The following is a 245,808-nucleotide window of genomic DNA, read 5'->3' on the forward strand; positions in this document are numbered from 1 at the left end:
AAGTAAATATGGTTACAAGAAAGTATACGAGAATGTGCCCTAGTGGGCTAAACCGGCATGGCGGCTTGTTAGACAAAAGGGAAGTGGGGGTCGACTAAGAAGTCACTACAGGGTTAACAATTGAAATGCTAATCCTTTACACATGAACGCTCACTCATTCGGGAACAATTGCAATCAATATATATATATATATATTTACGCTCAGTGTGTCGTCTTGATCGCTGTTGAAAAGTTTGTTTCTTTTGTAGAATTGTCCGTCTCTCTCTCTCTGCCGTGGTTATAATGATTAGTTCAGAGTGACATTCATTCATGTTGTTGTAGAATGGATGTTTCGGCGGTTGTCGTTCTTCGTGTTCAATGATACCGAATTCCTAGCTGCAGACTAGTAATTAATATCAAAGACTTGTTCTTATTCTGTCGGTATCGATAGTCCAAGAGTTTATCCACGTGGTATGGTTAAAAGATTCAGCAATGGTCTGCAACCTTTGTACTCCCGTGATTGAGAGAAACACGGTCTAGTGAGAATTTCTCAAAATTGGGGTTTTATTCAGAATTGCAGAAAAGGGGCTGCTCCAGGATGCCTGGCGCTAACTGGGCTCATGGGCGGTCCTCTGATTTAGTTCAACTCAAAAGGGAATTTCCTTCATTAAACAGTCCAACATCAAATGACACAATTTTACAAACAGTATCATACTCATTCATTCATCTTATACAACAATTAGATGTAAACCTCATATCTGAGGCTATTATATAAACAGCGTTATGGTAATGTGGCCACACCGTCTCCCATGAGCTTCCCCAAGTTGTAACAAACGGACCAGTTCGTAGCTGGAATCTTCACCAATCTTTTATACCTTCTCCAGAAGGTAAACGTTGTTCGGACCTCAGGTTCTGTGAGGTGGAAGAAATTCCTTTGTTCTCTATGAAACTTCACTCTCTCTCTATACTGTCCTCTCCTCAGGAATTTACGACCTCTCTCTGACCACAGCAGCCTAGTTGAAGGAGTCAAGGGGGAGGCAGGGAGAGGGGGATGGGCTTGCTGTACCCAAAGAGGGCAACGTCATGACATTATTCAGTTACGAATTGCGGCCAACTTGATGTCTGCTGGGACTGATTATAGGCAAAATGGGTCTCCTTGTTCTGTGTGAAATTATAATATATACACAGGGCTCCTCTAAGGACCTGATAAATATGTATATCACTGTGGTATTACAGTAGTACAGCAGTATTGTTTAAATGCTTTTCTTGTGATTTAACTTAAACTTTTCCACTGTGGTCTACAAACCATTTACCAAATCCTAGGTGTCTCTTTGGTGGACCAAAATGCGATCACTGTATGCACTGTGCTCTATGGTCAAATTATTTGACCTCTTCATATTTAGTCAATAAACAATTAATTCAAGTATAATTGATTCAAGGTTTGATATAAAAGCAGGTGTTCTTCAGGACAAACTGTGACTGTGGCAGTCACAGAGGACAATAGGAGGAGCCAGGTCACTCAGCCAGTCTCTCTCATCTCCTTTGGGACTGAGCCGTTCTGACTGGGTGCCACAACAGAGACAGGTGTGTGTGTGTGTGTGTGTGTGTGTGTGTGTGTGTGTGTGTGTGTGTGTGTGTGTGTGTGTGTGTGTGTGTGAGAGAATGCCTGCCTATTCTCCACAGACTGATGCAGATCAATGTCTGCTCTTTTTCTCTCACTCTCTCTCTCTCTCTCTCTTCAACTTGAAGAGAAACACTCTAGCCCTGTCTCTCACCCCTCCCCCCTCTCTCACTCTCCCTAGCAACAAGGTCCAACTGTGAGGCAAATATACACTCTAAAAATGTACCCACGGACTTCGTACATATTGCAAAAGAAAATCAATGATTTTTACTTAAAATAATAGGTTTCTGGTTTTACTTACTGCAAACATTACAGTAGAACTGAACACATGGTGCCCCTGCAATTGAATGTTTGCCTGCAAGGCAAGCTACCCAGGCAGAGATGGGTAGGAACAATACGTAGCTAGCTAGCTAACTACACCTAGTTATCTAGCAACACCTGTCCTTGCAGAAACCTTCTTGCTGTGCACTTGTTCGCAACACGTTCAAAGGCAGCACTGCAAACATTGACCTTGTGCAGTCAATATCTATCTAATCTATATAATAATCTAGTCAATAACAGCCAAACTAGCTGAATGAAATAACTGGGCTGGCTAGTAAGATATATAACAAGCAGCTCTTCCAAGTCAGCTTGGATTGCGATGTTTCTGTTTTTTTTAGCTAGCTAGCTATCTAAAGCTGAAGTCATTTGATTTTAAATTTTCCTGACATTGTTATAAATTTTAATACAACTCTTCTTTATGTATAGGTATTCAGACGTTCCTGAGTACCGGACAGACCATATTTTCCAGAATACATTGGAAAGGTACGTCAGTATATTCAAATGTCTGTGTGTTTTCATTGTAACTCACATAAGTGCTTGTAGGGCCCCATGATTTCTGCAATGCAAAGACGGAATCCAGAAATTTAAACAGAATACACGGTACCCCTCGGACAGGATACACAGGATATTTTTATTACAGTACCCCAACATTAGTGTGAATAATAGGTATTAGATGTATCCTTTATTTTTAAATCAACCAAATGGAATGAACATGTTAGGCAACAAAAAGTTAACACGGAATTCTGGAAAATAAAACAGCATTTGGGACAAATAGAACAAGGATTTCATAGGGTCCTATTAGTGTTTTACTCAATGTGTTGTCGCCCAGGCAGGTATAGACAATGTGTGTCTTCCTTATTTTAGAATGAGATAGCGTATGGGGGCAGCAGGTAACCTAGTGGTTAGAGTGCTGTGCCGGTAACCGAAAGGTTGCTGGATCGAATCCCCGAGCTGACAAGGTCTAAATCTGTCGTTCTGCCCCTGAACAAGGAAGTTAACCCATTGTTCCTCTGTAGGCTGTCACTGTAAATAACAATTTGTTCTTAACTGACTTGCCTAGTTAAATAAAGGTTACACAAGTAATAATATATGTTTGTGCTGATGTATACACACACATCTTGATTCCGTAGGGATCAGGCGGCACATGCAATGTAAGAGCTGCTGCTTTCAAGTACAAATACGTGACAACCACAACATTGTGAGTGTCAAAATGGCAAAGACCTTCTAATATCGAAGACAAGATGTTTTCAGGCCCTTCCTGTGAGGACTTCAAAGAAAGATGGTCAGCCCTTTTTAAACCCAACCAGGTACAAAATACAGCTGAATGAAAATAGTAAATGTAGGTCCATTTAAAAAAATATTCATTTAAATATTTTGTGTTATCTTACCTAATATTCTAATCTACAATTGTATATGCATCAAAGATTAGTCTGAACATTCTCACTCTGCACATGCCTTGGGAGGAGTTTCCCAACAGCATTCTGTCTCTCAGATCACCTGTTGTCCTTATCTGTTCAGAAGATGTTTCCTCTCTCTCTCTCTCTCTCTGATTAAGGAAGGGTTCAGAAGAATTGCAACTGTTGCTCTGGAACACCTTCACAATAGTATATAGGTTATACTGTATGTATTTAGTTCCCGGTATTAAATGCAAATATTTGTATAACATCATATTACAGTGCGACACCATCCAGGAAAGAAGAGACAGTGTGATCCATGCCCTGATCATATTCCTTGGCGAGAGGGTTGAAGACCTTATTACAGAACACAAGGTAAAGGTTTTTATTTTTGTATCCTTATTTATCTCTAAATTAGGTATCTTCCTTTGTTTCCCTCTCAAGTGGCACAGTTAACGTAATAGCCTAGCCTGTTATTTCTTAATTGTTTCACTCAGGATGCTAACGACACCGTGATCCGAGAGGACCTCGTTCAGCATGTGATGAAGGTGTTCACTGTGAAGGATCTGCACCAGAATATAGAGCATGGGATCTGCATCGAAGGAGCAGAGGTCCTGTCTGGTATTTGTGGTGTTACACAGTCACGTACCTTGTATATGGGCCTCATCTATGACTTGAATCTAAGGTACCCCAAAGAACTGAAATATACCTTTGAGGTGTTCCAAAAGGTATTCTTCACCAAGTGGTGATCTCAGGACCTTCCCACGGGTCCAGGCTCTAAAGATGAAGTTACTTGTTTTCAGAGATGTCTAAAGATATCTATGAGAACTCTCAAAGGGCCACTCACCAACTGTGGTCTAAACCCTACTCAGTAAGCTGAAAGGCTAGTTGCTAGGTGGTATAGGTGCTACAGTTTACATGATGCTCTTTGTCAGGTGAAGTCATAAGAGACATAGTAAATTCCTGTTTAAAAAACAGCTTTGTTTTCAAATTTACTCCATATGCACTTGTGGATTTCTGAGATGATTTGTAGTCAGGTGCAAGATATCTGGATGTAACTTTACCTAAGGAGGCAAGGTGGATTTATACGCAGAATGATTAAAGATGACAAAGTAATGAGCTCTCCACAAATGCTTAAGGAGTAAGAGGCAATTGATGTTTGAAGAAAACCTTTATTGAAAATAAAGGTGTTGAAGCTTGAAGTTGAACACTGTTGTTTCTTTTTGCATATTCCCTTGTATAGAAATACCATTTTTAGTCCATTTTCCCAAGTCTATTGAGGTAACTATTTGCATCAGCTTTTTAAGTATATTTGCGAGTATATATTTGAGTAGTAAGATTGAATACATTTTACGAACCTGAGTACCATAAGTAACTGAGAAAAATCATTTGTAGATAAAACATAGAATATCAATTACGATACGGAGTAAATTCAGCAAATTAACCTTACAATGTTAGTTCTGTAACTGATTACATTAAGTATATCAAACTTATAACATTAGTTCTGGGACTTGAAGGACTTAAGCAGGTCAAACTAAAAAAAAATGTTCTGAATGTGATAAAATTAAGTTGAATGAAAGGAATTATTGAGATCCTGTTAGTTGTTTGCACTTAATATATTTGAGTTTGTGATGCACTAAAAGCGAAGTATATTATACCTAAATGATCCTCCTTTTTGGATTTACTTAAAAGGCTGATGCAAATAGTTACCAAAAAATGTTTAAGTAAAAGGGGCACAATATTTTTTACAGTGTACTGATTGCAACTGTGCTGCTCATGCAAAGAGGGAGAAGGTGTGTGTGTGTATGTGTGTGTGTGTGTGTGTGTGAGAGAATGCCTGTTTCCAAGCAAGCTCCAAGGCGACAACGTCAGTCTCATTTTATGAAAGAAATTTTTTATTTAGTGATTTATAAACAAAACACATTACCACTGTATCCATTTAGGTCAAATAAAAAAAAACAGAAAGAAATTAAATGTCACTACTTCACCGTCACAGTAGATGAGCAGGTGTACAAAAAAGGTTTCACAACAGATCTGTACTGATCAGTAGGCCAGGACAGCGCCACCATTGGTCACCATCATACACTGATAAAAGAATGACCGCGTGAACGCTCACTAAACACAAGCATACACTACATATACAATTTTTACATAGGAATTGTCTTCTTTTTTCGTGTTTATTTTTTTATTTTTTTCTGTTGAAAGGGAAGAGATAGCTCATCACAGGATCATACATATTTCAGTTACAATATTACAGTGTTAGTTAGATCATCATGTCAAAGCCGGACACAAAACGTTTTTTTTTGTTGTTGTTGTTGCTTGTTCTCAAAAACGAAAATCTTATTTCCATTAAACAAAATGAACAGAGTTGAGATCAAGGGCATCACACAACAGCATTTACAAATATCGAAAAGGTTTAGTTAACGTCATACAACACCACTGTCTTGTGGAGTGCGGAGGGTGTAATATGTAGAAGATGCATGACAGAGACGGTACATACACATATCTCCTGTGGGAGTCATAAAGTAAAATTATAATACGAAACAATAAAATCATAGCCATCTATTTCTATATATATATATATTGTATCTCTATATTGTTTGAGTTTCCTTTGAGACGAACATGCAGCAGCCGCTTTAGTGGAGTGACGTCATATTGAGCCGCAAAACCTGGAGGGGGGGGGGGGGGGGTGTTGCAACAACATACAGGCAGGGGAACGGGGAACCAATCGAAGCAGGGCTGATTACAAAACCTCCTGAGAGGGGATTGATGGGATAGAGCTGTGGGGTGGGAATCCTTAGATGCCCTTATTTATTCATTAATAATGTAATAGTTAGCAGTATACACTGCATTTATTAATGCACAGGCCACATATATAAAAAGCAAGTCTAACTCTACATTTATCGTGTACATAAAAGCCAATGGATGACCTACTGTTTTGATTCACCAATCATAATCAATCAATTTCGAGATATACGTGTACCCAGGAACATGAAGGATAAGCCTAGCTCTCAGAACCATGTCCCAGACATCCACCCCATCCCTGTCCCCATCCCACCTCGTCCCCTCTCGCCAGTGACCACAAACAGGAATGAACAGTGTAGTATTCACAAGTTAAAAGCACTCAACCGTTTTGCACTTGGAGACAGCTGGCGTTATAGAACTCAGAATAATGGACCCCCGGTCCCGACTGGGTTCTTCAGGCCTCTTCCACATTACTCCATGCTGTTCCCAGCACACCACAATGTTCAGCCTTCCCAGTTCACCCTGAAAGAACATGGGGCTAGAGGGGGAGTCCACGGCCAGAGAAAAGAGAAAGGCTGAGGGCAAGGTGGGTGGGACAAGCAGAAGCGCTGCAGATCAGTTAAAGCTAACTAAACAGAGTAGGAAATCGAGGGTCTTCTCCAAGAACAAATAGAAAGTGAAAAAGTTTCACAAATTCATCATCATCATCATCATGTGAAGAAGCAGTCTGTGGTTGGTGTAAGGGTGGGGATGAGAATCTGTGTGGGCAGGGGCAAGGAGTGGAAAGGGTGGGGTGGGAATGTGGAGGATGGGGGATCAGGTTGGATATCAGGTAAGTGATGGTTGCTACCAAACATTCAGAGCAGAAAGCCTCAGGCTTTTGCTGAGTGGCAGGGGGAGAGTAGAAGAGATCATCTTTAGCTAGAGACGCTCCTGCTATTCTACAAGGTTCCAACGGAGCTCAGATCAACAAGCTGGATCACAGGCCAACTCAACTGGACTCTTCTCTCTTTCGTTCTCAGGAGACTGAAGTGTTCCTCCTGTCTCTCCATTCCTCGTTCTATCTGTTTGCATTGGGTGAGAGAAAAGGATCTCGTTGTCCCAAAAGAGAGTAGTGAGCGAACCCATCAGGAGTAACTGCAGGGGATGCTGCTGTGCCAACCCTGAGAGAGTAGATCTACTGTACACATGTGTACTGCTTAGGAAAAAGCTTGCGTTCTGTACAGCTTGCGTTCCGTATTAAACACAATGTCGTTTTCTTGGCTGCTCCTGTATTTTTTTTTTTTTTTTTTTTTTTGACCTCTCTCCAGTTCTCAGGTGTTCTCAGTGTCCGGGTTGTTACAGCGAGTGTGTGTCAGCGTGTATGTGTTTTGTCCTTGACAGCCATGTTTTCCTTGCCGTCACAGGGAACACTGACAGCTAGAGAGCGCGATAGGAAGCCGCAGCAGCAGCAGTGCCGTGTTAGCCTTTAGCCTTTAGCCTTTAGCCTCAGCAACTCTCTCCCGTGCTATTTACAAGTGTGAGTGTCCAGCTCTTAAATCAGCAACATTTAACTCGTCTTCAGTTGACTTTCTTCTCGTCATTTCCTTCTTTTTTTTTGCTCTCTTTCCGAGGCACAGAGCTGTTTTCTTCTGGCTGTTGGATTTTCTTTTCCTCTCAAAGAGAGAGAATTATACAACATGGTGGGAAGGGGTAAGACAGAGGTGCCAACGTATCCGTGGGTGGGAGGGTGAAAAGCAGAGGGTGAGGGGAGACAGTGGCTTTCGTCCCCTCGCTGAGAAGAGTAGGGAGGGAATCGTTTGGCTCAAGGTGTATAGGCACCTGGGGGCATGGTGGAACATTTATTCATCTGTTGTTTTTTTCTCATCAAGGCATGATTAATCAATTACCCCAGTAAGAGATTTTTGAGGCGACAGTAATCTACAATAATCTTGGTAAAGCCCGATTTTTACCAGAGAGATTTGGGCTATTATCTTTGTTGCAGGGGTGGGTATAGAGCAGACTGCAGCAGACTTTGTCTGCCTGTCTGTGTTACTGAGCCAGAGATTATGAAGTAGAATTGGGAATCTCTTTTCACCTGTGGTCTAAAATAATTGTATTTTTGTTTCCCGGTGGACTTTGGTTGGTACCTCTGTTTCAACAGCTCCCCTTCCTTCTCTTCCTCCTCCTCCTCCTCCTCCTCCTCCTCTACTCATCATCATCCTTCCCCTTATCCTTCTTATCCTTCTTCTCCTTCTTCTTCTTCTTCTTCTTCTTGGCCTCCTCCTTCTTTCCGAAGCTGATGAAGTCGCTCTTGTCGTCCTCTCCTCCCTGCTGGCGGATAGAGATGATGGCGGGCGATCCAGGGATGATGAAGGCTTCGGGGGGGACCTCGCCGGGCTTCAGGTGCTGGGGGGGTCCTCCAGGACCGCCGGCGCCGTAACGGAAGTGCCAGCTGTTACTGTCCACTCCGGCTCCCATGGGTGGGGACACCTCTCCACCCTCAGCATCTAGAGACAGAGACAGAGAACAACGAAGGGTTATTAATGTTGTACTGGAATCATCTCTCTCACAATCATTGTCATCAATATTGTCTATATAGACGGGTTGTAAGATGGTTGTAAACAACAATGTCATTGGTACAACTGTCAATGTTGTCATTGGTGTCACAGTCTTGGACACTTTCTTGAAAAGACTTGGAAACCTCTGCCGTGTCAGACTCTTCCCACATAGCATCCATTGGTGATGCCCCCATAGCACACAGTCAACACCATGCTGAAGCGTCACCCACAGGAGTTCTCTGATCACCCTGACTCCCATTGTGATGTCACTAATCGGTCACTAATCCACAGAAACAGCCATAACACCAGTCAAAAGAAAGGGGTGGCGAATGCAAGCTTTCAAACGGTCCACTGATAAGCAGCACAGAATCAAAGTGTCCATTCTGTCGCCCCTCGCCACGGCTAGGGCCCCTGGTCGGCGCTGTGGGACAAGACATGAAGCGCTCCATCACACAGGGAGAGGCGGGGAAAGGTCAGGGAATAAAGACATGGCATTTAAACGGAAAGTCAACAAGCCGTTTACACGCTGAGCTTTAGTTCTGGGAGATGACTGCGCTTTCAACTTCCATCACAGATCGCCACTGAAGCGCTAAGAAGAAAAAAGGTAAATGGAGATAGTGTCTGTTCAATAGAAGTGTTTACCTTATGTGTGTGTGTGTGTGTGTGTGTGTGTCTGAGTAAGTAGCCCAAACAACGGCGACCTAAACCATCTCAAACGCTCAGCATTTTAAGTGGTCTCCAGTTAGTTAAAGAGTCTGTACTCAGTACTTTGAGAAAGGCAGGTGTGAAACAACCTCAGCTCTCCCTCAGTCTCTCGACACACATCAGGACTCACTGCAGCAGAGCAGAGTAGAGCGACACCTGGCTCAGCTCTCCCCTCCCAACCCGACCCCATCAATCTGCCCAAGGAGAGAGAACGCATAAACAACACCCTTAAAGGGGTAGGGGCGCTCACATAAATAACTCCTCATTAAAGGGGATGGGGAAGGTGATGGCAGAGGTGCCCGGTCAGTCAAACAGCCTGCTCACCGTGACTCTGCGTTCCAAAGGCGTGTGTGGGTTGATGAGCCGGAGTGCATGTAACAGAGCTCACACCCCACCCTGACAACCCAGGGATCCCGAGGGGACTGTTCTAACTACTCAGTGCCATTACACACAAAAACCGACGCACATACACACTCCACCAGCAAAACACACCCCACACCACATTGCCTCATTCCTCACAGCTGTGACCTAGTTGCGATACTCCCTTCACATATTACACTTTTTATTTGTCTCTCTTGTTTTTGACTTCCCTCCAAAAGGGAGAGTTCATCCAAGCAGAAGGAACAGTGTCTGGAAGAGGGAGGACTGGCCTCATATAACACCCAGGGTATGGAAGGCCATCTCCCCAGTCCCTGTCCTCACCAACCTTGCCTCTATTGGAGAGTTAGGAGGACAAGCTCTGGTAGTACTTTCAGCTCAAATTCCCATTAACATAGTCTATCTGTCAAGAAAAAGCTAAAGGCATCCTGAATACGCGAACATATACAGGGGGGGGGAAACGAAAGGAAAAAAACAACAACGTTTTTGAGTATGAAGCACCCCATGGGAAAGAGACCCATCATTTGGTACAGGGCAAGAGTTCAGTAAGTCGGTTGTGATCAGCCAGTACATGTCTCATTCAGCAGGTAGTGATTGAAGTGGCCAGGGGGAGGCATTGTTACACGGCTTCAAGGAACAAGAATAGCGGCAAAAATGTAGTCTGCCTCAATAACAACCAAGCAGAGCTCAGAACGACAAGACGGAGCTAGATCACTGATCTATTCTAGCGCCACACTACTCCTCTCTTCTCCCGCTTCCTCTCTCAATTCAAAAGGAACCAAAATAGTTTTTTTGTTTGTTGCCAAAAACATTTCTAAGTACTATAAAAAGAAGTAGAGGGAATAAACAAAAACATTTCCTCTGGCAATTAGTGACCATTAAAAAAATTATAAAAACTATGAATTATGCAGATTTTTATGAAGCTCCTTATCCCCCTGCTTTCTCTCCCGTTCCCCTATCACCTCTTCTCCTCTCCTTCCTTCCCTTCCTTCCTCCGCCTCCGTTCCCTAACTGACTCCTCTCTCTTTTCCTCCCTCTCTATTTTTCTCCCCCCCCACCCTTTTTCCTTACCCGACTTTGCTCTCTCCTCTCCATCTCTCTCCCTCCCCTCTCTTTGCAGCCCTATTTCCCTCCCAGCCTCTCTCCTCCTACTCCCCCTCTGTACTGGCCCGGGCTCTCTGCTGGAGCTGCTCAGAGTGATGGATTCTGGGAGTAAATCCAGGCTGGGCGTCAGGAGAGTGTGATGTCCCCTGCACTGCACACACTCCTAATCTCTCTTATGGAGTCAAACACTGCAGCAAGCCTTTCTGGATGATGGGACGCCGTCCTATTCCCCCTCTCATAGATACAGATGCTATGTCCCAATCCTTTACCCTTCTGCCCTAAAGTGTGCACTTATTCACTTCCCTTCGTGGACTTAAAAGGAAGTGAGTGGTGTAAGAATATGGCCACATCTGTCTCTAGCCAATGCTAGAAGGTAGAGAATTGGGACGCAGTGGAAAGATTATAGGGAATATCCTCATTACCAGCGGCCATTTTGCCTACTCTGTAAGAGGGCACAGATTGGCCGATTGAAACAGACACAGAGTTCCAGCAGTCACATAGTCTTCCTTTTTACTTCCTATTCAAGCCAGGAGTGCTATCTGACCTCCGCTGATTGTGACATCAGCGCAGCGAGATAGAGTCGGACACACGTACATTGACTTTTTAAAAACATTTTAGCCATTTATCAGACGCTCTTATCCACAGCACTTGCAGTTAGTGCATCCATCTTAAGATAGCTAGCTGAGACAACCACCTATCACAGGCCTAGTAAGTACACTTTCCCTCAATAAAGTAGCTATCAGCAAAGGGGGTCAAATGGAAGTGTTGGTTCAGGATTTTTTATTTTCAGACAGAGGATGAGGATAAGAGGGAGAGAGGAGTAGGAGACAGATACAATCTTTCTCTCTCTCTCTCTCTCTCTCTCTCTCTCTGACATGGAGACAGTGGGAGAGTCTGTATCAATCTTGGGGGGTTACTGCCCTTATCTGACTCCCAGCCAACATTGTGATCCGATTCTGCTCTTTAAAAGGGTTACATGATAAAAGAGAGAAGGAATGAGAGGGGAAAGGGAAAGACAGCAATCATAGAAAGTGGTAGGGTATTTACTCTACAATGCATTTGTTCAGCTATGCTGTCCCTGGGTAATTTCCTGTCTAAAACAATGCAGGCAGATAAAGAGATACCCGTGCCCCTGATGCAAACATAAAGTCATAAACAAATAGGACCCCAGAGAGTGATGAGTCACTGCAGGGCCGGCTCCAGCCCTTTGGGGGCCCTAAGCTAAGAGTTGGTTTTAAAGTTAATTTCCTGAAATTCTACACATTTTGCCATGGAGCGTAGAGAAAAGGTTGCAGGTTTATAACTCATTTTATGCAAGTTGTTTTTTAGTTGCCATTGGGCGGAGAGAAAAATTAGCAATTTTACAGCACGTTCCACACATTTTGCAATGACTTATGCCATGTTAAAATTATATCTGAGTGACAATAGCTAAAAATGGGGACCCCCTGGAGGTCATGACCCCTGGGAAAGTGCCCTTCATGTCCGGTTGGTAATTCGGCCATGATTACTCAAGGTTTTGGTAGTTGGCAAGACTAATTTACCAATCTAAAAATGTTTAGTGAGTGACAGTTGAGTGACTGTCATTGAATGACAAAAGAAGAACTGCTGATGCACAACCAAATTTCAAAACTACACCTTGTGTATGCCATTAACAGTAAATGAAGACCTTGACTGAGTTCCACAAAGTGGGATTACAATTAATGTAATTGTCATTCTTTTTGTGAACAATCGACACAAAATACTCTGTAAATGTCAAAGTGAAAAAATAATAATATATATATAGATGAATAAAAAAGAATACAAGTAATAACTCAAATGTAGTCGTTACATAAATATTCATCTGCTTTAAGAGCGATTACAGCTGTACGTCTTTCATTGAGGTCTCTAAAAGTTTGGTTTGCACAACTGGATTGCACAATATTTTCCCATTATTCTTTTCAAAAATCTTCAAGCTCTGTCATGATTTTGGGGATCGTGGCTAGATTTCCGTAAAAACTGTAACTTGGAACATTCACTGTCTTTTTGGTAAGCAAATCCAGTATAGATTTGGCCTTGTGTTGTTGGTTGTGGTCATCTCCCAGTGTTTGGTGTAAATCAGACTGAAGCAGGTTCTCCTCTCGGATTTTGCCTGTACTTAGCTCCTTCCCGTTTGTTTTGTATCCTAAAAAAACTCCACAGTATTTGCCGATGACAAGCATACCCATAACATGATGCATTCACAACTATGCTTGAAAATATGAAGACAGTTACCTAGTAATGTGTTGTGTTGGATTTGCCCCAAACATAACGCTTTGCATTTAAGACAAAAAGTGTTTTCCTTTGCCATGTTTTGTTGCAGTATTACTTTAGTGCCTTGCTACATACAAGATGCATGTTTCGGTATATTTGTATTCTGTATATTTGTATTCTTCTTTTCATGCTGTCATTTAGAACATGATTGTGATCTACCACAATGTTGTTGATCTATCCTCAGTTTTCTCCCATCACAGCCATTGAACTCTGTAGCTGTTTTAAAATCGCAAATGGCATCATGGTAACATCTCTGAGCAGTTTCGTTCCTGTCCTGCAGTCCAGTTTAATGTGTCTGGGTGGTTTAATACAATAATTATTAACTTGACCATGATTAATGAGATATTCATGGTCTGATTTGTTATTGTTACCCATCTACCAAACACTGCCCTGCTCTATGAGACGTTGGAAAAGCTCTCTGTAGTAGTCGTTGTAGTTGAATGTGCGCTTGAAATGCAATACTTGACTGAGGGGTCTTACAGATGTTGTATGGATGGGGGACAGAGGAAGGGTTAGTCATTCAAAAATCACGTCAACCACTAATATTTCACACAGAGTGAGTCCATGTAACTTATTATATGATTTGTTAAGTCAAATTTGATCACAGAACTAATTTAGGCTTGCCTAAACATATGGGGCTTATGGAGTACTTATGGAGTACTTATGGAGTACTTATGGAACGACTCTATTTTAGTTATTTAATTTGTATTCATCTGTTTCCTTCCACTTTGACATGACAGAGTATTTTGTATAGATTGTAAAAAATAAAATACAAATAAAACCACTTTTTAACACACAAAAATGTGAATAAATCCAAGAGGGCTGAATAGTTTTGCAAGGCACTGTATACTGTATATTCTTATGCCCGCAGCCGGCCCTGAGTCACTGTGATGGAAATCAGACAGATGCAGCAGGACCTGATAGGGCCGGGCAGAGGAGAGAAGCAGCATCACACCGGGTCAAAGACATTACAGCTGGGTAGAAGAGCCTGTTGATCGTCTCTGACATATCATGACTGAGTCAAAAGCCCCCATGACTGGGTCCAGAGCCGGGCGGCCCTATACACTCACTACGCAAGTTGTGTAGGGCCCCGTAAATGACACAAGGGCCCCCGCCTTCCCCTTGTGTCAAAGCGGGTGTCAATGTTTACAACTTGGATGAGAGGATGAAGCGGAACTGTCCTTCTGGTCACGAAAAAGAGAGGAAAAACAGTGAATTGCGGGAACAGCAATCAGGTAAACTTGTGTTCTCTCCCCTCCGAGTTGATGTCAGCAAATAACAGTAACGTTAAGTTAATTTGATGTGCAAGCTTGCAGTGTATCTCTCTCTAGTCTGACTGTCTTGCTAACCTAGCTGGGCAGTGCATCTGTTGGTCTGTCTGTGTCTTGCTTGCTTGCCAGCCACTTCCAGGGCTGTGTTCTGTGTCTTGCTTGCCAGCCACTTCCAGGGCTGTGTTCTGTGTCTTGCTTGCCAGCCACTTCCAGGGCTGTGTTCTGTGTCTTGCTTGCCAGCCACTTCCAGGGTTGTGTTCTGTGTCTTGCTTGCCAGCCACTTCCAGGGCTGTGTTCTGTGTCTTGCTTGCCAGCCACTTCCAGGGCTGTGTTCTGTGTCTTGCTTGCCAGCCACTTCCAGGGCTGTGTTCTGTGTCTTGCTTGCCAGCCACTTCCAGGGCTGTGTTCTGTGACTTTGTGCAAAATACTTTTGTTTCTGACAAAAGTGAGAGTGAAATACAACTATTCATTACGTTTGATAAACGCCAACGAGCAACGGGGTTTATAAACTGCAGCTCGGAAAAGATAACAGCGTGGCGCGTGCACAAAATGAAACTCGCGCTTTCCAGCAGCAACCTCTGTGGGGACCAGCCCAGACAATATATGGGAGGTGATGACACACCTCAGAGACACACAATTTTAAAACAAGACAATGATTATCTAGTCTCTCAGTCAAGGTTTAGTTACAACTCTGGACTAATGCAAGATGGAAAGCAATGGATTGACTGTCACGTTCGGACCTTAGTTATTTTATTATGTCTTTGTTTTAGTATGGTCAGGGCGTGAGTTGGGTGGGTTGTCTATGTTCTTTTTTCTATTGATTTGGGATTGCTGTGTTCGGCCTGGTATGGTTCTCAATCAGAGGCAGCTGTCAATCGTTGTCCCTGATTGAGAATCATACTTAGGGAGCCTGGTTTCACTTTTGAGTTGCGGGTGTTTGTTTTCCGTGTCAGTGTTTGGTCCACACGGCACTGTTTCGGTTGAGTTATTTCACGTTGTCGTTTATTGTTTTTGTTTCAGTGTTCACGTTTCTTATTAAAAACCAAGATGAACACTTACAGCTCTGCGCATTGGTCCTCCGATCCTTCCTACTACTCTGACGAAGAGGAGGAAGACGACCGTTACATTGACATTGACTATTGATTTATATATTACATTTAAAATGTTGATTAGCTGGGCATACTGGGCAATATGGATGTACATCTCTCAGTAAATAATAACCATCAAGTATTCAGCCAAGCCATAGTATAAATAATTTTTACATGTGAAAATGTATAATTTGGAGATCTGGGGGAGCCAGTTTGAATGGGCCTGATGCAGCTGATAAAATTAATAATAGTATTGTGATCTATAATTTACAAGTGTTATGCTTAAGTTTGTCAGTAGAGGAGATGCTGGATCATCAGCCAGTACAAGCACAGACTCAGTTGATCCACATCCAGCTTCAGCAAGTAATAACACAGACCCAGTACAGCCGGGCTTCAGCAAATACTAACACAGACCAGTACTGGCAGCTTCAGCAAGTACTAACACAGACCCAGTACAGCCGGGCTTCAGCAAATACTAAGACAGACCAGTACTGGCAGCTTCAGCAAGTACTAACACAGACCCAGTACAGCCGGGCTTCAGCAAATACTAACACAGACCAGTACTGGCAGCTTCAGCAAGTACTAACACAGACCCAGTACAGCTGAAGTACAGGCAGCCTCAGCCAGCATTAGCACAACTAGTGGTGTACAGCCAGTATCAGATACAAGTAGATCAGACCCTAATAGAACAGTTTCTGCTCCACCAAATGACCCAGCTGATTGGCCCCCAGTCTTTAACAGACTGTATGAGGACTGAGTTGGTGCACAGAGGTCCATTCAAACCAGGATTGTTCTGAGCTGGCTTTCACACTCAATCAAAAACAAGGCTGCGTATTGTTTTTGCTGTGAGCTCTTTTCTACAAAATACTACAAAACAATAAAGGAAGGCGTGAATGAGTGGTCAAATATCAACGCCATTCTGAAATCCTACGAGGGTCGTCCTGAACACACCAACAATATGTTTAAGTGGAGAGAACATGATCTGCGCCGAAGTCGGGGACAGACTCTTGATCAGATAAAAAATGACAATTTATGGAGGCCGAAAGAAAGAGATGGCGGGATGTCCTTACACGTTTCATAAGTATCACCCAGTCCCTGGCTGAAAGAAACCTAGCATGCTTTCTGTTCATCAGACAAAATCTTCCAACCAGATAATAGAAACTTCCTAAAAGAGGTTGTATCACTGGAAGAATTTGACCCCCTTCTCAGAAAAACTAAAGATGGAGAGACATGCTCATTACCTTGGGAAGCGCACACAGAATGAGCTGATACAGATTGTGAGCGACAAGACTCTGGAAGCAATAGTGACTCAAGTAAGAGACTCAAAGTACTTCTCCATTATCTTGGACTGTACACCTGACATTAGTCACCAGGAGCCAATGTCCATTATTATAAAAAGCGTGGTTTTAAAGGGAAAGCCAGAGCTCAAGGAGCACTTCCTCGGCTTTGTGAATGTTGAGGTTACAACAGATTTGAATCTGTCCACCACTGTTATCTTAGATAAGCTGAACGAGCTGAAGATTTCATATGAAGATTGCAGAGGGCAAGATTATGATAATGGGGCCAACATGAAGGGCAAGCACCAAGGAGTACAAGCCAGACTGCTCCAAAAAAATCCCAGAGCCTGCTCGTCCCATGCGGAGCACACACTCTAAACCTTGTCATTGCAGATGCTGCCAAATCTTTAAAAGCTGCAGTCGAGTTGTTTGGGCGTGTGCAAAAGCTCTTCACCTTCTTTTCAGCTGGCACACAAAGATGAGAGTGTTTTGAAGAAACACATGAACATAACTGTGAAGTCATGGAGTGACAAGATGGAAGAGTAGGCTCCAAAGTGTTCATGCAATCAGGTATCAGGCTTCTGAGGTTCGGGAGGCATTACTGGAAGCCAGACATGATCAGATATAATGATCAACGATCCTGTGGCCAAAGTGGAGGCACGAGCACTTGCAGAGGAAGTTGGGTTCCACTGCTTCTTGGTTTGCTGTGTCGATTGGTGTGAGATACTGACAATGATAAACAAGGTGAACAAGCTCCTCCAATCCACCTCAATGCAGTTGGATATCGCAGTGAATTTAACCTCAAATGCAAAGGCCTCTCTCACTACATACAGGGAAACTGGATTCTCTGAGGCCCAGACAACAGCCAAAAAAGCATTTGTGAAGAAATGAATGTGGAGGCTGTTCTGAAAGAGAGGAGACTGAGAATCAGCAAGGAGCATTTCAGCTATAAGACTCCCGATGAACCAGTGACTGATGCACTGAAAAACCTTGAAGTCGACTACTTCAACATTGTGGTCGACTCTGCTGTGACGTCCATGGACGAGAGATTTGAAACACTCAACCGGTTCGAAAACCAAATATGGAGTGCTGCTGAACTTCAGCACTGCCTCTCAGATGTCCAGTGAATCTTTAAAGGCTCACTGTATGGAAGTTGAACCACAGTTAAACACACAGCTGTATAGGTTTTATTGGACTATTTTAAGACATATAGCTGCAGCCATAGCCTATAGGCTTATGTTTACATTGTACAGACAAAGCTAATTGTATAATATTGTGAGAACTGGACTGATTACCAGGCAGCAGAGGCAAAGCTCAGTGTTATATTTGATTATTTCTACATTTTATATTTTCTACAATTTCTTATTTATGTTCATGTTAATATTCACTTATGCTAAGATTCAATAAATATTGTTTGTTTACACCTCATTCTGTTCTGTATAGGTCTACTTATTCTTAGAGGGACGGATGGAGCAAACTGTTTTAAAGGAGGGAGGAGCACTGGGTGTCAGGTGTGACTATGTGCCAATGGCAAATGGTTTACATGGCTCACAAGTCAGGTAGGAGGGCCCCTTAGCAGAATTTTGCATAGGGCCCCAGGGAGGTCAGGACTGGCTCTGACTGGGTCTGACTGCATGTCAAAATCCTGGTCAGAATGAATCCCTCCCATCTCTTCTTCTTAAACTTTCTAAATCCATGAATGCTTCCTTGTCTATATATTTCGATGCATACTGCATTCTGCCCTCAAGACTCAACAAGTGGAAACCCCCACTTTTCCTCCTCTTTGTTTTGATTGAGCCATGACAATCAAACAGGAACAGAAAATCTGTCTGTGCTCCAATCATCTTTTTCCCCTCCCTCCCAGCATCTCTCCATCCCTCTCTGACCTTGTTTCTCTACTCCCCCTTCGTTCCCTCTACCCATTCCACTCTCCCTTCTCCCCCCCTCTTCACTCCCTCTCTTCCTCTCTCTCACCTATCAGGTTGGCAACAAAGGCACCTGCCTCGACCAGCACAGATCCACACACAACCACAACCTCTAAATCAAATCCCCCCTAAAGTGTATTGGTCACACACACAGATTTGCAGATGTTATCGCAGGTGCAGCGAAACGCTTGTGTTTCTAGCTCCAACAGTGCAGTAATACCTGGCAATACAATGTTTTAAATATATAGACATATACATGGTGAAAGACAGTATGGACAGTATATGAAAAGAAAGAAAAGGTATGTACATCAGTAGTTATATAGGATGAGCCTTGACTTAGAATGCAGTATAGACATATGAAGTGGGTAAAACAGTATGTACACATTATTAAAGGTGACCAGTGTTCAATGACTATGTACATAGGGCAGCAGTCGCTAAGTTGCAGGGTAGAGCCTTGTGGTAGCCGGCTAGAGCACTAACCAAGGTTCAGGGCAGGGAACTGGGCAGAGGCAGGCTAGTGGTGACTGTTTAACAGTTTGATGGCCTGGAGATAGACGTTTCTCAGTCTCTTGGTCCCTTGGATGCACCTCTACTGTCTCCTCCTTCTAGATCAGGGGTGGGCGACTCCAGTCCTCGAGGGCTTGATTGGTGCACACTTTTTCTCCATTCCTAGCAAGCACAGCTGATTAATCAAATTACATTCTAAACTGATGATCATGATTAGGTGATTATTGGAGTCAGGCGTGTTAGCTGGGGCAAAAATGTGACACCAATCAGGCCCCCGAGGACTGGAATTGCCCCCCCCCCCTTGTTCTAGATGGTAGCGGGTGAATAGTCCCGTGGTTCGAGTGGCTGAGGTCCTTAATGATCTTCTTGGCCTTCCTGTGAAACCGAGTGCTGTAGATGTCCAGGAGGGCAGGCAGTGTGCCCCCAGTGATGCGTTGGCCTGACCGCACCACCCTCTAGAGAGCCCTGCCGTTGCGGACGGTGCAATTGCCGTACCAGGCGGTGCTATTACTCGACAGGATGCTCTCAATGGTGCATCTGCAGAAGTTTGTGAGGGTCTTAGTGGCCAAGCATTTGCACTTTCTTCACAATGCTGTCTGTGTGGGTGGACCATTTTAGGTTGTCAGTGATGTGCACGCAGAGGAACTTGAAGCTTTTGACCCTCTCCACGGCCCTGTCAATGTGGATCGGGGCGTGGTCCCTCTGCTGTCTCCTGAGGTCCACAATTAGCCGATCGTTATGTTGATGTCAAGAGAGAGGTTATTTTCCTGGCACCACTCCACCAGGTCTCTCACCTCCCCCCTGTAGGCTATATCGTTGTTGTTGGCAATCAGGCCTACCACTGTTGTGTTGTCAGCAAACTTGATGATTGAGTTGGAGACTCAGGCAGTCATTGGTGAACAGGGAGTACAGGAGGGGCCTGAGCACTGTCTGATTTGTCAATGGCTGTTGCATTGGAAAAATCTCTCTCTCTCTTACTTGCCTCCCTTACTCACCCTTACTCCCGCTCGAAGTCTCTCATTTCTTCTGACCTTTCGTCTAATCTAGCGTAAAACCTGGTCCAGCAAACACCCGTCCCCTTCCAGTGATTGATAGAGCGTTAATTATGCCCATCACTGTTATGGCAACGTTATTGTGATTGGAAATTAAACAGCTTGTCAATCACTGATCATTAAGAGGCACATTAGTGATGTGAAGGATTCATTTTACACTGGGATGACCACAGCATAACACCCTCTCTGTATCAGTGTATCTCTCTCTGCTGTGTTTCTACATTTCTGAGTCTCTTCCTCTTCCTCTCTGTCTTTATCAAAGATCAGAATCATAGCCCGACACACTCCAAGTATTTCAGAACTCTTACGTAATCGTGCATTATTTTTCTCTCAGAAACAAATATCCAAAGCAATACACTCCTCTAATGTAGCCTAACTCTCTCTCTCTCCGTCTGTCTGTCTGTCTCTCTCCGTCTGTCTGTCTCTCTCTCTCTCCGTCTGTCTCTCTCTCTCTCTCCGTCTGTCTGTCTCTCTCTCTCCGTCTCTCTCTCCATCTGTCTGTCTCTCTGTCTGGCTGTCTCTCTCTCTCTCTCTCTCAGTCAGTCTGTCTGTCTCTCTGACTGTCTCTCTCCGTCTGTCTCTCTCTCTCCGTCTCTCTCTCTCCGTCTGTCTGTCTCTCTGTCTGTCTCTCTCTGACTGTCTCTCTCTCAGTCTGTCTGTCTCTCTCTGACTGTCTCTCTCCGTCTCTCTCTCTCTCTGTCTGTCCGTCTGTCTCTCCGTCTGTCTGTCTCTCTCTCCGTCTCTCTCTCCGTCTCTCTCTTTGTCTCTCTCTTTGTCTCTCTCTTTGTCTCTCTCTTTGTCTCTCTCTTTGTCTCTCTCTTTGTCTCTCTGCTGACCAAGGTTTTCACAGTGACTTAAATCATCCAGGAGCTCCACGATCCATCGGCCGCTTGAGCAGAAGCGCAGTGGAGTGCAGTGCAGGCTGACATAATGAAGGAAGAAGGAGGAGGAGAGAGGACGAGGAGGAAGAGAGAGAAGAAGAGGAGAGAGAGGAAGTACAGGGATGCGGGTATGAAATGCGATCCACCCAGAAAGGTAGAAAAACAGCTACTAAAAATCCTGAAGGTGCAGATTTATTTTAGAGAGGGAGAGGCACTGCAGTGCTAGAAGATAATGGGTTGTTGTGATAGCAAATCAAATTATTTGTATTGCTCACATACACATATGTAGCAGATTGTTATTGCGGGTGTAGTGAAACGCTACAGCTCTCGTGGCTGGGACCACACCCTTCTCTATCAAAACACCTGCGCTCCTTGTGTGTGTGTGTGTGTGTGTGCGCATACGTGTACATGCGTGAGTGTGTGTGCGAGTGTGTATTATGAGGACTGAAACCCTAAGCGATACTGCTGTCTCTTCAAAACCTAATTGTTATTCATGCATCTGTATTTTTCTGCCTGTGCCTGGGTAGTGACAGGAGTATATGTGTGTCTGCATGAATCACCATATTCCCCTGACTGATAACGGCAACATGAAGGAGCAAGTGTACTTGTGTGTGTAAAAATAAACTATGGCGACTGGTTGTGTGTGTTGTTTTTTTTAAATGAGAAATTACAGTATGTGTTGGTGACAGTGATTGTGTGTTTTTCTTCACCGTGTGTGTGTGTGTGTGCACCTTGAAGTGTGATGCCCAGACGGATCATGTGACAGATGGTGGAGACAAGCTCTCCCAAGAGGCCGTCCTCAACAGCCTCACAAAGAGGTGCCACTGCCAACTCTCTCTGTCTGTGTGTGTGTGTGTGTGTGTGTGTGTCTCATCTAAATGAGAGCAGTGCTTCTAATGAGGATGGTATAGTCATTAATAGTGACATGACTGTTAGCAGACTATTAGAAACGGATTTATTCTAAGTGAAGCAGAGAGAAAGGGTGAGAAAGAGAGTGGGAGTGAGATAGATAGAGAGAAAAAGTGTAAGGGAGAGAGAGGGGGGGGGGAGGGCAGGAGAGAGGGGGGGGGGGCAGGAGAGAGGCAGGGTGAGAAAATGAGGGTGAGAGAGGACAAAAGAAACAGAGGCAGAAAATGAAATGGTGAGGGGCAGAAGTTAAACCAAAAAAAGAGGACAGACAGAGATAGACAGAAGTCAGCTAAGATTGGAAGGAAGGAGGTGGAGGAGAGGAGGAATAAAAGGAAGAGGGGAGGCATTTTTGGATGAGCAGAGAGGAACAACTTGGTCTAGGCTTCCCCTCCTGAGTTGGCTCTCCGCCCCAGGCAGGTTCCAGAGAGTTCTATCCAGCAGACCTACTCACATAACAATACTACCACCACAGATTCTCTGCTTGAGCAGCTGAACGCAGAAACCTCAACTCTCCATCTCTGCATTCATCAAATGAGAATTCTACGCCTCCACCCTCCCCTAGTCTAACCCAACAACATGTTGTGGTCATATGGTTGGACTCCAGAAGGTTGAATAAGGGAGAGGGACACAGGATGGACCACCTGCCATGGAGCTTATTTCCGGAGGAGGGCAGGGCACACCCTTTTCTCTCCTTCTTTCACCCTTCCTCGCCCTCTCTTGCCCTTTCTACCTCTTCTCCCTCATCCGCTGTCCTCCGTTTTGCCTCGTCAGGTGCAAGCTGCTGTTGACTCCTGTCCCCCCTCATCAAATCAGGCTTGTGTGTGTGTGTGTGTGTGTCCCTGTCATCAAATAGAGCAGTGATGCATAAAGACCTGCAATAAACCTGCCTCCACCTCTGCAGTACAGCACGGCCCTGTGTATGTAGGTCAGTCTCCCTCTCTAACTATCTCCTTCCCTCTCTCCTTGTTTCCCCTCGCCATGTCCTCCTCAGACCAACACAACCTCTTCCTCCTTTCTATCCAACGCTTGTTTTTATTTGACCAGCAGCCACCACCCTATTTCTCTCTATTCACCTGCGTTGCTTCAACCTCACATCTCTCTCTCTCTCTCTCTCTCTCTCTCTCTCTCTCTCTCTCTCTCTCTCTCTCTCTCTCTCTCTCTCTCTCTCTCTCTCTCTCTCTCTCTCTCCTCTCTCTCTCTCTCTCTCTCTCTCTCTCTCTCTCTCTCTCTCTCTCTCTCTCTCTCTCTCTCTCTCTCTCTCTCTCTCTCTCTCTCTCTCACACACACACTCTCACACACTCTCTCACACACTCTCTCACACACTCTCTCACACACTCTCTCACAGTTCAGGGCTATGAATGGTTGCCGTGGAGACTGCATCCTCCAGTGAAGCGGTAGGACTTGGGCGTCACAGCGACAGTGCTGATGGAGAATAATTCTGTGAGCTTTCTCTCTCTCCCTCATTTTCTCTCGCTCTCCGAGTCAACCACTCTCTCCTAGCAACACACTCTCCCCTAGCAACAGCAGCCCTCCATCTCTCCCTCCCCCTCTCCCTCTCTCCCCTTTTCACTCTCTGCCTGTCTCTTTTTTCCAACTCATTGTCACACTCTCCCCCCTCTCTCCCAGTCCCCCCCATCCCTCTCTTCCCTCCTTTCCTCTCTCCCTCTCTTCCCTCTCACTGCTCTCCATTTCTCCTCTCCTTCCTTTCGCTCTCTGGCTCTGCATTTCTTCCTCTCCTTCTCTTTTCTTCCCTCTACCAATTTCTCCCCAGGGGATTGTTCAGATCCAGCACAGCCCTCTGTGAATCCCTGTGCGTGCCCCTGCTTTAGAAACATAGCCGTGAAATGGCGGGGTGGATGGAAGCAGAGAGGAGAGGAGAGAGTGATAGAGTTAGGCAGCATGCAGAATCCTGATTTCATTAATGTGAGTCTGTTAATCTGGGCGTAGGCTGGACTCCATCTGTCATACCAGGAGCTGCACACAAAGCAGGGAGCGAACACACACACACACACACACAGTCTCTCTTTCTCAAACATAAAAATACATACACAAACTCCTAAACAAACACAAATATCTGCAGCAAACCACCCTGATGGAAACACGGGGGAAGGAACAGGGGCGTAGTCTCCAGCTGTGGCTCTTTGTCTCACATCGAACAGAAAGCAAATAGAATCTGTCAGACGACACACACAAACCCACCCTGCAGTTGTAACAATCGACACAACACCTCTCCTCTCTCACGCTGCAGCAATGCATTAAAGTGACTTCAGGTCCTAAACCTGCAGAAAGCCCGACAGGCAACGACTGACTGTGTCCCTGTCTACATCTTCACCGTTACAACTTCCTGAAATTTTTTCAAATCTGCTCAATTGAATCATTCTACATCCTAAAATTTGCCATTAGACTTTTTTTGGACTCCATCCCCATTATTCCAAACCCCCAACGTTCCTGCCCAGACGGCACTGCTTCATTTAGCATCCATCTCTTTATTTTAACTCCCCCCCCCCCCCCCCCCCCCATTAAAAATCCATCCAACCCCTTACTCTGTCGATCCCAGTATACACCCTCCCCATCCTGTCACCCCTTTCCACAACCCCTTACTCTGTCGATCCCAGTATACACCCTCCCCATCCTGTCACCCCTTTCCACAACCCCTTACTCTGTCGATCCCAGTATACACCCTCCCCATCCTGTCACCCCTTTCCACAACCCCTTACTCTGTCGATCCCAGTATACACCCTCCCCATCCTGTCACCCCTTTCCACAACCCCTTACTCTGTCGATCCCAGTATACACCCTCCCCATCCTGTCACCCCTTTCCACAACCCCTTACTCTGTCGATCCCAGTATACACCCTCCCCATCCTGTCACCCCTTTCCACAACCCCTTACTCTGTCGATCCCAGTATACACCCTTCCCATCCTGTCACCCCTTTCCACAACCCCTTAGTCAACTCCAGCCAACCCGACCCATGAAGACTGGCATCTCCAACCATTCGGTTTCCCTCCACTCACCACCCCCCTGCTCAAGGCTGCAACTCCTCAGTCTGGGCAAGAAATCGATTGCTAAGCGGGGAAGGCAGAGTGTGTGTGTGAGAGAGAGCGAGAGAGAGAGCGAGAGAGAGAGAGAAGACTGTGTGTGTGGGCAGTTAGTCAGGCTGTCTATAATGGACAGAGAGCCGGGTCATTCTCAGCATACCTTAATTACAACAAATCACCTTTCTATCTACTCAGTAAATTGCACTGTCATCCTTCTCTTCCTGTGTCAATCCATCTCTCTCCCACTCCTTTCTATCTCTCTGTATCCTCCACAATGTCTTCACGTTCCACTCCTCTCTCGTTACTCGCCCCTCATTCAATCTCTACTTCCCCCTCCCTCCCTCCCTCCCTGGACCCTGCTACATAACACATTCCAGCTGAGTTCCTCTCCACCCAAACACGTCTGTTCCGGAAGGTACTGACCTTGAGTCAGATGTTAATGCTTCTTGTGCGGTTATAATGAGTATGCTAATGAGGTAGAGAGCATCCGAGAGCAGCCAAGAGCAGGAAGCTACGGCCCATTTCATCATTCGAGAAGTACAGAGGTGACAAGAACAGTCACCAGGGTTACGAGACGTGGGGGACGAATGTGATTTTTGTAAAAGGTAGTCTGAGTTAGTCTGCGTTGGCCTAAACTGGTCTGGATTGTCCTTGGGTAGGTCTGGCTTAGCTAGTCTGGGTTGGTTTTTGATAGTCTTGAGTTGTTCTGCATTGGCCTGGGTTGCTCAGGGTCTTAGTCTGATTGTATTCTGCTTTGGTCTGGTCTGGTCAGGGTCAGAGCGGTTCAGTGTGTGGTGTAGTGGCCTGGCTCTTACCTCCGGCGGCGCTAGACACGGTCGGCCAGTTCTGGACCAGAACCCCCTGCGCTCCCTGCATCACCGACGACTCCTCCATGTGCACTGAGCTGGAACACAACACACACACTCTGAGGTTACACACTGGAGAAACAACCCAACACACACATTTTCAGAGGTTACAGAGTCTAGAGAAATATAACACACACACACACACAGTCTGATGGTACAGTATATATTGAGAGAGTTTTCTCTCATAAATATACACACAAATACACCCTTTCACTCTCAAACACATCACACACACGTTGTTTTCTGGGTGAACTCCATTATATTCTCTATCACAGGGCCATAAGGCAGCAGCAGCTATAAGCTTCTGTGGACCCAGTAGTCTCTCGCTCCACAAGTTTCCTATAATACAGAGCATTACTAAATTAAGCCATGGTAGGAAACCACAGTGTGTGTGTGTGTGTGTGTGTGTACACAGTCAGTAGCAGGGGTCTCAGGAGGGGGGTCAGACCAATTCCATCTCAGGAACTCAAATGGGCCCTTGGATTAGGATTAAACAGTAGTCACCCTGCATATTCACACCGCTCCATGGATTAGGGATTACAGATGGGTGCTCTAACATTTTCACACCCACCCCAGGGATTTCAGCAACCCTCCTAACTAAAATGTATTGAGCTCTGCGGTGTTAAAACAGCGACAGGCTCCTGCCATAATACAGCAAATAAACAGAACCCATACACACACACACACACACACACACACACACACACACACACACACACACACACACACACACACGCCATAAATGTAAGGTATGAGATTCCACTAAATCTTAATGTCCTCTATTCAAACTATGGTTAAATGTTTTAATCATGAAAAGGGTTCAGGTCCGTTTCATGTCGCTTTTGAAATAATCTGCATGTTCCACTATCATTTATCCAATAAGGGCAGCACCTTTTACCATAGTGAGATGCAGAGCAGGGTTTTCATTGAGGATTAGAAAAACACTCTCTATCTAGACTTTCTCTTTATTGTGTTAGCAGATATTACATAAAATCAAATGTATTCTTAATGTATTTTTTTTACACCGGCAGAAACCCAGCCTAAAACCCAGGAAAGTGAGCAATGCAGATGTAGAAGCACAGTGGCTTGGAAAAACTCCCTAGAAAGGCAGAAACCTAGGAAGAAACCTTAAGAGGAACCAGGGGCGACTGAAACCAGCAGGCAGAGCTAACAATGCGCAGAGCGCAAAGTGTCTGAATACTTATGTAAATAAGGTATTTCTGTTTTTTAATAAAAAAATGTTAAATGTTAAAGTTGACCCCCTTTTCGTGGTATCCAATTGTTAGCAGTTACTATCTTGTCTCACCGCTACAACTCCCGTACGGGCCTGGGAGAGACGAAGGTCGAAAGCCATGCGTCCTCCGAAACACAACCCAACCAAGCCGCACTGCTTCTTAACACAGTGCGCATCCAACCCGGAAGCCAGCCGCACCAATGTGTCGGAGGAAACACCGTGCATCTGGCGACCTGGTTAGCGCGCACTGCGCCCGGCCCTCCACAGGAGTCGCCAGTGTGTGCGCGTGTACATGCTAAATGCAAACAGTCTCTCGATATCAACCCGTCAATATGGTTTTAAGGAGGTGCTCTCCCTCTTTCAATCCTCCTGCATTGCTACTATTCCATGTTTAATCCCTCTCTTCTCTCCTTCCCTTTGACCCTGCCTGGAAAACTGGGTCTCGCAAAGTTTAGTCTCACAGAGGTCAGATGAGAAGAGAACCATTCCCCCACTTCAGCTGGAGTCCCTTTCTCTGTGTCTCTCTCTCGCTGTATTTCTCTCTCTGGCCCACACACACATACTTGAAAGTGCCCAATATGCGATTGAATACTCGATCCTATACCACAATATACTGCAAAATGTCAAAGGTGGAACACAAGGACATTTTCTCCATAGGGTAAAAGTGAAGCTATTGAAATAAATAATAGTTGAACATTTAAGAGAGACAGGAGGAAGGGAAAGCGTGTGGGAGGAGGCAGCAGTATTGCCACCATTTTAGTTGCACTTCTTCTCCAGGCTCTTCACACACTGTCCGGCCGTCCGCGTGCACACGTGTGCATGTGAGTGTATGTGTGCGGGTGTTATGTGTGAGCGTGTTCACCCCCAAGGTCAGGCAATCACAGCTCAGTCTCTATCCTCTCCTCGCTCTTCTGCCATCTGATTCACCCTCTGTCCCCCTCACCCATTCTCTCTTTATTCATTTCTCCCTTCCCCCTCTCCCTCCCTTTCTTTCTTTGCAATTTTTCACGCCTCCGTCATCTCTATTCCATCAGCTGTATTGAAATGTGTGTGTGTTGTGTGTGTGTGTAAAGGTCCTCCTGTCTTTTTGTAGTGGTATAAGGAGATGAATAGAGATTTGGCAGGGTGGCCATTTTAAGTGCTGTGTAGAGCTGGAGTCATCCAGATTCACTGATCAATTATTAATGGGGAACACTGGATCTAAAGCATGTTCCTAAAGCTAATGCCTGTATCTGTTTCTCTCTCGTTGTCAGTGACGTGTGTTCATGGATGCCAAGGGAAGCCAGGCTTCCCCCCCAAAAAAAGAACCAAGAAAAAAAGAAACAAAATAATGTTTCTTTTTTTCTCTTTGTGTTTCATAATTTTCCTTCAATTCACAAGAGGTTGAATGTATCTCACCGGAGAAAGGATCCGAGCGAGCGAAACAGCACCACTCGGTCTCTGTATGTGTAGGCCATCTCTGTGATGCTGTCTGTTCATAAAGAGTACCACATTGTTGCCGCCTGTAGCACTGAATGCAGGGAAGCCAGCGAGCATTTGGCCTCCCTTGATAATTTAAACAAATGAAATAATAGCCAATCATCGCTGAGCTAAACTGAGCTAGTGTCAAGGGAAGACCGTTTTGATTTGGCTTCTTTATCCGTAATTGACAGAAACAACTTGAATTGTTACATCTTGTTGTGTTGCTGTCCTCCGGTGGCTAGCTAGCTAGCTAAAATGGTCCTTTTCTGAATTTAGCAATGGATGGATAAGGATTTGGACATGTGGTTTTACTTCATTTCCCCTGCTAGCCAATGATTATAACGGTGATTTTGATCCAACCATATATTCATATTGTGCCCCTGGACTGAGAGGATGGAAGTTCAATAAGTAGCTAGATGTAGAAGGCTAATGTTAACTAGCTAACGTTGCCCATGAAAGGAAGTTAGGCTAGCGAGCAAACATTTTAACCAGGTAGCCTAGGACAAACAAAAAAAAGCTTGTACTGTATGATAAAGTGATAGACCGTTTAGTCAACATGAAAGAGGAGGGTGTAGGGTGAGCCAACATGTTTTTTTCTACTTGCACACACACACACACACACACAAATCAGATCCAAGGACAGCCACATCATATTTATCTTACGTTGATTGGACTACATTGTTTTTGGTATCTTTCATTTGTCACTGTATTAGACCAAGCATAGGTGATTTGATGATGTTGAAATGTTGAAGATGAAATGGTGCTGGAATAGTGGAGGCATCTCCTGTTTTCTTTGCGACTTGCGGTAACTCTCTGTGGTTCTAAAATCAATAGTAGTTTAGTGGTCTGAACATGTCGGAAACATTACCTTGCTTGACCATGCTGTATCTCATGTAACTGATAGTTACATGCAATATGTTTTCTGGACTTCACAGGACAGAGGTTGTACTCTGGCTTTGTAACGAAATAAAGGTGTGGTTAAATTGATTCTGCCAATGGGGCTTCTTATTGTCTCAGCCTTTAGGCCTATATACATCATGATGTCAAGGCTTATGAACTAACAGGTTATAGAGCAAACAATGCAATTATCACAACACATAGGTTGTAATATGGCTTTTCCCCCCTGGTTTGGCTTCCCCGGTGATTTTACACACGCACCGCTTTTGCTCATTGTCCCACTTTCTCCTTGTGTCCATGTTAATGTCTCTTTGTCTGTCTGAAAGACAATCAGCCTGCTTGTCTGTCTGTCTGGCTGATGGTTAGTTCATCCCATCACTTCTCACTCCCCCCCTGCTGCTCCCCCATGGACTTTCCCAAACGGACTCTTACCCTGTCCCCACAGGTGTAAATGTGCATAGAATGATTATCTTTATTATGTCTCATTCACTTTTAAAAAATGTATCTTCATTTTTTATTTAACCTGCTCTGTTGGAGCCAAGAGCATACGATTATCACTGTACCTTGCAAATACCATGTAATTATCTATCTATCTATAGTTTCTCCCGTTCTTCTCTGCAGATCCTCTCAAACTCTGTCAGGTTGGATGGGGAGCGTCGCTGCACAGCTATTTTACGCTCTCCAGAGATGTTCTTCTCTGCAGATCCTACTTTCAGGTCTCTTCAGAGATGTTCGATCGGGTTCAAGTCCGGGCTCTGGCTGGGCCACTCAAGGACATTCTGAGACTTGTCCTGAAGCCACTCCTGCGTTGGCTTGGCTGTGTGCTTAGGGTCATTGTCCTGTTGTAAGGTGAACCTTCACCCCAGTCTGAAGTGCTGAGCACTCTGGAGCAGGTTTTCATCAATAATCTCTCTGTACTTTGCTCGGTTAATCTTTCTCTCGATCCTGAATAGTCTCCCAGTCCATGACACTGAAAAACATCCCACAGCGTGATGCTGCCACCACCATGCTTCACTGTAGGGATGGTGCCAGGTTTCCTCCAGACACTTGGCATTCTGGCCAAAGATTTTCAATCTTGGTTTCATCAGACCAGAGAATCTTGTTTCTCATGGTCTGAGAGTTCTTTAGGTGCCTTTTGGAAAACTCCAAGCAGGTTTCTCATGTGCCTTTTACTGACGAGTGGCTTCTATCTGGCCACACTACCACAAGGGCCTGATTGGTGGAGTGCTGTAGAGTTGGTTATCCTTCTGGAATGTTCTCCAATCTCCACAGAGGAACTCTGGAGCTCTGTCAGAGTGACCATTGGGTTCTTGGTCACTTCCCTGACCAAGGTCCTTCTCTTCCGATTGCTCAATTTGGCCGACCGGCCAGCTCTAGGAAGAGTCCTGGTGGTTACAAACTTCTTCAATTTAAGAATGATGTGTTGTTGCAGAAATGTTTTGGTACCCTTTCCCAAATTCCAAATCTATGCCTCGACATAATAATGTCTCAGAGCTCTGCAGACAATTCCTTCGACCTCATGGCTTGGTTTTAGCTCTGAAATGCACTGTCAACTGTGGGACCATATACAGACAGCCGCCCCTCACAAACACTCACTTTCCAAATCATGTCCAATCAACTGAATTTACCACTGGTTCTCCAAGTTGTAGAAAGATCTCAAGGATGATCAATGGAAACAGGATGCACCTGACCTCAATTTCAAGTCTCATAGCAAAGTGTCTGAATACTTATGTAAATAAGGTATTTCTGTTTTTTTATAAAAAAAATTTAAATGTTAAAGTTGACCCCCTTTTCGTGGTATCCAATTGTTAGTAGTTACTATCTTGTCTCACCGCTACAACTCCCGTACGGGCCTGGGAGAGACGAAGGTCGAAAGCCATGCGTCCTCCGAAACACAACCCAACCAAGCCGCACTGCTTCTTAACACAGTGCGCATCCAACCCGGAAGCCAGCCGCACCAATGTGTCGGAGGAAACACCGTGCATCTGGCGACCTGGTTAGCGCGCACTGCGCCCGGCCCTCCACAGGAGTCGCCAGTGCGCGACGAGACAAGGATATCCCTACTAGCCAAACCCTCCCTAACCCAGACGACGCTGGGCCAATTGTGAGTTGCCCCACGGACCTCCTGGTCGCGGCCAGGTGCAACAGAGCCTGGGCTCGAACCCAGAGTATCTGGTAGCACAGCTGGCACTGCGATGCAGTGCCCTAGACCACTGCGCCACCTGGGAGGCCCATGTTTTTTTTTTTTTTAATAAAAATGGCAAACATTTCTCTCTCTCTCTTTGCCTGTCATTATTACAACCAGTGCAGTAAAAATGAACCCATAGACACGCTAGCCTCTAGCTTAGCGGGGTTCATAATTACAGAGAAATATATTTAGGGCTGTAAAACTAACTAGGTCAAAATCATTACTCAAGTGCATTGCTGTTTGGGGTATACCCTCAAAATGTCTCAAAATGTTTCAAACAAACTGTAATCTCAGTAGAGTATAAATAGATCAGTAAACAGCTCAGATTTAGGGAGGGAGGGGAAGAGAGAGGAGGAGGGATGGATAAAGGGCTCCATGCTAAAGTGACAAGAGCGATTTAATGTATTAGAATGATTTGCTCAAGCACATTAACTCTCATTAAACCCTGCTGTAATTATGAGGGAATCTGTGTAACACCAATGACACTCAGATGTTAAACTTGTATTAAACTTGTATTACAGTTTTTTCCAACTGCTTACACACAAAATCTTTTCATGTCACACGATTTTTGAAACCTCTCACTTAAAGTGCATAACTACACATCAAATATCCAAAACCATAAGCTATTTCTCAGCCTTTGACTCAGTTGTCAATTGCATAAAACATTTTTTTCAAAACACTACACACAATTCTCTACCTAAAACACAAAAATCTAACAGGAAGGGACTTGCTTTCCTTTTCCAAACACAACCAATCAAAATGCTACACTTATTCACCACACACACTCCTCACATGTGCAAACATGTGCAAACACTAATAGCTTAACTGATCACTAACCAATCACTGCTTTACTGTAGTATAGGCCTATAAATAGGTCATAGGTCAGATGACCTGTTTTGAACAATGGATGCCAACAATGGACAGAGAGCAAGAGGAGTAGGAGGGAGAGGAAGATGAAGAAGAGGATGAGGGCAAAGAAGAGAAGGAAGGAGAGCCATCTCTGATGAGATTAGGGCAACACTTGTTGATCATGTGATCAACCACGGTTTGACCATGAGAGAGGCTAGACTGAGAGTCCAGCCCAACTTGAGTCGATTTACAGTGGCGTCCATAATTCGAACCTTCAGAAATGAGAACTATATAATGACTATTTTAGCATTACAGTATTGTACTGTAAAATACATATGACTGCATAGTATTGCATAAACATTTGTAACTCTAAGCCATCCATTTACTGCACTGCATTGAATGAATGAGGTTGGTTATCATGCTGTACTACATTTTTTTGTACATTGTTTACAGTCCCTATGCTGAACACATACTGTGTTGGAATTCTGTACAGAGTGGAAAGGCTAAGACATCATGGAGGACGAGGACACTTGTTTACAGATGTACAAGAGACTGCAATTATAAATATGGTCTATGTGGGGACATAGAGGTTGCCTCTGTCCAAGGTTGGATACGCCATGCTAGGAGATACTTCCCTCGATGTTTGGCAAGAGAAAACGTATCCTGTGATGTGGATGAAGTATCGTGGCCAGACTCAGGCCGGAGAAGAGATGAAGCGTAGCTTAGCGCTGGTGATTCCCCCCCCCCCTACCAATTCCTGGACTGACCCCCCGGGACCCCACACACACAATTGTGTTCTTTACTGTATTCTAAAGAATATACTTTTGGTTTACATATGTTTATGGTTTTGTTGTATGCTACTCTATACAACAGTAATGTTTGGCCTAATAAATATTTTCTGTTTCTACATTGCATTGGTATTTACAGTGTACTTGTTACCCCGCTCAGCAGATTACTTTCACCGTAGAACATTGTATTGATATGTAGATATAAGCCTATGAAAGACCAAAGAGTTTTAGATTTAGAACAACAGTGTTTACATGGTATATCCAAAAATGTACTATTATGAAAGCAGTGTTTGCCATTTGATGCAAATGCTTCATTCTGACATGTGTTTATGGCATTTTGAATGCAGTGTTACATTTTGAAGGAGATGTGAGGCATTTTGCATTTTGTGTGTGCAGTTTTGGGAATTGTGTGTAGAGTTTTGAAAAAAAGGAGACAGTTTTGAAAACATGTGTAAGCAGTTGGAAAAAACTGTAATCTGACACACACACACACACACACACACACACACACACACACACACACACACACACACACACACACACACACACACACACACACACACACACACACACACACACACACACAGACACAATAAACAATAAATGATAAGCCATAAAACAATGACAAATACACACACTGACCCTGATGAACCATGTCTCTGGACAGACAGACAGACAGACGTTGTTTACAGGGAGCTGTGAAAGCGTTGTCCATTCTGTCATCTCTCATGTCCCTCATCACTGCCGCAGTGCTGTCTGTCATGGCCGGAGGGATAGACCTCTATGTGTGTGTGTGTGTGTATATGTGTGTGTGTGTGTGAGTGTTTGTGAAGGGCGGTGGCAGATGACCTACTTCTGTTTTTCCCCGATGGAGGGACTGGTCCGCCAGTCATCCTCAGTTCATGAGATCGGAACTGCAGCAGAGCAGTGTGTGTGTGTGTGTGTGTGTGTGTGTGTGTGTGTGTGTGTGTGTGTGTGTGTGTGTGTGTGGGTGTGTGTGTGTTTGTGTGTACTATGAGATTACCTGGTGCAGTGCATTTGGTGATGTGGTTCGCCTGGCTACCCCTGGCTCATTAATGCTGGCTCTGCTCGTTAACTTAGCCCCTCCCTCTCTTTAGCATGCTCCTCGTTTGGGTCAAGCCCAGGCAATCCCAGAGCAGCTAGTGGCCCAATGGCTCATGGGTAATGTGATCCCAATGTGTTGTGTTGCGCATTCCCAATGCCATATTTCCGCCTAACTGCCCTCCCCTCCATCTCTCTCTCTCCATCCCTCCGTCTGTCTCTCTCTCCATCCCCCTCTCTGTCCCTCTCTCTCTCCATCCCTCCGTCTGTCCCCTCAGTCTATCACTGACCCCCTGATTACCCCTTGCTCTCTAACTACTACTGTCTAACAACCAAGCTAAAAGAATACTGTAGAACAGATGCTATATAAATAGGATAATATCTGGTTTAATAGTCATGTATTTTGGTATTTGTTGCAAAAGCAGCAGCTACTCTTCCTGGGGTCCACACAAAACATGAAATAATACAGAACATCAAAGACAGAACTAGATATATATATATTTTTTAAAGACACACGTAGCCTACATATCAATGATTAAAAACAAACTATCTGGTCAAATAGGGGAGAGGCTTTGTGCTGCGAGGCGTTGTTTTATCTTTGTTTTGAAACCAGGTTTGCTGTTTATTTTAGCAATATGAGATGGAAGGAAGTTCCATGCAATAAGGGCTCTATATAATACTGTATGTTTTCTTGAATTTGTTCTGGTTTTGGGGACTGTGAAAAGACCCCTGGTGGCATGTCTGGTGGGATAAGTGTGTGTCTGATCTGTGTGTAAATTGACTATGCAAACAATTTGGGATTTTCAACACATTATTGTTTCTTATAAAAAGAAGAAGTGACAGTCAGTCTCTCCTCGACTCCTAGCTATTTATATCAGCCCTCTGATTACAATTAAGAGCCAAACGTGTCGCTCTGTTCTGGGCCGGCTGCAGCTTAACTAGGTCTTTCCTTGTAGCACTGGACCACACGACTGGACAACAATCAAGATTAGACAAAACTAGAGCCTGCGGAACTTGTTTTTTTTTTGGAGTGTGGCTGACTCCGAAGGAAATTCTTCTGTTGCGCTATAGGGTTTGGCATCCATTTGAATTAAACAAGCAGCAATGTGAGTAGTACGTATAGTGGAGGGCAATGGGTAAAGTAACATAGGATTTATGAGGGTTTAAAAGGAATGGAATGCTGGTGAATTATGAATCTTGGAGTAACATTCTAATGGACAGTGGACACCTTTTGAGGTATGGTAAAAGGTTATTTGTGCTTACCTCTGCATCCCAGCCCTAAGTGAAGCAGAGTAACGCCAGTCAGAATTGGGCACCTTGGGCTGCAAAAGAGACAGAGAGAGAAATGGATTGGAGTCTTAGGTACTGAAAGAGATCACACAGGCAAAACCCAATATCTTCTCATGAATAAGTCATGGCGTGAACTAGAAGTAGATGCACAAACACTCATCATGAAGGCAACAGCTTGCCTCTGCCTGTGGAAAGAAATGAGTGACGAGTTACGCTGGACCTCCCCTGCTCCCCTCCCTCTTCCCCTCTTCCCCTCTTCCCTGTCCTCTGTGAGAGTGACGACTTTGAGAGATATGCCTGTTCAGTGCCCAGACCAGACCAGACCGGACCCCTGACCCTGCCTCTCTGCCACAGTCCCTCAGGCCACCCCCTTCCTGGGTCAAACAACTCAGCTTCAGGGGATACGCTCCATTACAATGGCGACCCAATGGAATTCTCACATCACTGTTTTTGTCTAAGGGCTCCATCAGAGCTGTCCACCTCTCCACCCTTCCTCTTTCTCCCTCGCTTTCTATCACTCTTTTGCTCGGAATGTCCTTCTTACTATTTTAATATTTGATGTATTTGTATTTGATGTATTAGGCATGGTTTAAGGATCGCCCTCATTCATCTCAGTGCTCTCCTATCTCTATATCCTCCATTTTATATCCAGCTGTCGCTCCGTCTCTTTCATTTTATTCTCTTTTCCCCCTCTGATCAAAACCTTGTGTGTCACTGTCACAGTATCAGCCTGAGCTGGTCCGACAGGCCTCACCATGGTAACCACATGGATCCCCCCACCCCATCTCTCCTCGTCTCCTTCTGTTTCAGGTCACAGGTGGAGGAGGAGAGGTGAGGTGAGGGGGAGGCGATATCAGCTTTACCCCCTCAGGCCTGCACCTGGACAGAGAATAAATGTGACATCCCCATCACAACAGAGCCGTGAGAGAGGCGTGTGAAACGGCCATAACCTCTGTCTGGAGGCTCTGTCTCTAGTGACATCATCAGGTGAACTCTGAATACCAGCCAACACTTGGGGATGTATCCAAGGTGATAACATGCTTTAAAAAAACACAAGTCTTACTGTAAAAGGTTAATGGAAATGTATTTGAAACCATATGATATGTAATGTTGTAATGTTCTGAAATAGAGACGATCACAGTATGGGCCTGGGATCAGATTACCCATTCCTAACCTTAACCATTACGGGGCAACAACAACAAAAAACACATCTGATCTAGTAGGAACAAGCTCTACCTTCTTCCCAGTGGTGACCCATTTCCTGTGCTGTCCACAGGACAGATGTTAACTTCCTGGAGATGGGGGGGGGGGGGGGGGGGGGGGGAATCGACCGTAGTCTCTCCACACAGCACATTCATCACCCTGAAATCCAATATGTGGCCCAAATGAGGAAAAACCTGGTGTTCCTCCAGGAGTCAGACATCCCATCATCTACATCCACAGGGAAACAGACGGCTCAACGCGCCACAGCAACACACGGACACACTCATCAGCACTGCAGCAGGGACACAGTATAGAAATTTGTGTTGAAGTTGCGTCAAATCCATAAAGAAGTACACCTTACGGAGCAGTGACAAACTCTAAAGCTAAAATAGACTTTGTTGGCGTAACCAAGGATGGAAATAGGCTTCACACCTGAACAGCCTACACATTTTAACACTCCAAAGCCTTAAACACTCCACACTCCAACTCTCATAAACAAGAGACTTAACACTCCACACTCCAACTCTCATAAACAAGAGAGACTTAACACTCCACACTGTAACTCTCATAAACAAGAGAGACTTAACACTCCACACTGTAACTCTCATAAACAAGAGAGACAGACTTCATCCCAAAAAATAGGGTAGTTTCCATAGAAATAAAAACGGCATCACTAAGCAGTTGCCCTGCAGTAACTGTTTGGGGGAGTGGTCTGGCCGTCCTTACGGTGTGTGTGTGTGTACATTAGAACAGACTCCCACTAACACCGTAGGTTAGAGAGGAGCATCTGGACCCTAAAACACGTCTGCAGTCTGATGCAGCCCTACACACAGACAGGCTCTGAGTCTATCAGCAATACACACAGGACGTAGCGCGATGGCGGAGAGTTGATATTGTGAATTTGGTTTCTGTATCTGAGAGAGAGAGAGAGAAATCAAGACAGAATGTTTTTATCCCTATGGGTTTCCTGGGCACTCCCTTCCTCCCTGCCTCGCTGCGTGAACACAAATCAGGGACTTAATAAGGCCCTGTTTTTTTTCTTTCTTTCTCTCTCTGCCTCTGAGTGGACACCCCTCGCATGGATACAGCGCTCGCACCTCCACCATGGAACGCCTTGGTCCAATCACCTTGCTTTCCCCGTCCTCATGGAACCCGATCAATCCCACCGTGGTGTCGGGAAACACGTCGCCGACAGTTAATTACAAAGCTGGAGCAAACATGACTGGCATTTAATGAGGGAAACCACCAGGGAGAGAGGAGCAATTACCTGAACATTGTTTTATTTCACCCTTTTCATCCCCTTTTACTCCCCCTACCTCATTTCTTCTTCATTCATTTTTATTGTGTATAATTTCAGCCAGTAGTTTTGAAAATAGAGCTCATGAGCAAAAAAAAACGATCCCCGAAAATGTTTCGCAATTGTGCAAAACGTATTCCATTTTGTATATGCTACGTCCTGAATTTGTTTTGCGAAATAACAATGCTTAAATTCTTGCGATTCGTATGATACGTCACAAATTCCAATTCGTAAATTAAGCCACACATGTGTATTAAAGTGCTTAAGATCCCAATCCATCTCTTTGAAGGCTTAAATGTTATCTTAATTTTAAATGAGCCCTGTCGACAATGTACATATTTCTTTTGTCATAATTGTCATTTTCTCAACTGTGTTGTTCTACGACAACCATGCAGTCAGAACAGTTTCCTATGGCAACAGTCACCAGATTCCACTTCACACGTGGAATGAACCACTCCATTAATGATGTAAAGCCACCGGACACATAGCTACGAATAGTTTGATTCTGTTTTTCCCTGCTTCTCAAACAATACCAAATGAATGAGAAAACTCAGTGACCTAAAGATGGGAACATTAATCCAGAGCAGAGTCTGTCTACCTCCCTCAAATGCCATTGCTAACCCACTAAACCAAACTCATTTGCCCTGAGCGTGACTGACCCGTGGGGATTGTAATGGAGTAAGACCCATGACTATTTACATTGGAGAGAGCAACACTAATGCCCAGACTATCTCTCTGTTCAGAGAGACCACACCAGACTAGTCTTTGCCCATTGAACCAGAACCAGAGGACCAATCAGATTGACCTAGTGCAACCTCACCCAGTCAATCACAATGACCCTTTACACACTAAACCTAGCATTACAATCAAGTTTACAAAAGTCTATTCAACTGTACAGGCATGTTCTAGAATAAAGCGATCAAAGCAATCCCACTGTCTGTTTCGAAAACCATCGAACCCATATCATTTCCAAAACAGTATCATCGCAAATAGCCATGATATGTTGCAGGTGTCTCTTGAGTGTCGTACTACTGCCACAGGTTGTAGCAGTACAGCACACAACAGAGAGAAGAAGGTGGAGTGAGATGTTTTCCCTGAATACTAGTATTTCTGTAACAGCTCCCTAAACGACCACGGATGAGCGAGGCGCATAAACATCTGATAGCTGCCGTTTGTTTCTGATGATTCAGGCTCTCTAAAGAGGCTCCGAGCACCACACACACACACACACACACACACAACACGGAGACAAGAGTGTATCCACCCGCCAACACAAACATGCACACAAGCACACAGCTCCCACAAAGAACCTCTGAGCTTGCCTGCACCCCGCACAGCTAAATTCTAAACACGTTCACAAAACGCTCGAGAAATTAGAGAACATATTTTCCGACACTGCATGCATGTACGTAATGTACAGACAGAGCTCACAACGGAGCATTACACAGCAAAAACACCTTTACTACTGCAACACAATGCAATCAGTTCAGGTAACCCAGGTAACCTTTTGACAAAAATAAACAAAGGATAAAAAAAAGAAATGGGAGGGGCACTGCTATTTTCAGGTGTTCGATTCTCAAGGCCTGTGACACAATAGCGTATAAATGATTTAGGTGATTTCAAACTTGACCATATCTGCAAAAAATATATATTAAAAAAGAGCATATTAAGAGTTTACTTTTGCATAAACACAACAACAAAAAAGATGACAACTCCTCTACACCCCTCCCTGCATGAAAATTGTAAATGCCAAACACTGTTCCACAAAACACTGCCGAGGGGAAAACCCAAATAATACATCTCCCCAAAAAAACAACGCATGAGACGGCTTTCCAGACAGTTGGGATGTAATTGTTGGGATCAGATGACGGGACACACACACACACCTGTATCGCAGTTGCGTCTGGCATGCTGAGCCTGCGCACAAACATCTGGCTCTGTCCACTCTGGCTGGTGACGTATCCCCCGGAGCCCCAGGTGCCGCTGTGGGGCCGGCCCGTGTTATAGAACATGAAGGTGTCGCTCCCCGACGTGGCCGTCATACATGTCTTATAGCAGTACGTTTTGGTCATGGAGCCGTTCCCCCGCACCTCGATGTAGTGAGGCTCCACTTTCAGGTCTCTCCGCAGAGCAACGTTATTGTTGGGTTGACCCTGACCCCCTCCTCCACCTCCCCCACCCCCTCGACCCAATGACCCTCCACCCCCGCCGGCCGAGGTGCCCCCCTCGGGGACTCTCTTCTGGGACACACAGCATGGGGAGCAGGAACCGGGCTGGGTGCAGTAGGCGTGGCAGCGGACGATGGCCAGCACCACAATGGTGACCAGGAACACAAAGGTGGTGGCGCTCAGGGCCACGATCAGGTAGAGGGTCACGTTGGAGAACAGTAGTGGGCTGTGAGGCCTGATGATACGTTTGGGGTCGGGGGTCAGCTTGGGCGGCAGCTCCATGACGTGCACGTTGATGGTGGCGGTGGAGGAGAGCGGCGGGAGGCCATGGTCACGGACCAGCACGGTGAGCAGGAAGGAGGTGGAGTTGTCCTCGCTGACGCGCCGCGTGGTGCGGATCTCCCCCGTGTGCTCGTGGACTTTAAACAGGTCCAGCTCGGAGGTGGTCTGCTCCAGGGCGTACACCAGCCAGGCGTTCTGACCAGCGTCCCCGTCCCACGCCACCACCTTGGTCACCAGAGCCCCCGCTTCCGCATTCTTCATCAGCGTCTCAGTGGTCCGCGTCCCATTGGCTGGAGGATGGACTATCCTGGGGGAGTGGTCGTTCTGGTCCATGATGTAAACATAGACGGTTGCCACGCGGCTGAGGGGTGGCACGCCACCATCCTGGGCTTTCACCTGGAAGTGGAACTCTCTGAGCTTCTCAAAGTCGAAAGCTCGCAGGGCATAGGCCTCGCCCGTGTCGGGTTTGATGCTGACGTAGCTCGCCACGGGGATGCCGTGGTTGTTGTCATTGAGGACGGTGTAGGTGATGCGAGCGTTTTCCCCGGTGTCAGCGTCCAGAGCCTTCACCACGCACATTGAGGCCCCGGGCGCGTTGTTCTCTGTCATGTACACCGTGTAGGACGTCTGTTCGAAGCGAGGAGGGTTGTCATTGACATCCGCCACGTCAACTTTAATGGTCATGTGTGAGGAGAGGGCCGGGGTCCCTCCGTCAATGGCGGTTACCGTGACATTGTAGGTGGAGATGGTTTCCCGGTCTAGGAAGGCGGAGGTGACCAAGGTGTAGTGGTTCCGGAAGGACTTGATCTTAAAGGGGAGGCCAGGTTGGATCTCCAGGGTCACCTGTTTGTTCTGTGCGGAGTCCCGGTCATTAACGCTGATCAAGGCCACCACCGTGTCTGCCCGAGCGTCCTCACGGACTGGGCTGGACAGAGAGGACAGCACGATCTCTGGGATATTGTCATTCACATCCAAAACCTCTACAACCACTTTACAGTGGACGGCCACTGCAGAAGGGCCCCTGTCCATAGCTTGTATGTACATCTCATAGGAGTTAGTCTCCTCATAGTCTATGTTGTTCTTCACTCGGATCTCTCCTGTATCTGTATCCATGGAGAACATTTGTCTCACCCTCTCTGGGGTGTAACTGCTGAAAGAGTAAAACACCTCCCCGTTTGTGCCTTCATCCGGGTCTGTGGCGTTTAACTTTATCACCAGAGCGCCCTTGGGCGAGTTCTCTAACAGTTTCACTTTGTACACGGAGTTGTCGAACGCGGGCACATTGTCGTTGGAATCTAGGACATGAACGTTGATTTTGGCTGTGCCCGTGCGCGCAGGGGTGCCTCCGTCGACAGCAGTCAGTATGAACTGATGAGACGGTGTATGCTCGCGGTCAAATGGCTTTTTGAGCACGAGCTCGATTTGCTTGCTGTTTGCCACGGGCTTGTTGGAGTCCAGCGCGAGGTGCTCGTTGTTGCTGAGCCGATAGAGCCGAACCGAATTTGAGCCATCATCTGCATCCTGCGCGCCTTCGATGGGGAACCGGGACCCCGTTATAGCGGACTCCGAGATCTCCAGCTGGTACTCGTCCCGGGGGAACTGTGGCGAGTTGTCATTCGCATCCAGAATCTCCACCTCCACGTTGTGCACCTCGAGCGGGTTCTCAACCACCACCTCTAGGTTGAGGGAACATGTGCCGCTGAATTCACACAGCGTCTCTCGGTCGATGCGGTCACTCACCGACAGCTTGCCGTTTTTATGATTTATGTTGAAATATCTCCTTGCGCTGTCCGAGGTGATTCGGATGCGTCGGGAAGAGAGCTTTCGCAGGTCCAGACCCAAATCTCGAACAATGTCGCCGACCACAGCCCCATTCTCCAGCTCCTCCGGAATGGTGTATCGTATTTGTGCATTTGTAAGGCCACTGAGTAGAAAAATTACCAAATAAAAAGTAAAAGGCACATTCTGCGTTATGCTGCAACAGCATCGCGCCGCCACAGCCATCGCAAGCAGGCAGGATCCGCAGACGGATTAGAGAAAGCTTTCCGCCTTTTTAGCTTGCCGTGCGTCCCCACCCGCCACATTAAAAACTGGGGAAGAGTCCGTGCGTTACCCCCTACTATGTGCAGGACGACCAAAGCATCCTCTCCTGTACATATGCTTGTTTAAAAGGACGTTTTTCCGTTACATCCATGTTTTCCTTTGTCTGTTTGGTTACTGCTTTTTTTCTCTCTTTCTCTCTCCTCGGCGCGGCTGACTCTTGTTTCCCTCTCACGGGTGCTGCCTATCGCTTTCTCCCTCTCTCTATCTCTCCTCTCTCTCCTTCCCCCTCCCTCTCTCTGTGCGATGGTGTCTGTGGGCAGCGGGGGAGGGGGGAGCCTTGCTCTCAAACGGTGCTGGCTGCATTTCACCTCCGATTGAAAACAGCGTCAAATAAAAATAAAAAATGCCATTCACACCTCGGGAATACGAATATGAATTTATATCAGTATTTTCAACAGTCGATCGTTTTTGACATTTCTTAAGAGAATGTATTTGAGCAGACTAGTAGTTTTTTTATCCGAGTGAGAGCGAGCGAGTGCCACCGCCCTTTTCATTGTGTGCTGGGATACATTGACGATCTGTTTTCTCAGTACGCCCAAGCGATTACCTCTCTCTCTTCATTGATCCAAACGAGCAATTACGCCAAAGCTCGAAGAAAAATCGAAGAAATAGAAATAAAACGAGTAACGGATATTTAATCGAATAAAATAAGCTACGGAAATAGGGTTAATAAACCCCTTAATTAAATATATAAATAGATAACTTTTTCATTGTATTTGTTCAGCAATTATCATCATCCAATGTATCGTTTAACTTTAAGTATAAGCACAGCAGCTTTGGAAACATTTACGCTACATCCTCCCAGTAAAGAGGGGATCTGTCCTTGAAATGCGTCGATGGATTCAACAGGGCAGTGCAAATCGAGTTAGGGCTGAGCATTAAAAGATGAAGTTATCAACACACACTCTCAGGAAAAAAAAAACTTGTTATTTTTGGTTCTACATAGGCTACCTATACCGTTTCGGTTCCCTGGATGAGATTAAAGAACATTTCAGATTCCTAAAAAAAGGTGCAACATACAATGCATTTATAAAAGTATGTGGACAACCCTTCAAATTAGTGGATTCGGCAATTTTAGCCACACACGTTGCTGACAGGTGTAAAAAAAAAATGCAATCTCCATAGACAAACATTGGCAGTAGAATGGCCTTACTGAAGAGCTCAGTGACTTTCAACATGGCACAGTCTTAGGATGCCACCGTTACAACAAGTCAGTTTGTCAAATTTCTGCCCTGCTAGAGCTGCCCTGGTCAACTGTAGGTGCTGTTATTGTGAAGTGGAAACATCCAGGAGCAACAACAGCTCAGCCGCAAAGTGGTAGGTCACACAAGCTCACAGAACGGGACCGTTGAGTGCTGAAACGCATGGCGCGTAAACATCATCTGTCCTCAGTTGCATCACTTACCACCGAATTTCAAACTGCCTCTGGAAGCAACATTAGCACAAGAACTGTTTGTCGGGAGATCCATGAAATGGATTTCCATGGCTGAGCAACGCACACAAGCCTAAGATCACCATGCCAAGCGATGTGTGGAGTGGTGTGAAGCTCGCCACCATTGGACTCTGGAGCAGTGGAAACGCGTTGGAGTGATGAATCACACATCACCATCTGGCAGTCTGACGGACGAATCTGGGTTTGGCGGATGCCAGGAGAACGCTACCTGCCCCAATGCATAGTGCCAACTGTAAAGTTTGGTGGAGGAGGAATAATGGTCTGGGGCTGTTTTTCATGATTTGGGCCAGGCCTCTTAGTTCCAGTGAAGGGAAATCTTAAAACTACAGCATACAATGACATTCGAGACGATGTTGTGCTTCCAAGTTTGTGGCAGCAGTTTGGGGAAAGCCTTTCCTGTTTTAGCATGACAATGGCCCAGCGCACAAAGCGAGGTCCATATAGAAATGGTTTGTCGAGATTGGTGCCAAAGAATTTGCCTGGCCTGCACGGAGCCCTGACCTCAACCCCATTAAACACCTTTGGGATGAATTGGAACGTCTAATCGCCCAACATCATTTCCCGACCTCACTAATGCTCTTGTGGCTGAATGGAAGAAAGTCCCCGCAGCAATGTTCTAACATCTGGTGAAAAGCTTTCCCAGAAGAGTGGAGGATGTTATAGCAGCAAAGGGGGGAGCAACGCCCTATTAATGCCCCTGATTTTGCATTGAGATGTTTGATGAGCAGGTGTCCACATACATTTGATCATCTATTGCATTCAGTGCATTCGGAAAGTATTCAGGCCCCTTGGATTTTTACTCAATTTGTTACGTTATATCCTTATTCTAAAATGGATTTAATAAACAATTTTGACAAAACGCAAAACAGGTTTTTAGAGTTTCATAGCAAATGTATTCAAAAGAGAAAAACAGATACCTGATTTACACAAGTATTCAAACCCTTTGCTATGAGAATCCATATTGAGGTCAGGTGCATCCTGTTTCCATGGATCATCCTTGAGATGTTTCTACAACTTGATTGTAGTTCACCTGTGGTCAATTCAATTGATTGGACAGGATTTGTAAAGGCACACACCTGTTTATATAAGGTTCCACAGTTGACAGTTCATGTCAGAGCAAAAACCAAGCCATGAGGTCGAAGGAATTGTACGTAGAGCTCCGACACAGGATTGTGTCGAGGCACAGATCTAAAAATTCTGCAGCATTGAACATCCCCAAGAACACAGTGGCCTCCATCATTCTTAAATGGAAGAAGTTTGTAACCACCAAGAATCTTCCTAAGAGAGCAATTGAGGGACAAGGGCCTTGGTCAGGGAGGTGACCAAGAACCCGATGGTAACTCTGACAAAGTTCCAGAGATGGGAGAATCTTCCAGAAGGACAACCATCTCTGCAGCACTCCCCAATCAGGCATTTATGGTAGAGTGGCCAGATGGAAGCCATTCCTCAGTAAAAGGCACATGGCAGTACGCTTGGAATTTGCCAAAAGGCAACTAAAGACCATCAGACAATGAGAAACAAGAATCTCTGGTCTGATGACACCAAGATTGAACTCTTGGTGTCACATCTGGAGGAAACCTGGCACCATCCCTACTGTGAAGCATGGTGGAGGCAGCATCATGCTGTGGGGGTGTTTTTCAGCGGCAGGGACTGGGAGACTAGTCAGGATCAAGGCAAAGATGAACGGAGCAAAGTACAGAGAGATCCTTGATGAAAACCTGCTCCAGAGCACCCAGGACCTCAGACTGGAGTGAAGGCACACCATACAACCCTACAGAGCTTGAGAGGATCTGCAGAGAAGAATAGGAGAAACTCCCCAAATATAGGTGTGCCAAGCTTGTAGTGTCATACCCAAGAAGACTCGAGGCTGTAATTGTTGCCAAAGGTGTTTCAACAAAGTACTGAGTAAAGGCTCTGAATACGTATGTAAATGTGATAATTCTTGTTTTTGTGTTGTCATTATGGGGTATTGTGTGTAGATTGATGAGGGAAAATAACAATATAATCAATTTTAGAATAAGACTGTAACTTAACTAAATGTAGAAAAAAATCAAGGGGTCTGAATACTTTATGAATGCACTGTATACCCAGTGAAGGCAATGAACCTTGAGGGTTATATCCGTACCCCAAAGTATAATGGGGATTTTAGAAAACAACAGCTAACACAAGATAACCCAGTCACATCAATCTCTGAACTGACAGGTTTTCCCTTTTCATTTGTTTCAGCTGTTTTGCATTGACTTTTATATCCATATTAATGATGCTGCTGCATGATTTCGCCTGGTCAGAAAAATGTCTAGTTGACGTCCGACATCCTTACCTCTCTATGGCAGCGGAAAGATCAAATTCCTGTTTCGCAAGATTGTTGCTGAGGTCTGAGTGGCAAACATACCTGTGCTGTTGCAAACTAAATGTTAGCTAGAAACAACAGGAAATAATGTGCTTAATAAAAGCATGCACTCGTAGGTAAAAAAAAAAATACGTTTTTTAAATATAGAACCTTCTGGTCAATTCAACATTTGACATTCCTGCATGATGACGCTTGAGGACGGTGTTTGAACCTAACGTTACCAATTTTCAATGAATTAAGGTAAGAAAAGTTGATGATTTAATTCAAATATATGAAGCCAGAGTCGTATAATAAACTATAGGCAAGATAAATAAAGTTTAAACATGTTTTATTTTTTTTACCATGCAAGTCAGTTAAGAACAAATTCTCATTTTCAATGACGGCCTAGGAACAGTGGGTTAACTGCCTGTTCAAGGTCAGAAAGACAGATTTGTACCTTGTCAGCTCGGGGATTTGAACTTGCAACCTTTCGGTTACTAGTCCAATGATCTAACCACTAGGCTACACTGCCGCCCCTTTTTTCAAAAGGGTTCTATATATAACTTTTAGGGGTTCCATATATTGAACCCTTTTTGGTTCTATGAGGAACCTTTTATTCTAAGAGTGCAGAGACAATAGAACGAGCAAAACAACACAGAACTAAATAAATAAAAAATGTATCCTAACTAAGAATGCGTTATAGGATTTTACTCAATGCCTTTTCGCTATCGTTCTCGAGCCCACGAGCCCTAGAGCTGAAAGACAATTCAGACGTCATTGGCTGCTCGCGATCTCCTCTCACTTATTGCCCGGAGAGTGACAGCTGGGCTGATCATACAGTATATTAAAATTACAGGGGTACTTGGCTGCCGCTCCAGTTACACATCATATTGCTCGCAGTACACAGGATCCCCCCAGCCCCCACTATGTCGTCATATGAAGCATGTTCACTTCGGGTGAGCGGGCGAAACGAACCAGGTCATCATCAAGATGCTCGAGACTTGCCTCTCCGCCAATCTGTCAAAACAAGCTAACATGTCCTCTCCTGTCAGACCCAAATTGCTGAAATAGTATAGAGCGCGTGCAAATTGCAGATGTGGAAAGCTTGTGGATGAAGAATTTAGACGATTTTCCATCACTTGACTAGTTACTCTGCATTTCCTTTCGACAGTCTCACTTTCCCCAAACACCTAGCTAAGATATATTCTATTACAAATAAACTCATTTAATCTTCCACCTGACGTAAAAGACCTAAATAATTTAGCTGTTTTTCACAAAACCCTATTCTATCCATGCTGGGAACGATTTCACACACAAATAGACTAACCCCTGTCAGTTTTAGAGATAGCTTTGGGGGCAGTTTACAACAAGCAATAGTCATGTAATAGCCTGGCAGGCATGAATATACACACACTGCCGTGGTTCCTGGCGACACTTTCTTTAAAAGTGGACCTCAAGTTTATAGACGATCGTGACATTGGTAGGCCGACATCTACGGTTGCGTTAGGGTTAAGCTGGTTCCTCATTTAAATTCGACTCAATATCTCAAACACCTCAAACATCTGGCCATGGGCCCGAGGTGGCTCACTGCGCAAGTCTGACCGCAGGTGGTTTGGTAGTGGAGTAAAATGCCCACATCTTCCCGCTCAGACTTTCCTCCTAATTAGTACAGTCTGAACCCATGTACCCCTATTAGAATCCAATTTAAAATCAGATTCAATTCAATTAAGAGGGGCCTCTTACTCCTAACGCAATCAGTACGACAAAGTGAGGGGGAGGATCTCTCGACATTGCCTAATTTATTTTATATACCAAAGGCACACAGCGGTTCATAATGAATTGAATCCCGGCTCTCGTCTCATCTTCGATCCTTTCACCTCTTGAAGAGCTCTCAAAAGTTGGATAACACTCAGACAGGCACCAGTTTGCTAGACAATCGGCTTTTATAACAGTCAAATTGACTGAGCCATACAGTGAGTGCAGTGCCATTCAAAGCACCAGTGGGACATACACCCCATTGCGACCTAAACGAAGGGGAGGCTCCACTGGGTGGCAAATCCTCAACCTGGTCTCAGAGCATTTCATCTTATTCTGTATGTAAATCCGAGACACTCCATTTAGTACAATATGCTACGTTTTGTATGGCATGTATTCATATGTGGCTGTCCATCACCTATTTCATATGATATGTTACGATGAGAAACAAAGAAGAAACCGCACACTGCTCTGCTATAATCACTGCCCTTTATTAAGCTTTACATATCGGCCTCAAGGCCTATGATATGTTACAACCTACAATTCATATTATATGTTTTGAATTTGCAAAACGTACAATATGATACGGATTTGCAAAAACTTCAGTATGTTGCAAATTTGGAAAACATATGACTAGCTAGGTGGCTAATGTTAGCTAGGCTAGGGGTTAGGGATACGTTTAGGAGTTAGGTTAAAGGTAATGGTTAGGGTTAGGGTTAAGGGAATGGTTAGCTAACATTCTAAGTAGTTGCAAAGTAGCTAAAAATTACTAAGTGGTTGAAAAGTTGCTAATTAGTGAAAATGTTATAGTTTCCGTGATCAGATTCGAACTCCCAACCTTTGGCTTGCGAGACATAACCGTCTGTCTTATGTAACCATACCAAACACAACATATCATACTAATTTGATTCAGAGGGGTTGGGTTAAATGCGGAAAACACATTTCAGTTGAAGGCATTCAGTTGTACAACTGACTAGGTATCCGCTTTTCCCCTTTCCCCCTTTAATTTGATGTCCGCGGATTTACATTTACTATGTTACGTCTAGTCTATGACACCAGGCTGATATGACAGGTGTGCTCTTGTGATCTGAGGAAGGGGGAGAAAGGGGGGGGGGGTGTAATAATCTAATATTAAGCAGTTCAAATCCAAAATGCATTCTGATTGGGAACCTAGTCATGCAATGTCATAAGGTAACACCTTCATTACCTTGTTTAGGAAGCTCATTGGATCCCACCCAGGGCGGGGTCAAATTATGCAGACATCTACACCTAATAATAAGCTAGCTAGTATCCAGTAGCTTCAGTATCACAACAAGCACCTGCACATCCGTTACCCCAGCCACTAGCAACTGACGAGCTGTTGCATCGAACCAAACATGAACCAGTGGAAGCAGAGTGTATTTTTGTTCGCACATTCTTACAAAGTGAAATCACAACCACAGGCAGTAACAACAAATGGAGCTCACTCAGTGTTCTTCAAAGATACGGCGGGCCATTGTCAGCCACGTCGACTGTGCTGTTGGCACGGAAACATGGATTTTAAAATGCTCCTACAGGCACGTCACCCTGGAGCCAGCCTGATTAACATTTGGGACATCTACAGCAATGTGCGAAAATCCCTGCTCCACCCTAAAGAACGTATTCAGTAAACACAGACATAGCATGTTACATCAGATCAACAAAAAGCCTTTGCTCGTCCAGCTGGCATTTGAGAAGGACCTGACAAGTACGTTACGCCAGGAAGGAAAATGGAATCAGAAATGTCACAAGGTTCAAAACAGCATGGAGGAGGCTGCAAGACTTCCCTGGCCGTCGTGCCAGAATTATTCATTCAATGGTTTTCCGTCATTTAATTAAGACCACTGGTTATTTGGCATATATTTTTATGTAATGTATAGTTTAGGCCTTTGCTTTTTACTTCAAAGTATATTTTAGATTTATCTGTGATTCTTAATGTCATTGCTTGCTTTTACGGGTCAATTGATATATACTGTATATACAGCGCCTTCGGAAAGTATTCAGACCCCTTGACTTATTCCACATTGTGTTACGTTACAGCCTTATTCTGAAATGGATTAAATAGTTTTTATCCCCTCATAAATGTTGTGCTCTTGAGTGAGGACCCAAAAGCGATTTAACAAAAACAGAGTCCTTTAATGTAAAAACACAGGGAAGACATAGATCCTCTTCAGATGTAGAAAATGGCAAAATAGACAACCCTCAGAGAGGGCGACAAATGAAACAGAAAGTCCTTCTGATATTTACTAAAGAGTCCCCTTCTTAGCAGCAGAGGAGAATAGCTGGGTTGCGGCGACAGACTGCTGGTCTCTCTGGGTAGGCGCGGGTCGTAGCGGACAGAGGTACCTGATCACACGTAGCATCAGAAGAACAGGCAGATTCCAACAGGATGGGACAAGGGTGAAGCAAACAAGACGATAGTTTGGTTCTGGCATGAGAAACTCAAACGAGAATCTGACAAGGAAAGAAGCAGGAACAGAGAGAGAAATAGAGACCTAATCAGAGGGAAAAAGGGAACAGGTGGGAAAAGGGTGAACGAGGTAGTTAGAGGAGATGAGGAACAGCTGGAGGAGGAGAGAAAGAGAAGGTAGCCTAATACGACCAGCAGAGGGAGACAGAGTGAAGAGAAAGAACAGGAACAAGACATAATATGACAAGACATGACAGTACCCCCCCACTCACCGAGCGCCTCCTGGCGCACTCGAGGAGGAAACCTGGCGGCAACGGAGGAAATCATCGATCAGCGAACGGTCCAGCACGTCCCGAGAGGGAACCCAACTCCTTTCCTCAGGACCGTACCCCTCCCAATCTACTAGGTACTGATGACCACGGCCCCGAGGACGCATGTCCAAAATCTTACGGACCCTGTAGATAGGTGCGCCCTCGACAAGGATGGGGGGGGGGGGGAGACGAGCGGGGGCGCGAAGAACGGGCTTAACACAGGAGACATGGAAGACCGGGTGGACGCGATGAAGATATCGCGGGAGAAGAAGTCGCACTGCGACAGGATTAATGATCTGAGAAATACGGAACGGACCAATGAACCGCGGGGTCAACTTGCGAGAAGCTGTCTTAAGGGGAAGGTTTTGAGTGGAGAGCCATACTCTCTGACCGCGACAATATCTAGGACTCTTAGTTCTACGCTTATTAGCGGCTCTCACAGTCTGCGCCCTATAACGGCAAAGTGCAGACCTGACCCTCTTCCAAGTGCGCTCACAACGTTGGACAAAAGCCTGAGCGGAGGGGACGCAGGACTCGGCGAGCTGAGACGAGAACAGCGGAGGCTGGTACCCGAGGCTACTCTGAAAAGGAGATAGACCGGTCGCAGACGAAGGAAGCGAGTTGTGGGCGTATTCTGCCCAGGGGAGCTGTTCTGACCAAGACGCAGGGTTACGAAAAGAAAGACTGCGTAAGATGCGACCAATAGTCTGATTGGCCCGTTCTGCTTGACCGTTAGACTGAGGGTGAAAGCCGGAAGAGAGACTGACGGAAGCTCCAATCAATCGGCAAAACTCCCTCCAAAATTGAGACGTGAATTGCGGACCCCTGTCCGAAACGACGTCTGACGGAAGGCCATGAATTCTGAAAACATTCTCGACGATGATTTGTGCCGTTTCTTTAGCAGAAGGGAGCTTAGCGAGGGGAATAAAATGAGCCGCCTTAGAGAATCTATCGACAACCGTAAGAATAACAGTCTTCCCCGCTGACGAAGGCAGTCCGGTGATAAAATCTAAGGCGATGTGAGACCACGGTCGAGAGGGAATGGGAAGCGGTCTGAGACGGCCGGCAGGAGGGGAGTTACCGGACTTAGTCTGCGCGCAGACCGAACAAGCAGCCACGAAACGACGCGTGTCACGCTCCCGAGTGGGCCACCAAAAACGCTGGCGAATGGAAGCAAGCGTACCCCGAACGCCGGGGTGGCCGGCTAACTTGGTAGAGTGAGCCCACTGAAGAACGGCCAGACGAGTAGGAACAGGAACGAAAAGAAGGTTCCTAGGACAAGCGCGCGGCGACGGAGTGTGAGTGAGTGCTTGCTTTACCTGCCTCTCAATTCCCCAGACAGTCAACCCGACAACACGCCCCTCAGGGAGAATCCCCTCGGGGTCGGTGGAGACTACTGAAGAACTGAAGAGACGAGATAAAGCATCAGGCTTGGTGTTCTTAGAGCCCGGACGATAAGAAATTACGAACTCGAAACGAGCGAAAAACAGCGCCCAACGAGCCTGACGCGCATTAAGTCGTTTGGCAGAACGGATGTACTCAAGGTTCCTATGGTCAGTCCAAACGACAAAAGGAACGGTCGCCCCCTCCAACCACTGTCGCCATTCGCCTAGGGCTAAGCGGATGGCGAGCAGTTCGCGGTTTCCCACATCATAGTTACGTTCCGACGGCGACAGGCGATGAGAAAAATACGCGCAAGGGTGGACCTTGTCGTCAGAGAGGGAGCGCTGAGAAAGAATGGCTCCCACGCCCACCTCTGACGCGTCAACCTCGACAACGAACTGTCTAGAGACGTCAGGTGTAACAAGGATAGGTGCGGATGTAAAGCGATTCTTGAGAAGATCAAAAGCTCCCTGGGCGGAATCGGACCACTTAAAGCACGTCTTGACAGAAGTAAGGGCTGTGAGGGGAGCTGCCACCTGACCGAAATTACGGATGAAACGACGATAGAAATTTGCGAAGCCGAGAAAGCGCTGCAGCTCGACGCGTGACTTAGGAACGGGCCAATCAATGACAGCTTGGACCTTAGCGGGATCCATCTTAATGCCTTCAGCGGAAATAACAGAACCGAGAAATGTGACGGAGGAGGCATGAAAAGTGCACTTCTCAGCCTTCACATAAAGACAATTCTCTAAAAGGCGCTGGAGGACACGTCGAACGTGCTGAACATGAATCTGGAGTGACGGTGAAAAAATCAGGATATCGTCAAGGTAGACGAAAACAAAGATGTTCAGCATGTCTCTCAGGACGTCATTTACTAATGCCTGAAAGACAGCTGGAGCGTTTGCGAGGCCGAAAGGAAGAACCCGGTATTCAAAGTGCCCTAACGGAGTGTTAAACGCCGTTTTCCACTCGTCCCCCTCCCTGACGCGCACGAGATGGTAAGCGTTACGAAGGTCCAACTTAGTGAAAAACCTGGCTCCCTGCAGGATCTCGAAGGCTGAAGACATAAGAGGAAGCGGATAACGATTCTTAACTGTTATGTCATTCAGCCCTCGATAATCTATGCAGGGGCGCAGGGACCCGTCCTTCTTCTTAACAAAAAAAAACCCCGCTCCGGCGGGAGAGGAGGAGGGGACTATGGTACCGGCGTCGAGAGCTACAGACAAATAATCTTCGAGAGCCTTACGTTCGGGAGCCGACAGAGAGTATAGTCTACCCCGGGGGGGGGTGGTTCCTGGAAGGAGATCAATACTACAATCATACGACCGGTGCGGAGGAAGAGAGGTGGCCCTGGACAGACTGAACACCGTGCGCAGATCGTGATATTCCTCCGGCACCCTCGTCAAATCACCAGGCTCCTCCTGTGAAGAAGAGACAGAGGAAACAGGAGGGATAGCAGACATTAAACATTTCACATGACAAGTGACGTTCCAGGAGAGGATAGAATTACTAGACCAATTAATAGAAGGATTATGACAAACTAGCCAGGGATGACCCAAAACAACAGGTGTAAAAGGTGAACGAAAAATTAAAAAAGAAATGGTTTCGCTATGATTACCAGAGACAGTGAGGGTTAAAGGTAGCGTTTCACGCTGAATCCCGGGGAGAGGACTCCCATCCAGAGCGAACAAGGCCGTGGGCTCCTTTAACTGTCTGAGAGGAATGTCATGTTCCCGAGCCCAGGTCTCGTCCATAAAGCAGCCCTCCGCCCCAGAGTCTATCAAGGCGCTGCAGGAAGCTGACGAACCGGTCCAGCGTAGATGGGCCGACAAGGTAGTGCAGGATCTTGAAGGAGAGACCAGAGTAGTAGCGCTCACCAGTAGCCCTCCTCTTACTGATGAGCTCTGGCTTTTACTGGACATGAAGTGACAAAATGACCAGCGGAACCGCAATAGAGACAGAGGCGGTTGGTGATTCTCCGTTCTCTCTCCTTAGTCGAGATGCGGATACCCCCCAGCTGCATAGGCTCAGCACCCGAGCCGGCGGAGGAAGATGGTAGTGATGCGGAGAGGGGGGCAACGGAGAACGCGAGCTCCTTTCCCCGAGCTCGGTGACGAAGATCAACCCGTCGCTCTATGCGAATAGCGAGTTCAATCAAGGAATCCACGCTGGAGGGAACCTCCCGGGAGAGAATCTCATCCTTTACCTCAGCGCGGAGACCCTCCAGAAAACGAGCGAGCAAAGCTGGCTCGTTCCAGTCACTGGAGGCAGCAAGAGTGCGAAACTCAATAGAGTAATCTGTTATGGATCGATTACCTTGACATAGGGAAGCCAGGACCCTGGAAGCTTCCTCCCCAAAAACAGAACGATCAAAAACCCGTATCATCTCCTCCTTAAAGTCCTGATACTGGTTAGTACACTCAGCCCTCACCTCCCAGATAGCCGTGCCCCACTCACGAGCCCGTCCAGTAAGGAGAGATATGACGTAGGCGATACGAGCTGTGCTCCTGGAGTAAGTGTTGGGCTGGAGAGAAAACACAATATCACACTGGGTGAGGAACGAGCGGCATTCAGTGGCCTCCCCAGAGTAACACGGCGGGTTATTGATTCTGGGCTCCGGAGATTCGGAAGCCCTGGAAGTGGCCGGTGGATCGAGGCGGAGATGGTGAACCTGTCTTGTGAGGTCGGAGACTTGGGCGGTCAGGGTCTCAACGGCATGTCGAGCAACAGACAATTCCTGCTCGTGTCTGCCTAGCATCGCTCCCTGGATCTCGACGGCTGAGTGGAAAGGATCCGAAATCGCTGGGTCCATTCTTGGTCAGATTCTTCTGTTGTGCTCTTGAGTGAGGACCCAAAAGCGATTTAACAAAAACAGAGTCCTTTAATGTAAAAACACAGGGAAGACATAGATCCTCTTCAGATGTAGAAAATGGCAAAATAGACAACCCTCAGAGAGGGCGACAAATGAAACAGAAAGTCCTTCTGATATTTACTAAAGAGTCCCCTTCTTAGCAGCAGAGGAGAATAGCTGGGTTGCGGCGACAGACTGCTGGTCTCTCTGGGTAGGCGCGGGTCGTAGCGGACAGAGGTACCTGATCACACGTAGCATCAGAAGAACAGGCAGATTCCAACAGGATGGGACAAGGGTGAAGCAAACAAGACGATAGTTTGGTTCTGGCATGAGAAACTCAAACGAGAATCTGACAAGGAAAGAAGCAGGAACAGAGAGAGAAATAGAGACCTAATCAGAGGGAAAAAGGGAACAGGTGGGAAAAGGGTGAACGAGGTAGTTAGAGGAGATGAGGAACAGCTGGAGGAGGAGAGAAAGAGAAGGTAGCCTAATACGACCAGCAGAGGGAGACAGAGTGAAGAGAAAGAACAGGAACAAGACATAATATGACAAGACATGACAATAAATCTACACCGAATACCGCATAATAGGTTTTTAGATTGTTTGCTAATTTATTCAAAATAACAAACAGAACTATTACATTTACATAAGTATTCAGACCCTATACTCAGTACTTCGTTGAAGCCCCTTTGGCAGCGATTACAGCAGCCTCGAGTCTTCTTCTCTGCAGATCCTACTTTCAGGTCTCTTCAGAGATGTTCGATCGGGTTCAAGTCCGGGCTCTGGCTGGGCCACTCAAGGACATTCAGAGACTTGTCCCGAAGCAACTCCTGCATTGTCTTGGCTGTGTACTTAGGGTCGTTGTCCTGTTGGAAGGTGAACCTTCGCCCCCTGTCTGAGGTCCTGAGTGCTCTGGAGCAGGTTTTCATTAAGGATCTCTCTGTACTTTGCTCTGTTAAACTTTGCCTTGATCCTGACTAGTCTCCCGCGGGAAAAACATCCCCAAAGCATGATGCTGCCACCACCATGCTTCACCGTAGGGAGAGTGCCAAGATTCCTCCAAGCGTAACACTTGGCATTCAGGCCAAATAGTTCAATCTTTGTTTCATCAGACCAGAGAATCTTGTTTCTCATGGTCTGAGAGCCTTTAGGTGCCTTTTGGCAAACTCCAAGCAGGGGCTGTCATGTGCCGAGGAGTGGCTTCCATCTGGCCACTCCACCATAAAGGCCTGATTGGAGATGGTTGTCCTTCTGGAAGGTTCTCCCATCTCCACAGAGGAACTGTAGAGGTCTGTCAGAGTGACCATTGGGTTCTTGTTCACCTCTCTGACCAAGGCCCTTCTCCCCCAATTGCTCAGTTTGGCCAGGCTTGGTGGTTACAAACTTCTTTCATTTAAGAATGATGGAGGCCACTGTGTTCTTTGGGACCTTCAATGCTGCAGAAATGTTTTGGTACCCTTCCAAATCTGTGCCTCGACACAATCCTGTCTCGGTGCTCTAAGGACAATTCCTTCGACCTCATGGCCTGGTTTTTGCTCTGACATAATGCTCTGCCAACTGTGGGACCTTATATAGACAGGTGTGTTTCTTTCCAAATCATGTCCAATCAATTACATGTACCACAGGTGGACTCCAAGTTGTAGAAACATCTCAAGGACGATCAATGGAAACTAGATGAACCTGAGCTCAATTTTGAGTCTCATAGCAAAGGGTCTAAATAATTATGTACATTTGTTTTTCATTTTTAATACATTTTCCAAAAAAATCTAAAAACCTGTTTTCACTTTGTCATTATGGGGTATTGTGTGTAGATTGATGAGTATATATATATATTTTTAATCCATTTTAGAATAAGGCTGTAATGTAACAAAATGTGGAAAAGTCAAGAGGTCTGAATACTTTCAGAAGGCACTGTATACAGGTTTGCATTATTTGATGGGTATAGGGACAATGACCAATGTAACTTATTAGTTGTGCTCCGAGGTGAGCCTTTGTGCGGGGTGCGGTGCTCCTGTTGTCCGGCTGTCCACTCCAGTGGTGCTGAAATTGGCAGTGCATTTAGGGTTATGCTTTCATCGCGCTGACTGGCGGTAGCCTGCTGTCCATGGTCCTGAGTCGACGGTTACGGGGTGTGCTGTTTTAACCTCCCTTGGGTAGGGGGCAGTATTTTCACGTCCGGATGAAAGCGTGCTCAAAGTAAACTGCCTGTTACTCAGGCCCAGAAGCTAGGATATGCATATAGTTGGTAGATTTGGATAGAAAACACTCTAAAGTTTTAAGTTAACTAAAGTTTAAGATTAACTGTTAATATTATGTCTGTGAGTACAACAGAACTGATATGGCAGGTGAACCCCGAGGACAAACCATCCCAACAAAAATAAAAATTCAGCCTACCACTGTTTTCAATGGCTGTCACTTTTATTATAAGGCAAAATCCTCCCAAATTGCAGTTCCCAGGGCTTCCACCACAGTCTTTAGAAAGATTTTCATGCTGTTTTTTTTAGCACCAGCTAAAATGAGTTTTTATGGATATAAAGAAGGATATTATCGAACATAATGTCCATTTGTGATGTATCTTGTGATGTACCTTTTGGGGTGCCAACAGAAGAAGATCATCAAAGGTAAGGCATTTATTATATCTCTATTTCTGACTTTCGTGGCGCACCTGAAATATGTGTTTCATGCTTTTGTATGCGGGGCGCTGTCCTCAGGTAATCGCATGGTTTGCTTTCGCCGTAAAGCCTTTTTGAAATCTGACACAATGGCTGGATTAACAAGAAGTTAAGCTTTATTTTGATGTATTACACTTGTGATTTTATGAAAGATCAATATTTATAATTCTGTAGTTTGAATTTCGCGCTCTGCAATTTCACCGGATGTTGGCCAGGTGGGACGCAACCGTCCCACCTGGCCATAATGAGTGCACCTTGGACTACCATTCTTCCTGGGGCTTCTCTTCAACATTGCTTGCTTTCTTGTGTGCAAAATGACAGTGCATATGGTTGCATTTCAGATAGGCCTCCATTTTTGTAAATGTTGTATGTCGCAGTAGTTGGACCAATACCTTGTCTAGTTTACTGAAGTAAGTAGGCAAACATTCACTCTGTTGTGATTCATTAAATTACACATTAGTTGTGTGATAGTAACCTATCACACAACTAATGTTAGCCTACTAGCCTACTTTTTCGCCCCCTCCCTGCTCTCTTGCTATATTGTGTGTGTTGCTCTCGGGAATGGGCATTTCATCTTGTTCGCGGCAGATTCAAATTGACTATAGAATATGCACTTATTTTGATTTAGTTTTTAGCTTTTCTGAAACTCTCCCACACAGAAAACATTGAGCACCTGGAGAAGTGGTGGCTTGGTTACGGTCATTGCATAGTGCCACAAATTCAACAGAAATGTAGCCTTTAGTTCTAGTTATTGAAGTTTAAGCTACGAAGCCTGTAAGAATCTTTGACAGTGTCGAGCAGATCTGTGCGTGTTGGTAGGCACAAATTGTGACGATTGCTCATTGTTCATGTGTAGGGCCTCGTTTCAGATACATTTTTGTACATTTTAAAAGTAGTAAAACCAATCTACTGTACCTTGTGTTATCAGGGCTCTAAAGCAATACTTGTTGTATGGATTTAAAAATGACCCCTCAGACATGTCATCCTTGAGCCAGGCTTGCCTAAACAGTAATGTTATTGAATGCTGATCTCATTCTATTGATTTATTTAATCAAAGAGGGAAACTACTAGCATAGCCTGGAGCTCATTTACTTTTAAAAATGACTCAAACTAAATTTAGTTTTCATCAATTACAAAATTGTCTCAGCCAGTGGTCAATCATTGGTGTATATGTCTATCTCTGGGTAAATCCCACAGTAAACATAGTCGGAGTTATAGGCCTATATCAGTATGGTAGACTGAGCATCAAGTTGTTGTTCTGTGTTTATTTGGGACTGTGTGACCTCAGAGAGCACTAGTGCCAGTCTGATTCACCCAGGCACGCAACACGCCCACACAACCCTCCCCTCTCCCGGTGCGGCTCCAGCTCTCCTCCACTGAACCCTCTGCCCACGGCAATGACATGCGCTGGCAGCCCGCAAGACGGGCACTGAGCAATGAGTCACTCCGATGCTACAAGTAGATGGATAGATAGCTGAGCGACTCTTCTTCACACTCCAAGCGAGGCTGAGGGGGTGGCGAACTGGGGAGCTGGAGAGATGCAACAGAAGAGAACAGAGATGGAGGTGCAACGGGACTTGAGTTAGGTTTGATGGACCGAGAGGGAAGTTTTTTCATTGGACAGAGTTTTAAATGTTATTTTCTATTTTACACATCCGCTCTCCTTTCTTTTTTTCCAATGACCAATTTAACTGAGCTGTGGCGATGACACAGTGGGGCTCTCGTGTCGGTCCGTACTCGTGAGTCTCAGAAGCATGCGAGCCGCAGCGCTACCCCTGACATTCAGAAGATTCTCCCAGCGGGGCGCCCAAGCTCCATGTTTACGGCAATTTGAGACAGCGATGAAAAGAGGCAACCGTTATCTCGCCAATTACACACACCGCGGGATTTTACACCTGGCCTTTTCCACCTCGCTCCGTTGTCTGCCTCTCTCTCTATCGTGTTCTGCTCTCCTCTCGTTCTCTGTCTATTGGGCTGATGGTACATGGGCAGGCAACTGACATCTCTCTCACTGTACCTGTTAGAATCCACCCATCTGTTCCGCCGTTAATTGCACGCCACAGATCTGTGCATTATTTCATTTGCACTCAAGGGGCTCGAGATTAAGTATCTAAATTCCTCCTCTGCTAGACAAACAGATGTCTGTCTCGCCAGAACAAACACAGTACATGTCCCAATTCTCTTCAATGGCTCCCTCTCTCTGCTCTTGTCCTTTCACCACTGACTGAAGGGTGAAATCATCTATTCTCCCTCTATCCCATCTCTCTCCTCACCAACCATTACTGTCTCTTTCCTCTCTTCCTGCAATCCTCCCCTACTCGTCTCACTCTCACCACCCCCTCTCTTACCCTCTACCAACGGCCTCATACTCTCCCCTCTCAGTGCCTCTATCCTTCCTCTCTCCTGTTTCACCTCCCTCCCTCTCTGGTCCAGCTGTGCTGTGTGTCTGTGACATCCGTTGCTCCAGCTGGGAGAGCTGTGGCCCAGGGCCACCAGAATGTCTGAAGTGGAAACACGGGAGCTAATGTCTCTGCTGCTGCTGCCTCTCCCTCTCCCTCTCCACTGTCATGTCCTCTCTTAAAACCACCCCAGAGAGAGAAGGGGAGCGGGACAGAGAGAGGGAGGGGAGAGACGAGAAACAGAGGGGGTAAAGAATGGAGAGAGACTGACAGGAGGAGAGATGGAGCAGTGACTGGGAGAGTGAAAAAGGTGCAGAGCTCTGAGGGCACTTCCTGTGCTCTCTTTTTGGAGCTAGACGAGACATAATATTAATAACCATCTCCATCCATTATGCAAGATGGCGGACATATTAATAACAGGCTCTCCAGTAACACTCTCTCTATTGAGACACATGAATTGTCCCGGTTTAAAAGCCATTCGTCCAGCCCCCCTCAGCATCTGTTATACCATGTGGAAGCCCTCCGTTTCTGAGTCAGATGTCCCAGCTGGAGGAGAGCTCGTCAAAGAGATGGGTCATGGACGGTACTGGGTGAATCAAGCCTCAGTCGCTCTGTCACACACACACATGCACACACACAAAGGGACTGGGACCAGCACTGACTCTAGCCCTGGGTGAAGAGACTGAATGAGCATCTGGGCTCTGAGAGTGTCTCGTCTCTTTGTTATCGTCAGCTGCTGTCTCGTCTGGTGTTCTCGGGGCAAGGAGTGATGACCTCATACATGCCCCCCCCTCCCCCGCGCCACACAAGATGGAGTCAGAGCTTTGAACCACGTACTGTTCATCGTGAAGAGACACATACATTATGTGTAGTTACACTGTGCCTATACGTAACTACAGGATTTAGACCTCTTATACAGAACTACTGCATGGCACAAATCTTGCCACCATATTACACTGCTAAAATAGGGTACAGCACACAAAATGGCCACCTGGTTTTCTAGGACTCTTGCATTTAGGAAATCCATTAAAAATAATCATGAAAAAACTAAATAGCTTTCTCTCTCTCTCTTTTTCTCTGTCTGTCTCTCGTTCTCTCAACAAATGAAAATGCCTGCAGGCTGTTGTGTAGGAGGACAGCAATCACAGCGTCTGTGTTGCCAGGAGAAAAGGCCATAGTGATGAAAAATCTGCATCTAACAGGCAGGAAATGACAAAACATCAATTTCCTCAGAGAGAATTATATATGTAGGCTAAAAGGAGGAGAGGCTGACAAACCATGAAAGGAAACACACTGATCATCACCATTATCACAAATGATACTTTACTATTATTTTTCCTAAAGTGAAGAAAACAAATCCTGACCATTTAGGTGAAGAGAGAGCCCATTGCATCAGGCTGCACCACTTATTGGAGGGATGTGATAAATGATGGAGATTCATCCATTTCAATTGCTAACTACAATATCTGCCATATTGTGTGGAACAGGAGGGTTGAGAGATTTGTTTTTCTGGAACTAAGCGTTTTAAGATTTGTGCCACAGAGCGAGAGAGAGAGAGAGAGAGAAAAATCTAAGGGGCGGTGTTCTGTCTCAGTGCCAAGAGCACTGCAGTTTGCAGCCAAGACAGGATGAGAGAGGGAGAAACAGTAATACTGGGACCTCTATTGGTGTAAGAGGATACTGCAAGGACAGACGCAGCATGGTCTCCACAATGTGTGTGTGTGTGTGTGTGTCTCAATCCGCAGCTCTCCTCCTTTCCTCTCCTCCCGCGTCTGACAGTGTGGCTGTGAAGGACAGTGCCAGGCCCCCTCCAGAGGAGAGAGAAGGAAACTAAAAGATGCTGACGAGAGAATCTGTTTCCAATGACAACACCCTCAGCCTGCAAGAGAATACATGTCTGCAACAAGGCATTATAAACCACACAAGCCAGATCTCACAGATTGATCAGAGCACTCTGTGGTAAACGTGATCAACCACACCCATAAGCACAAAAAAAAACAGATATAACTAACAGATAACATATCTGGTATTTCTGTCAGGTAGCCCAGTGGTTAAGAGCATTGGGCCAATAAACGCAAGGTCGCTGGTTTGAATCCCCAAGCCGGCAAGGTGGGAAAATCTGCAATCCTGCCTTTGAGCAAGGCAGTTAACCCCCCCGACAACAACTGCACCCAGTGCACCGGTGACATGGATGTTGATTAAGGCATCCCCCAGCACCTCTCTTATTCACAGGTTTCGAGTTAAATGCGGAAGACACATATCGGTTGACTGCATTCAGTTGTGCAACTGACGAGGTATACCCCTTTCCCTGTTAATGAATCCAGAACCGAACCATGATATCGTAAAGACCTTCCAGCAAACAGAGATCAAAGGCTACCCTGCGGCAAAACTCTTAACTGCATTTTGTTTCACGTCCGATTAATAACATGCTAACACTCTAGCGCCATCAGCGCTAACTTTGTAAAACCAGTGTATTATGAAAGACCGCACACCTTTCTACTGAGAATCTCCATCTAAAGACTCATAGATCGAAGGGCCTGTTTGAAAGGGGTGCGCAGGTTTACCCCTGCGTGTTTAACTGGTTCATAACATGCTTTAGAACCTTTTCAATCTCAGATATAACATCTTGGTTTCAGTAGAGATGATGACCCCTTCCCATGTATGTAGGATGAGGTGGAGAGGCTGTTCTGCCTGCGTTTGGTTGTGCCTTCCCAAGTGTACCTCCCTTTCAGCATAAAGGGTTGGATGGAGAGACTGTGCTGGGTGCGTTTGGTTATGCCTTCCCCAGTGTATCCTCCTTTCTGTGTAATGGGCATGACAGTACGAAAGTGGAAGTAGATCTCTCCTCCGGGGTCCTGGAGGGGTTAAACAGGGTGTGGGCTGTCCCCGTTCTGCCTGAACATAAAATTAAACAGATTCATGTTGTGGTAAACAAAGCTATCTGAGACAGCAGGCAGGCGCCCGATCCCGTCTATCCTTCCACTCAGGACCCCTGGCTTAGTAGCCACACTGGATGGACGGGGGTGGATGGATATGGAAGAACCCTGTGGTTCTGAACATGACAAAGCTAATCTATAGACTGCAACAACAGCCTAATGCCATAATGTGTGTGTGTGTGTGTGTGTGTGTGTGTGTGTGTGTGTGTGTGTTCAGTCTTTATCTGTGACCTATTCTTAGCCCCTTGTATTTCCACTTAGCTGCAAGACACCTGTAGTTGTTTAATTTGTTTTCGTCTGCCTCATCCAGGCTCTCTTCTTCTCTCCCTTTCACATGATTTCACATTCACACTCCCTGTTCTAATCTGTCACCTTTTTGCTGTCTTTATCTCCCTCCCTCTTTCTCTCAATCCATTATTCTCTCTGTATTCTCACACCTTTCTCCCTCACTCTGCCTTTCCACTCTCTCTTTTTTTCATCTTTGAGTGGGGTGGATTTACATTTGCAGTTCTCACTCTCTCTCTGAGAAACAGACTGGTGCACGTCAGCAATGAGGATAATCTCCATGGCAACCTCCATGGCAACCTCAGCTGAGCTCCCTTCCCCTTGCCAAGAGCCACACCCAGGAGGGAGGAAACCAGGAAGTGACGTGTTCACACCCGGGTGTCCATGCGTGCAAGTCTGTGTGCTAAACAAAGGACGCTGGAACAAAGCCAGGACATAGAGCAGGCGTCTCAAGGTGCCGCATTATCATTAGCCCAATCATGTCAACCATGATGCAACCTAAATCTGAACCAGAGAGCTGAGGGTAAGGGTGTCTTTTTGGGTAACAATAGTTGACCCCATCTGGATGGTTACTGAACCTAAATGACTTACAGTAGGTGAATGAATGCCCCCTGCTGTAGAAATACAATCCAGTAAAATTGTGAAGCACTTAGCTGGCTACCTCACCGGGGATAATGTACTTAGATAATCAATAATGTAATGCTTTTTGCAACACTGGGGCCAGCAGAGCAGAGGGAGAGGCTTTTAGCCAACACACACTTAACACACAGCCAATGTAATAAACACGTTATTGAATAACACACACTCAGCTAAATACAGGACTACACACACTGCTGCTCACACAAAGAAACTCATACACTAAGTGCAATACTGTTTAATACACCAACATGAATCTGTTGATATTAGGAAATTACACACACTCAAATAAACACACGTACACAGAGAACACACTGACAAACACCCACCCACACACAGACATGGTGGTGAGAGCTGGAGGGATAAGCCCTGCGACCTCATTCCCCTAACCCTTTGTCCCGCCTCCCCGATTTAGCTGTGATTGACTGCTGAGTTGCTGCCGGTAACGTCAGCCCCGCCCAGCCCAGGCTGCAGCTCGCCGAGACGCCAAGGCTCTGAGAGATCCTTTCTGCTGCAGAGCAGAGCGGAAAATTACCACAGCCTCTCTCTCTCTCTCTCACACACACACACACACAGAGCTGCAGCCTACAGAGCGCATTCTGAACCACTCAGAATGCAAAGAGACAGCCTCAGGCATTGTTACTGGAGCCACACCGGTCCAAACGCAGCACAGAGAGAGAGCGTGGCAACATAGAGAATATATTTTGTGTGACTCTCAGACACCTAGTAAACTGCTCAGAGGGCACTGCAATCTTCCAGACACACACTGACCCACTTACACATGCATTGCAATATTCAGAACCCCCGTGTGATCATAGAGAGCCCCCCAAAGCAGACCACATAGATAAGACCACATTCTGAACCAACCAAATGATCATACAGTGGCTCTGAGCTGGTATTTTATTTAGTTGTTTTTACTGACCGACCACTCACAAAAAAAATAGGTCAGTGTATCATGAAAGAGTATTAAAGAACTTATTATCAAAGAGAAGTACATCATAGAGCTTTGTGCAATACAGAGACCAAGGGGGACAGAGCTACATTGAGGCCTAGACTACACAATATTTACAAAGCCCACTTGAATGCCACTGGTTACAAACAGCACCACTTTAAATGGCCAAAAGAATGCTCAATCCGCATGAGTAGATAGCGTTTGCTGTTGATAGACACAGTCTGTGTAGTCCAACAAAAAGGGGCTGAGCAGCCCTGACACACTAAGCGCATGTTAATGAAAATGGAAAGAATCCTGTTTACAGCATGCTCAGGCTGATAGCATGCGTGTCTGGGGAGACCTGCTGCTAATTCACCATTACTCCTCTCAGCTGCTACCCCCCCCACACACACACACAGGCACACACACATGAAAACAAGGTTGGTGGACTGAAGGAGGGAGGGTAGGAAGGAAGGAGAGTGGGAGAGGGCGATAGGGAGACAAAGAGATAGATGGGAATTAATATCGAGCGGAACACTGAGGCTGAGAAAATGGAAGGAAAATGTTGTATAGAGAGCGAAATAAGGGGTGAGAGAATCAGAGGGATGGAACAAGGCCTGTGGGCTGAGGGGAAAGGTAGGAGGGGGAGGGGCAAAGAGGGCATTGAAGGGTGGGAAAGCAAGAGAAACAGTGAGACTGGAGGAAAGAGAAATTATGAATTAGAAAAGGGAACATAGACTGAGAAAGACAGGCAGGGATAGTGGCTGAGGGAAAGGGGCAGAGGGTTTGAGGGAAATCGATTAAAGGTTGGGAATGCAATAGGAGCAGAGAGACCATGAGATTGAGAGAAATGCACAGTGAGTCAGGGAAATGTACAAAGCAACAGCAGGCGTGAGAAACAGAGGGGATAGATAAAAAGGATAAGGGAGAGAATGAAAGAGAAGGATTACTCATGCACTCCGATGTGAAAGAAAAGGTTGTTACAGCAGTAATCCTCCAAGCTGAGGGAACAGCAGAATAAAAGGCATGAGAGCGAGAGAGAGGCCTATCCTGTCATCCACACACCTCCTGGGGACTCAAAAAGATAGGCAGGCCCCTGTTTGTGCCAAGCCAGCTCACTCATACACAGGAACGCAGACTCCTCCATTTACACTCAATTTAAATGACTGTCTGTTTGCTTCAATTTATATTTCACTGAACCTCGGTGGTGGTTTGTAAAATATTCAACAACATGCAATCACCATCAATGAATCGATCTTGTGGATGCAAGAGAGAGAGCGAGAGACTACGGACTTAGAATAATGTAAAGTAATATAATATAAAGTAATAATATTCTAAACATGGGGTAAGTGTTGACATTATATAAATACAAAATGGAAATAAAACTACACCCTATGAAAGAAAGTATTGGTTGTTGCACAATCATGAAGAAAAAAAAACAGAATCCATCAAAAAAACAACAGCTGACGTTCTGATTCTGCTGCCATTAAAAAGCTCACAATTTGCCTTTTTCAATTAGGCTGCAACTCTATCATCCGTTGAAACAACTAATTTTTGGATCCTTGAATCAAATACAAAATTAACCCGGAACACATTTCCACAGCGTCATAGAGGGGCATTCGAACGTCACAGATGTTAACTAGTTCAGCACCATGGACAGCAACACTCCCTCTATCAAGACAACTCTATCAAGACAACTCTAGAGTTAAGGGTTGTTTTCTAAAGTAAGAGAAACTTTGAAAACAATATTCTTGACTGCAATAAGTTTAAAGGAGCAATAACGGTATAATTCAATAGAATAAAATGCCCGTTCATGTATAGCCTAGATCTTACCTTCTCTTTGCTGGGTAATGTTTGAGTCCTGTCAAACGTGTCATTTCCATTAATACTGATCAGTTCTGCATCTGCAGGTGGATACGGTGCGGGAAAAACCACTACGTCACTCTTCAGTGTGTCTGAACTGAAACACACGTCATACTGCTGAGTAGATTTAGAGTAAGACCAGCTCCCGTCAGGGTGTGTGGTGATCATTGGGGCGCTGTGCATGCCGAAACTGTCGTCTGTCTTGAAGCATTTTACAGCTATTAAACTGATCAGGCTCAATAAAAATATCACTGACACCGAGGCAATGGCGATCAGCAAATACAGGTTTAAATCAGAGAAGCTCTCCTCCTTTCTCGGTACGTTTCTGTATTGAGTCTGGATTTCACCTGTACTTTCAACCACCACTACATCAATAGACACAGTCGCTGACAGTGAGGGTTCTCCGTTATCAGAAACCAACACGACCAACGGGTGAGTTTTCAGGTCATTGTCACTCATTCGCCTCTTAGTCCTTAGTTCCCCGGTGCTGGTTCCGATTCGGAAGAGGTTGGTTCCCTTGGGCTCAGAGATGTGATAAGAAAGCAGCGCATTGTAGCCAGAGTCGGAGTCTACAGCCCTGATCTTGGCCACAAAGTAGCCCGCTTCAGCAGAATAGGGAATGTTCTCAGAGTTAACAGAGCCGTGATCAGAATAGGGCGCGAGAATCCCAGGACTGTTGTCATTCTCATCCAGAATAAAAACGTTCACAGTCACGTTGCTGCTGAGAGGAGGAACACCAGAGTCTGTGGCCTGAACTTTAAACTGGAAAGTTTTCGTCTCTTCATAGTTAAAAGTCTGCAGGCTGACTATATCTCCTGTATCTGAGTTTATATTTACAGAAGATGATACGAAAACACGTTTATCTAATGAAGAATAAGTTACTTTTGCATTTTCATCTGAGTCTGGGTCAAAAGCAGACGTCGTACAAATGACGTCTCCTACCTTACTGTTCTCTTTAACATAAATATTAATCACTGGTTCTGAGAAGCGAGGAGCGTTGTCATTCACATCAGAAACGTGTACAGTAATAACGCTGGTGCTGGAGAGAGGCGGGGTCCCTTCATCCGTAGCTGCGATGGTGACATTATACTCAGAAACACCCTCTCTGTCAAGAGGCCCATCTACTACTAAAGAATAATGATTATTATAAGAGCTCTTTATCGTAAATGGTACGGAGTCTAGTATTTTAACCTGTACAGCGCCATTTTTGCCTGCGTCATTGTCAATTATTGTTATCAGGCCAACCATTGTCCCTAATGACGCATCCTCTTTTACAACGTTAACTAAAGACGTGACAGATATCTCTGGTGGATTGTCATTCACGTCGGTAATTTCAACCAGCACTTTACAGTGAGATGCTCTTGGCTTGTGGCCTTTGTCTTTAGCTTGGATACGGATTTCAAAAACGTTGTTGGTCTCGTGATCAACCACGCCTTTCACAGTGATTTCTCCAGTTACTGAATTAATTGCGAATGCATCAATGCTATTGCCATTGTTTTGGTTGATAAAACTATACACTATTTCTCCGTTTAGCCCCTCATCTGAATCTTTCGCTTGAACCATAATTACGGAGCTACCTGGAGGCTTATTCTCAGGAATAAGAGCTTTGTAGAGGGGCTTTGAGAAAATAGGAATATTGTCGTTAACATCCTCTACATTTATTATAATAAGTGATGTCCCAGATCGTGGAGGTTTTCCTCCATCTACAGCGGTCAGTGTGAGCTGGATAACGGGCTGTTTCTCTCGGTCTAACGCTTTCTGCAGTACTAACTCAGCAGACACACTCTGCTCTCCACCGCTCTGTACATCCAGGGAGAAGTGTTCATTCGGGCTCAGCTTGTAGCTCTTTACCGAGTTAGCTCCTATGTCTGCGTCGTAGGCGCTGTCCAAAGGAAATCTCTCACCTGGAAATGCAGACTCCGATACATTCAAATAGGTTTTAGGAGAACTAAACGATGGCGAGTTGTCATTTATATCCAAAACATTCACCTCAAGGCGGTACAGGTTCAATGGCGAATTCACAATGGCTTCTAGCGTTAAGGAACACTTCGTGCTCCGAGTACAGAGCTCGTCTCTGTCTATTCTCTCCCTCACGGACAAAATTCCAGTCTTTGTATTTACATCGAAATACCTCTTATTGAGTCCCGAAATCTCAAACCCACGATATTCAAGGTCCTGCACGTTAAGATGCAAATCCTTCGCGAAATGTCCGACAACAGTGCCCGGGTTAGATTCCTCCGATATGGAATAGACAATCTGTGCTGATGCGATACTCCAAAGATGGGACAACGGTAGAAGGTAGTACATCCACGGATGAAAAAGAAACGCTTGGTGAGTCATTGTGACAGTATTCTGCTTATTAAACCTCCACCTACCAAAAGCAGCTGTCGTCCGCATAGCTGCGTAATTTCTTAAAATCCAAAACAGACACAGACGAGATCCACGATGTTCTGCTGCTCGGGCAAACAAAGCGGTTTTTTCGACACCGAACAATGTCCCTGTAAAGGGAGGAGCCTCAAACAACGAGCGAAGATTTACACTGTGTGAGCAGATAGCGACACCGCGTGGATATCGACAGAGAAAACGGAACAACTCGGCTATAGATTTCTGTGGAAGTGAAGACCAAAATCAGCAATCCCTCAAAACACATAAAGTGACCATACAAGCTACGGGTCATGACCATAATATCTGTTAATATCCGATGATATTGGTGAGTTCTACAGTATTTTAAATGTGAGGAGGTAAAAACTACTCAATTTCATTCGGCCTAGTTAACATAGACACCAGAACGCAAATGTTCAGCCACTTCATCAGACAAACTTCTCGCAAACGGGCGTTTCAGCACCATCGCTTTAACCATCCAGGCAAATAGCAAGCAAATGTTACAACTGGTACAAATGTTACAACTGGTACAAATGTTACAACTGGTACAACTGGTAACACAATGTTACAACTTCAGAACGTTCTAAAATAAAACCGATCATTCAAACGAGTAACAAAGCAACGTCATAATAACCAGCATAAGCAAAACAATGCAGAATACTTGGTAGGCCTAAACAAAGGGAGAAAAACAGATTTCAGTTTTAACTGACTCTTACCATGTCTTTGTTGGGTAATGTTTGAGTCCTGTCAAACGTGTCATTTCCATTAACACTGATCAGTTCTGCATCTGCAGGTGGATACGGTGCGGGAAAAACCACTACGTCACTCTTCAGTGTGTCTGAGCTGAAACACACGTCATACTGCTGAGTAGATTTAGAGTAAGACCAGCTCCCATCAGGGTGTGTGGTGATCATTGGGGCGCTGTGCATGCCGAAACTGTCGTCTGTCTTGAAGCATTTTACAGCTATTAAACTGATGAGGCTCAGTAAAAATATCACTGACACCGAGGCAATGGCGATGAGCAAATACATGTTTAAATCAGAGACACTCTCCTCTGTTCTCGGCACATTTCTGAATTGAGTCTGGATTTCAATGGTACTTTCAACCACCACTACATCAATAGACACAGTCGCTGACAGTGAGGGTTCTCCGTTATCAGAAACCAACACCAACAACGGGTGAGTTTTCAGGTCATTGTCACTCATTCGCCTCTTAGTCCTTAGTTCCCCGGTGCTGGTTCCGATTCGGAAGAGGTTGGTTCCCTTGGGCTCAGAGATGTGATAAGAAAGCAGCGCATTGTAACCAGAGTCGGAGTCTACAGCCCTGATCTTGGCCACAAAGTAGCCCGCTTCAGCAGAATAGGGAATGTTCTCAGAGTTAACGGAGCCGTGATCAGAATAGGGCGCGAGAATCCCAGGACTGTTGTCATTCTCATCCAGGATAAAAACGTTCACAGTCACGTTGCTACTGAGAGGAGGAACACCAGAGTCTGTGGCCTGAACTTTAAACTGGAAAGTTTGTATCTCCTCATAGTTAAAAGACTGCAGGCTGACTATATCTCCGGTATCCGAGTTGATATTTACAAATGATGATATTGAAACACTTTTATCTAATAATGAATACGTCACTTTTGCATTTTCATCTGAATCTGGATCAAAAACAGACATCGTATAAATGACGTCACCTACCGGACTGTTCTCTTTGACATAAACGTTAATCACGGGTTCTGAGAAGCGAGGAGCGTTGTCATTCACATCAGAAACGTGCACAGTAACAACGCTGGTGCTGGAGAGAGGCGGGGTCCCTTCGTCCGTAGCGATGATGGTGACATTATACTGAGAAACACTTTCTCTGTCAAGAGGCCCATCTACAACTAAGGAATAATAGTTTTTATAGTTCGACTTTAATTTAAAAGGAACAGCCTCAACAAGATTACAGTTAGTTAGGCCATTTTTCCCTCCGTCTTTATCTATCACTGTCACCAAGGCGACTACCGTGCCTATTTCACTATCCTCTTTCACTGGGCTCATTAATGATGTCACTGATATTTCAGGAGCATTGTCATTAACATCAACAACCTCAACTAATACTTTACAATAACCACTGCGAGGTGATGAACCTTGGTCAGTTGCTTGTACACGTATTTCATATGCTGCGTTTTTCTCCTGATCCAAATGTCCTTTGACAGTCATTTCACCTGTATCTGGATTTAGGGCAAACATATCAGCAGGATTCAGATTCCCACGCTCAATGAATGAATACACAAGTTTACTATGTAGTCCTTCGTCTAAATCAGTAGCAGTAAGTGTTAAGACTGTAGTCCCAAAAGGTATATTCTCAGGCACACTGACCTTATACAGCGGCTTGCTAAATGAGGGTGAATTATCATTAGAATCTATGACATTTACAACAATAGGCAGCGTTCCGGATTGTGGAGGTTTTCCTCCATCTACAGCGGTCAGTGTGATCCGGATAACGGGCTGTTTCTCTCGGTCTAAAGCTTTCTGCAGCACCAACTCAGCAGACACACTCTGGTCTCCACCGCTCTGTACATCCAGGGAGAAGTGTTCATTCGGGCTCAGCTTGTAGCTCTTTACCGAGTTACTGCCCGTATCTGCGTCATTCGCTATTGGCAGTGGGTATCGCTCACCGGGGTATGAAGATTCAGTTATGTTAAAAGTAGCAACCTTTTTAATGAATGACGGAGAATTGTCATTGATGTCTAAAATATTCACCTCGATGCGGTGGAGAAGCATAGGATGGCTCAATATGGCCTCTATATTTAGAGAGCACTTTACCGTACTCGGACAGAGCTCCTCTCTGTCTATTCTCTCGTTAACGAACAGTACTCCTGTTTTCAGATTCGCATCAAAATACCTCTTACTCTGTCCCGATACAATCCTTAGACCCCTTGACTCCAGCTCGTGTACATTAAGGTTTAAATCCTTAGCGAGATTCCCCACAAACGTGCCTTTGTCCACCTCCTCTGAAACGGAGTAAGAGATCTGCGCTGCAGACAAGTCAAATAAACAAAGCAACGCGACGCAATGAATCCAAACGATTTCTCTTTGTCTTCGACAACCCATGGTTGCTTTTTCAAAATGAATTAATCCAACAGAATATATTCACATTTCCACGAAACCTAAAAACCGGTCAAATGTTTTAAAAAATCCACCCAGCCCATTCCGTCTCACCACCATTCGAGTGTTTCGCATCACAAAGCTCTCGAGACTGGTGACTCTATTCTCTTTTTCTTTCGGAGAGGAGGAGTCATGGAATATCAGTGACTTCATTTACTTCTGTGGTCTATAGTGACACCGTGTGCCACTTGCATTTCACATGTTGTTGGAATACTGCGATGACCTCAAGTCGACAATATCACACTGGACATTTACTCACCGAAAGGCCCACGTGTTAAAAAGGACAAATGTGCTGTCACATGCAAAACACAGGGAACGTAGCTACATGCAAGTAAAGTAACCTCATATAAAGAAATACATTTTCACATGGTCGTGTTCTGATAACAACGACAGAAGCTAAAGCAATCAAAGAGGAGTAGCGCGGACTAAAAATCAAGGCATTGACACGGAAAGCTCAAGGGTCTACCATTCTATTTAACCTTTATTTAACTAGGCAAGTCAGTTAAGAAGAAATTCTTACTTTCAATCACGGCCTAGAAACAGTGGGTTAACTACCTTGTTGAGGGGCAGAAGGAAAGAGTTTTACCTTGTTAGCTCGGGGATTCGATCTTTCAACCTTTTGGTTATTAGTCCAAAGCTCTAACCACTAGGCTACCTAATGCTCTCGAAACTGCAAATACACAATACTCATGAACAAATGTCCACGTTGCATCTATTCCATTACACAGGGTGAAAAGTATCAATACGTTTACATGCGTTACACACTAATCGTTCGATATTAAACTGATTATGGCAGTCGGGAGATTATGCAATCGTCATGTAAAGACGTATCTTAATGAGTGTAATGTCAAAATCGGAAGTAAGCATGCGCCGATTAATACACCATAGACCTTTGATTTATTAGGACATGTAAACACCTGAATTGGCGTTCCAGCTGTGTGTTTGATCTGCGCATGTGCTAGCACCAGCTGAGCGAGCCTCCCAATTTATCTAGAGTGAAGTGAGTTCAGATCAACTGAATGTACGCTTCTTAGAGGTAGTTTTAACATACCAACTTTATATGTCTGAACTCAGAATCAAATATGCTTCCCAAAAATAACATGTTAGCTGTGGTAGAACGTTTATTTTGATTGACGATTTTCTGCACGTATCAGAGTGCCACCAGCTGGCCTGATTTCAAATCTGTTCACGGAAACAAGATTATTAGGGAAATCGTTATTCTTGCAAAGCATATAAACGTTTTAATCAAACTAATATATGAATCTGACTATACACAATAATATCATTATTATGTGCATGTAACCGCATTCAATGTTAAATGAACACTGCCCCTAATCAGAGCACAAACGGTTTCAGTGCCATGGACTGTGCTAGGAGTTCCCCACTTGCTGAACATAGACCTTTGAAAGGAAAAGCCACGGTAGACATGGCTCAAGAACTCACCTTGAGGGTGACAAAGTCATAATCAATTGTGTAGCCTAATATCAATGTAACCTCATTTTTATTTTTGCTCAACCTTTATTTTCTAGGCAAGTCAGTTGAGAACAAATTCTTATTTACAATGACGGCCTACTCCCTAAACCCTAAACTTGACGACGCATGGCTAATTGTGTGCCGCCCTATGGTACTCCCAATCACGTCCGGTCGTGATACAGCTTAGAATCGAACAAGGGTCTGTAGTGACACCTCTAGCACGAAGATGCAGTGCCTTAGACCGGTGCGCCAGTCGGGAGATATAAGCTGTATATTTCCCATACGTTGTATACGTTACTTCCTATTTACTCACAATATCCTATACACCCATTACACTTTGCTGGGGACTGACACATTTACACAATTGAGAAGTACAACATTTCTGTAGCCTATAGCATCATAGAAAGCCAATCACAAGTCACAAAGCATTGCAGGCTTGGCACGTATCTTTAGCTTCGAAGTTTAGCGCGCCTTCAGAACCATGGACAGCAACGCCCTTCATGAACCACACGCGCAATGCAAAACAATGTCAATGTGAACACTTTGGAGAGGATGGCTGTTTTCAAAGTAAGAGCGACTTTGAAAACAATATTCTTTGACTGCGAGTTCAATGGAGTAAAACATATAGAATTCAATATGACATGTAAAGGCCGGTTTATGTAGAGAGCTTACCTTCTCTTTGTTGGGTAATGTTTGAGTCCTGTCAAACGTGTCATTTCCATTAATACTGATCAGTTCTGCATCTGCAGGTGGATACGGTGCGGGGAAAACCACTACGTCACTCTTCAGTGTGTCTGAACTGAAACACACGTCATACTGCTGAGTAGATTTAGAGTAAGACCAGCTCCCGTCAGGGTGTGTGGTGATCATTGGGGCGCTGTACCTTCTGAAACTGTCGTCTGTCCTGTGGCATTTTACAGCTATTAAACTGATCAGGCTCAATAAAAATATCACTGACACCGAGGCAATGGCGATCAGCAAATACAGGTTTAAATCAGAGAAGCTCTCCTCCTTTCTCGGTACATTTTTGAATTGAGTCTGGATTTCACCTCTACTTTCAACCACCACTACATCAATAGACACAGTCGCTGACAGTGAGGGTTCTCCGTTATCAGAAACCAACACGACCAACGGGTGTGTTTTCAAGTCATTGTCACTCATTCGCCTCTTAGTCCTTAGTTCCCCGGTGCTGGTTCCGATTCGGAAGAGGTTGGTTCCCTTGGGCTCAGAGATGTGATAAGAAAGCAGCGCATTGTAGCCAGAGTCGGAGTCTACAGCCCTGATCTTGGCCACAAAGTAGCCCGCTTCAGCAGAATAGGGAATGTTCTCAGAGTTAACGGAGCCGTGATCAGAATAGGGCGCGAGAATCCCAGGACTGTTGTCATTCTCATCCAGAATAAAAACGTTCACAGTCACGTTGCTGCTGAGAGGAGGAACACCAGAGTCTGAGGCCTGAACTTTAAACTGGAACGTTTTTATCTCCTCGTAGTTAAAAGACTGCAGACTGACTATATCTCCTGTATCCGAGTTTATATTTACAGATGATGATATTGAAACACTCTTATCTAATAATGAATACGTCACTTTTGCATTTTCACCTGAATCTGGATCAAAAGCAGACGTCGTATAAATGACGTCACCTACCGGACTGTTCTCTTTCACATAAACATTAATAATTGGTTCTGAGAAGCGAGGAGCGTTGTCATTCACATCAGAAACGTCTACAGTAATAAGGCTAGTGCTGGAGAGAGGCGGGGTCCCTTCATCCGTAGCTGTGATGATGACATTGTACTGAGCAGTGCTCTCCCTATCAAGAGGCCCGTCTACCACTAAAGAATAATCGTTTTTGTAGTTCGACTTTAGTTTGAAAGGGACAGAGCCTACAAGTTTACAGTTGGTGAGGCCATTTTGACCTCCATCTTTATCATTTACTGTGACCAAGGCGACCACAGACATTAACTCAGCATCCTCTCTCACTGGGCTCATAAGTGACGTCACTGATATTTCAGGTGTATTGTCATTGACATCAATAACCTCCACTAACACTTTACCATGGGCACTGCGAGGAGAGTGCCCACGATCTGACACCTGCACACGAATGTCGTATGCAGCGTTTTCCTCAAAATCTAACTTCCCCTTAACTTTAATTTCACCTGTGTCTGAATTTATGGAAAATGTATCGGCAGGGTTAAAATGTCCCCGTTCAATGAAAGAATAAACAAGATCACCATTTACCCCCTCATCTAAATCAGTGGCGGTGATTGTTAATATAGATGACGCAAAGGCAACGTTTTCAGAAACACATGCCTTGTAAAGGGATTGGCTAAATACTGGCGTATTGTCATTTACATCCATTACGTTAACAATAATCTGTAATGTTCCGGATCTTGGAGGATTTCCACCATCTAGAGCGGTCAGTGTGAGCTGGATCACAGGCTGTTTCTCTCGGTCTAACGCTTTCTGCAGCACTAACTCAGCAGACACACTCTGCTCTCCACTGTTCTGCACATCCAGGGAGAAGTGTTCATTCGGGCTCAGCTTGTAGCTCTTTACCGAGTTACTGCCCGTGTCTGCGTCATTAGCTACCGGTAGAAGGTATCTCTCACCGGGATATGAGGATTCTGAAATATTTAATAATTTCACGGTTTCACGAAAAGATGGTGCATTGTCATTTATGTCAAAGATATTCACCTCTATACGGTGGAGCTGCGTAGGATGGCTCAATATGGCCTGTATGTTTAGCGAACACTTTACCATATTCGGACAAAGCTCCTCTCTGTCTAGCCTCTCCTGAACATATAGAATTCCTGTTTTCAAATTCGCCTCGAAATACCTCTTAGGCCTACCGTGTCCCGATACAATCCTTAGACCCCTCGACTCCAGTTCCTGTACATTAAGGTTTAAATCCTTAGCGAGATTCCCCACAAACGTGCCTTTGTCCACCTCCTCTGAAATGGAGTAAGAGATCTGCGCTGCAGACCAGTCAAATAAACAAAGCAACGCGACGCAATGAATCCAAACGATTTCTCTTTGTCGTTGACTACCCATCACTGCGTGTATTTTTTTTTTATCCCAGTAGAAAAGTCACATATCCATAAATTTCCAAAAAGCCTATTGGAGAGATCCTGTACACAGCCAAGCCCTCTCCATCTCACCACCGTTCCAGATTTTCTGATCGCAAAGCTCTCGGTAGTGGTGACGCTATTCTCTTTCTTATTAAGAGAGGAGGAGTCATAAAATATCAGCGACGACATTAATTTCTGTGGTCTATAGCGACACCGTGTGTTACTGTTATACATTGCCTATATTACTCATGTAAAATAAGATCGTATAGTAAATATTTCACTTGTAGTTAGAATTTCACTTACGTTAGAATACTGAGAATACTCGTGTTGGACATTTACTACCCGAAATGCCTAGCTATGTATTTAAAAGGACAAACGTTCTGATCAATACAAAACACAGGAAAGTAGCTAAAGAAAAGTCAACCACATATAGTCAAATAAATGTTGACACAGTAATGTTCTGATAACAATGACAGAAGTCATACTAAAGACTCACACGGGATATTGCTATGCTAAGCTCAAGTGGTTAACATCGTGACGCTCTCAAGACTGCAAAGAAACACTCCTCAAACGTGAATTCCCAAATTGCATCTCTTCCATTACACCAGTGACAAGTTTTACCTAAAAAAAAAACAGTGTCCCAATCATCAGAGATCAAAAAATGGTTTCAACCCCATGGACCGTATTCGGTAAGATTTTACCGGTTACTGAACATAGATAGACATTTGGAAACGAATATAGGTCTACGCGGTTGAAATTGACAAATATACGACAGTATGCAACTTCAGGCGTTCAATGTCGATGATAATTATGTAGCCTATATCATCGATCTGCAATATGATGCATACTTACATTTTCCATATGTTCCACCTTATTTTCTCGCAATACTCTACGTATACAAATGCCAGGGTGAGAAAATTGCACAAATTCGTGAAGATTAAACACTATTGAGAAGTGTCATGGGCAGCCATTCATTCATACGTCAGAGAGCATTCAGCGCTTCGCGCGAATCTTAATTTCAGAAGATTAGCACACTTTTAGAACCAGGGACAGCAAATCTCGCTTTATGAAGCCAGGAGCCCAAAGGCATAGTGCGAAACAAATCAAATGTGATAACTCTGAGGTGGAAGCCTCTTTTCAAGCTAAGAGGAACCTTAAAAACAGTTATGTTTAACTATGGGGAGTTCAAAGGAGTAATTCATGAAGCAATATTTCAATAGACAAATAGGCTCGTTTATGTAGAGAGCTTACCTTCTCTTTGTTTGGTAATGTTTGAGTCCTGTCAAACGTGTCATTTCCATTAATACTGATCAGTTCTGCATCTGCAGGTGGATACGGTGCGGGGAAAACCACTACGTCACTCTTCAGTGTGTCTGAGCTGAAACACACGTCATACTGCTGAGTAGATTTAGAGTAAGACCAGCTCCCGTCAGGGTGTGTGGTGATCATAGGGGCGCTGTACCTTCTGAAACTGTCGTCTGTCTTGCGGCATTTTACAGCTATTAAAATGATGAGGCTCAATAAAAATATCACTGATACCGAGGCAGTGGCGATCAGCAAATACAGGTTTAAATCAGAGAAGCTCTCCTCCTTTCTCGGCACGTTTTTGAAATGAGTCTGGATTTCACCTATACTTTCAACCACCACTACATCAATAGACACAGTCGCTGACAGTGAGGGTTCTCCACTATCAGAAACCAACACCACCAACGGGTGAGCTTTCAGGTCATTGTCACTCATTCGCCTCTTAGTCCTTAGCTCCCCGGTGCTGGTTCCGATTCGGAAGAGGTTGGTTCCCTTGGGCTCAGAGATGTGATAAGAAAGCAGCGCATTGTAACCAGAGTCGGAGTCTACAGCCCTGATCTTGGCCACAAAGTAGCCCGCTTCAGCAGAATAGGGAATGTTCTCAGAGTTAACGGAGCCGTGATCAGAATAGGGCGCGAGAATCCCAGGACTGTTGTCATTCTCATCCAGAATAAAAACGTTCACAGTCACGTTGCTGCTGAGAGGAGGAACACCAGAGTCTGTGGCCTGAACTTTAAACTGGAAAGTTTGTATCTCCTCATAGTTAAAAGACTGCAAGCTGACCATATCTCCGGTATCTGAGTTGATATTTACAGATGATGATATTGAAACACTTGTGTCTAATAATGAATACGTCATCTTTGCATTTCCATCTGAATCTGGATCAAAAGCAGACATCGTATAAATGACGTCACCTACCGGACTGTTCTCTTTCACATAAACATGAATCACGGGTTCTGAGAAGCGAGGAGCGTTGTCATTCACATCAGAAACGCGCACAGTAATAACGCTGGTGCTGGAGAGAGGCGGGGTCCCTCCATCCGTAACTGTGACAGTTACATTGTACTGAGAAACACTCTCTCTGTCAAGAGGCCCATCTACCACTAACGAATAATAGTTTTTATAGTTCGACTTTAGTTTAAAAGGAACAGAGCCAACAAGTTTACAGTTAGTGAGGCCGTTTTTCCCTCCATCTTTATCTATCACAGTTACCAAGGCGACCACTGTCCCCATTTCACTATCCTCTTTCACTGGGCTCATAAGTGACGTCACCGAGACTTCAGGGGCATTGTCGTTGACATCAATAACTTCTACCAACACTTTAGAATAACCACTGCGGGGTGAGGGACCTTGGTCAGTTGCTTGCACCCGGATTTCATACGCAGCATTTGCCTCATGATCCAAATTCGCCTTTACAGTCATTTCCCCAGTGTCTGGATTTAGGGCAAACATATCAGCAGGATTCAGATTCCCACGCTCAACGAATGAATACACAAGTTTACTATGTAGTCCTTCGTCTAAATCAGTAGCAGTAAGTGTTAAGACTGTAGTCCCAAAAGGTATATTCTCAGGCACACTGACCTTATACAGCGGCTTGCTAAATGAGGGTGAATTATCATTAGAATCTATGACATTTACAACAATAGGCAGCGTTCCGGATTGTGGAGGTTTTCCTCCATCTACAGCGGTCAGGGTGAGCTGGATCACAGGCTGTTTCTCTCGGTCTAAAGCTTTCTGCAGCACCAACTCAGCAGACACACTCTGGTCTCCGCCGTTCTGTACATCCAGGGAGAAGTGTTCATTCGGGCTCAGCTTGTAGCTCTTCACCGAGTTACTGCCCGTATCTGCGTCATTCGCTATTGGCAGTGGGTATCGCTCACCGGGGTATGAAGATTCAGTTATGTTAAAAGTAGCAACCTTTTTAATGAATGACGGAGAATTGTCATTGATGTCTAATATATTCACCTCGATGCGGTGGAGAAGCATAGGATGGTTCAATATGGCCTCCATATTTAGAGAGCACTTTACCGTACTCGGACAAAGCTCCTCTCTGTCTATTCTCTCGTTAACTAACAGTAGTCCTGTTTTCAGATTCGCATCAAAATACCTCTTACTATGTCCCGATACAATCCTTAGACCCCTCGACTCCAGGTCCTGTACATTAAGGTTTAAATCCTTAGCGAGATTCCCCACAAACGTGCCTTTGTCCACCTCCTCTGAAACGGAGTAAGAGATCTGCGCTGCAGACCAGTCAAATAAACAAAGCAACGCGACGCAATGAATCCAAACACTTTCTCTTTGTCTTCGACAACCCATCGCTGCTTGTACAAAGTAAATGAATCCAATAAAAAATATTCACATATCAATGAAAGCTAAAAAAATAAAAATAAATCAGTTAGAGAGATCCTGTACACAACCCCGCCCTCTCAGTCTCACCACCATTCGAGTGTCTCTTGACAAAGGCGCTCGGACTAGTGACTCTATTCTCTTTTTCATTCAGAGAGGAGGAGTCATAGAATATCAAATTCTGTGGTCTATAGCGACATCGTGTGTTGTTTATAGCCTATATTACTCATGTAATATAAGAGTTGATATTATTTGACTAGTTAGAATACGGAGGTAAACTCCAGTGGACAGTCTCGTGTTGGACATCCGCTACACGAAATGCCTATGTCTTTAAAGGACAAGCGTTCTGTTCAATGCAAAACACGGGAAGGTAGTTCACGAAAGGTCAAGCCAATATAATGAAACAAATGCTCAGATGGTCATGTTCTGATAACATTGACAGAAGCTAGAACAATCAACGAGGAGTAAAGACCGAAGGGATATCGACATATAAAGCTCAAGGGGTTAACAGTGTGACGCGCTATAGACTGCAAAGTGAGAAAAACGTTGCATCCATTCCATTACACCAGTAACAAGCATTAATCTAAAGAGAAAACTGCTCCCATCAGCGGAGAGCAAAAACGGTTTCAGCACCATTGCAAGCCCGCGGTAGGCTTTCACCGCTTACTGAAAATAGTCCGTTGGAAACAAATGCGGTAGACATGGATACACAATAGGCATATGTACCTTTAGGCTGATAATGTCAATAGCGGTTGTGTAGCCTATATCATCAATCTGAAAAATGATGCATCTGTATATTTCCCATACGTTGAATACGTTCCTGTCTTTTTTCTCACTCTACCCTACATACTTACGACTTTGCTGGGGTTAGGCACATTTAAACGCTCAGCTCTGAAGTTCAGCGCACTTTCAGAACCATGGACAGCAACACTCCCTTTATGAAGCCAGGAGGCCATTCACACAGTGAAAAACAAAGCCAAAATAAAAACTCTTGAGTGGATGGATGTTTTCAACGTAATAGCAACTTTGAAAGCAATATTATTTGACTGAGAGTTCAGAGGAGTATACAAAGATGCTTCTACATAAGATGTATAGGTTAGTTTATGTAGAAATCTCACCTTGTCTTTGTTGGGTAATGTTTGAGTCCTGTTCAACGTGTCATTTCCATTAATACTGATCAGTTCTGCATCTGCAGGTGGATACGGTGCGGGGAAAACCACTACGTCACTCTTCAGTGTGTCTGAACTGAAACACACGTCATACTGCTGAGTAGATTTAGAGTAAGACCAGCTCCCGTCAGGGTGTGTGGTGATCATTGGGGCGCTGTACCTTCTGAAACTGTCGTCTGTCCTGTAGCATTCTACAGCAATTAAACTAATGACGCTCAATAAAAATATCACTGACACCGAGGCAATGGCGATCAGCAAATACAGGTTTAAATCGGAAAAGCTCTCGTCCTTTCTTGGTACGTTTGTGAATTGAGTCTGGGTTTCACCTGTACTTTCAACCACCACTACATCAATAGACACAGTCGCTGACAGTGAGGGTTCTCCATTATCAGAAACCAACACGACCAACGGGTGAGCTTTCAGGTCATTGTCACTCATTCGCCTCTTAGTCCTTAGCTCCCCGGTGCTGGTTCCGATTCGGAAGAGGTTGGTTCCCTTGGGCTCAGAGATGTGATAAGAAAGCAGCGCATTGTAACCAGAGTCGGAGTCTACAGCCCTGATCTTGGCCACAAAGTAGCCCGCTTCAGCAGAATAGGGAATGGTCTCAGAGTTAACGGAGTCGTGATCAGAATAGGGCGCGAGAATCCCAGGACTGTTGTCATTCTCATCCAGAATAAAAACGTTCACAGTCACGTTGCTGCTGAGAGGAGGAACACCAGAGTCTGAGGCCTGAACTTTAAACTGGAAAGTTTTTATCTCCTCATAGTTAAAAGACTGCAGACTGACTATATCTCCGGTGACTGAGTTTATATTTACAGATGATGATATTGAAACACTTTTATCTACTAATGAATACGTCATCTTTGCATATTCATCTGAATCAGGATCAAAAGCAGACATCATATAAATGACGTCGCCTATCGGACTGTTCTCTTTAACATAAACGTTAATCACGGGTTCTGAGAAGCGAGGAGCGTTGTCATTCACATCAGAAACGTGTACAGTAATAACGCTGGTGCTGGAGAGAGGCGGAGTCCCTTCATCCGTAGCTACGACGGTGACATTGTACTGAGTAGCACTCTCTCTGTCAAGAGGCCCATCGACCACTAATGAATAATCGTTTTTATAATTCAATTTCAATTTAAAGGGCACTGGCCCAACAAGTTTACTGTTAGTGAGGCCATTTTTACCACCATCTTTATCTGTGACTGTCACCAAGGCGACCACTGTCCCTATCTCAGCATCCTCTTTCACGGGGCTCGCTAGTGACGTCACATATATTTCTGGGAAATTGTCATTCAAATCAATAACTTCCACTAACAGTTTCCCGTGTGCACTACGGGGTGAAGAGCCTTGGTCTGTCGCCTGCACACGAATTTCATATGCAGGACTTTCCTCGTAATCCATATTTCCCTTAACTGTGATTGCTCCAGTGTCTGAATTTATATCAAACATATCAGAGGGGTTCACATTACCACGTTTGATAAAGGAATATACAACTTTACCGTTGACTCCCTCATCTACATCTGTGGCATTTAGCTGAATCACCTTAGTTCCGAACGGAACATTTTCTTTAACGCGAACCTTGTACAGCGGCTGACTGAACGTGGGTGAATTATCATTGGCATCAATTACGTTCACTACTATCAGCAATGTCCCAGATCGTGGAGGTTTTCCTCCATCTACAGCGGTCAGTGTGAGCTGGATCGCGGGCTGTTTCTCTCGGTCTAACGCTTTCTGCAGTACTAACTCAGCAGACACACTCTGCTCTCCACCGCTCTGTACATCCAGGGAGAAGTGTTCATTCGGGCTCAGCTTGTAGCTCTTTACCGAGTTACTGCCGGTATCTGAATCGATTGCTATCGGTAAAAGATATCGCTCGTCTGTGGATGATGATTCAGAAATGTTGAATGAATATAATTTTTCAAGGAAAGATGGTGCATTGTCATTGACGTCTAAAATATTCACCTCAATGCGGTGGAGCTGCGTAGGATGGCTCAATATGGCCTGTATGTTTACCGAACACTTTATCACATTCGAACAAAGCTCCTCTCGGTCTATCCTCTCGTTAATGTACAGAACCCCTGTTTTTAAATTGGCATCGAAATACCGCTTACTCTGTCCCGATACAATCCTTAAACCCCTTGACTCCAGGTCCTGTACATTAAGGTTTAAATCCTTAGCGAGATTCCCCACAAACGTGCCTTTGTCCACCTCCTCTGAAACGGAGTAAGAGATCTGCGCTGCAGACCAGCCAAATAAACAAAGCAAGGCGACGCACTGAATCCAAAAGCTTTCCCTTTGTCTTCGACGACCCATCGCTGCTTGTACGAAACGTATTATCCCAGAAATAGAAGTGGCATGTCCATTGAAACCACAGAAATCCGTAAAGTAAGAGATCCACACGACCCAGCCCTCTTCCTCTCACCACCATTAGAGTGTTTCTCTTGACAAAGCGCTCCGGACACGTGACGTTTTTTTTTTGTCAGAGAGGAGGAGTCATAGAATATAAGTGACCACTCTCCCATTCCTGGTCTATAGCGACACCATGTGTTACTTGTTTGATTTAATTCAACATTTTATACCACATCATTAACTTACTGTGATAGTAGCAAGCAAATAGCAAACATGACTGTGTACGTATCATGTGGCCAATATTGTATCAACTATGAATCAACCACATGTTAGAGTCCAGTTTGAATACAGGTGCTCAGGTTGGGACGCGAAAAACGGCAAACACTGGGGAACAATTAAAATGAGTATCAATAGTCATTTAATGTCGTGGTGATAAAGGTAAAAGTTAGTAATGAGGACAGCTGTCGAAGAGTCAAGTAACCAAATACAGGAGGCCCTATTGATCGCCCATACCCATACTGCCAGATTGAATGTTCCAGGGGAAGACAAAGCAGAGAGCTAAAAAAAATACATTTCAAACCAACTTTCTACATCACTTGAAAATGTCCATTCCACTTTCAACGATAAAAATTATCGACCCGAAAAGGCCTCTGCCCCTCGAAACCAAATAACGCTAACTGTTTCAGCACCACGGAGAGCGTCTGTGCTTTCAAAGTGATGTTCTTTTGCACATTTCTTCTCAATTTATTCCCAGAAATATTCTTATACGATACCAAAAACTCAATTTTCCATGCAAACATTTGTATGACAACTCTGAAACCGTTTGATAAATGTCTGTCATTATCCCAGAAACTGCAATAACAAAGCTGGAGTTTAAAAGACATTTACACATTCGTGACGGATATTACTCTTACCTTGTCTTTGTTGGGTAACGTTTGAGTGCTGTTAAACGTGTCATTTCCATTAATACTGATCAGTTCTGCATCTGCAGGTGGATACGGTGCGGGGAAAACCACTACGTCACTCTTCAGTGTGTCTGAACTGAAACACACGTCATACTGCTGAGTAGATTTAGAGTAAGACCAGCTCCCGTCAGGGTGTGTGGTGATCATTGGGGCGCTGTACCTTCTGAAACTGTCGTCTGTCCTGTAGCATTCTACAGCAATTAAACTAATGACGCTCAATAAAAATATCACTGACACCGAGGCAATGGCGATCAGCAAATACAGGTTTAAATCGGAAAAGCTCTCGTCCTTTCTTGGTATGTTTGTGAATTGAGTCTGGGTTTCACCTGTACTTTCAACCACCACTACATCAATAGACACAGTCGCTGACAGTGAGGGTTCTCCGTTATCAGAAACCAACACGACCAACGGGTGAGTTTTCAGGTCATTGTCACTCATTCGCCTCTTAGTCCTTAGTTCCCCGGTGCTGGTTCCGATTCGGAAGAGGTTGGTTCCCTTGGGCTCAGAGATGTGATAAGAAAGCAGCGCATTGTAACCAGAGTCGGAGTCTACAGCCCTGATCTTGGCCACAAAGTAGCCCGCTTCAGCAGAATAGGGAATGTTCTCAGTGTTAACGGAAACGTGATCAGAATAGGGCGCGAGAATCCCAGGATTGTTGTCATTCTCATCCAGAATAAAAACGTGCACAGTCACGTTGCTGCTGAGAGGAGGAACACCAGAGTCTGAGGCCTGAACTTTAAACTGGAAAGTTTTTATCTCCTCGTAGTTAAAAGACTGCAGACTGACTATATCTCCTGTATCTGAGTTTATATTTACAGATGATGATATTGAAACACTTTTATCTAATAATGAATACGTCACTTTTGCATTTTCATCTGAATCTGGATCAAAAGCAGAAATCGTATAAATGACGTCACCTACCGGACTGTTCTCTTTAACATAAACATTAATAATTGGTTCTGAGAAGCGAGGAGCGTTGTCATTCACATCAGAAACGTCTACAGTAATAACTCTGGTGCTGGAGAGAGGTGGGGTCCCTTCATCCTTAGCTGTGATGGTGACATTATACTGAGTAGCACTCTCCCTGTCCAGATGCCCGTCTACCACTAACGAATAATCGTTTTTGTGGTTCGACGTCAGTTTGAAAGGAACAGACCCTACAAGTTTACTGTTACTGAAGCCATTTTTACCTCCATCTTTATCTGTAACTGTCACCAAGGCAACCACGGTCCCTATATCAGCATCCTCCTTTACTGGGTTTATTAATGACGTCACAGATATTTCGGGAGCATTGTCATTGATATCAATAACTTCAACCAACACTTTAGAATAACCACTGCGGGCCGTGGGGCCTTGGTCAGTCGCTTGCACACGTAACTCATATGCTGCATTTTCCTCGTGATCTAAATTCGCCTTGACAGTAATCGCACCACTTTGTGAGTCTATGGAGAACATGTCTGCATAGTTCACATTTCCACGCTTCATAAAGCTATATAAAATGTCAGCGTGTGGACCCTCGTCTAAATCTGTAGCCTCTAACTTCAATAGTTGTGTCCCCAACGATACATTTTCATTGACACGGACCTTATAGAGAGATTTGCTAAATGTTGGCGAGTTATCATTGACATCTATTACGTGAACAATGATTTGTGACGTCCCAGATCTGGGAGGTTTTCCACCATCTACAGCGGTCAGTGTGAGCTGAATAACGGGCTGTTTCTCTCGGTCTAAAGCTTTCTGCAGCACTAACTCAGCAGACACACTCTGCTCTCCGGCGTTCTGTACATCCAGGGAAAAGTGTTCATTCGGGCTCAGCTTGTAGCTCTTTACCGAGTTACTGCCGGTATCTGCGTCATTCGCTATCGGTAGAGGGTATCTCTCACCGGGTGAAGAAGATTCTGAAATGTTAAATGTATGATATTGTTCAAGGAATGACGGTGCATTGTCATTTACGTCAATAATATTTACTTCAATGCGATGAAGAAACACAGGATGGCTCAATATGGCCTGTATATTTAGAGAGCACTTTACCGTATTCGGACAAAGCTCTTCTCTGTCTATTCTCTGGTTAACGAACAGTACTCCTGTTTTCAGATTAGCCTCGAAATACCTCTTACTCTGTCCGGAAACAATCTTTAGACCCCTCGACTCAATTTCCTGTATATTGAGGTTTAAATCCTTAGCGAGATTCCCCACAAACGTGCCTTTGTCCACCTCCTCTGAAACGGAGTAAGAGATCTGCGCTGCAGACCAGTCAAATAAACAAAGCAACGCGACGCACTGAATCCAAACGCCTTCTCTTTGTCTTCGACGACCCATCGCTGCGTGTACAAAACAAATTAATCCATAAGTCAAAATCGCATATCCATTAAAACCACAAAACGATCCGTTATATGTATATCAGAGATCCAATACAGCCCACCCGTCTCCGTCTAATGGTGTTTCTCTTCACAAAGCTTTCGGGACTGGTGACACTTTTCTTTTTTCATTCTGAAAGGAGGAGTCTTAGTTTGTCAATGATGTATCTTCCGTTCGTGGTCTATAGTGACACCGTGTGTTGCTTTAATACATTACTCGTTTAAAATGAATAGTTTTCTCTGATGTGTTAGAATAGGCCTACAGAGATAACTTCAAGTAATCAAACTCGTGTTCGTAATTCACTCAGCGAAAGGTGCATGTATGTAAAAGAACGAAAGTTTTTGTTCAAATGAAACACACAGGGAAAGGAGCCAAAAAGTCTAGCCACGTTGAACAATAAACTATGTGTGGATTATATTCTGATATCGATGGCAGAAGCTATAAAAATCTAGGACGAGTAGCAGAGCATTGATACGGATAGCTCAAGGGTTATCGACATTGTAATGATGTCAAGGCCGCAAAGACAACTCTGAAAAGCGAAATACCACGGTTTGCATACTTTCAATTTGACCAGTGACAATTATCGGTCTAGAAACATCACTGGACATTGTAAGCACAAAGCACAAACGATTTCAGCCCCATATACAGCAGCCAAAACTATTTCACCGCTTGGTGAACACAGTCATTTGGAAACAAGTATTCACAGTAGCCTATAAATCGTTGATACATTATGCATCCGTAGGCTGAAAATGGGGACACGTTATATCAATCTGAAACCTGCCATGATGTAAGCATATCTTCATATTTCCCAATGCCACATATCTCTGTCTGTTTTCGCACAACACAAAACACATTGAAACTGGAAGTGCAGACACATTTAAACATCTGCGGAGGAGAGTTCCTCTTACCTTCTCTTTGCTGGGTAATGTTTGCGTCCTGTCAAACGTGTCATTTCCATTAATACTGATCAGTTCTGCATCTGCAGGTGGATACGGCGCGGGGAAAACCACTACGTCACTCTTCAGTGTGTCTGAACTGAAGCACACGTCATACTGCTGAGTAGATTTAGAGTAAGACCAGCTCCCGTCGGGGTGTGTGGTGATCATTGGGGCGCTGTACCTTCTGAAACTGTCGTCTGTCCTGTGGCATTTTACAGCTATTAAACTGATCAGGCTCAGTAAAAATATCACTGACACCGAGGCAATGGCGATCAGCAAATACAGGTTTAAATCAGAGTTTTCCTCCTTTCGTGGTACGTTTCTGGATTCAGTCTGGATTTCACCTGTACTTTCAACCACCACTACATCAATAGACACAGTCGCTGACAGTGAGGGTTCTCCGTTATCAGAAACCAACACGACCAACGGGTGAGATTTCAGGTCATTGTCACTCATTCGCCTCTTAGTCCTTAGTTCCCCGGTGCTGGTTCCGATTCGGAAGAGGTTGGTTCCCTTGGGCTCAGAGATGTGATAAGAAAGCAGCGCATTGTAACCAGAGTCGGAGTCTACAGCCCTGATCTTGGCCACAAAGTAGCCCGCTTCAGCAGAATAGGGAATGTTCTCAGTGTTAACGGAAACGTGATCAGAATAGGGCGCGAGAATCACAGGACTGTTGTCATTCTCATCCAGGATAAAAACGTTCACAGTCACGTTGCTCCTGAGAGGAGGAACACCAGAGTCTGAGGCCTGAACTTTAAACTGGAAAGTTTTTATCTCCTCATAGTTAAAAGACTGCAGACTGACTATATCTCCTGTATCTGAGTTTATATTTACAGATGATGATATTGGAACACTTTTATCAAATAATGAATACGTCATCTTTGCATTTCCATCTGAATCTGGATCAAAAGCAGACGTCGTATAAATGACGTCACCTACCGGACTGTTCTCTTTCACATAAACATTAATAATTGGTTCTGAGAAGCGAGGAGCGTTGTCATTCACATCAGAAACGTCTACAGTAATAACTCTGGTGCTGGAGAGAGGCGGGGTCCCTTCATCCTTAGCTGTGATGGTGACATTATACTGAGTAGCACTCTCCCTGTCCAGATTCCCGTCTACCACTAACGAATAATCGTTTTTGTGGTTCGACATCAGTTTGAAAGGAACAGACCCTACAAGTTTACTGTTACTGAAGCCATTTTTACCTCCATCTTTATCTGTAACCGTCACCAAGGCAACAACGGTCCCTATATCAGCATCCTCCTTTACTGGGTTTATTAATGACGTCACAGATATTTCGGGAGCATTGTCATTGATATCAATAACTTCAACCAACACTTTAGAATAACCACTGCGTGCCGAGGGGCCTTGGTCCGTCGCTTGCACACGTAGCTCATGTGCTGCATTTTCCTCGTGATCTAAATTCGCCTTTACAGTAATCACACCACTTTGTGAGTCTATGGAGAACATGTCTGCATAGTTCACATTTCCACGCTTCATAAAGCTATATAAAATGTCAGCGTTTGGACCCTCGTCTAAATCTGTAGCCTCTAACTTCAATAGTTGTGTTCCTAACGATACATTTTCATTAATACGGACCTTGTAGAGTGATTTGCTAAATGTTGGCGAGTTATCATTGACATCTATTACGTGAACAATGATTTGTGACGTCCCAGATCTGGGAGGTTTTCCTCCATCTACAGCGGTCAGTGTGAGCTGAATAACGGGCTGTTTCTCTCGGTCTAAAGCTTTCTGCAGCACTAACTCAGCAGACACACTCTGCTCTCCGGCGTTCTGTACATCCAGGGAAAAGTGTTCATTCGGGCTCAGCTTGTAGCTCTTTACCGAGTTACTGCCGGTATCTGCGTCATTCGCTATCGGTAGAGGGTATCTCTCACCAGGTGAAGAAGATTCTGAAATGTTAAATGTATGATATTGTTCAAGGAATGACGGTGCATTGTCATTTACGTCAATAATATTTACTTCAATGCGATGAAGAAACACAGGATGGCTCAATATGGCCTGTATATTTAGAGAGCACTTTACCGTATTCGGACAAAGCTCTTCTCTGTCTATTCTCTGGTTAACGAACAGTACTCCTGTTTTCAGATTAGCCTCGAAATACCTCTTACTCTGTCCGGAAACAATCTTTAGACCCCTCGACTCAATTTCCTGTATATTGAGGTTTAAATCCTTAGCGAGATTCCCCACAAACGTGCCTTTGTCCTCCTCCTCTGAAACGGAGTAAGAGATCTGCGCTGCAGACCAGTCAAATAAACAAAGCAACGCGACGCACTGAATCCAAACGCCTTCTCTTTGTCTTCGACGACCCATCGCTGCGTGTACAAAACAAATTAATCCATAAGTCAAAATCGCATATCCATTAAAACCACAAAACGATCCGTTATATGTATATCAGAGATCCAATATAGCCCACCCGTCTCCGTCTAATGGTGTTTCTCTTCACAAAGCTTTCGGGACTGGTGACACTTTTCTTTTTTCATTCTGAAAGGAGGAGTCTTAGTTTGTCAATGATGTATCTTCCGTTCGTGGTCTATAGTGACACCGTGTGTTGCTTTAATACATTACTCGTTTAAAATGAATAGTTTTCTCTGATGTGTTAGAATAGGCCTACAGAGATAACTTCAAGTAATCAAACTCGTGTTCGTAATTCACTCAGCGAAAGGTATGTAAAATAACGAAAGTTTTTGTTCAAATGAAACACACAGGGAAGGGAGCCAAAAAGTCTAGCCACGTTGAACAATAAACTATGTGTGGATTATATTCTGATATCGATGGCAGAAGCTATAAAAATCTAGGACGAGTAGCAGAGCATTGATACGGATAGCTCAAGGGTTATCGACATTGTAATGCTGTCAAGGCCGCAAAGACAACTCTGAAAAGCGAAATACCACGGTTTGCATACTTTCAATTTAACCAGTGACAATTATCGGTCTAGAAACATCACTGGACATTGTAAGCATAAAGCACAAACGATTTCAGCCCCATATACAGCAGCCAAAACTATTTCACCGCTTGGTGAACACAGTCATTTGGAAACAAGTATTCACAGTAGCCTATAAATCGTTGATACATTATGCATCCGTAGGCTGAAAATGGGGACACGTTATATCAATCTGAAACCTGCCATGATGTAAGCATATCTTCATATTTCCCAATGCCACATATCTCTGTCTGTTTTCGCACAACACAAAACACATTGAAACTGGAAGTGCAGACACATTTAAACATCTGCGGAGGAGAGTTCCTCTTACCTTCTCTTTGCTGGGTAATGTTTGAGTCCTGTCAAACGTGTCATTTCCATTAATACTGATCAGTTCTGCATCTGCAGGTGGATACGGCGCGGGGAAAACCACTACGTCACTCTTCAGTGTGTCTGAACTGAAGCACACGTCATACTGCTGAGTAGATTTAGAGTAAGACCAGCTCCCGTCGGGGTGTGTGGTGATCATTGGGGCGCTGTACTTTCTGAAACTGTCGTCTGTCCTGTGGCATTTTACAGCTATTAAACTGATCAGGCTCAGTAAAAATATCACTGACACCGAGGCAATGGCGATCAGCAAATACAGGTTTAAATCAGAGAAGCTCTCCTCCTTTCTTGGTACGTTTCTGGATTCAGTCTGGATTTCACCTGTACTTTCAACCACCACTACATCAATAGACACAGTCGCAGACAGTGAGGGTTCTCCGTTATCAGAAACCAACACCAACAACGGGTGAGATTTCAGGTCATTGTCACTCATTCGCCTCTTAGTCCTTAGTTCCCCGGTGCTGGTTCCGATTCGGAAGAGGTTGGTTCCCTTGGGCTCAGAGATGTGATAAGAAAGCAGCGCATTGTAACCAGAGTCGGAGTCTACAGCCCTGATCTTGGCCACAAAGTAGCCCGCTTCAGCAGAATAGGGAATGTTCTCAGAGTTAACGGAGCCGTGATCAGAATAGGGCGCGAGAATCACAGGACTGTTGTCATTCTCATCCAGGATAAAAACGTTCACAGTCACGTTGCTGCTGAGAGGAGGAACACCAGAGTCTGAGGCCTGAACTTTAAACTGGAAAGTTTTTATCTCTTCATAGTTAAACGACTGCAGGCTGACTAGAACTCCTGTATCCGAGTTTATATTTACAGATGATGATATTGAAACACGTTTATCTAATAATGAATACGTCACTTTTGCATTTTCATCTGAATCTGGATCAAAAGCAGACATCGTATAAATGACGTCACCTACCGGACTGTTCTCTTTGACATAAACATTAATCACTGGTTCTGAGAAGCGAGGAGCGTTGTCATTCACGTCAAAAACCAGTACAGTAACAACGCTGGTGCTGGAGAGAGGCGGGGTCCCTTCATCCGTAGCTGTGATGGTGACATTATACTGAGCAGCCCTCTCTCTGTCAAGAGGCCCGTCGACCACTAACGAATAATAGTTCTTGTAGTTCGACTTTAGTTTAAAATGAACATCCCCTACAAGTTCACAGTTAGTGAGGCCATTTTGACCTCCATCGTTATCAGTTACTGTCACCAAGGCGACCACTGTCCCCATCTCGGCATCCTCTTTCACTGGACTCATGAGTGACGTCACTAAGATTTCTGGGGCATTGTCATTGACATCAATAACATCAACTAACACTTTACCATGTGCACTGCGAGGTGAATGCCCTCGGTCCATCGCCTGAACTCGAATTTCAAATGCAGGACTATCTTCATGATCCAAATTTCCCTTAACTGTAATTTCACCCGTGTCTGAATTGATGGCAAACATGTTTGAGGGGTCCAGATTTCCACGTTTTAAGAAAGAATACACTATCTCACCATTTACGCTCTCGTCTAAATCTGTTGCAGTGAGAGTTAATATATTTGTCCCAAAAGGCGCGTTTTCATGAACACGAACTTTATAAAGCGGCTTAGAAAATACTGGAGAATTGTCATTAACATCAATTACGTTCACTACTATCAGCAATGTCCCAGATCGTGGAGGTTTTCCTCCATCTACAGCGGTCAGTGTGAGCTGGATCACGGGCTGTTTCTCTCGGTCTAACGCTTTCTGCAGTACTAACTCAGCAGACACACTCTGCTCTCCACCGCTCTGTACATCCAGGAAGAAGTGTTCATTCGGGCTCAGCTTGTAGCTCTTTACCGAGTTAGCTCCTATGTCTGCGTCATTTGCTATCGGTAGCATATATCGCTCGCCCGGCGTTGAAGACTCAGAGATGTTAAATGTGTGGGATTTTTCAACAAAAGATGGTGTGTAATCATTAATATCTAAAATATTAACCTCAATACGATGCAGAAGCACAGGATGGCTTAATATGGCTTCGATATTCAAAGAGCACTTTATCGTATTCGGACAAAGCTCCTCTCTGTCTATTCTCTCGTTAACTAACAGTAGTCCTGTTTTCAGATTCGCATCAAAATACCTCTTACTATGTCCCGATACAATCCTTAGACCCCTCGACTCCAGGTCCTGTACATTAAGGTTTAAATCCTTAGCGAGATTCCCCACAAACGTACCTTTGTCCACCTCCTCTGAAACGGAGTAAGAGATCTGCGCTGCAGACCAGCCAAATAAACAAAGCAAGGCGACGCACTGAATCCAAAAGCTTTCCCTTTGTCTTCGACGATCCATCGCTGCATGTATAAATACAACTGAATCCAATAAGTAAGGGTCGTGTATCCATCAAAACCCGAAGTATTCCGTTAAATGTCGGACATTCTGTACACAGCTCAGCCCTCTCCGTCTCATCACCTCGACCGTTTCTCTTCACAACGCCCCTCCGACAGTGACGCTATTCTGTATTTTCCTTCAGAGGAGGAGTATAAAAACACATTTGACTTCGCTGCTTCCGTGGTCTATAGTGACACCCTGTGTTACGTGTTCGATTTCATGTCATTTTATATAATACATAGTTGACCTATTGTGATAGTAGTGAGCAAAGTAGCAAAGATCACTGTGTATAACCAGCGACCAATGTCGTCTCAAATCTGAATCAACTACATGATAGAGTCAACCACACCGTAGAGATGTACTCGAATACACTTCATGACAAGTGCAAAAGCGTGAAATGATAAAGATGGGAACATTTCAAATGAGTTATTATTATAGTCAGTTAGAAATAGTGGTAATACAGTTTAGATACAAGGACAGCTGTCGTTATTTGATCGCCCATAGAAACTGCCAGATAGAATGTTAACGGGGGAGACAAAGCAGAGAGATGAAACATTTGAAATAAAAAATCAACTCTCTACCACTTGAATGAATCCATTCCACTTTCAACGATGGCATTGATTCGAAAAGGCCTCTGCCCCTCGAAACCAAAGAACACTAACCGTTTCAGCACCACGGACAGCGTCTGTACTTTCACAGCGATGTGATTTTCCACATTGTTTTATTAAAAAAATATATATTTAACCTTTATTTAACTAGGCAAGCTAGTTAATAAGAAGTATTATTTACAATGACAACCTAACCCGGTCAAACCCTAATCCGGACGGCCTTGGGGCAATTGTGCGCCGCCCTATGGGACTCCCAATCACGGCCGGTTGTGATACAGCCTTGAAATATTGTTCCCGCAATGTATGCCAATATATATTCTCATAAGATATCAAAAACAAAATTGACCATGCAAACACGTGGAGGCCTATAACTCTGAAGCCATGATACAACTACATTTGACAAATGTCTGTAATTTAGCCAAAAACTGCTATATCAAACTGTGCTGGGGTTTTAAAACATTTTCACATTCGTGAAGCATATTCATCTTACCTTGTCTTTGTTGGGTAATGTTTGAGTCTTGTTAAACGTGTCATTTCCATTAATACTGATCAGTTCTTCATCTGCAGGTGGATACGGTGCGGGGAAAACCACTACGTCACTCTTCAGTGTGTCTGAGTTGAAACACACGTCATACTGCTGAGTAGATTTGGAGTAAGACCAGCTCCCGTCAGGGTGTGTGGTGATCATAGGGGCGCTGTACCTTTTGAAACTGTCGTCTGTCCTGTGGCATTTTACAGCTGTTAAACTGATGAGGCTCAGTAAAAATATCACTGACACCGAGGCAGTGGCGATGAGCAAATATAAGTTTAAATCAGAGAAGCTCTCCTCCTTTCTTGGTACGTTTCTGAATTGAGTCTGGATTTCACCTGTACTTTCAACCACCACTACATCAATAGACACAGTCGCTGACAGTGAGGGTTCTCCATTATCAGAAACCAACACCACCAACGGGTGAGCTTTCAGGTCATTGTCACTCATTCGCCTCTTAGTCCTTAGTTCCCCGGTGCTGGTTCCGATTCGGAAGAGGTTGGTTCCCTTGGGCTCAGAGATGTGATAAGAAAGCAGCGCATTGTAACCAGAGTCCGAGTCTACAGCCCTGATCTTGGCCACAAAGTAGCCCGCTTCAGCAGAATAGGGAATGTTCTCAGTGTTAACGGAGCCGTGATCAGAATAGGGCGCGAGAATCCCAGGACTGTTGTCATTCTCATCCAGAATAAAAACGTTCACAGTCACGTTGCTACTGAGAGGAGGAACACCAGAGTCTGAGGCCTGAACTTTAAAACTGAATATTTGTATCTCCTCATAGTTAAAAGACTGCAGGCTGACTATATCTCCTGTATCTGAGTTTATATTGACCATTGTAGACAGCGGTAGTGAGTTGCTGATAATCTCTAATGAGTAGGTCACCTGACTATTTTCACTGACGTCAGCATCAACTGCAGAGACTGTTTTAATTACATCTCCTATCGGACTGTTCTCTTTCACATAAACATTAATCACGTTTTCTGAGAAGTGAGGAGCGTTGTCATTCTCATCAGAAACCTCCACCGTAATAACGCTGGTGCTGGAGAGAGGCGGGGTCCCTTCATCCTTAGCTGTGATGGTGACATTATAATGAGAAGCGGTCTCTCTATCAAGAGGCCCATCTACAACTAACGAATAATAGTTTTTATAGTTTGTCTCCAATTTAAAGGGGACTTTATTCTCAACTTCACAATGTACAACCCCGTTTTTGCCACCATCTTTATCTAGGACTGACACGAGAGAAATGGCAGTGCCAACCTTAGCGTTCTCCTTCACTCTGTCTAAGAGTGACGTCACAGTGATCTCAGGGGCATTGTCGTTGAGGTCCACCACTTCTACCAATACTTTACAGTGTGCTGCCATCGGGGGCTGGCCTCTGTCGCTTGCCTCTACCCGGATCTCGAACGCCTTTCTTTCCTCAAAGTCAATATTGCTTTTTACTGTTATAACGCCAGAGTTGGGGTCGATATCGAATATATCTAGAATACGGTCTTGATCTTTATTCCTAAGAGAGTAGACAATCTCACTATTTGTACCTTCATCAGCATCAGTCGCGTTCACAGTGAATACCGTTGTTCCTATGAGCACATTCTCGGAAATTTGAGTCTTATACAAAGAGCTAGTAAATAACGGAAGGTTATCATTAATATCTAAAACATTAACAATAATCTGTGACGTACCAGACCTCTGTGGATTTCCTCCATCTACAGCGATCAGTGTGAGTTGTATCACAGGCTGTTTCTCTCGGTCTAAAGCTTTCTGGAGCACCAACTCAGCAGACACACTCTCTCCTCCATTGTGTATGTCAAGAGAGAAGTATTCATTAGGACTAAGCTTGTATGTGCTAACAGTATTCTTACCAACATCCAAATCAGAAGCCTCTGATAAAGTGAATTTAACTCCAGGTAAACTGTTCTCAGCTACGTTTATAGTTTGGGATTTCGCACTAAACGACGGAGCGTTATCATTAACATCTACAATATTCAGCTCTAAACGGTAAAGCTTCAACGGATTGTTGATAACAGCCTCTACACTGACTGTACATTTCAGATCCTCTGCACAGAGCTCCTCTCTGTCTATTCTCTCATTCACATATAGAACACCAGTCTTTAGATTTACCGCGAAATACTTTCTCTTGGACCCGGTGATAATCTGAAACATACGCGACTCCAAATCCTGGACATTGAGGTTTAGATCCTTAGCGATATTTCCCACGGAAGTCCCCGGGTTTACCTCCTCTGAGACGGAGTAGGAGAGCTGCCCGGACACCGCTTCCCAGTAACACTCGAGCAGCACAATAACAAAATACGTCACAATAGATATCCTTCTATTCAGTAAAGACATAATTCCATCGAAAGTGAGCTGATCATAGACCCGAAGAGAATAATATCCGTCAAACAATCAAAGCATCGAAAAATATAGGTATCAAATTCAGCTTATTATTTACACCTATGTGTACTCCGCTTCGACCAGTCTCCCTCTCGTCCTGCATCTCTTTGTAACAAAGCCCCGAGAAATCACTTCTCCCTCTGAAACTGGGAGGGGCCTCGAGACCAAATATAATATCTCAATACCACGGTCAACAGTGACGCCACGTGGTAAATGTACGAGCTTCAGAAAATCACATAAAATTACATGACACTCAGACACAAGCTAAGCATGATGACCATACAATTCTGAACAAAAATATAAACGCAACATGCAACAATTTCAAAGATGTTACTGATTTACAGTTCATATCAGGAAATCAGTTAATTGAAATAAATTCATTAAGACCTAATCTATGGATTTCACATGACCGGACAGGGGTGCAGCCTGCAGCCATGGAGAGCATAGGCCAACTCACTTCGCAGCCAAGCCCACCCACTGGGGAGCTAGGCCCAGCCAAACCCCCCCCCCCCCCCCCCCAACACACACTAACCAGACGACCATGCAAGTGAAGAAGCCAGAAGTGGAGGTCCTGTGAGGCCGTGGATACATGCGGATATATGGTTGTGAGGCCGGTTGGACCTAATGCCAAATTCTCTAAAATGACATTGAAGGCAGCTTATGGTAGAGAAATTAACATTTAATTCTCTGAAGACAGATGTGGTGGACCTTCCTGTACTCAGCATGCCAATTGCAAGTTCCCTCACAACTTAAGATGTATGTGGCATCGTGCTGTGTGACAAAATTGCACATTTTAAAGTGGCCTTTTGTTGTCCCCAGCACAAGGTGCACCTATGTAATGATAATGCCGTTTAATCAGCTTCTTGTAATGCCACACGTGTCAGGTGGATCGATTATCTTGACAATGGAGAAATGCTTACTAACAAGGACATAAACAAATTTGTGCACAACATTTTTGAGAAATAAGCTTTTTGTGCATATGGAACATTACTGGGATCTTTTGTTTCAGCTCATGAAACATGAGACCAACACTTTACCTGTTGCGTTTATATTTTTGTTCAGTGTATATCTGTGCTCTTGTGTAAGTTTTGTTTACTATAGCAAGGTCTGCTAAACATACAAAAGCAAGCAAAAACCTCCTTTGGCTAAGAAACCTGGTAAAAGAGGACAGGACAAAAACGGGTGGGTTTCAGCACCATGGACAGCGGACACATGATCCTCTAGATAGGGAGCGGATAGTGAACATTTTTGCAACTTGTTGAAGCAGTAAGATCCCAATTATTTAACTGATTATTCAAAAACGCTGTCATAGATAGACAATGGGAAGCACGCCAAAGCATACACATTTTTGGCAAAGGGATGGATGGAAACTGATTTCTGTGAGAAATAAAACATTTATTTCTTACCTTCTCTTTGTTGGGTAATGTCTGAGTCCTGTCAAACGTGTTATTTCCATTAATACTGATCAGTTCTGCATCTGCAGGTGGATACGGTGCGGGGAAAACCACTACGTCACTCTTCAGTGTGTCTGAGCTGAAACACACGTCATACTGCTGAGTAGATTTAGAGTAAGACCAGCTCCCGTCAGGGTGTGTGGTGATTATTGGGGCGCTGTACCTTTTGAAACTGTCGTCTGTCCTGAAGCATTTTACAGCTATTAAACTGATCAGGCTCAATAAAAATATCACTGACACTGAGGCAATGGCGATCAGCAAATACAGGTTTAAATCAGAGAAGCTCTCCTCCTTTCTTGGTACGTTTCTGTATTGAGTCTGGATTTCACCTATACTTTCAACCACCACTACATCAATAGACACAGTCGCTGACAGTGAGGGTTCTCCGTTATCAGAAATTAACACGACCAACGGGTGTGTTTTCAAGTCATTGTCACTCATTCTCCTCTTAGTCCTTAGTTCCCCGGTGCTGGTTCCGATTCGGAAGAGGTTGGTTCCCTTGGGCTCAGAGATGTGATAAGAAAGCAGCGCATTGTAACCAGAGTCGGAGTCCACAGCCCTGATCTTGGCCACAAAGTAGCCCGCTTCAGCAGAATAGGGAATGTTCTCAGAGTTAACGGAGCCGTGATCAGAATAGGGCGCGAGAATCCCAGGACTGTTGTCATTCTCATCCAGAATAAAAACGTTCACAGTCACGTTGCTGCTGAGAGGAGGAACACCAGAGTCTGAGGCCTGAACTTTAAACTGGAAAGTTTTTATCTCCTCATAGTTAAAAGACTGCAGGCTGACTATATATCCAGTGACTGAGTTTATATTGACCATTGTAGACAGTGGTACTGAGTTGTTTTTACTCTCTAAGAATGAGTAGGTCACATGACTATTTTCATTGACGTCAGCATCAACTGCAGACACGGTTTTAATTACATCTCCTATCGGACTGTTTTCTTTCACATAAACATTAATCACTGGTTCTGAGAAGCGAGGAGCGTTGTCATTCACATCAGAAACGTGCACAGTAATAACGCTGGTGCTGAAGAGAGGCGGGGTCCCATCATCCGTAGCTATGATGTTGACATTGTACTGAGAAGCCCTCTCTCTGTCAAGATGCCCATCGACCACTAAAGAGTAATAATTTTTATAGTTCATCTCTAATTTAAAGGGGACTTTATTCTTAACCTCGCAATGTACCAACCCATTTTTGCCACCATCTTTATCTAGGACTGACACGAGTGCAATTGCAGTGCCAACCTTAGCGTCCTCTTTCACTGTGTCTAAGAGTGACGTCACAGTGATCTCAGGGGCATTGTCGTTGAGGTCCACCACTTCTACCAATATTTTACAATGAGATGCCATCGGGGGCTGCCCTCTGTCACTCGCCTGGGCACGGATCTCAAATGCAGTATGTTCTTCATAGTCAATTTTACCTTTAACTGTAATTATCCCCGTTTTTGGCTCAATATGGAACATCTGGAGGATATGATCCTTCTCATTTTTGCTGATAGAATAAACAAGGTGACTATTCGTACCCTCATCAAAGTCTGTCGCATTTAAAGTTATGATAGTCGTTCCTATTGGTGCATTTTCAATCATACGTGTCTTGTACAAAGACGTGGTGAAAACTGGAGCGTTATCATTTATATCCAGAACATGAACTATTACTTCCAATGTACCTGACCTGGCTGGATTTCCACCATCTACAGCGGTCAGTGTGAGCTGGATCACAGGCTGTTTCTCTCGGTCTAAAGCTTTCTGCAATACTAACTCAGCAGACACACTCTCACCCCCTTTGTGCACCGCTAAGGAAAAATGCTGGCTAGGGCCCAGTTTGTATGTATTGAGAGCATTCTTTCCAACATCTACATCAGATGCGTCTAACAACGGAAATCGTACCCCTGGAAAAGTGTTTTCAGCAATGTCTATAGTTTGTGATTTCGCTCGGAAAGATGGAGCATTATCATTAACATCTAAAATATTCATTTCTACACGGTAGAGTTTCAACGGATTGTTGATAACGGCCTCTACACTGACTGTACATTTAGGAGCATTTGCACAGAGCTCCTCTCTGTCTATTCTCTCATTCACATATAGAACACCAGTCTTTAGATTTACCTCGAAATACTTTCTCTTGGACCCGGTGATAATCTGAAACATACGCGACTCCAAATCCTGGACATTGAGGTTTAGATCCTTAGCGATATTTCCCACGGAAGTCCCCGGGTTTACCTCCTCTGAGACGGAGTAGGAGAGCTGCCCGGACACCGCTTCCCAGTAACACTCCAGCAGCACAAGCACTAAATACGTCACAAAAGATCTCCTTCTATTCGGTAAAGACATATTTCCATCGAAGGTGAGCTAAGCATAGATCCAAAGATACGAATATTTGTCAAACAATCAAAGCTTCGAGAAACATGTTTCCAATCCAGATTTTGTACACGGTAAACATTGATGTTGCCTCCGACCAGTCTCTGTCTCTTTCTCTCTCACCCTGCGTCTCTTTGTAACAAAGCCCCGAGAAATGTTCTCACCCTCTGAAACTGGGAGGGGCCTCGAGACACCAAAAACAATATCTCATTGCCACGGTCAACAGTGACGCCAAGTGGGGCATTTACGCAACAATGTATGAGCTTAGATTATCAAATTACATTACATTTCAGAAAACCCAGACACAAGCCAAGGCTGGTGATCATAATATCTCATTACACGTGTAAGTTAATATGAGTAGCTCTAATGAATGTACTAAGCGCAATCACCTCATTAGCTCAAACACCAAGAAAAATACCATTATTCGTTTCAGCACCATGGACAGCACACGGACGTTAATATTTACAACGGGTAAAGAACACACCATTTTTACAACTTACATAGGCAGTTAAACGTACATTAAAGAACAAACGACAACACCATCAAAATACCTTAAAAAGCACAACAAAGCAGAGTAAATGCTCAGTAAATGACAGGAGAACAGAATATTTATGTGCTAATTGAAAACATGATGTCTTACCTTGTCTTTGCTGGGTAATGTTTGAGTCCTGTTAAACGTGTCATGTCCATTAATACTGATCAGTTCTGCATCTGCAGGTGGATACGGTGCGGGGAAAACCACTACGTCACTCTTCAGTGTGTCTGAGCTGAAACACACGTCATACTGCTGAGTAGATTTAGAGTAAGACCAGCTCCCGTCAGGGTGTGTGGTGATCATTGGGGCGCTGTACCTTCTGAAACTGTCGTCTGTCCTGTGGCATTTTACAGCTATTAAACTGATCAGGCTCAATAAAAATATCACTGACACCGAGGCAATGGCGATCAGCAAATACAGGTTTAAATCAGAGAAGCTCTCGTCCTTTCTTGGTACGTTTCTGTATTGAGTCTGGGTTTCACCTGTACTTTCAACCACCACTACATCAATAGACACAGTCGCTGACAGTGAGGGTTCTCCATTATCAGAAACCAACACGACCAACGGGTGTGTTTTCAAGTCATTGTCACTCATTCTCCTCTTAGTCCTTAGTTCCCCGGTGCTGGTTCCGATTCGGAAGAGGTTGGTTCCCTTAGGCTCAGAGATGTGATAAGAAAGCAGCGCATTGTAACCAGAGTCGGAGTCTACAGCCCTGATCTTGGCCACAAAGTAGCCCGCTTCAGCAGAATATGGAACGTTCTCAGAGTTAACGGAGCCGTGATCAGAATAGGGCGCGAGAATCCCAGGACTGTTGTCATTCTCATCCAGAATAAAAACGTTCACAGTCACGTTGCTGCTGAGAGGAGGAACACCAGAGTCTGTGGCCTGAACTTTAAACTGGAACGTTTTTATCTCCTCGTAGTTAAAAGACTGCAGGCTGACTATATCTCCAGTGACTGAGTTTATATTGACCATTGTAGACAGCGGCACTGAGTTGTTTTTACTCTCTAAGAATGAGTAGGTCACATGACTATTTTCATTGACGTCAGCATCAACTGCAGACACGGTTTTAATTACATCTCGTATCGGACTGTTCTCTTTAACATAAACGTTAATCACTGGTTCTGAGAAGCGAGGAGCGTTGTCATTCACATCAGCAACGTGTACAGTAATAACGCGGGTGCTGGAGAGAGGCGGGGTCCCTTCATCCGTAGCTGCGATGGTAACATTGTAATGAGACGCGCTCTCTCTGTCTAGAGGACCATTTACTACTAATGAAAAATAGTTTTTATAGTTTGTCTCCAATTTAAAGGGGACTTTATTCTTAACCTCACAATGTACCAACCCATTTTTGCCACCGTCTTTGTCGAGGACTGACACGAGAGCAATTGCAGTGCCCACCTTAGCGTCCTCTTTTACTGTGTCTAAGAGTGACGTTACTGATATCTCAGGGGCATTATCGTTTATGTCTAGTACTTCAATCAACAATTTGGAGTGAGATGTCATCGGAGGGTTGGCCCCATCATTTGCTTGAAGACGGATTTCAAAAGCTTGGTTTTCTTCAAAATCAATTTTTCTTTTGTTTGTAACAGTCCCAGTTTTTGTGTCTACTACAAAAATATCAGCAAAGTTGCCTTTTCCAAACTCGCTAAATGAAAAAAACACTTCACCATTTGGTCCTGCATCTAAATCAGTAGCATTTAGTGTTATTATTGAGTTTCCAATCGCTACGTTTTCATAAACACTGGCTTTGTACAGCGATTTACTGAAAACAGGTGGGTTGTCGTTTATGTCTAACACATTAACTATAACAGCCATACTACCAGACTTCGGTGGATTTCCCTCATCTACAGCGGTCAGTGTGAGCTGGATCACAGGCTGTTTCTCTCGGTCTAAAGCTTTCTGCAGCACTAACTCAGCAGACACACTCTCTCCTCCTTTGTGTGTAGCTAGAGAAAAATATTCATTGTGACTAAGCTTGTATGTACTAACGGTATTCTTACCAACATCCGCATCATGAGAGGATTTTAGGGGGAATTTAGCACCGGTTAATGTGTTTTCTGTTATATTGATATGTTGGGACCTCGTAGGAAAAGACGGGGAATTATCATTAACGTCTATAATATTTATTTCTATTCGATAAAGCTTCAACGGATTGCTGATAACAGCCTCTACACGGACTGTACATGTTAGATCCTCTGCACAGAGCTCCTCTCTGTCGATTCTCTCATTCACATAGAGAACACCAGTCTTTAGATTTACCTCGAAATACTTTCTCTTGGACCCGGTGACAATCTGAAACAGACGCGACTCCAAATCCAGGACATTGAGATTTAGATCCTTAGCGATATTTCCCACGGAAGTCCCCGGGTTTACCTCCTCTGAGACGGAGTAGGAGAGCTGCCCGGACACCGCTTCCCAGTAACACTCCAGCAGCACAAGCACCAAATACGTCACAATAGAGCTCCTTCTATTCGGTAAAGACATAATTCCATCGAATGTGAGCCACGCATAGATCAAAAGAGATGAGTAACCTTCAGTCAATCAAACCATAAAACAATATATTAATCAAATCGAATTTCTACACGGTAAACACCATGTCGCCTCCGACAGCAGTATCTCTCTCGTTCTTCGTCTCTTTGTAACAAAGCCCCGAGAAATCTCCTCACCATCTGATGCTGGGAGGAGCCTAGAGACTCACATATAAAATCTCAAAGCCACGGTCAATAGTGACGCCACGTGGCGCCGGAACGAGCTTACAATAATTATTCAGAAAATCACATTATTCTACGACACAAAGGCAAAACCTGTGCATTTGAACAATAATATATCCGATAACTTAATTTAAGTTCTGCATTACATGTCAGGGTCTACCAAATACAGGCCTACAAAACTACAAAAAAGCTATTCGCTCAAGAAAACAACCAATGTTTGAGCACGATGGCTTTCAGCACCATGGACAGAGCACCAAAGTTTTTGTTACCTTTATTTTACTAGGAAAGTCAGTTAAGAACAAATTCTTAGTTTCAATGACGGCCTAGGAAGAGTGGGTGAACTGCCTGTTCAGGGGCAGAAAAATAGATTTGTACCTTGTCAGCCAACCTTTCGGTTACTAGTCCAACGCTCTAACCACTAGGCTACCCTGCCGCCCCAGATTGAATTTACAGCGGGTAAAAACCAAGCAGTATTTAAACTTGTAAAGTAATTATGAAGTCCGTAATTTCACTGAACATTCAGATGAGACAGTGAAGTAAATGTCAACGTCATCAAAACATTGACAAGCATGAAACAAGGAAAACATGTTCAGTAAAGAATAGAAAAGTATTAATATGTTTAGAAAAAAACGGCATTTCTTACCTTCTCTTTGTTGGGTAATGTCTGATTCCTGTTAAACGTTTCGTTGCCGTTAATACTGATAAGTTCTGCATCTGCAGGTGGATACGGTGCGGGAAAAACCACTACGTCACTCTTCAGTGTGTCTGAGTTGAAACACACGTCATACTGCTGAGTAGATTTAGAGTAAGACCAGCTCCCGTCAGGGTGTGTGGTGATCATAGGGGCGCTGTACCTTTTGAAACTGTCGTCTGTCCTGTGGCATTTTACAGCTATTAAACTGATCAGGCTCACTAAAAATATCACTGATACCGAGGCAATGGCGATCAGCAAATACAGGTTTAAATCAGAGAAGCTCTCCTCCTTTCTTGGTACGTTTCTGTATTGAGTCTGGATTTCACCTGTACTTTCAACCACCACTACATCAATAGACACAGTCGCTGACAGTGAGGGTTCTCCATTATCAGAAACCAACACGACCAACGGGTGAGTTTTCAGGTCATTGTCACTCATTCGCCTCTTAGTCCTTAGCTCCCCTGTGCTGGTTCCAATTCGGAAGAGGTTGGTTCCCTTGGGCTCAGAGATGTGATAAGAAAGCAGCGCATTGTAACCAGAGTCGGAGTCTACAGCCCTGATCTTGGCCACAAAGTAGCCCGCTTCAGCAGAATAGGGAATGTTCTCAGAGTTAACGGAGCCGTGATCAGAATAGGGCGCGAGAATCCCAGGACTGTTGTCATTCTCATCCAGAATAAAAACGTTCACAGTCACGTTGCTGCTGAGAGGAGGAACACCAGAGTCTGAGGCCTGAACTTTAAACTGGAAAGTTTTTATCTCCTCATAGTTAAAAGTCTGCAGACTGACTATATCTCCAGTGACTGAGTTTATATTGACCATTGTAGACAGCGGTAGAGAGTTGCTGTTACTCTCTAAGAATGAGTAGGTCACATGACTATTTTCACTGACGTCAGCATCAACTGCAGACACTGTTTTGATTAGCTCGCCTATCGGACAGTTCTCTTTCACATAAACGTTAATCACGGGGTCTGAGAAGCGAGGAGCGTTATCATTCACATCAGCAACGTGTACAGTAACAACGCTGGTGCTGGAGAGAGGCGGGGTCCCTTCATCCGTAGCTGTGATGGTGACATTATACTGAGAAGCCGTCTCTCTATCAAGAGGCCCATCTACAACTAACGAATAATAGTTTTTATAGTTTGTCTCCAATTTAAAAGGGACCTTATTCTTAACCTCACAATGGACAACACCATTCTTTCCACCATCTTTATCGAGGACTGACACGAGAGCAATGGCAGTGCCAACCTTGGCGTCCTCATTCACGGTGTCTAAGAGTGACGTCACCGTGATCTCAGGGGCATTGTCGTTGAGGTCCACCACTTCCACCAACACTTTACAGTGCGCTGCCATCGGGGGCTGGCCTCTGTCACTCGCCTGGGCACGGATCTCAAACGCAGGTATTTCCTCGAAGTCAATATTCCCTTTAACTGTAATGATACCTGTTTTAGAGTCTATTTGAAAGATATCTAAGAAATGATCCTGTTCCTTACTCCTAAGAGAGTACACAATTTCACTATTTGTACCTTCATCGACATCGGTGGCATTTAAGGTGATGATCGTTGTGCCGAGGGGCACATTTTCCAAAATTCGGGTCTTGTATAATGAATTACTAAAAACTGGAGCGTTATCATTGTTATCCAAAACATGAACAATCATCTGTGACGTACCAGACTTCGGAGGGTTTCCTCCATCGACAGCGGTCAGTGTGAGCTTTATCACAGGCTGTTTCTCTCGGTCTAAAGCTTTCTGCAGCACTAACTCAGCAGACACACTACCTCCTCCTTTGTGTGTATCAAGCGAGAAGTATTCATTCGGACTAAGCTTGTATGTGCTTACAGCATTCTTACCCACATCAGCATCAGAGGCCTCCGACAGAGCGAATCTAAGTCCAGGTAATGTGCTCTCAGCAATGTCTAAAGTTTGAGAATGTATTCTAAAAGACGGATCATTATCATTAACGTCTAAAATGTTCATTTCTAGACGGTAAAGCATCAACGGATTGTTGATAACGGCCTCTACACTGACTGTACATTTCGAAGACTTCGCACAGAGCTCCTCTCTGTCTATTCTCTCATTCACATAGAGAACACCAGTCTTTAGATTTACCTCGAAATACTTTCTCTTGGACCCGGTGATAATCTGAAACATACGCGACTCCAACTCCAGGACATTGAGGTTTAGATCCTTAGCGATATTTCCCACGGAAGTCCCCGGGTTTACCTCCTCTGAGACGGAGTAGGAGAGCTGCCCGGACACCGCTTCCCAGTAACACTCCAGCAGCACAAGCACCAAATACGTCACAATAGAGCTCCTTCTATTCGACAAAGACATCATTTTATCGAACGTGAGCCGAGCATAGATCCAAAAAGACGATTATGCGTCAATTAATCCAAGCATCGAAAAATAATGTTTAAAATCCAGCTGAATATTTTTACGGTAAACGCTGATGTGGCTTCCGACCACTCCGTTTCTCTCTCGTCCTGGGTCTCTTTGTAACAAAGCCCTGAAAAGTCTTCCCACCGTCTGAATCTGGGAGGGGCCTCGAGACTCGAATATAATATCTTAATGCCATGGTCAATAGTGACGCCAGGTGGTGAATGCACAAGCATACACCAACTCCGAATATCACAATGACACCCATCCAAACACAATATAAGCATGACGACGACACATTTATGTGCTATTTCATTTGAAAATGTCTGCTAAAATGTCTGCTAATTATAGCAAAAAAACGTATTCACAAAATTACTTCAAATAACTGGCAAAATCACGCAGCCGAAGACTTTGATGATTTTCAACACCATGGACAGCACCCGTGTGCTTCACTTCACAGCGCGAGAACAGTAAAACATTTGAACTTTTACAGGCAGCAAGATCTCTATTATTTCATTGAACATTCAAATGAGAAAGAAAGGTCAACGTCATACAATGACATTAAGAAGTACAATAAATACAGAAAAAAAGTATAATTGAAGGATATGAGACTAATTGATTTCTGGGTTAAGTGAAAACTATGTTCCTTACCTCGTCCTTGTTGGGTAATGTTTGAGTCCTGTTAAACGTGTCATTTCCATTAATACTGATCAGTTCTGCATCTGCAGGCGGAAATGGTGGGGGAAAAACCACTACGTCACTCTTCAGTGTGTCTGAGCTGAAACACACGTCATACTGCTGAGTAGATTTAGAGTAAGACCAGCTCCCGTCAGGGTGTGTGGTGATCATTGGGGCGCTGTATCTTTTAAAACTGTCCTCTGTCCGTAAGCATTTTACAGCTATTAAACTGAACAGGCTCAATAAAAATATCACTGACACCGAGGCAATGGCGATCAGCAAATACAGGTTTAAATCAGAGAAGCTCTCCTCCTTTCTTGGTACGTTTCTGGATTCAGTCTGGATTTCACCTGTACTTTCAACCACCACTACATCAATAGACACAGTCGCTGACAGTGAGGGTTCTCCATTATCAGAAACCAACACGACCAACGGGTGAGTTTTCAGGTCATTGTCACTCATTCGCCTCTTAGTCCTTAGTTCTCCAGTGCTGGTTCCGATTCGGAAGAGGTTGGTTCCCTTGGGCTCAGAGATGTGATAAGAAAGCAGCGCATTGTAGCCAGAGTCGGAGTCTACAGCCCTGATCTTGGCCACAAAGTAGCCCGCTTCAGCAGAATAGGGAATGTTCTCAGTGTTAACGGAGCCGTGATCAGAATAGGGCGCGAGAATCCCAGGACTGTTGTCATTCTCATCCAGAATAAAAACGTTCACAGTCACGTTGCTGCTGAGAGGAGGTACACCAGAGTCTGAGGCCTGAACTTTAAACTGGAACGTTTTTATCTCCTCGTAGTTAAAAGACTGCAGACTGACTATATCTCCTGTCACTGAGTTTATATTGACCATTGTCGACAGCGGTACTGAGCTGCTTTTACTCTCTAAGAATGAGTAGGTCACCTGACTATTTTCATTGACGTCAACATCAACTGCAGACACTGTTGTGATTATCCCACCTACCGGACGGTTCTCTTTCACATAAACATTAATCACGGGTTCTGAGAAGCGAGGAGCGTTGTCATTCACGTCATAAAGGTTAACAGTAATAACGCGGGTGCTGGAGAGAGACGGGGTCCCTTCATCCGTAGCTGTGATGGTGACATTATAATGAGAATCACTCTCTCTGTCAAGAGGCCCATCTACAACTAACGAATAATAGTTGTTATAGTTTGTCTCCAATTTAAAAGGGACCTTATTCTTAACCTCACAACGGACAACTCCATTTTTTCCACCATCTTTATCGAGGACTGACACGAGAGCAATTGTAGTGCCAACCATGGCGTTCTCCTTCACTGTGTCCAAGAGTGACGTCACAGTGATCTCAGGGGCATTGTCGTTGAGGTCCACCACTTCTACCAACACTTTACAGTGTGCTGCCATTGGGGGCTGGCCTCTGTCACTCGCCTGGGCACGGATCTCAAAGGCAGGGTGTTCCTCAAAATCTATATTGCCTTTAATTGTTAAAGTCCCTGTATTTGGGTCAAGATGGAAAACATCTAGTACATGGTCCTGATCTTCTTTGTTCAGAGTATATACAATGTCACTGTTCGTTCCTTCATCTGGGTCTGTCGCGTTAAGAGTTAATAATGTTGTCCCAAGCGGCACATTTTCAAAAATTCGAGTTTTATACAACGATTTTGTAAACACCGGGGTGTTGTCATTAATATCCAGCACATGAATTATTATGTCTGAAGTACCAGACTTCGGAGGATTTCCTCCATCTACAGCGGTCAGTGTGAGCTGGATCACAGGCTGTTTCTCTCGGTCTAAAGCTTTCTGCAGCACTAACTCAGCAGACACACTACCTCCTCCTTTATGCACCGCTAAGGAAAAATGTTCATTAGAACTAAGCTTGTATGTATTGATACCGTTCTTCCCCACATCAGCATCATAGGCCGATAGTAGGGGGAATCTAACCCCAGGCAATGCGTTCTCTGCAATGTCTTTACTTTGTGATTTAGCACTGAAAGATGGGGCATTATCATTAACATCTAAAATGTTAATTTCTATACGGTAGAGTTTCAACGGATTGTTGATAACGGCCTCTACACTGACAGTACATTTCGGAGCCTTCGCACATAGCTCCTCTCTGTCTATTCTCTCATTCACATAGAGAACACCAGTCTTTAGATTTACCTCGAAATACTTTCCCTTGGACCCGGTGACAATCTGAAACATGCGAGACTCCAAATCCAGGATAATGAGGTTTAGATCCGTAGCGATATTTCCCACAGAAGTCCCCGGGTTTACCTCCTCTGAGACGGAGTAGGAGAGCTGCCCGGACACCGCTTCCCAGAAAAAACACTCCAACAGCAAAAGCACTGAATACGTCACAACATATCTCCTATTCGGTAAAGACATATTTCCATCGAAGGTGAGCCAAGCATACATCCAAAGATACGAATATCTGTCAAACAATCAAAGCTTCGAGAAATATGTTTCCAATCCAGAATTTTTACACGGTCAACACTGATGTGGCTTCCGACCAGTCTCTGTCTCTCTCTCTCTCATCCTGCGTCTCTTTGGAACAAAGCCCCGAGAAATGTCCTCACCCTGTGAAAAGGGGAGGGGCCTCAAGACACAAAATACAATATCTCAATGCCACGGTCAACAGTGACGCCACGTGGGGAATGTATGAGCTTACACTAACTCCGTTTTTATTTTTTTGCCTACACGCCATGACACACAAACACTAAATCTGAATGAAGACCATAATATCTGAGCACATGTAGGCCATGTTCTTCTTCATATGAAAAGTTGTAAATGGAGTAAAGGCAAAAAAAAAGCGCATCCACGACATTAGTTCAAACAACTGGCAAAAACAGGCAGTGAAAGACCTTAATATGTTTCAGCACCTTGGACAGAGCACGTATGTTTCTCTTGACAGCGAGCGAAAAGCAAGGAGTTTTTACAACTTGTGAAGGCAGTAAGATGTTGTCTATTTCATACAAATAATTTCAATGAGACAGCGAATCAAAAGACTACATCATCCAAACACAATGAGAAGCACGTCAAAGCAAATGTGTATTTTAAGGATAGGAGAAAAACACATTTCTGGTACAACTGAAAACTTCATTTCTTACCTTCTCTTTGTTGGGAAATGTTTGAGTCCTGTTAAACGTGTAATTTCCATTAATACTGATCAGTTCTGCATCTGCAGGTGGATACGGCGCGGGGAAAACCACTACGTCACTCTTCAGTGTGTCTGAACTGAAACACACGTCATACTGCTGAGTAGATTTCGAGTAAGACCAGCTCCCGTCAGGGTGTGTGGTGATCATTGGGGCGCTGTACCTTTTGAAACTGTCGTCTGTCCTGTGGCATTTTACAGCTATTAAACTGAACAAGCTCAATAAAAATATCCCTGACACCGAGGCAATGGCGATCAGCAAATACAAGTTTAAATCAGAGAAGCTCTCCTCCTTTCTTGGTACGTTTCTGTATTCAGTCTGGATTTCACCTGTACTTTCAACCACCACTACATCAATAGACACAGTCGCTGACAGTGAAGGTGCTCCGTTATCAGACACCACCACGACCAACGGGTGAGCTTTCAGGTCATTGTCACTCATTCGCCTCTTAGTCCTTAGCTCCCCTGTGCTGGTTCCGATTCGGAAGAGGTTGGTTCCCTTGGGCTCAGAGATGTGATAAGAAAGCAGCGCATTGTAACCAGAGTCGGAGTCTACAGCCCTGATCTTGGCCACAAAGTAGCCCGCTTCAGCAGAATAGGGAATGTTCTCAGAGTTAACGGAGCCGTGATCAGAATAGGGCGCTAGAATCCCAGGACTGTTGTCATTCTCATCCAGAATAAAAACGTTCACAGTCACGTTGCTGTTGAGCGGAGGAACACCCGAGTCTGTGGCCTGAACTTTAAAATGGACAGTTTGTATCTCCTCATAGTTAAAAGACTGCAGGCTGACTATATCTCCTGTATCTGAGTTTATATTGACCATTGTAGACAGCAGCACTGAGTTGCTGTTACTCTCTAAGAATGAGTAGGTCACATGGGCATTTTCATTGACGTCAACATCAACTGCAGACACTGTTGTGATTATCTCTCCTATTTGACTGTTCTCTTTCACATAAACATTAATCACGGCTTCTGAGAAGCGAGGAGCATTGTCATTCACATCAGAAACGTGCACAGTAATAACGCTGGTGCTGAAGAGAGGCGGGGTCCCATCATCCGTAGCTATTATGTTGACATTGTAATGAGAATCACTCTCTCTGTCAAGAGGCCCATCGACCACTAAAGAATAATAATTTTTATAGTTTGTTTCTAACTTAAAAGGGACCTCATTCTCAACCTTACAATGAACCACTCCGTTTTTGCCACCATCTTTATCGAGAATAGACACGAGAGCAATGGCAGTGCCCTCCTTCGCATCCTCCTTCACTTTGTGTAAGAGTGACGTCACAGTGATCTCAGGGGCATTGTCGTTGAGGTCCACCACTTCTACCAGTATTTTACAATGAGATGCCATCGGGGGCTGGCCTCTGTCAGTCGCCTGGGCACGGATCTCAAAGGCAGGGTGTTCCTCAAAATCAATTTCGCCTTGAACTGTTATTGTCCCTGTATTTGGGTCAATGTAGAAAACATCTAAAATATGGTCCTGATCTTTTTTACTCAGAGAATATATTATCTCGCTGTTCTTTCCTTCATCGGCGTCTGTCGCGTTAAGAGTTAATAATGTTGTCCCAATCGGCACATTTTCCAAAATCAGAGTCTTATACAACGTTTTTGTAAACACCGGGGTGTTGTCATTATTATCCAGCACATGAATTATTATGTCTGAAGTACCAGACTTAGGAGGATTTCCTCCATCTACAGCGGTCAGTGTGAGCTGGATCACAGACTGTTTCTCTCGGTCTAAAGCTTTCTGCAGCACTAACTCAGCAGACACACTACCTCCTCCTTTATGCACCGCTAAGGAAAAATGTTCATTAGAACTAAGCTTGTATGTATTGATACCGTTCTTCCCCACATCAGCATCATAGGCCGATAGTAGGGGGAATCTAACCCCAGACAACGTGCTCTCTGCAATGTCTATACTTTGTGATTTAGCAGTGAAAGTCGGTGCATTATCATTTGTATCTAAAATATAAATTTCTACACGGTAAAGCTTCAACGGATTGTTGATAACGGCCTCTACACTGACTGTACATTTAGGATCATTTGCACAGAGCTCCTCCCTGTCTATTCTCTCATTCACATATAGAACACCAGTCTTTAGATTTACCGCGAAATACTTTCTCTTGGATCCGGTGACAATCTGAAACATACGAGACTCCAAATCCTGGACATTGAGGTTTAGATCCTTAGCGATATTTCCCACGGAAGTCCCCGGGTTTACCTCCTCTGAGACGGAGTAGGAGAGCTGCCCGGACACCGCTTCCCAGTAACACTCCAGCAGCACAAGCACCAAATACGTCACAAAAGATCTCCTATTCGGTAAAGACATATTTCCATCGAAGGTGTGCCAAGCATAGATCCAAAGAGATGAAATTATGTTTTAAAAAATCAAGGTTTTGAATAAGGTATTTGTCAAATCCGACTACATTTGTTGACGGTATAAACAGACTGATCTATTCTGACTAGTCTCTCTCACGCCCTGTGTCTCTGTAACAAAGCCACAAAATATCTCGTCACCCTCTGAAACCGGGAGGGACCAAGATAAGTGAACATTTCTCACACTAACGGTCAACAGTGACGACAAGTGGTGAAAAAGGCAACATTCAAGTGCCTTCAAAACCCAGCGGATAGAGTGTATAATGCAAGTTCCAGAAAGCACGAATCCAATAATCAAATCTGAACAAATAACAACCATGAACGTGAATATCTGGAAGTGAAGTGTATTTTTCAGGCGATATTGAATAGCTTACAGCACCAGTAGCCCATACAGTTGCCATGACGCCCTATTGGCAGACTAAGTAGAGCTCCTATCAATACATTATGTACACATTTTGTTATTTTGAAGTGTTGTTTTTAATCAGCTGTTTTGTTTTTGATAACATTGAGTCTTTATTGAATATATATTTATATACAGTACCAGTCAAAAGTTCGGACACACCAACTCATTCAAGAGTTTTTCTTTATTTTTACTGTTTTCTACATTGTAGAATAATAGTGAAGAGATCAAAACTATGAAATAACACATGTGGAATCATGTAGTAACCAAAAAAGTGTTAAATAAATCAAAATGTATTTTATATTTGAGATTCTTCAAAGTAGCCACTTTATGACAGCTTTGCACACTCTTGGCATTCTCTCAACCAGCTTCATGAGATAGACACCTGCATTTCACCGGCATTTCAATTAACTTCTTGAGTGTAGGGGCAGGATTTTATTTTTGGGCTAAAAAACGTACCCATTTGAAACTGCCTATTACTCAGGCCCAGAAACTAGAATATGCATATAATTGTCAGATTAGGATAGAAAACACTCAAAAATTTCCAAAACTGTCAAAATATTGTCTATGAGTATAACATAACTGATATTGCTGGCGAAAACCTGAGGAAAATAAAACCAGGAAGTGCTGTTTTTCCTGAAAGCTCTCTGTTCCATTTGATGCCTTGCTTCCATTTAAAGGGATATCAACCAGATTCCTTTTCCTATGGCTTCCTCAAGGTGTCAACAGTCTTTAGACATAGTTTCAGGCTCTATTTTGAAAAATGAGCGAGAAAGATAACATCGCGTCAGTGGATAGCTGGGTGTTCGCAGAGTTTTGCTTGCGCAACCGAGTGGGGCAGCTATTGTCTCTCCCTCTCCTATTGAAAAAGCGACAGTCCCAGTTGATATATTATCGATTATATATTTTTAAAACAACCTGAGGATTGATTATAAAAAACGTTTGACATGTTTCTGAGGACATTACGGATACTATTTGGAATTTTCGTCTGCGATGTCGTGACCGCTCGAGCCTGTGGATTTCTGAACATAATGCGCCAAACAAATGGAGGTATTTTGAATATAAAAATAATCTTTATGGAACAAAAGGAACATTTATTGTGTAACTGGGTGTCTCGTGAGTGCAAACATCCGAAGATCATCAAAGGTAAGCGATTTAATCTATTGCTTTTCTGACTTTCGTGACCAATCTACTTGGCTGCTAGTGTTTGAAATATTTTGTCTAATGAGAGAGATGTTCTTAAATTTGTGGAATTTCTGTCCTTTCTTAATGCGTTTGAGCCAATCAGTTGTGTTGTGACAAGGTAGGGGTGGTATACAGAAGATAGCCCTATTTAGTAAAAGACCCAGTCCGTATTATGGCAAGAACAGCTCAAATAAGCAAAGAAAAACAACAGTCCATCATTACTTTAAGACATGAAGGTCAGTCAATGTGGAACATTTCTAAAACTTTGAAAGTTTCTTCAAGTGCAGTCGAAAAAACCATCAAGCGCTATAATGGTACTGTCTCTCATGAGGACCGGCACAGGAAAGGAAGACCCAAAATTACCTCTGCTGCAGAGGATACGTTCATTAGAGTTAACTGCACCTCAGATTGCAGCCCAAATAACTGCTTTACAGAGTTCAAGTAACAGACACATCTCATAATTAACTGTATAGAGGAGACTGTGTTAATCATGCCTTCATGATTGAATTGCTGTAAAGAAACCACTACTAAAGGACACCAATAAGTAAAATATACTTTTTTTGTGGCAAGAAACACAAGCAATGGATATTAGAAAGGTGGAAATCTGTCCTTTGGTCTGATGAGTCCAAATTTGAGATTTTTGGTTCCACCGTGTCTTTGTGAGACGCAGAGTAGGTGAACGAATGATCTCCGCATGTGTGGTTCCCACCGTGAAGCATGGAGGAGGAGGTGTGATGGTGCTCTTCTGGTGACACTGTCAGTGATTTATTTAGAATTCAAGGCACATTTGGCTACCAGTATGGCTACCACAGCATTCTGCAGCAATATGCCAGCCCATCTGGTTTTCACTTAGTGGGACAATCATTTGTTTTTCAACAGGACAATGACCCAAAACACACCTCCAGACTGTGTAAGGGCTATTTGACCAAGGAGAGTGATGGAGTGCTGCATCAGATGACCTGGCCTCCACAATCACCCAACCTCCACCCAACTGAGACAGTTTGGGATGAGCTGGACCATGGAGCGAAGGAAAAGCAGCCAACAAGTGATCAGCATATGTGGCAACTCCTTCAAGACTGTTGGAAAAGCATTCCTCATGAAGCTGGTTGAGAGAATGCCAAGAGTGTGCAAAGCTGTCATCAAGACAAAGGGTGGCTACTTTGAAGAATCTCAAATATAAAATATATTTAGATTTGTTTAACACTTTTTTGGTTACTACATGATTCCATATGTGTTATTTCATAGTTTTGATTTCTTCTCTATTATTCTACAATATAGAAAATAGTAAAAATAAAGAAAAACCCTGGAATGAGATGGTGTGTCCAAACATTTGACAGGCACAGTTTATTTTCATCCACAGATTGATTCGCAGGTCAACTCTGTTTGGCTTGGCTGCGGCTAATGTTTTTGTTTGAATGATGCATCTGGACACAGTACCAGCATTTTTTGGTTCACCTGGCTGCTAGCTCCTCCTCTTTTGAAAACATTATTTGACCAGTCGCTTGGCTTGAGAGGAATGGGAGATGTAGTGGAAGAATGCAGTGCCGAGGCAGAGGGCTCATAGTGAGGAGGACCGGCTACTATTCTGAACTGTATGTGGTGAGCTCTCTGATGCCCAGAGCTGCTGAGGCATCACCCAAGTGGGTGCCATACATTGTGAAGGAGAAGGCCAGTGGCTACACAACTCAGGCTGGTTCCCAGAGTAGCCCTCTACAAGATTGTCACTAGACAATCAATCTACATCAACCATATCCCTGATCAAGCCATGAACTGTCCCTCTCCATCTTTGGAGGATACATGCCCTCAAAGACTTGGCCTCTATCGGTTGACCTAGCTAGCTACAGCTAGGCTACTCATAATGTGTATTTATTCTTATTTTTTATTTGTTTTACCTTTGAAGCGCTTTGAGAACTTTTTCTGTTATGAAAAGCACTATAGAAGTGTAATAAATAGTAATACTACTAATACTACTGCTAAGCTGCATGGAAAAACAAAAGTCAGGATGTGTGAGTGTGTGTTTGTGTGTGTGTGTGTGTGCATGACACACACACTTTGACCCCTGACCCCAAACGCACTGAACTTACATACTACTCTATCTAACAAACAGAAACACAGCTAAAACCTATGGGCCCGATTCCGACCGGAGTTAAGCGTGTGTAAATGGAACATAACTCCCTCTTTACGCACTTTTCACTCTCTGCATATTCTGACCTTAAACTTAGATTAGATTAGTGTGAAGTTCACCCACTATTCGTTTTGGGTGGATATGGAATAAATGAAGGCGTGGCGGAGGTGTTTCTACAGCTACACCGTATTCTGACCTTGACTTCATTCCCTCATAATTCCACCACCTTTACACGTGAGGAAACCATGAGTAAGGTCAAGCGAACCTGCCGTTTCCAAGTAGAAAAAGCGCCTACTTGATTTCTCCGGAAAAAAATATCACCATTCTCCACACACTGTAATTTACAACTTGAATAAGAGCTATTGATAAGAGCTTGGAAAATAAGTAATCCGTTTGGATAAAGGAATTGTAGACATAAATGATGCTTGTTTTACTCTCAAATGACTTAATTATAGGCTGCCCTGAACTTTTCTGTTTGAGAGGAATGTATCACGTTAAATATTAGCCACTATCAGTGTCGACCTTCAGGAGGCCTAATAACAGCAAATATTACACTGCCACTTTACAGTCAGTTCCCTTCAGTTGGTATGGCCGACATTATCATTCCATTGAATCACATTGCTTCGTTGACCTTCCTTTGCTTCCTCTAAACGCCGTCACAGCCATGGGGTTGTTGCTGAGCTTCATTAGTAACAGTTCGATAACATAGAACAAAATACATGTAGGCTAATTAAATTACTGTGGGGCGGAGCGCAGAATAAGCCCTAACAGTTTGAACCATACGTATGGCGCAATACTTGGCTGTGTCATCATATAGTTCCATGTTTAGTGCAGATAATAAAGGAGGGTATAGACTACTATTGTACACTATTGTCCCTATTATATATTCTATGTACACTAATCTTGCAACATTACCATGGGTTAAAGAATTGAATGTGGCAATTTTCAGAGTGAATCAAAATGGCTAAGATAAATGTACTGAAACCACGACTGAATGTTGGCCAGCAAGTGGGAGGGTTTCCGCCATTTTAATTACACTCCTTCAGCACGCACAAGGGAACCACACCTGCAAAGCCTGTTACACTCCCTCGTATGGTATATCTGAATACCAACTACTGAGATGGACGTAGGACAGTCAGAATCGACTACTTACACACAGCTGAACTACACTCTCCAACACATGGAATTTAACGCAGAAGAGCTGCTTTCATATCCACACTTTCAGACGCACAGCGGGGCGACCAATAGTTGGCCCTAAAAAAATTATAATGAGTACTTTGTAGCACCTCACCAGGGAAAAGGGATTTCATACAGTTGTAGGATCTTACTGTGATCGCCATGTTGCAGGATAACTTTCCTGTTGCGGCTGGGTTAATTTCCTGCCGTGGCAAACTGGCGCAAATTTAGGATCTTACATCTGTATTCAAATCTATGCAGTGCTTAGTGACCTATCGACATTAAAGCCCTGTCTTGTGCTTTTTATCCCAACAAAAATAGGATAAATGAATGGAAATAATATAGCATTGCTTTTCAAGAAATCACTAATAACTAATGATGTTTCCGATCCACACACTACAGTAAACTAAGTGCTAGCTGACCCATGTTCGGCCACAAATAGATGGCATTGGAGGCTTATATCCATCTCTGGCATTGACCCCTCCTGAGTGGAGTGTAGCATCAGGCCTTAAAAAGAGCATGCTCAGTAGGGTTGTGCCGTGGGAGATTGATTACTCCTCTGAGGTATGAAATATGCTGATGTCACAGACCAACCACATCACTTCCTCTCCCAGTGCTGGCTACTGCTGGGCTGGGTTGGTAGAGGATCCGCAGAGGGGTCAATGAAGTAATTAGCATTAGAGACACGAATGCACACATGCACGCACACACGCGCACACGCGCACACACACACACACACACACACACACACACACACACACACACACACACACACACACACACACACACACACGATACTCTGTGATACTCTGTTCATTGATGCAGGGCCGGTTGTGCTCTGCACTCCCACTGTGCTCTGCTCTCCTACAGATTTCTGGGTATTTTGGTAGATTTTTCTGGTGTTACCCTGCATCTCCACGGAGACAGCGGTTATGAGCTTACGGACGTTGGGCTGTTTGTAATCCCAGGATTAGGCCCTGTGTGCCTCCTGTCCCATTTCCATTCAGTGGGAAACATGATCTGAAATATTAATAATCATCAGATTCTGAGTCATAATCGTCTTCCCCCTATGCCCAATAACAAGAATAGCTTTGCAGGTCTCTGACCAGAGGATTTCTAGGTCACAATAGGAGTGATGAGAGCAAAAACATAACAGTGTAGGGTTATATGCACAGAAATGAATACTGTTTGCACGCACCTATGCACTTTCTCTTACACAAACACACACAAACACACAACAGACACACTACCTGCTCTCCTAGACAGCGCAGAATCCACCGATTTGGGACAAAGGTTATGGGTCAAAGTCTACTGACTATCCTGTTGAACCCTGACCCACTCTGGCTGAGCTAAAGACAAAAATCACTACACTATCCAACAAACACACAGCTAAAACCAAACTGAACTGCTTACACACAGCTGAACTGCACTCTAACAAACACACAGCTAAAACCAAACTGAACTGCTTACACACAGCTGAACTGCACTCTAACAAACACACAGCTAAAACCAAACTGAACTGCTTACACACAGCAGAACTACACTCTCTAACAAACACACAGCTAAAACCAAACTGAACTGCTTACACCCAGCGGAACTACACTCTCTAACAAACACACAGCTAAAACCAAACTGAACTGCTTACACACAGCTGAACTACACTCTAACAAACACACAGGTAAAACCAAACTGAACTGCTTACACACAGCTGAACTGCACTCTAACAAACACACAGCTAAAACCAAACTGAACTGCTTACACACAGCTGAACTGCACTCTAACAAATGAAACTCAAAGAAGAAGAGCTGTTCTCATATCCCACGTTCAGATGTACAGAGGGAACAAACAATAGCATGTCCTGAAAGCCAATAATGAGCGCGTATTATGAAGTTGTAGCGGTTTACCAGGGAAAAGGGGTTTCATATTCATATCTACACAGCACTTAGAGATCTATCTGTCTGTCTTGTAGTTGAAACACCATTCCAGCAAAATGATGCTAAATGGCAAGCTGCACACACTATCATTGCTCTTGAAGAAGTGACAAATGTAACAAATGATGTTTCGATTAACCCACTATGGTAAACGAAATGCTAGCTGACCCATATCCAGTCATATCCACCGATAGATGGCCTTGGAGGCCCGTATCCATCTGTGCCATTGAGCCACCCTGAGTGCAGTGTCAGGTCCTCAACAGAGCATGCTCAGTAGGGTTGTGCCATGTGAGATTGATTGCTCCTCCGAGGTGTGAAATATGCTGATGTCACAGACCAACCACATCACTTCCTCTCCCAGTGCTGGCTACTGCTGTGCTGGGCCGGTAGAGGATGATCCGCAGAGGGGTCAATGAAGTAATTAGCAATTAAGACACACACACACACACACACAATCTATTAAAAACTGAGGTGTGCACACAAGCAAAAACAAAAACACTCCTAAACTAATACCACAGAGTTTCTAAACCCAGAGGCGTAACATCACAAGACTTCCGGGAAAAGCTTGCGAAACAGACCAAACAGACCAGGTTTGGGATTTGAGAAGTCAATGAGAGAAGCAAAAAAAAGTATTTCTTAGTCGCTCATTTTCTCTAAATCTAAAGGCACAACCTAGATTCGGGCCAATGTCTGAAGTAGCTGAACGTGTTGTTACTCCAACCTCGTGAAAGTAATAAACTGACACGTTTAAATTGTCATCCAGAACAACCTTATATCGAAGGAGTGCTTTTTGATTTGATGGCCTGCACATACGCAGTTTGGCACTTTTGTGTTTCTAAGCATGAGCTTAGCTAGCCAACGTTGCCATGACATCATCTACAAGTCTGACCGGGGATTTCCACTGGAGAAGCAGTTTTAGCCTATTTTCATACTCTACTGTCTTTGCTAATACACACAATACATGGGTATAAGAAACCAATGACATTAAAACTCTGCTTCATGGAATCACCCAAACTATGAATCACATTTCATTCCTAATTCCTCATTACACTTCCTGTGATGAGATCTCACATTTGCGGAGGGTATGATAATTGAATGCGCTACTACATTATTAATAACTAGTAAACAGTTGGTAAATGAAGAGACATAATGTTTGCATTCCAGAATGTAGACTAGTGGTGCATGTCGAATCTAGTGGTTAACTGTGCCTCTTTCTGTCTCTCTATCTTATTAACCAGGAGGGGGCAGAGAGAGATAAAGCTAGAGGGTCGGTATGAGGGGAGGTTTGGGGGGGGGGGTTAATGAGTGTGTGCCAGTGCATCTTGACATTGGGGCGTGTCTGGGAGGAGAAGGGGGATGAGTAGCCTATTAATGTTGATTTTCTTTTGTGAACAAAAAACCCTCTGTTTCATACTGCTGAGTGTATGGGCGTGCACTTCTCTTCCTTTGGATGTTTGTGCTTGAGTGTGTATGGTGGTGTGTGCATTTGTGTGTGAGAGAGTGTGTCTGTGTAAGCACATGAAGGTGGGATGGGGGAGGGGTGTAAGCAGAACACACTCACAGGCGAGTTCCCCCCCTCCCCCTCTCTTCCGCTCTCCTTCTGCACAGCTCTCTGGTCTCCATGGCAACCCCATCTCACAATGAGGGAGCACACACACTCAAATACACACGCACGCGCGCACACACACACACACACACACACACACACACACACACACACACACACACAGTAACACAAACGGCTGAAGGCTTATTTTTCAGGGCAGAGAAGAGGATGAATGAAAACCCAATTCCTTCTGGATCTCCTCCTTTTTACACAGCTCTCCTTTTCAGCGTGATATTCCTATCTGCTTCTGTTCATATTCACACTGCCCTGTCATCTCTGAGCACAAAGCATACTCGCCACGACGTCACACCCGAACAAGAACAATCACACACACACCCAAAGATACCGCATACAAAATACTGCACACACACACACACACACACACACACACACACACACACACACACACACACACACACACACACACACACACACACACACACACACACACACACACACACACACACACACACACACACACACACACACACACACACACAAACACACACACACACACAGCTGCAGCTGGCCTGCTCATGCATAGGTAATGTAGCTCCGCAGCAGCATATTCGCTGTGGCAGCAGAAGCTAGCAGCTCCCTTCACCACCCCAACACCCCATCAGAGAGGCTGACCTGCTCACTCCGCCTGCCCAGCCCCCTGCACCCTCACTGAGCCAAGGCACCAGAGACGCCCCACCATACAGTAACCATATCCCTTTATGAGGACAGATACTGATACAGACACACACTACTTTGTCTGTGTATTTCTCTCCAGGTTATCACAGTATGTAGGAGCAGCATCTACATGATATATAAATACAGCCAGGTCCAAATTGATTGGCACCCTTAAAAAAATAAGGCTCAGAAAATACTGAGCTATACTTTGCGCAAAAAAAATATATAAATTATATTATTTTATACTAATAGAATTGCTCTGAGAAATATATTTTGTTTAATGAATAAACTTTTTTTTCTTTCGAAAAGATAGGGCTCAATATTATTGCCACCCCTGTTTTCAATACCTTTCAATCCCTCACCTTGCGTGGATAATGTCACTGTACAATGTTTTCTGAGATTGGAGAACACATTGGGTGGGATCTTAGACCATTCATAGATACAGAATCTTTCCAGAATCTTGATATCTTTCATCTGCGCTTATGGACTGCCCTCTTCAATTCAAACCACAGGTTTTCAAAGGGGTTCTTGTCCAGAGACAGATGGCCATAGCAAAATGTAGATTTTTTTAGTCAATTAACAATTTCTTTGTGCATTTTGATGTGTGCTTGGGGTTACTTTCTTACTGGAAAATCCACTTGCAGCCAAGTTTCAGCCTCCTGGCAGAGGCAACCAGGTATTCTGGCTAAAATGTCCTGGTACTGGGTGAAGTTCATGATGCCTTAAGAAGGGCCCCAGAATCAATGGAAGCAAAATAGACCCATAACATCAAAGCTCCACCACTATATTTTACAGTAAGTATGGGAGCTCTATTTAATGTCGTCCAACAAATCGAGAGCTTGGGACTTGGTTCGATCTGATTTCCTACTTTGAATAATACTTTTAAGATAAATTGGGCTAAACATTTCTTAAAGAATCCAACTTCAATTTGGAATTTCTTCCTTCCTTATATCTTCTCCCGTTTTGGTGGCCTCAATTTTATGTTACTTTGTAACTATAACATTGATAAAATTCCTGCAAAATTATCTGCGTTTCATAGACAAGTATTCTTAGCGTGGTCGTTAATATATAAACATCATTTTCCCCCACATAGGTATTTCATTTGGAACAATAAGGACATTTTGTATAGAAACAAGTCTTTATTTTTTAAGAACTGTCACGACTTCCGCCGAGGTCGGTCCCTCTGCTTGTTCGGCCGGCGTTCGGCGGTAGACGTCACCGGTCCTCTAGCCGTCGCAGATCCACCTTTCATTTTCCATTTGTTTTGTCTTTGAAATTCCCAGCCAGACCTGAATCGACGAGCGCCTTATGCTGGGAATGCGGGGAAAACTCAGGAAAAGGAACATGCAAAAACAGGTGTGGAATTCTGTAAAGGAGTGTGTAACTGTCTGCAGGGAAGTCAGGCGCAGGAGAGCAGAAATGGGTAGCAAACGGAGCCCTTTATTGAGGCGAACAAAACACGGTACTCAGAAAACTAAACACACACGGGTTACAATAACCCGGCGCAAACCAGCCTGGAGTACACATACATTTACATATAACAATTCCACACACAGACATGGGGGGAAACAGGGGGTTATATGCAAAACGAGTAATGAGGGAATGTAAACCAGGTGCGCGGGAAAACAAGACAAACAAATGGATTATGAAAGGTGGATCGGCGATGGCTAGAAGACCGGTGACGTCGACCGCCAAACGTCGCCCGAACAACGGAGAGGGACCGACCTCAGCGGAAGTCGTGACAGAACCGGTTCAATAATTATATCCTACTGGTGAGTCAACTTTTTAATGCAGAAGGATTGTTACTCAATTATGAGTACATTTTTTAAAATCTCGTTACAATATCCCTGTAACACCTAGAGAGTTCGCCATAGTCTTTGATGCTGTTCCATCTGGAACTCTCATGTTATTTAGCGGTGTAGCCAGACCTCACCTTCTTGACCTACCCTCCTTAATCCAGTTGACTCTCCAATAGGGAAAATAGGTTTCTCTTTGCTCCATCAGGACAAATCAAATCAAATGTTATTTGTCACATACACATGGTTAGCAGATGTTAATGCAAGTGTAGCGAAAAGCTGTACGTGCTTTATTTCAAAGGGATATTGTATCCATTCCTTATATCACAATTTACTGGAATACATTGGTCGCTAATATCTGTTGGGAAAAAGTCTGCTTATTACCACACAAATACCTGCTTGTTAACAAGGTCAAAGAGGTCTCTTTCAGAATGATCCATAAGTATTACCCTGCGAATCATTACCTGATGAAACTCAAAAAAGACATGAACATTGACTGTACTTTTTGTTGTTGGGCATCCAGAAACAGTTTCACATTTATTTTGACATTTTTCGTCATGTAAAACAATTATGGAAAGATATTCAGAGGTTTTATCATTGCTAATATTCTTGATGACTTTTGTTTGTTATGGGAAGGGGCGCAAGGGAGAGAGAATGAGAGAGGGGAAGGGGCGCAAGGGAGAGAGAATGAGAGAGGGGAAGGGGCGCAAGGGTGAGAGAATGAGAGAGGGGAAGGGACGCAAGGGTGAGAGAATGAGAGAGGGGAAGGGACGCAAGGGTGAGAGAATGAGAGAGGGGAAGGGGCGCAAGGGTGAGAGAATGAGAGAGGGGAAGGGGCGCAAGGGAGAGAGAATGAGAGAGGGGAAGGGGCGCAAGGGAGAGAGAATGAGAGAGGGGAAGGGGCGCAAGGGTGAGAGAATGAGAGAGGGGAAGGGGCGCAAGGGTGAGAGAATGCGAGAGGGGAAGGGACGCAAGGGTGAGAGAATGAGAGAGGTGGAGAGAAAACAACAGAGGGAGAAAGGGGGAAGAGAGCAGAAATGGGGAGAGGAAGGGAGAGGAAGAGGGGATGGAGAAATGTGAGCAGTGAGAAATGAGTAAGGATGTACAGTACACTTCCTGTATGAGGGGAAGTCATGCAGACTAAACCAATAACTCTTGTAATATTGCAGGGCCAATTGCCTGTTCCTATAATATATTTTTCATAACTACAAATTATTCACAGAGATAGATTGGAGGAGTTCTTAAACCTCACGCACACACTCACCACTCGCCCGTGTGCAAACACACACACATGATAGCATAACTACACACATTTATCCACTCTGAGAGATGAATTGCTCCCAGTATTTAATCCAACTAGCATTTAATAATTTATTTCCAAATCTGCTCTGCTCTCCCCTCGTTTCTGGAGTAAGTAGGACAGGGATGGGACCAGAGGCACAGGAAGAGGAACAAGACAAAAACCAGGACATGGTGCTCACACAAACACCCCGCTGATATAGCTGCAGACAGAGTAACCAAACTCAACAATCACTAACATGGAAAACAATGACACAATGCCCGCAATGCCTCAGAATCACATAATTAGCTTCTGTACTGTGACAGCAAAATAACTGGAATGAGAACTAGCATCGTACCATGGCTGAAATCACATTGGTGTCGATCTACGTATGTGAATTGGTGTCTATCTACGTTCATGGCTTATGTAAAATTGATAGAAAGACATGAAAGTAATATTATAGCGATCATATTCATATCGGTATAACCGTGCATAAGGAAACGTGACCTCTCGGGAAAAGACCAGGCACACTATCATTAGTAAAATAAACGGACAACAGTGTGGTATTGTAGCTGCAGAGCTGAACCTAATTGGAATTCAGCATGCGTGCAAGTGTCTGGGTTACTAGTTTAGCTGCAGGGAGAAAAGTATGTGGAGGATTTGATACACAAACAAGCCAACAAAACCCTCTCACAGGCAGCAGTGAGGCTGAGTGCGTGGACTAGATACGCGCTGACTTGGGAATGGGAAAGTGTGTGTGTGTGTGTGTGTGTGTCCCAGCTAGAAAATGTGGTTCCTTGGAAGTTGTGCGAACGTAAGTTTTTGGTTTCCCATTGGTTCTGGGAACAAAGCCACACGTTTCCTGACCGTTAAAACTGAACATTTAGCCAGTTCTGGGAAGGTTCCTTTTTTTAGGTTGCAGGTAGTTTCTGAAAACCCTTCTCTATTGTTCGCTGAAAGTCTTCCTGGCAGGTTTTGTTAATGTTTAGAACAGAAATTATAGGCCATTTGAAGGTAATTAAATAACCTCCTGAAAACATGTTTCAATAACACTGCTAGCTTAGGGTAACTGTTTAGAACACTAAGCACAGACAGGAAACTCATTTGATTAGGCATGCAAACACATCTCTATTTCAGTGTTGTATGGCAGATTTGAACCTACAGTCTTCTGCTCTCTACCCGTCCACTGCGCCAGCAGGATGGAGCTACCATGGCATGTTTTTTTTAAACTCATACAAAGCTGTAAAGGTTTTTGTCCATTCAAATGGACCCCATTTCAAAGGAAACAACCACTCATTAAGATCAGGTGTGGCCAATTAGTGGACGCGGCCAACACACCTGAACACACTTCACAGGATAGAGGATAGAGAGAGTTTTGTTCATGCTGAGAAGGGAATGTATATGCTTTAACATAACACTTTGAACCCTGCTAATGATTTCTTAACCTTTGCGTGAGTTCCATATATCTCTAAATGTCCCCGCAGCGTGAGTTTTTCTATGCGCGTGATGTCAGAATGTTCCAAAATGTGATTGTTATGCAATAGGAAAGTTAACTTACACAGCCCTCAAACCATGCTGCCTGTTAATTATCTACACTATAGGCTATGTTTCAACTTGTCAATTTCAAATGATTTTCTAACAAGTTTTATTTTCTAACAACAGTTTGAATTGAGGTGTGTTACCTCCTCCCCATGAATTCACATAGAAGTAGCTAATTTCGCTGTTGACGACAATTCCCGTTTGAGGTATTACTGAGCCGGACAAACTTCTCTATTCGACGAGGCACTTCCCCAGTGTTTCCCCAGATCAAGTATGCAGACATTTGCATATCTCCCGTCAGAACAGACCTTCAGAACGTGCACCACACTGTAAAGACCGTGTTTATGAAACATTGCATCCACCTTGACTGAACGTTGTCAATAAGTGTTCTAGTCCCACCGGTCTGAGAGCACGCTGCAGGGACCACTGTAGAGTTATTACACCTGTGTGTCCGTACGGGCTTAATCTTCTGAGAACATTACTTTAAATAGAACCATGAGAAAACCCGCCAGAAAACATTATGCTGAAGTCCTGGAATTCCCACAGAAGAACGTTGTTTCTTAAGGTTCTCTGGACAAGTTGAGGGCATGACTTTAAATAGAACCACGGGGAAACCTGTAGGAAACGTTATGGGGAAGGTTGTGTGCAAAATAAGCATTGGCACAACCACGCTCTCACCAAGCTCTACGCAACATGCGGTTCTCAGAACGTTATGTGCTAGCTGGGGTGTGTGCGCGTGTTGTGCGCGTGCTTGCGTGCATGTCTGTGTGAGTGTGTGTGTGTGTGTGTGTGGCTAATATAAGTTGAGTTATTGAATAAAACGACTACATTTAATCCAACAAATGGATTGCTTTAGCAATATAAAGGCCAGGAAACCAACCATGCCATTTAAACCAAGGCTATGGTTGGCTGTTTGATTGGATATCCACACAATAGGCATCGGCAGTAATCACTCTGATAGGCTGTCCAAACCTCTACCACGCCTATAACAGGCTCTTTGATTGGCTCTCGGAGTGGCTGGGGACACAGGCGATGTCCGATAGATGTATAGTCCCCTTGGGACCACCTCCAGCGGGGTAAGAGCTCCACAGTATAATAGATTCACCAACTCCCCCAACCCCCCCCCCACGGTGACGCACATGCTGCCTCTCTCCTATTCCCCCCAGCCCTCCCTCATTGCCCCATTCTGACGAGCACTACCATGCACCAAGGACGGGGACCCCACAAGGACGACCTATTACGTACACACAATGTCAGTGACACTATTGCCAGGGGCACACTGTTACACACTTATAAGGAGACGCTGAGAGAGACTGAGACAACATGTATAGCTACGTAACACATTGAGACACGTATATTCAGGGATTTTACTATACCGTTAGTTTTCTGGGTTGTGTGTGTGAGAGAGACTGGGGGCGACTTCGAGGATCCTGCCTTAATGTTTCACTTCTCATCTGTATCCAAAAGAGAAACACAACAAACATTTGTAGCGCACAAATATTATGATCCTCCAACCCCCATCTGTTAGGTTTGCAGGGAAAAATAGAAACATGCCCGTATGGCCAAGAACGCAGTCATGCTTAAACTTGGTGAAATTCACAAAGCATTTAATAAATGTTACACATGCACACATATGAGTATAAGTGAAGGAATATGGCCTGGGCCCCACTATCTATATCTAAATGAATAGAAACACAGAAACACATTGGCAATAGATATCAATAGAGCTCAGAGCGTGTACACACACACACACACACACAGATAGATTTAGTTCAGCCTTTGACCAGGAGGGGGAGATTTTTCCTTCAGTTCCTTTGTTCTCCCTGGATCCTGGCTCTCTAATAGAGATGAGATGAACTGATTCGCCACACATGACACAAACACTCCCACACACCCCCGCAAAACCACATATTGCTTGATAAATACATGCACCCGAATCACAGCCACTCAGACACACACCACATAAACAATAACCATGGTTCAGTTATTAAATGTGTTTGGGATGCTGCCGTGCATGTGTCTTTCTGCCCTGCGGAAATGAAAAAGGAAATCTCCCGCCGTGTAAGAAACGAGAGATAGAGTACACAGCTGTGTGCCTGCCTAATATCACCAAGCAAGCGCTCAGCTAGATACTCATCAACACAATGACTCGCTGCAGACACAGAGCAAATCTGCATTTGCACAGCAATGGAAAGCCCTGGGCACACCGTGTTTCTCAAAGAGACAACCCTAATCAACTACACTAGGACATTGTCCCCCTCTCAATAGATAGATAGATAAAGGAGAAGGCACTAAGGTCTAAATGTATTGTGTAATACCAGTCTCCTTCAAATGTCACAGGATATATTCAAGCAGTGTTCACTACTGAGTGTGCAGTGCAGTGAGTTCAGTGCAGGTCCAGCCTTGGTGCAAGAGGCCTCAACGCACGTATTTAAATAAGACTGAATAATGCAGTGGAACTCTGGTCTGCAGAGTGAGACACTTTGGAAGCAGTTTGAAAGAGTTCCTCAGCCTGCTCCCCTTTCCAGAACTCATCCCTCATCGCAAAGCCTCCGTTTTCTCTGTAGTTCTTAGAAAACATGAAGCATCATCTTCCACTTTCAACATCAAAACATAGGCACCTAAATGCATCATCAACAAGCAAATGACAAAAAAAGGACATGCTTCCCACTTCAGATGAACCGAGTTAAGTGTGTGTGTGTGTGTGTGTGTGTGTGTTACCCTTTCATTGGTAGCCCTGTGTGGAGGTTACATGACCACCATATATTACAGCTCCTTAGAGGTACTAAAAACCCTGTTAACCCGTGCCGTTTTCTCTAGTTATTCCTGCCATTTGCAATCTACTGTATAATTCGCCTGGACTGTAAAGGCGGGGGGGGGGGGGGGGGAGATATACGTGAGGAAGGAGATGGACAGGACGAAGAGTAAGAGGGGAGTACATAAGAGAAAGAGTGACAGCGCGGTAAAAACAAAAATTATTAAAGTGGAAAAATCCCTCAAAAACAGAAAAATATAGGGAGAAAGAGAAGACTAGTGAAAGACGGTGAGAGGAGTAGAGGAGTAGAGGAGGAAGGCGGGCGGCAGTCACCGGCTCCTGAGACTGAGAATGACTGGCGTCTCTGCTTGTTCTCGCTCCTCTGCTTTTATACATCCACTGCGACATGAAGATCATTCCCTATAATCGCATTGCGCAAGCACCAAAGTGGAATCGTCACTTAGACACGGTTTTAAAGGCCGCCCTAATCCTGGAAAACTGGGAACACTGACAGCGCGGGCAGAATGGAGGTATTCACAAAACGGGATTTGGAGGAATTTGGGAGCATTGTGCGTTTGTAGCAAGAGCTACAAGGTCAGATGAAGGACACATGGGGCCACAGACACTTTGCTTCAGAACTATGGAACTATGTTAGAGGGGACTGGAAAGTGAATGAGGATTAGATAGTTGGATGTAAACAGGAGATTAACAAAGCAACTACAGGACCACGCTACTCTCTCCTACAATCACAACCAGCCAAGAAGGGAAGCAGAATTACATCACGTTATGTTTGGGGGCTTTTTTTTTTAGTCTTTGTGTGATTGTTTGGAAATAATATTTTCTTTTGACACACAACTCCTATTAGAGTCCGAATTTGGTCTCGTTATCCAGTGTGGTGCATTGTGGATAATGTGGTATCTCAAATCAAATCAAATCAAATCAAATGTATTTATATAGCCCTTCGTACATCAGCTGATATCTCAAAGTGCTGTACAGAAACCCAGCCTAAAACCCCAAACAGCAAGCAATGCAGGTGTAGAAGCACAGTTGGCCTACTTTATCAGAGTAGCTGATCTAGTGTGATGACACATGGGGATCTCTAAACCATCAACCCTCCATCATTACTAGCTATGACACACTGCTGAAATCTAAACCATCCATAGCGGTCTCATCAGAATGCTTCATAAAACATGGAGCATGACTGATAGGATAGCCTGCAGACTGGTGCTGAGAGGGTTCAGTGTACCTCACATGTATGTGACCCTACAGACGCACGCACACGCATGTACACAGGCATACATGCACACACACACACACACACACACACACACACACACGCACACACGCAAGCATGACACGCACACACTCAGGTCCAAAGTTTTTGGCACCCTTGATTAAGATGAGCGGGACAAAAGACTGTCAAAAATAAATGATTCAAATACTGAGCTATATAGGTTACAAAAAAAACGGAAATTATATTATTTTATATTAATACAATTGCTCAGAGAAAGAGATTTTGTGAAACCAGTCATGTTTTTTTCTCGAAAAGATAGGGGCTCAAATGTATTGGCACCCCTTTTTCAATCCCTTTCAATACCTCACCTGAGGATAATGACACAGAGACTTTTACTAAAACATTTAATGAGATTGATGAACACATTGGGTGGGATCTTAGACCAGTCCTCCATAAAGAATATTTCCAGATCCTTGATATCCTTTGTCTGCACTTATGGACTGCCCTCCTCAAATCACAACAAGATGCTGTTCAGAGATAGATGGGAGGGGGTGAGTGGAGCTGACGGGCAGGACTAAAAACAACAAGATGCTGTTCAGAGATAGATGGGAGGGTGTGAGTGGAGCTGACGGGCAGGACTAAAAACAACAAGATGCTGTTCAGAGATAGATGGGAGGGGGTGAGTGGAGCTGACGGGCAGGACTAAAAACAACAAGATGCTGTTCAGAGATAGATGGGAGGGGGTGAGTGGAGCTGACTGGCAGGACTAAAAACAACAAGATGCTGTTCAGAGATAGATGGGAGGGGGTGAGTGGAGCTGACGGGCAGGACTAAAAACAACAAGATGCTGTTCAGAGATAGATGGGAGGGGGTGAGTGGAGCTGACGGGCAGGACTAAAAACAACAAGATGCTGTTCAGAGATAGATGGGAGGGGGTGAGTGGAGCTGACGGGCAGGACTAAAAACAACAAGATGCTGTTCAGAGATAGATGGGAGGGGGTGAGTGGAGCTGACTGGCAGGACTAAAAACAACAAGATGCTGTTCAGAGATAGATGGGAGGGGGTGAGTGGAGCTGACTGGCAGGACTAAAAACAACAAGATGCTGTTCAGAGATAGATGGGCGGGGGTGAGTGGAGCTGACGGGCAGGACTAAAAACAACAAGATGCTGTTCAGAGATAGATGGGAGGGGGTGAGTGGAGCTGACTGGCAGGACTAAAAACAACAAGATGCTGTTCAGAGATAGATGGGAGGGGGTGAGTGGAGCTGACGGGCAGGACTAAAAACAACAAGATGCTGTTCAGAGATAGATGGGAGGGGGTGAGTGGAGCTGACGGGCGGGACTAAAAACAACAAGATGCTGTTCAGAGATAGATGGGAGGGAGTGAGTGGAGCTGACTGGCAGGACTAAAAACAACAAGATGCTGTTCAGAGATAGATGGGAGGGGGTGAGTGGAGCTGACGGACAGGACTAAAAACAACAAGATGCTGTTCAGAGATAGATGGGAGGGGGTGAGTGGAGCTGACTGGCAGGACTAAAAACAACAAGATGCTGTTCAGAGATAGATGGGAGGGAGTGAGTGGAGCTGACTGGCAGGACTAAAAACAACAAGATGCTGTTCAGAGATAGATGGGAGGGGGTGAGTGGAACTGACGGGCAGGACTAAAAACAACAAGATGCTGTTCAGAAATAGATGGGAGGGGGTGAGTGGAGCTGACTGGCAGGACTAAAAACAACAAGATGCTGTTCAGAGATAGATGGGAGGGGTTGAGGGTAGCTGAGGGGTGGGATTAAAAACAAAACGGGATGGTCTTCAGAGATAGATGGGAGGGGTTGAGGGTAGCTGAAGGGTGGGATTAAAAACAAAACGGGATGGTCTTCAGAGATAGATGGGAGGGGTTGAGGGTAGCTGAGGGGTGGGGTTAAAAACAAAACTGGATGATCTTCAGAGATAGATGGGAGAGGTTGAGGGTAGCTGAGGGGTGCGATTAAAAACAAAAAGCTGGAAGTAGAAGCCTAAGTGTTGTTGTTCATTAGTTTACTCCAATTAGGTGACGGGTGGTAGGGTTAAGGGAAAATAATGAAGGAAAATAGATTTTAAATAAATCTATCTATATATGCACTACCGTCTCAACGTCAACAGTGAAGAGGCGACTCCGGGATGCTGGCCTTCTAGGCAGAGTTGCAAAGAAAAAGCCATATCTCAGACTGGCCAATAAAAAGAAAAGATTAAGATGGGCAAAGGAACACAGACACTGGACAGAGGAACTCTGCCTAAAAGGCCAGCGTCCCAGAGTCGCCTCTTCACTGTTGACTTTGAGACTGGTGTTTTGCGGGTACTATTTAATGAAGCTGACATTTGAGGACTTTTGAGCCGTCTGTTTCTCAAACTAGACACTCTAATGTACTTGTCCTCTTGCTCAGTTGTGCATGGGGCCTCCCACTCCTCTTTCTATTCTGGTTAGAGACAGTTTTGTGCTGTTCTGTGAAGGGAGTAGCACACACCGAGACACCAGACCAGCTCGGCAGCAGAGAGACAAGCTAGCTGCAATCAAGTCAGTGTGGGACAAATGGGTGGACCACCTTCCCCTCTTTTACAACTCTGGGCCCAATGTTACTGTTGATGAGCAGCTTATGCCATTTAGGGGCCGCTGCGTCTTCAGGCAGTACATACCGTCTAAACCGGCAAAATATGGAATCAAGATATGGGCTGCCTGTGATGCTGCTTCATCATGTGTTTGGAACTTGCAGGTGTATACGGGGAAGCCAGATGGAGGAGCCCCTGAGAAGAACCAAGGGATGCGAGTTGTCCTGGATGTGACAGAGGGACTCCGTGGCCACAACATCATGTGCAATAACTTTTTTACTTCGCACAAGCTGGGACAGGAGCTCCTCAATTTAGACAATTTAGACAAGCTGGTGACTGGCTACAGTGGCAAAAAAAGAACCCAACGCTGGCCACTTGTGATATTCTTCAACATCTTGGTTGGTGGACAACGTCTTTGTCATCTGGATGGCGTTGAACCCCGATTGGAACAGAGGGAAGCTCCAGAGGAGATAGCTCTTTCTCTTGGAGCTGGGCAAGGAATTGGTAAGACCTCAAAACCAGAGGAGGCAACATATCCCAAGCACCCCAGCTTTTGCAGCCATCGTAAGGATGATTGAGGAGGAGGATGCTGGTTCCCCATCCGCCCGACCCACATAACCTACAACTCCAATACCAGAAGTGTGAGTGATGTTGTTGCATGTGTGTGTGTCTGACTCTCTTACCTTGCTTGGCCTGCTGTAACTATATACGTGAGTGAGTGAGTGAGTGAGTGAGTGAGTGAGTGAGTGAGATGCTAGGAAAATTCCTGAACTAAGTGTTATCATCATTCTAGAAGAAGCGCTGCAATGTGTGTGGACCCAAGAAGGACAGGAAGACACAGTACACATGCATCAAGTGCAAGAAATACATTTGCAACCCACAGACAGTGAAACTCTGTCCCTCATGTTGTGTGTCGACCGGCCTTAATTTTAATTTGTGTTCAGTGTGGACTTCCAATTTGTTCTGTTCAAAGCAATCAACATCAATAGTGATGAAAACTTTGTTTCATTTATATTTGTTCAAGATAAACATGATTTATTCCACCCATGTCTTGATTCTAATTGATTTCTGTTTACAAAAATCACATTAGATTTGTTTAAACTTGCGTAGTGCTTTTATTGATAAATGTGATCTACATTAGCAGAGGTAAATGGCAAATATTAACCATGTATTGCTTGTAATTGAAATAAGTCAACATCTATTAATTAAGTATTTTTACATAAATTGTTATGGCTGTATTGTTTAAAAAATAATAATAATAATGTTGTGGGTCCATCAGACCTGCAGAAATTTGGTGAAAAACCAAAACATGAACACCACACAAGGGTTGACAAGGGCCCCAGGACCAGTGGTAGCAAAATAGGCCCATAACATCAAAGATCCAGCACCATATTTTACAGTAACTATGGTATGGGGTTCTGTTCTACATATGCCTATTTATTTCGAAGCAAAGCCCACCACTGATATCCGTGGCCAAAGAGCTCTATTTTCCTCAATGATCTGGAAAGATTCTGTATGGAGGCATGGTCTAAGATCCCTTCTCCAATCTCATCATTTTAGAAAAAGGCTCTGTGCCTTCATCCTCGCAAAGTGAAGTAGTGAAAACAGGGGTGTCTCACATAAAGTATTGTCTAAAAACCTACCCAGAATCACATAGTCAAAAACTACATACTGTCACAAACAATCAACTACTACTCAGTTAGAACTTCGTCAGAATGACACAAAGAGTCCAGAAAACTCACCGCAGATACAGGACAAGACTTCAGCATCAGTGCCTAAAAAGCAACTAAGACAAACTGTGAAACGGGAGCCCTTTCCCTCTCATTGTTCCTGTCACAGCCACACACACAGGTGAGAGGGACTGGCACACTGAAATATGCAGCACTGCTGACAGCCCCAGTTACCCGAAGAGAGAAGAGAGGTTGGGGTGAGGAGAGGACAGAGGAACAGAGAGAGAGAGTAGAGAGGAGAGGACAGTCCCCACAGACAGACAGTCCCCACAGACAGACAGACAGACAGTCCCCACAGACAGACAGACAGACAGACAGACAGACAGACAGACAGACAGACAGACAGACAGACAGACAGACAGACAGACAGACAGACAGACAGTGCACTCTTAGAAAAAAAAAGGTCTAGAGCCTAAAAGGGTTGTTCGGCTGACCCCATAGGAGAACCCTTTCAAGAAACTTTCTTGGATCCAGCTAGAACCATTTTAGTCCCAGGTAGAACCCTTTTTAGTTCCATGTAGAACCTTTTCCACAGAGAGTTCTTCAAGGAACCCAAAATAGTTTTACCTGGAACCAAAAAGGGTTATCCTATTGGGACAGCCGAAGAACCCTTTTGGAACCCTTTTTTATCAAGAGTGTGGGGTGAACACTGTCCCTATAGACAAAGAGACAGACTGACTGAGACTACAAAGAGGAAAGGAAAGGAGAGAGGAAAGAAAAGGAAGGGAACGGAAAGGAAAGGAAAGGAAAGGAAAGGAGAGGAAAGAAAGAAAAGAAAAGAAAATTAAAGGAAAACGGAGAGGAATGCAGATAGCAGAAGAATAAGAGGTGGGGGGAAATGAGAAAACATTTATGAAGTAATAAAAAAACGGATAGAATATAGGGGAGGAGCCATCCAATACAGCAAGCACAGGAAGACAGAGAAAGAGGAAGGTTTCAGACATTTTACATCCGACTGCACTCACACTAGGAGACAGAAGGGGGCACAAGAGAGAGAGAACGAACGAGGGAGAAACGGGCTGTGTGGGAGGAGGTCGAGATAGCAAGATCCGCTGTGTGTGAAAAAGAAGGCAAAATGGAGAGAGAGAGAGAGAGAGAGAGAGAGAGGGAGTGAAAGAAAGAAAGATGGAAAAAGAAGGACAGAGGAAGAGGGAACCAGAAAGACGAGCTAAGAAACAGAGTGGCTGTGAGAATAAGGGCGAGTGATGGAGAGGGGAGGGAGATGGAGAGGGGAGGGGGAAAGATGGAGGGAGAGAGTGAGAGATTGAGGTAGAAGGGGTAGAGAGCTGTCTCAGCCATTCAGTCTAATAGTGTAACACTCATCCACAACACTCACATCCCACTGTTTAATTCATACAGGACGGCCCAGTAGATAAGATGGCGGGAAATATAAGAGAGGAGAGTACTGACTGACAGGAACAGAGGCAGGGGAAGGTTGAACCTGCACGCACACAAAGACACACACATGTAGACACACATACTATACACTAACGAAGAGGGGATAAATATGTTTGACAGGCAAAGCCTGAGCAGGTCTGCCTCCCTGTGCAGGAGATGGTTGTCTCATTGACGTTAAGCTTTTATAATACCATTATTCACCAAAATTCCCAAATCTCAAAAAAATCTCCTCTATGGCAGATGGTCTCCCTAAAAATAAAAGACAGACAGACAGACAAATAAAAAGCTATAAAATGCTCAAAATGTGTCAAAGAAAGATTTCCAGCAAGGCTGGTTCCCTTAAAAGGATACAGTTAGATAAAAGAAGCAAACACCGGAATGTCTTCCTCCCGTTAACCTGTGAATAATAGTGTTCTGCATTGCAATTTTCTGTACAGGCAATTGGAGTAGAGAGAGAATGGCGGTGAGTCATCAGAGACCTGGCCCATTCTCGCATATCAGAGAGTGCTGGTTTTAGAAATACACATGTCATGCTGTCATGCATAACCCCAGCCTGAAACACCTGTTTGTGTGTGTGTGTGTGTGTGTGTGTGTGTGTGTGTGTGTGTGTGTGTGTGTGTGTGTGTGTGTGTGTGTGTGTGTGTGTGTGTGTGTGTGTGTGTGTGTGTGTGTGTGTGTGTGTGCGTGTGCAGTGAGTTTAGACCTGTGTACAGTATATGTGTGTAGCCTATGTATGGGTGAACATACAGGACATTGGCCCACATGGGACATTTTACACACAACTGAATGCGCTCATAACAGGCCCAGCATTACCCAGGTTATGGGGCAAATGGCACCAGAGGAGTCAGAACCCGGCAGATGGGGACACTGCTCTCTGCTCCCTCCAACAGCCATAAAAACACTCTCAATTCAATCTTCCATACATGAATAAAGTAAACATTGGATGGATTCATCAGTGAAGTTTGCAGCAACTGTTGGCCACATTCAATTGTAGGCTTCCAACATATACTCAGCCTGCATTGCGAGTGCATGATTACACTGTGTGGGGTCAAGAAGCTTAGGAGGGCTGAGTTCAAGATAATTAAACATGTTGCAATGTTGGACAACCATTTTCAGGTTCTTGAATGAGAGACCACGGTAATATTGCAACAAATACAATCACTTTCCTTTTCTTCAACCATCATTCTGCAAGTGGACATTCAACAAAGTGTGTTTACGTTGTATAACTCTGTACTGTGTGGCTCTTCTGGCTCAGTGACTTGGATGCAACCTCCAAGTGACCTCAAGCCAGCTCATGTCAGACCCAGGATCAGCAGCTGCTGTTTGGGCTAAGAGTAAAGAATACTGTAATTTTAGCTAAGAGTAAAGATTACTGTAATATTAGCTAAGAGTATAGACTACTGCAATATGAGCCAAGAAAAGACGGCTGTAATATTAGCTAAGAGTAAAGAATACAGTAATATTAGATAAGAGTAATGACTAATGTAATATTAGCTAAGAGTAACTACTGCTGTAGTATTAGCTAAGAGTAACGACACCTGTAATATTAGCTAAGAGCACAGCTAAGAGTACGACTGCTGTAATAATCGCTAAGCTTAAAGACTACTCTAATATTAGGTAAGAGAAACGACTACTGCAATATTAGCTAACAGTTTATACTACTGTAAGATTAGCTAAGAGTAAAGACTGATGTAATATCAGCTAAGAGGAATGACTACTGAAATATTAGCTAAAAGTATAGACTACTGTAATACTAGCTAAGTGTAACGACTACTGCAATATTAGGTAAGAGTAACGACTACTGTGATATTCGCTAAGAGAAATGACTACTGTAATATTAGGTAAGAGTAACGACTACTGTAATATTAGCTAAGAGTAACGACAACTGTAATATCAGCTAAAAGTATAGACTACTGCAATATTAGCCAAGTAAAGACGGCTGTAGTATTAGCTAAGAGTAAAGAATACAGTAATATTAGATAAGAGTAACGACTAATGTAATATTAGCTAAGCGTAACGACGCCTGTAATATTAGCTAAGAGTACAGCTGCTGTAATATTAGCTAAGAGTAAAGAATACTCTAATATTAGGTAAGAGAAACAACTACTGCAATATTAGCTAAGAGTATATACTACTGTAAAATTAGATAAGAGTAAAGAATGTTGTAATATTAGCTAAGAGAAATGACTACTGAAATATTAGCTAGAAGTATAGACAACTGTAATAGTAGATAAGTGTAACGACTACTGTAATCTTAGCTAAGAGTAATGAAGACTGTAATGTTACCTAAAAGTACACCTAAGAGTAACGACTACTGTGATATTCGCTAAGAGTAACAACTACTGTAATATTAGAAAATAATAAAACTGCTGTAATATTAGCTAAGAGTAACGACTACCGTAATATTAGATAAGAGAAATGACTGATGTAACATTAGCTAAGAGTAACAACAACTGCAATATTAGCTGAGAGTAACAACTACTCTAATATTAGATAAAATGATCGACAACTGTAATATTAGCTAAGAGTTTATACAACTGTAATATTAGCTGAGAGTATATACAACTATAAAATTAGCAAAGAGTAAAAACTGCTGTAATATCAGCTAAGAGTAACAACTACGGTAGTATTCGCTAAAAGTAATAACTACTGTAATATTAGCAAAGAGAAACGACTACTGAAATATTATCTAAAAGTATTAAAAAAGTCTACTGTAATCCCAGCTAAGATTAATGAAGACTGTAATATTAGCCAAGAGTATAGACTACTGTAATATTAGCTAAGAGTAACGACTAAAGAAAATTAGCTAATCTTAAAGGCTACTGTAAAATTTGGTAAGAGTAACGACTACTGCAATGTTAGCTAAGAATACTGCTAAGAGTAACGACTACTGTTATATTAGTTTAGAGAATATACTACTGCAATATTAGCTGAAAGTATAAACTACTGTAATCCTAGCAAAGAGTAATAAAGACTGTAATATTCGCTAAGAGTACAGCTAAGAGTAACGACTATGGTAGAATTAACTAATAGCAAAGACTGCGGTAATATTAGCTAAGAGTAAAGACTGCTGTAATTTTAGCAAAGCGTAACGAATATTGTAATTTTAGCTAAGAGTATAGATCACAGTAAAAATTCCTGAGAGTAAAGACTACTGAAATATTAGCTAAGAGTAAAGACTGCTATAATATTAGTTAAAAGGAAAGACTACTGTAATAATAGCAAAGAGTAAAGACTTCTGTGATTTTAGTTATGAGTAAGACTACTGTAATATTAGAAAATAAGTTATACAACTGTAATATTAGCTGAGAGTATGGACAACTGTAATATTAGCTAAGAGTAAAAACTGCTGTAATATTAGCTAAGAGTAAAAACTACTGTAATATTAGCTAAGAGCAAAGATTATTGTAATTTTAGCAAAGAGTTTAGACCACTGTAACAAGTCCTGAGAGTTTAGACTACTGTAATATTAGCTAAGAGTAATGACTACTGCAATAATAGCTAAGAGTCTATTCTACTGTAATATTAGATAAGAGTGAAGACTGCTGTAATATTAGCTAAGAGTAAATACTGCTGTAATATTAGCTAAGAGTAATGACTACTGTAGTATTAACTAAGAGTAATAACTGCTGAAATATTAGCTAAATGTATAGACTACTGTAATCCCAGCTAAGAGTAATAAAGACTGTAATATTAGCTAAGAGTATATTTAAGAGCAACGACAAAAACTGCTGTAATATTAGCAAAGAGTAAAAACTACTGTAATTGTTGCTAAGAGTATAGACCACTGTAATATTAGCTGAGAGTAAAGATTACTGTAATATTAGCCAAGGGTCTCCACCACTGTAATATTAGCTAAGAATGACGACTACTGTAATTGTTGCTAGGAGTATACACCACTGTAATATTAGCTGAGAGTAATGTCTACTGTAATATTAGCTAAGAATATAGACCATGGTAATGTTAGCTAAGAGTATATACTGCTGTAATATTAGCTAAAAGTAAAGACTGCTGTAAAATGAGCTAAGCGTAATGACAACTGTAAAATTAGCAAAGAGTAACAACTACTAAAATATTAGCTAAAAGAATATACTACTTTAATGCTAGCAAAGAGTAAGTACAAATGTAGAATTAGCTAAGCATGAAGACTAATGTGATATTAGATAAGAGTAACGATTAGTGCAATATTAGCTAAGAGTAATGACTACTGTAATATTAGTAAAAAGAAACGACTAATGAAATTTATCCTAAAAGTATAGACTACTGCAATCCCAGCTAAGAGTAACGAAGAATGTAATATTAGCCAAGAGTATAGACTACCGTAATATTAGCTAAGAGTAAAGACTACTGTTATATTACCTAAGTGTAAAGACTACTGTAATATCAGCTAAGAGTAAAGACAAATGTAACATTAGCTAAGAGTAACGACTACTGTAAAAATAGAACACAGTAAAGACTACTTTGATTTTAGCTAAGAGGAATGACTACAGTAATATTAGCTAAGAGTATATTCTACTGAAACATTAGATAAGAGTAAAGGCTGCTGTAATATTAGCTAAGAGTAAAGACTAATGTAGAATTAGCTAAGAGTAAAAAATACTGTAATATTTGCAAAGAGTAACGACTACTGAATTATTAGCAAAACGTATAGACTACTGTAATCCCAGCTAAGAGTAACGAAGACTACTGTAATATTAGCTCAGAGTATAGACTACTGTAATATCAGCCAAGAGTAACGACAACTGAAAATTAGCTAATCGTAAAGACTTTTGTGAAATTCTGTAAGAGTAACGACTACTGCAATGTCAGCTAAGAGTAACGACCACTGTAATATAAGCTTAGAGAATATACTACTGTAATCCTAGCTAAAAGTATAGACTACAGTAATCCTAGGTAAGAGTAACAAAGACTGTAATATTAGCTGAGAGTACAGCCAAGAGTAACAACAACGGAAGTATTAGCTAATAGTAAAAACTGCTAAGATATTAGCAAAGAGCAGAGACTACTGTAATATCAGCCAAGAATAACGACAACTGAAAATAAGCTAATCGTAAAGACTTTTGTGAAATTCTGTAAGAGTAACGACTACTGCAATGTCAGCTAAGAGTATAGCTAAGAGTAATGACTACTGTAATATTAGATACGAGTAACCACAACTGTAACATAGCTAAGAATAACGACTACTGCATTTTTAGCAAAGAGTATATACTACTGTAATATTAGCTAAGAGTAACAACCACTAAAATATTAGCTATAAGTATATACTACATTATTTCTAGCGAAGAGTAAATACAACTAAAATTAGCTAAGCGTAAAGACTACTGTAATATTAGATAATAGTATATACTAATGTAATATTTGGTAAAAGTAATGACAACTGTAGTATAAGCGAAGAGTAATGACTGCTGTAATATTAGCTAAGAGTAAAGACTACTGTAATATTAGCAAAGAGTTTATACAACTGTAATTTTAGCTGAGAATATAGACAACTGTAATATCAGCTAAAAGTGTGGACTACTATAATCCCAGCTAAGAGTAACGATGACTGTAATATTAGCCAACAGTTTAGACTACTGAAATATTAGCTAAGAGTAACGACTACTGAAAATTAGCTAATCGTAAAGAATACTGTAAAACATGGTATGAGTAACGACTACTGCAATGTTAGCTAAGAGTACAGCTAAGAGTAACGACTACTGTAATATTAGCTCAGAGAATATAATACTGTAATAATGGCTAAAAGTATAGACTAATACTATTTCAGAGAAATAAAGACTGTAATATTAGCTAAGAGTACAGCTAAGAGTAACGGCAAAGGTAGTATTAGCTAATAGCAAAGACTGCTGTAATATTAGCTAAGAGTAAAGACCAAAGCAATATTACCTAAGAGTAAAGACTGCTGTAATATAAGCTAAGAGTAAAGACTGCTGTAATATAAGCTAAGAGTAAAGACTGCTGTAATATTAGCTAATAGTAAAGACTACTGTAATATTACCTAAGAGTAATGACCACTGTAATAATAGCAGAGTTAAGACATCTGTGATTTTAGCTAAGAGTAACGACTACTGTAATATTAGCAAAGAGTAAAGACTACTGTGACATTAGCTAAGAGAAACAACTACTGTAATATTAGCTAACAGTTTATACAACTGTAATTTTAGCTCAGAGTAAAGACTGCTGTAATATTAGCTAAGTGTAACGAATATTGTAATTTTAGCTAAGAGTATAGACCACAGTAACAATTCCTGAGAGTAAAGACTACTGTAATATTAGCTAAGAGTAAAGACTGCTGTGATTTTAGCTAAGAGTAACGACTACTGTAATAATAGAAAAGAGTAAAGACTACTGTGATTTTAGCTAAGAGGAACAGCTATTGTTATATTAGCTAAGAGTATATTTTACTGGAAATTTTGCTAAGAGTAAAGAATGCTGTAATATTAGCTAAGAGTAACGACTACTGTAGTTTTAGCTAAGAGTGAAAATACTGTAATATAGGCAAAGAGTAACAACTACTGAAATATTACCTAAAGGTATAGACTACTGTACCCAGCTAAGAGTAACGAAGACTGTAATATTAGCTAAGAGAAAAGACTGCTGTAATATTAGCTAATAGTAACGAATATTGTAATGTTAGCTAAGAGTAAAGACTACTGTAATATTAGCAAAGAGTAATAACTACTGTAATAATAGCAAAGAGTAAAGACATCTGTGATTTTAGCAAAGAGTAACGACTACTGTAAAATTAGCTAAGCGTGTATACGACTGTAATATTGGCTAAGAGTAAAGACTGCTGTGATAGGAGTAAACGAAAATTGTAATTTTAGCTAAGAGTATTGAACACTAACAATTACTGAGAGTAAAGACAACTGTAATATTAGCTAAGAGCAAAGAGTACTGTAATATTAGCTAAGAGCAAAGAGTACTGTAATATTAGCTAAGAGCAAAGAGTACTGTAATATTAGCTTAGAGTAACGACTACTGTAACAATGACAAAGAGTAAAGGCTACTGTGATTTTTGCTAACAGGAACGGCTACTGTAATATTAGCTAATAGTTTATACAGCTGTAAATCTAATATTAGCTAAGCGTAAAGAATATTGTAATTTTAGCTAAGAGTATAGACCACAGTAACAATTCCTGAGAGTAAAAAATACTGTAATAATAGCAAAGAGTAAAGACTTCTGTGATTTTAGCTATGAGAAACGACTACCGTAATATTAGCTAAGAGTTGATACAACTGTAATATTAGCTGAGAGTACAGACAACTTTAATATTAGCTAAAAGTATAGACTACTATTATCCCAGCTAAGAGTAACGATGACTGTATTTTTAGCCAAGAGTATAGACGACTGAAATATTAGCTAAGAGTAACGACTACTGAAAATGAGCTAATCGTAAAGACAACTGTAAAATTTGGTAAGAGTAACGACTACTGCAATGTTAGCTAAGAGTACAGCTAAGAGTAACGACTAATGTAATATTAGCTTAGAGTATATAATACTGTAATAACGGCTAAAAGTATAGACTACTCTAATACTATTTCAGAGAAATAAAGACTGTAATATTAGCTAAGAGTACAGCTAAGAGTAACTACAACGGTAGTATTAGCTAAGAGTAAAGACTGCTGTAATATTAGCTCATAGTAAAGACTACTGTAATATTAGCTAAGAGTAACGACTACTGTAATGACAGCAAAGAGTAAAGACATCTGTGATTTTAGCAAAGAGTAACGACTACTGTAATATTAGCTAAGAGTTTATACAATTGTAATATTAGGTAAGAGCAAAGACTGCTGTAAAATTAGCTAAGCGAAACAAATATTGTAATTCCAGTTAAGAATATATACTACTGTAATATTAGGTAAAAGTAACGACTACTGTAATAATAGCAGAGCAAAGACATCTGTGATTTTAGCTAAGAGTAATGACTACAGTAATATTAGCTAAGAGTTTATACAACCGTAATATTAGCTGAGCGTTTAGACAACTGTAATATTAGCAATGAGTAAAGACTGCTGGAATTTTAGCTAAGAGTAATGACTACTGTAGTATTAGCTAAAGGTAATAACTACTGTAATATTAGCTAAGAGAAACGACTCATTAAATATTACCTAAAAGTATAGACTACTGCAATCCCAGCTAAGAGTAACGAAGACTGCAATATTCGTCAAGAGAATAGACTACTGTAATATTAGCTAAGAGTAACGACTACAGACAATTAGCTAATCGTAAAGACTACTGTAAAATTTGGTAAGAGTAATGACTACTACAATGTTAGCTAAGAGTACAGCTAAGAGTAACACCTACTGTAATATTAGCTAAGAGTTTATACAACTGTAATATCAGCTGAGAGAACAGACAACTGGAATATTAGCTAAGAGTAAAGACTGCTGTAATAAAAGCAAAGAGTAAAGACTTCTGTGATTTTAGCTATGAGTAACGACTACTGTAATATTAGCTAAGAGTATATACAACTGTAATATTAGCTGAGAGAACAGACAACTGGAATATTAGCTAAGAGTAAAGACTGCTGTAATAAAAGCAAAGAGTAAAGACTGCTGTGATTTTAGCTAAGAGTAACGACTACTGTAATAATAGAAAAGAGTAAAGACTACTGTGATTTTAGCTAAGAGGAACAGCTATTGTTATATTAGCTAAGAGTATATTTTACTGGAAATTTTGCTAAGAGTAAAGAATGCTGTAATATTAGCTAAGAGTAACGACTACTGTAGTTTTAGCTAAGAGTGAAAATACTGTAATATAGGCAAAGAGTAACAACTACTGAAATATTACCTAAAGGTATAGACTACTGTACCCAGCTAAGATTAACGAAGACTGTAATATTAGCTAAGAGAAAAGACTGCTGTAATATTAGCTAATAGTAACGAATATTGTAATGTTAGCTAAGAGTAAAGACTACTGTAATATTAGCAAAGAGTAATAACTACTGTAATAATAGCAAAGAGTAAAGACATCTGTGATTTTAGCAAAGAGTAACGACTACTGTAAAATTAGCTAAGCGTGTATACGACTGTAATATTGGCTAAGAGTAAAGACTGCTGTGATAGGAGTAAACGAAAATTGTAATTTTAGCTAAGAGTATTGAACACTAACAATTACTGAGAGTAAAGACAACTGTAATATTAGCTAAGAGCAAAGAGTACTGTAATATTAGCTAAGAGCAAAGAGTACTGTAATATTAGCTAAGAGCAAAGAGTACTGTAATATTAGCTTAGAGTAACGACTACTGTAACAATGACAAAGAGTAAAGGCTACTGTGATTTTTGCTAACAGGAACGGCTACTGTAATATTAGCTAATAGTTTATACAGCTGTAAATCTAATATTAGCTAAGCGTAAAGAATATTGTAATTTTAGCTAAGAGTATAGACCACAGTAACAATTCCTGAGAGTAAAAAATACTGTAATAATAGCAAAGAGTAAAGACTTCTGTGATTTTAGCTATGAGAAACGACTACCGTAATATTAGCTAAGAGTTGATACAACTGTAATATTAGCTGAGAGTACAGACAACTTTAATATTAGCTAAAAGTATAGACTACTATTATCCCAGCTAAGAGTAACGATGACTGTATTTTTAGCCAAGAGTATAGACGACTGAAATATTAGCTAAGAGTAACGACTACTGAAAATGAGCTAATCGTAAAGACAACTGTAAAATTTGGTAAGAGTAACGACTACTGCAATGTTAGCTAAGAGTACAGCTAAGAGTAACGACTAATGTAATATTAGCTTAGAGTATATAATACTGTAATAATGGCTAAAAGTATAGACTACTCTAATACTATTTCAGAGAAATAAAGACTAATATTAGCTAAGAGTACAGCTAAGAGTAACTACAACGGTAGTATTAGCTAAGAGTAAAGACTGCTGTAATATTAGCTCATAGTAAAGACTACTGTAATATTAGCTAAGAGTAACGACTACTGTAATGACAGCAAAGAGTAAAGACATCTGTGATTTTAGCAAAGAGTAACGACTACTGTAATATTAGCTAAGAGTTTATACAATTGTAATATTAGGTAAGAGCAAAGACTGCTGTAAAATTAGCTAAGCGAAACAAATATTGTAATTCCAGTTAAGAATATATACTACTGTAATATTAGGTAAAAGTAACGACTACTGTAATAATAGCAGAGCAAAGACATCTGTGATTTTAGCTAAGAGTAATGACTACAGTAATATTAGCTAAGAGTTTATACAACCGTAATATTAGCTGAGCGTTTAGACAACTGTAATATTAGCAATGAGTAAAGACTGCTGTAATTTTAGCTAAGAGTAATGACTACTGTAGTATTAGCTAAAAGTAATAACTACTGTAATATTAGCTAAGAGAAACGACTCATTAAATATTACCTAAAAGTATAGACTACTGCAATCCCAGCTAAGAGTAACGAAGACTGCAATATTCGTCAAGAGAATAGACTACTGTAATATTAGCTAAGAGTAACGACTACAGACAATTAGCTAATCGTAAAGACTACTGTAAAATTTGGTAAGAGTAATGACTACTACAATGTTAGCTAAGAGTACAGCTAAGAGTAACACCTACTGTAATATTAGCTAAGAGTTTATACAACTGTAATATCAGCTGAGAGAACAGACAACTGGAATATTAGCTAAGAGTAAAGACTGCTGTAATAAAAGCAAAGAGTAAAGACTTCTGTGATTTTAGCTATGAGTAACGACTACTGTAATATTAGCTAAGAGTATATACAACTGTAATATTAGCTGAGAGAACAGACAACTGGAATATTAGCTAAGAGTAAAGACTGCTGTAATAAAAGCAAAGAGTAAAGACTTCTGTGATTTTAGCTATGAGTAACGACTACTGTAATATTAGCTAAGAGTATATACAACTGTAATATTAGCTGAGAGTACAGACAACTGTAATATTAGCTAAGAGTAAAGACTGCTGTAATATTAGCTAAGCTTAATGAATATTGTAATTCTAGCTAAGAGTATATACTACTGTAATATTAGGTAAGAGTATATTCTACTGTAACATTAGCTAAGAGTAAAGACTGCTGTAATATTTGCTAAGACAAACGACAACTGTAATAATAGCAGAGCAAAGACATCTGTGATTTTAGCTAAGAGTAATGACTACAGTAATATTAGCTAAGAGTTTATACAACCGTAATATTAGCTGAGCGTTTCGACAACTGTAATATTAGCAGAGTAGACTGCTGTAATATTAGCTAAGCGTAACGAATATTGTAATTTTAGCTAAGAGTATAGACCACTGTAACAATTACTGAGAGGAAAGAATACTGTAATATTAGCTAAGAGCAAAGACTACAGTAATAATAGAACAGAGTAAAGACTACTGTGATTTTAACTAAGAGTAACAACTACTGTAGTATTAGCTAAGGGTAATAAATACTGTAATATTAGCACAAAGAAATTACTACTGTAATATTAGCTAAGAGTAAAAACAACTGTGATTTTTGCTAAGAGGAACGACTACCTTAATATTAGCTAAGAGTATATTTTACTGTAAAATTAGCTAAGAGTAAAAACTGATGTAATATTAGAAAAACGTCAATCATAATAATAATAATATTAGCTATGAGTAACGAATATTGTAATTTTAGCTAAGGGTATAGACAACTGTAACAATTCCTGAGAGTAAGGACTACTGAAATATTAGCTAAGTGTAACGACTACTGTAAAATTAGCTAAGAGTAATGACTACTGTAGTATTAGCTAAGAGTAATAAATACTGTAATATTAGCAATGATTAATGACTACTGTAGTATTAGCTAAGAGTAAAAACTAATGTAATGATAGCACAAGAATATAGACCACTGTAACAGGGCGGCAGGGTATCCTAGTGGTTAGAGCGTTGGACTAGTAACCGAAAGGTTGCAAGTTCGAATCCTCGAGCTGACAAGGTACAAATCTGTCGTTCTGCCCCTGAACAGGCAGTTAACCCACTGTTCCTAGGCCGTCATTGAAAACAAGAATTTGTTCTTAACTGACTTGCCTAGTAAAATAAAGGTAAAAAGGTAAAAAGGTAAATAACAATTACTGAGAGTAAAGACTACTGTAATATTAGCTAAGAGTAAAGACCACTGTAATATTACCTAATAGTAAAGACTACTGTAATATTAGCTAAGTGTAAATACTACTGTAGAATTTGGTAAGAGTAATGACTACTGCAATGTTAGCTTAGAGAATATACTACTGTAATATTAGCTAAAAGTATAGACTACTGTAATCCTTGCTAAGAGTAATAAAGACTGTAAGAGTACAGCTAAGAGTAACGACTACTGTAATATTAGCTTAGAGAATATACTACTGTAATATTAGCTAAAAGTATAGACTACTGTAATCCTTGCTAAGAGAAATAAAGACTAAGAGTACAGCTAAGAGTAATGACTACGGTAGTATTAGCTAATAGCAAAGACTGCTGTCATGTGAGCTAAGAATTAGAACTACTGTAATATTAGCTAAGTGTATAGACTACTGTAATATTAGCTAAGAGTAACGACTAATGTAATATTAGCTAAGAGTAAAGACCATTATAATATTAGCTAAAAGTAACGACTACTGTAACATTAGCTAAGAGTAATTACTACTGTAATATTAGCTAACAGTAAAGACTACTGTAATATTAGCTAAGAGTATAGACTACTGTAATACTAGCTAATAGTAATGACTACTGTAATATTATCTAAGAGTATGGACTACTGTAAAATTAGCTAAGAGTAATGACTACTGTAATATTAGCTAAGAGTAAAGACTACTGTAATAATTGCTAAGAGTAACGACTTGTGATTTTAGTTAATAGTAAAGACTACTGTAACATTAGCTGAGTAAAGACTACTGTAAAATTAGCTAATAGTAACGACAACTGTAATATTGACTAAGAGTATAGACTACTGTAATATTAGCTAAGAGTAAAGACTACTGTAAAATTTGCTAATAGTAACAACAACTGTAATATTGACTAAGAGTATAGACTACTGTAATATTAACTAAGAGTAAAGGCTGCTACTGCAAATCTGCGCTCACATTCCACTCCCATATGAGCTCAAAATAGACAGCTGACTCAGAAAGCGTTATACATTGTGTCACGTGTGCTCCCTCTCCGGCCACTAGTCCACCAGTCTGCTCGTCATGGCGCACACCTGTCGCCATTGTAACGCGTAATTGCGCATTATGACACTCACCTGGACTCCATCACCTCCTTGATTACCTGCCCTATATTGGTCACTCCATTTGGTTCCTTCCCCAGTCATCATTGTATCTGTATCTGTTTCATGTCTGTGTTTGTTTCATGTATTTATTAAATGTATTCACTCCCTGAACTTGCTTCCCGACTCTCAGCGCACATCGTTACACATTGCTCCCTTGGTATAGGAACAGTTGTGGAATACATACTCTAGAGATCTGAATATTATTATACAGTACTAATATAGGTACGGTACTATATACACAAGCATTTGTATATTTATAGTGCATTCGGAAAGTATTCAGACCCCTTCACTTTTTCCAGATGTTGTTACGTTACAGTCTTATTCTAAAATGTATTAAATTAATGTTTTTCCTCATCAATCTACACACAATACCCCATAATGACAAAGCAAAAATACGTTTTTAGGAATTTTAGCAAATGTATAAAAGATTTACATTAATAGATTCACAAATGCAGCATTACTATTCTTGTAGACAAATAGAGTGGACATACACCAGTCCTGAGGAGCCTCCTCTGACCCTGACCCTGATTCTTGATTCCACTGCAGTGGAGAGACAGGCAGGCATGACTGTGGCAGGGCAAACATACAGAGCCCACCCACATTGCCATGCACCCAAACCACTGAGACTTAATGAAACCAAAGGTTATATCAGAGAGAAGAGTGGAGGAGAGACGGTCAGTGGAGTGGATGAAAGGAGAAACAGACACAATACTGATGAATAAGAGAAATGAGAGCAAGGGAGATTGTGAGAGAGATAATGATGGAGTGAGAAAATAGGTAAGAAAGATAGACAGACAGGGTGAGAGGCAGAGAGATATATAGAGAGAGAGAGGCAGAGGGAGACTAAAGAGTGAAGGCTTAGAGAGTAGACTAACCTCTGGGTGTTGGCTAACTGCTAACTGTAGAGAGATAACAGGGTCAGGGGTCACATGACCGATACACAACTAGAACTGACATGACCTTCACAGCGGAACCAAAAATAACTGATATTACCCTTCACAGTGGAACCTACCAGGGTCGACACACTTAGAACCAGAACTAACTGGACCGGACCTACCCACCCTGAACTATAGCAACTTCGTATAAAAAAAAAGTATAACTGCTCCTTGGGCATAATGTAATTACTGAGATAATAAACTGATAATAAACAGACTCCTTTATTGATACTTAGCTTGAATGCTTTTCCTTGTTGAGTCAGTGTAAATTCCATGTCAATGCATGTCCTCACATGTTGAGTCATATAAAGCTACAGCTCTATTCTCTCTGTGATTACAACAATGAATGACTCTGTAGTCAATACTAGTCCATACTAGTCGCCCATCTCTGCCATGACACAACTTCTACATCTGCATTCCTTGCTGTTTGGGGTTTTAGGCTGGGTTTCTGTACAGCACTTTGTGACATTAACTGATGTATAAAGGGCTCTATAAATACATTTGATTGATGAATGATTGTATACTGTGTGTTTACAGTAGGGAAGAACACACACACACACAAAAACAATGGGTCTGTGGGCCAACACCTCAGCTCTGCCGCAGTGTCCAACGAGGCCTGCTGACGTCAACACTAATACAGCCTGCTAGTTCATAGACGCCCACATCACCTGGATAGGACCACAAAGTGCTGAATCTCACAGTACTCAGCCAGGGTATGCTCAGGACTCACTGTTTTCTAGGCCTGGCCTAACTCCAGAGTCCAGGCACACTCATAGCACCATTGCCAAACTAAACGCAAAGTCTTCACAATAGCACCACAACCACACTGAAATAAGTCTTATGTTATTTATAACTGTGGTGAATAAACTTTGTTGAATAATACGTTGTGTGATTACTAATGAGCTCAACAGACTTTGACAGAGAAAGAGAGGGGGAAGAGAGAAAAAAATACAGAGAAAAGAGAATGATGCCACAGCAGATGAGATAAGTATCTTGCAGAGACACGTCGTGCAGAATTCACTGATACGTGAGAAGTACAGTGGAAAAAGCAGTCCTGATCCCAGTACTGGGCAGCTCCACTGTGTAACCAGATTCACTCAAACCTCTCCCCTCCTCTCCTGTCCTTATCTGCCCAGAAGGATCAGGGGGAAGGCTAGGGAGAGTCGATATTTCTGGGTGCTGAATGTGTGTTCATTTGGCATGAGGGGCGGTTGCATAACTAACCCTCTGTCTCTGTGTGTGTGTGTGGGGCAGTGGGTTGTCTCAGAGGCACTGTCATTAGTTTGATAGGTTCCTTTGGTGCCGCGCAGAATGACTGAAAAGCTGAGGGAGTGACGCTGATGAGCCTGTGTCATCTGTGTGTTTGTGCGTGTGTGTGTGTCCCTCTGGATGCATGGTGTGAGTGCTTGTCTATAAATTGGATTACCTTAACCATTTTAAATCTATTTGTGTGTGTGTGTGTGTGTGTGTGTGTGTGTGTGTGTGTGTGTGTGTGTGTGTGTGTGTGTGTGTGTGTGTGTGTGTGTGTGTGTGTGTGTGTGTGTGTGTGTGTGTGTGTGTGTGTGTGTGTGTGTGTGTGTGTGAACAACATAGGATGGGTGCGCTTTTGCGGTACACTGCTCTGGGTGGCTGTGTGTGTAAATGAGATTACCATCACAGCTTTGACCTGGATGTGAGTGACACTGAGTACTAACAAAGAAACAGTGAACAAAATGTATGCCTTACTGACACACAACAGCTTCCAGCACATACAGAACAACATCCCCATCCACAACCACAACCCCAGGGGCATGGCAGAGAGAGATGGGGAGGGAGAGGGAGGGGAGCGGGGATATGGGGGAAGGGAGAGAGAGAGAGAGAGGGAGGGGCAGGAGGAGGGAGGGAGGGAGAGAAACAGCACATGGGGATGGAGGTATAGGAAGAGATGTAGAGAAAGAGGAAAGAGAGAGAGTGGTAGTGAGAGAGGACAGAGGAGGACACGGAAGATGTTGAGACAGGGGGAGAAGGGAAGTTGACAGAAATGGGGAGCAGGAACAATGAGCAGGGTAAGGGATGAGGGGAAATTGGAGTGAATGGGAGAGACATAAAAGAGAGGAGGGAGCAAATGGGCAGCCAGGTCACCCGTGATACAAGTCAGTATTTGACATCCATCCATGTATGAGGACGTCAGGAGATTACGTGGAAAACGGCCACTGTTAACTTCAAGTAGGTTTCAGTTTTGCTAGGGCGTTGTGGATGGGGATGGCAGATAGGTGTAAGCATCTGCCATCTAATTCGGAAGGTTGCAAGTTCGAATCCAGTGATCGAGAGTTAACCCCAACCTTAAAAATTCAGAGTTAACACCTAAACTTAAACACTTTGAAATGTGACGTTTGCAACAACTTCTACATGTAATGTTTGAGAAACATGAATGAACGTCTAATTCTGACATGAGTCTGTGGGAGCTAGTTGCAAATGGGATAGGCCACGGTCTGAAAACCAAAGAAAATTGTAGAAGGAACAGAGAAAGAGAGACAGAGAGAAAGTACAAGTGAGGGGTTGAGCGAGAGAAAAGGGAATGGAAACGGAAGGGAGCTTCGGGAGAAGGTAGTGTGTGTGCAGCCATCTAAAATAAGGCCAATTCTCTGCCTGCTGAAATGAGGTACAATACCGCTTAAAAGCTTTAGCGGCTGGCTATAATACTCCTCCCTGCTTCTGCTACACTCTCTCCCTATGACACAGACCACACTCTCACAGGGAGAACGCTCTCACACAATTAACCAAGACAACCGACACACTGACACACCACAAAGGTGCATTACAGTGTGAGCATTCTTGATCTTAGACACTCGGCATACTAACACAATTACAGACTAAGCAAGCACACACAAAGAGACACTGAGGCAAAGCTATACCACGGCTCCAAAAATACAATGCATGAATGAAGTACTGTGCACATTGTACTATGATGAAGTAGGCTACATGCTCAGACACATCAACCAACATACTGTTGTGAATTTAGCAAGGTTGTTTGCATGTTTCACAATCACAACCTTCTGTTCCAAAAGGGAATGTGCCAACCACAGTCCCAATAGATTAACTTACACGTCATGATAGACACCAATAGCTACACCACACACACTATGGATGGAGGGAGCAAATGTGGCCCAGTGAAACCATGTATATTCACAACAACAACAAAAACATGTGACCCGTTGAAGTCATGACAGCACTTGTTGGCTAAATGAGACACACACTCCCATTTTCAATCAGAGCAGTAAATCTCACACTGGCATCTGCTGTCCTAGCATGGCTTGGCACTGCCACTGTGTATGCACTGACACACACACTGACACACACACACAGGCTAATCACCAAACTGGGCATTAGGCATTGGACATTGAACAGAAACACTGAAGGGGATATCATCACCGTTTACAAATGGGAAGGCTGCTATCAAATCTTCATGGAGCATTCTCATTATTGCTACTGTCCATCTCACTCACCACTGACCCACCCATTTCAGGCTTTTGAGTACTGATATCCCACCGTCTTCTGCATTGTTTCACATTCCTCTCAATCATTCTATGAGTATTAGTGCCACTGAATAGTAATGATCTATTGTACTGCACTGCCATCTTGGTTCCAATTACACTCACTCTTATTACTAGCCTATGGAATTATCGAAGTATGAAATCTAAAGTGACCTAGTTGAGTAAAAATAGAAAATTGCCATAATGCAATATATTTAATAATGTGTTGATCTATTTTCACATGTACTGTTGCTTCTCTGTCGACACCATCTGTTGACCAAATATTACAATGAGGAATTCGCTAACATAATCCGTGTTTCAATCACAACTAAACCCATTTTCATTAAATACTGTGAGATGGTAGAAGAGGAACCATACAAAAGACACGACGTCCCCTCCCCCTCCCATCCTTCTCCCTTTCCCTCACCCCTGTTGCTGAGACTACTGCACTGCACGCGAGACTCTCCAACATGCGGTGGAAAACCAGCGAATACAGAGAGGTAATTCTGCCAGTGCGTTGCTAGGGAAACAGCATCATCGCCTAAAATCTGCCTCATTCAGCCACACTCCCATAGCGGATGAAACACAAGCTATCTGTTAGCCAATAACATGAGGCCGTTTGTGAAAATCAAAACAAGGGCACCGGAGTTAACCTTTATTACGTCAACCGCGCAGCCGCAGCATTAGAACACAAACGGAGAGGGAACTGGAAAGGAACATGTAAATAATGAATGGCAGCTCGCTAGCGAAGCCAAGCAGCGCACTTTCACACCACCCGACTGGCTAGGCGACGGGTGTCAGCGTGTGCAAGAGACAGGCAACTCTTTCTCTCTCAGCCTCAGCCACACGCGGCTCGCATAATCAATCACTAGTTACCACCGTGGTGCACAGGCCTTCAGACACACGCATGCACGCAAACACCACTGTCTCTTTAGGCTACATGCTCTAACCTGCATTTGTCAAAGAGGTAGGCATACACATGAACAATGAACATAAGACAACCCATCTTCTGTTTAGTTGACATCCTTATTAAAGGGCACAGGTAGAACGTTAGAAACGAAAACAATTTGACTGGCTGAAATGTAGTCCTATGTGACAGTGTCGTGGGCTTTAAGGTTGCATTCAATCGCCAATAGACTGTCTTTCTGATGGGGTGTAGCTCCAAATAAGGATTATGAAAAGTCTCTAACTGCTGAAATGGATTCCTTCACGGCCACAACACAACCCCAACAGGGAAACACGTAACAAGGCCCTGTAAATACAAGGCTGAAGTTGCCCCTATCCACTGGTCTAAGATCAGCGTTGCATTTGACTTCCTAATGGTTAAGATATGGATGGTTTAGGATTAGCTGGTTCTACACAGTAAATTTATCTGAGTAAAACTGGTCCCAGTCTAAATAGAGTAAAACTTACTCTTGTTGCAGAGATCAATTTTCAGAGTTATTTCTACAAACTGTAATTTACTCTATTTAGCTTTATGGAAACAACTCTGCCAATTCACTCAATATATGCAATTGAATATTATCAGTCAAGAGTAGCATTTGTACAACTAAACGTCAATAAATCAGAAGTCAGTATTTAACAAAGCACTTTATTCTTAAATGCAAGACATTTGCAATACATACATCAAAATACTGATGATAATAAAATAAAATTGTGGACTGAAATGAAATGTTGGCCTCTGTTCACTTGAATACATGTACATAGAAAAGCTCAATATTGCAATTCAATACATCTAACAATGACATGGAGGATTTTGTGAAACTAGCATCTCAGATATCAAAAACACTGATGATCAAATAAAATTGTGGCCTCTGTAAAATTACATTTTGGCATCTGTTCCTCTAAAAGTAAATCAAAAAGCCAATATTGCAATACAATACATCTTGGTTTTAAAGAGCTTACTAAGAGCCGTTTTTAGAGTCACGGGAAACAGTATGAGACAATAAACAAACTTGAATCACCACAACTGTAAGACATCTGTATATCAAATGCTTTGTGACAGAAAAGCTCTTTAACATCTTACTACATAAGGTCCCTCTGTTGCACACCAACTCTATCTGCATTAAAATGCTCATAAAGACATATTATTTATAGGGCAAAAGTAACCAACAGTAATCACTCATCTTTAACAACAACATGGTGGATTTTCGGAAAAACTGGCATTTCACAATGAACTTTAAGACAAACAACTAAACGATACATATTTCCATGGTGTTTGGTCCATTTGACATTTAAAACCGTGGTGTCAATTGGTACCGGAAGAGCCATCTTACAGCCCCAGGCCACGACATTTAAAGATAACATTTTACCTGGACCAATCATGACTCTGTTGGTGTCAAATGTCTACCAACTGTATGCTGTTTGACTTGTGTTCTTTTTGCCAATGTTTGTTACATTTAAGCTTTGTAATTGTTTTTTAAAGGAATTATGCTTTGCTTCATTTTCATTTTGCACATGCACTAGCTATGTAAAATTGGTCAAATTTCAAGCATACATGTGGGGTAATGCACCATAAAATGATGCTTCGGTAGCAGCCTCTTTTTTGGAAACAATTGCTTGAATAACCTGTGGTGTTCTGCGATTAAGTGTTTCAAAAAAATTGTAACACCCTTTGATATCATTGGAGATATCACTGAAGCAACAGCAACAGTAAATACCAGTGTAGATCAATTGGACAAACTAAGTCTCCAAAGAGAAGTGGTAGATTGCGAAGTAAACACCAGGACTGGATAGCATTTAGCCCCAAGTCATTAGAGTTCTCTCCTTACTTCACTGCAGGAGGTTTGTTGTTTTGCTCCATGTAACCACAGTTAAAGTTAAATTACATTTTGGCATCTGTCCCTCCTTTAAAAGTAAATCAAAAAGCCAATATTGCAATACAATACATCTTGGTTTTAAAGAGCTCGGGAAACAGTATGAGACAATAAACAAACTTGAATGCAGGAGGTTAGTTGTTTTGCTCCATGTAACCACAGTTAAAGCTCTTTATTCTCCTGTCTATTTCATTTGATGTTGTGTACTTGTCTATCAAGTGCAGTACTAGCAGTTTCATTTCATATTGTGCCACTCCCTCCAAGAGATCATGGATAATATCGAGAGAGAAGTTTTCACGTGTATTGAAGTACGGCAAGGAGTTTAGAACGCAAGAACGTTTAACACCCATCACATAGGGAAGACTGGGATTTGTCGCCTTTTTTTTGGCAGTGTTCTTTCTGCATGAAGTGCTCGAGTTCGCATAACTATCTTGGGTGAATCTTCATCAAATTCAGTCTGAAAGTCGTCTGTCTCAGCAAGACAAAAGCGACAACAATATCTGGCAATGAATGATTCGACAAAACCAAATAAACAGTGAAGACCAAGGTTGTCACCTGTGACTTGGACAATAGTTCCATACACTGGTTGATCATACAAGGGAACCATAAATCCATCCCTCAAGTATTTTAATATCCTGCACAATTGGATCAAGATTTTTGAAAAGCCATATGTTTTAATGTCTTGGGCATGAAATAAAGCAACCAAATTACTATTAAGCAGAAATTATTTGAACTTTGGAGAAAAATTACATAAATTGAAATAGATTGCTCCTAATTTATTTTGTTTTCCCTGTTTTGATCCAAGAGGATTTACAGTTTCAAAATCATCTCAGAGAAGCTGTATCTGAATTGCTTCTGTTTTGAAAATAGAGCATGGCTCTTGGAACAGATCTCCATCACATAAGTCATAAAGTTCTCTTGAACTGGAATCAGTCTGCATCATCTCCTTTATATTAGGGTGTTTGTAAATAAACTAATGTTTTCAAAATTGGGATGTAAACAAATATATCAGTAACAATAATTTGATCGTAGCCTCCCGTAGTCCGATTGTATTGTGTATCAAATCTTGTACCAAGAACGCATTCAACTGGGTCTACCCTTCCCCACTTTTCTGTAAAATACTGCCTTCTCTTACTTTCAGAATTTAATACACCAAAGGGATTTTACATTTTTTCTAAACACTGATCAATTTTACACTCAATGTCACTTTTAATAGGCTCCTGTATAGACAGACACTTCTTCCCAGATCCTTTAGCTTGAATATGAATATCATCAACTATCTCTTCATTGGAAATTACCAAAGAGCTAATGGTTGTTTCACCTACACCTGCCACTTTAAGTTCAGCTATGGTTGCAGCGCAGCTGTCTACAAGACTCTTATTGGCAAGGACTGAGTCAGAAGGGGAACTTGTTGATGGCAGGTCATCAAAATGACTTAGTGCTACATTCAGGAGCCTTCACTGTGATCAGAACAAGGTTCATGTGCTTTATAAAGATCCTTTCTGAACCCAGAAAAAGTGCCATAAACTTGTGAACAACCAGCCTGACCACATTTAAGACCAAGTGTCTTTCCTTGACAAACGTCTGTGGACCAACTTCAAGTGTTTTGTCAAGGAATTGGCATTTGCCTGTGTGCTTTTGCAAGCAAAACACAACATTTTAGATGAATGATATGAAAACGTTTGTGTGAAAGGAAAAAGGTTATTTCCTATGCTGCGTTTTAACCCTTCAAAACATCAAAACTTTTAGTAACTCAATGCAGCATCCGAGCCCTCAACTCTGCAACCCTAGGATTAACCTTGGTGGTATCAACATCAATTTCATAAATTGTGGTTTGCAAAAGTTGTACACATTTACCAGATCCTGAATATACAAGGTACCAAAGACAAACATGAGCTTTGAAAAGCTCATCAAAACAGGCAAGAGTCTGGTGACTTACAAGGTATTGCATGTTTGTCAATCACAATGGAGTTCTTGTGAATCCCACTCCTCTGGGAACCCACAGCAAGCAGATAGGGTTGAAGGCTTTCCATGATGCTCTCCAGATGCCCCTGGATACTGGTCCCAGTCTGTGACACAAGGACTTCATTAGTGTGCTATTAAAATGAATCACGGTTCGCAAACAGTTTGTGAAAATGTAAATTACAGCTACACATGATCTTACCATGATTTGTCCATAATCTTAAAAGTAGTTATTAGGATTAGGAATGGGGACAGAACAGTCAACTGTAATGACACCGTGATAAACTTCAATGTGTTCACTGGTGTGTCTGGTTGAGATTTTTCCTGGTCTCTTGCAGCCATGAGGTGACGGTGGCAGAAGGTGGACAAGGACCAAAATGGAGGACATGTCACTGTCCCATCCTGAAAGTACACATTTTCACTGAAAGTTACATCATCCCATTTGCTTTCAAAAACAATGCTCCCTTCCATTAGTATAATCATTTTATTCCAGCATACCATTTTCCACTTCTGTTGTGGATTCAGCATTTTGAACCAGGTCGCCTGTCTGTGTGAGGCCACTGCTTTGGTCAATGACTTTCTCCTTGTAGAGAGTAGGCCACTTCTCCAGGAACTTTGCAGAGGTTGCATCACCAAACATCAGACTAAAATCTTGCTCAATCCGCAGACAAGATGGAACAAGTCAAGACAGAACAGTAAACATTATGGTGTGGCACTCTCGTCATGTAATATATCACAGTCCTAATCAGACTGTCGTAGAACAGAAAACAATTGTCCTGACAGTTTTAAGGCAAGGCAGTCGAAGATCCACATACCATTGCTGCTATGTCTTGGAATCTTGGAAACGTTGTGAATATTTCAGAGGACTTCACTGGGTCATGAACCATATTTTGACAATAGGCGAACATCTGCTTCATCTTCTCCTTTACAATTGTTTCATCAGCTGTATGCTTCAGCTGTATGTTAGAGACTCCTTTAGAGAGGAAAACTGCCCATCAGCTTTTGGACCACCTGTAACATGGTGAAACTTTTACAGATTACTGGGTTTGCCTGCTCTATACAAGCATACAATATTGTGTCATAAGATATAATAAACAGGGCTCGGAAACTCTGCAAAGATGGCCATGCATGCAGTTATGTCACCAGATGAAAAGTAGGGTTTATTTATATTATATTAATACTAAGAAATACTAAAAGAGTAAGAGACTAAGAAACCCTTGCTTATACAGATGTTCAGATACAATTATTATCTAGTCATGTGTCATGAATGAGACTAACTACAATCACTTACATGTCAGTGACTGATGCATGGTCTTCTGTCGTCCCTCTGATGCTAGACTTTAGACTTTGTTTTTAATGTACTTACATAACCAAATTTGCTCCTAGGATCGGCCAGGTATGGGAACAAGGCAATGATGCCCTTTGCGTAGTCCTCTAACACGCCTTGAAGGACTTGTCCTAGACACACACACTTTACTGTTTGAGATCCAAACAAAAGTATTAATGTGTAAATCAAAACTTCTGCTAAAAAATTGTGTTAGGTGGTAAGGTATGTAATGAGTATATGACATATACCCATGTTCACTTGTAATTTGTGCAACTAATATCTTGGCCATATCGCGTCTTCTGCTATCTGTTAGGCTTTTTGTCCGAGCATACTAAATCATGATCCTCTCTCCTCCAGGTTTGTTGTTCAAAATGTCTTCAATCATCTAAGTCGGAGTAATTTAAAAAAGGAACACATTAACACTTTTAAAACAGCAATGAAATAGCAAGTATAATAAAACACACCATGATCACCCTCTCACAACTTTCATTGATGTCATTTATCACTCAATCTTCAAGTTTGGCATTTGTTTAAACTGGAAATTTTCAGTACTTACATGAGATAGACGATTATCCTCAGCTGTCTTTCTTGTACTCTGCTGCAATATAATGGTGTCATTGGAGTCCCCCTCATTGTATCCACTGTATTTTGATAAGGAGCTGCTTGCAGAGAAGCTCAACGAATCTAGCAATCATGTTAACATTTAACTGGTGTGAATAACACTGTAATTATAACACAATTTAGGTGGAAACATCCATTATTATGATTAGAGGACTTTTGTTAATGACAAGCGGAATGCAAAAATGTTACGTTTTGAATTGATTAGGCCCACTACTGTTCTAAACGGGATGGGATAGGTGAGCACAGAAACAAAGATCATTTTAAAATATAAAAATGAGAAAAGAAAATCAGCAGATATATCTGCTTGTCTCACATATTCAGAACATGTGTTAGGCTAGCTACGACTGTATGGATGAATGTGAAGCACTAAGCTAATAAGCAACTACCCATCAGGATTTGGGTCTTGCGGTAAACAAATCTCCAGCACACCAAGGTCTTGCTTCTTTAGAAGAAACTCAAACACCTCCTCATCAACTTCAGTCTTCGATTCATCATAGACTTTTAAGTCCAAGGTTGGAATGTCAAATTTATTGGCAACTGTGAAGACAAAATATAGTTGCACAACCTTATTGATGAAATATGTTGTGTATTTTTTTTTTTTTAAACCAGAACAGAAGACAGAAATTAAGAGGTCATCTTTACATGAACATCGTAACCCTAAAACTGACTTCATGCGCCTTTCCACGTCAATTCCAATTATATGCCATCTACAGCCACGTACTGAATTATTATAACAGCAGTCTGAGTACATTAGCAATACGCCACAGATAGCTATCAACACATATTGTGGCAGCATACAAATGTTAGTATCACTTATTCTTTAAAACCATTCATGACAGGCAAAGAAAATGAGCGCGGCTACAGATGAGCATAATTAGACAACTCCCAAAACATAAACCAATCTTTGACTGATCTGTGATTTGGGGAGGCGCAAGTTTGCTTTGTATTCATTATCAGCAAGGAAAGTGGCAATCAATTTGACAGTAAATATAAAGTAAGTATATTTAAAGTGTAAGTATGTTGTTCCATTGGATATTGTGTGAAATTTGAAACTTTTCACTCACCACAATCCAAAAAGGATTTGAAGGTCAGTTGCAACTCATAACAAATGTACTTCTGACAATCCCTGTACTTCACTCGTACAGCCTGCATCCTTGATGACAAGAAAAAAGTGTATTTAAATTGCATTAAGACAAATATGCACAAATGACAAGAGAGCAGTGCTCAGTTTAGAGTAAAACATGTGTTGCATCGACCTGCCTGACGCTAAATACTGTCTACTAACAACTAACAGCTTTCTTTTCAGAGTAAAACGCACGTGTCTTACCGACCAAACAGCAGCTAAAAATTGTCTAGCTCTAGAGTTCAGAGTAAAACGCGGGTGTTGCACCGACCAAACTGCAGCTAAAAACTGTCTAATAGCCCTAAACTTGAGTGAAACACACATGTAACACAGACCAACTGCCGCTAACTGTCAGAGCAGTGCTCTGTTTAAAGTAAATCACGTGTTGCATCGACCTGCATGACGCTAAATACAGTCTAATAACAACTAACAGCTCGCTTTTCAGAGTAAAACACATGTTGCACCGACTAACCTGCTGGCCGATACTTAATCAGTAAAGTCCGCTAGCTACAGATAATAGCTAATACCGCTCTGTTGAAAATGTAAAACAGGGCGTACATCCACTGGGCGTACATACTGTCCATAAACCACTAAAAGTGGTGTAACTTAATGTTGCTGTAGATAGCTAGCTAATTAGCTCTAGCTAGATGCCCACATTAGCATCTTACTACGCAAATAGTGTGGCAACAGAAAGCCTACACTACAATGCTAGCTAGCTAGCTAGCTGTAATGATGCTCAACTGTTTGAATTTGCACACAAAGTTAACCAGTAACAGTGAACTTACCTGGAACTCTGATTAAGTTCAGAAGTGAAGAAATGCTGTGGTTCAGTGAATGACTACGGATGTTCGGCGGATCCACGCTCTCGATCTGTCCACGCTTTCCTTTCACGAGACACTTGCAAATAGACAAATGGCGGGAAATCTAAATTTAACCAATAGTAGTGGGCGTGGTCATGAGGTTTTACTCCAATAGAATTTCATCTTTATTTTAGCTCCCAGTCCAGCTGCTGCTGGTAATAACTAGACTCTAACATTATTTAATTTTCACTACTTGAGAGGAAAATCACTTTACCTCCAGAAAAAACACTCTCCAGTTTTTACTGTGTAGATCTGCAGTGAGGGCCAGGCTCCCACTGGAGCTGTACCTCTGGTTCACTAATCTATGAATCATATATACAGTATTTCATGCTAACTTGTTTGTATGCTTGATATATTGGATAATCAATACATTGCCAAGCTCAGGCTGACCCTCCTGAATGAGCAGATTGTAGCGACCATGTCATCTTTGCCGCTCCAGAAGCTAGTTCAACAAGGCTTATGTTTGCAGCGAACTTGTTGCCAGAGTAACACTTTCAGTTCGATGATTTGAATTAATATTCTAAAATGTTACGCTGAAACATCAAACAGCTACTTTTTGTAAGGATTACTGTGGCTTTTTAGCTGACTAAGCTATTAAATGACTAAGCTATTCCTACAAAAAAATATTAGAAAGTCCACATAGCCACATTATTATTTTTAGCAGCAGTTTAGACCCGAACAGACACTTATGTTCGCCACACAATATCTCCAAAGACTGTTCGCTAACCTTAACAAAACAAATGAAATATGTTCGCCAACGTTTGTGAACTATTTCCGTTGTTGAATGCAGCTCCAGTGTAAGTGACGTCTAACCAGAGAATCAACCCACCATACGACCAATACAAAGGTATTGATAGTTATTTGATTGGTTGAATCAGATGTGTCAACTGGTTGAGAAGATATCAAATGGAATAGGATCCTATGGAATTGAGGCCAACTCAAAAGTTTCTGATTACATTGTAAGTAACTCACAACACTAACCAATGGACATATTCCATCTTCACTATTTTCACATTTCAGCACCATGTAATCTCATGTAAGTGTATGACAGTCATGTCCCAATAACGTAAAAGGCCTATCTCTATCCACTCAACTACACAAGTCATGTAAGAAGTTCAACTAATTGAGGCATACACAACAGTACAAAAAAGGCAACATTAAGACCCTCATATACTCAGTGTTGAACTCCCTTAGCCCAATACACATCTTACCTCTCCAGAAGCTCTTCTGTGTTCAGGTAGCACTAGAGTATTCCCATTGCTTCCCGGGACTATTGTAGAACCTATACTCATTCTGGGTCCAACTAACATGTACCGTTTGTCTCCGGATCTGTACTGGATGCTGTGGCACAGTGTCCCGTCGTAATTCACATCTTGTAAATACTTGGATGAATAGTCTGTGGGTTTGGAGCACTGCATTACAATCAACACGATGATACTGATGAGAAAAAGCGTTGAAACTGACCCCAATGTAATGATCAAATAAAATGTAACGCTGTTCTCCTCCTCGTCTTTTACTGAGCTTTTCACATCAGAAGCTGCAAAAGCCTCTTTGGGCTCCACAACGTTGATAGTCACAGTAGCTGTTGCTGACAGTGAAACGTTCCCATTGTCTTTTACCAGTATGACCAGTTTATGCTCAGCCTCGTCTGTCTCTGTGAATGACCGAAGTGTCCGTATCTGTCCCGTATAGCGGTCCAAAGCAAAGAGGCTGTGGTCAGTAACTTCCTGCAGTGAAAATAATAACCAGCCGTTATATCCTATATCCGCGTCATAGGCTCTCACTTTAGTCACCAAATGGCCTGCGTTCACATTGCGGGGAATCTCCTCCACACCTTCAGCGGAACCGTTAGGGCTGACTGGATACAAGATCACTGGAGCGTTGTCGTTCTGATCCAGAATGAACACGTTCACTGTGACGTTTCTGCTTTGTGACGGAGTTCCAGAGTCTGTAGCTACAACTTGGAATTGGAATGTTTTTAAAGTTTCAAAGTCAAAGCTTTTTAGCGCCAAAATGTTTCCATTTTCTGAATTAATGTTGAGAAAAGATGCCCATTTATTCTCGTCACCACCGTCTCTCAGAATATGATATGAAATAAACCCGTTTTCATTTATGTCAAGATCTGACGCACTCACCGAAAATACTGAGGCACCTGGGTCGTTATTTTCAGTGACATAGAACGTATAGGGACTCAGTGAAAACTCTGGACAGTTATCATTCACATCTGATACAACAACCCTTACAGTTTTTACAGATGACATGGACGGCTGGCCTGCGTCTGTAGCAAATATTGTTAGATCATATTCAGATTGTTTCTCTCTGTCCAGTGGGGACTTGGTGATTACAGAGTACATGTTATCTTGTAAAGACGGCATTAGTTTGAAAGGTATATCTTCAAGTACTGAGCAAATAACTTTCCCATTGAGACCAGAGTCCAAATCATTAACACTGATTAGTGCTACAGTCGTTCCGGGCTTGGAATCTTCGGGTATTGCATTCGAAAAGGATGTCACCTCAATCTCAGGCGCATTGTCGTTGACGTCAACAATTTTAATTTTTACACTCTTGTCCGTTGTCAGGGGAACGGGTCCTTGATCTGATGCCTGTATATCAATCAGATAACTATCTTTTTCCTCAAAGTCTATTTGTCCTTTCACAGTTATTTCACCGTTTACGGTGTCTAAATTAAAAAGTTTCATTAACCTGCTGTTGACGTCATTGCCAAATGAATAAATTATATCCCCGTTCAGACCACTGTCTAAATCGGTGGCATTTACCCGTAACACCATTGTTCCCAAAGGAGCGTTTTCAGTCAACCTTACAATATATATATCTTCTGTGAACACTGGGTTATTGTCGTTAACATCCAATACATCAACAGATATTTCAAGAGTTCCAGATCTAGGAGGTTTTCCACCGTCAATGGCAGTGAGGAGGAGTTTGTGGCTCCTTACTGCTTCTCTGTCTAGTGGTTTATGTAAAACCAAAAACGGCATTTTGCCATCCTCACCTCGGTCTTTAACTTCTAAACGAAAATGGTCATTGTGACTAAGTTTATATTGTTGAACGGAGAATGGATCTCTATCTGGGTCGCGCGCAGCTTGTAGCTGAAATCTCGCCCCCGGTGACGCTGACTCAAATATCTCTAAACGTTTCTCTTTCTCCGGAAAGCTGGGAGAATGGTCGTTAATATCTAACACCTCCACCGCTACATAATGGATCTCCAGCGGGTTCTCGAGAACGGTTTTCAGGTTTATTAAACACACGCTGCTCCGTTCGCACACCTCCTCTCGGTCTATTTTTCGGTTCATATACAAGATGCCGTCATTCTGGTTTACCTGGAAAAGGGGATCGGTCGAGCCAGACACGATTCGAAATCTCCTATCCTTCAAGGTGCTCAGATCTATTCCCAAATCCTTAGCTACATTCCCCACGACAGTTCCTTCCGTAAGCTCTTCAGAGATTGAGTACCTTAACTGAGCAGAAGCTCCGCTCCAAAAGAGAACCAAAGCAACCATGAACGCGACCCACTGGCATCGCTCCTGCAATGCCCCGCGTCCTCTTTGTTCCATGTTTTATGGTTTTAAAAAATCCCGAGCACTTCCACTATGCCTCTAATGATAAACTAATCTTATCCATTGCAGTCCCAAATATGATCACAGCTCGTTAACTTACAGTATGTTGGCGATGAAAGGTTTTAAATTACAATGTATCCTCGATGCTCACGGCTGAATTCTGCCACTGACGAAATAGCAAACCAGCTCTAAAGGGCGGACTCAAAAGTATGGCCAATAGATTTCTTTCATAAGCATTATTTTACTTGCGCACTGACACCATGCGTTTCCACCTCATATTGCAGGATTTCGTAGGGTAATTATACCCTTTACGAACCATTACTACCCCAATACAGAGTGCTATTTCGAAACAGAAACGTGCAAAAAAATACAACAATATTAAAAACCATTGTTCTGATTAGGCAAAGATGAGACATGAATGGAAAAGATCTTTATGAGAAGTCAGGGTGTGTATGTTGACGTTTAGAAAATGCTGCTAATATAGCCTTAGTGAATCTATAAATGATCGTTAACCATTCCAGGAGAATTTTTGCCAAAATGAAGATGCAGAATGAACTCTGCAATGTTTCAGCACCATGGACAGCGAAACCACAAAGTGCAGTGACTTCAGAAGAGAAAAAACCGTAGGACAGGACCCTCTGAAGCAAAACGAATATTGCTAATACACCCATTATTGTCATAACACAGACAAGTGCATGTTCTGTTGTCACCTACAATACTGGCAATCATATTTGACACTCCATATGCTATACTCATACATTCAACCCCTTAGGCACAGATCCTGTAAGCATCAGGAATATCACTTAGAAAATACTGAGAACCAAATAGTTGCTACTCATGGCAAAGTGGTCAACATCTTACCTCTCTAGACGCAAGCCTACTGTGTTCGGGTATCACTAGAGTATTTCCATTGCTGCCCGGGACAATTGTAGAACCTATACTCATTCTGGGTCCAACTAACATGTACCGTTTGTCTCCGGATCTGTACTGGATGCTGTGGCACAGTGTCCCGTCGTAATTTGTATCTTGTAAATACTTGGGCGAATAGTCTGTGGTTTTGGAGCACTGCATTGCAATCAACACGATGATGCTGATGAGAAAAAGCGTTGATACTGACCCCAAAGTAATGATCAAATAAAATGTAACGCTGTTCTCCTCCTCGTCTTTTACTGAACTTTTAACATCAGAAGCTGCAAACGCCTCTTTGGGCTCCACAACGTTGATAATCACAGTAGCTGTTGCTGACAGTGAAACGTTCCCATTGTCTTTTACCAGTATGACCAGTTTATTCTCAGCCTCGTCTGTCTCTGTGAATGACCGAAGTGTCCTTATCTGTCCTGTATAGCGATCCAAAGCAAAGAGACTGTGGTCAGTAACTTCCTGCAGTGAAAATAATAACCAGCCGTTATATCCTATATCAGCGTCATAGGCTCTCACTTTAGTCACCAAATGGCCTGCGTTCACATTGCGGGGAATCTCCTCCACACCTTCAGCGGAACCGTTAGGGCTGACTGGATACAAGATCACTGGAGCGTTGTCGTTCTGATCCAGAATGAACACGTTTATTGTGACGTTGGTGCTTAGGGACGGAGTTCCAGAGTCTGTAGCTACAACTTGGAATTGGAATGTTTTTAAAGTTTCAAAGTCAAAGCTTTTTAGCGCCAAAATGTTCCCATTTTCAGGATTTATGTTTAGAAAAGATGCCCATTTGTTCTCCTCGACACTGTCTCTCAGAATATGATATGAAATAAGAGCGTTTTCATTTATGTCACGATCTGAGGCACTGACGGAAAATACTGAGCCTCCTGGGTCGTTATTCTCAGTGACATAGAAAGTATAAGGACTCAGTGAAAATTCTGGACTGTTATCATTCACATCTGATACAACAATAATAATAGTCTTTACAGATGACAAGGAAGGCTGGCCTTCGTCTTTGGCAACTATTGTAAAATCGTATTGAGATACTTCCTCTCTATCCAGCGGTGACTTGGTGACTACAGAGTACATGTTGTCCTGTAAAGACGGCATTAGTTTGAAAGGGACGTCCTCACGTATAGAACAGATAACTTTCCCATTGAGACCAGAGTCTAAATCATTAACACTTATAAGAGCGACAGTGGTTCCGGATCTGGAATATTCGGGGATTGGCTTAGAAAAGGATGTCACCTCTATTTCAGGTGCATTATCGTTGAGATCAACTATTTTTATTTTTACGCTTTTGTAAGTTGTCAAGGGAACGGCTCCCCTGTCTGATGCCTGTATATCAATTTCATAGCGATCTTTAACCTCATAGTCTATCAGTCCTTTCACAATTACTTCACCAGTATTAGTGTCAACATCAAATAGAATACGTAACTTACTATTTACATTATTACCAAAAGAGTAAATAACCTCACCGTTCAAATCATCATCTATATCCGTAGCGTTTACTTGTACAACTGTCGTGCCAACAGGGGCATTTTCATTCAACATTACAGAGTATGACTCTTCGTTGAAAACTGGCATATTATCATTTACATCTAAAACGTCGACAATTATGTTGATAGTACCAGATCTAGGAGGTATACCTCCATCAATAGCTGTGAGCAGAAATCTATGGGTCCTCGTTGATTCTTTATCTAGCGGTTTCTGTAGATTTAGAATAGGAATTTTACCATCTTCATCTCTGTCCATAACCTCTAAACGGAAATGATCATTGTGGCTGAGTTTATATTGTTGAACAGAATATATTCCACCGTCTGGGTCGCGCGCTGTTTGTAGCTGAAATCGTGCTCCCGGCAATGCGGACTCAGATATCTCTAACCGTTTCTCTTTATCTGGAAAGCTGGGAGAATGGTCGTTAACGTCTAACACCTCCACCGCAACATAATGAATCTCCAACGGGTTCTCGAGAACGGTTTTCAGGTTGATCAAACACACGCTGCTCCGTTCACACACCTCCTCTCGGTCTATTTTTCGGTTCACATACAAGATGCCGTCATTCTGGTTTACCTGGAAAAGGGTCTCGGTCGAACCAGACACGATTCGAAATCCCCTTTCGGTTAAGGTGCTTAGCTCTATACCCAGATCCTTAGCTATATTCCCCACGACAGTTCCTTCCTTAACCTCTTCAGAAATGGAGTATTTTATTTGAGCTGAAGCCCCGCTCCAAAAGAAAATCAAAGCAACTAATAAGACGACCCACTGCCGTCCCTCCAGCCATGCCCCGCATCCTCTTTGTTCCATGTTTTCAAGATAAATAACAATAATCCACAGCACTTCCACTATTCCTTCATGGTGACAGTTGTCTATCCATTATATAAAAAATTATTACCAAAGCTCATTATCCAATAGTGTTTTCAGAATATACAATTGAAATGTTATTCTCCCCACGAAGCTCACGACTGTGTTCCTCCTCCAGCGACGGAATAAGCTACGAAACCAGCACGGGAGCGGACTCAAAAGCATGACGAGAATTGTTTCTATCAGTAGCGTTTTTCTAGTTGGGTACTGACACCATGCGATTCTACCTCAAATTACACTATTCTTGAAGCTTACTAATGGAATCTTGACTAGATAAATACACGTGACTGCAAAAGTTGTACTGTCTAAAAAAAGTCAGCACACATAAAACAAACCATTGTCTTCAGGCGACCATAGAGCAAAATGTTGCCTACTCACGTAGGCAACAACAGCGAAACAAGGAAATACGAATGAAGAAGAATAAAATATCCACTTAAACGAGCATGTATTATATTATATATGTTATTACGTTTTGGCAAACTTTTACCAGTCAACAGCACGTTGAACAAAACATTGTTTCATCACCACAAACATGGGCAGCGACCAGTCCTGAGAGCAATGGCTCTATCATCGAAACTGGGAGATCATGTTGCAGCAAACAAATCTCTTGCTCAATAAAAAGTACTTCACACATTACCACATAACCCTTTTTGGTCGATGAAATATCAGCCTGAGAGTCTTTCAAAGAAAATTATATTTTAAAATGAGAGGTCATTTTCAACTTCTTACCTCTCCAGAAGCTCTCCTCTTGTGGTTGGGTAGCACTAGAGTGTTTCCATTGCTGCCAGGGACTATTGTAGAACCTAAACTCATTCTGGGTCCAACTAACATGTACCGATTGTCTCCGGATCTGTACTGGATGCTGTGGCACAGTGTCCCGTCGTTATTCACATCTTGTAAATACTTGGAGGAATAGTCTGTGGCTTTGGAGCACTGCATTACAATCAACACGATGATGCTGATGAGAAAAAGCGTTGAAACTGACCCCAAAGTAATGATCAAATAAAATGTAACGCTGTTTTCCTCCTCGTCTTTTACTGAGCTTTTCACATCAGAAGCTGCAAAAGCCTCTTTGGGCTCCACAACGTTGATAGTCACAGTAGCTGTTGCTGACAGTGAAACGTTCCCATTGTCTTTTACCAGTATGACCAGTTTATGCTCAGCCTCGTCTGTCTCTGTGAATGACCGAAGTGTCCGTATCTGTCCCGTATAGCGGTCCAAAGCAAAGAGGCTGTGGTCAGTAACTTCCTGCAGTGAAAATAATAACCAGCCGTTATATCCTATATCCGCGTCATAGGCTCTCACTTTAGTCACCAAATGGCCTGCGTTCACATTGCGGGGAATCTCCTCCACACCTTCAGCGGAACCGTTAGGGCTGACTGGATACAAGATCACTGGAGCGTTGTCGTTCTGATCCAGAATGAACACGTTCACTGTGACGTTTCTGCTTTGTGACGGAGTTCCAGAGTCTGTAGCTACAACTTGGAATTGGAATGTTTTTAAAGTTTCAAAGTCAAAGCTTTTTAGCGCCAATATATTCCCATTTTCAGAATTAATACTAAGAAAAGATGCCCATTTGTTCTGCTCACCACTGTCTCTCAGAATATTATATGAAATAAGTGCGTTTTCATTTATGTCAAGATCTGAGGCACTCACCGAAAATACTGAGCCTCCTGGGTCGTTATTTTCAGTGACATGAACAATATAGGGACTCAGTGAAAACTCTGGACTGTTATCATTCACATCTGATACAACAACGCTGATAGTCTTTATAGATGACAAGGAAGGCTGGCCTTCGTCTTTGGCAACAATTGTTAAATCATATTCAGATTGTTTCTCTCTATCCAGTGGCGACTTTGTGATAACAGAATACATGTTATCTTGTAAAGACGACATTAGTTTGAAAGGTAAATCTTCAAGTACTGAGCAAATAACTTTCCCATTGAGACCAGAGTCCAAATCATTAACACTGATTAGTGCGACTGTGGTTCCGAGTTTAGAGTCCTCGGGTATTGCATTCGAAAAGGATGTCACCTCAATCTCAGGCGCATTGTCGTTGACGTCAACAATCTTTACTATGACGCTTTTGTCGGTTGTGAGGGGAGCAAGTCCTTGGTCTGATGCTTGTATATCAATCTCATATATATTATTTTCCTCATAATCTATCACACTTTTGACTGTTATTTCACCAGTAATCGAATCCAAAATAAAAAGCTCCCGTACATTTCTATCTACTTCATTACCAAATGAATATCTAACTTCACCGTTTGCACCTTCGTCTAAATCGGTTGCGTTTACCTGAATGACAGTTGCACCGACAGGAACATTTTCACTAAGCCTTACAGAGTACACGTCTTTAGTAAAAATGGGGGAATTGTCATTAACATCCAATACCTCAATCTTTATTTCGCTGGTGCCAGACCTCACTGGTTTTCCTCCATCCAAGGCTGCAAATAATAACACATGGTTCTTAGTAACTTCCCTGTCTAACTGCTTCAGTAAAATTAAAAACGGTATTTTACGGTCTTCACCTCTATCTTTAACTTCTATACGAAAATGGTCATTGTCACTGAGTTTATACTGTTGAACGGAGAATTGGCCACTGTCTGAGTCGCGCGCTGCTTGTAACTGAAATCGCGCTCCCGGTAATGCAGATTCTGAAATCTCTAACCGTTTCTCTTTCTCTGAAAAGCTGGGAGAATGGTCGTTAACATCTAACACCTCCACCGCGACATAATGGATCTCCAGCGGGTTTTCTAGAACGGTTTTCAGGTTGATCAAACACACGCTGCTCCGTTCGCACACCTCCTCTCTGTCTATTTTTCGATTCACATACAAGATGCCATTATTCTGATTTACCTGGAAAAGGGGCTCGGTCGAGCCAGACACGATTCGAAATCCCCTTTCTTTCAACGTGCTCAGTTCTATTCCCAAATCCTTAGCTATATTCCCCACTACAGTTCCTTCCTTAAGCTCTTCAGAGATGGAGTATCTTATCTGAGCAGAAGCTCCGCTCCAAAAGAGAACCAAAGCAACCACGTAGGTGACCCACTGCCGTCGCTCCAGCCATGCCCCGCATCCTCTTTGTTCCATGTTTTCAAGATAAATAGCAAAAATCCACAGCACTTCCACTATTCCTTAATTGGTGACTGTTGTCTATCAATTACATCCAGAATATGATTAATACTCATTATTCGATAGTGGTTTAATAATGTCAATGTTATATCTTATTCGCTTCACGATGATGCACAACTGTATTTCTCCAGCGACTGAATAAAAGCTACCAAACCAGCAAAAGGGCGGACTCACAAGTATGACGAGAGGAACTCTACCAGGAGCGTTATTCTAGTTGGGTACTGACACCATGCGATTCAACCTCACATTACACTGTAATTCAATCGTATTACGGGTATTTGGACGTATCGGAGGAAAAGTTAGCTTACAGCATCACTTGTATGAATATAGAAAGTCAGGATACACGTAATCTCATTCCCAGAACCCTCCGACGAAATGCGTAATAGCCTGGGGACGAGGTTAGGCTAGACATCACAAACCATTATGGAAAACGCCTGTTTATGAGAACATAAAACAACAATTAAGTATGCAACGAGTGTCCAATAGGACCTAGTGTTGAGAAAGATGAATACAATGAAAGAGGTCAGCCTTCACCTGGCAAACAGCGCGTTGAACTTCACAGCGTTTCAGCACCACTGTCATTGACAACGACCAGGCCCGAGAGCAGTGGATGCGAATGAACTGCCAAGTTTCTTCCATGAACGAAGTTGAGGCATAGTGTTATACATCCAATAACCATCTGACTACTTGATAGGCATACACTATGCAATTATAATCAAGACAATTTACAAGCTCGGGAACACTATGAGAAAATGGTCGGTAATTATAGAAACGTATTTAATGTCTTACCTCTCCAGAAGCTCTGCTCTTATGTTCGGGTAACACAAGAGTATTTCCATTGCTGCCCGGGACTATAGTAGAACCTATACTCATTCTGGGTCCAACTAACATGTACCGATTGTCTCCGGATCTGTACTGGATGCTGTGGCACAGTGTCCCGTCGTAATTTGCATCTTGTACATACGTGGAGGAATAGTCTGTGGGTTTGGAGCACTGCATTACAATCAACACGATGATGCTGATGAGAAAAAGCGTTGAAACTGACCCCAAAGTAATGATCAAATAAAATGTAACGCTGTTCTCCTCCTCGTCTTTTACTGAACTTTTAACATCAGAAGCTGAAAACGCCTCTTTGGGCTCCACAACGTTGATAATCACAGTAGCTGTTGCTGACAGTGAAACGTTCCCATTGTCTTTTACAAGTATGATCAGTTTATGCTCAGCCTCGTCTGTCTCTGTGAATGACCGAAGTGTCCGTATCTGTCCTGTATAGCGGTCCAAAGCAAAGAGACTGTGGTCAGTAACTTCCTGCAGTGAAAATAATAACCAGCCGTTATATCCTATATCAGCGTCATAGGCTCTCACTTTAGTCACCAAATGGCCTGCCTTCACATTGCGGGGAATCTCTTCCACACCTTCAGCGGAACCGTTAGTGCTGACTGTATACAAGATCACTGGAGCGTTGTCGTTCTGATCCAGAATGTACACGTTTATTGTGACGTTGCTGTTTTGTGACGGTGTTCCAGAGTCTGTAGCTACAACTTGGAAATTGAATGTTTTTAACGTTTCAAAGTCAAAGCTTTTTAGCGCCAAAATGTTCCCAGTTTCAGAATTAATATTAAGAAATGATGCCCAATTGTTCCCCTCACCACTGTCTCTCAGAATATGATATGAAATAAGAGCATTTTCATTTATGTCATGATCTGAGGCACTCACGGAAAATACTGAGGCGCCTGGGTAGTTATTTTCACTGACATAGAAATTATAGGGACTCAGTGAAAACTCTGGACTGTTATCATTCACATCTGACACAACAACGCTGACAGTCTTTATAGATGACAAGGAAGGCTGTCCTGCGTCTTTGGCAACTATTGTGACGTCATAATGAGCCTGTTTCTCTCTATCCAGCGGTGACTTGGTGACTACAGAGTACATGTTGTCCTGTAAAGACGGCATTAGTTTGAAAGGGACGTCCTCAGTTATAGAACAGATCACTTTGCCATTGAGACCAGAGTCTAAATCATTAACACTAATTAGAGCTACAGTGGTTCCGGGTCTAGAATCCTCAGCGATTGCGTTAGAAAACGATGTAATTTCGATCTCAGGCGCGTTGTCGTTGACGTCAATTATCTTTACTAATACACTTTTCTCTGTTGTCAGGGGAACGGGTCCTTGATCTGATGCCTGTATATCAATCAGATAGCTATCTTTTTCCTCAAAATTGATTGGTCCTTTAACAGTTATTTCACCCGTTAAGGTGTCTAAATCAAAAAGTTTCTTCAGCTTGCTCTTCACATCATTGCCAAATGAGTAAATTATATCCCCGTTCACACCACCATCTAGATCGGTGGCGTTTACCTGAATAACCGTTGTGCCTAAGGGAGAGTTTTCATTTAACATGACAGAGTACACATCTTTAGTGAATTGAGGTGTGTTGTCATTAACATCCAATACATCTACAGTTATTTCAATTGTTCCAGATCTTGGTGGTTTTCCACCATCAATAGCAGTGAGGAGTAATTTATGGCTTCTTACAGCTTCTCTATCTAGTGGCTTCTGTAAAACCAAAAACGGCATTTTGCCATCTTCACCTCGGTCTTTCACCTCAACACGGAAATTGTCATTGTGACTAAGTTTATATTGTTGAACGGAGAATGGACCTCCATCAGGGTCATGCGCAGCTAGTAGCTGAAATCTCGCCCCCGGTAACACGGACTCTGAAATATCTAACCGTTTCTCTTTCTCTGGAAAGCTGGGAGAATGGTCGTTCACATCTAACACCTCCACCACGATATAATGGATCTCCAGCGGGCTCTCTAGAACGGTTTTCAGGTTGATCAAACAAACGCTTCTCCGTTCGCACACCTCCTCTCGGTCTATTTTTCGATTCACATACAAGATGCCGTCATTCCTGTTTACCTGGAAAAGGGGCTCGGTGGAGCCAGAAACGATTCGAAATCCCCTTTCTTTCAAGGTGTTTAGATCTATTCCCAAATCCTTAGCTACATTCCCCACGACAGTTCCTTCCTTGAGCTCTTCTGAGGTGGAGTATCTTATTTGAGCAGAAGCCCCGCTCCAAAAGAGAACCAAAGCAACCATGATGGCGACCCACTGCCGTCGCTCCAGCCATGCCCCGCATCCTCTTTGTTCCATGTTTTCTAGATAAATAACAATAATCCACAACACTTCCACTATTCCTCCATTGGTTACCCTTGTCTATCCATTATATTAGCCGAATACCAAAACTATAAAGCTAACACTAGTTTTATTCATGTACATTTCAGGTCTTATTCTGTCCACGATGCTGGACGACTGTATCCTCCAGCGACTGAATAAGCTACCAAACCAGCAAAGGGGAGGGTTCAAACTATGACGAGAAGATATCTACCAGGGATATTACTCTAGGTGGTTACTGACACCATGTGATTCCACTTCAAATTACACTATCGTTTAAAACTTTAAATTGTATTTATCCTATATTGAACTCTATCTTGACACAATTACATACGAGAGAAAACGTTACTCCAACGTTGTATGGCTATGGGAAACATGGATACACTTGAAATCAAATCATAATGGTATTTACAATAAATAAATAATTATTCAAGAATGCAACAAGTGTCCACAAGTATATACGATCGAGAAAGATTCATACAAAGTAAGATGAAAGCTTTTGGGTGATGCGTTAACTTTACGTGAGATTATGACTTCATCGCTTTATGGCAAATTTACTGTACAATGCGCGACGTTTTAGCACCACTACCATGGACAGCGACCATCCCGAAGAGGCTGTGAATTAGTTCAGGCGGGAGATAAGGTTATTGCATACAACCCTCTAACTAAAAAACAACATTCTTGCCACACTCACAGGATCATTTTGGTCAATTAAGTATTGGCCTGAAATGTTCATGTTAATGTCATTGGTCAATGCTTGGCACAATACATTTGTGGGATACGGGGTATTTTTCCATTTCTTACCTCTCCAGAAGCTCTCCTCCTATGGTCAGGTAGAACTAGAGTATTCCCATTGCTACCCGGGACTATAGTAGAACCTATACTCATTCTGGGTCCAACTAACATGTACCGATTGTCTCCGGATCTGTACTGGATGCTGTGGCACAGTGTCCCGTCGTAATTCGCATCTTGTAAATACTTGGAGGAATAGTCTGTGGGTTTGGAGCACTGCATTACAATCAACACGATGATACTGATGAGAAAAAGCGTTGAAACTGACCCCAATGTAATGATCAAATAAAATGTAACGCTGTTCTCCTCCTCGTCTTTTACTGAACTTTTAACATCAGAAGCTGCAAAAGCCTCTTTGGGCTCCACAACCTTGATAATCACAGTAGCTGTTGCTGACAGTGAAACGTTCCCATTGTCTTTTACCAGTATGACCAGTTTATGCTCAGCCTCGTCTGTCTCTGTGAATGACCGAAGTGTCCTTATCTGTCCTGTATAGCGGTCCAAAGCAAAGAGACTGTGGTCAGTAACTTCCTGCAGTGAAAATAATAACCAGCCGTTATATCCGATATCAGCGTCATAGGTTCTCACTTTAGTCACCAAATGGCCTGCGTTCACATTGCGGGGAATCTCCTCCACACCTTCAGCGGAACCGTTAGCGCTGACTGGATACAAGATCACTGGAGCGTTGTCGTTCTGATCCAGAATGAACACGTTGACTGTGACGTTGCTACATTGTGACGGAGTTCCAGAGTCTGTAGCTACAACTTGGAATTGGAATGTTTTTAAAGTTTCAAAGTCAAAACTTTTTAGCGCCAGAATGTTCCCATTTTCAGAATGTATGTTTAGAAAAGACGCCCATTTGTTCTCGTCGCCACTGTCTCTCGGAATATGATATGAAATAAGAGCGTTTTCATTTATGTCAGGATCTGACGCACTCACGGAAAATATTGAGGCACCTGGGTCGTTATTCTCCGTGACATAGAAAGTATAGGGACTCAGTGAAAACTCTGGACTGTTATCATTCACATCTGATACAACAACGCTGATAGTCTTTATAGATGACAAGGACGGTTCGCCTGCGTCTTTGGCTACTATTGTTAGATCATATTCAGACTGTTTCTCCCTATCTAGTGGTGACTTGGTGACTACAGAGTACATGTTGTCCTGTAAAGACGGCGTTAGAGTGAACGGGACGCCCTCACTTATAGAACACATAACTTTTCCATTGAGACCAGAGTCCAAGTCATTTACACTGATTAGCGCGACTGTGGTTCCGGGTCTAGAATCTTCGGGGATTGCATTAGAAAATGATGTCACCTCTATCTCAGGTGCGTTGTCGTTCAGGTCAACAATATTTACAATGACACTTTTGTCCGTTTTAAAAGGAGCAGATCCCTTATCAGATGCCTGAATATCAATGTCATAGCTGTCTTCTATCTCAAAATCGATCCCTCCTTTTACAGTTATTTCACCGGTGTTGATATTCACATCGAAAAGCTCACGTAATTTCCTATTCACATTATTACCGAAGGAGTAAACTATCTCACCATTTGAACCTTCGTCTAAATCCGTAGCATTTACCTGTACAACGTTTGAGCCAATTGGAGAATTTTCGTTCAGTTTTACAGTGTATGACTCTTTAGTGAAAACAGGCATATTATCATTTACATCTAAAACGTCCACAATTATTTCTATAGTCCCAGACCTTGGAGGTTTTCCGCCATCAATGGCAGTAAGTAGTAATTTATAGCTCCCTGTAGTCTCTCTATCTAGCGGCTTCAGTAGATTCAAAACAGGAGTTTTCGCATCCTTGCCTCGGTCCTTAACTTCCAGACGAAAATGTTCATTATGACTGAGTTTATATTGTTGAACAGAGTATTGCCCGCTATCTGGATCGAGTGCAGCTTGTAGCTGAAATCTCACGCCTGGTAACACGGACTCTGAAATCTCTAATCGTTTCTCTGTGTCGGGAAAGCTGGGAGAATGGTCGTTCACATCTAACACCTCCACCGAGACATAATGGATCTCCAGCGGGTTTTCTAGAACGGTTTTCAGGTTGATCAAACACACGCTGCTCCGTTCGCACACCTCCTCTCGGTCTATTTTTCGATTCACATACAAGATGCCGTCATTCTGATTTACCTGGAAAAGGGGCTCGGTCGAGCCAGACACGATTCGAAATCCCCTATCCTTCAAGGTGCTCAGGTCTATTCCCAAATCCTTAGCTACATTCCCCACAACAGTTCCTTCCGTAAGCTCTTCAGCGATGGAGTATCTTATCTGAGCAGAAGCTCCGCTCCAAAAGAGAACCAAAGCAACCATGAAGGCGACCCACTGGCATCGCTCCTGCCATGCCCCGCATCCTCTTTGTTCCATGTTTTTTATATAAATAACAATAATCCACATCACTTCCGTTAATCCTCTATAGATAAGACATTTCTATCATTACATTCCGAGTAGGATCACTGCTCATTATCCAATAGTGTTTTAAGAATGCACATTTTAGATATTATTCTCTCCTCGATGCTGCATGACTGCTCCTCGCAGAGCGATTGAACAAGCAACGAAACCAGCAAGGGGGAGGACTGAAAAGCATGAAAATCATATCTGTAAGTAGCATTTTTATAGTTGGGTACTGACACCATGCGACTCTACCTCACATTGCACTATCGTTCAAGTGTATTTATGTTTCCATTTCAATATTGAATGTTGTCTTGTCACATGACACATATCAGAGAATAGGTCACTGCAACAGATGCATAGGTAAATAAAATCAGGATAACCATGACAAACCATATCTTCAGAAGAGCAACCAAAACGTTCCTCAAGAATGCAATAAGTGTCCCACAAGGAATAAGGAAGGTAAAAAAAAATTAAAAAGAGGATAGCTACTTCACTTGCGTTTGTATGTTATTCCTTTTTGGCAAAAATACGCAAGGGTAAAAGGGTGTTGAACAGCAAAACATTTCAGCACCACTATCGTGGAAAGCGACCAGCTGGGAGTGGCAGGCTAATGCGCTGGTATATGAGCCCGCTACTTCTGGTGTGAGATCATATGACAGCCAAAAAATCTCTTACTGCCAAAAACATAATTTACAAATTCACACTACCATTTTGGTAAATTAAAACAATTACCTGAAATACTTCCAAAAGCAATGAGAATAGTTCAAATAATTTTAGAACTCAAGCATATCCCACTCGTTGAATCCACATATATTCAATGGCATTACGTTGAACCGAAGTGGAATAGAATTTGAATTAACGTCCGTGCCCAGTAGGATGTAACGGGGTCAGCGTGCTGCTAACAAATTAGTTTCCTCTACCTTTCGACTGCTCATACTGTGCTCGAACCAGTGGTCCTCTGCTTCGCAACACACGTGCCAAATCTTATTAACAACGTTCCAACGGGTTACTGTACCAATTGGATGGCTCTGTAAGGAACATTTCAAGCTAGCTGTGGAGTGAGCTTACAGACTGTGCTTAACTCTGTAACACATACTGTACACTATCAGCACAAGACCACGTGCATTGTCAACACTGGGTAGAGGAGAATTAAGAATGAAATGTTAGTTTTCAACTTCTTACCTCTCCAGAAGCTCTCCTCCTATGTTCAGGTAGCACTAGAGTATTCCCATTGCTGCCCGGGACTATGGTAGAACCTATACTCATTCTGGGTCCAACTAACATGTACCGTTTGTCTCCGGATCTGTACTGGATGCTGTGGCACAGTGTCCCGTCGTTATTCACATCTTGTAAATACTTTGAGGAATAGTCTGTGGGTTTGGAGCACTGCATTACAATCAACACGATGATACTGATGAGAAAAAGCGTTGAAACTGACCCCAAAGTAATGATCAAATTAAATGTAACGCTGTTCTCCTCCTCGTCTTTTACTGAACTTTTAACATCAGAAGCTGCAAAAGCCTCTTTGGGCTCCACAACGTTGATAATCACAGTAGCTGTTGCTGACAGTGAAACGTTCCCATTGTCTTTTACCAGTATGACCAGTTTATTCACAGCCTCGTCTGTCTCTGTGAATGACCGAAGTGTCCGTATCTGTCCTGTATAGCGGTCCAAAGCAAAGAGACTGTGGTCAGTAACTTCCTGCAGTGAAAATAATAACCAGCCGTTATATCCTATATCAGCGTCATAGGCTCTCACTTTAGTCACCAAATGGCCTGCGTTCACATTGCGTGGAATCTCCTCCACACCTTCAGCGGAACCGTTAGGGCTGACTGGATACAAGATCACTGGAGCGTTGTCGTTCTGATCCAGAATGAACACATTCACTGTGACGTTGCTGTTTTGTGACGGAGTTCCAGAGTCTGTAGCTACAACTTGGAAATTGAATGTTTTTAAAGTTTCAAAGTCAAAACTTTTTAGCGCCAATATGTTCCCATTTTCCGAATTTATGTTGAGAAAGGACGCCCATTTGTTTTCCTCGCCACCATCTCTCAATATATGATATGAAATAAGTGCGTTTTCATTCATGTCAGGATCTGACGCACTCACGGAAAATACTGAGGCGCCGGGGATGTTATTCTCAGTGACATAGAAAGCATAGGGACTCAGTGAAAACTCTGGACTGTTATCATTCACATCTGATACAACAACGCTGATAGTCTTTATAGATGACAAGGACGGTTCCCCTGCGTCTTTGGCTACTATTGTTAGATCATATTCAGACTGTTTCTCCCTATCTAGTGGTGACTTGGTGACTACAGAATACATGTTATCTTGTAAAGAGGGAATTAGTTTGAAATGTACATCTTCAAGTAGCGAGCAAAGAACTTTGCCATTGAGACCCGAGTCCAAATCATTAACACTGATCAGTGCTACAGTAGTTCCGGGTTTGGAATCCTCGGGGATTGCGTTAGAGAAAGATGTCACTTCAATCTCCGGTGCATTGTCATTAACGTCAATTACATTGATAATAATAGTTTTGTCAGTTGTCAAAGGAGCTGTCCCCTTGTCTGATGCCTGAATATCAATCTCAAAGCTGTTATTTTCCTCGAAATTAATAACACCCTTTACAATTATTTCCCCGGTAATGCAGTCTAAATCAAAACGTTTCCGTACTCTACCGCCCACGTCGTTGGCGAAAGAATACATTATTTCGCCATTTGAACCTTCGTCCAAATCAGTCGCGTTCATCTGTATGACTGTTGTGCCTAAAGGGGCATTTTCATTCAGCGTTACAGAGTATACCTCCTTAGTAAAGACAGGGGTGTTATCGTTTACGTCTAATACATCTACAGTTATTCTCATGTCTCCAGATCTAGGAGGTTTACCTCCATCAATAGCCGTGAGCAATAATCTATGGCTCCGTTTAGCCTCTCTATCTAACGCCTTCTGTAAAATCAAAGTAGGGGTTTTGCGGTCCTCACCTCGATCTTTAACTTCCAAACGGAAATTATCATTGGGGCTGAGTTTATACAGCTGAATAGAATACATGCCTCCATCTCGATCATGAGCAGCATTAAGCTGAAATCGAGCCCCAGGTACCGCAGATTCTGAAATCTCTAACCGTTTCTCTTTCTCGGGAAAGATGGGAGAATGGTCGTTAACATCTAACACCTCCACCGCGACATAATGGATCTCCAGCGGGTTTTCTATAACGGTTTTCAGGTTTATTAAACACACGCTGCTCCGTTCGCACACCTCCTCTCTGTCTATTTTTCGGTTCACATACAAGATGCCGTCATTCTGGTTTACCTGGAAAAGGGGATCAGTCGAGCCAGATACGATTCGAAATCCCCTTTCCTTCAATGTGCTTAGCTCTATACCCAGATCCTTAGCTATATTCCCAACGACAGTTCCTTCCTTAAGCTCTTCAGAGATGGAGTATCTTATCTGTGCAGAACCTCCGCTCCAAAAGAGAACCAAAGCAACCATGAACACAACCCATTGCCGTCCCTCCAGCCATGCCCCGCATCCTCTTTGTTCCATGTTTTCAAGATAAATAACAATAATCCACAGCACTTCCACTATTCCTTCATGGTGACAGTTGTCTATCCATTATATTCGGATAGGACCAAAGCTCGTTATCAAGAGTGTTTTCAGAATATATCATTGAAATCTTATTCTCCCCACGAAGCTCACGACTGTGTTCATCCAGCGACTGAATAAGATACGAAACCAACAAGGGGGCGGACTCAAAAGTATGTCTACCATGAGCGTTATTCTAGTTGTGTACTGACACCATGCGATTCTATCTCAGAGTGCACTATCGTTCAAGCTTATTCATGGTATATAGTAGTAATACAAATCGCATGAAACCTTACTGAAAAAGTTGTGTGGATTAAGAAAGTCGGAATGCAGAGTTCGACAAACCATGATGCATAGCCTGGGACACCATTTACTGGAGTGTGCAACAAGCGTCCGACCCCGACTGAAGTAAATATTGAGATATATTTATAGAAATGAAGAGCATATCTACTTGACATGCATGTAGGCGTATATGTCATCACTTTTTGGCAGACGTTCACCAGACACACATCGCGTTGAAATCAACAGCATTTCAGCACTATTGTTGTTTACGACCAGTGGTTTGGACCGATTTACAAGTTCTCTCTCTGAAAAATGTAGTTAATTTAATACGATTGTCATAAGGTTCCATGACTTTGTCCACGCAGGGCATCTGAACACACAACATACATTTGATGATTTTCATAACATTTTGGGTGTTTTATTTAACTTTTGTAAACCTGTGGTGTTCCCGGACCCCCACATGCATGTGTGTTTGAGCACGAGCACACACACACACACACACACCTCACTCCCCTTCTTGGCTTCCATGGCAACCCCCACGGGAACCTTTCCCCAATAGAATCTTTCCCCCACGGGAACCACACCTGTTGGCATTCTCACAAACAATCGCAACATTGTTTCAGTAATATATAGAACTTTTCTCGCAGCTCTGGTATATAAAGCTTTTTTGAGGCCTTGCTCACAATTCATTCTGCGGCAGCACAATGACCAAACGATATACTGTATGTGAGGCTCTTGATCATATCCTTGATCATGACACTGGTGAGGAGGAGAGAGACCTTGTTAAACTTTGACACGAAGTAGTCTGTGATAAATAGTACAATATGTTTCATCTGAGTATTTGTTATAGTCAAAATAATCCATACATTATGCTTTTTTTTTCTTCTAAAAAACGAGTTGTATGAGCTCAGGTCAAAGAGGCCTACAGGCCATAAATCGCAAAAAGAAGTTCAAACCTTGTAATGTTCACAAGAACTTAAATTGATAAAAAAAATTGAACACAACATTAGGTAATAGTATATGTATTATTATGGATTTGTAATCAGCAATAATGGGGCGGTCATTTTGGCCCGGGAACACAGAATGAATTAACATGAAACGAACACAACAGGATGGTTAAGCTGTGGCTGCAAATGAGCCGGCTAGCAACTTTCATGAGTGATGTTGTGAAATCATGTTTCATCTAATATGCTAACCCACAACCATAAACACTACTGGTCAAAACACCTACTCATTCAAGGGTTTTTATTTAGACTATTTTCTACATTGTAGAACAACAGTGAAGACATCAAAACTATTAAATAACATAAATGGAATCATGTAGTAACCAAAAAAGTGTTAAACAAATCAAAATATATTTTACATTTTAGATTCTTCAAAGTAGCCACCCTCTGCCTTGATGACAGCTTTGCACACTCTTGGCATTCTCTGAACCAGCTTCACCTGGAATGCTTTTACAACAGTCTTGAGTTCCCACATATGCTAGAACGGCCTCCATATTAGCGCCCATACAGAACTGTATTCTTAAAATGTTGGTGATGTAACAATGACCCGCTGTAAACATGCAAAACAATGCAGCGAATTTAACAGATGTTTTTTTTTAAATTAGCATTTGGGATAATGTGTATCCAAGTTTTCACTGTGTTGTAGTGTCAACAAATTGCATATCTGCTTTCAGTGGACATCTCCATAGGTTTTGAAAACTATCCGAAATAAACAGCACAGCGCGGAAGTGTCAATTATCACTTAGCAACGTTAATCGATGTTGTAAAGAGGTCAATCGAACTCGACCAAAACAATGGAATTGCCACGGATTTCACACCCTGATCGGTTTCACCTGTCTTGTGCTTGTCTCCACCCCCCACCAGGTGTCTCCCATTTGTTCCCATTATCCCCTGTCTTTTTATACCAGTGGTTTCTGTTTGTCTGGTGCCAGTTGGTCTTGCCTCGTCAAGCCTACCTGCGTGTTTTTCCGTACTCCTGTTTTTCTAGTCCCTGTTTTCTTGTCCTCCCGGTTCCGACCTTTTCTGCCTGCCCTGACCCTGAGCCCACCTGCCATACCATTCTGCCTGCCCTGCCCTTGAGCCTGCCTGCCGTCCTGTACCCATCTGACTCTGACCTAGTTTACAAACTTCTGCCTGTCCTCGACCTGCCTCTTGCCGGCCCCTTGTCTATTAATAAATAGAGACTCTAACCATCTTTCTCCTGCGTCTGCATTTGCGTCTCGTCCTGTGTCGTTATAATGGAAACGTTTGGGGAATTGCCATGCTCACCAACTTATACAAACAGTAGTTAGCATTTAGCAGTCACTTCTTTTAAACCTGAAAAGGGACAACTTATAAATGTTGTGCAGTGAAAACAGCCAAATATATCCATATCAGACTTAAGTAACCACATTGTGGGCCTGTTACAACACATCAATCATGATGGATTTGAGGAATATCTACTTTGTTAGATCAGATTTGTTGAATGTGTGCCAATCTCCTTTATGTTTTTCTCAGTACACTGCAGTCAATGGGAAAAGATGAGTGTCAAAGGGTTGATTTTTTTCTCAATATATTGCATTCAGTGGGAAAAGATGTGTCACAAGGTTGACATTTTTCTGAGTACATTTCTGTCAATTGGAAAAGATGAGTGTCCCAGGATTGATGTTTTTCTCTGTACATTTCTGTCAATTGGAAAAGATGAGTGTCCAGGGTTTATGTGTTTCTCAATTCAAAGCAGTCAATGGGAAAAGATGAGTCTCACAGGGTTGACGTTTATGTCAACACATAGCAGTCAATGGGAAAAGATAAGCCTCAACCAATTTAATCGTATGTGTAACGACTTCCGCCGAGGTCGGTCCCTCTACTTGTTCGGGCGGTGTTCGGCGGTCGACGTCACCAGTCTTCTAGCCATCATTGATCCATTTTTCATTTTCCATTGGTTTTGTCTTCATTTTCTACACACCTGGTTTTCATTATCCAATTACATGTTCATGTATTTAACCCTCTGTGTCCCCCATGTTTGTTGAGCGTGATTATTTCTATGTTAAGTTCGGTTCATGATGGCTGTTTTTTAGACGGGTGCTGTGTTCACCCGTGCGTAATATTTACCGTTGGTTATTGGTCAAGTGTATTTGTTTACCTAGTGCCTTTGTTTTATTGAGTAAAGTACGTTGCTCACTCATTTTGCTCTCCTGCGCCTGACTTCATGCACCAGCTACACTCACCTTCTGACAGTATGTCAATAAGACATAAGAAAGTGACTTAATTCAGCGTGAAGGTTATGAAGGGTTAAAAAGGTTTAATCTTCCCAAATTGTACATATTTGTGACCGGGGGACTGTCATGACCCAGCATTTGAAATTTCAAGTCAATCGATCCAAAAGCATTTTTTACCTCAATTGTACACAATGATCTTGCAGTTGAGATGTAATGAGATTAACATCAATCCTGTGAACCTCATATTTTACATTGACTGCAATGTATTGAGAAAAACATTTACATTTTTATTAAAAAACGTTCCAGGATGACGTGTTCCTGTGATATCATGTTGCCATAAAAAAATATATATGTTTATTTTACCAGGTAAGTTGACTGAGAACACATTCTCATTGGCAGCAAAGGCCTGGGGAATAGTTACAGGGGAGAGGAGGGGGGATGAATAAGCCAATTGGAAGCTGGGGATGATAAGGTGACCATTATGGTATAAGGGCCATATTGGAAGTTTAGACGCCACATCGGGGTTAGTACTCTTACGATAAGAGCCATGGGCTCTTTAGTGACCACAATGAGTCATTTGACACATATATACACTATGAAATAATAACTTCCAAGCTCAGGGAGAGCACCAGCAAACGGTTAATATTTAGAATCGGATTTAACTTCTTACCTCTCCAGAAGCTCTCCCCCTGGGTTCAGGTAGCACTAGAGTATTCCCATTGCTGCCCGGGACAATTGTAGAACCTATACTCATTCTGGGTCCAACTAACATGTACCGTTTGTCTCCGGATCTGTACTGGATGCTGTGGCACAGTGTCCCGTCGTTATTCACATCTTGTAAATACTTGGAGGAATAGTCTGTGGGTTTGGAGCACTGCATTACAATCAACACGATGATACTGATGAGAAAAAGCGTTGAAACTGACCCCAAAGTAATGATCAAATAAAATGTAACGCTGTTCTCCTCCTCGTCTTTTACTGAACTTTTAACATCAGAAGCTGCAAAAGCCTCTTTGGGCTCCACAACCTTGATAATCACAGTAGCTGTTGCTGACAGTGAAACGTTCCCATTGTCTTTTACCAGTATGACCAGTTTATGCTCAGCCTCGTCTGTCTCTGTGAATGACCGAAGTGTCCGTATCTGTCCTGTATAGCGGTCCAAAGCAAAGAGACTGTGGTCAGTAACTTCCTGCAGTGAAAATAATAACCAGCCGTTATATCCTATATCAGCGTCATAGGCTCTCACTTTAGTCACCAAATGGCCTGCGTTCACATTGCGGGGAATCTCCTCCACACCTTCAGCAGAACCGTTAGGGCTGGCTGGATACAAGATCACTGGAGCGTTGTCGTTCTGATCCAGAATGAACACGTTTATTGTGACGTTGCTGTTTTGTGACGGAGTTCCAGAGTCTGTAGCTACAACTTGGAATTGGAATGTTTTTAAAGTTTCAAAGTCAAAGCTTTTTAGCGCCAAAATGTTCCCATTTTCAGGATTTATGTTTAGAAAAGATACCAATTTGTTCATTTCGCCACCGTCTCTGATAATATGATATGAAATAAGAGCGTTTTCATTTATGTCACGATCTGAGGCAGTCACTGAAAATACTGAGCCTCCTGGGTCGTTATTCTCCGTGACATAGAAAATATAGGGACTCAGTGAAAACTCTGGACTGTTATCATTCACATCTGATACAACAACGCAGATAGTCTTTATAGATGACAAGGACGGTTCCCCTGCGTCTTTGGCTACTATTGTTAGATCATATTCAGACTGTTTCTCCCTATCTAGTGGTGACTTGGTGACTACAGAATACATGTTGTCCTGTAAAGACGGCGTTAGAGTGAACGGGACGCCCTCACTTATAGAAGACAGAACTTTGCCATTGAGACCAGAGTCCAAGTCATTAACATTGATTAGTGCTACAGTAGTTCCGGGTCTAGAATTCTCGGGGATTGCGTTAGCAAATGATGTCACCTCTATCTCAGGTGCGTTGTCATTAACGTCAACTATTTTGATTATAACACTTTTTTCAGTTGTCAATGCAGCTGTCCCCTTGTCTGATGCCTGAATATCAATTTCATATATTTTATTTTCTTCATAATCTATAACTCCTTTTACAATTATTTCACCAGTTTTCGGGTCTAAATCGAAACGTTTCCGCACCTTCCCTTGCACGTCATTGGCAAAATAATAGGTCACTTCACCATTAGAACCCTCGTCCAAATCAGTGGCATTAACCTGTATCACGGTGGTGCCTAAAGGAGCGTTTTCATTCAGCAATACTGAGTATACCTCCTTTGTAAAGACTGGGGCGTTATCGTTAACATCTGATACGTCTACAGTTATTCTAATTTCTCCAGACCTAGGAGGTTTCCCACCGTCAAGGGCTGTGAGAATTAGCTTATGGCTTTTTAAAGCCTCCCTATCCAGTGTTTTTTGTAAAACCAAAATAGGTGTTTTGCGGTCATCACCTCTATCTTTAACTTCCAAACGGAAATGATCATTCTGACTGAGTTTATATTGTTGAACTGAATATTGGCCACTGTCTGGGTCGTCTGCAGCGTGCAGCTGAAATCGCGTCCCCTGCAACGCAGATTCTGACATCTCTAACCGTTTCTCTTTCTCTGGAAAGCTGGGAGAATGGTCGTTAACGTCTACCACCTCCACCGCGACATAATGAATCTCCAGCGGGTTCTCTAGAACGGTTTTCAGATTGATTAAACACACATTGCTGCGTTCGCACACCTCCTCTCTGTCTATTTTTCGGTTCACATACAATATGCCGTCATTCTGGTTTACCTGGAAAAGGGACTCGGTCGAGCCAGACACGATTCGAAATCCCCTTTCTTTCAAGGCGCTCAGATCAATTCCCAAATCCTTAACTATATCCCCCACGACTGTTCCTTCCTTAAGCTCTTCAGAGATGGAGTATCTTATCTGAGCTGAAGTCCCGCTCCAAAAGAGAACCAAAGCAACCATGAACACAACCCATTGCCGTTCCCCCAGCCATGCCCCGCATCCTCTTTGTTCCATGTTTTCAAGATAAATAACAATAATCCACAGCACTTCCACTATTCCTTCATGGTGACAGTTGGCTATTCATTATATAAACAAACATGACAAAAGCTCATTATCCAATAGTGTTTTCAGAATATATAATTGAAATCTTATTCTCCCCACGAAGCTCATGACTGTGTTCATCCAGCGACTGAATAAGATACGAAACCAACAAGGGGGCGGACTCAAAAGTATGACGAAAGGATGTCTACCCGGAGCATTATTCTAGTTGTGTACTGACACCATGTGATTATACCTCACATTACACTATAGCTTAAATGTATTAATACTATTTTGTCACAGTAAATATCGAACAGAAAACCTTACTCAATAAGTTGTGTGGATTAAGTTCTACATACCATGATGCATAGCCTGGGACACCATTTACCGACGTATTCAACACGTGTCCCATCCCGACAGGAATAAAGATTGAGCAATATTTGTATAAATAAAGAGGATAGCTACTTGACGTGCATGTACACCACCATCACAATGTTGGCAAACATTCACCAGACAAACAGCACATTGTAATAAATAGCCTTTCACCACAGCCGCGGACAGTGACAAGTACTGCAAGCGTGTGGCTGAGAATGAGCTTGAAAGCTACTTCGATTTGCAATTTTATGAGATCATGTTTCATCCAATAGGCTAACCCTTTTACTAGACAACATCATTTTTTGACACATGTGTACACTATAAAATAATTATATAGGCAATTTCCAAGCTCAAGCAAAATATATGCAAACGGTTAGTATTTAGAAAAATATTTAACTTCTTACCTCTCCAGAAGCTCTGCTCCTATGTTCGGGTAACACAAGAGTATTTCCATTGCTGCCCGGGACTATAGTAGAACCTATACTCATTCTGGGTCCAACTAACATGTACTGTTTGTCTCCGGATCTGTACTGGATGCTGTGGCACAGTGTCCCGTCGTTATTCACATCTTGCAAATAGTTGGAGGAATAGTCTGTGGGTTTGGAGCACTGCATTGCAATCAACACGATGATGCTGATGAGAAAAAGTGTTGAAACTGACCCCAAAGTAATGATCAAATAAAATGTAACGCTGTTCTCCTCCTCGTATTTTACTAAACTTTTAACATCAGAAGCAGCAAACGCCTCTTTGGGCTCCACAACCTTGATAATCACAGTAGCTGTTGCTGACAGTGAAATGTTCCCATTGTCTTTTACAAGAATTACCAGTTTCTGATCAGCCTCGTCTGTCTCTGTGAATGACCGAAGTGTCCTTATCTGTCCTGTATAGCGGTCCAAAGCAAAGAGACTGTGGTCAGTAACTTCCTGCAGTGAAAATAATAACCATCCGTTATATCCTATATCAGCGTCATAGGCTCTCACTTTAGTCACCAAATGGCCTGCGTTCACATTGCGGGGAATCTCCTCCACACCTTCAGCGGAACCGTTAGCGCTGACTGGATACAAGATCACTGGAGCGTTGTCGTTCTGATCCAGAATGAACACGTTCACTGTGACGTTACTGCTTAGTGACGGAGTTCCAGAGTCTGTAGCTACAACTTGGAATTGGAATGTTTTGGTAGCTTCAAAGTCAAAGCTTTTTAGCGCGTAAATGTTACCATCAGAATTAATATTTAGGTAGGATACAATAGGAGTGTCACCGTCGCCTTTCCAAATGTGACAAGACACACGAGCGTTGTCATCCTGATCGCTGTCTGATGTACTCAATGAAAACAACGACTCGCCTGGAGCATTGTTTTCTGGTACATAGAAGGTATATGGACTCTGGGAAAAGACCGGACTGTTGTCGTTGACGTCTGAGATCTGGACCGTGACAGTTTTGTGGGAAGACAATGATGGGTGTCCTTTATCCGTAGCAGTTATAGTCACTGTATACCTAGGCTCCGACTCTCTGTCCAATCCACTTTTAGTAATCAAAGAATACATATTTTTCTTAAAAGACGGTTTTAATTCGAAAGGGATGTTGTCCGAGAGTGTACATATAACCAAGCCGTTTTCACCAGAGTCCATGTCAGACACACTGATTAGAGCTACAGCTGTACCGGGTCGTGCGTCCTCTGGGACTTGACCTGACAGAGACGTAACGTCCATCTCAGGTGCGTTGTCATTTATATCTTTCACGTTGATAACGACACTGCAGTGACCTGTCAATGTGACTTGGCCCTTGTCAGATGCCTGCACGTCAATTTCGTAAACACTCTGCTCTTCAAAGTCTACTAACCCCTTGATTGTAATTTCCCCTGTAACCGCATCTATCTCGAATAAATCAAACGCTTTGTTTTTAAGACTGTTATCAAATGTGTATATAACCTGTCCGTTTGCGCCATCATCTAGATCCGTGGCGTGCAGCCTCAAAACAGAGGTACCTAAGGGAGCATTTTCATCTAATGTTACCGTATACACCTGTCGTTCAAAGACTGGTGCATTGTCATTAACGTCAATAACAGTTATTGTAATATTAACTGTGCCAGATCTCACTGGCTTACCTCCATCAAACGCAGTCAAAACTAACATAATTTCAAGCTTCTGCTCTCGGTCTAGCGGCTTTTTCAAAATCAAGAAAGGGATTTTATCCTCTCCACGAGTTTTAACATCAAAGTCGAAGTGATCGTTAGGACTGAGAGTGTACTTACGGAGACTATTCACTCCAACATCCTTGTCACGCGCAGCGTCCAGAGGAAAGCGCGTTCCCTGCGATACAAGATTCTCTGCTATTTCCAAGAGCTTTACCTTTTCTGGGAAATTAGGAGAATGATCATTTATGTCTGTAATTTCTACCTCAACATAATGTATTTCCATTGGATTTTCTGCTATGGTTTTTAGGTTTATCAAGCACACAATGCTTTTCTCACACAGCTCCTCCCTGTCGATGGTTCTGTCCACATACAACACGCCATTGTCTTGGTTTATCTGCAAAAAACCTTCCTTAGAGCCCGATACAATCCGAAACCTTCGTTCCGTCAGTTTATCCACACTGAACCCCAAATCCTTTGCTACGTCTCCCACATAAGTACCTTCTTTCGACTCCTCCGCGATAGAATAGCGTATTTGACAATAAGCTCCACCGCAAAAGCACAACGAAAATACAAACAACAGCATCGCCCGGAGAGGTGCCGCTCTTCTCTGTCCGTCTACCATTTTGACAAGTCCTGCTATTCTGGAACCATTATAGTCCGCTTTATCCAGAAAAAAATCAAGATGACAAGGTTATCCACAAAACATATCCAAGCAACCTTTCATGTGGTGGGTATTCTCCCTTCCAGAAAGCCAGTGCCCGTTTCACTAGACTCATATGATTTTCAATGTGCCAACACGACAAAGAGAGGGAGGGATTTAAACAAAGTACGTGTTTCTAACACTGAAGAGCAGCGACACCATGCGCGCAACATCACCACGCGCAAGTACTCAAACTAAAACATAAACATGTGACATGTCAAACAGCACTTTGAGCTGTATGGTGTTTCAGCACCACTGTTATGGACAGCGATCACTTACAAAATCAGTGATGAGCCGCTGATTTCAATGAGATACACTATGAGAGGAGTTGGGTTGTTAATGCACTAAGGTAAAGTTGGTTTAATATTCACACATTCGGTAGTTCAACAGACATTCAACAGACATTCATCAGACATTCGTGAAAAGCCATTTAAAAATGTAAAATCAATAACTAATTCACTGTTTGACACAGAAACATCAAACCAGATATGATTTATTCTATAAATGTCTAGCATACTTTTACAATCGTTTTTTTAGGAAAAATTCCAGTTTGGATTTCATATAAATAAATAACATATATAAGATGCCGTTTAAAGCTGTATAAATCAAAACGGTTTCGCTGATTATGACAGAAACATCAAACTAGGTATGATTTATTCTATAAATGTCTAGAAGACTTGTGCAACCTTTGTATTGAGCAGAAATCCCAGTTTTGACTTGATAGAAACGCATAAAATCTCAAATATTGCATTTAAAGATGAAGAAATCAAGAACTAATTCAGTGATTGTCACAGAAAAAAGTACAAATATGCATTTATTTGCAATAACTTCAATAACTTCATTTGAAGTGCAATTTGTTCTATGAAGTTAGACCATGTTTATAATCTTAAAGTGTATGCCAAATCAATGTTTGCATTTTTAGTGCAACAGTTCCACATTTTAAAGTAGTTGCATGGCACAAAAGTTTTTTTTTAAATTTATTTAACTAGGCAAGTCAGTTAAGAACAAATTCTTATTTTCAATGAAGGCCTAGGAACAGTGGGTTAACTGCCTGTTCAGAACGACAGATTTGTGCATTGTGAGCTTGGGGATTTGAACTTGCAACCTTTCGGTTACTAGTCCAACGCTCTAACACCTAGGCTAGCCTGCCGCCACAAAAGTCATTTATTTATACCTCTCTTATTTAACAGCAAAGAGGCCCCTTCCAATCATTTTCTATTTTGGCTTTGTTCAAGTCCTTCTTTGCCATCCCCAGACAAGCTGATTGGTACCATCTCTGGCCCACAGAGCATTCTATCTGCAGTATTACAAATATAAAACAGGGTTATGTTTATATACATGTAAATTACAGTTCTGGAATACCCAAATTCTGTTACATGCTTTTGCAATTAGAAACATTATCAAATTGAATTGGATTTTTGTTCAATTGCTAAATTGACTTTAAATGATATGCATTTGACCACAACCCTGATAGAAGCACACATAACTGCTGATAATCATCCGAAGTCTTACTCAAAACAAAGGTTGTAAAAGTATGCTAGACATTTATATAATACATCATACCTAGTTTAATGTCTCTGTGACAAACAGTGAATTAGTTATTGATTTATACCGCTTTTTAATGGCACATTTTAGATTTTATGTATCTCTGTCAAATCAAAACGGAATAATTGATTAAAAACAAAGGATGTAAATGCTAGACATTTATGTTTCTGTGACAATCAATTAATTAGTTATTGATTTTTACCGTTTGAAATGGCTTTTGGCGAATGTCTGTTGAATGTCTGTTGAATAACTGTTGAATTTCCGAATGTGTGAATATAAAACCAACTTTACCTCGGTTGTTAATGCCACCTGTGAGAGGAGTAGGGTTGTTAGTGCCACAACCATACTCCGCCCGAAACAACATATTAGACCTTCTCAAATAAAATGCAGTTCAGACGGAATTTACAAACCGAACAGGACAATAAACTATGCAAGTGCTATGCAGTTACAAAACGTATAGTTCTTACCTCTCCAGAAGCTCTGCTAATGCGTTCGCGCAGCACTAGAGGGTTCCCATTGCTGCCCGGGACAGTAGTATAATCTTTAATCCAACAAATCCGCCTCTATTATCCGCCTCTATTATCCGCCTCTATTATCCGCCTCTATTATCCGCCTCTATTATCAACGACTCTTACACATTACATTCCAAAATATGATCACTGCTCATTATTCAAAAAAAAAAAAAACATTTTAGTTGCATTCATTGTGTTCTAAATCTCTCCTCACAGCTCGCGACCTTTTCGCTAGATGCGAAATTACAAACCAACCAAGCCGAGGAATCAAAGGTGTGACGTGGAGATTTCTTTCAAGAGTATAATTCTAGTTAAAGCACTGACACCGTGCAATTCTACCACACATTGTATGGTGGTGCACAGTACATTGGCTATTCCAGCACCCGTAACAGTTTAGGCACAAACATACAGAAACAAACAATCATTCATTGAAATTGTGTGTAGGGGTTTGTGTAGGCTAATAGAGGCTCGTAGTATCTATCAACAACTGATAGAGAATTACAAAAATGTAAAATAAAGCACATTGCATAGATTCAATGTTATATTTTCTTTTGAAGAGCCGCAATGCAACAGCGTTTCTGCACCACGCAAATGGACAGCGACACATCACGAGTGCATTACTCTGCATTGCAGAAACACACAACTCTAAGGCGATGCAACTTTGAGATCACGCTTTAATTGATTTAGGATGCCCCACACATCATATTCTGTAACAAATTGGTGGTATTAAAAGGACACTTAGAGAACGACAAAAAACGAATGCAATACAATTCCCTTCAAACTGTCGTGGATAACAGAACGAAAACGAATACACCTGAACAAACCCCTAAATAGCAAAGCAAGTTCCAAAATACCCACGTTCATATGCTTGTATTGAGACAATGAAGGTATGCACTGTACAGTACAGGCTACATAGTTTATGAGGACCATACACGATGTGTAACTTGAATAATAACTTGGTAATCTCCTCACCTCTCCAGAAGCTCTCATCATGTGTTCGGGAAGAACTAGAGTGTTTCCATTGCTTCCCGGGACAATAGTAGAACCTATACTCATTCTGGGTCCAACTAACATGTACCGTTTGTCTCCGGATCTGTACTGGATGCTGTGGCACAGTGTCCCGTCGTAATTCACATCTTGTAAATACTTGGATGAATAGTCTGTGGGTTTGGAGCACTGCATTACAATCAACACGATGATACTGATGAGAAAAAGTGCTGAAACTGACCCCAAAGTAATGATCAAATAAAATGTAACGCTGTTCTCCTCCTCGTCTTTTACTGAACTTTTAACATCAGAAGCTGCAAAAGCCTCTTTGGGCTCCACAACGTTGATAATAACAGTAGCTGTTGCTGACAGTGAAACGTTCCCATTGTCTTTTACCAGTATGACCAGTTTATGCTCAGCCTCGTCTGTCTCGGTGAATGACCGAAGTGTCCTTATCTGTCCTGTATAGCGGTCCAAAGCAAAGAGACTGTGGTCAGTAACTTCCTGCAGCGAAAATAATAACCAGCCGTTATATCCTATATCAGCGTCATAGGCTCTCACTTTAGTCACCAAATGGCCTGCGTTCACATTGCGGGGAATCTCCTCCAGACCTTCAGCGGAACTGTTACCGCTGACTGGATACAAGATCACTGGAACGTTGTCGTTCTGATCCAGAATGAACACGTTTATTGTGACGTTGCTGCTTTGTGACGGAGTTCCAGAGTCTGTAGCTACAACTTGAAAATGGAATGTTTTTAAAGTTTCAAAGTCAAAGCTTTTTAGCGCCAATATGTTCCCATTTTCAGAATTAATATTAAGAAAATATGCCCATTTGTTCTCATCGTCGATGCCTCTTGGAATATGATATGAAATCAGTGCGTTTTCATTTATGTCGCGATCTGAGGCACTCACTGAAAATACTGAGCTTCCTGGGTTGTTATTCTCAAGGACATAGAAAGTATAGGGGCTCAGTGAAAACTCTGGACTGTTATCATTCACATCTGATACAACAACGCTGAAAGTCGTTACAGATGACAAGAAAGGCTGGCCCGAGTCTTTAGCTAAAATTATAACGTCATAATGAGCCTGTTTCTCCCTATCCAGCTGTGACTTGGTGACGACGGAATACATGTTATCCTGTAAAGACGGCATTAGTTTAAACGGGACGTCCTCGTCATTTATAGAGCAGATCACTTTCCCATTGAGACCAGAGTCCATATCATTAACACTGATTAATGCGACAGTAGTTCCGGGTCTACAATCCTCGGGAATGGCGCTGGAAAAGGACGTCACCTCTATCTCGGGTTCATTGTCGTTAACATCAACTATCTTTATGATCACACTTTTATCTGTTGTTAGTGGAGCAACTCCTTGATCGGACGCTTGTATGTCGATCTCATAGCTATCTTGTATCTCAAAATCGATTTGCCCTCGAACCGTTATTTGACCCGTTTTGGCATCTAAATCAAAAAGCTTCTGTATGTTGCTGTTCACGTCATTACCGAATAAGTATATTACATGTCCGTTGACACCGTCATCTAAATCAGTGGCGTTCACCTGAATAACCGTTGTGCCTAAGGGAGAGTTTTCATTTAACATGACAGAGTACACATCTTTAGTGAATAGAGGTGGGTTGTCATTAACATCCAATACATCTACAGTTATTTCAATAGTTCCAGATCTCGGGGGATTTCCACCATCAATGGCAGTGAGGAGTAATTGATGGCTTCTTACGGCTTCTCTATCTAGTTGCTTTTGTAAAATCAAAAACGGCATCTTACCATCTTTACCTCGGTCTCTGACCTCAACACGGAAATGTTCACTGTGACTGAATTTATATTGTTGAACAGAGAATTGGCCACCATCCCAGTCGCGCGCAGCTGGGAGCTGAAATCGCGCTCCCGGTAATGCAGATTCTGAAATCTCTAAACGTTTTTCTTTCTCCGGAAAGCTGGGAGAATGGTCGTTAACGTCTACCACCTCTACAGCAACATAATGGATCTCCAGCGGGTTTTCTAGAACGGTTTTCAGGTTTATTAAACACACGCTGCTCCGTTCGCACACCTCCTCTCTGTCTATTTTTCGATTCACATACAATATGCCGTCATTCTGGTTTACCTGGAAAAGGGGCTCGGTGGAGCCAGAAACGATTCGAAATCCCCTTTCCGTTAAGGTGCTTAGCTCTATACCCAGATCCTTAGCTATATTCCCCACGACAGTTCCTTCCTTAACCTCTTCAGAAATGGAGTATTTTATTTGAGCTGAAGCCCCGCTCCAAAAGAAAATCAAAGCAACTAATAAGACGACCCACTGCCGTCCCTCCAGCCATGCCCCGCATCCTCTTTGTTCCATGTTTTCAGGATCAATAACAATAATCCACAGCACTTCCACTATTCCTTCATTGGTGACAGTTGTCTATCCAATACATAAACAAATATGTCCAAAGCTCATTGTCCAATAGTGTTTTCAGAATGTAAACTTGAGATTGTATTCTTCTCATTAAGATCACGACTGTGCTCCTCCAGCAACTGAATAAGATACGAAACCAGCAAGGGGGCGGACTCAAAAGTATGACGAGAGGATGTCTACCCGGAGCCTTATTCTAGTTGTGTACTGACACCATGTGATTATACCTCACATTACACTATAGTTTAAAATTATTAATAGTATTTTGTCACAGAAAATATGGAACAGAAAATCTTACTCAAGAAGTTGTGTGGATTAAGAAAGTAAGGATACAGTTACCTGGGATCTGCGTACCATGATGCATAGCCAGGGACACCATTTACTGACGTATTCAACAAGTGTCCCACCCAGACAGAAATAAAGATTGAGAAATATTTGTTTAAATAAAGAGGATAGCTACTTGAGGTGCATGTATACCACAATCACATGTTGGCAAAACTTCCCCAGACAAACAGCCATTGAACAAAATGGCGTTTCAACACCACAGCCGTGGACAGCGACAAGCACTGAAAGCATGTGGCTGCGAAAGAGCCGGCAAGCTACTTCGATGAAGCGATGTTATGAGATCATGTTTCATCCAATATACTTACCCTTTAACTAAACAACATTTTATCTGACAAATTTATACACCATGAAATAATATTATAGGCAGATTCCAATGTCAGGGACAGCACCAGCAAACTATTAGTACATAGAAACGTATTTAACTTCTTACCTCTCCAGAAGCCCTTCTCCTGTGTTCGGGTAACACTAGAGTATTTCCATTGCTGCCCGGGACTATAGTAGAACCTATACTCATTCTGGGTCCAACTAACATGTACCGATTGTCTCCGGATCTGTACTGGATGCTGTGGCACAGTGTCCCGTCGTTATTCACATCTTGTAAATACTTGGAGGAATAGTCTGTGGGTTTGGAGCACTGCATTACAATCAACACGATGATACTGATGAGAAAAAGCAATATAACTGACCCCAAACTTATGATCAAATAAAATGTAACGCTGGTCTCCTCCTCGTATTTTACTGCGCTTTTAACATCAGAAGCAGCAAAAGCCTCTTTGGGCTCCACAGCGTTAATATTCACAGTAGCTGTTGCTGACAGTGAAACGTTCCCGTTGTCTTTTACCAGTATGACCAGTTTATGCTCAGTCTCTTCTGTCTCTGTGAATGACCGAAGTGTCCTTATCTGTCCTGTATAGCGGTTCAAAGCAAAGAGACTGTGGTCAGTAACTTCCTGCAGTGAAAATAATAACCAGCCGTTATATCCTATATCAGCGTCATATGCTCTCACTTTAGTCACCAAATGGCCTGCGTTCACATTGCGGGGAATCTCCTCCACACCTTCAGCGGAACCGTTAGCGCTGACTGGATACAAGATCACTGGAGCGTTGTCGTTCTGATCCAGAATGAACACGTTCACTGTGACGTTACTGCTTAGTGACGGAGTTCCAGAGTCTGTAGCTACAACTTGGAATTGGAATGTTTTGGTAGCTTCAAAGTCAAAGCTTATTAGCGCGTAAATGTTACCATCAGAATTAATATTTAGGTAGGATACAATAGGAGTGTCACCGTCGCCTTTCCAAATGTGATAAGACACACGAGCGTTGTCATCCTGATCTCTATCTGATGTACTCAATGAAAACAACGACTCGCCTGGAGCATTGTTTTCTGGTACATAGAAGGTATATGGACTCTGGGAAAAGACCGGACTGTTGTCGTTGACGTCTGAGATCTGGACCGTGACAGTTTTGTGGGAAGACAATGATGGGTGTCCTTTATCCGTAGCAGTTATAGTCACTGTGTACATAGGCTCCGACTCTCTGTCCAATCCACTTTTAGTAATCAAAGTATACATATTTTTCTGAAAAGACGGTTTTAATTCGAAAGGGATGTTGTCCGAGAGTGTACATATAACCAAGCCGTTTTCACCAGAGTCCATGTCAGACACACTGATTAGAGCTACAGCTGTACCGGGTCGTGCATCCTCTGGGACTTGACCTGACAGAGACGTAACGTCCATCTCAGGTGCGTTGTCATTTATATCTTTCACGTTGATAACGACACTGCAGTGACCTGTCAATGTGACTTGGCCCTTGTCAGATGCCTGCACGTCAATTTCGTAAACACTCTGCTCTTCAAAGTCTACTAACCCCTTGATTGTAATTTCCCCTGTAACTGCATCTATCTCGAAATAATCGAAAGCTCTGTTTTTAAGACTGTTATCAAATGTGTACATAACCTGTCCGTTTGCGCCATCATCTAAATCCGTGGCGTGCAGCCTCAAAACAGAGGTACCTAAGGGAGCATTTTCATCTAATGTTAATGTATACACCTGTCGGTCGAAAACGGGAACATTATCATTCATATCGATAACTTTTACGGTTATATTGACAGAGCCAGATCTCTCTGGTTTACCCCCGTCATACGCAGTCAATGTTAACAATATTTCAGACATCTGTTCTCGGTCTAGCGGCTTTTTCAATATCAAAAAGGGGATTTTATCCTCGCCGCGAGTTTTAACATCTAACTCAAAGTTCTCGTTTGTACTGAGAGTGTACTTACGGAGACTGTTCGCTCCAACATCAGGGTCACGCGCAGCGTCCAGAGGAAAGCGCGTCCCCTGGAGCATAACGCTCTCGGATATTTCCAAATGTTTCACCTTTTCCGGGAATTTGGGAGAATGATCATTAATATCTGTAATTTCTACCTCAACATAGTGTATTTCCAACGGATTCTCGGCCACGGTTTTTAGGTTTATCAAGCACACAATGCTTTTCTCACACAGCTCCTCCCTGTCGATGGTTCTGTCCACATACAACACTCCATTGTCTTGGTTTATCTGCAAAAAACCTTCCTTAGAGCCCGATACAATCCGAAACCTTCGTTCCGCCAGTTTATCCACACTGAACCCCAAATCCTTTGCTACGTCTCCCACATAAGTACCTTCTTTCGACTCCTCCGCGATAGAATAGCGTATTTGACAATAAGCTCCACGGCAAAAGCACAACGAAAATACAAACAACAGCATCGCCCGGAGAGGTGCCGCTCTTCTCTGTCCGTCTACCATTTTGACAAGTCCTGCTATTCTGGAACCATTATAGTCCGCTTTATCCAGAAAAAAATCAAGATGACAAGGTTATCCACCAAACATTTCCAAGCAACCTTTCATGTGGTGGGTATTCTACCTTCCAGAAAGCCAGTGCCCGTTTCACTAGACTCATATGATTTGCAATGAGCCAACAGGACAAAGAGAGTGAGGGATATAAACCAAATGCATGTTTCTAACACTGAAGAGCGGCGACACCGTGTGCACAACATTTGCAACAACTCAAACAGCACGTTGAACTGTACAGTGTTTCAGCACCACTGTCGTGGACAGCGATCACTTACAAAAGCAGTGATGCGCTACCCCTATGAGAAACCCTCCTAGGGTACGGTTCTTAATGCCACATCCATACTCCGACCGAAGCAACATATTAGACCAAAATAGAATGCAATTCATTCGGAACATACAAACAGACGAGCTATGCAGTTACAAAACGTATAGTTCTTACCTCTCCAGAAGCTCTGCTCACGTGTTCGGGTATCACTAGAGTATTTCCATTGCTGCCCGGTACAATAGTAGAACCTATACTCATTCTGGGTCCAACTAACATGTACCGATTGTCTCCGGATCTGTACTGGATGCTGTGGCACAGTGTCCCGTCGTAATTCACATCTTGTAAATACTTGGAGGAATAGTCTGTGGGTTTGGAGCACTGCATTACAATCAACACGATGATACTGATGAGAAAAAGCGTTGAAACTGACCCCAAAGTAATGATCAAATAAAATTTAACGCTGTTCTCCTCCTCGTCTTTCACTGAACTTTTAACATCAGAAGCCGCAAAAGCCTCTTTGGGTTCCACAACCTTGATAATAACAGTAGCTGTTGCTGACAGTGAAACGTTCCCATTGTCTTTTACCAGTATGACCAGTTTATGCTCAGTCTCGTCTGTCTCTGTGAATGACCGAAGTGTCCTTATCTGTCCTGTATAGCGGTCCAAAGCAAAGAGACTGTGGTAACTAACTTCCTGCAGTGAAAATAATAACCAGCCGTTATATCCTATATCAGCGTCATAGGCTCTCACTTTAGTCACCAAATGGCCTGCGTTCACATTACGGGGAATCTCCTCCACACCTCCAGCGGAACCGTTAGTGCTGACTGGATAGAAGATCACTGGAGCGTTGTCGTTCTGATCCAGAATGAACACGTTCACTGTGACGTTACTGCTTAGTGACGGAGTTCCAGAGTCTGTAGCTACAACTTGGAATTTAAATGTTTTAAGTGTTTCAAAGTCAAAGCTTTTGAGCGCGGAAATATCTCCATTGTCAGAATTGATATTCAGAAAAGATGCCATATCAATCTGTGTCCCTTCTCTAACTATGTGATATGAAATCGCAGCATTTTCATTCAAGTCTTTATCAGAAGCGCTTACATAGAATATGGACGCACCAGGGACGTTATTTTCCGCTAAGTACAGCTCAATATGTTTTGGGGAGAATTCTGGGCTGTTATCGTTCACATCTGATATCTGTACGCTCAGAGTTTTGAATGTGGACAGAGGAGGCTGACCACAGTCAGTGGCTGTTATTGTGATGTCATAATGGGACACGAGTTCACGATCTAAGCGCCCCTTTGTGACGATAGAATACACATTCTCCTGAAATGAAGGTTTTAATTCAAATGGTATGTCTTCAGATATACTAGCAATAACTTTACCATTAATACCGGAATCTTTATCTGTTACACTGATGAGAGAAATAACAGTTCCTGGTTTAGAATCTTCAGACACCGTGTTCGAGAGGGAAGTCACATCTATGTCTGGTTGGTTATCATTAGCATCTCCTATTTTAATAATAACTCTACAATCAACACTTGTTGGAGGTTGTCCCTTATCAGACGCCTGTACATTTAACCTGTAAACCTCGTTTTCTTCAAAATCCACCTGGCCTTTGACTTGAATTTCACCAGTCACGTGATCTAATTCAAAGATTTCATGTATTTTACGCTTTATAGTTCTGCCTAGTGTGTATTCCACTACTCCATTTTGGCCATCGTCAGCATCTGTGGCGTTTACTCTGATGACAATAGTTCCATTTAGAGCGTTTTCAGGCAATGTTACTGAATATTCGTCTTGAGTGCAGATGGGACGGTTGTCATTTACATCAAGAACTGTAACAGTGATATTCAAGGTGCCTGACTTAGGTGGATTCCCTCCGTCTAGCGCTGCAAGTATTAGCATATGTTTGGTGTTTTGCTCTCTATCCAATGGCTTCTGCAAAATTAAAAATGGTATTTTGTCACCTTCCCCACTATCAATTAACTGTAATTCAAAATGTGCATTTTGACCTAACTTATACGAATGAACAGAATTGAGTCCAACGTCTACGTCTCGCGCAGTCTGGAGTTCGAATCGCGCACCTGGAAATGTATTTTCCGGCATTTCTAGATGCTGATCTTTTTCAGGGAAAACAGGAGAGTGGTCATTTATATCCGTTATTTCTACGCTGACGTAGTGTATTTCAAGCGGATTTTCAACTACGAATTTGAGGTTTATCAAGCAAGCATTATTGCCATCACAGAGCACCTCTCTGTCGATATTTTTATGAACATACAAGACGCCATTGTTCTGATTTACGTGGAAAAGAGCGTCCTTAGATCCAGAAACAATACGAAACCGCCTCTCCACCAGAGTACTGACGTCAAGACCCAAATCCTTAGCAACATTTCCAACAACGGATCCCTCTTTCACCTCCTCTGGAATAGAGTACCTTATCTGTGCTGAAACCTTCTCCCCCAAACAGAGCAGCAAAGAGAAATTCAGAACAACCCAGCAGTACTCCCATCTGCGCCTTTGTCCTCCGTCTCCCATTGTAAAAACAACTAAACACGATCCCCAAATGTACAATCCTTATGATCGGGAGGCCAACTCGTTATGATCCATACTCAAACACATCCTTCAGCAAGAAAACAATACAAAATCATCTCTGTTCAGCATAGCACGTCTTGTTCTGATGTCTACACCACTCTCACTGTATCCGTAGAACAAACCAGCCCAGGGATGGGCAGGGCCTATTCTACACAATACCACAACGTCAGTCTCCTTGTGTTACACTGACACCCTGCGTACCTAGGTTCTGGTTACCACATCTACGTGAAGATTTAACTGTTAAGAGATTCCATGTGAAGATATGTAAAAACACTGCCACTTATACTTGTAGTACCAGCTAAACAATGGGAAAGGATGAATGGGAAAAACCAATGGTATTGCCTCGCTAAGACCGAAGTGTATAGGGCAAAAAGAACAAACATATTTAGGCAACCGTAGTGGATGTCTTCACCAACGTAAAACCCCCCGACTAGAATTCAGCACAACTACAGTGGACAGCTATTTTTTTCCCCGGATATTTTCAAATAACCTTCCCCATTACGCACGGACAAAACATTCCAATTAACATGAGAGCTATTTCAACAAATGACTCATCTTTACTGATATAAGGTAGGACAGAACAAAAAAACAGACAATATATAATACTTGTGAAAGCTTGAGAGAGCAACTCTTAAAACAGCTCTTACCTCTCCAGAAGCTCTCCTCCTGTGTTCAGGTAGCACAAGAGTATTCCCATTGCTGCCCGGGACTATAGTAGAACCTATACTCATTCTGGGTCCAACTAACATGTACCGTTTGTCTCCGGATTTGTACTGGATGCTGTGACACAATGTACCGTCGTAATTCACATCTTGCAAATACTTGGAGGAATAGTCTGTGGGTTTGGAGCACTGCATTACAATCAACACGATGATACTGATGAGAAAAAGCGTTGAAACTGACCCCAGAGTAATGATCAAATAAAATGTAACGCTGTTCTCCTCCTCGTCTTTTACTGAACTTTTAACATCAGAAGCTACAAACCCCTCTTTGGGCTCCACAAGCTTGATAATCACAGTAGCTGTTGCTGACAGTGAAACGTTCCCATTGTCTTTTACCAGTATGACCAGTTTATGCTCAGCTTCGTCTGTCTCTGTGAATGACCGAAGTGTCCTTATCTGTCCTGTATAGCGGTCCAAAGCAAAGAGACTGTGGTCAGTAACTTCCTGCAGTGAAAATAATAACCAGCCGTTATATCCTATATCAGCGTCATAGGCTCTCACTTTAGTCACCAAATGGCCTGCGTTCACATTGCGGGGAATCTCTTCCACACCTTCAGCGGAACCGTTAGGGCTGACTGGATACAAGATCACTGGAGGGTTGTCGTTCTGATCCAGAATGAACACGTTCACTGTGACGTTACTGCTTAGCGGCGGAGTTCCAGAGTCTGTAGCTGCAACTTGAAATTGGAACGTTTTGAGAATTTCAAAGTCAAAGCTTTTTAGAGCTGAAATATGTCCGTTTTCAGAATTGATATTCAGAAAAGAAGCCATATCATTTTGTGTCCTTTCACCTCTAACAATGTGATATGAAATCACAGCATTTTCATTCAAGTCTTTATCAGAAGCGCTTACAGAGAATATCGATGCACCCGGGGCGTTATTTTCCACTAAGTACAGCTGAAGAGGGGTTTGGGAGAATTCTGGACTGTTGTCGTTCACATCTGAGACCTGTACTCTCAGAGTTTTGAATGTGGACAGAGGAGGCTGACCAAAATCAGTAGCTGTTATTGTGACGTCATAATAAGAAAAAAGTTCTCGATTTAAGCGCCCCTTTGTGACAAAGGAATAGACATTCTCCTTAAATGACGGTTTTAACTCAAAAGGGATATTCTCCGATATTTTCAGTAGGACTTTACCGTTGTTACCAGAGTCTTTATCCGTTAAACTAATTAGAGATATGACCGTTCCAGGCTTCGAATCCTCAGATATCATGCTAGACAATGACGTCACCCCTATTTCTGGTTTATTATCATTTACATCCGTTATCGTGATGACAACTCTACAGTCAACTGATAATGGGGGTTGTCCTTTATCAGAGGCTTGCACCGTTAGTTTGTAAAACTCATTCTCTTCAAAGTCTACTGGACCTATGGCACGAATTTCACCAGTAAGACTGTTCAAATGAAACGTGTCATGAACTTTGCGCTTAATGTTTCGACCAAGTGCATATTCAATTTCGCCATTGTGTCCCTCATCTGTATCAGTGGCGTTTATGGTTAATACAGGTGTTCCAATGGGTGCATTTTCCTGGATTGTTACAGTGTAAAGATCTTTCCCACAAATTGGACGATTGTCGTTTGTATCAAGAATAGTTACTGTGACGTTTATGGTACCTGATCTTGGGGGGTTGCCTCCATCTATAGCTGTCAAAATGAACCAATGCATTGCATTTTGTTCTCGGTCAATGGCCTTCCTTATGATTAAAAATGGAACTTTGTCTTCGTCCCCATTATCAATTAACTCCAATTCAAAATGATCATTACTACTTAACTTGTAAATGCGCACAGAATTCAAACCTACATCTGCATCACGTGCAGTCTGGAGTTCAAAGCGTGTCCCAGGAAGGGTATTTTCTGCTATGTCTAAATGTAGATATTTCTCAGCAAAACTTGGCGAGTGGTCATTTACATCCGTTATTTCTATACCCACATAATGGACTTCTAAGGGGTTTTCAACAACGACTTTTAAGTCTATCGAACACACGCCATTGCCATCACAGAGCTCCTCTCGATCGATATTCTTACGAACGTACAAGACGCCATTGTTCTGATTTGCCTGGAAAAGAGCTTCATCAGATTCAGAAACAATACGAAACCGTCTCTCTGCCAAAGTACTGACGTCAAGACCCAAATCCTTAGCAACATTTCCAACAACGGATCCCTCTTTCACCTCCTCTGGAATAGAGTACCTTATCTGTGCTGAAACCTGCTCTCCGAAGCAGAGCAGAAGAGAGAAACGCACAGCAATCCACCAGTACTCCCATCTGCGCCTTTGTCTTCCATCTCCCATCGTTAAACAGAAAAGTAAGCACAATCCTCAATGAAAAGATACAATCCTAATGATCAGATGACCAACTCATAATAACCCATAACGAAATTAAATGTTTCAGCACAGAAAAATAATACAATTATTCTCTGACTATTATAGCACGTCCTGTTCTGATGTCTGCACAGCTCTCTCTGCATTTGGGGAAAAAACAACCCAGAGAGGGGCAAGGCCTAATATACAAAACACCAGACAGTCAGTCATTCTCCTTGTGTGACACCGACACCATGCGGACCGAGCTACTTCCTTCCACGAGTACACAAGACTCTAGAATGATTGTATATTACTGTATTAGCATCAGCAAAAGTACCTGCACGATATCATTGACACTCGTGGAGAAAAGGTTGAGAGAGAGTAAAGGGACCTGGAACAAGACAAATATGTTCATGGGAAGCATGAATGTAGACGACTGAGAAAGTAGATACAACGCTATTCAAATCAAACAATGCGCTTGTAATTAAACAGCGCCAGGGTGGACAGCTACCGCATCAGAGTTCAGTTCTTAATTATGCACAGAAATGTCGTACAACAACAGACTCACGTACAACAATGAGTCTTGTTGGGACCTGGTTTTGGCAAGTCACACATTAAAAAAAGAGAGATCAGCCTATCTAAACAATAATAAATAAATAAAATGTTAAACACGAGCATATCTGCCAACGACACAAATAGGATGTTAACGATTCAGCACCATCGGGGTGGACAGCAACTCCATCGTCAGTCATAAAGTCTTTAATTTAAGCACTGGAGACATTCAAATCTCAATCTATATTCGTTCAAAATGAAATGCATAGAAACCGCTCTTACCTCTCCAGAAGCTCTGCTCCTCTGTTCTGGTAACACTAGAGTATTCCCATTGCTGCCCGGGACTATTGTAGAACCTATACTCATTCTGGGTCCAACTAACATGTACCGATTGTCTCCGGATCTGTACTGGATGCTGTGGCACAGTGTCCCGTCGTAATTCACATCTTGTAAATACTTTGAGGAATAGTCTGTGGGTTTGGAGCACTGCATTACAATCAACACGATGATGCTGATGAGAAAAAGCGTTGAAACTGACCCCAAAGTAACGATCAAATAAAATGTAACGCTGTCCTCCTCTTCGTATTTTACTGAACTTTTAACATCAGAAGCTGCAAAAGCCTCTTTGGGCTCCACAATGTTGATAGCCACAGTAGCTGTTGCTGACAGTGAAACGTTCCCATTGTCTTTTACCAGTATGACCAGTTTATGCTCAGCCTCGTCTGTCTCTGTGAATGACCGAAGTGTCCTTATCTGTCCTGTATAGCGGTCCAAAGCAAAGAGACTGTGGTCAGTAACTTCCTGCAGTGAAAATAATAACCAGCCGTTATATCCGATATCAGCGTCATAGGCTCTCACTTTAGTCACCAAATGGCCTGCGTTCACATTGCGGGGAATCTCCTCCACACCTTCAGCGGAACCGTTAGCGCTGACTGGATACAAGATCACTGGAGCGTTGTCGTTCTGATCCAGAATGAACACGTTGACTGTGACGTTGCTGCTTTTTAACGGAGTTCCAGAGTCTGTAGCTACAACTTGGAATTGGAAAGCTTTCAGAGTTTCAAAGTCAAAGCTTTTCAGTGCGGAGATATGGCCATTATCAGAATTTATATTCAGGAAAGATGCCATATCATTCTGCGTCCCTTCTCCTCTAACTATGTGATATGAAATCGCAGCGTTTTCATTCAAGTCTTTATCAGAAGCGCTTACAGAGAATATAGATGCACCAGGGGCGTTATTTTCCACTAAGTACAACTCAAGGGGGTTTTGGGAGAATTCTGGACTGTTGTCATTTACATCTGATATCTGGACGCTCAGAGTTTTGAATGTGTACAGAGGAGGCTGACCACAGTCAGTGGCAGTTATTGTGATGTCATAATGGGACACGAGTTCTCTGTCTAAACGTCCCTTTGTGACTATAGAAAACACATTGTCCTTAAATGAAGATTTTAATTCAAATGGCACGTTGTCTGTTATTGTAGATATGACATTACCATTAATCCCAGAATCTTTATCTGCCACACTAACTAGAGAAATAACAGTTCCTGGTTTTGAATCTTCAGCTATTGTATTGGAGAGGGATGTTACATCAATCTCTGGTTTATTATCGTTCACATCTACTACCTTTATAATAACTCTACAGTCAACAGTCAGAGGGGGCTGACCTTTATCAGACGCCTGTACATTTAATCGGTAAACCTCATTTTCCTCAAAGTCAACTTCACCTTTCACTTTAATCTCACCAGTAATGCTGTCCAACTGGAAAATGTCATACACTTTACGTTTCACTGCTCTTCCCAGAGAGTATTCTATCTCTCCATTTAAACCGGCATCAGCATCAGACGCATTAACAGTGGTAACAATTGTGCCAATTGGGGAGTTCTCCTTTAAAGAAACGGAATATATGTCTTGATTAAAAACAGGTCGATTATCATTGGTGTCTAGAACTATGACATTTATATTAAGTAAACCTGACTTCGGTGGATTACCTCCATCGACTGCAGTCAACAATAATTCATGCGTGCGATTTTGCTCTCTGTCAAGTGGCTTACTTAAAACTAAAAACAGAAGTTTATCCTCCTCCCCATTGTCTTTCACTTCTAAATCAAAATGATCATTCTGGCTCAACCTGTACACACGGACAGCATTGATTTCAATGTCTAAGTCACGCGCTGTCTGGAGTTCAAAGCGTGCCCCCATGAGGGTATTCTCCGCTATTTGTAAATGTACGTCTTTTTCAGCAAAACTGGGCGAGTGGTCATTAACATCCGTTATTTCTACCCCGATATAGTGAATTTCTAGAGGATTTTCAACAACGATTTTCAGGTCCATCAAGCAAGCGCCATTGCCACCACAGAGCTCCTCTCTGTCCATATTTTTATGAACATACAAGACGCCATTGTTCTGATTTACCTGGAAAAGAGCGTCCTTAGATCCAGAAACAATACGAAACCGCCTCTCTACCAAAGTACTGACGTCAAGACCCAAATCTTTAGCAACATTTCCAACAACGGATCCCTCTTTCACCTCCTCTGGAATAGAGTACCTTATCTGTGCTGAAACCTGCTCTCCGAAGCACAGCAGAAGAGAGAAACACAAAGCAACCCACCAGTACTCCCATCTGCGCCTTTGTCCTCTGTCTCCCATCGTTAAAACACACAACAAAACACGGTCCTCAACGAAAGAAATACAATCCTACCGCTCATATTACAAATTCGAAATGATCCATAACGATACCTCAGCACCAAAAACGAACACAGTAATTATCTGTCCAACAGAACAAGTCCTGCTCGTATGTTCGCACTGCTATCGTCTGTGTGGAACAAAACAGCGCAGAGAGGGGCAGGGCCTGACCTATAAAAACAGTCTCCTAGTACTACACCGACACCATGTGGTTCGGTATTCGGTTTTCCATGACCATATGAACTTGTAGTTATTGTCTGTTTTCCAGTTGCCATAACTACGCAGAAGCAATGAAGGAATGAGAACATGTCAAAATAGGAGAGAGAGAGAGATGGACTTGTACACTTAAGCGAAGATAAACACAGCAAATGAGCTGGTGATCCAGCAACACCGAAGTGGACAGCGACCGCTTCAACAACCTCACTTCTATTAAGCACGTTAAAGACATTCCAACGAACCAGAAAAAAATATATAATCGAATGACCTAAAATATACTTTCGTACAGGATATTTCAAATTTTGAAATTCTTAGAAACAGCTCTTACCTCTCCAGAAGCTCTCCTCCTGTGTTCAGGTAGCACAAGAGTATTCCCATTGCTGCCCGGGACTATTGTAGAACCTATACTCATTCTGGGTCCAACTAACATGTACCGATTGTCTCCGGACCTGTACTGGATGCTGTGGCACAGTGTCCCGTCGTAATTCACATCTTGTAAATACTTTGAGGAATAGTCTGTGGGTTTGGAGCACTGCATTACAATCAACACGATGATACTGATGAGAAAAAGCATTGAAACTGACCCCAAAGTAATGATCAAATAAAATGTAACGCTGTTCTCCTCCTCGTCTTTTACTGAACTTTTAACATCAGAAGCTGCAAAAGCCTCTTTGGGCTCCACAAGCTTGATAATCACAGTAGCTGTTGCTGACAGTGAAACGTTCCCATTGTCTTTCACCAGTATGGCCAGTTTATGCTCAGCCTCGTCTGTCTCTGTGAATGACCGAAGTGTCCTTATCTGTCCTGTATAGCGGTCCAAAGCAAAGAGACTGTGGTCAGTAACTTCCTGCAGTGAAAATAATAACCAGCCGTTATATCCTATATCAGCGTCATAGGCTCGCACTTTAGTCACCAAATGGCCTGCGTTCACATTACGGGGAATCTCCTCCACACCTTCAGCGGAACCGTTAGCGCTGACTGGATACAAGATCACTGGAGCGTTGTCGTTCTGATCCAGAATGAAAACATTTATTGTGACGTTTCTGCTTAGAGATGGAGTCCCAGAGTCTGTTGCTACAACTTGGAATTGGAACGTTTTGAGGGTTTCGAAATTAAAGCTTTTGAGCGCGGAAATATGACCATTATCCGAATTGATGTTGAGGAAAGATGACATATCATTCAGTGTTCCTTCACCTCTAACTATGTGATATGAAATCGCAGAATTTTCATTTAAGTCTTCATCAGTGGCGCTTACAGAGAATATCGATGCACCAGGGGCGTTATTTTCCACTAAGTACAGCTCAAGGGGGTTTTGGGAGAATTCTGGACTGTTATCGTTCACATCTGATATCTGGACGCTCAGAGTTTTGAATGTAGACAGAGGAGGCTGACCACAGTCAGTGGCAGTTATTGTGATGTCATAAACAGACACTAGCTCTCGATCTAAACGGTGTTTGGTCACTAAGGAGTACATATTATCTTCATATGACGGTTTTAACTCAAACGGTACATTGTTGGAGATGCTACACAAAACTTTACCATTAATACCTGAGTCTTTATCTGTCACACTAATGAGCGAAATAACTGTTCCGGGTTTTGAATCTTCTGAAACGACATTGGACAGTGATGTCACCTCTACTTCTGGTTGGTTATCATTAACATCAATTATCTTTATAATTGCTCTGCATTCCACAGTTAAGGGAGGTTGTCCTTTGTCTGAAGCCTGTACATCTAGTTTATAAACTTCTGTGTCCTCGAAGTCCACCTCACCTTTGACTTTAATTTCTCCAGTTAGGCTATCCAGTTCAAAAATATCATATACTTTACGCTTTAGGTTTCTGCCTAAAGTGTACTCCAACTCACCGTTTGAACCCTCATCTAGATCTGTGGCATTTACCCTAACAACCACAGTACCAAGTGCGGCATTTTCCCGTAGTCTCACTGAATAGGTGTCTTGACTACAAACAGGACGGTTATCATTCGAATCAAGCACATTAATAGTGACGTTGACCGTCCCTGATCGTTGTGGACTACCTCCATCAACTGCAGTAACAAGTAATCTGTGTTTGGTTTTGAGCTCCCTATCCAAAGCTTTTTTCAAGACTAAGAAAGGTATTTTGTCTTCATCGTCTCTAATCTCAATTTCAAAATGATCGCTCTGACTTAATTTATACAAACGGACAGAGTTTAACGCTATATCTGGATCCCGTGCAGCCTGGATTTGGAAGCGCGTCCCTAGCATGGTATGTTCCGCTATTTCCAAATACTGCTCATTTCCAGGAAAAATAGGAGAGTGATCATTGACGTCGGTGATTTCGACACCTACATAATGAATTTCTAAAGGGTTTTCAACAACCATTTTCAGGTTAATCAAACATGCAATATTGCCATCACAGAGCTCCTCTCTGTCGATTTTGTTATGAACATACAAGACGCCATTGTTCTGATTTACGTGGAAAAGGGCGTCCTTAGATCCAGAAACAATACGAAACCGTCTCTCCACCAAAGTACTGACGTCAAGACCCAAATCCTTTGCAACATTTCCAACAACAGATCCCTCTTTCACCTCCTCTGGAATAGAGTACCTTATCTGTGCTGAAACCTTCTCCCCCAAACACAGCAGAAGAGAGAAACGCACAGCAACCCACCAGTACTCCCATCTGCGCCTTTGTCTTCCATCTCCCATCGTTAGACAGAAAAGTAAGCACAATCCACAATGAAAAAACACAATCCTAATGATCAGATGACCAACTCATGATGATCCATAACGAAATGCAATGTTTCAGCACAGAAAAATAATACAATTATTCTCTGACTATCATAGCACGTTCTGTTCTTATGTCCGCACAGCTCTCTCTGCATTTGGGGACAAAACAACCCAGATAGGGGCAAGGACAAATATACAAAACACCAGACAGTCAGGCATTCTCCTTGTGTGACACCGACACCATGCGGACCGAACTACTGCTTGCCACGAGTACACAAGGCTCTAGAATGATTGTACATTACTGTATTAGCATCAGCTAAAAGTACCAGCGCAATATTATAGTTACAGGCGTGGGATGAGGAAAGGTTGAGGGGGAGTACATGGAAATGGATTAGGAATAAATGGATTGGATGACTACATATGTAACAGACTGACATAGTAAATACCTCGATTGCAAGGAAAAGCTATTCACTTTGTAAATCAGCACCACATGAGTGGACGAGTTCATTTCTCAATTACGCACAGAAAATCAGTTTGTAGACAGGGGAATTACACTGATGAGTCTTGTTTGGGCCTGGTCTATGACTATCTACCTATTTGAGAGAGGTCATCATAACTAATGCATATATAACCCAAAAACAAAATCAAGACGAATTCAGCACAACCAGGGTCGACAGCAACCGCTTCATCATCAGTCACACATTTCATTACGCACGATAAATTCTTAGAAATATCCACCAATATGCTTTCAAAGTTTAATGCTTAGAAACAGCTCTTACCTCTCCAGAAGCTCTCCTCCTGTGTTCAGGTAGCACAAGAGTATTTCCATTGCTGCCCGGGACAATAGTAGAACCTATACTCATTCTGGGTCCAACTAACATGTACCGTTTGTCTCCGGATCTGTATTGAATGCTGTGGCACAGTGTCCCGTCGTAATTCACATCTTGTAAATTCTTGGAGGAATAGTCTGTGGGTTTGGAGCACTGCATTACAATCAACACGATGATGCTGACGAGAAAAAGCGCTGAAACTGACCCCAAAGTAATGATCAAATAAAATGTAACGCTGTTCTCCTCCTCGTCTTTTACTGAACTTTTAACATCAGAAGCTACAAAAGCCTCTTTGGGCTCCACAACCTTGATAATCACAGTAGCTGTTGCTGACAGTGAAACGTTCCCATTGTCTTTTACCAGTATGACCAGATTATGCTCAGCCTCGTCTGTCTCTGTGAATGACCGAAGTGTCCTTATCTGTCCTGTATAGCGGTCCAAAGCAAAGAGACTGTGGTCAGTAACTTCCTGCAGTGAAAATAATAACCAGCCGTTATATCCTATATCAGCGTCATAGGCTCTCACTTTAGTCACCAAATGGCCTGCGTTCACATTGCGGGGAATCTCCTCCACACCTTCAGCAGAACCGTTAGTGCTGACTGGATACAAGATCACTGGAGGGTTGTCGTTCTGATCCAGAATGAACACGTTCACTGTGACGTTGTTGCTTAGTAACGGAGTTCCAGAGTCTGTAGCTACAACTTGGAATTGGAACGTTTTGAGGATTTCGAAGTCAAAGCTTTTCAGCGCGGAAATATGACCATTATCAGAATTTATATTCAGAAAAGAAGCCATATCATTCTGCGTCCCTTCACCTCTAACTATGTAATATGAAATCGCAGCATTTTCATTCAAGTCTTTATCAGTGGCGCTTACAGAGAATATAGATGCACCAGGGGCGTTATTTTCCACTAAGTACAGCTCAAGGGGGTTTTGGGAGAATTCTGGGCTGTTATCATTTACATCTGATATCTGGACGCTCAGAGTTTTGAATGTGGACAGAGGAGGCTGACCACAGTCGGTGGCAGTTATTGTGATGTCATAATGGGACACGAATTCTCTGTCTAAACGCCCCTTTGTGACTATAGAATACACGTTATCCTTATATGAGGGTTTTAATTCAAATGGCACGTTTTCAGTTATACTGGAAATAACTTTTCCGTTAATATCGGAGTCTTGATCTGTCACACTGATGAGAGATATAACAGTTCCAGGTTTAGAATCTTCAGACACGGTATTGGAGAGTGATGTAACCTCTATTTGTGGTCTGTTGTCGTTCACGTCTTGTATCTTTACAATAACTCTGCAATCAGTTGTCAGTGGAGGCTGGCCCTTATCAGAAGCCTGTACATTTAGACTGTACATCTCATTTTCTTCAAAATCTACCGGGCCTTTCACCTTAATTGCCCCAGTAATCCTATCCAATAGGAAAATATCATGTACTCTCCGCTTTAAATTTCTACCGAGAGTATATTCCACCACGCCATTTGACCCATGGTCTGCATCGGTTGCATTCACTCTAACTACAAACCTACCGATATCAGCATTTTCTTGTAATGTAACTGAATAGACGTCCTGACTACATACAGGCTGATTATCATTTGCGTCAAGGACTGTGACAGTGATGTTTAGAGTACCTGTTCCAGGTGGATTCCCCCCATCCAATGCTGTCAATAGTAATGAATGTTTGGTCTCCTGTTCCCTGTCCAAGGCTTTCTGTAAAATTAAAAACGGGATTGTATCCCCTTCCCCACTATCTCTCAGTTCTAAATCGAAATGTTCATTTGGATTTAACTTATAGGAACGTATAGAATTAATTCCGGAGTCGAAATCACGTGCAGGCTGGAGTTCAAATCGAGCTCCTGCAGGTTTATTTTCAGCTATCTCTATGTGTAGATTTTTCTCGGAGAAACTTGGCGAGTGGTCATTTACGTCCGTTATCTCTAAACCTACATAATGGACTTCAAGCGGGTTTTCAACAACGATTTTCAGGTCTATCGCGCAAGCTACCTTGTCGTTACAAATCGCTTCTCTGTCGATATTCTTGTGAACATACAAGACGCCATTGTTCTGATTTACCTGGAAAAGAGCGTCCTTAGATCCAGAAACAATACGAAACCGTCTCTCCACCAATGTACTGACGTCGATACCCAAATCCTTTGCAACATTTCCAACAACGGATCCCTCTTTCACCTCCTCTGGAATAGAGTACCTTATCTGTGCTGAAACCTTCTCCCCCAAACACAGCAGAAGAGTGAAACGCACAGCAACCCACCAGTACTCCCATCTGCGCCTTTGTCTTGCATCTCCCATCGTTAGACAGAAAAGTAAGCACAATCCTCAATGAAACACAATCCTAATGATCATATGGCCAACTCGTTCTCATCCATGCGAAGTTCAATGCGTCAGCACCGAAATAAAATACGATTATCCCTAACATACACGTCTTGTTCTGACGTCCGCACCACTCTCTCTGTATGTGTGGAACAAAACAGACCAGAGAAGGGAAGGGCCTAATCTACAAAGCACCAGTAACCTTGTGTTACACTGACACCATGTGGTCCGGGATTCTGGTATCGACAACAACTAGATAGGCACCGAGAGAGTTGTTATCAACTTACGTTTTGCATCCAAACCAACAAAAACACCAACTCCAGTAAATAATATTTTAGAAGGTCTAGTATGAAGATGAAGGTGCGTGGATGTGAGCAGAAGAGATAGAGACTGGATTGAAGGACTACAGCAGAAGATCATGTGATAAACCTGAGGTACAGTAGTTAGCCTAGCGGTACAATGCTTTCCCCAGCTAAACTAATCGGTGAGTTGGTAGTTCAGCACCATGGCCAGCATCCGCTGCTGCAAAGAGGTTGCGTTAGCCACGGACAAAACATGCCAATACATATATTTTGAGGTGCAATGGTTTAGAGACAGCTCTTACCTCTCCAGAAGCTCTCCTTTGATCTGAGGCAACCACTAGAGTATTCCCATTGATTCCCGGGACTATAGTAGAACCTATACTCATTCTGGGTCCAACTAACATGTACCGATTGTCTCCGGATCTGTATTGGATGCTGTGGCACAGTGTCCCGTCGTAATTCACATCTTGTAAATACTTGGATGAATAGTCTGTGGGTTTGGAGCACTGCATTACAATCAACACGATGATACTGATGAGAAAAAACGTTGAAACTGACCCCAAAGTAATGATCAAATAAAATATAACGCTGTTCTCCTCCTCGTCCTTTACTGAACTTTTAACATCAGAAGCTGCAAATGCCTCTTTGGGCTCCACAACCTTGATAATCACAGTAGCTGTTGCTGACAGTGAAACGTTCCCATTGTCTTTTACCAGTATGACCAGTTTATGCTCAGCCTCGTCTGTCTCTGTGAATGACCGAAGTGTCCTTATCTGTCCTGTATAGCGGTCCAAAGCAAAGAGACTGTGTTCAGTAACTTCCTGCAGTGAAAATAATAACCAGCCGTTATATCCTATATCAGCGTCATAGGCTCTCACTTTAGTCACCAAATGGCCTGCGTTCACATTGCGGGGAATCTCCTCCACACCTTCAGCGGAACCATTAGTGCTGACTGGATACAAGATCACTGGAGCGTTGTCGTTCTGATCCAGAATGGACACGTTGACTGTGACGTTGCTGCATTGTGACGGAGTTCCAGAGTCTGTAGCTACAACTTGGAATTGGAATGTTTTTAAAGTTTCAAAGTCAAAACTTTTGAGCGCGTAGATATGTCCATTATCAGAATTTATATTCAGAAAAGAAGCCATATCATTCTGTGTCCCTTCACCTCTAACAATGTGATATGAAATCGCAGCGTTTTCATTCAAGTCTTTATCAGAAGCGCTTACAGAGAATATAGATGCACCAGGGGCGTTGTTTTCCACTAAGTACAACTCAAGGGGGTTTTGGGAGAATTCTGGGCTGTTATCATTTACATCTGATATCTGGACGCTCAGAGTTTTGAATGTGTACAGAGGAGGCTGACCACAGTCAGTAGCAGTTATTGTGATGTCATAATGGGACACGAGTTCACGATCCAAACGTTGTCTGGTCACTAAAGAATACATATTATCTTGGTATGAGGGCTTTAATTCGAAAGGTACATCGTCTGAAAGACTGCATACAACTTTACAATTAATACCAGAGTCTTTATCTGTCACACTAATTAGAGAAATAATAGTTCCTGGTTTTGAATCTTCTGACACCATACTAGAGAGGGATGTCACCTCTATTTCGGGTTTATTGTCGTTTAAATCGAGTATCTTTATAATGACTCTACAATCCGTACTCATTGGGGGCTGCCCTTTGTCAGTGGCATGGACGTCTAGTTTATATGTGTCAATGTCCTCGAAGTCAACGTAACCTTTAACACGAATTGCACCTGTAGCTTTATCTAAACTAAATACATCATATATCTTGGGAAGAAGTTCACTACCAAATAAATATTCAACGTCACCATTGGAACCGTCGTCCAAATCTGTTGCCTTAACGTTGAGTACAATAGTTCCGGGTTGGACATTTTCAGGCAATGTGACCGAGTATACCTCATGACTAAATACAGGATTGTTGTCATTCGAATCGAGAACAGTGATAGTGACATTAAGAGTCCCTGACCTCTGTGGACTTCCACCATCGACTGCAGTTAAAACTAGTCTATGTTCAGATTGTTTCTCTCTATCCAAGGGTTTTTGTAAAACTAAGAAGGGAATTTTATCTTCTCCTCTTTCTCTTATTTGCAAATCAAAATGTTCATTGTGACTCAATTTATAGACACGTACTGCATTAACGCCAACATCAGGATCACGCGCGGCTGGTAACTGGAGTCGCTTGCCAGAAAGAGTAGATTCCGAAATATCAACTAGTTTGTCTTTCTCTTGAAAATTGGGCGAGTTATCATTAACATCCGTGATTTCTATTCCGGCGTAATGTATTTCTAACGGATTTTCAACAACCATTTTCAGGTTTATCAAACATGCAATATTGCCATCGCAGAGCTCCTCTCTGTCGATATTCTTGTGAACATACAAGACTCCATTGTTCTGATTTACCTGGAAAATATCTTCTTTAGTTCCAGAAACGATACGAAACCGTCTCTCCACCAAAGTACTGACGTCGAGACCCAAATCCTTAACAACATTTCCAACAACGGATCCCTCTTTCACCTCCTCTGGAATAGAGTACCTTATCTGTGCTGAAACCTGCTCTCCGAAGCACAGCAGAAGAGAGAAACGCAGAACAACCCACCAGTACACCCATCTGCGCCTTTGTCCTCCATATTCCATCGTTAAATAGAAAAAATAAGCACGATCAATAATGAAAGAATGCAATCCTGAGGATCAGATGGACAACTCGTAATGATCTATACAGCATCTAATGTTTAGGCAGCGAATAATATAAAACAAATCTGACAATCATAGCACGTCTTGTTCCAATCTCCGCAATACTCTCTCTGTATGTGTGGAACAAAACAGACCAGAGAGGGGACTAGTCTACAAAGTACCAGACATTCTCCTTGTATTACACTGACACCACGTGGTCCGGGATTCTGGTAATCACAACAACTACATAACCCCCGAGAGTTGTTATCATTGTTTACGTTTTGGATTTAAAAAAAACAACAACAAAAAAAACATTCCAGCACAAATTAACCATTAAAGAACGAGTAAAGGTGAAGATGGAAGATGGATATATATGGGAGGTGGAGGAAGAAACGGAATTGAAGGAGTACACAGCAAAAGAACAGAGGAACCGCCCTTGCTGTCTCTGCCTGGCCGGTTCCCCTCTTTCCACTGGGATTCTCTGCCTCTAACCCTATTACAGGGGCTGAGTCGATGGCTTACTGGTGCTCTTTCATGCGTCCCTAGGAGGGGTGCGTCATTTGAGTGGGTTGAGTCACTGACGTGATCTTCCTGTCTGGGTTGGCGCCCCCCCTTGGGTTGTGCCGTGGCGGAGATCTTTGTGGGCTATACTCGGCCTTGTCTCAGGATGGTAAGTTGGTGGTTGAAGATATCCCTCTAGTGGTGTGGGGACTATCTGGAGTATTTCTCCTGTCTTATCCGGTGTCCTGTGTGAATTTAAGTATGCTCTCTCTAATTCTTTCTTTCTCTCTCGCGGTGGACCTGAGCCCTAGGACCATGTCTCAGGACTACCTGGCATAATGACTACTTGCTGTCCCCAGTCCACCTGGCCGTGCTGCTGCTCCAGTTTCAACTGTTCTGCCTGCGGCTATGGAATCCTGACCTGTTCACCGGACGTGCTACCTGTCCCAGACCTGCAGTTTTCAACTCTTTAGAGACGGCAGGAGTGGTAGAGATACTCTTAATGATCAGCTATGAAAAGCCAACTTACATTTACTCCTGAGGTGCTGACTTGCTGCACCCTCGACAACTACTGTGATTATTATTATTTGACCATGCTGGTCATTTATGAACATTTGAACATCTTGGCCATGTTCTGTTATAATCTCCACCCGGCACAGCCAGAAGAGGACTGGCCACCCCTCATAGCCTGGTTCCTCTCTAGGTGTCGTCCTAGGTTTTGGCCTTTCTGGGGAGTTTTTCCAAGCCACCATGCTTCTACACCTGCATAGCTTGCTGTTTGGGGTTTTAGGCTGGGTTTCTGTACAGCACTTTGAGATATCAGCTGATGTATAAAGGGCTATATAAATACATTTGATTTGAAATACATTTGATTTGATAATAAACCCGAGGTAGTAGCGTAGCATGCTAAGCAGAGAGTTTATGATAATTCAGCACCATGGACAGCGATTGACACCGCTGGTTTGCACACTCGGACAAATTCCCTCAAAACATGTCTCTTTATCTGATTTAACAGGCAGAAAATGATAGAGACAGCTCTTACCTCTCCAGAAGCTCTCCTCCTGTCTTCGGGTATCACTAGAGTATTTCCATTGCTGCCCGGGACAATAGTAGAACCTATACTCATTCTGGGTCCAACTAGCATGTACCGATTGTCTCCGGATCTGTACTGGATGCTGTGGCACAGTGTCCCGTCGTAATTCGTATCTTGTAAATACTTGGAGGAATAGTCTGGGGTTTTGGAACACTGCATTACAATCAACACGATGATACTGATGAGAAAAAGCGTTGAAACTGACCCCAAAGTAATGATCAAATAAAATGTAACGCTGTTCTCCTCCTCGTCTTTTACTGAACTTTTAACATCAGAAGCTGCAAAAGCCTCTTTGGGCTCCACAACCTTGATTATCACAGTAGCTGTTGCTGACAGTGAAACGTTCCCATTGTCTTTAACTAGTATGACCAGTTTATGCTCAGCCTCGTCTGTCTCGGTGAATGACCGAAGTGTCCTTATCTGTCCTGTATAGCGGTCCAAAGCAAAGAGACTGTGGTCAGTAACTTCCTGCAGCGAAAATAATAACCAGCCGTTATATCCTATATCAGCGTCATAGGCTCTCACTTTAGTCACCAAATGGCCTACGTTCACATTGCGGGGAATCTCCTCCAGACCTTCAGCAGAACCGTTAGCGCTGACTGGATACAAGATCACTGGAGCGTTGTCGTTCTGATCCAGAATGAACACGTTCACTGTGACGTTGCTGCTTAGTAACGGAGTTCCAGAGTCTGTAGCTACAACTTGGAATTGGAACGTTTTGAGGGATTCAAAATCAAAGCTTTTTAGCGCGGAAATATGTCCATTTTCCGAATTGATGTTGAGGAAAGATGCCATATCATTCAGTGTTCCTTCACCTCTAACTATGTGATATGAAATCACAGCATTTTCATTCAAGTCTTTATCAGTGGCGCTTACAGAGAATATCGATGCACCAGGGGCGTTATTTTCCGCTAAGTACAACTGAAGAGGGGTTTGGGAGAATTCTGGACTGTTGTCGTTCACATCTGATATCTGTACACTCAGAGTTTTGAATGTGGACAGAGGAGGCTGACCACAGTCAGTAGCAGTTATTGTGATGTCATAATGGGACACGAGTTCTCTGTCTAAACGTTGTTTGGTCACTAAAGAATACATATTATCTTGGTATGAGGGTTTTAACTCAAACGGTACAGTATCTGACAGACTACACAACACCTTTCCATTGATACCCGAGTCCTTATCTGTAACACTAATAAGATAAACAACAGTTCCAGGTTTTGCATCTTCCCGAACTAAATTAGAGAGGGATGTCACCTCTATATCTGGTTGGTTGTCATTTACATCTGTTATCTTAATGATAACTCTACAGCTCACAGTCATGGGAGGCTGTCCTTTATCCGAAGCCTGCACGTCAAGTCTATAAACTTCTGTCGATTCAAAGTCGACCTCTCCTTTGACTCGAATTTCTCCAGTGACACCGTCTAAATTAAACACCTCGTAAACTTTACGATTAAGATCTCTGCCAAGACTATATTCAACATCACCATTGACAGCCTCGTCCAAGTCAATAGCTTTTACTTGTATCACAACAGTGTTGATGGATACATTTTCCTCCAGCGTTACAGTGTACACCTCCTGACTAAATACAGGTCGGTTGTCGTTTATGTCTAGCACTGTGACCGTCAAATTAAGATTGGTTGATCTCGGCGGATTCCCTCCATCGATTGCTGTCAGTAATAATCTGTGCTCACATTTCTGCTCTCTATCCAGCGTTTTCTGTAGAACTAAAAAGGGTACCTTTTCATCTCCTCTATCTCTAACTTCCAATTCAAAATGAGCGTTTTGACTTAATTTGTACAAGCGAATGGAATTAATCCCAGAGTCAAGATCACGCGCAGCTGGTAGTTGGAAATGCGATCCAGCGTGTGTGCTCTCTGAAATGTCCAGCCCTTTTGCTATGTCTGGGAAACTGGGAGAATTATCATTCACATCTGTAATTTCTACACCAACGTAATGGATTTCTAGAGGGTTTTCAACAACCATTTTCAGGTCAATCAAGCAGGCGCTATCACCATCACAGACCTCCTCTCTGTCGATATTCTTATGAACATACAAGACGCCATTGTTCTGATTTACCTGGAAAAGAGCGTCCTTAGATCCAGAAACAATACGAAACCGCCTCTCTACCAAAGTACTGACGTCAAGACCCAAATCTTTAGCAACATTTCCAACAACGGATCCCTCTTTCACCTCCTCTGGAATAGAGTACCTTATCTGTGCTGAAACCTTCTCCCCCAAACACAGCAGAAGAGAGAAACGCACAGCAACCCACCAGTACTCCCATCTGCGCCTTTGTCCTCCTCCTCCCATGGTTAGTCAGAAAGTTAAGCAAAATCCTCAATGACCAAAAAATATATATCTTAATTATCAGATGACCAAATCATGATAATCCGTAACGAATCCAACGTTTCAGCACTGTAAAGGAATACAACTATTCTCTGACGATCACATCACGTCTTGTTCTGATGTCCGCAATACTCTCTCTGAATGTGTGGAACAAAACAGACCAGAGAAGGGGCCTAGTCTACAAAGTACCAGATATTCTCCTTGTGTTACACTGACACCCTGTGGTCCGGGATTCTGGAAATCACAAACACTGCAAACGCTCCGAGGGAGCGATACTCGTTGTTTACGTGTTGCATCAAACCCAATATATATACCAATTATAATCCAAATCGACCATCATAAGAACGAATAAAGGTGAAGATGGATAGATATGGGAGGTAGAGGAAGAAACTGAATTGAAGAGTTACACCGCAAAAGAACAGATTATAAACCCGAGGTAGTAGCCTAGCATGCTAATCAGTGAGTTTGTGGTAATTCGGCGCCGTGGACAGCGACCATCACAGCGAGTTTGCACACTCGGACATTATGCGGAGACAAAACAACAAGCAACAAATTCATCCAAAACATTTCTCTTTATCCGACTTAATAGGCTGCAAAGAATAGAGAGAGAGTTCTTACCTCTCCAGAAGCTCTCCTCCTGTGTTCTGAGGGAACCACTAGATTATTTCCATTGCTGCCCGGGACTATAGTAGAACCTATACTCATTCTGGGTCCAACTAACATGTACCGTTTGTCTCCGGATCTGTACTGGATGCTGTGGCACAGTGTCCCGTCGTAATTCGCATCTTGTAAATACTTGGAGGAATAGTCTGTGGGTTTGGAGCACTGCATTACAATCAACACGATGATACTGATGAGAAAAAGCGTTGAAACTGACCCCAAAGTAATGATCAAATAAAATGTAACGCTGTTCTCCTCCTCGTCTTTTACTGAACTTTTAACATCAGAAGCTGCAAAAGCCTCTTTGGGCTCCACAATGTTGATAATCACAGTAGCTGTTGCTGAGAGTGAAACGTTCCCGTTGTCTTTTACCAGTATGACCAGTTTATGCTCAGCCTCGTCTGTCTCTGTGAATGACCGAAGTGTCCGTATCTGTCCTGTATAGCGGTCCAAAGCAAAGAGACTGTGGTCAGTAACTTCCTGCAGTGAAAATAATAACCAGCCGTTATATCCTATATCAGCGTCATAGGCTCTCACTTTAGTCACCAAATGGCCTGCGTTCAAATTGCGGGGAATCTCCTCCACACCTTCAGCGGAACCGTTAGTGCTGACTGGATACAAGATCACTGGAGCGTTGTCGTTCTGATCCAGAATGAACACGTTGACTGTGACGTTGCTGCTTAGAGACGGAGTTCCAGAGTCTTTGGCAATGATGCAGAACTGGAACGTTTTGAGGGTTTCAAAGTCAAAGCTCTTTAGTGCGTAAATGGTACCGTTGCCTTCGTTTATGTTCAGGAAGGATGTCACGCGTTGTCCAGTGCTCCCACGGTCCAGAGAATATACAATTTCTGCATTTTCACCATCATCAACATCAGACGCGCTTACTGAGAAAATGGGCATACCGGGCTTATTATTTTCAACGACATAAAATGTATATGGGTTTTCAGTGAATAGCGGACTATTATCGTTAACATCCACTACCTCCACTTGAATGACTTTAGTTGACACCAGAGGAGGGATTCCTAAGTCTTTAGCCGTGATTGTAATATCATACCGAGGCACCGACTCTTTATCAAGGTAATCATTGGTGACTAACGAAAAGAAATTTCCATCAAGAGAAGGCTTCAGAACGAACGGTAAATCCTCCGGTAAAGAACAGACTACCTGTCCGTTTACACCGGAGTCCAGGTCGTTCATCCCCATCAGAGCCACCACGGTTCCGGGAGTTGCGTCCTCTGGTATCCGGCTAGACAGAGATGTGACGTCAATCTCAGGCCTGTTGTCGTTCACGTCTTCCACTCTGACGAGCACGTTGCAGTGCGTGGAGAGAGATACTGCTCCCTTGTCCGAGGCCAATATCTTCATCTCATACACCTGCTTCTCCTCGAAATCAAGGCCTCCCTTCACTTTTAGCTCCCCTGTTTTGCTGTCCAACTCAAATGGCTCAGCAGCCATACCTCTGAATTTACTTCGCAATGAATACTCCACCTCGCCATTCACGCCTTCATCCGAATCAGAGGCATTAACTCGCAATAGAAATGTACCTTTAGGTACGTTTTCTTTTACTGTTACGGTATATTTCTGCTTATCACACACAGGAGTATTGTCGTTTACATCAGACACAGTAACTGTAACATTAAGAGTTCCTGATTTTGGTGGCTTGCCTCCATCTAAGGCCGTTAACGTCAAATCATATCGGGCTATGTGTTCCCTATCCAAAGGGCTTTTTAAAATCAAAAACGGAATTTTGCCATCCTCGCCAAAGTCCTCAATTTCTACTCGGAAATATTGATTCTGGCTTAATTTATACGATTGCAAAGAATATACGCCAGTATCTGGGTCGTGAGCTCCTTCCAACTGGAGTCGGGCTCCAGTGGTAGCAGACTCTAGTATCTCTAAGTTATAGGTTTCATCTGGAAAGGTAGGGGAGTTATCATTTACATCCATTATCTCGACTGTGACTTGGTGCATTTCTAGCGGATTCTCTATCACCGCTTTCAAGTTGATGAAACACGGCGCGGATTTTACGCACAGTTCCTCTCGGTCTACTCTGTGGTGCACTAGCAATGCGCCATCTCTCTGGTTTACCTGGAAGAGGTCCTGCTTTGTTCCAGACACGATACGAAGATTCCGGTCCGCCAGTCTCGACGTGTCGAATCCCAGGTCGTTAGCTATATTCCCAACTGCCGTTCCGACTTTTAATTCCTCTTGAATGGAGTATCGTATTTGCGCTGAGATTCCTTTCAAATGAATAAAAATAAGAGCAAAATTACAAAATGCCCATCCGCTTAGCCACCGTCTTTTTCGGTTTTGCATCGCCATTGTTTGGCAGAAAAACTATTGGCCAAACGCAGAACTGACAAGATATAAAATAACAAAAAAAATTTCCGTTTCATAGGATCCCACTATAACTGTTTGTTATTTCCATCGTTTAGCCATTTAATAGCACTATTTAACATCCGTCTTGGCAGCTACTGCTGTGTCTTGGCAGCTACTGAATACCTCACCCCTTCAAGAACCGTGTTATCACGCGCCTCTATAACGCGCTCATGATGTAAAAGCGCCACCATGCGTCTGAGCACGGTGTGGTTCTGAATGTTCAATCACCTGTAGGCCAACATACTCTTCATCTATTTCAACACAACCACAGGTGCTCTTAGAGGGGAATTGTAATCTAAAAGCAAATAGGGAAAATTATAACCACAAAAATGGTTAGCCTACTAAGTGGCAAATACAGTGGGGCAAAAAAGTATTTAGTCAGCCACCAATTGTGCAAGTTCTCCCACTTAAAAAGATGAGAGAGGCCTGTAATTGTCATCATAGGTACACTTCAACTATGACAGACAAAATGAGAGAAAAAATCCTGAAAATCACATTTTAGGATTTTTAATGAATTTATTTGCAAATTATGGTGGAAAATAAGTATTTGGTCAATAACAAACGTTTATCTCAATAATTTGTTATATACCCTTTGTTGGCAATGACAGAGGTCAAACGTTTTCTGTAAGTCTTCACAAGGTTTTCACACACTGTTGCTGGTATTTTGTGCCAATCCTCCATGTATATCTCCTCTAGAGCAGTGATGTTTTGGGGCTGTTTCTGGGCAACACGGACTTTCAACTCCCTCCAAAGATTTTCTATGGGGTTGAGATCTGGAGACTGGCTAGGCCACTCCAGGACCTTGAAATGCTTCTTACGAAGCCACTCCTTCGTAGCCCGGGCGGTGTGTTTGGGATCATTGTCATGCTGAAAGACCCAGCCACGTTTCATCTTCAATGCCCTTGCTGATGGAATAAGGTTTTCACTCAAAATCTCACGATACATGGCCCCATTCATTCTTTCCTTTACACGGATCAGTCGTCCTGGTCCCTTTGCAGAAAAACAGCCCCAAAGCATGATGTTTCCACCCCCATGCTTCACAGTAGGTATGGTGTTCTTTGGGTGCAACTCAGCATTCTTTGTCCTCCAAACACGACAAGTTGAGAATTTACCAAAAAGTTATATTTTGGTTTCATCTCATATGACATTCTCCCAATCTTCTTCTGGATCATCCAAATGCTCTCTAGCAAACTTCATACAGGCCTGGACATGTACTGGCTTAAGCAGGGGGACACATCTGGCACTGCAGGATTTTAGTCTCTGGCGGCGTAGTGTGTTACTGATGGTAGGCTTTGTTACTTTGGTCCCAGCTCTCTGCAGGTCATTCACTAGGTCCCTCCATGTGGTTCTGGGATTTTTGCTCACCGTTCTTGTGATCATTTAGACCCCATGGGGCGAGATCTTGCGTGGAGCCCCAGATCGAGGGAGATTATCATATATATCATATATTATCATATATATATTATATATATATTATGTCTTGTATGTCTACCATTTCCTAATAATTGCTCCCACAGTTGATTTCTTCAAACCAAGCTGCTTACTTATTGCAGATTCAGTCTTCCCAGCCTGGTGCAGGTCTACAATTTTGTTTCTGGTGTCCTTTGACAGCTCTTTGGTCTTGGCCATAGTGGAGTTTGGAGTGTGACTGTTTGAGGTTGTGGACAGGTGTCTTTTATACTGATAACAAGTTCAAACATGTGCCATTAATACAGGTAACGAGTGGAGGACAGAGGAGCCTCTTAAAGAAGAAGTTACAGGTCTGTGAGAGCCAGAAATCGTGCTTGTTTGTAGGTGACCAAATACTTATTTTCCAGCATAATTTGCAAATAAATTAATAAAAAATGTGATTTTCTGTCATAGTTGAAGTGTACCTATGATTAAAATTACAGACCTCTCTCATATTTTTAAGTGGGAGAACTTGCACAATTGGTGGCTGACTAAATACTTTTTTTTGCCACACTGTAAGTCATTATTACAATACACCAACGAGTATCAGCTAACTCCTTCATCACTGTGTCTGATATCATGATGCATGTCATGGATATCATGATGCATGTCGTGGATCGCATGCCCTGGCTTTGAAGTACTTTAGAATTTAATCGAACAAGCTTTCCATTACTGATCAACCTAATTGTACCACTTCTTACAATATACATTATTTATTTTATACTTTGAGTAGGGGGTAGCCTCTTTATACCACGACTTTAAGAAGTCAATCACTGCTCTTAAAATTCAAATAATAGCCAAAATAACATCTAAATGTCATATGACAAGAAATATAGTCAGTAAGTCACAATGTTACAATCGCTGTAATGCCACTTAACTTCCCTAGGTTTGTGTTGTGTTGTTCTAGACAGGGCTATTAGCGCCACCTGTCATGTTCCGCTTTTGCAAGGGTAAACAGCGACACCCTATGGCTGAGAGTGGTAGGTTCAGTAGAGCCAATTGACTGTCTTCTTGCCAGTCACATGTGTGTAGTAACTGGCTGCATGGCTGAACCCTAAGTGCTGACAAGACCATAGCAGTCTGAACAACCCAAATTCACGGACAGAATGACCCCCCCCCCCCCCCCCCTCACACACACTGGTGTCTGCATTTCTCTCGTTTCTCTATTCTCTATTTTGTCCCTCGCTCTCCAACACTGCCATTTCGAAAGAGTACTGCAATGACGTGTGTATTCTGCTATTTTGAAACGGCCAGTTAACGATTGTATTCTTAATTTCAACAACACTGCTGAATTTAAATGTTAAATCACTGCACTGAAAGCTCTGCAGATGGTATATGCGTTACCAGGATGCTGCATCGCGAGCTGAGGCTTGTCACGATATCAAATTACAGGCTGCTTCAAAGCACACCACCAGCCCCTGCAGCTCGTTGCCCTGGCAACTGAGCTCCGAGAGGCAGGTCGCTGTCCTTGGTGCTGAAAGAAAGCAGGCCCGGTGGGAGAAAGAAGAAAGGGAGAGGGATGCCTGCGGTAGACAATGACATTTACGGCTATGTTTTCTCTTTCACGCTTCTCCTCATTTATGTTACAAGGTTTGTGTAAAATATTCCTCAATTGTCCACTCACTCTCTTATATCCCCCCTCCTCTCCGCTTTGATTTAGCACATTAAGAGACATACTGCCGTCGCCTGGATACAGGGAGAATGAATCCCGCTTGAAATTACAATGCATGTAAAGTATGTGGACACCTACTCGTTCCAAAATCATGGGCATTAATATGGAGTTGGTCCCCCCTTTGCTGTAATAACAGCCTCCACTCTTCTGGGAAGGCTTTCCACTATATGTGGTCACATTGCTGCGGGGAATTGCATTATGGACGACGGTTACTGATGTTGGCCGATTAGACCTGGCTCACAGTCGGCGTTCAAATTCATCCCAAAAGTGTTCGATGGGGTTGAGGTCAGAGTTCTGTGCAGGCCAGTCAAGGTATTCCACACCAATCTCGACAAACCATTTCTGTATGGTCCTCACTTTGTGCACGATGGCATTGTCATGCTGAAACAGGAAAGGGTTGCCACAAAGTTGGAAGCACAGAATCGTCTAGAATATCATTGTATACTGTGGCGTTAAGATTTCCCTTCACAGCAACTAAGGGGCCTAGCCTGAACCATGAAAAACAGCCCCAGACTATTATTCCTCCTCCACCAAACTTTACAGTTGTCACTATGCATTCAGGAAGGTAGTGTTCTCCTGGCATACGCCAAACCCAGATTCGGCGAGCTTCACACCACTCCAGCCGAAGCTTGGCATTGCGCATGGTGATCTACGGCTTGTGTGAGGCTGCTCGGCCATGGAAACCCATTTCTTGAAGCTCCCGACAAACAGTTCTTGAGCTGACGTTGTTTCCAGAGGCAGTTTGTAACTCGGTAGTGAGTGTTGCAACTGAGGACAGACCATTTTTACACTCTGCATCCTCCAGCACTCGGCGATCCCGTTCTGTGAGCTTGTGTTGCCTACCACTTCGCGGCTGAGCCGTTGTTGCTCCAAGACTTTTCCACTTCAGAATAACAGCACTTACAGTTGGCCTGGGCAGAAATTTGACGAATTTGTTGGAAAGGTGGCGTCCTGTGATGGTGCCACGTTGAAAGTGACTGAGCTCTTCAGTAAGGCACTGTTAATGTTTGTCTATGGACATTGCTTAGCTGTGTGCTCGATTTTATACACCTGCCAGCAATGAGCGTGGTTGAAATTGCGAATCCACTAATTTGAAATATTATTTTGTATATTTAGTGTATGAAGGGTTTCCGTCTAGTTTGGTTGAGTAAGAGGAGAACCACACAGGCTCAAGTAGAGTGAGGAGAGACGCTCAAAGTGAGGTATTCTGCAATTAGCCTGTGATCTTAGCTGCTGGCTGTGTGTTCTTAGCGTGTTAGTGGCTCACAGCAACACAGCAGCAGTGTAGCGGTATTTAGGCAGCATAGGCAGGGTGGGAGTATCCATCTGGGTCAGGAGGAGGGAGACGGAACACTGTGGAATACAGCGCTAAGTGGCAACCTTCTCAAGCCATTCCCACCGCACCAGTTAACACCAACTCAAGCCACGCATTCACACCGCACCAGTTAACACCAACTCAAGCCACTCATTCACACCCCACCAGTGTAACACCAACTCAAGCCACTCATTCACACCCCACCAGTGTAACACCAACTCAAGCCACTCATTCACACCCCACCAGTTAACACCAACTCAAGCCACTCATTCACACCCCACCAGTTAACACCAACTCAAGCCACTCATTCACACCGCACCAGTGTAACACCAACTCAAGCCACTCATTCACACCCCACCAGTTAACACCAACTCAAGCCACTCATTCACACCCCACCAGTTAACACCAACCCAAGCCACTCATTCACACCCCACCAGTTAACACCAACTCAAGCCACTCATTCACACCCCACCAGTTAACACCAACTCAAGCCACTCATTCACACCGCACCAGTTAACACCAACTCAAGCCACTCATTCACACCCCACCAGTTAACACCAACTCAAGCCACTCATTCACACCCCACCAGTTAACACCAACTCAAGCCACTCATTCACACCGCACCAGTTAACACCATCTCAAGCCACTCATTCACACCCCACCAGTTAACACCAACTCAAGCCACTCATTCACACCCCACCAGTTAACACCAACTCAAGCCACTCATTCACACCCCACCAGTGTAACACCAACTCAAGCCACTCATTCACACCCCACCAGTGTAACACCAACTCAAGCCACTCATTCACACCGCACCAGTTAACACCAACTCAAGCCACTCATTCACACCCCACCAGTTAACACCAACTCAAGCCACTCATTCACACCCCACCAGTGTAACACCAACTCAAGCCACTCATTCACACCCCACCAGTGTAACACCAACTCAAGCCACTCATTCACACCGCACCAGTTAACACCAACTCAAGCCACTCATTCACACCCCACCAGTTAACACCAACTCAAGCCACTCATTCACACCCCACCAGTTAACACCAACTCAAGCCACTCATTCACACCCCACCAGTTAACACCAACTCAAGCCACTCATTCACACCGCACCAGTTAACACCATCTCAAGCCACTCATTCACACCCCACCAGTTAACACCAACTCAAGCCACTCATTCACACCCCACCAGTTAACACCAACTCAAGCCACTCATTCACACCCCACTAGTTAACACCAACTCAAGCCACTCATTCACACCCCACCAGTTAACACCAACTCAAGCCACTCATTCACACCCCACCAGTGTAACACCAACTCAAGCCACCCATTCACACCCCACCAGTTAACACCAACTCAAGCCACTCATTCACACCGCACCAGTTAACACCAACTCAAGCCACTCATTCACACCGCACCAGTTAACACCAACTCAAGCCACTCATTCACACCGCACCAGTTAACACCATCTCAAGCCACTCATTCACACCCCACCAGTTAACACCAACTCAAGCCACTCATTCACACCCCACCAGTTAACACCAACTCAAGCCACTCATTCACACCCCACCAGTGTAACACCAACTCAAGCCACTCATTCACACCCCACCAGTTAACACCAACTCAAGCCACTCATTCACACACCACCAGTTAACACCAACTCAAGCCACTCATTCACACCCCACCAGTTAACACCAACTCAAGCCACTCATTCACACCCCACCAGTTAACACCAACTCAAGCCACTCATTCACACCGCACCAGTTAACAACATCTCAAGCCACTCATTCACACCCCACCAGTTAACACCAACTCAAGCCACTCATTCACACCCCACCAGTTAACACCAACTCAAGCCACTCATTCACACCCCACCAGTGTAACACCAACTCAAGCCACTCATTCACACCCCACCAGTTAACACCAACTCAAGCCACTCATTCACACCCCACCAGTTAACACCAACTCAAGCCACTCATTCACACCGCACCAGTTAACACCAACTCAAGCCACTCATTCACACCCCACCAGTTAACACCAACTCAAGCCACTCATTCACACCGCACCAGTTAACACCAACTCAAGCCACTCATTCACACCCCACCAGTGTAACACCAACTCAAGCAACTCATTCACACCCCACCAGTTAACACCAACTCAAGCCACTCATTCACACCCCACCAGTTAACACCAACTCAAGCCACTCATTCACACCCCACCAGTTAACACCAACTCAAGCCACTCATTCACACCGCACCAGTGTAACACCAACTCAAGCCACTCATTCACACCGCACCAGTTAACACCAACTCAAGCCACTCATTCAGACCCCACCAGTTAACACCAACTCAAGCCACTCATTCACACCGCACCAGTTAACACCAACTCAAGCCACTCATTCACACCGCACCAGTTAACACCAACTCAAGCCACTCATTCAGACCCCACCAGTTAACACCAACTCAAGCCACTCATTCACACCGCACCAGTTAACACCAACTCAAGCCACTCATTCACACCCCACCAGTGTAACACCAACTCAAGCCACTCATTCACACCCCAGCAGTGTAACACCAACTCAAGCCACTCATTCACACCGCACCAGTTAACACCAACTCAAGCCACTCATTCACACCGCACCAGTTAACACCAACTCAAGCCACTCATTCACACCGCACCAGTTAACACCAACTCAAGCCACTCATTCACACCGCACCAGTTAACACCAACTCAAGCCACTCATTCGCACCGCACCAGTTAACACCAACTCTTGCCACTCATTCACACCGCACCAGTTAACACCATCTCAAGCCACTCATTCACACCCCACCAGTGTAACACCAACTCAAGCCACTCATTCACACCCCACCAGTGTAACACCAACTCAAGCCACTCATTCACACCCCACCAGTGTAACACCAACTCAAGCCACTCATTCACACCCCACCAGTGTAACATCAACTCAAGCCACTCATTCACACCGCACCAGTTAACACCATCTCAAGCCACTCATTCACACCCCACCAGTTAACACCAACTCAAGCCACTCATTCACACCGCACCAGTTAACACCATCTCAAGCCACTCATTCACACCGCACCAGTTAACACCATCTCAAGCCACTCATTCACACCCCACCAGTGTAACACCAACTCAAGCCACTCATTCACACCCCACCAGTGTAACACCAACTCAAGCCACTCATTCACACCCCACCAGTTAACACCAACTCATGCCACTCATTCACACCGCACCAGTTAACACCAACTCAAGCCACTCATTCACACCCCACCAGTTAACACCAACTCAAGCCACTCGTTCACACCGCACCAGTTAACACCAACTCAAGCCACTCATTCACACCCCACCAGTGTAACACCAACTCAAGCCACTCATTCACACCGCACCAGTGTAACACCAACTCAAGCCACTCATTCACACCGCACCAGTTAACACCAACTCAAGCCACTCATTCACACCGCACCAGTTAACACCAACTCAAGCCACTCATTCACACCCCACCAGTTAACACCAACTCAAGCCACTCATTCACACCGCACCAGTTAACACCATCTCAAGCCACTCATTCACACCGCACCAGTTAACACCATCTCAAGCCACTCATTCACACCCCACCAGTGTAACACCAACTCAAGCCACTCATTCACACCCCACCAGTGTAACACCAACTCATGCCACTCATTCACACCGCACCAGTTAACACCAACTCAAGCCACTCATTCACACCCCACCAGTGTAACACCAACTCATGCCACTCATTCACACCGCACCAGTTAACACCAACTCAAGCCACTCATTCACACCCCACCAGTTAACACCAACTCATGCCACTCATTCACACCGCACCAGTTAACACCAACTCAAGCCACTCATTCACACCGCACCAGTTAACACCAACTCAAGCCACTCATTCACACCGCACCAGTTAACACCAACTCAAGCCACTCATTCGCACCGCACCAGTTAACACCAACTCTTGCCACTCATTCACACCGCACCAGTTAACACCATCTCAAGCCACTCATTCACACCCCACCAGTGTAACACCAACTCAAGCCACTCATTCACACCCCACCAGTGTAACACCAACTCAAGCCACTCATTCACACCCCACCAGTGTAACACCAACTCAAGCCACTCATTCACACCCCACCAGTGTAACATCAACTCAAGCCACTCATTCACACCGCACCAGTTAACACCATCTCAAGCCACTCATTCACACCCCACCAGTTAACACCAACTCAAGCCACTCATTCACACCGCACCAGTTAACACCATCTCAAGCCACTCATTCACACCGCACCAGTTAACACCATCTCAAGCCACTCATTCACACCCCACCAGTGTAACACCAACTCAAGCCACTCATTCACACCCCACCAGTGTAACACCAACTCAAGCCACTCATTCACACCCCACCAGTTAACACCAACTCATGCCACTCATTCACACCGCACCAGTTAACACCAACTCAAGCCACTCATTCACACCCCACCAGTTAACACCAACTCAAGCCACTCGTTCACACCGCACCAGTTAACACCAACTCAAGCCACTCATTCACACCCCACCAGTGTAACACCAACTCAAGCCACTCATTCACACCGCACCAGTGTAACACCAACTCAAGCCACTCATTCACACCGCACCAGTTAACACCAACTCAAGCCACTCATTCACACCGCACCAGTTAACACCAACTCAAGCCACTCATTCACACCCCACCAGTTAACACCAACTCAAGCCACTCATTCACACCGCACCAGTTAACACCATCTCAAGCCACTCATTCACACCGCACCAGTTAACACCATCTCAAGCCACTCATTCACACCCCACCAGTGTAACACCAACTCAAGCCACTCATTCACACCCCACCAGTGTAACACCAACTCAAGCCACTCATTCACACCCCACCAGTTAACACCAACTCATGCCACTCATTCACACCGCACCAGTTAACACCAACTCAAGCCACTCATTCACACCCCACCAGTTAACACCAACTCATGCCACTCATTCACACCGCACCAGTTAACACCAACTCAAGCCACTCATTCACACCCCACCAGTTAACACCAACTCATGCCACTCATTCACACCGCACCAGTTAACACCAACTCAAGCCACTCATTCACACCGCACCAGTTAACACCAACTCAAGCCACTCATTCACACCGCACCAGTTAACACCAACTCTTGCCACTCATTCACACCGCACCAGTTAACACCATCTCAAGCCACTCATTCACACCCCACCAGTTAACACCAACTCAAGCCACTCATTCACACCCCACCAGTGTAACACCAACTCATGCCACTCATTCACACCGCACCAGTTAACACCAACTCAAGCCACTCATTCACACCCCACCAGTTAACACCAACTCAAGCCACTCATTCACACCGCACCAGTTAACACCATCTCAAGCCACTCATTCACACCCCACCAGTGTAACACCAACTCAAGCCACTCATTCACACCCCACCAGTGTAACACCAACTCAAGCCACTCATTCACACCCCACCAGTGTAACACCAACTCAAGCCACTCATTCACACCCCACCAGTGTAACATCAACTCAAGCCACTCATTCACACCCCACCAGTTAACACCAACTCAAGCCACTCATTCACACCCCACCAGTTAACACCAACTCAAGCCACTCATTCACACCCCACCAGTTAACACCAACTCAAGCCACTCATTCACACCGCACCAGTTAACACCATCTCAAGCCACTCATTCACACCGCACCAGTTAACACCATCTCAAGCCACTCATTCACACCCCACCAGTGTAACACCAACTCAAGCCACTCATTCACACCCCACCAGTGTAACACCAACTCAAGCCACTCATTCACACCCCACCAGTTAACACCAACTCATGCCACTCATTCACACCGCACCAGTTAACACCAACTCAAGCCACTCATTCACACCCCACCAGTTAACACCAACTCAAGCCACTCATTCACACCGCACCAGTTAACACCAACTCAAGCCACTCATTCACACCCCACCAGTTAACACCAATTCAAGCCACTCATTCACACCCCACCAGTGTAACACCAACTCAAGCCACTCATTCACACCGCACCAGTTAATACCAACTCAAGCCACTCATTCACACCGCACCAGTTAACACCAACTCAAGCCACTCATTCACACCGCACCAGTTAACACCAACTCAAGCCACTCATTCACACCGCACCAGTTAACACCAACTCAAGCCACTCATTCACACCGCACCAGTTAACACCAACTCTTGCCACTCATTCACACCGCACCAGTTAACACCATCTCAAGCCACTCATTCACACCCCACCAGTGTAACACCAACTCAAGCCACTCATTCACACCGCACCAGTTAACACCAACTCAAGCCACTCATTCACACCGCACCAGTTAACACCAACTCAAGCCACTCATTCACACCGCACCAGTTAACACCAACTCAAGCCACTCATTCGCACCGCACCAGTTAACACCAACTCTTGCCACTCATTCACACCGCACCAGTTAACACCATCTCAAGCCACTCATTCACACCCCACCAGTGTAACACCAACTCAAGCCACTCATTCACACCCCACCAGTGTAACACCAACTCAAGCCACTCATTCACACCCCACCAGTGTAACACCAACTCAAGCCACTCATTCACACCCCACCAGTGTAACATCAACTCAAGCCACTCATTCACACCGCACCAGTTAACACCATCTCAAGCCACTCATTCACACCCCACCAGTTAACACCAACTCAAGCCACTCATTCACACCGCACCAGTTAACACCATCTCAAGCCACTCATTCACACCGCACCAGTTAACACCATCTCAAGCCACTCATTCACACCCCACCAGTGTAACACCAACTCAAGCCACTCATTCACACCCCACCAGTGTAACACCAACTCAAGCCACTCATTCACACCCCACCAGTTAACACCAACTCATGCCACTCATTCACACCGCACCAGTTAACACCAACTCAAGCCACTCATTCACACCCCACCAGTTAACACCAACTCAAGCCACTCGTTCACACCGCACCAGTTAACACCAACTCAAGCCACTCATTCACACCCACCAGTGTAACACCAACTCAAGCCACTCATTCACACCGCACCAGTGTAACACCAACTCAAGCCACTCATTCACACCGCACCAGTTAACACCAACTCAAGCCACTCATTCACACCGCACCAGTTAACACCAACTCAAGCCACTCATTCACACCCCACCAGTTAACACCAACTCAAGCCACTCATTCACACCGCACCAGTTAACACCATCTCAAGCCACTCATTCACACCGCACCAGTTAACACCATCTCAAGCCACTCATTCACACCCCACCAGTGTAACACCAACTCAAGCCACTCATTCACACCCCACCAGTGTAACACCAACTCATGCCACTCATTCACACCGCACCAGTTAACACCAACTCAAGCCACTCATTCACACCCCACCAGTGTAACACCAACTCATGCCACTCATTCACACCGCACCAGTTAACACCAACTCAAGCCACTCATTCACACCCCACCAGTTAACACCAACTCATGCCACTCATTCACACCGCACCAGTTAACACCAACTCAAGCCACTCATTCACACCGCACCAGTTAACACCAACTCAAGCCACTCATTCACACCGCACCAGTTAACACCAACTCAAGCCACTCATTCGCACCGCACCAGTTAACACCAACTCTTGCCACTCATTCACACCGCACCAGTTAACACCATCTCAAGCCACTCATTCACACCCCACCAGTGTAACACCAACTCAAGCCACTCATTCACACCCCACCAGTGTAACACCAACTCAAGCCACTCATTCACACCCCACCAGTGTAACACCAACTCAAGCCACTCATTCACACCCCACCAGTGTAACATCAACTCAAGCCACTCATTCACACCGCACCAGTTAACACCATCTCAAGCCACTCATTCACACCCCACCAGTTAACACCAACTCAAGCCACTCATTCACACCGCACCAGTTAACACCATCTCAAGCCACTCATTCACACCGCACCAGTTAACACCATCTCAAGCCACTCATTCACACCCCACCAGTGTAACACCAACTCAAGCCACTCATTCACACCCCACCAGTGTAACACCAACTCAAGCCACTCATTCACACCCCACCAGTTAACACCAACTCATGCCACTCATTCACACCGCACCAGTTAACACCAACTCAAGCCACTCATTCACACCCCACCAGTTAACACCAACTCAAGCCACTCGTTCACACCGCACCAGTTAACACCAACTCAAGCCACTCATTCACACCCCACCAGTGTAACACCAACTCAAGCCACTCATTCACACCGCACCAGTGTAACACCAACTCAAGCCACTCATTCACACCGCACCAGTTAACACCAACTCAAGCCACTCATTCACACCGCACCAGTTAACACCAACTCAAGCCACTCATTCACACCCCACCAGTTAACACCAACTCAAGCCACTCATTCACACCGCACCAGTTAACACCATCTCAAGCCACTCATTCACACCGCACCAGTTAACACCATCTCAAGCCACTCATTCACACCCCACCAGTGTAACACCAACTCAAGCCACTCATTCACACCCCACCAGTGTAACACCAACTCAAGCCACTCATTCACACCCCACCAGTTAACACCAACTCATGCCACTCATTCACACCGCACCAGTTAACACCAACTCAAGCCACTCATTCACACCCCACCAGTTAACACCAACTCATGCCACTCATTCACACCGCACCAGTTAACACCAACTCAAGCCACTCATTCACACCCCACCAGTTAACACCAACTCATGCCACTCATTCACACCGCACCAGTTAACACCAACTCAAGCCACTCATTCACACCGCACCAGTTAACACCAACTCAAGCCACTCATTCACACCGCACCAGTTAACACCAACTCTTGCCACTCATTCACACCGCACCAGTTAACACCATCTCAAGCCACTCATTCACACCCCACCAGTTAACACCAACTCAAGCCACTCATTCACACCCCACCAGTGTAACACCAACTCATGCCACTCATTCACACCGCACCAGTTAACACCAACTCAAGCCACTCATTCACACCCCACCAGTTAACACCAACTCAAGCCACTCATTCACACCGCACCAGTTAACACCATCTCAAGCCACTCATTCACACCCCACCAGTGTAACACCAACTCAAGCCACTCATTCACACCCCACCAGTGTAACACCAACTCAAGCCACTCATTCACACCCCACCAGTGTAACACCAACTCAAGCCACTCATTCACACCCCACCAGTGTAACATCAACTCAAGCCACTCATTCACACCCCACCAGTTAACACCAACTCAAGCCACTCATTCACACCCCACCAGTTAACACCAACTCAAGCCACTCATTCACACCCCACCAGTTAACACCAACTCAAGCCACTCATTCACACCGCACCAGTTAACACCATCTCAAGCCACTCATTCACACCGCACCAGTTAACACCATCTCAAGCCACTCATTCACACCCCACCAGTGTAACACCAACTCAAGCCACTCATTCACACCCCACCAGTGTAACACCAACTCAAGCCACTCATTCACACCCCACCAGTTAACACCAACTCATGCCACTCATTCACACCGCACCAGTTAACACCAACTCAAGCCACTCATTCACACCCCACCAGTTAACACCAACTCAAGCCACTCATTCACACCGCACCAGTTAACACCAACTCAAGCCACTCATTCACACCCCACCAGTTAACACCAATTCAAGCCACTCATTCACACCCCACCAGTGTAACACCAACTCAAGCCACTCATTCACACCGCACCAGTTAATACCAACTCAAGCCACTCATTCACACCGCACCAGTTAACACCAACTCAAGCCACTCATTCACACCGCACCAGTTAACACCAACTCAAGCCACTCATTCACACCGCACCAGTTAACACCAACTCAAGCCACTCATTCACACCGCACCAGTTAACACCAACTCTTGCCACTCATTCACACCGCACCAGTTAACACCATCTCAAGCCACTCATTCACACCCCACCAGTGTAACACCAACTCAAGCCACTCATTCACACCCCACCAGTGTAACACCAACTCAAGCTACTCATTCACACCCCACCAGTTAACACCAACTCATGCCACTCATTCACACTGCACCAGTTAACACCAACTCAAGCCACTCATTCACACCCCACCAGTTAACACCAACTCAAGCCACTCATTCACACCTCACCAGTTAACACCAACTCTTGCCACTCATTCACACCGCACCAGTTAACACCAACTCAAGCCACTCATTCACACCGCACCAGTTAACACCAACTCAAGCCACTCATTCACACCGCACCAGTTAACACCAACTCAAAAGCATCTGCTTCACAAGCAGTACATCCAGACACAGATAAAATATTTATCAGGACATTTTGTAGAAACATCACATTTCTTTTGTTTTTAAAAAAGGAATAGAAAAGAAGCTAAGTGTCTCACGCTCTGTCAAGTCTGTCCTATAGGTCACGCATGACCTCATCTCTCAGTAGGAATGATCTCATCTCACAGCCATCCCTGTCCACCCAAACACATACACACACCTAGACTCGCCAACACCTAGACACACATGCAACTAGACACGCATGCACCCAAATACACGCAAATGCACTTAAACCAAAAGTAGAAACCCGTGCAAACAAAGGCAGCAGTGGGAGAATATAAACCAGGTCATGAGATGACTCTCGTCACTCAAGACTCTCTATAACCCAGAAAACAGAGACGTTTCTGTCAATCACATAACCACACGCCCTTTGACCTTAGAGAGACATCCTGTTTGCTGACACAGAGGAATGAGTTGTATCTCACACCAATTAAGTGCACATGGGAAACCCAAGACACAGTACTGTGACACCATGCCGTTGTTCAAAAACACAGCACAGGAACACAAGCTTAAGTGTAATTGGCTCTGCCAGATTTCAGGCTAATACAGTTCAGTTTGCTGTAAATATCCTCTGTAAATAAAGCTTTCTCATGATATTTCCCTTTGCGTTACCTGTAAGCCCTTTGCACTCATCCTGTCTTAGTGTATGAACATGCGTCACTATTGCAGCACAATGATGCAATTATAGCTTATTATACAGGCCTTCCACATGACAAGATCACGACTTCATACCACTGATAACGTTACGCTTCTCCTGTAGAGCGTAAAGACACAGGTTACGGGGTTCCCGTAGTTTCCTTTTGCTTGCTTGTTTTTCCCACACGTAGAACAGGAATTACAACGCACACAGATGCTCACAGCTGGAGCACTCACAGTATAATTAGCTTTCCTCAAGGCGGGCCCCAGATGTGATGTTTTAATTAAGTCACAAACAGAAACAGAGACCATGGCCTCAGCAGCCAGGGGAGACCAGATTGGCTAGCATGCTACCGTCGCTACGCTAACTGGGCATTAAGAGTCATTAGATTCAACAGAATCAGGTTGATACTCTTACTCACCAGCCTGTCGGCCGCTGCTGCATCACACGGGTGTCTGTGAAAACACAAACACGGAATGCAGACACACACACATGCACACTCGCTCACATGCGCACGCACACACACACACACACAGACCTCTATCGGTGGCACCTCTAAGACGAATAAGAAGGAAACAGCTCTGTCCTGTCTGAGAAAGGAAGGTTTAGTTAAAAATAGGCGCGACCATTCCGTTCCTCCCACGGGCAGGTTTTTCTTCTTGACATGAATAACTGGGTGTTTCATAAGCAGTGGGTAAGTGCCCTACATAAAAGCTATGTCCTCCTCAGTCAGCACCTTAAACCAGCAGCAGGCCCGGGGCCTGTGAGGAGACATGCACTCTGTTCTGAAGCATAGTGCTGATTATCTACCTGAACCATGGATGTCTCTATACCACAGAGTCAAGGGGACACAACGTTCTACTCTCAGCAGTCTGTTATGTAGCTGCCCTCTCTGCGTCGTTACTATTGGCCACGTAGGACAGTAACACACACATAATCACACACACCTCTCTCTTTGTCCAACCGCATTACCATAATAGTATTCGCTACACTATTTGTGTGGTTGCACATTAACATTCGCCCTACACAGCACCAACGCAAGCAGCATCAGGACCACTCTGGCCATCTTGGAAAGGAGTCAAGGACAGGGTCGCATACTGTATGGTCATGACCTGTCTCTCTCACTCTAAATCTACCCTGCCACTAAGTGGTGAATAGCAGAATAAACGTCAATGAAATAAATAGCAAGCTAGCTAACCACTTGTTTTGCTATTAGCAGAAATAGGCCCAGCCTTCTCAGAGCATAGCAAACATCACCATGCATGCGTTGTTGACAGTCAGGGGATTCGATTATCTGGCCCGGGTCACCCGGATGGGAGGAATTTGTATCCAGTGAAAAGCGATTGCATTTGTTTTGGAACCGGGCTGCCTCATAGGCGTGAGCCAGGTTCACCGTTCAAAGCCCAGGGCAGATGTCAGCTCAAATCAAAAGAGACGTAGCCTAGGCTAGGTTAAGCAAGTGGAATGAGGAGTAGGTTTCTGTGTTTTCCTATGGGAAAGAGATGTAAGAATGCTGTTCATTGACCCCAGCTCAGCGTTCAACACCATAGTGCCCACAAAGCTCATCCCTAAGCTAAGGACCCTGGGTCTAAACACTTCCCTCTGCAACTGGATCCTGGACTCCCTGGCGGACCGCCCCCAGGTGTTAAGGGTAGGCAACAACACATCTGCCACGCTGATCCTCAACACTGGGGCCCTTCAAAGGTGCGTGCTTAGTCCCCTCTTGTACTCCCTGTTCACCCATGACTGCGTGGTCAAGCATGACTCCAACACCATCATTAAGTTTACTGATGACACAACAGTAGTAGGCCTGATCACCAACAACGATGAGACAGCCTATAGGGAGGAGGTCAGAGACCTGGCAGTGAGGTGCCAGGACAACAACCTCTCCCTTAACTTGAGCAAGACAAAGGAGCTGATTGTGGACTACAGGAAAAGGGGGGCCGAACAGGCCCCCATTCACATCGGCTGTAGTGGAGCGGGTAGAGAGTTTCAAGTTCGTTGGTGTCCACATCACCAACAAACTATCATGGTCCAAACACACCAAGAGAGTCATGATGGCACCTTTTCCTCCTCGGGAGACACAAAAGTTTTGGCATGGGTCCCCAGATCCTCAAAAATGTATTCAGCTGCACCATCGAGAGCATCCTGACCGGTTGCATCACCGCATGGTATGGCAACTGGTTAGTGCGTATGGTTAGTGCGTATGGCCCAGTACATCACTGGGGCCAAGCTTCCTGCCACCCAGGACCTCTATACTAGACGGTGTCAGAGGAAGGCCCAAAAAAGACTCCAGTCACCCAAGTCCTGCCTTTGATTTTACACTGCTGCTACTCACTGTTTATTATCTATGCATAGTCACTTTACCACTACCTACACTAACCTGTACCCCCGCACATTGACTCGGTACCAGCACCCCCTGTATATGGCCTCGTTATTTTTATTTTATTGTGTTACTTTTTATTTTATTTTTTACTTTTGTTTATTTAGTAAATATTTTCTTAACCAACAATGCAGTTCAAGTAATAGAGTTAAGGGCTTGTAAAGTCAGTATTTCACAGTAATACCTGTTGTGTTCGGCACATGTCACAAATAACATTTGATTTGATGTATTTTTCTGGACAATTCATGCACGATTCTGCCTTGTTGACAACATGGCTGAGTGGTTTGCATTACTGTTTGATTTGAGAAGGGCGCTACTCCCTCTACGCTTTTGCCCGTTCACGTCACGGGCCATAGCCTGGTGCACGCGACTCGCGGTTAATAGAACTCATATTCTCTGCGCTGAGTTTAGCAAATTTTTCGATTCAAAACTACATTGAATTGGTCACTGTCGGCCTATTTGAACGTCGTTCTTGCTTACCTTTGCAGTAAAAACGTGTTGTTCTCCTCATATGGCCGATCTTACAGTTCAATTCATTATTAAGTTAATATCCAGCTGATATCGTTCCCATTTCAACTTATTGCGTGCATAA

At 43.2% G+C, this 245,808-nt stretch overlaps 15 protein-coding genes and 1 long non-coding RNA gene across 39 annotated transcripts; all 16 read right to left on the bottom strand.

Moving 5' to 3' along the window:
• Nucleotides 1–5,405: 5,405 nt before the first annotated feature.
• LOC109864680 (protocadherin alpha-C2) lies at nucleotides 5,406–208,118 on the bottom strand. 21 transcript variants are annotated; one of them, XM_031798568.1, is made up of 5 exons: nucleotides 205,583–208,068; nucleotides 129,050–129,127; nucleotides 35,633–35,691; nucleotides 25,840–25,928; nucleotides 5,406–8,549 (listed from the first exon to the last, which is right to left on the bottom strand). In XM_031798568.1, the coding sequence occupies exons 1-5, from the start codon at nucleotides 207,944–207,946 to the stop codon at nucleotides 8,248–8,250; spliced, it is 2,892 nt and encodes a 963-aa protein (XP_031654428.1). In that variant the 5' UTR covers nucleotides 207,947–208,068; the 3' UTR covers nucleotides 5,406–8,247. The 21 variants fall into 21 exon arrangements, with proteins under 21 accessions (XP_031654428.1, XP_031654427.1, XP_031654441.1 ...); XM_031798567.1 differs by lacking the exon at nucleotides 205,583–208,068 and adding an exon at nucleotides 171,343–173,902; XM_031798581.1 differs by lacking the exon at nucleotides 205,583–208,068 and adding an exon at nucleotides 164,968–167,542.
• LOC116355096 (protocadherin alpha-8-like) lies at nucleotides 90,939–94,216 on the bottom strand. Its single transcript, XM_031798587.1, has one exon. It carries the CDS (start codon nucleotides 94,086–94,088, stop codon nucleotides 91,539–91,541), a length of 2,550 nt encoding a protein of 849 aa, XP_031654447.1. The 5' UTR covers nucleotides 94,089–94,216; the 3' UTR covers nucleotides 90,939–91,538.
• On the bottom strand, nucleotides 157,340–163,921 carry LOC109864685 (uncharacterized). 4 transcript variants are annotated; one of them, XR_004204327.1, is made up of 8 exons: nucleotides 163,682–163,921; nucleotides 162,838–162,926; nucleotides 162,160–162,310; nucleotides 161,709–161,836; nucleotides 160,641–161,537; nucleotides 160,324–160,476; nucleotides 160,028–160,227; nucleotides 157,340–159,932 (listed from the first exon to the last, which is right to left on the bottom strand). It is a non-coding gene; the product is annotated as an uncharacterized LOC109864685 (long non-coding RNA). The 4 variants fall into 4 exon arrangements; XR_004204328.1 differs by having other exon boundaries at nucleotides 160,641–161,283; nucleotides 161,401–161,537; nucleotides 161,709–162,310; XR_002251477.2 differs by lacking the exon at nucleotides 162,160–162,310.
• Nucleotides 168,181–170,717, bottom strand: LOC116355046 (protocadherin alpha-8-like). Its single transcript, XM_031798135.1, has one exon. The coding sequence runs from the start codon at nucleotides 170,554–170,556 to the stop codon at nucleotides 168,181–168,183; it is 2,376 nt and encodes a 791-aa protein (XP_031653995.1). The 5' UTR covers nucleotides 170,557–170,717.
• Nucleotides 174,526–177,076, bottom strand: LOC109878371 (protocadherin alpha-3-like). Its single transcript, XM_031798136.1, has one exon. The coding sequence runs from the start codon at nucleotides 176,899–176,901 to the stop codon at nucleotides 174,526–174,528; it is 2,376 nt and encodes a 791-aa protein (XP_031653996.1). The 5' UTR covers nucleotides 176,902–177,076.
• On the bottom strand, nucleotides 177,673–180,255 carry LOC116355047 (protocadherin alpha-3-like). Its single transcript, XM_031798143.1, has one exon. The coding sequence runs from the start codon at nucleotides 180,118–180,120 to the stop codon at nucleotides 177,673–177,675; it is 2,448 nt and encodes an 815-aa protein (XP_031654003.1). The 5' UTR covers nucleotides 180,121–180,255.
• On the bottom strand, nucleotides 191,012–193,488 carry LOC116355048 (protocadherin alpha-4-like). Its single transcript, XM_031798145.1, has one exon. The coding sequence runs from the start codon at nucleotides 193,373–193,375 to the stop codon at nucleotides 191,012–191,014; it is 2,364 nt and encodes a 787-aa protein (XP_031654005.1). The 5' UTR covers nucleotides 193,376–193,488.
• On the bottom strand, nucleotides 196,194–199,011 carry LOC109885990 (protocadherin alpha-3-like). The gene is made up of 2 exons (XM_031798146.1): nucleotides 196,483–199,011; nucleotides 196,194–196,217 (listed from the first exon to the last, which is right to left on the bottom strand). Exons 1-2 carry the CDS (start codon nucleotides 198,847–198,849, stop codon nucleotides 196,194–196,196), a joined length of 2,391 nt encoding a protein of 796 aa, XP_031654006.1. The 5' UTR covers nucleotides 198,850–199,011.
• LOC109885987 (protocadherin alpha-7-like) lies at nucleotides 199,667–202,179 on the bottom strand. Its single transcript, XM_031798147.1, has one exon. It carries the CDS (start codon nucleotides 202,028–202,030, stop codon nucleotides 199,667–199,669), a length of 2,364 nt encoding a protein of 787 aa, XP_031654007.1. The 5' UTR covers nucleotides 202,031–202,179.
• On the bottom strand, nucleotides 202,488–205,136 carry LOC116355049 (protocadherin alpha-8-like). Its single transcript, XM_031798148.1, has one exon. It carries the CDS (start codon nucleotides 204,876–204,878, stop codon nucleotides 202,488–202,490), a length of 2,391 nt encoding a protein of 796 aa, XP_031654008.1. The 5' UTR covers nucleotides 204,879–205,136.
• Nucleotides 208,119–208,584: 466 nt separating the features above from the next.
• LOC116354966 (protocadherin alpha-3-like) lies at nucleotides 208,585–211,382 on the bottom strand. Its single transcript, XM_031797231.1, has 2 exons — nucleotides 208,790–211,382; nucleotides 208,585–208,593 (listed from the first exon to the last, which is right to left on the bottom strand). Exons 1-2 carry the CDS (start codon nucleotides 211,151–211,153, stop codon nucleotides 208,585–208,587), a joined length of 2,373 nt encoding a protein of 790 aa, XP_031653091.1. The 5' UTR covers nucleotides 211,154–211,382.
• Nucleotides 211,383–211,700: 318 nt separating this feature from the next.
• LOC116354967 (protocadherin alpha-3-like) lies at nucleotides 211,701–214,252 on the bottom strand. The gene has a single exon (XM_031797232.1). It carries the CDS (start codon nucleotides 214,089–214,091, stop codon nucleotides 211,701–211,703), a length of 2,391 nt encoding a protein of 796 aa, XP_031653092.1. The 5' UTR covers nucleotides 214,092–214,252.
• Nucleotides 214,253–214,867: 615 nt separating this feature from the next.
• Nucleotides 214,868–217,400, bottom strand: LOC116354968 (protocadherin alpha-13-like). Its single transcript, XM_031797233.1, has one exon. It carries the CDS (start codon nucleotides 217,253–217,255, stop codon nucleotides 214,868–214,870), a length of 2,388 nt encoding a protein of 795 aa, XP_031653093.1. The 5' UTR covers nucleotides 217,256–217,400.
• A 353-nt stretch (nucleotides 217,401–217,753) lies between these two features.
• Nucleotides 217,754–220,381, bottom strand: LOC109885993 (protocadherin alpha-7-like). Its single transcript, XM_031797234.1, has 2 exons — nucleotides 217,881–220,381; nucleotides 217,754–217,798 (listed from the first exon to the last, which is right to left on the bottom strand). Exons 1-2 carry the CDS (start codon nucleotides 220,239–220,241, stop codon nucleotides 217,754–217,756), a joined length of 2,406 nt encoding a protein of 801 aa, XP_031653094.1. The 5' UTR covers nucleotides 220,242–220,381.
• A 1,316-nt stretch (nucleotides 220,382–221,697) lies between these two features.
• Nucleotides 221,698–224,321, bottom strand: LOC116354969 (protocadherin alpha-3-like). Its single transcript, XM_031797235.1, has one exon. It carries the CDS (start codon nucleotides 224,179–224,181, stop codon nucleotides 221,698–221,700), a length of 2,484 nt encoding a protein of 827 aa, XP_031653095.1. The 5' UTR covers nucleotides 224,182–224,321.
• Nucleotides 224,322–224,799: 478 nt separating this feature from the next.
• Nucleotides 224,800–227,355, bottom strand: LOC116354970 (protocadherin alpha-8-like). The gene has a single exon (XM_031797236.1). It carries the CDS (start codon nucleotides 227,197–227,199, stop codon nucleotides 224,800–224,802), a length of 2,400 nt encoding a protein of 799 aa, XP_031653096.1. The 5' UTR covers nucleotides 227,200–227,355.
• Between the last annotated feature and the right edge of the window lie 18,453 nt (nucleotides 227,356–245,808).

This window comes from Oncorhynchus kisutch, linkage group LG19 (assembly GCF_002021735.2).
Source record: "Oncorhynchus kisutch isolate 150728-3 linkage group LG19, Okis_V2, whole genome shotgun sequence".
In the NCBI taxonomy this organism is placed as follows: domain Eukaryota; kingdom Metazoa; phylum Chordata; class Actinopteri; order Salmoniformes; family Salmonidae; genus Oncorhynchus; species Oncorhynchus kisutch.

Excerpts from the sequence above, each read along its gene's own strand:
- LOC109864680 (XM_020452547.2), bottom strand. The coding sequence starts at position 42,613 with ATGGCTGTGGCGGCGCGATGCTGTTGCAGCATAACGCAGAATGTGCCT. Across the intron at positions 25,929-35,632 it reads CTTAGGGCTGGGATGCAGAG|CTCAGTGCACATGGAGGAGT; the intron begins GTAAGCACAAAT and ends GTTGTGTTCCAG. Across the intron at positions 8,550-25,839 it reads CGTGTCTAGCGCCGCCGGAG|ATGCTGAGGGTGGAGAGGTG; the intron begins GTAAGAGCCAGG and ends CTCTGTCTCTAG.
- LOC116355096 (XM_031798587.1), bottom strand. The coding sequence starts at position 94,088 with ATGGATCGTCGAAGACAAAGGGAAAGCTTTTGGATTCAGTGCGTCGCC.
- LOC116355046 (XM_031798135.1), bottom strand. The coding sequence starts at position 170,556 with ATGGAACAAAGAGGATGCGGGGCATGGCTGGAGGGACGGCAGTGGGTC.
- LOC109878371 (XM_031798136.1), bottom strand. The coding sequence starts at position 176,901 with ATGGAACAAAGAGGATGCGGGGCATGGCTGGAGCGACGGCAGTGGGTC.
- LOC116355047 (XM_031798143.1), bottom strand. The coding sequence starts at position 180,120 with ATGTGGATTATTGTTATTTATATAAAAAACATGGAACAAAGAGGATGC.
- LOC116355048 (XM_031798145.1), bottom strand. The coding sequence starts at position 193,375 with ATGGTAGACGGACAGAGAAGAGCGGCACCTCTCCGGGCGATGCTGTTG.
- LOC109885990 (XM_031798146.1), bottom strand. The coding sequence starts at position 198,849 with ATGGAACAAAGAGGATGCGGGGCATGGCTGGAGGGACGGCAGTGGGTC. Across the intron at positions 196,218-196,482 it reads TGATGAGAGCTTCTGGAGAG|AATATGATGTGTGGGGCATC; the intron begins GTGAGGAGATTA and ends AATTTGTTACAG.
- LOC109885987 (XM_031798147.1), bottom strand. The coding sequence starts at position 202,030 with ATGGTAGACGGACAGAGAAGAGCGGCACCTCTCCGGGCGATGCTGTTG.
- LOC116355049 (XM_031798148.1), bottom strand. The coding sequence starts at position 204,878 with ATGGGAGACGGAGGACAAAGGCGCAGATGGGAGTACTGCTGGGTTGTT.
- LOC116354966 (XM_031797231.1), bottom strand. The coding sequence starts at position 211,153 with ATGGGAGACAGAGGACAAAGGCGCAGATGGGAGTACTGGTGGGTTGCT.
- LOC116354967 (XM_031797232.1), bottom strand. The coding sequence starts at position 214,091 with ATGGGAGATGGAAGACAAAGGCGCAGATGGGAGTACTGGTGGGTTGCT.
- LOC116354968 (XM_031797233.1), bottom strand. The coding sequence starts at position 217,255 with ATGGGAGATGCAAGACAAAGGCGCAGATGGGAGTACTGGTGGGTTGCT.
- LOC109885993 (XM_031797234.1), bottom strand. The coding sequence starts at position 220,241 with ATGGAATATGGAGGACAAAGGCGCAGATGGGTGTACTGGTGGGTTGTT. Across the intron at positions 217,799-217,880 it reads AAAGGAGAGCTTCTGGAGAG|CAGCGGATGCTGGCCATGGT; the intron begins GTAAGAGCTGTC and ends ACCTCTTTGCAG.
- LOC116354969 (XM_031797235.1), bottom strand. The coding sequence starts at position 224,181 with ATGGGAGGAGGAGGACAAAGGCGCAGATGGGAGTACTGGTGGGTTGCT.
- LOC116354970 (XM_031797236.1), bottom strand. The coding sequence starts at position 227,199 with ATGGCGATGCAAAACCGAAAAAGACGGTGGCTAAGCGGATGGGCATTT.